Source organism: Diorhabda sublineata, chromosome 8 (assembly GCF_026230105.1).
Source record: "Diorhabda sublineata isolate icDioSubl1.1 chromosome 8, icDioSubl1.1, whole genome shotgun sequence".
Classification (NCBI taxonomy): Eukaryota; Metazoa; Arthropoda; class Insecta; order Coleoptera; family Chrysomelidae; genus Diorhabda; species Diorhabda sublineata.
In genome coordinates, this window is record NC_079481.1 from 30,563,027 (window position 1) to 30,781,444 (window position 218,418).

General features: G+C 30.4%; 11 protein-coding genes and 1 long non-coding RNA gene across 14 annotated transcripts; 7 read left to right on the forward strand and 5 right to left on the reverse strand.

Moving 5' to 3' along the window:
• Nucleotides 1-6,565: 6,565 nt before the first annotated feature.
• On the forward strand, nucleotides 6,566-75,453 carry LOC130448493 (gamma-aminobutyric acid receptor alpha-like). 2 transcript variants are annotated; one of them, XM_056785913.1, is made up of 9 exons: nucleotides 6,566-7,098; nucleotides 57,582-57,838; nucleotides 62,710-62,777; nucleotides 62,864-63,084; nucleotides 68,213-68,295; nucleotides 68,358-68,492; nucleotides 70,470-70,689; nucleotides 74,581-75,032; nucleotides 75,092-75,453. In XM_056785913.1, exons 1-9 carry the CDS (start codon nucleotides 7,088-7,090, stop codon nucleotides 75,265-75,267), a joined length of 1,623 nt encoding a protein of 540 aa, XP_056641891.1. In that variant the 5' UTR covers nucleotides 6,566-7,087; the 3' UTR covers nucleotides 75,268-75,453. The 2 variants fall into 2 exon arrangements, with proteins under 2 accessions (XP_056641891.1, XP_056641890.1); XM_056785912.1 differs by lacking the exon at nucleotides 6,566-7,098 and adding an exon at nucleotides 49,982-50,098.
• On the forward strand, nucleotides 7,820-8,351 carry LOC130448509 (uncharacterized). Its single transcript, XR_008910340.1, has 2 exons — nucleotides 7,820-8,002; nucleotides 8,055-8,351. It is a non-coding gene; the product is annotated as an uncharacterized LOC130448509 (long non-coding RNA).
• LOC130448502 (facilitated trehalose transporter Tret1-like) lies at nucleotides 9,000-13,440 on the reverse strand. The gene is made up of 2 exons (XM_056785923.1): nucleotides 13,324-13,440; nucleotides 9,000-13,063 (listed from the first exon to the last, which is right to left on the reverse strand). Exons 1-2 carry the CDS (start codon nucleotides 13,355-13,357, stop codon nucleotides 11,766-11,768), a joined length of 1,332 nt encoding a protein of 443 aa, XP_056641901.1. The 5' UTR covers nucleotides 13,358-13,440; the 3' UTR covers nucleotides 9,000-11,765.
• LOC130448500 (facilitated trehalose transporter Tret1-like) lies at nucleotides 17,358-24,575 on the reverse strand. Its single transcript, XM_056785921.1, has 2 exons — nucleotides 24,424-24,575; nucleotides 17,358-18,697 (listed from the first exon to the last, which is right to left on the reverse strand). The coding sequence occupies exons 1-2, from the start codon at nucleotides 24,470-24,472 to the stop codon at nucleotides 17,379-17,381; spliced, it is 1,368 nt and encodes a 455-aa protein (XP_056641899.1). The 5' UTR covers nucleotides 24,473-24,575; the 3' UTR covers nucleotides 17,358-17,378.
• Nucleotides 24,738-30,724, forward strand: LOC130448498 (facilitated trehalose transporter Tret1-like). Its single transcript, XM_056785918.1, has 2 exons — nucleotides 24,738-25,328; nucleotides 29,292-30,724. The coding sequence occupies exons 1-2, from the start codon at nucleotides 25,280-25,282 to the stop codon at nucleotides 30,629-30,631; spliced, it is 1,389 nt and encodes a 462-aa protein (XP_056641896.1). The 5' UTR covers nucleotides 24,738-25,279; the 3' UTR covers nucleotides 30,632-30,724.
• On the forward strand, nucleotides 34,575-38,526 carry LOC130448499 (facilitated trehalose transporter Tret1-like). The gene is made up of 2 exons (XM_056785920.1): nucleotides 34,575-34,707; nucleotides 35,657-38,526. The coding sequence occupies exons 1-2, from the start codon at nucleotides 34,662-34,664 to the stop codon at nucleotides 36,979-36,981; spliced, it is 1,371 nt and encodes a 456-aa protein (XP_056641898.1). The 5' UTR covers nucleotides 34,575-34,661; the 3' UTR covers nucleotides 36,982-38,526.
• On the reverse strand, nucleotides 38,666-44,914 carry LOC130448496 (gamma-aminobutyric acid receptor subunit beta-like). The gene is made up of 9 exons (XM_056785916.1): nucleotides 44,571-44,914; nucleotides 44,189-44,292; nucleotides 41,236-41,303; nucleotides 40,985-41,130; nucleotides 40,760-40,917; nucleotides 40,234-40,518; nucleotides 39,847-40,065; nucleotides 39,075-39,296; nucleotides 38,666-39,020 (listed from the first exon to the last, which is right to left on the reverse strand). The coding sequence occupies exons 1-9, from the start codon at nucleotides 44,621-44,623 to the stop codon at nucleotides 38,842-38,844; spliced, it is 1,434 nt and encodes a 477-aa protein (XP_056641894.1). The 5' UTR covers nucleotides 44,624-44,914; the 3' UTR covers nucleotides 38,666-38,841.
• A 1,107-nt stretch (nucleotides 75,454-76,560) lies between the features above and the next one.
• On the reverse strand, nucleotides 76,561-85,337 carry LOC130448492 (early endosome antigen 1-like). Its single transcript, XM_056785911.1, has 5 exons — nucleotides 85,008-85,337; nucleotides 83,846-83,982; nucleotides 82,200-83,786; nucleotides 81,174-81,644; nucleotides 76,561-80,281 (listed from the first exon to the last, which is right to left on the reverse strand). The coding sequence occupies exons 1-5, from the start codon at nucleotides 85,051-85,053 to the stop codon at nucleotides 80,102-80,104; spliced, it is 2,421 nt and encodes an 806-aa protein (XP_056641889.1). The 5' UTR covers nucleotides 85,054-85,337; the 3' UTR covers nucleotides 76,561-80,101.
• A 3,248-nt stretch (nucleotides 85,338-88,585) lies between these two features.
• On the reverse strand, nucleotides 88,586-94,542 carry LOC130448306 (cuticle protein 7-like). Its single transcript, XM_056785593.1, has 3 exons — nucleotides 94,504-94,542; nucleotides 93,219-93,272; nucleotides 88,586-88,924 (listed from the first exon to the last, which is right to left on the reverse strand). Exons 1-3 carry the CDS (start codon nucleotides 94,540-94,542, stop codon nucleotides 88,586-88,588), a joined length of 432 nt encoding a protein of 143 aa, XP_056641571.1.
• Nucleotides 94,543-107,642: 13,100 nt separating this feature from the next.
• LOC130448508 (adult-specific cuticular protein ACP-20-like) lies at nucleotides 107,643-114,379 on the forward strand. Its single transcript, XM_056785932.1, has 5 exons — nucleotides 107,643-107,715; nucleotides 107,808-107,873; nucleotides 107,930-108,246; nucleotides 113,903-113,990; nucleotides 114,047-114,379. The coding sequence occupies exons 1-5, from the start codon at nucleotides 107,707-107,709 to the stop codon at nucleotides 114,377-114,379; spliced, it is 813 nt and encodes a 270-aa protein (XP_056641910.1). The 5' UTR covers nucleotides 107,643-107,706.
• A 4,691-nt stretch (nucleotides 114,380-119,070) lies between these two features.
• LOC130448308 (histidine-rich glycoprotein-like) lies at nucleotides 119,071-125,006 on the forward strand. The gene is made up of 5 exons (XM_056785595.1): nucleotides 119,071-119,089; nucleotides 119,149-119,214; nucleotides 119,271-119,612; nucleotides 124,575-124,628; nucleotides 124,671-125,006. Exons 1-5 carry the CDS (start codon nucleotides 119,081-119,083, stop codon nucleotides 125,004-125,006), a joined length of 807 nt encoding a protein of 268 aa, XP_056641573.1. The 5' UTR covers nucleotides 119,071-119,080.
• A 3,373-nt stretch (nucleotides 125,007-128,379) lies between these two features.
• On the forward strand, nucleotides 128,380-214,264 carry LOC130448503 (octopamine receptor). Of its 2 annotated transcripts, none has more exons than XM_056785925.1 (4): nucleotides 128,380-128,648; nucleotides 184,748-184,826; nucleotides 212,274-212,594; nucleotides 212,662-214,264. In XM_056785925.1, exons 3-4 carry the CDS (start codon nucleotides 212,297-212,299, stop codon nucleotides 213,678-213,680), a joined length of 1,317 nt encoding a protein of 438 aa, XP_056641903.1. In that variant the 5' UTR covers nucleotides 128,380-128,648; nucleotides 184,748-184,826; nucleotides 212,274-212,296; the 3' UTR covers nucleotides 213,681-214,264. The 2 variants fall into 2 exon arrangements, with proteins under 2 accessions (XP_056641903.1, XP_056641902.1); XM_056785924.1 differs by lacking the exon at nucleotides 128,380-128,648 and adding an exon at nucleotides 175,837-175,885 and having other exon boundaries at nucleotides 212,662-213,808.
• Nucleotides 214,265-218,418: the final 4,154 nt, after the last annotated feature.

Consider the following 218,418-nt stretch of genomic DNA (forward strand, 5'->3'; position numbering starts at 1 on the left):
CTTACCTCAGTCTCCCCTATCTAATAATTGTTCTTCGTTAATAAATTACCAAAAAAATTAAAAAAACGTTCCCCATTCTCCCCTATCTAACTATTATTCCTTATTAATAAATTACCAAAAAGATTGAAAAAACTTACCTCAGTCTCCCCTATCTAATAATTGTTCTTCGTTAATAAATTACCAAAAAAATTAAAAAAAACGTTCCCCATTCTCCCCTATCTAACTATTATTCTTTATTAATGAATTACCAAAAAGATTGAAAAAACTTACCTCAGTCTCCCCTATCTAATAATTGTTCTTCGTTAATAAATTACCAAAAAAATTAAAAAAACGTTCCCCATTCTCCCCTATCTAACTATTATTCCTTATTAATAAATTACCAAAAAGATTGAAAAAACTTACCTCAGTCTCCCCTATCTAATAATTGTTCTTCGTTAATAAATTACCAAAAAAATTAAAAAAAACGTTCCCCATTCTCCCCTATCTAACTATTATTCTTTATTAATAAATTACCAAAAAGATTGAAAAAACTTACCTCAGTCTCCCCTATCTAATAATTGTTCTTCGTTAATAAATTACCAAAAAAATTAAAAAAAACGTTCCCCATTCTCCCCTATCTAACTATTATTCTTTATTAATAAATTACCAAAAAGATTGAAAAAACTTACCTCAGTCTCCCCTATCTAATAATTGTTCTTCGTTAATAAATTACCAAAAAAATTAAAAAAAACGTTCCCCATTCTCCCCTATCTAACTATTATTCTTTATTAATGAATTACCAAAAAGATGGAAAAAACTTACCTCAGTCTCCCCTATCTAATAATTGTTCTTCGTTAATAAATTACCAAAAAAATTAAAAAAAACGTTCCCCATTCTCCCCTATCTAACTATTATTCTTTATTAATAAATTACCAAAAAGATTGAAAAAACTTACCTCAGTCTCCCCTATCTAATAATTGTTCTTCGTTAATAAATTACCAAAAAAATTAAAAAAAACGTTCCCCATTCTCCCCTATCTAACTATTATTCTTTATTAATGAATTACCAAAAAGATGGAAAAAACTTACCTCAGTCTCCCCTATCTAACAATTGTTCTTCGTTAGTAAATTATCAAAAAGATTGAAAAAACTTACCTCAGTCTCCCCTATCTAACAATTGTTCTTCGTTAGTAAAGTACCAAAAAGATTGAAAAAACTTACCTCAGTCTCCCCTATCTAATAATTGTTCTTCCTTAATAAATTACCAAAAAGATTGAAAAAACTTACCTCAGTCTCCCCTATCTAACAATTGTTCTTCCTTAATAAATTACCAAAAAGATTGAAAAAATTTACTTCAGTCTCCCCCTTATAACTAATCGTCCTTCATAAATGAATTACTAATATGATTAAAAAAAACGTTCCCCATTCTCCCCTATCTAACTATTATTCTTCGTTAATATTATTACCAAAAAGATTGAAAAAACCTACCCCAGTCACCCCTATACAACAATTGTCTTTTAATGAATAAACCAAAATAATTGAAAAAAAATTCTCCAGTCTTCCCTATATAACTAATCGTCCTCCGTTATTGAATTACCAATATGATTGAAAAAACTTTCCTCGGTTCCCCCTACATAACAATTGTTCTTTAAATTAATTACCAATAAGATTAAAAAACTTTCCTCAGTCTCCCCTACACAAAATTGTTTATTATATTAATTACCAATATGATTAAAAAACTTTCCTCAGTCTCCCCTATATAACAAATTGTCCTTTATTGAATAAACCAAATAATTGAAAAAAATTTCCCCAATCTTTCCTATATAACTAATCGTCCTTCATAAATGAAAAAACTTACCCCAGTCTCCCCCATATTACAATTATTCTTCGTTAATAAATTACCAAGTTTGAAAAAACTTACCCCAGTCTCCCCCGTATAACTAATCGTCCGTCATAAATGATTTACTAATATGATTAAAAAAACGTTCGCCAGTCTCCCCTATCTAACAATTGTCATTTAATAAATTACCAACAAAATTGAAAAAACTTTCCTCATTCTCCCCTATATAACAATTGTCGTTCGCTAATGAATTACCAATATGATAAATAGCTTGAATAGATAAACATTAGCATAATCATTCGATTTCATCAAATTAATTACTACGTATGTTCGGTACAGTAGACGCCATGTTCGACTTCGAAAAACACGATACAAGCACGTATAAAGCGATTCATAAATTCGGTACATATTTAGGAATAGCGCCATTAAAATCGACACCTACAATTAGTTATTTATTTCTGCTGGGTACCTCAATTTTAACGATAAAATATTTAATTAATCTAGTGCCTTCTGTGCTTCCTCCGAAGAAGGACGAATTAAGAGTAAATATGGATCCTTCTTTCGGCGACTCTTTCTTATTGGCGTTAAGTCACGGTTCGATAATCGCTTTGAAGGTCACGAGTTTGTACGAAGTAACCCGAAAGAAAAAACATTGGCAATCGTTTTTCGATATAATGAAACAATTCGATACGAAATTTAAGAATAACATAAATATGATCAGTTACAGTTTTAAAGTGTTTTTATTATTCCTAGTTTGCACATTGCATTATATTTCTTACGTATGGGAAGAAAATCGAATTATTTTTTTACGTCAAAATATTTGGGACAGTATATTTTACGACGTTATTTTATTCGAATATTTCTTTTTATCTTTGCTAATATGGAACGCATCTAATTTATTATCTTCAAAATATGTTTGTTTACGTATACTGATTCAGTCGAATATGGAACGTGCAAAAAATTTTCGAAGTTTCAAGAATTATTTAAAAAATTTATATTTCGGCGCTAATGCCTTCAACGAAGCGACTGGTAACGTCGTTTTGATGTTAATAATCAGCACATTTTTTTACACGTTAAGTACCTTAAATACGGTTGTAATTAATTCTGCTAAAAATTCTAATTTCCATCTAGTTTCAGCCCAAGTATTGTACAGTATGGCAACATTGGTAAGTTCACATTAAATTGATATTTTATTATGAATCAATGACGTCACAAATCACAGCATCCATCTTGGCGACATTGACAAGAACAATGGTCCTAGTTAATTAACTAATCACGTACAGTTTTTCATTATCATTTTGTTTGTCAGAATTGGTTACGTAGACCGTCCTATTCATTCTTCGTTTTAGAATTGTTTTTCAACGGAAAATATATTAAATAACATATGTGAACAATGACAATTGACAGTCTCCGCTAAAAACTGTTCGGGATCGTTCGGCAATCGTTCCTGTTTCTGAATAACCTATGATCACGTGATTCAACTCGCTCTATGTTTTTGATTACCGAACGCAACGAATGCCACATACAGTGATGATTGAAACATAAGGTTAACATTTTGGAGGTCATGACAAGTGACAGATAGCAGATACGGCTTAAGTATTTTTTTCTAAATTTCTTATGAAATTTGGTTATAAATGATAAGAAAATAATTTTAAATGGCATATCAACACCTGCTGTTAAAAAAATTTCAATAATTTAGTGAATGTTTTCAAAATATATTTCATTGACTGACTATAATGAATGGACTATAATTATTATTTTCATTTTTAGATATTTTCTGTGTTGATAATCGTATCGTTTGATAAAATAGAAAAAATATCTAAGGAAGTAACAAAAGCTTGCGTGTTTTTAGAAAGTACGAACGCAAATGCGAATATTTATGGAATTGCGAATTTGGCAAAAGGATTAGAACCGACGTTTACGGCATCTGGATTTTTTTCTATCAACCAACGACTTATACCTGCTTTTATAACTAGTCTATCCACTTACGTCATCATAATTTTGCAATTTAAAACGTGCTAAACATACTAAGTACGTTCTTATATACGGTGTGTCACAAGTTATAGTTCGTTTGTGAAAAATAATTAAAAAAATTAGATTTACATTTTTAAATAGCAAATATTTTATTTGGAATACAATTTTTTTTATTTCTTCTCATCAATATAAAAAAAACGTTCAAATTATGTGACTTCTATCATTTTAATGACGTATGTTTAAATATTGTACAGCCGCACGCCATCTAACGACGCCGGTCATAACCTAATATATTAAAAACTATACAAGATGGTGGGTGGCTCCATCTATTATTGGGTAACTATTCTATTGTTCTACTTGTAGTATAAGTTAACTGTAACTAAACATAGAAAAGGCAACGATGAACGAATTACGTGATTTTAAAAAATATGCACGCCAAGTAAATCCACAAGAACTACAAACTTGAGCAAACAAAGGACCTGAACTTTTTAATCACACCTCGTATTGTTTCTATCGATCCCGATTAATGTTTACACATAATTATATTAATACAACATTCTTGTTTTCTAATAGAATAGAAGTTTTATTGGTGATAAAACTTTCATCATGTTTCGAAGTACCCAAAGAAAAGAAAACCTTTTGAAAAAATTCAAAATTCTCTTTGTTACTGCGACTGTTTTTTGTTTACTACCACCGACGGATTACAAAATTTGTTCGGTGCAGAAAAAGTTATCACACGTTATATATTCGACAATATTCTTCATAACAACTGTAGGTATACAGATATACAGTATCAACAGACTTATCGACAAAAAGGAATCGGATTTAAGACAAGCTTACTTATCACAAGTATCTGCGGATATTCTGAAAGGAATATTGAGTATTTTTACGGATGCAGTGATGTTTTTGATATCGATTTATTATAACTCTACTAGATGGGAGAATTTACTTAAAAAAATTCGAGATATCGAAATGATTTTAGCACCGATTCAACGAAAATGGACGATAAGATTCATGCCTTTAATATTTTTTAGCGATTTACTACTTTGCATCGCCGTAGTTACTTTAACAAATTGGTATTATTTCATGGAATTTGGTTGGTACATTCAAAGCAAATATTTCATTAAATATTTATCGATTTTTCGTCAACAAATAACATTTATTATAGTTTTTTATTTTATCTATTACGTTTATTTGAAATATAAACAATTAAATGTTATGGCTATGGATAAGTTTAAATTTAGAAAGAATATACAAATATCAACTATAATAAACATTCATAGAAAATTGTGGGAGATAATTCAAGATGTCAATAGTATATTTGGGATGCAGATATTTTTAGGATTGCTTGAAAGTGGCGTATTAACTTTGTATTATGTGAATGCCATTAATTTTAACATTCAACGGGGCATCTTTATCAAAATTATCATGTTTTCTATACTGACAGTAACAGAATTGGTAAGATTTAAGCATTACCCCATTTTTTGCACGAATTCGTAGTAATTAATACCATAATTTGAGATTTTTTGCTCGCAGATTACAAAATTGTATGTACTTACTAGAATTAAACAAACTTTCACTTAATGCTCACATTCGTTAAATTCACCTTCACTAACACTATGGTCACTAAAATAAAATATTAATGACTGAATTTTTTCTTTATTTTTCACTTATAACTGTTTAAATATTAACGTATATCCGCCATTTTATCACGTTTTTCCGCTTCTTGCGAACTAAACTGTCAATTACTAATAAAACAAGCTGTGTCTAGTTTTACGTATGGCGTTTTTTACAAATCGATTTAAAATGAATTTTCATCCTCGTTTTAAGAATTTATACTTTGCTCTTATTTCACTTTTCTTTAATATCTTCTTAAACAACTCCCTTTAAACACGGCATAATTTGTTTTTCAGTTATTAACCGACTGTTTGACATTTTTACATTTTTAACGTAGCGGGATCAACGATATATTCTATTCATAAAATAATGAATTTATGATACATTTGAAAAATAATTTAATGACAAGAATAATATAAATAATTATAAGAAGTTTTTAAAAATTATATGTGAAAAGTTAATTTTTTATAATGCTATAATACAACTTACCTTTTAATACGATAGAAGAAATATCAAACAGGATATCGTACAGCGTTGCCACATGCTTCAGAATTGATATGTTTTGGATAAACATAAAATTATTCATTAGTAATATTAGTCGACACATAAATAAAATTATTCATAATTTGCCAAAACCAAGTGTAAGGCTATTGATTAATAAATTTCAAGTTTAATCGGAAATCAATAACAAACATTTGTCTATGATTTAAGTGTCTGTTTGAAATATAATCTTTTGTTACTTAAAAGTAATTTTTTCATGTTAATATTATCGGTGAAGTTAATAGAATCGCAAAATGCACTTTTCAGTAAAAAATTCATCGTTACTAAGCATTTTTCAGGTAATTCAATATAATTTCTCCACGGTCGCTTTTCAGATGTTGCCAATTCTTGCAATCTCCGCTAGCGATTGGATGACAACGGAATCACAGAAATTGCTTATGGTATGCTATGGGTTTCAAGAAGATTTTTCATTTTTTTCGAGCGAAAATTTGGAATTATTCAATTTGAAAAATCATATTGACGTAACGAAACCGAAGATGACAGCTTGTGGATTCTATGAACTCAACAGTAAACTTATTTTCACTTTATTCGGAACTCTAACCACTTTCTTTTTCATCATCATACAGTTTAACAAAAAAGTGTAAATCATTACAAATATTTATCAAATATTCACTTATACTTGATATCACAATAAATGAAGAATGTGTAAAGGAATCACAATAGTTTTTAATATTTTGAAAATAATCTTGCCAGTTTTATTAACAGTAGCTTATTATATAAAATATTTGACAACGTCGCCATTATTCTAAAAACAACCGCGAGAAAGGTTTCTAAAAAATCAATACTAACGTGGGATTTTTAAATCCATATTAACGATTAGTTTTCGATCTTTTTCTAGCCCTCGAATATCGTTACGTGATCTCTGTCTAGCGACTTACACTAGTAGTAAACGAACATACCACAAGGATTGCACCGGTTATACTTCGAACACAGCAGTAAAATTTTCAACCATTTTTTGTTCAATATGTACGTTAGATATGAATTGTGCGTTAGATTTAGTTTGCAGATTGCATATAGTTGTAGTTTCGCGAGTAAAAAATAGAAAGTTTGTAAAACTTATGTGGTTGTCATTTCGGAATATGTGGGTGGGAAACATTCTGTATTTTTCAATTAACTAATGAGAAAAAGGTAATATATTTACGACTATAAAATCGATAAGTATTCATAATATAACTCCCATTTTATTGAATATTCTAATGAAAGAAAGACATTCAAAATAATGAATAAACAAAGTGACTTGTTCTGCTTCAAATTAATTTATAGAATTATTGGATATTTAGGAATGGTTCCTTTGAATCCAAATACCTTATTTGGTAAAATATCTTTCACAGTAAATTTTATTTTCCACACGATATTATTTGTTTTTGTTAGTAAACTGAATAGAATATTAGGTTATAAAGATAGTACTTCAAATAATACTTTTCTTATGAGAGCAGATTATTTCGTAATGTACTTTTTTCAAATTACTGTTTCATACGAAGCTATTAGACAGAAAAAAAACTGGAAAACTTTTCTTGATACAATAGAAGAGATCGATAAGAATTTGAAATACGAGGTGAAATTAGTAACGTATTGCTTGAAAGTACTTTCGTTTTTTGTTGTTTTTTTATTATTACAATTGATTTATTTATGGAGGGAGTTTTACGGAATTTCAGAAGATTCAATTTCTAAATACGACTTTATATTTGCTAGTTACGTATTATTTGAAATATCATATTTGTCTCTAATACTATGGAATGCTTGTAATTTATTATCTGTTAGATATTCTTGTTTAAATAAACTTATTCGAGATCGTTTACATACAAAAATGGACGATTCTAAAACAATGGTTGAATTTGTGACAAAAGTTGAAACAAATTTGAAATTTTTATACCTTAGTGGAAACGCTCTAAATGATGCTAGTGGAAAAATAGTCTTTTCATACATGGCTTTAGTTTTTTATAGTACATTAAGCATTTTGAACAACTTTTGGTTTTTATCTCCACTATCAGATATTGGTATAGAAAATTTAATCGTTGGTTTAACCCTATTGGTGAGTAATACTATTTTCAGATACCAAAATCATATATTAATACGATTTTCAGACATTTTCCTTCACAATTATCACTTCTTTCGACAAAGTTGTTAATAAATCGAAGCAAACATTTAAAATATTAGTGTTGATGGAAACTTTAAACGTTAAACTACACAATAAAGGCATGGCAAATCTATCCAAACAACTTGAACCGAAATTTACAACTGCCGGTTTTTTTCTTATAAACCGACGACTCGTTCCTGCATTTATCTACACACTTTCTACTTATATTATTGTAATCATGCAATTCAAAACTTGTTAGAAGTACATTATACTTTGTTATTTAAATAAATTCGCACTTAAACAATTTTTGAGTATATATATCACGTTAAAACCATTTCACGTCACGTTAAATGTCATACGTCATACGTCAAATCAAACATTACTTCAAAGGTCATAAATTATGTGTCAAATCAAACACCTCTTTAGGTTATTCCATTTTTTTAATAAATATCAATTTATTTCAGAATATTTTTCACAAAATTCGACTAATTTATCGTTTTTAACTGTACATCAAAAGTTTTTTATGTGTCAATTTCTTTCTGTCTTTATACCACGTCACGTTAAATGTCATACGTCATGTGTCGAATCGAAAATCACTTTAAATGTCATAACTTTGATTATTTCATTATTTTTCTTAAATTATTATATCATATCAGTTTGTTTCTGAATATTTTGTACAAAATTTCAATAAGTTATCATTGAAAATTGTCAGTAAACAACTTTTTTATGCGTTAAGTTCTTTCTGTACCTCTCCACGTCACTTTAAATGTCATTCGTCATGTGTCAAATCACACATCACGTTAAATGTCATAAATTATGTGTCAAATCACACACCACGTTAGGTTATTCAATTTTTTTAAATAAATATCAATTTATTTCAGAATATTTTTCACAAAATTCGACTAATTTATCGTTTTTAACTGTATATCAATAGTTTTTTATATGTCAACTTCTTTTTGTCTTTATACACGTCACGTAAATGTCATACGTCATGTCTCGAATCGAAAATCACTTTAAATGTCACACGTCATGACTCAAATTAAACACCACGTTAAATAATTTCCTTTTTTTTTCAATAAACGTCAATTTATTGTTGATATTTTTTACAAAATTTGACTATATCATCATTTAAAACTGTAAGTAAATAACTTTTTCTTTCTGAACCTCTTCCACCTCATTTGAAATGTCATAATTCATTTGTCAAATCGAACATCTCTTTAAACGTCATGCGTCGAATCGAACAACACGTCAAACGTCATACGTCGCGTGTCAAATCAAACAGATTATTTCATTTTGTTGAACAAAAATCAATTTATTTTCGAATATTTAACAAAATTTGACTGTATGATCGTCGAAAACAGTTAATTAAATAATTTTTCACGCTTTGAGTTCTTTCTGTACCTCTTTCACGTCATTTAAAATGTCATAATTCATGTGTCAAATCGAACATCACTTTTAACGTCATACGTCATGCGTCGAATCGAACAACACGTCAAACGTCATACGTCGCGTGTCAAATCAAACAGATTATTTAATTTTGTTGAACAAAAATCAATTTATTTCCCAATATTTAACAAAATTTGACTGTACGATCGTCGAAAACAGTTAATCAAATAATTTTTCACGCTTTGAGTTCTTTCTGTACCTCTTGCACGTCATTTAAAACGTCATAAATCATAAAATCACTTTAAACGTCATACTTCATGCGTCAAATCGAACAACACGTCAAACGTCATACGTCGCGTGTCAAATCAAAAAGATTATTTCATTTTGTTGAACAAAAATCAATTTATTTCCGAATATTTAACAAAATTTGACTGTACGATCGTCGAAAACAGTTAATCAAATAATTTTTCACGCTTTGAGTTCTCTCTGTACCTCTTGCACGTCATTTAAAACGTCATAAATCATAAAATCACTTTAAACGTCATACTTCATGCGTCAAATCGAACAACACGTCAAACGTCATACGTCGCGTGTCAAATCAAAAAGATTATTTCATTTTGTTGAACAAAAATCAATTTATTTCCGAATATTTAACAAAATTTGACTGTACGATCGTCGAAAACAGTTAATCAAATAATTTTTCACGCTTTGAGTTCTCTCTGTACCTCTTGCACGTCATTTAAAACGTCATAAATCATAAAATCACTTTAAACGTCATACTTCATGCGTCAAATCGAACAACACGTCAAACGTCATACGTCGCGTGTCAAATCAAAAAGATTATTTCATTTTGTTGAACAAAAATCAATTTATTTCCGAATATTTAACAAAATTTGACTGTACGATCGTCGAAAACAGTTAATCAAATAATTTTTCACGCTTTGAGTTCTCTCTGTACCTCTTGCACGTCATTTAAAACGTCATAAATCATAAAATCACTTTAAACGTCATACTTCATGCGTCAAATCGAACAACACGTCAAACGTCATACGTCGCGTGTCAAATCAAACAGATTATTTAATTTTGTTGAACAAAAATCAATTTATTTCCGAATATTTAACAAAATTTGACTGTACGATCGTCGAAAACAGTTAATCAAATAATTTTTCACGCTTTGAGTTCTCTCTGTACCTCTTGCACGTCATTTAAAACGTCATAAATCATAAAATCACTTTAAACGTCATACTTCATGCGTCAAATCGAACAACACGTCAAACGTCATACGTCGCGTGTCAAATCAAACAGATTATTTAATTTTGTTGAACAAAAATCAATTTATTTCCGAATATTTAACAAAATTTGACTGTACGATCGTCGAAAACAGTTAATCAAATAATTTTTCACGCTTTGAGTTCTTTCTGTACCTCTTGCACGTCATTTAAAACGTCATAAATCATAAAATCACTTTAAACGTCATACTTCATGCGTCAAATCGAACAACACGTCAAACGTCATACGTCGCGTGTCAAATCAAACAGATTATTTAATTTTGTTGAACAAAAATCAATTTATTTCCGAATATTTAACAAAATTTGACTGTACGATCGTCGAAAACAGTTAATCAAATAATTTTTCACGCTTTGAGTTCTTTCTGTACCTCTTGCACGTCATTTAAAACGTCATAAATCATAAAATCACTTTAAACGTCATACTTCATGCGTCAAATCGAACAACACGTCAAACGTCATACGTCGCGTGTCAAATCAAAAAGATTATTTCATTTTGTTGAACAAAAATCAATTTATTTCCGAATATTTAACAAAATTTGACTGTACGATCGTCGAAAACAGTTAATCAAATAATTTTTCACGCTTTGAGTTCTCTCTGTACCTCTTGCACGTCATTTAAAACGTCATAAATCATAAAATCACTTTAAACGTCATACTTCATGCGTCAAATCGAACAACACGTCAAACGTCATACGTCGCGTGTCAAATCAAACAGATTATTTAATTTTGTTGAACAAAAATCAATTTATTTCCGAATATTTAACAAAATTTGACTGTACGATCGTCGAAAACAGTTAATCAAATAATTTTTCACGCTTTGAGTTCTTTCTGTACCTCTTGCACGTCATTTAAAACGTCATAAATCATAAAATCACTTTAAACGTCATACTTCATGCGTCAAATCGAACAACACGTCAAACGTCATACGTCGCGTGTCAAATCAAACAGATTATTTAATTTTGTTGAACAAAAATCAATTTATTTCCGAATATTTAACAAAATTTGACTGTACGATCGTCGAAAACAGTTAATTAAATAATTTTTCAAGCGTTGAGCTCTTTCTGGATCTCCTCCAAGGTTTTCCCTTTAGTTTCGATGCAATAGAACTGAACGAATAAAACAGAACAAGCCGAACACGCGGAAAAAATGAAAAAACACGTTCCCAAACCGAAACGTTCGATCAAACTATTAAAAAAATAAACGATCAAAAAACCCAACATCCAACAAAACGAAGCGGTTACCGACGAACCGATAGATTTGATATTCGACGGGTACAATTCCCCCATAACGGTCCACGGCAAAGACCCCAAACCGACGTTGTAAGTTAGAATGAAAACTACGAGAGAAACAATCGGGAGGAAAGATATAGAACCGACATCGATATCTCGATCCCTCAGAACGCTGTACACTCCCAAAGGCACCTCGGATAGTACCACGCCTAAACCGGAACCGAGTAGTAACAATTTGCGACCTAACCTATCTATTAAGACCATAGACAAACCGCTGGATATCAATTGGACCGCTCCTACCAGCATCGAGCAAACGGAAGCGTCCACAGGAGTTTTGGCTTGTTTAAATATATTTTGAGCGTTCGATAAAACGGCGTTGATACCGGAAAATTGTTGAAAGAATATCAAACCGCTAGCTATTATCAAAGCCCTGACGTTACCGGACGATTTAAATAAATCGCCAATGCCTCCGTTACCTTCTTCGGATATCGCTTTTTCGATAGCGGCTATTTCGGTATTGACATCGTCATCGTTACCTTTCAACCACCGAAGGTTTTTCTTGGCTTCGTCGATTTCGTTTTTACCGATCAAATATCTCGGACTTTCGACGGAAAACAACGAAAATAAAGGCATGAAAATCGCGGGAATTACGCCCAGAATTAGATTAAAAGTCAATATATCGACGTAGGGTCCGACGCAATAGGAAAATAACATCCCCATGCATAAAAGAATGTTGAGTATTCCGGATAGGGTTCCCCTATTGGAGCTATCGGCTATTTCTCCAATGTACATCGGCATTACGGTGAAAAGTCCCCCGACCGCTAATCCAATTACGAATCTAGCCGCGTAAAAAACTTGCACAACTTTAACGAGTGCCATAACGACGAATCCCATCGCCATGGGACATCCCATCGATACCAGAGTCTTCTTCCTGCCGATTTTGTCCGCTAGATAACCGAAAAGGAAAGGGCCGAAACTGGCTCCTAGCAAAAACAGCGAGTTGACCCAAGATCCTTGCCCGTCCGATACAGCCATGGTCGAGCTTTTTAATTTTTCGATTTCCGGAGACGCCCATGTTATCGCCGTTCCCGCGGAAAAACTGATAATGTTGCCTGAAAAAAATTGTATATGAAAAAATAAACGAAAAAAGTGCAGAAGGAATTCCACTCGCCATTAAAACTGTCAAACTTCATTACACCAATGTCAGATTTGACGTACGTCATAACTTAACGTAACCTCAATATTGAATTGACAGGTTTGTACAATCAAGTTTGAAAAAAAAAAGAATAAGAAATGTCCTGATACAAGATTTATTTTATCATTGATACGAACTAATTAAAAATATTATTTTCATATTATTTCTATATCTTACCTGTTGTCGCTGCTATAATCGAATTCATTTTCATCGAATTAATTAAATTTTATACTACAGATTTATACCTACATCTGATTATACTTTACCGCAATTGAATTTCGTCGTTTTTTCCACAGAATCCATCTTATCACGTAAGTGAGTGTTGAGCACTTCAAAATAGTATCATAATATCGATAATTCACACCTACGGGGTGAGTCAAGAATGTAAAGAAAAATTAATGTGTTACGTGTGTTGGAAAGTTCGTAAAAAGTCGGTTAGATGGCGCTACTAGTAATGGTTATCAATGAGAACGCGTTTATACATTTGACGGCTGTCATATGATTAGTTGGTGACGTAACTGATTTAAAAAATAAAAACCGATAAGTGGTAAAACGTTAAAAAAAGTTAACAAAATAACTGTTTGACATATATTTGAGTATACGAAACCGATTTGATGATTATGAATAATAATATTTGATAATTAGTGAAACAGAAATCCAATTGACAGTCACCTGAACGGCCACCGCGTCCTGAGCCGACTCCAAAGCTCGGAAAGACATAAAAATATGCTGATAAGATTATGTTATAAAAAAGAAGAAATTACTGTTTCGTCAAGACCGCATTAGGTCACAAGCCATGACGAAATTGGGGTATTATTCGCTACGGGGTGATTCGAAAAAGATTTTTTTAGGTTATTTATGTCGTTATATATTACAGGGCTATTCAAAAAGGAATTAATATAGTTATGGTTGTTTTGTATTGTTTTCGCGTGATATTACATACTACAGGGTGGTTCAAAAAGATTATAATAACAATTTAGTGTTATTTTTTGTTGCTTTGAAGTTTGCGGCGATTTAAAAGTAAAACAATTGTTTTTTTTTCCAATATAATCATATCTGATATTTTGATTAATGATTATTGTTTATCTTACATAAGTATGCTTGTCATAGATAGTACTGATTGGCATCTTGAATAGCTTCTATGATGTTTTAAACGAATAGACCAGATATAATTACAAATAGAAATAAATAAAATATCGATTATGTGTAGTAATCATTTTTTACACAATCTGAGAAGTTCGAGACTGTCATTTCTGTTTTTTTTTATAAATGACGAGTTCAAGGTTATGTATGAAACTCGTTGTTTGATTGGCAGACGATGCTATTGAGAAAAATTGTTTTTAAAGCTTGTTGAAATGGTTGTATAATTATTTTGGATATACTGTAATCATAAGAAGGTAATTTGAGGTTAGTGGACTACAGATTCGCACTAATCCAATTTAAACAATGCTTATGTCACAAAACCGTTGTAAACGGCTTATAAAATGTGATAATATGAGTTTAGAGGACTTCAGACTGATTTCTGTTAATAGAAACACTCTCGGTATTAGTTAAATGGACAAAATACCTCATTTTAACTATTTCAAAACTAACTTATTCATTAGTTAGTTCAATATTTGTCTTATTAAGAGTTTAGAGGTCTTCAGACTGATTTCTGTTAATAGAAACACTCTCAGTATTAGTTAAATGGACAAAATACCTCATTTTAACTATTTCAAAACTAACTTATTCATTAGTTAGTTCAATATTTGTCTTATTAAGAGTTTAGAGGTCTTCAGACTGATTTCTGTTAATAGAAACACTCTCAGTATTAGTTAAATGGACAAAATACCTCATTTTAACTATTTCAAAACTAACTTATTCATTAGTTAGTTCAATATTTGTCTTATTAAGAGTTTAGAGGTCTTCAGACTGATTTCTGTTAATAGAAACACTCTCAGTATTAGTTAAATGGACAAAATACCTCATTTTAACTATTTCAAAACTAACTTATTCATTAGTTAGTTCAATATTTGTCTTATTAAGAGTTTAGAGGTCTTCAGACTGATTTCTGTTAATAGAAACACTCTCAGTATTAGTTAAATGGACAAAATACCTCATTTTAACTATTTCAAAACTAACTTATTCATTAGTTAGTTCAATATTTGTCTTATTAAGAGTTTAGAGGTCCTCAGATTGATTTCTGTTAATAGAAACACTCTCGGTATTAGTTAAATGGACAAAATACCTCATTTTAACTATTTCAAAACTAACTTATTCATTAGTTAGTTCAATATTTGTCTTATTAAGAGTTTAAAGGTCTTCAGACTGATTTCTGTTAATAGAAACACTCTCGGTATTAGTTAAATGGATAAAATACCTCATTTTAACTATTTCAAAACTAACTTATTCATTAGTTAGTTCAATATTTGTCTTATTAAGAGTTTAGAGGTCTTCAGACTGATTTCTGTTAATAGAAACACTCTCGGTATTAGTTAAATGGATAAAATACCTCATTTTAACTATTTCAAAACTAACTTATTCATTAGTTAGTTCAATATTTGTCTTATTAAGAGTTTAGAGGTCTTCAGACTGATTTCTGTTAATAGAAACACTCTCGGTATTAGTTAAATGGATAAAATACCTCATTTTAACTATTTCAAAACTAACTTATTCATTAGTTAGTTCAATATTTGTCTTATTAAGAGTTTAGAGGTCTTCAGACTGATTTCTGTTAATAGAAACACTCTCAGTATTAGTTAAATGGACAAAATACCTCATTTTAACTATTTCAAAACTAACTTATTCATTAGTTAGTTCAATATTTGTCTTATTAAGAGTTTAGAGGTCTTCAGACTGATTTCTGTTAATAGAAACACTCTCAGTATTAGTTAAATGGACAAAATACCTCATTTTAACTATTTCAAAACTAACTTATTCATTAGTTAGTTCAATATTTGTCTTATTAAGAGTTTAGAGGTCTTCAGACTGATTTCTGTTAATAGAAACACTCTCAGTATTAGTTAAATGGACAAAATACCTCATTTTAACTATTTCAAAACTAACTTATTCATTAGTTAGTTCAATATTTGTCTTATTAAGAGTTTAGAGGTCTTCAGACTGATTTCTGTTAATAGAAACACTCTCAGTATTAGTTAAATGGACAAAATACCTCATTTTAACTATTTCAAAACTAACTTATTCATTAGTTAGTTCAATATTTGTCTTATTAAGAGTTTAGAGGTCTTCAGACTGATTTCTGTTAATAGAAACACTCTCAGTATTAGTTAAATGGACAAAATACCTCATTTTAACTATTTCAAAACTAACTTATTCATTAGTTAGTTCAATATTTGTCTTATTAAGAGTTTAGAGGTCTTCAGACTGATTTCTGTTAATAGAAACACTCTCAGTATTAGTTAAATGGACAAAATACCTCATTTTAACTATTTCAAAACTAACTTATTCATTAGTTAGTTCAATATTTGTCTTATTAAGAGTTTAGAGGTCTTCAGACTGATTTCTGTTAATAGAAACACTCTCGGTATTAGTTAAATGGATAAAATACCTCATTTTAACTATTTCAAAACTAACTTATTCATTAGTTAGTTCAATATTTGTCTTATTAAGAGTTTAGAGGTCTTCAGACTGATTTCTGTTAATAGAAACACTCTCAGTATTAGTTAAATGGACAAAATACCTCATTTTAACTATTTCAAAACTAACTTATTCATTAGTTAGTTCAATATTTGTCTTATTAAGAGTTTAGAGGTCCTCAGATTGATTTCTGTTAATAGAAACACTCTCGGTATTAGTTAAATGGACAAAATACCTCATTTTAACTATTTCAAAACTAACTTATTCAATAGTTAGTTCAATATTTGTCTTATTAAGAGTTTAGAGGTGTTCAGAGTGATTCCTATCAATTGTAACACTCTCAATATTAGTGTTCAAACAGGTATAACCGAAAGTTTGTTGCGGAAAATTGGGCTGAAGATCCTAAATCGATCAGAAATATGTAAACAACGTTTCAATGGACAAAAAATCGAGAAGATCTCCACTGAAATACTATGGAAAGTAGCTACAAACGACTATTTTCGAAAACGACAAATCGAAAAGTGTTTTGGAGGGATTGGAGGTCTTGTTCAAAGCAAATTTCATGGGGGATCCCTCCAATTTTGGTTTCACTCTTCCGACCTCGCGGATAAATGGTAAAATGAATCAATAAACTCCATCAAAACTTTTTATTCGCATTATCTTTCTAACATGAGTTGAATTTCCGCGAAAGTTTTCCCCCTCGTTTCGGGCACGTAAAATATCGTAAATAAAGTAGAAACAAAACAAAATCCAGCGAACGCGAAAAACGTACCGTCGACACCAATACCGTCAGTCATTTTATTAAAAAACAACGTCACCAGAAACGAAATTAACCAACAACTAGTGGATGTAGCGGACGCCGACAATTTTTTAACGTTCTTCGGAAATATTTCGGACGAAATAGTCCAAGGAAGACAACTGAGACCGGTTTGGAAAGACGCAACCGCCAATACCAAACTAACCAAAGGTATCCACGATACCGATCCGACGCCAAAGTCCGTCCTGGTCAGGATACAAAAAAAAATACCGAACGTCGACAAGCACATTCCTAAAACCGTCGTCGATATTATCAACAACATTTTCCTATCGAATTTCTCGGTAAAATAAGGCGCCGGCAAACTGAAAACGAAAATACAACCACCGATAATCAAGGCAGATACATCGGAAGGTAAATCGGCGCCGGCCGCGTCGAATATCACCTGAAGATAAGAAGTTATCGCGTTCCAACCGGACAACTGTTGAAAAACTATCAAACTTATCGATACGACGAAGGATTTCCTCAAAGCCAACACGTTCCCGAATCTAATAGATTTGTCTTCGTCCTCGACGCTGATCTTGATACGTTCCAATTCGTTTTGAACCGATCCGCGATCGCTCGATCGCAATTTGATCAGAACCTCCTCGGCTTTCTCCGTATCGCCGATTCCGACTAAATAATAAGGAGTTTCGGTTCCCAGTAGAGAAAAACCCACCAAAAACGCCAAAGGAAACGAAGCGTTAACCAAATTGAATAATCTAATAGACACGAAAGGTCCTATTAGATAGGATAGAAAATTACCGAAGGACCAGAAGATTCCCAGAGTTACGGAATAAGCTCCCCGGAGCGTTTCTTCGGTTACCTCGGCTATGTACATGGGTAATAGGGTGTAACCGCCGCCGACGGCTACGCCGCCCAGTAATCTTCCGAAGTAAAACACCTCGACGCGTCCCGCGAACGCCATCGATAGATAAGCGATTAAATGGAGACATCCTATAGCTTGGAGGGATAATTTCCTTCCGAAACGATCGGAGATGTAAGCGAAAGGCAGACCTCCGATCATCGCTCCGACGTTTATGGAAGATGCGATCAGCGCGTCTTGTTGTTGAGTGATCGGTTTCGGTAAGGGATTGACGGTTGAGTCGTTGGAGTGGAGTTTGGGGAGGATCGGCGATGGCCACGTCATCGTAATATCGCCGGATGTCGCCAGAAGATCGACTGAAATTTAATTATTGATTTGATTAACTTAGTATCTGGCGTTGATGTGGAACTAATCGCGAGGCGTTTCTAATTCGATTGTTGGTTAGGTTATTAGGCGGTAGGTGTTCGAAAAAAGAAGAAGAAAATGTCATATAAACGAGAATATCTCGAAAAAAAAAGAAGAAGAAAGAATCGTTTTGAGAATATTTGGGAAAATAACAAAATTTCGAAATCAAAATATCGAAAAAAGAAGAAGAAAACATTTGTAAAAGAAGAATTTCTTGAATAAATAGAATTTCGTTGACAGATAGGTATTAAAGAAGAAGAAAATGTTGTTTTTGATAAAAGAAGAAGAAAACGGATGAGAGAATTTTTGAAAAACGAAAATTTCGTTAAAAGACTCATTTTGAAAAAGAAAAAAACGATAAATAATTGGGTAAAGAAGAAGAAAATTTCATATAAACGAGAATATGTCGAAAAAAAAGAAGAAGAAAGAATCGTTTTGTGAATATTTGGGAAAATAACAAAATTTCGAAATCAAAATATCGAAAAAAGAAGAAGAAAACATTTGTAAAAGAAGAATTTCTTGAATAAAAAGAATTTCGTTGACAGATAGGTATTAAAGAAGAAGAAAATGTTGTTTTTGATAAAAGAAGAAGAAAACGGATGAGAGAATTTTTGAAAAACGAAAATTTCGTTAAGACTCATTTTGAAAAAGAAAAAACGATAAATAATTGGGTAAAGAAGAAGAAAATTTCATATAAACGAGAATATGTCGAAAAAAAAGAAGAAGAAAGAATCGTTTTGTGAATATTTGGGAAAATAACAAAATTTCGAAATCAAAATATCGAAAAAAGAAGAAGAAAACATTTGTAAAAGAAGAATTTCTTGAATAAAGAGAATTTCGTTGACAGATAGGTATTAAAGAAGAAGAAAATGTTGTTTTTGATAAAAGAAGAAGAAAACGGATGAGAGAATTTTTGAAAAACGAAAATTTCGTTAAAAGACTCATTTTGAAAAAGAAAAAACGATAAATAATTGGGTAAAGAAGAAGAAAATTTCATATAAACGAGAATATGTCGAAAAAAAAGAAGAAGAAAGAATCGTTTTGTGAATATTTGGGAAAATAACAAAATTTCGAAATCAAAATATCGAAAAAAGAAGAAGAAAACATTTGTAAAAGAAGAATTTCTTGAATAAAGAGAATTTCGTTGACAGATAGGTATTAAAGAAGAAGAAAATGTTGTTTTTGATAAAAGAAGAAGAAAACGGATGAGAGAATTTTTGAAAAACGAAAATTTCGTTAAAAGACTCATTTTGAAAAAGAAAAAACGATAAATAATTGGGTAAAGAAGAAGAAAATTTCATATAAACGAGAATATGTCGAAAAAAAAGAAGAAGAAAGAATCGTTTTGTGAATATTTGGGAAAATAACAAAATTTCGAAATCAAAATATCGAAAAAAGAAGAAGAAAACATTTGTAAAAGAAGAATTTCTTGAATAAAAAGAATTTCGTTGACAGATAGGTATTAAAGAAGAAGAAAATGTTGTTTTTGATAAAAGAAGAAGAAAACGGATGAGAGAATTTTTGAAAAACGAAAATTTCGTTAAGACTCATTTTGAAAAAGAAAAAACGATAAATAATTGGGTAAAGAAGAAGAAAATTTCATATAAACGAGAATATGTCGAAAAAAAAGAAGAAGAAAGAATCGTTTTGTGAATATTTGGGAAAATAACAAAATTTCGAAATCAAAATATCGAAAAAAGAAGAAGAAAACATTTGTAAAAGAAGAATTTCTTGAATAAAAAGAATTTCGTTGACAGATAGGTATTAAAGAAGAAGAAAATGTTGTTTTTGATAAAAGAAGAAGAAAACGGATGAGAGAATTTTTGAAAAACGAAAATTTCGTTAAGACTCATTTTGAAAAAGAAAAAACGATAAATAATTGGGTAAAGAAGAAGAAAATTTCATATAAACGAGAATATGTCGAAAAAAAAGAAGAAGAAAGAATCGTTTTGTGAATATTTGGGAAAATAACAAAATTTCGAAATCAAAATATCGAAAAAAGAAGAAGAAAACATTTGTAAAAGAAGAATTTCTTGAATAAAAAGAATTTCGTTGACAGATAGGTATTAAAGAAGAAGAAAATGTTGTTTTTGATAAAAGAAGAAGAAAACGGATGAGAGAATTTTTGAAAAACGAAAATTTCGTTAAGACTCATTTTGAAAAAGAAAAAACGATAAATAATTGGGTAAAGAAGAAGAAAATTTCATATAAACGAGAATATGTCGAAAAAAAAGAAGAAGAAAGAATCGTTTTGTGAATATTTGGGAAAATAACAAAATTTCGAAATCAAAATATCGAAAAAAGAAGAAGAAAACATTTGTAAAAGAAGAATTTCTTGAATAAAAAGAATTTCGTTGACAGATAGGTATTAAAGAAGAAGAAAATGTTGTTTTTGATAAAAGAAGAAGAAAACGGATGAGAGAATTTTTGAAAAACGAAAATTTCGTTAAAAGACTCATTTTGGAAAAGGAAAAAACGATAAATAATTGGGTAAAGAAGAAGAAAATTTCATATAAACGAGAATATCTAGAAAAAAAAAGAAGAAAGAATCGTTTTGAGAATATTTGGGAAAATAACAAAATTTCGAAATCGAAATATCGAAAAAAGAAGAAGAAAACATTTGTAAAAGAAGAATTTCTTGAATAAATAGAATTTCGTTGACAGATAGGTATTAAAGAAGAAGAAAATGTTGTTTTTGATAAAAGAAGAAGAAAACGGATGAGAGAATTTTTGAAAAACGAAAATTTCGTTAAGACTCATTTTGAAAAAGAAAAAACGATAAATAATTGGGTAAAGAAGAAGAAAATTTCATATAAACGAGAATATCTAGAAAAAAACAAGAAGAAGAAAGATTCGTTTTGAGAATATTTGGGAAAATAACAAAATTTCGAAATCAAAATATCGAAAAAAGAAGAAGAAAACATTTGTAAAAGAAGAATTTCTTGAATAAAAAGAATTTCGTTGACAGATAGGTATTAAAGAAGAAGAAAATGTTGTTTTTGATAAAAGAAGAAGAAAACGGATGAGAGAATTTTTGAAAAACGAAAATTTCGTTAAAAGACTCATTTTGGAAAAGGAAAAACGATAAATAATTGGGTAAAGAAGAAGAAAATTTCATATAAACGAGAATATCTAGAAAAAAAAAGAAGAAAGAATCGTTTTGAGAATATTTGGGAAAATAACAAAATTTCGAAATCAAAATATCGAAAAAAGAAGAAGAAAACATTTGTAAAAGAAGAATTTCTTGAATAAATAGAATTTCGTTGACAGATAGGTATTAAAGAAGAAGAAAATGTTGTTTTTGATAAAAGAAGAAGAAAACGGATGAGAGAATTTTTGAAAAACGAAAATTTCGTTAAAAGACTCATTTTGGAAAAGGAAAAACGATAAATAATTGGGTAAAGAAGAAGAAAATTTCATATAAACGAGAATATCTAGAAAAAAAAAGAAGAAAGAATCGTTTTGAGAATATTTGGGAAAATAACAAAATTTCGAAATCAAAATATCGAAAAAAGAAGAAGAAAACATTTGTAAAAGAAGAATTTCTTGAATAAAAAGAATTTCGTTGACAGATAGGTATTAAAGAAGAAGAAAATGTTGTTTTTGATAAAAGAAGAAGAAAACGGATGAGAGAATTTTTGAAAAACGAAAATTTCGTTAAGACTCATTTTGAAAAAGAAAAAACGATAAATAATTGGGTAAAGAAGAAGAAAATTTCATATAAACGAGAATATGTCGAAAAAAAAGAAGAAGAAAGAATCGTTTTGTGAATATTTGGGAAAATAACAAAATTTCGAAATCAAAATATCGAAAAAAGAAGAAGAAAACATTTGTAAAAGAAGAATTTCTTGAATAAATAGAATTTCGTTGACAGATAGGTATTAAAGAAGAAGAAAATGTTGTTTTTGATAAAAGAAGAAGAAAACGGATGAGAGAATTTTTGAAAAACGAAAATTTCGTTAAAAGACTCATTTTGGAAAAGGAAAAACAATAAATAATTGGGTAAAGAAGAAGAAAATTTCATATAAACGAGAATATGTCGAAAAAAACAAGAAGAAGAAAGAATCGTTTTGAGAATATTTGGGAAAATAACAAAATTTCGAAATCGAAATATCGAAAAAAGAAGAAGAAAACATTTGTAAAAGAAGAATTTCTTGAATAAATAGAATTTCGTTGACAGATAGGTATTAAAGAAGAAGAAAATGTTGTTTTTGATAAAAGAAGAAGAAAACGGATGAGAGAATTTTTGAAAAACGAAAAATTCGTTAAGAGACGCGTTTTGGAAAAGGAAAAAACGATAAATAATTGGGTAAAGAAGAAGAAAATTTCATATAAACGAGAATATCTAGAAAAAAAAAGAAGAAAGAATCGTTTTGAGAATATTTGGGAAAATAACAAAATTTCGAAATCAAAATATCGAAAAAAGAAGAAGAAAACATTTGTAAAAGAAGAATTTCTTGAATAAATAGAATTTCGTTGACAGATAGGTATTAAAGAAGAAGAAAATGTTGTTTTTGATAAAAGAAGAAGAAAACGGATGAGAGAATTTTTGAAAAACGAAAAATTCGTTAAGAGACGCGTTTTGGAAAAGGAAAAACGATAAATAATTGGGTAAAGAAGAAGAAAATTTCATATAAACGAGAATATGTCGAAAAAAACAAGAAGAAGAAAGATTCGTTTTGAGAATATTTGGGAAAATAACAAAATTTCGAAATCGAAATATCGAAAAAAGAAGAAGAAAACATTTGTAAAAGAAGAATTTCTTGAATAAATAGAATTTCGTTGACAGATAGGTATTAAAGAAGAAGAAAATCTTGTTTTTGAGTAAAGAAGAAAATTTGATAGAAGAATGAAAATATAAAAAAAAGAAGAAGAAAACATGGACTAGAAAAAAAGAACTTTTGGAAAAAAGAAATTTTTATAAAAAAACGAAAATATAAAAAGAAAATTTCTGTTAAAAGAAAATTTCGTTGAAAGACAAACATTAAAAAAGAAGAAAACCGCATAAAACTACAAATATCCGAGAAAAATTGAAAAATAAAAAAAAAGAAGAAGACGTTGACCGAAGGAGGAGAGTCTCTGGAAAACGGAAATTTCATTGAAAGAAACGTACTGAAAACATAAATAAAAGAAGAATTTTTTATTAGAGAATCAAAAATTAGAGATAATTCCATAGAAAAACGAAAATACCAAAAAAATTGCGATGAAAACATAGATAAAAAGAGAATTTTTTTTAATAAAAGAAAATATCGTTGAAGGAAAAGTATTAAAAACGAAGAAAATGCTGTAATTGAGCAAAGAAGAAGAAAATTTGATGGAAAAATGAAGATATCAAAAAACGAAGAAGAAAACATAGATAATAGAAAAAGAACTTTTGGAAAAAGGAAATTTCTATGAACACAAGTCTTGGGAAAGAAGAAAATTCCATAGAAAAACGAAAATATCAAAAAAATTGCGATGAAAACATAGATAAAAGGAAAAGTTTTGTGAAAAGAAAATTTCGTTGAAAGAAAAGTACAAAAAGAAAGAAAGAAAAGAAAAAAATAATTTTCGGAAAACAGAATTTTTGTTGAAAGGAAGATATTGAGAAGAAAAAAAAATAAAAATTTGAGAAAATTTGATTAAAAAATGAAAATATCATAAAATATACTAAATAATAAAATTTGTTTTGCCTTACCTGCTATTACTACAAATGTTGAATATCTAAAAAACTTAAAATTCGTCATATTTATAATAAAAACTCATATTTTAATTGAAAAAATTAAAAAAAAAAAACGTTTCGTTAGTTAATTTTGACTACATCGTAGATAACATTTTATATCTTAACATATTTATACAAAACGATTTATCTGCTTATCAAATTATTCAAAATCATTTTTTCAATTAATAAAAATTCACTTTGATATTGTTTCACTTATAAATATAAAACAATTTCGTTTATAATTCAACAATTGAAAAAATTAAAACGAACAGGACCGTATTGAAAAAAAATATAATATACGAGGACGGTCCAATAAGTATCTGGAGAATAGAATGCTTGATGACGTCAATTTTGGCCATCGTAATAATGGATGCGTCACCAAATACTAAACAACATGGCGTCTTCAAACTTGAAACATATACTATACAGATCGCGGTATTTTCCAAACAACTACCGCCATCTCTAGGTCGAACCACGTACTTTTGGTACCGTCCTCGTATATACAGACATTTTCTGACTAACTACGTCGATATATTTAAAAACCGAGTTAATAGAACGAATATAATATATGATAATGAAAAATTTAAATATTATTCACAATATTGAATAACTTGTGTCGCGATTATCCGGTTTAATATAAAAATATTTCGCAGTCGGCAAAACAAGAATATTAAATGGATGTTATAGCGAAAGACACACCTTATAAAACTTATCATGCACATTTATTTACATGTTAGTAATAGTGGAAAAAAAACGATAATAATTTGACATTGTATTTACGTGGTTTTATCTATGTACATTCGGGAGAAAAATAATAGAATTTAACAGTAATATGGATGAGAAATCGGTTGCTTGGAATACGTACCTAAATATAATTATTGGTAAGTAAATTCAAATCTATAATCCAAAGGTAAACTATACTGGATGTCCCACGACGAGTTAAAACTATTTGTATTTGGCAAAATACTCATAGTGGAATTATGAAAATTTCTAAATTTCGGTTTTCGGATACGATCTTTTTAACTAAAATATTTTCAAAGATGGCCGACTTCCGGTTCTACCAGAAGTCGGCAGTAACTATGTTATTTTACATAAAACACCCTGTATATTAATACATTTTTATAATCTACGTCAAATGTTAGTATACTTTTGTCTAAAAAAATTTTTCGAAAAATGCATACTTTTTGAGTTATTAATTTTTTTGTAAAAAATTTCGTCCCTATAAATTATTTTTTTACTAGGATATTCTTAAAGATACGAAAATAGTTTCTATTCGGTTGCTTTTAGCAAGGTCGGACGTATTTGAATCTATTTTGAAAAATTTTTTATTTTATACGGGGTGTGTATAAAAAGTGTTCAAAGTTTAACTTCATAAATATCAAATTTCCTCATTTTTTCAAATAGAACCACCCGGTTTTTTCTATTTTAATGCATTCGAGGGTAAAAAATGAGGCAAATATTTCACCTCTGAATGAATTAAAATGGAAAAAGTCGGGTGGTTCTATTTAAAAATATGAAAGAAATTTGATATTTATGAAGTTAAAATTTGAACACTTTTTATACACACCCTGTATGAAATGAAAAATTATTCAACATAGATTCAAATACTTCCAGCCTTCCTAAAAGCAACCGAATAGAAACCATTTTCATATCTTCACGGGTAACAACATAAAAAAATAATTTATAAGAGTCAAATTTTTTACAAAAAAATTAATAACTCAAAAAGTATGCATTTTTCAAAAAAAGGTTTTAAACAAAAGTATACTAAAATTTTACGTAGATTTCAAAAATGTATTAATATACAGGGTGTTCTATTCAAAATAACAAAGTTACAGTGGACTTCCGGTTCTACCGGATGTCGGCCATCTTTCAAAATATTTTACTTAAGAAGATCGTATATTAATACATTTTTGAAGTCTACGTCAAATTTTAGTACACTTTTGTCTAAAAACTTTTTTCGAAAAATGCATACTTTTTGAGTTATTAATTTTTTCATAAAAAAATTCACCCTTATAAATTATTTTTTTACTAGGATACCTCTATTCGGTTGCTTTCAGCAAAGTCAGACGTATTTAAATTTATATTGAAAAATGTTTCATTTTATACGGGGTGTGTATGAAAAGTGTCCAAAGTTTAACTTCATAAATATCAAATTTCTTTATTTTTTTAAATAGAAGCACCCGGTTTTTTCTATTTTAATACATTCAGGAGTAAAAAATAAGGTAAATTCATATATACTTTCCTATACTTAAAACTTATCGTTATCCATATATTAAATTTAAACCACACCGGCATTTCTAAAAATTTAATTTAACTTTTAATACCTGGATAACGTTAAGGTTTAGGTATAGTAAAATACACATAAAGTTGCATTTTCATCTCTGAATGTATTAAAATAAAAAAAAAACGGGTGGTTCTATTTAAACAAATAAAGAAATTTGATATTTATGAAGTTGAACTTTGAACACTTTTTATACACACCTCGTATAAAATGAAACATTTTTCAATATAGATTCAAATACGTCTGACTTTGCTAAAAACAATCGAATAGAAAAAATTTTCGTATCTTTAAGGATATAATCGTAAAAAAATAATTTATAAGGGTCTGTAACGATCAAATTTTTTTCAAAAAAAAATTAATAACTCAAAAAGTATGTATTTTTCGAAAAAAGTTTTCAGACAAAATAATACTAAAATTTCACGTAGATTTCAAAAATGTATTAATATACAGAGTGTTCTATTTAAAATAACCAAGTTACAGTCAACTCCTGTTGGGACAACCTGTATAGACGTGGTTCTACGAGGTATACCCACTTGTAAAATCAGATCGTGATTCGTTTTCTAAATTTGAATAAAACTAAATGTATTAGCAAATTTACGACATTGTAAATCAACACTTTTTGGATAGACCTCGTATACCGTTACGTTTTATTCAACAAATTTTTCCATTGTTTCCCATTAAAATAGAAGTCGAACATATCAAAATTTATTTTTATTTAACTGTGTTCAGTAAATTAAAATCAACGTCAACAAACACAATATTTCTGTTCTTCAAGGTAAACAAAATGGCGGACGCGAATATTTATCTCTATTCTAGTACCTTAACTGCAATTCAGACGCTGGTATGTACCATCTCGTATCGTTTCATCGAGACGATGACCAAAATTGATTAAATAAAGTTTGATTTGCTATATCATCCACCCTATTCGCCAGATTTAGCCTCTTCGGATTATTTTTTCTTCCCAGAGTTAAAAAAATAGCTCGGTGGGTAAAAATGACGTGTTAAATATGTTTTTTTAACGAAATTTTTGTGTTTTATTTGTCGGGATAGATACTTCTAGAAACATCCTTGTATACTGCAATTATTTGGGATAATATGGGAAAATCGTAGATCGGATATCAATTATGAATAACAGGTTAATCAATTTTATAATAAATTTTAATGTGAGGTTTTAGTAAAATTTCAGCAACATCTCCCGGACTATATAACATTCCAATCTTAATATATAAAAATTGTATGTTGGGAACGAACTCAAAAACGAGTTAACTAATAATCATGAAAATTGGCATATACATGTAATTTGGTCTAATTTAAATGATGGAATAATTATTATTTGAATTATTTCAAGAAAAATAGGTTTTATACGTTAGTATTTTGAGTTTTTAGAAATGAATTTGAAATTGACCGTGAAAAAGGCCACGACTGTCATGGCGTCAAAAATGACGTCTCACCTCGAGAAACAGCTGTGTTTGTTTATAACACTGTTTTTTCAATAAATAAAGAATTCCTCGTATTATAAATACTGTATAGTGCCCTAATATGAAACTACAACGATAAAAACGTCATACAAATTATTCATATACGTTCCAAACAATAAAGAAATATGAAGAAAGTAGTTAAAAAAGTTGCTATTACTTTATCAATTAATTACACAAATTATTACTGCGAAGATCATATTTATATAAGTATCAAACAAAACTCGATGTATCTATTTATAAATGTATAGTAAAAGGAATGAATTTTACAAAATCTACCATAATATACCACACATAACATATAAAATGTTATGACTGTATTCGCTAACCTCAAAATCAGTTAAGTATTTTCATTCCACTGTAAATGCGACTCTCTAACTGTCTACTGCTAATTAAATAAGACTTTGTTCGTTTTTCACATAATACTTACATATAAATATTAACACTGCGGAACACTAACACCGATGAACAAAAATAGGTGGTTCATTGCAAAAAATTTTTCAAACATAACTGGGCAAATTACTGCAGTTGACTTTGTTAAATCCTCATTCCATGGCAAATTATACCTGTGTTTCAAGATTAAACTAAAAACGAACTTTATTAATTTAACAACAATCGCTCGAAATAACCTGGTCAATTTATACGAAAATGACAGCTACATCATAGCGTTTCGCGGGTGTGACGTCACGCTTTTCTGATGTTTCTGGTGTTTAATGTCACGTGGTTAAACGCCTTATTTTGTCGATTTTATTTTCCAAAAATATCATTTTTGTAGAAAACTTTTTTATTTATTAATTATCATTGTTAATCATCAGCAACTTAAAGCCATCCGATTTATTTTTAGCCTTTTAATAATAAACTGATCATCAATGTTGATTGTTGTTATTAATGGTAATTCGAAACAGATGGCGCCTCAAGCGAATTTATTAACATAAAACTGTAAAATTTTGTATTTTGCACCTAATATACGGCGCCACACTTTAATATGATATATTTTCTTAGACTACACACTATACACGTGTTTTTTAAATCACTCATCGACAAAAACTCGTTTCCGAGTCTGCTAATATTATATATTTACGTTGTAGCAAACATTCTTATATCATCTGGTGACGTTTCCGTGACGTGGACTTCTTCTGCGTATCCGAAATTATACTCGAATGACACTTCAGTAAATCCTCTACAACGACCGATTAGCCCCTCCCAAGATGACGTACTCGGATCCATATTGATTGTGGGCGCGATTTTAGGACCTTGGCCGTTTGGAATAATAGCAGATAGATTCGGAAAAAAGAAAATATTATTACTTCTAGCTTTACCACATATTATATCTTTTTTAATTTTAGGTTTAGCCAAGAATATTTATTTGTTTTATTTCGCTAGGTTCGTAGCCGGGTTCGGACTTGGTGCCGGGTATTATTTGGTACCTTCGTACGTCGCTGAGATCGCTAAGAGTTCCCATAGAGGTGGTATGGTGGGCGTGACTAACGTATTCTGGTGTTTGGGTGATTTTTTGTCTTTAGTTATAGGAACTTACACGAATTTTTCGAATTACAATTTTAGTTTGATGTGTTTTCCGATGGTGTTTGTCGTACTTTTCGTTTGGTTGGGTATCGAAAGTCCTTATTATTTGATGAGTAGGAGAAAAGAAGAAGCCGCCAGAAAATCTTTGATGCGTTTACGATCTAATAACCACGAGGAAGTTACTAAAGAATTAAAATCCGTCGAATATTTTCTGCGATTACATCAAGACGGGAAGTTTTTCGATATGATTAAAGATGAAATTTTGAGGAAAAACATTTTGATTTCGATGTTTTTGCTCGTATGTTTGACTTGTAGTGGTTTTTGGGGTTTAACTTTTCATCTAGAACTCATTTTCGAGAGTTGCAGTTTTAGTTTAACACCGGATACGTCTGCTGTTATTGTTGGTGGCGTTTTATTAATTTCTAGTTTATTCACGCCCGTTTTGTTGGATAAATTCGGTAGGAAACCTCTTCTTATAACGTCGTTTTGCGGTATGCACGTGTCCTTGATCATCTTGGGGATATATTTTTCTATTTCTCGAATGGAAGTTTTAGCGTCGACGCCGCTTTTTTGTCTGGCCCTGTATCTCGCCAGTTTCAACGTGGGGGCTTGTATAATACCTTGGATACTAATCTCTGAACTGTTTCCTAATAAATTCAAAAACGCGGTCGCTTCGTATTGCACGACGTTGTTTTGGTTAGTGAATTGTTTAGTTACATTTAATTTTAATAAACTTCACGGTACCATAGGTATGAATGGGATTTTCTATTTCCATGGCGTTTGGTGTTTGATCGGGGCGGTTTTCGGTTATTTTTTTGTTCCGGAAACTAAAGGTAAAGATTTCAGTGACATACAACAAATGTTTAACGAAGGGATTGAGGAAAATCGTACGTTTGAAATATAACCTCAAAACGACGATGTTTTTCATGGTTATAATGTTTTGTTTTTAAACTGAATGTTTATATAATTAATTAATAAAGTGTGATTATTTTGAAAATGTGTTTAATTTGTCTTAATCTACTGATTGTTTTCGTTTTAAACGCATTTTGTATATTTTGGATTCGAAAACAGCAAAATTGCTTTTGTTATGAATCCGAAATGTATCAGAAAATTGTTTGTATTCGAACTATTGCTAAATTTGAACAGAATTTTTATGAAATTTGTGTCAAAATTGCACCAGGCTATTAAGAATTCACTCAAACTTTTCAAAAAGTGTCGAAAATTTGTTTCTTTTCGATGCAATGTTGTTTTTCGGAATTTTCCATGTAACTTGTGTCAGAATTTCACCAGACTATTAAGAATTTGCTTAAATTTTTCTGGAATGTGTGTCAGACCTCCGAGAATTTACTCAAAATGTTCAAAAAGTGTCGAAAATTTGTTTGTTTTCGATACGATGTTGTTTTTCGGAATTTTCCATGTAAGTTGTGTCAGAATTTCACCAGACTATTAAGAATTTGCTTAAATTTTTGTGGAATGTGTGTCAGACCTCCGAGAATTTACTCAAAATGTTCAAAAAGTGTCGAAAATTTGTTTGTTTTCGATACGATGTTGTTTTTCGGAATTTTCCATGTAAGTTGTGACAGAATTTCACCAGACTATTAAGAATTTGCTTAAATTTTTGTGGAATGTGTGTCAGACCTCCGAGAATTTACTCAAAATGTTCAAAAAGTGTCGAAAATTTGTTTGTTTTCGATACGATGTTGTTTTTCGGAATTTTCCATGTAAGTTGTGTCAGAATTTCACCAGACTATTAAGAATTTGCTTAAATTTTTGTGGAATGTGTGTCAGACCTCCGAGAATTTACTCAAAATGTTCAAAAAGTGTCGAAAATTTGTTTGTTTTCGATACGATGTTGTTTTTCGGAATTTTCCATGTAAGTTGTGACAGAATTTCACCAGACTATTAAGAATTTGCTTAAATTTTTGTGGAATGTGTGTCAGACCTCCGAGAATTTACTCAAAATGTTCAAAAAGTGTCGAAAATTTGTTTGTTTTCGATACGATGTTGTTTTTCGGAATTTTCCATGTAAGTTGTGTCAGAATTTCACCAGACTATTAAGAATTTGCTTAAATTTTTGTGGAATGTGTGTCAGACCTCCGAGAATTTACTCAAAATGTTCAAAAAGTGTCGAAAATTTGTTTGTTTTCGATACGATGTTGTTTTTCGGAATTTTCCATGTAAGTTGTGACAGAATTTCACCAGACTATTAAGAATTTGCTTAAATTTTTGTGGAATGTGTGTCAGACCTCCGAGAATTTACTCAAAATGTTCAAAAAGTGTCGAAAATTTGTTTGTTTTCGATACGATGTTGTTTTTCGGAATTTTCCATGTAAGTTGTGTCAGAATTTCACCAGACTATTAAGAATTTGCTTAAATTTTTCTGGAATGTGTGTCAGACCTCCGAGAATTTACTCAAAATGTTCAAAAAGTGTCGAAAATTTGTTTGTTTTCGATACGATGTTGTTTTTCGGAATTTTCCATGTAAGTTGTGTCAGAATTTCACCAGACTATTAAGAATTTGCTTAAATTTTTCTGGAATGTGTGTCAGACCTCCGAGAATTTACTCAAAATGTTCAAAAAGTGTCGAAAATTTGTTTGTTTTCGATACGATGTTGTTTTTCGGAATTTTCCATGTAAGTTGTGTCAGAATTTCACCAGACTATTAAGAATTTGCTTAAATTTTTCTGGAATGTGTGTCAGACCTCCGAGAATTTACTCAAAATGTTCAAAAAGTGTCGAAAATTTGTTTGTTTTCGATACGATGTTGTTTTTCGGAATTTTCCATGTAAGTTGTGTCAGAATTTCACCAGACTATTAAGAATTTGCTTAAATTTTTGTGGAATGTGTGTCAGACCTCCGAGAATTTACTCAAAATGTTCAAAAAGTGTCGAAAATTTGTTTGTTTTCGATACGATGTTGTTTTTCGGAATTTTCCATGTAAGTTGTGTCAGAATTTCACCAGACTATTAAGAATTTGCTTAAATTTTTCTGGAATGTGTGTCAGACCTCCGAGAATTTACTCAAAATGTTCAAAAAGTGTCGAAAATTTGTTTGTTTTCGATACGATGTTGTTTTTCGGAATTTTCCATGTAAGTTGTGTCAGAATTTCACCAGACTATTAAGAATTTGCTTAAATTTTTCTGGAATGTGTGTCAGACCTCCGAGAATTTACTCAAAATGTTCAAAAAGTGTCGAAAATTTGTTTGTTTTCGATACGATGTTGTTTTTCGGAATTTTCCATGTAAGTTGTGTCAGAATTTCACCAGACTATTAAGAATTTGCTTAAATTTTTCTGGAATGTGTGTCAGACCTCCGAGAATTTACTCAAAATGTTCAAAAAGTGTCGAAAATTTGTTTGTTTTCGATACGATGTTGTTTTTCGGAATTTTCCATGTAAGATGTGTCAGAATTTCACCAGACTATTAAGAATTTGCTTAAATTTTTGTGGAATGTGTGTCAGACCTCCGAGAATTTACTCAAAATGTTCAAAAAGTGTCGAAAATTTGTTTGTTTTCGATACGATGTTGTTTTTCGGAATTTTCCATGTAAGTTGTGTCAGAATTTCACCAGACTATTAAGAATTTGCTTAAATTTTTCTGGAATGTGTGTCAGACCTCCGAGAAATAACTCAAAATGTTCAAAAAGTGTCGAAAATTTGTTTGTTTTCGATACGATGTTGTTTTTCGGAATTTTCCATGTAAGTTGTGTCAGAATTTCACCAGACTATTAAGAATTTGCTTAAATTTTTCTGGAATGTGTGTCAGACCTCCGAGAATTTACTCAAAATGTTCAAAAAGTGTCGAAAATTTGTTTGTTTTCGATACGATGTTGTTTTTCGGAATTTTCCATGTAAGATGTGTCAGAATTTCACCAGACTATTAAGAATTTGCTTAAATTTTTCTGGAATGTGTGTCAGACCTCCGAGAAATAACTCAAAATGTTCAAAAAGTGTCGAAAATTTGTTTGTTTTCGATACGATGTTGTTTTTCGGAATTTTCTATGTAAGTTGTGTCAGAATTTCACCAGACTATTAAGAATTTGCTTAAATTTTTCTGGAATATGTGTCAGACTTCTGAGAATTTACTCAAAATGTTCAAAAACTGTCAAAAATTTCACCACACTATCAAGAATCTGCAAATTTTCCACGAACTTTCAAAAGTTCTCTGCTTCTTGCTTTCAATGAGTTACTAAAATTTTCGAGTATTGAATTTAACTTTTAATTCGCTTCGTTTGGATCCTTTTTTCGGAAAAACTAATAATAAAATATTTCTACATACCACAAAATAAATATCCCCTGAAAATCATTATGTTCGTAACTGCAATTGTTTTAAAACAACATTCCCATCTCTAGCTACCTCATTTATATCTATCCACCTGAGTAACGCAAAAAACGTAAACGACATGCGCAATTAGTTGAAGATAAGATAATCCGTTTTAATTAGTTATTTTTGTAATTAGTTGGTAATAGTGAGTGAGTTACTTCCTGTTAATACCACGCCTACTAAGTCATCTGTCATTTCCGGTTTTAATAATATAAATTACAATTATTCCAACTATTAAATCGAACGTCAACATTTCTTTGCAATACGACGAAATAATTTTATTTTTATAATTTTGTCGCGTTTGTATGAAATTGGTTATCAATGTTGCAATAAAAGTTGTTTAGGTCGAAATCACTGACCTATTACAGAAAATTTTGCAATTACGTTATTTTTCAGGGCAGTACTTTGTTTTTTTTTCAATAACTATTCTTGGAATGATACTTTATTAAATAAGAAAAAATAATAGCAGTTGAAAGTCCCTCTCTGCTAGTAACCTCACTATCTCGAGAAGTATAGATTTCAAACATTCCTCATTCAATTTTACCGATTATACAGTATCGATCTTATCATTTTTTCATAATTTAGTGTAAAAAAATACGAATTTTAAAAAATATGATTGACATTCGTAAATACGTATGTTTATTTATAATTCTAACGAGTAAGTATAATTTCTCTATTAAAAATAATTGGAACACCCATTATTATTTACTTTTGGCAACAGTTACGTGTCAAATACTTGAAATAAGCTACGACACTCGCCCGTTTCTTATATTCTTTTGATGATAAGTATCAATCAATCATTTCTATACGTCAATTAAAAATTTTATTCTACTGTTTCAATTTGATCAAAAAAACTGATGTTTACACTTCCCACAAATTATATATAATTTATTAACGTTGGTTTTAAAAAATATAACTTCATAATGATTGTAATCACGTAATTGTGACCTTCGATCAGAACGTGATGACGTTACGATTTGTAAAACCATCAGTCAACTGAATAATATCTATTTGCTTAAAATAATTATTTCTGCATGACGCAGATTTGATTCGTATAAATAACTTGCTAATATCCAAACAGGAACTTGAAAAAATTTTTTATACTGTAATGCCATTTCTAATAATTGACATTTAACAATAACATGCACGTAATATCTGATAATATACACGTGCTTTTTGATAAAAAAGTTTCTTGGTTTAATCGAAAGGTCCATTTTTTTTATTTTACCATATAAACTTGATATTTAATCACTTGAAAAATAAATTCTTTTGGTGTTAACCACGTAATTTTAAATTAAAAGATTGATGCCCCTAAATGTCGGCAACACATTATACAATTTCTCGTATTTCATAGCATAGAAGTTATGTTATTTTTGTTGTTAATTTTTGATACTGGATGCGTTTAGTAAAATCTTTCGTTTACTTACAATTATTGTTAGATAATATACCGTTTTATCAGATTTAATACTATTTATTATATCGTGTCATGTACATATAATAGGCGTAAGAATGCACAACAGGTAGTACAATAAACGTTGCCAAATTTAGTAGAATTTCTTGATTCTATAAAATACAAAAATCTCGTACAATCTTTTTCCAATTTTCAGTTAATTTATTGGCAACCACTGGTGATATAACACTATCATGGTCATCACCAGTGTTTCCAAAACTATATTCCGAAGATACTTCAATAAATCCACTGGGGAAACCAATAACCATCGAAGAAGAATCAATAGTAGGGTCGATTCTCAATTTGGGAGCTCTAATAGGTCCAATTCCATTCAATTTCGTAACCCAAAAGTACGGTTACAAGAAAACTCTATTATGTTTAGCAATACCTCATATAATATCGTTCTTAATACTAAGTTTCGCTAAAAATATTTTTCTTTATTATTTAGCTCGGTTTTTAGCGGGTTTGTCCTTGGGAGCCGGCTATTCTCTTTTCGCTACGTACGTCGGTGATATATCAGACGATTCTAATAGAGGTGGAATGGTCGTTATTACTAATATATTTTGGTCCATGGGGAATTTTATACCGTTAGCTATAGGTCCGTTTACGTCTATATTAAGTTTTAATTTAATTCTAACTTGCATACCAGTTATATTTCTCATTTTATTTTCAATAATAGGAGTTGAAAGTCCCTATTATTTAGTACGTAATAAAAAAGAAGAAGAAGCTGTCAATGTCTTAGTATATTTACGCGGTAAAAACGACGTAGAAGAAGAAATGACTAAAGTTAAAAATTTCGTTGAAAATAGCACGAACGATAAAATTTCAGATTTATTAACGGATACGGTATTAAGGAAATGTTTGATAATTTGTTGTTTTCTACTAGCTACTCAAGATCTCGGTGGTTATTGCTCTATTTTGTATCATTTAGAACTCATATTCGAATCGGCCGGCTCTAATATATCAGAAGATAAAGCTGCTTTAATAGTCGGCGTTGGTTTATTTTTATCTAGTTTTATAGCGCCGTTTTTGGTCGATCATTTCGGTAGAAGACCTCTTCTAATTGCATCTTGTCTCGGTATGAGTATTTCATTGGCTTTGCTCGGTTTATTCTTCTATTTGCAATCCCGTAACTTCGATTTAAATTCTATTAGATACCTACCTCTATTTAGTTTGATATCTTACATCGTTTCTTATAATTTCGGTATCAATACCGTTCCTTGGAGCTTAATCTCCGAACTCTTCCCCAGTAAAAATAAACAAACTGCGTCTTCTATAGGTGCTTTTTGTTGTTGGTTCATCACTGCCTCTGTTACGTTTTGTTATAACTATTTAAACGATTTGTTCGGTATTTTCGGTACTTTTTGGGTGTTTTCCGGTTGGTGTTTGGTCAGTACCATCTTCTGTTTCGTGTTTGTACCAGAAACTAAAGGTAAAAGTTTCCTTGAAGTCCAACAAATGATATATAAACATCCCGAATAGATAGAAACGTTTAAATTTGCGACATCCTGTATAATTATTCAAATCAATGTCTTGTAGGTAGAAATTTTTGTAGGTACCCGGTAATATTCCATAAATAACCCACACCTCATCAATATTACTCTTTACAGTTTTTCCAATACCACACCCTGTATATCAAAAATTTTCAAAATAGTCTTTTAAGCTATCTAATATTGAAAATTTCAAGTACATATATTAATTAAAAACAGAAATTGATGAGATAAAATTAATTAAATCTTTGGAAAATAAATACACACTTTCAAAATCATCATTATTTATTATTCTATATAAATATTTACAACAATTTCTATACACACATACTATAATTTAATATATTTTTACTAATTTCGTATATTTTCTTCGAAATATTTGAAAAATATATCAATACGGCAACGCTGTGTATCGATAATATTGTTATTACTAGGTTCGTTCTTACAAAGAATCTGCCAACTTTAATGCGCATGTATAAAGATGTTAACGACTGATAAATACGATTTAATATATCAATTTGTTAAATCTAACCCAATTTCTTTTTCTGTTATGTTCACTTTTTCATCCAACCCCGTTTTAAATTGAATTTTATTCATTCAAAATATAAACATACGATTTATATTGTACGTATGCTGATTATACTAACCAACAATATATTCTCATACGAAGATAGTAGAAAAAAACTTAAAAAAAAGTGCGTTTACCATAGAGTAAATATTAAAAGTAGAGAAGCTTGTTTAAGTGAGTACGAACAGCTGATAAAAAAGAGAAACAACATCGATATACACGTATCTATCTCTCTCTAATCCATTCTGATTTCGGAGTTTGTGTTACACTTTATTTTCAATATTAACTCTATGGCTTTTACCCCAATAAGCTGACGTATGTCTTAGATTGATTCAGTTAAATAATTAAAAGTTTTCACTGGGAGCCTTAGAAAACATATATCAAAATAATTGATACTAAATCAAACAGAGATGTGTATTTTGTCACGTTACCCCATTTTACGAATATCTGGTAATGGTATAATCAAAATTGAAATTATGTAAAAGATTTTCTCAAAAAAGTAAAAATTTACAGGCTTCCACCGTTTGCTACTAATCATTTTAAAAACGTCAGCATCCGATTTATTGTAGGTACGTTAAAGAAGAATTTGCCGCGGGTGTACGAGTCCAAATTATAGTACAGTCAAATTCTCTTTTGGTTTCAAAATTATATAAATTTTATTATTAAAATAAGTCATTCATTTTGAATAGCCGGTTAGACTTCTAATCATGGCAGATGTTACAACTTATCAGTTATGATTCTATTCACTAGATATATAATTTAGCTTAATTAAACAAGTTTACTATAAGCAAGTTATGTATTATTTTCACTTGCTCAATACAAAAATGATTTAAAATTAATTTCCAAGTATAAAAAACCTATTGAAGAACAAAGCAGTAAATGTGACCGATAAACACCAATAATTTGAGCTGTCAACCGTTATAGTAATTTTATTGTAAATAACATATTAATAAAATTATTGCATGTTTATTAATTTATATCATTTACCTATTTTACCTACCAATATCTATTTAATTATTAATAAATTGTAATAAATCAATTTAAAATCGATATTTTGATAACTTTGACTGGACTATTACAATTCGAGCGTCAGTTGAGATGTTTTTTGTTTTCACTTCAATCGTTTTGAGCGCTGTTGCCAATAAGTGACGCGCATATATTTTCAAGTTCATAGACGGTAAGATAATAAAACGCTTGTGTACAGTTGGCAACATTGTTTTGTATGATTTCACGTCAGATCTGATATGTTTACAAATTTAAAATCTTTCAACGAATCCATCTTATTTATTCCAAAAAATAAAACATCCAATAACCGATATTGAAAAATAAAAATGTAACAGGGAAAATAATCCGCGAGTATTTGTCAATAACATTAACGTCTTTAATTTTTGGCATAGACGATTTTAGAACCGAAGCTCCTTTTCTAAGAGCGTGGAACATCTTCGGTTTATGAATAGAATTACCTAAAACAAAAAGTTTCGCTACTTATTCACTCGACATAATATATGATTCATTACTTCTATTGCTTCTATGTCTAAGTCCAGCAGGATTTCTGTAGATGTACGGACTTTGCGTTCTTAAAATTCGAAAACTGGGAGGGAATTTTGACGGATCCGAATCGTATGTATAATTAGAATTGTATCTGTTTCTTATCGAAGCAATGGGACTCATTTTAACGTCTTTTAGTTCAATAATATCTTGATTACTTACACTCGATTGTGCTGACGATACTTTGGATCCTAAAAATTAATAAATAAGTTATTAAATTCGGATTGTAATACACAGATGGCGTTGAAAATAATTTTTAAGTGACGTAATTAGCAAACTGAATTCGTTCAGGCGAGTCCATTGTTTATTTCGAGGGGTTACCGTTTGAATTTTCATTTAGTTTAACGTCAGTGACTGATTTTTGTGTGTTTCTCCTATTTTTTTAAGAAATTTGTTTCAAAAATAACTTGTAAAGTGATGAAAAATTAGTTTATCTCCCAAAAGTGTGTGTATAATTTGCTTATTTCCGTTTTATTTGTGATATGAGTTGCTGATTTACATTCTGAATAACGTACATTTTGTGTAAACGAATCTTGTGATATAGTGTGTAAATTTGAACACTTAGTTTAAACGTTATTAATAAAAAAACAGAGGTTTTGAAAAAAAGTGAACTAAAAAAATAATGGAACACCAATAAATCGTGAGTATATTAATTAATATTAAGATATTACACAAATATTCGCAATGTTGCCGGATTTAATAATTTTTCTGTAGACTACTGAAACTAATTGATACCTTTACCTATTTTAATATCTTCTCCGTCTTTCTGTTTCTTAGTTTTCTTTTTGGCTCTAGCTCCCCAGTAGGTATAATTAACAGCTGCGTATTCTAAAAGTGCAGCGAAAACGAAAACGAAACACATCACCAAGTAAATATCGATAGCTTTAACATAACTTATCCTAGGTAGGGAATTGCGTACACCAGTACTGATTGTAGTCATGGTTAAAACAGTTGTTATACCTTAAAAAAACAATTCGTTTTCGTATATTAATTTTCAAAGTTCAACAAATAGTTTTCAAATTCAATTTAATCAATTAAAGTAAGAATAAAATTGAGTTTTCGAGATACGAAACGAAATAATGAAGTTCGGAGTGGTATAAATTTATAATTTCAATTAAATTTTCTTACCTAACGCGACTCTAGCGCTAGTAGCTTCGTGATTGATCCAAAAAGAGACCCAAGATAACATAACTATCAATATACTGGGTAAATAAGTTTGAAATATGAAATAACCGATATTTCTTTGTAATTTAAAAGAAAGGGACAATCTTTGATATGTACCGGTTGCCAATCTTTCTTTTCGATCATTTGTTTCCCAACCCATTATCGTGAATTGAGGAAGTTCGGCGTCTTCTACACCACGAACCGGAGTCGATTTCCAATACATCACCACGTCCATTACAGTGTAACCATCTATGATAAATAATATTAATTTGTCTATGTTCATTACTGCTATACATAATTTTCGATAAAACATAACCACGATTTGAATATATACAGTGTTTTTGAGATATAGGATGATAAAATTTCAAAATAAGTATTTCAACATGACTTTGGACGTTAATCGACAATATCTGACAAAAGTAGATGCCAAATCACGTATAATAATTGATTAGATTCGATTTCAGGAAGTTTTTATTATAAAATCACTCACAACTTTCGATTTCAACGCTGCAATTTTGCGAATCTAAAGGATAGTAGTGCAAGTCCATCATACACGCCAAAGTTGTCGTGAACCTCAATCCGTATATTATAAATCCATCGCCATTTAACCTCACAAGTTTATTCCTTTCGGTCACGTCATGTAAAAAACTGAAAAGAAGGATGTAATAAGGACAATTTTAGGTTTACAGGACCGTATTTATTCGAATGCACGTACCTATTTTTGTCGTTTGCGAAAAACGTATCCGGCACCCAAATTTTTTCGGCAAAATCTCCGGAAAGGGTTAGAATTTCATCATCGCTACCAAAAGCTAGTCTTTCATCTTTCCAATACTGATTTAAGTACAAAGTAATGGTGTAATCCTGAAATACTTTCCATGTTAGAGATGCCGCAAAACTATTTTTACACAATTTTCCAAATTTGAATCGTGAAACGAAGAAATATCATTTTTCCAAAACTTAACTCACCATATTCACCTCGGAAATGGCATCAAAACTTGCGATTGTCAAATCCATACCCACCAGAAGGGGATCTCCTGAAAATAAAATCAAAAGAAACCGTGAAAAAGTTACTGGAAATATTCACACATCCGAAAAAAACTATAAACAACAATTATTTTTGACTTTTTCGATACTTCACGTAATTCCCCCCTTAAACCAATCCTGTTCTTTCAAATTAGACACTCCTAAATAAAAAATTCGATTTAATTCATAAATCTAGTCGATAAAACTTAACCAAAATCCAATTATTGAATTCTGCAATTATCGAATCCCCCTCGTATTTACCAAAATAAATTAATATCATTTTAAACTTTCCAAGGTCGTTCAATTCTTGATTTGGTCGCGGCTCGGTGTATTCTTAATGGAGTCGTCGTTGGAAAAAAAAAAAACGAATTAGATGTAGCTGTCACTTTCATGTCTTAATCGTCTGAAGTGTTCAACATCCAACATTCCCCAAGTCGTGAACTACGTTTATCTGACATCTCATTTTTACTAATCGGGAAAATTCGATTTCGAGGCGTTTACCAACTGGAAATTTGCGTATTTCCACAGATAAATTGTCGTGTAAGTGGGAATGTAGAGATTTCCAGAAAACGAGTATGTTTAGTTTATACGTCGACTCGTGAAGTCCCTTGGAATCGAGTCCCTTGGAAATATCGCTACAGGAAAGGTCTACGTGGCACCTGGTGTCCACGGTGGCTGACATCTACGTCGGCTGTTGAAGTCTTGTGGAAATTCGGTTTGAATGAAAATGGAAAACTGGAAGTTTTTGAGGTCGAACACGAATATGACGACGGCGATGATTTGGGAGATACCTGGTGCCCGAGTTGGATGGTTTATACGTTGACTCCTGGGGCATCGTGGAAATTCGTTTTGAATTTGGCTGTATATATACATCCTGGAAGTTTATGAGGTTGCTGAACACGAATATTATGCCAGATAACGTCTATGTGGTACCTGGTGCCCGAGATGGGCGACATCTACGTTGTCTATTGAGGTACCTTCGAGATTCTTTAAGAAATTGGCCGTATCTACACATCCTGAAGGTTTATAAGGTTACTAAACACGAATATTATTCCAGAAAACGTCTACGTGGTACCTGGTGCCCGAGATGGACAACATCTACGTTGTCTATTGAGGTACCTTCGAGATTCTTTATGAAATTGGCCGTATCTACCCATATTGGAAGTTTCTGCATTCGCTAAACATGTATATTATGCCAGATAACGTCTACGTGGTACCTGGTGCCCGGAATGGGCGACATCTACGTTGTCTATTGAGGTACCTTCGAGATTCTTTAAGAAATTGGCCGTATCTACACATCCTGGAGGTTTATAAGGTTACTAAACACGAATATTATTCCAGAAAACGTCTACGTGGTACCTGGTGCCCGAGATGGGCGACATCTACGTTGTCTATTGAGATACCGTCGAGATTCTTTAAGAAATTAGGTGTATATATACATCCTGGAAGTTTATGGGGTTGCTGAATACGAATATTATGCCAGAAAACGTCTACGTGGTACCTGGTGCCCGAGATGGACGACATCTACGTTGTCTATTGAGATACCGTCGAGATTCTTTAAGAAATTAGGTGTATATATACATCCTGGAAGTTTATGGGGTTGCTGAATACGAATATTATGCCAGAAAACGTCTACGTGGTACCTGGAGCCCGAGATGGACGACATCTACGTTGTCTATTGAGGTACCGTCGAGATTCTTTAAGAAATTAGGTGTATATATACATCCTGGAAGTTTATGGGGTTGCTGAATACGAATATTATGCCAGAAAACGTCTACGTGGTACCTGGAGCCCGAGATGGACGACATCTACGTTGTCTATTGAGGTACCGTCGAGATTCTTTAAGAAATTAGGTGTATATATACATCCTGGAAGTTTATGGGGTTGCCGAATACGAATATTATGCCAGAAAACGTCTACGTGGTACCTGGTGCCCGAGATGGACGACATCTACGTTGTCTATTGAGGTACCTTCGAGATTCTTTAAGAAATTGGCCGTATCTACACATCCTGGAGGTTTATAAGGTTACTAAACACGAATATTATTCCAGAAAACGTCTACGTGGTACCTGGTGCCCGAGATGGACGACATCTACGTTGTCTATTGAGATACCGTCGAGATTCTTTATGAAATTGGCCGTCTCTATACATCCTGGAAGTTTTTGCAGTCGCTGATCACGAATGTAATTATAGAAAAGGTTCACGTAGTACCTGCTGCCCAAAGTGGGCGACATCTACGTCGTCTAATGGAGTCCAGTGGAAACTTTTTATAAAATAGTTTGCTCGTATACATCCTGGAAGTTTTTGAAGTCGCTAAACACGAATATAACGACGGCGATGATTTGCCAGATACCTGGTGCCCGAGATGGATGATTTATACGTCGATTCCTGGAGCGTTGTAGAAATTCGTTATGGAATTTATCGAATATACGGATCTTGCAAGTTTTTGTGGTCATCGAACACGAATACGACGACCGAAAAAACCTACGAGGTACCTGGTGCCCAAGGTGGACGACATCTACGTCGTCTATTGGAATCCCGTGTAAATTCGTTATGAAATTGGTCGAATTTTTAAATCGTAAGGATTTTTGAAGTTGCTGGACACGAATTTCTCAATGGTGATGTCTTGTTAAGTACCTGGTACCAGGTATCAAGTTTATACGTGAACTCCTGGACGAAAATATTAATCTGGAGGGTTTTAGGGGTCGATGAACTCGAATATATCAACGGCGATGACTTTCAAGGTACCTGGTATCCGAGCTGGCAGGTTTATACGTCGACTCCTGCAGCTCCTTGCGAGGTACCTGGTGCCTGGGATGATCGCCTCCTAGAGGCCCATGGAAAGTTGTGGATATTTTTAACTTTTTCGCGAAAAATAAATCAATTATACACTCACCTCCAAAATTAGGCCTCAATCTGATGTCGTATCCTTCGAGAAGACGAGAAATCGTTTGAGTTACGTTAGCAAGTCGATCAGAAATGATATTATTACCGTTAATTCTAAAACAAAATTATATTTTTTCAATTTTTCTTTTATATTAAAGTCCGTTTTGTATAAAACTCAATTGTACGTAAAATATATTAGGGTTAGTACACTTTGGTGTTTTAATTTGCCACAATCCCACAACGTAAACGCTCTCGTATATATTATTAGTGATAGTATGTAATTTGTAGTTATGGTATAGTGGAAAAAAGTCTTGTATTCGAAGTTTTTCGAGTTTTTCGAATTGAAATCTATTTTTTCTATCAAATAAGTTATTAATTCAAAAAAAACTTACCCCTCAGTTAAAACAATTCTAAGGAACGTGAAAATTATCGAAATGGGAATCATTTTATGATTAATTTCAGTATTAAGTCCATTTAGTCACTAGTAACTTTGATATTAATGAAAAAAATTATTTTTTTTTTACATTTTTCGTAGTAAAAACACGATAAAACTGTCTGTTACGAATTATTGGTGATCCAGATGAAATTTAATCAAATTTCAAGGAGACGTGTACATAATTCCGGATCACTGATTTATTATTGAAGAAAATGAAAGTTTTGTTAGAAAAAACCGCGTCGTTAAACGGAAAATTTTCATTTTTGAGTACAATATAGGGCGCTATTCGAAGGACATTACGCTGTACCACATTCCTTCAAGTTTATCAAACGTTATTACCGCCTTGTGCGCAAACTCGCCAATTTCTTATTTACCGAAACGCTTCGCCATCAAAGTCGATACAAAATAAATTGAACTACTTTATGCACGTTTTGGTTGTGGAAAAAAAGTTACCTTTTAAATTAGTAGCGAACCGAGAGGGATACAATTTCCCGGAAAATTATACATTTCATACGGATATTTACAAGATTTTTGAATTTTTCCTACATAAATACTCGATTTTCCATAGTTTTCCGCCGATTTTCGGTGTATTTAGAACCGTTAAAAGAATAAATGCGGAAATTTGAAAAAAAAATTTACACGTCTGCATAAAAAATTCTATATTTTTGAAACTATTCGAGGTATCGATTTATTTTGACATGGATCGATTCAAAAAAAGTATGTTTTTTGACATTTTTCATTGGATTCACTCATTTTCTCCTTTGTTAGAAATATACAGGGTTGAATAAAGAAAATTTACACGTCTGCATAAAAAATTCTATATTTTTGAAACTATTCGAGGTATCGATTTATTTTGACATGGATCGATTCAAAAAAAAGTATGTTTTTTGACATTTTTCATTGGATTCACTCATTTTCTCCTTTGTTAGAAATATACAGGGTTGAATAAAGAAAATTTACACGTCTGCATAAAAAATTCTATATTTTTGAAACTATTCGAGGTATCGATTTATTTTGACATGAATCGATTCAAAAAAAGTATGTTTTTTGACATTTTTCATTGGATTCACTCATTTTCTCATTTGTTAGAAATATACAGGGTTGAATAAAGAAAATTTACACGTCTGCATAAAAAATTCTATATTTTTGAAACTATTCGAGGTATCGATTTATTTTGACATGAATCGATTCAAAAAAAGTATGTTTTTTGACATTTTTCATTGGATTCACTCATTTTCTCCTTTGTTAGAAATATACAGGGTTGAATAAAGAAAATTTACACGTCTGCATAAAAAATTCTATATTTTTGAAACTATTCGAGGTATCGATTTATTTTGACATGGATCGATTAAAAAAAAGTATGTTTTTTGACATTTTTCATTGGATTCACTCATTTTCTCCTTTGTTAGAAATATACAGGGTTGAATAAAGAAAATTTACACGTCTGCATAAAAAATTCTATATTTTTGAAACTATTCGAGGTATCGATTTATTTTGACATGAATCGATTCAAAAAAAGTATGTTTTTTGATATTTTTCATTGGATTCACTCATTTTCGCATTTGTTAGAAATATACAGTGTTGAATAAAGAAAATTTACACGTCTGCATAAAAAATTCTATATTTTTGAAACTATTCGAGGTATCGATTTATTTTGACATGAATCGATTCAAAAAAAGTATGTTTTTTGATATTTTTCATTGGATTCACTCATTTTCGCATTTGTTAGAAATATACAGGGTTGAATAAAGAAAATTTACACGTCTGCATAAAAAATTCTATATTTTTGAAACTATTCGAGGTATCGATTTATTTTGACATGGATCGATTAAAAAAAAGTATGTTTTTTGACATTTTTCATTGGATTCACTCATTTTCTCCTTTGTTAGAAATATACAGGGTTGAATAAAGAAAATTTACACGTCTGCATAAAAAATTCTATATTTTTGAAACTATTCGAGGTATCGATTTATTTTGACATGAATCGATTCAAAAAAAATATGTTTTTTGACATTTTTTATTAGATTCACTCATTTTCTCATTTGTTAGAAATATACAGGGTTGAATAAAGAAAATTTACACGTCTGCATAAAAAATTCTATATTTTTGAAACTATTCGAGGTATCGATTTATTTTGACATGGATCGATTAAAAAAAAGTATGTTTTTTGACATTTTTTATTAGATTCACTCATTTTCTCATTTGTTAGAAATATACAGGGTTGAATAAAGAAAATTTACACGTCTGCATAAAAAATTCTATATTTTTGAAACTATTCGAGGTATCGATTTATTTTGACATGGATCGATTAAAAAAAAGTATGTTTTTTGACATTTTTTATTAGATTCACTCATTTTCTCATTTGTTAGAAATATACAGGGTTGAATAAAGAAAATTTACACGTCTGCATAAAAAATTCTATATTTTTGAAACTATTCGAGGTATCGATTTATTTTGACATGAATCAATTAAAAAAAAATATGTTTTTTGACATTTTTTATTAGATTCACTCATTTTCTCATTTGTTAGAAATATACAGGGTTGAATAAAGAAAATTTACACGTCTGCATAAAAAATTCTATATTTTTGAAACTATTCGAGGTATCGATTTATTTTGACATGAATCAATTAAAAAAAAATATGTTTTTTGACATTTTTTATTAGATTCACTCATTTTCTCATTTGTTAGAAATATACAGGGTTGAATAAAGAAAATTTACACGTCTGCATAAAAAATTCTATATTTTTGAAACTATTCGAGGTATCGATTTATTTTGACATGGATCGATTCAAAAAAAGTATGTTTTTTGACATTTTTCATTGGATTCACTCATTTTCTCATTTGTTAGAAATATACAGGGTTGAATAAAGAAAATTTACACGTCTGCATAAAAAATTCTATATTTTTGAAACTATTCGAGGTATCGATTTATTTTGACATGAATCGATTCAAAAAAAGTATGTTTTTTGACATTTTTTATTAGATTCACTCATTTTCTCATTTGTTAGAAATATACAGTGTTGAATAAAGAAAATTTACACGTCTGCATAAAAAATTCTATATTTTTGAAACTATTCGAGGTATCGATTTATTTTGACATGAATCGATTAAAAAAAAGTATGTTTTTTGACATTTTTCATTGGATTCACTCATTTTCTCATTTGTTAGAAATATACAGGGTTGAATAAAGAAAATTTACACGTCTGCATAAAAAATTCTATATTTTTGAAACTATTCGAGGTATCGATTTATTTTGACATGAATCGATTCAAAAAAAGTATGTTTTTTGACATTTTTCATTGGATTCACTCATTTTCTCATTTGTTAGAAATATACAGGGTTGAATAAAGAAAATTTACACGTCTGCATAAAAAATTCTATATTTTTGAAACTATTCGAGGTATCGATTTATTTTGACATGGATCGATTCAAAAAAAGTATGTTTTTTGACATTTTTTATCAGATTCACCCATTTTCTAATTAGTGAGAAATATACAGGGTTAAACAAAATTGAAGTAGTTTTTTTTTTTGAAAAATTACACTATATAAGTTTATAGTATCTACAGCCGTGAAGTGGCAACGTTGCAATTCGGAAAAATCGAAAAAAGAACGTTGAAATTATCATAGAAAAAATACAATAGCTTTTTCTTGAACCTACAAAGCGAGTTGTTATATAACATTAAGTTGGAAGTTATGGTAAAAAATTTTATTTTTTAAAATGGGACACCTTCGATCTGAAAATTGAAAAAAAATATTTCGGATTTTGTTGAATTCTTATAGAAAATGATTTTTTGATACGAAAAGTTCGAAAAAGATATGATTTTCCCGGAAAAATCATTAATATAGCTGGAAAATTGGGAAAAATCAAAGAAAATCGAATTTCCTGGAAAACTCTACATTTGATACGGAAAATATTATAATTTTTGGATTTTTCGTATAAAAATACATAGTTAACCGCATATTTTCGATGTGAAATTGTATTTTCAACCACAATATAAAAAAATCCAGAAATTTTGAAAAAACATGTCTGCATAAAAAATCTCATATTTTTGAAACTATTTGAGGTATCGAATTATTTTTGACATGAATCGACTCAGAAAACATGTGACTTTTGATTTTTCATCAGATTCACACATTTTCTAATTCGTGAGAAATATACAGGGTTAAACAAAATTGAAGTAGTTTTTTTTTTGAAAAATTACACTATATAAGTTTATAGTATCTACAGCCGTGAAGTGGCAACGTTGCAATTTGAGAAAATCGAAAAAACAACGTTAAAACTATCATAGAAAAAATACAGCAACTCCTTCCTGAGTCTACAAAGCGAGTTATATAATATTGAGTTAGAAGTTATGGTAAAAAATTTCATATTTTCAAATGGGACACCTTTGATCTGAAAATGTTCCAGATTCAGCTGAATTTCCATAGAAAACTTCGAGAAAGGTATAATTTGCTCAGAATACAGATGGAAAATTGAGAAAAATTCCTGAAAATTTGAAAATTACACTTATATTTCTGGATTTTCACATTTCACTGTTTATCGAAACCCATACCGAAATTATATATCGAAAATGCAGTTTTTCTGCATCCGAGACAATCTTTATATATAAATTTCACATACCCACAATAATTTTTCCGAGTATATAGACGGAAAAAGGAAAAATCGTATATTGGAAATGAATCGGGATGTTGCTTATTGCTTTAGACAGGATATGAAGTTTGTCTTTGTTTGACTTCAAATTCAAACTGATTTTTTATTTATTTCGTACACAAATCATTCTAAAAATATAGCACGTGGGAAATTTAATAAAAAAATTGAACATTCCAAGCGTAGATTGAATTCAAAAACGAAAATTTGTAGTTGTATCCATACAAAATGCAGTTGGTGCAAAAATTGAAGTCTCAGGATACTTCCAGAAGTACCTCGTACATTTACAGCGATTTTAAATCGTTATGTTGGAAATTAGATGACTTTTTAGTACAAAATTTTAATATTTATAAGCAAAAAACACGGTTCCAGTTGGACGGAGTAATTTTCCTGGAAAAGAGACGTAAATTGGCCTCCAAGCAGTCCATATTTAACACCTACGGACATTTTCCTGTGAGGTTATGTCAAATCTAAAGCTTACACTAAAAAATTGACGAAAATATCCGATACGCGGTTCGTTTTTCATCAATATCAAATCGAAACGAAACAATTTCATTGAAACAAACCTCGTACAGTACGAATTTTGAAATTTTATATTCTCAACTGTATTTTGTCTACCCACGGAGACGACGTTACGCATGATCATCCTCCGGAGTTCGGGATGCGAGACGGAAAAGAAAATTTTTCGTTTCGACTGTGTTTTAAGCGCGCGCAATTTGTTATATCAAAAGCCCTCTTGACACAACCGAAACTTCGAATTTCCGCATAGTTTCGTAATTTGCAAAAGTCGAAATATGTACTGCGTCGTTTTTTTCGCCGTATTTTTCGAAAAGGGGTAAGTTTCTTTTTGAAATTTTTATCGTTGTGACCTACAGAATTTTTTTTATTCCTATTCCTGTCTTTCGAAACGAAACACCATATAAATCAGTTTATCAGTTACTTATATACAATTTCCCGGATCAGGTTTGTTCGTTTCCGGAATGTAGTGATTCAAAAATCTGATTCGTTTCGCTCAAAAAGGCTCAAGAAAATTGTTTTTCGGCTCAAAATACCTTTTGGTGCTTTGGCTTGAACCCTTTGATGCCATTAGGCAAGCTACGAGGCGTCCATTTCGAAAAAAGTTTGACTTTTTGACACATAGTTGGTACTTCGTTAAACGTCATACGAATTTGACGAATGACAGCGTCATCTGGATGTCAATAAACGTCATACGAATTTGACAAATGACAGCGTCATCTGGATGTCAATAAACGTCATACGAATTTGACGAATGACAGCGTCATCTGGATGTCAATAAACGTCATACGAATTTGACGAATGACAGCGTCATCTGGATGTCAATAAACGTCATACGAATTTGACGAATGACAGCGTCATCTGGATGTCAATAAACGTCATACGAATTTGACAAATGACAGCGTCATCTGGATGTCAATAAACGTCATACGAATTTGACAAATGACAGCGTCATCTGGATGTCAATAAACGTCATACGAATTTGACAAATGACAGCGTCATCTGGATGTCAATAAACGTCATACGAATTTGACGAATGACAGCGTCATCTGGATGTCAATAAACGTCATACGAATTTGACAAATGACAGCGTCATCTGGATGTCAATAAACGTCATACGAATTTGACGAATGACAGCGTCATCTGGATGTCAATAAACGTCATACGAATTTGACAAATGACAGCGTCATCTGGATGTCAATAAACGTCATACGAATTTGACGAATGACAGCGTCATCTGGATGTCAATAAACGTCATACGAATTTGACGAATGACAGCGTCATCTGGATGTCAATAAACGTCATACGAATTTGACAAATGACAGCGTCATCTGGATGTCAATAAACGTCATACGAATTTGACGAATGACAGCGTCATCTGGATGTCAATAAACGTCATACGAATTTGACGAATGACAGCGTCATCTGGATGTCAATAAACGTCATACGAATTTGACGAATGACAGCGTCATCTGGATGTCAATAAACGTCATACGAATTTGACAAATGACAGCGTCATCTGGATGTCAATAAACGTCATACGAATTTGACAAATGACAGCGTCATCTGGATGTCAATAAACGTCATACGAATTTGACAAATGACAGCGTCATCTGGATGTCAATAAACGTCATACGAATTTGACAAATGACAGCGTCATCTGGATGTCAATAAACGTCATACGAATTTGACAAATGACAGCGTCATCTGGATGTCAATAAACGTCATACGAATTTGACGAATGACAGCGTCATCTGGATGTCAATAAACGTCATACGAATTTGACAAATGACAGCGTCATCTGGATGTCAATAAACGTCATACGAATTTGACGAATGACAGCGTCATCTGGATGTCAATAAACGTCATACGAATTTGACAAATGACAGCGTCATCTGGATGTCAATAAACGTCATACGAATTTGACGAATGACAGCGTCATCTGGATGTCAATAAACGTCATACGAATTTGACGAATGACAGCGTCATCTGGATGTCAATAAACGTCATACGAATTTGACAAATGACAGCGTCATCTGGATGTCAATAAACGTCATACGAATTTGACGAATGACAGCGTCATCTGGATGTCAATAAACGTCATACGAATTTGACAAATGACAGCGTCATCTGGATGTCAATAAACGTCATACGAATTTGACGAATGACAGCGTCATCTGGATGTCAATAAACGTCATACGAATTTGACAAATGACAGCGTCATCTGGATGTCAATAAACGTCATACGAATTTGACGAATGACAGCGTCATCTGGATGTCAATAAACGTCATACGAATTTGACAAATGACAGCGTCATCTGGATGTCAATAAACGTCATACGAATTTGACAAATGACAGCGTCATCTGGATGTCAATAAACGTCATACGAATTTGACGAATGACAGCGTCATCTGGATGTCAATAAACGTCATACGAATTTGACAAATGACAGCGTCATCTGGATGTCAATAAACGTCATACGAATTTGACGAATGACAGCGTCATCTGGATGTCAATAAACGTCATACGAATTTGACAAATGACAGCGTCATCTGGATGTCAATGACAGTTAAATGTCAAATGTCATTACATTATTTTTTAATGGCGATTTATCATCAGTGTAAATCGAGGAATCTTATGTTTTTGAGATCGATAAATTGCCCAAAGGAATCACTTCAACCGAACGACACCCTCGTACTGACAAGAAAATAATTGAAGGGAAATAAATACCCTTCACACAAGGGTATAAAAGGAAGGGTTCGACTGGAGAATTCGAACCAGTTAATTAATCCCAACGTGGTTTCCAGTACAAGAATCGCTTCCCGTAATTCGATGAATTAAATTCGAAAGAGATTTGCGGAAATTAGCATGGTTATCATTGCCCACTTAATTGAGCATCTTTCAAATTTCTAATCGAATAATTACGTCATCTTATTTCGGAAGAGTGGTTAAATCATTCGACGAAAGACAAAAAATCAAATTTTTTGTAGATATTACGGAAAAAAGGCTATTGATAGTTGATAATCACAATCCCGTGGATACCATCAACGATTATCATCGGTGGTATCCAGTTTCTAATTATTAAAATTCCCTAAATGTCAAAATTTGAGATGTCAATGTCAGATTTGACATATTAACATTGTTGTTGCCATATTGACGGAAAAAACTTGAAATATGTTCAAGATAAAGAGAAAGCGAGCTTTTTAACAGCATTAAGCACTCGTGGCACCTACCTAGCTTCCTTTAAATGTGATTTTCCATCTAAAATATTGATTTTTTAGTAAAAAAACTATGTTTTACCTCGATTTTTTAACTAAAATGAATGTTTCTGTAAACAACTGAAATATTAATATCATTTTCTGTGTACGTTTACTAATGAAAATGTCAAAATTTAAGATATCATTGTCAGATATGACATATTATCATCGTTGTTGCCATATTGACGGAAAAAACTTGAAATATGTTCAATATATAAACAATAGCGAGCTTTTTAACAGCATTAAGCAATCGTGGCACCTACCTAGCTTCCTTTATATACGATTTTCCATCTAAAATATTAGTTATTTAGTAAAAAAACCATGTTTTACGTCGATTTATTAACTAAAATGAATGTTTCTGTAAACGACTGAAATATTAACCACACTTTCTGAGTACGTTTACTAATGAAAATGTCAAAATTTAAGATATCATTGTCAGTTATGACATATTAACATCGTTGTTGTCATAATGACGGAAAAAACTTGGAATATGTTCAAGATATAAACAATAGCGAGCTTTTTAACAGCATTAAGCAATCGTGGCACCTACCTAGCTTCCTTTATATACGATTTTCCATCTAAAATATTAGTTATTTAGTAAAAAAACCATGTTTTACGTCGATTTATTAACTAAAATGAATGTTTCTGTAAACGACTGAAATATTAACCACACTTTCTGAGTACGTTTACTAATGAAAATGTCAAAATTTAAGATGTCAATGTCAGTTATGACATATTAACATCGTTGTTGTCATAATGACGGAAAAAACTAGGAATTTGTTCAAGATATAAATAATAGCGAGCTTTTTAACAGCATTAAGCAATCGTGGCACCTACCTAGCTTCCTTTATATGTGATTTTCCATCTAAAATATTGGTTATTTAGTAAAAAAACTACTCATAAATCAATTTTTACATTATTTTAGTTTAAAACTATTTTAAGTTTATCGTGTTAACGTTCACAACGCCGATTAATTAGATTCTTACAATTTTTTCCGAACCAATAAATAGAGAAGTGGCAAAAACGCTGATTTTGCTTTTATATTGTTACTATCCCTTCTTTTAGTCTTTTAAAGGACATCGACGGCGTTCAAGTTTAACGATTCAAGTCCTTGAAATTATATTCAGCCTTGCCGCAATGTTTTAAAGCAACGACAGTCAAATTATGTACAGGAAAAGATAATATTGAGATGTATTATCTTAAATTTAATAATAAAAACGTGTCAAATATCGTAATGTCTCGTAATTTGTGTTAAAATTCTCAAAAATATGACTACACTACACTATTCACTAAATTTTAATACACTAATTTATTTAAATACATCGTTCGGTATTATTTTTAATTTCCCTGGTATATTTACTATAATATGAATATTTTTACTAACGTTTCCGATTCTAGAGACTCGTTTATATACACTATAATCATTTTCCAGAATCTGCGATTTCTTTGAAATTTCTAATTTGCAGAAAACAAACCAAAAGGCTTTTGTAGAAATTGTTTATGCAAAAACATGGTACAAAAAACGTTAAACGTCGCATTCACCAAATTTTTGATACTATTTTATATTAAAACAGGACCGGTTTCACGATTTTTATAGCAGTTATATTTGATTCGATAATTTCCTAATAATTCACTTTTTCGAGTACCCCTCGTATAATATAATGAAAATTTTTTAAATTAGAAAATTTTATAAAGATCGATTCTTTTTTTTCATAATTAATTTTTTAAGAAAAATTTTGATTTTCGAATTTTTTTATATACTAAATTTTTTTTATTTGAATTTACAAATTTCGATGTTTTATTTTTGAAATTTCGATCTGTTATATTCGTTTAAACATGATTTTTTTTATATCGAACGATAATCAAATATCAAGTGACTCGGTCGAATTTATTTACAGGATAGGCTTAAGGTTAGAAACATTTTTTTCTAAATTTTTCAATTTTAACTTTCGCTTTAAATTATGAACCAATAAACTTTCAAAAATCGTTTTTTTGTGAAAAATAAAAAACCGAAATAACATTTAAAAAACGATTCTTATATTTCATAATTAATTTTTTAAGAAAAATTTTGATTTTCGAATTTTTTTGTATACTAAATTTTTTTTATTTGAATTTACAAATTTCGATGTTTTATTTTTGAAATTTCGATCTGTTATATTCGTTTAAACATGATTTTTTTTATATCGAACGATAATCAAATATCAAGTGACTCGGTCGAATTTATTTACAGGATAGGCTTAAGGTTAGAAACATTTTTTTCTAAATTTTTCAATTTTAACTTTCGCTTTAAATTATGAACCAATAAACTTTCAAAAATCGTTTTTTTGTGAAAAATAAAAAACCGAAATAACATTTAAAAAACGATTCTTATATTTCATAATTAATTTTTTAAGAAAAATTTTGATTTTCGAATTTTTTTGTATACTAAATTTTTTTTATTTGAATTTACAAATTTCGATGTTTTATTTTTGAAATTTTGATCTGTTATATTCGTTTAAACATGATTTTTTTTATATCGAACGATAATCAAATATCAAGTGACTCGGTCGAATTTATTTACAGGATAGGCTTAAGGTTAGAAACATTTTTTTCTAAATTTTTCAATTTTAACTTTCGCTTTAAATTATGAACCAATAAACTTTCAAAAATCGTTTTTTTGTGAAAAATAAAAAACCGAAATAACATTTAAAAAACGATTCTTATATTTCATAATTAATTTTACAAGAAAAATTTTGATTTTCGAATTTTTTTGTATACTAAATTTTTTTTATTTGAATTTACAAATTTCGATGTTTTATTTTTGAAATTTCGATCTATTACATTCGTTTAAACATGATTTTTCTCATATCGAACGATAATCAAATATCAAATGACTCGGTCGAATTTATTTACAGGATAGGCTTAAGGTTAGAAATATTTTTTTCTAAATTTTTCAATTTTAACTTTCGCTTTAAATTATGAACCAATAAACTTTCAAAAATCGTTTTTTTGTGAAAAATAAAAAACCGAAATAACATTTAAAAAACGATTCTTATATTTCATAATTAATTTTACAAGAAAAATTTTGATTTTCGAATTTTTTTGTATACTAAATTTTTTTTATTTGAATTTACAAATGTCGATGTTTTATTTTTGAAATTTCGATCTGTTACATTCGTTAAAACATGATTTTTTTTATATCAAACGATAATCAAATATCAAGTGACTCGGTCGAATTTATTTACAGGATAGGCTTAAGGTTAGAAACATTTTTTTCTAAATTTTTCAATTTTAACTTTCGCTTTAAATTATGAACCAATAAACTTCCAAAAATCGTTTTTTAGTGAAAAATAAGAAACTAAAATAACATTTATAAAACGATTATTATATTTCATAATTAATTTTTTAAGAAAAATTTTGATTTTCGAATTTTTTTGTATACTAAATTTTTTTTATTTGAATTTACAAATATCGATGTTTTATTTTTGAAATTTCGATCTGTTACATTCGTTTAAACATGATTTTTTTATATATCGAACGATAATCAAATATCAAGTGACTCGGTCGAGTTTATTTACAGGATAGGCTTAAGGTTAGAAACATTTTTTTCTAAATTTTTCAATTTTAACTTTCGCTTTAAATTATGAACCAATAAACTTTCAAAAATCGTTTTTTAGTGAAAAATAAGAAACTAAAATAATATTTAGAAAACGATTCTTATATTTCATAATTAATTTTTTGAGAAAAATTTTGATTTTCGAATTTTTTTGTATACTAAATTTTTTTTATTTGAATTTACAAATGTCGATGTTTTATTTTTGAAATTTCGATCTGTTACATTCGTTTAAACATGATTTTTTTATATCGAACAATAATCAAATATCAAGTGATTCAATTGAATTTATATACAGGATAGGCTTAAGGTTTTATTTAAATAACAAATTAATAGAATTCCTAATTTTCGACGATATTATTAAGCAGATTTATTTTGTAAGTAATATTTTTATTTTGCTAATCACTTTTCCTTTAGATTTAACCCACAATGGTATAATTGTATCTTTCCTACGGGGTTTTCAACCCCATCGATAAACCATCTACAAAAACTATATATACGTTGAAAAAAAAACACGCTCGGTATGAAATAACTAGTAAATTCGATTCAAATTTCATTAATTCGGAAACCAAAGATCAAATTTGCATTTTCTTTTCCAAAGGATACTTGAATAAATCAGATTTTGAGTATTGGAACGTGACTTAGATTCATTCGACGAAACCCGATACGAAGAATTCAAATTATTAAAAATTAAGTTTTTATATACATAATTATGTTCAATACGAGTTATATTCGTCGAAATTCGTCCAATAGCCGAACGGTTCATTCCATTTTTCAACCAAGACGTAGCCGTACACAAATCGAACAGCCCTCGTATGGGTACGTTCCGAAAACGTCGGAATTTATAATGTCAATTGTCAAATTTGACAGAACCAAAGCTTTGTCTTGCGTAGACGTGAAAATTCGTTATTTTCGAATTACTATCAGTGAAATGGAACTTAATATTTTTCAGATCGTTGATTTCTGGTTTGGAATCGTTGTTCCTGCGTCACGGTTTACCTCTGGAACGGAACGTTCTCAATCAAAACGTATCTTTACGAAACGTCATTATTAATTTCAATCCTGGTAAGGATAACGACGTAATCAATACTTCTACGAGGGTAAATCGATCTAATAGATCCGTCGATGTCGTCAGCAAAAATATTTCTTTGGTATTGGAGAATTTGTTGGAAAATTACGAAAGCAGTCAATTACCAACTCACGGCAGAAGTAAGTAGACCGCATCGAGCTTTCCGTATCCTTTCCTCATCATCAAATCGTATCCTTAATATTTTTTATCAACCATTTCGTCCTTTCCCGTTGGACTCGAACCTCCCGGATCCCATTGAAGCTCCCGAATCTTCTCATCCTCCCCATACGATTCTCTAATTGGTATTTTATCAATTATCATCTCTTCCTGATCCTTTCCTATTCGTATCCTTTCGAATTTCGATTTTTTTTCGGTTCTTCTTTCAGTAGTTTCCTTCATCAATCGATTCTTTAACTTTTTCATCTATTTTGTTGTTTGTTTTCGATCGTCGTCGTCTTTTTCCGCGTTTTTATCGTCTTTGTTTCGATTCATTTCATTTTTTCATTCGTATTTTAGGTTTTTGCAGTAATTTCGAATCAAACATACAAACTCGCCGTTCGGCTCGGAGTCCTCTGATAAAAAACTCGAAAAACGAAATAAAAACCTTCTCGTATATTAGCAGAAGTTGAATTAATCTTCGTTTAATTTTAAAATGCATAGCGCTAAATTTTTTCCACGGGCAAATTAAATTAAGTCTTGAATTTTCGTTTAATTCGTTCCTTTGGAGTTTCTCCAACCGAAAAGATAATATTAAGATGTATTATCTTGAATTTAATAATAAAAACGTGTCAAATATCGTAATGTGTCGTAATTTTTGTTAAAATCGTCAAAAATATGACTACACTACACTATTCACTAAATTTTATTACACTAATTTATTTAAATATATCGTTCGGTGTAATTATCATTATCCCGGTGTATTTACTATAATATGAATATTTTTACTAACGTTTCAGATGATAGAGACTCGTTTATATACACTATAATCATTTTCTAGAATCTGCGATTTCCTTGAATTTTCTAATTTGCAGTAAACAAACTAAAACGCTTTTGTAGAAATTGTTTATGCAAAAACATGGTACAAAAAACGATTAAACGTCGCATTCGCCAAAATTTTTGATACTATTTTATATTAAAACAGGATCGGTTTCACGATTTTTATAGCAGTTTGAATATTTGATTCGATTATTTCCTAATAATACACTTTTTAGAGTGTCCCTCGTATAATATAATGAAAATTTTTCAAATTAGAGAATTATATATAGAACGATTCTTTTATTTTGCATAATTAATTTTTTGAGAAAAATTTTGATTTTCGAATTTTTTTGTATACTAATTTTTTTTTATTTGAATTTAGAAATTTCGATGTTTTATTTTTGAAATTTCGATCTATTACATTCGTTTAAACATAATTTTTTTTATATCAACCGATAATCAAATATCAGGTGACTCGGTCGAGTTTATTTACAGGATAGGCTTAAGGTTAGAAACATTTTTTTCTAAATTTTTCAATTTTAACTTTCGCTTTAAATTATGAACCAATAAACTTTCAAAAATCGTTTTTTTGTGAAAAATAAAAAACCGAAATAACATTTAAAAAACGATTCTTATATTTCATAATTAATTTTTTAAGAAAAATTTTGATTTTCGAATTTTTTTGTATACTAAATTTTTTTTATTTGAATTTACAAATTTCGATGTTTTATTTTTGAAATTTCGATCTATTACATTCGTTTAAACATGATTTTTTTTATATCGAACGATAATCAAATATCAAGTGACTCGGTCGAGTTTATTTACAGGATAGGCTTAAGGTTAGAAATATTTTTTTCTAAATTTTTCAATTTTAACTTTCGCTTTAAATTATGAACCAATAAACTTTCAAAAATCGTTTTTTTGTGAAAAATAAAAAACCGAAATAACATTTAAAAAACGATTCTTTATTTCATAATTAATTTTTTAAGAAAAATTTTGATTTTCGAATTTTTTTGTATACTAAATTTTTTTTATTTGAATTTACAAATTTCGATGTTTTATTTTTGAAATTTCGATCTGTTACATTCGTTTAAACATGATTTTTTTATATCGAACGATAATCAAATATCAAGTGACTCGGTCGAGTTTATTTACAGGATAGGCTTAAGGTTAGAAATATTTTTTTCTAAATTTTTCAATTTTAACTTTCGCTTTAAATTATGAACCAATAAACTTTCAAAAATCGTTTTTTTGTGAAAAATAAAAAACCGAAATAACATTTAAAAAACGATTCTTTATTTCATAATTAATTTTTTAAGAAAAATTTTGATTTTCGAATTTTTTTGTATACTAAATTTTTTTTATTTGAATTTACAAATTTCGATGTTTTATTTTTGAAATTTCGATCTGTTACATTCGTTTAAACATGATTTTTTTATATCGAACGATAATCAAATATCAAGTGACTCGGTCGAGTTTATTTACAGGATAGGCTTAAGGTTAGAAACATTTTTTTCTAAATTTTTCAATTTTAACTTTCGCTTTAAATTATGAACCAATAAACTTCCAAAAATCGTTTTTTAGTGAAAAATAAGAAACTAAAATAACATTTAAAAAACGATTATTATATTTCATAATGAATTTTTTGAAAAAAACTTTGATTTTCGAATTTTTTTGTATACTAATTTTTTTTTTATTTGAATTTAGAAATTTCGATGTTTTATTTTTGAAATTTCGATCTGTTACATTCGTTTAAACATGATTTTTCTCATATCAAACGATAATCAAATATCAAGTGACTCGGTCGAGTTTATTTACAGGATAGGCTTAAGGTTAGAAACATTTTTTTCTAAATTTTTCAATTTTAACTTTCGCTTCAAATTATGAAACAATAAACTTTCAAAAATCGTTTTTTTGTGAAAAATAAGAAACTAAAATAACATTTAAAAAACGATTATTATATTTCATAATGAATTTTTTGAAAAAAACTTTGATTTTCGAATTTTTTTGTATACTAATTTTTTTTTTATTTGAATTTAGAAATTTCGATGTTTTATTTTTGAAATTTCGATCTGTTACATTCGTTTAAACATGATTTTTCTCATATCAAACGATAATCAAATATCAAGTGACTCGGTCGAGTTTATTTACAGGATAGGCTTAAGGTTAGAAACATTTTTTTCTAAATTTTTCAATTTTAACTTTCGCTTCAAATTATGAAACAATAAACTTTCAAAAATCGTTTTTTTGTGAAAAATAAGAAACTAAAATAACATTTAAAAAACGATTATTATATTTCATAATGAATTTTTTGAAAAAAACTTTGATTTTCGAATTTTTTTGTATACTAATTTTTTTTTTATTTGAATTTACAAATTTCGATGTTTTATTTTTGAAATTTCGATCTGTTACATTCGTTTAAACATGATTTTTTTTATATCAAACGATAATCAAATATCAAGTGACTCGGTCGAGTTTATTTACAGGATAGGCTTAAGGTTAGAAACATTTTTTTCTAAATTTTTCAATTTTAACTTTCGCTTTAAATTATGAACCAATAAACTTTCAAAAATCGTTTTTTTTGTGAAAAATAAGACCATTAGAAACCGAAATAACAAAAAAGTCAGTTACATACTGTATATTAATTAAGTTTACGTGATTATTATACTGAATTTTCAAAATTTGATGACACTAACTTTTTTAATTACATTTCCTTTATATTTTCACTTAAAATCATCATTTTGTCAATGTTAATATACTTATAGTGTACAAAAAACAGTTTTCACACTGTTCCTTTGTTTTGTCGATGACAAAAAAGCATTTGAAACAGTTCAAATGGCTGACATCATTCGTATAACAATTATATGTCCCCCCATAATAAAGTACGCAAGATTTATTTACATTGAGTGAACTCAACAAAAACGGAAGGGCGGCAGAGATGAAAATTTCGAAAAATATTAAAGAAATGAGCCTAAAAAGTCAAAAAATAACAAAAATCACAAGAGAAAATCCGAAAATTCGTGATACAGTACGATTCACGAAGATATTGACATAATTACGGAAAATCGATGGACTAAATGGTTAAAGAATGAAAAACCAACTTCAAAAAAACCTCCCGGACGATTTTCCAAGAGATAACAAGAAAACTAAACGCCTAAACGTCAAAAATTTCATAGAAAATTCGAATAAATTATTTATTCGAAATAATGAGTCCGGTTCTGTTCGTTTGGAAGCAAAACGAAACGTTCGTGATATCATCAACTAAAACCGGATACGTGGGTCTCAAATTTCCTCAAAATTTTCCGATACACACGAAAATAATCGGAATCGAATATTAGGGATATTTCATTTTATATAAAACAGGACACCAAAGTCCGATGTCCTTTTCCAAGCCGATCGGGCGCTTCGACTCGAACCCTTCGACTTCGTCGGGAAGGTTGGGGGGTTTAAACCGCGCTGGTGATGTCTTGGAAGGTCCAAAACCCCAGCCACTAATCCAAATATCAAAAAAAAAAACGAAACGCGTTCACGAAATTCGGAATGCGTCAAATGCGCTAGATTATGAGAGTTTTAGTTGTGGGATTGTGGCAAAATTAACCATGGAACTGTACTAATTCGTATATATTTCCTAGCTTTCGATTATTTGGGTGTTTATCGTTTGGAATTGAAATTAATAATAAAAAATACTTGAATTAATTAGTTAATTTTTTATTTTCATCATTCACAACAATCTAAACTATAAAAATTTAACTTAATCTTTAAACTAACCGAAAAAAATTCCAAAAAAACAAACAAAAATCAATATTTAGTCGATGGATATTTAAGTAATGGAAATCTCGGAAATATATTATAGTTAGTACACTTCGGTGTTTAATTTAGCCACAATCCCACTACGAAAATATACGGGTGGGTAAAAATTTTACTTTTTTCGAATAATTTTACTAGAAATAAGTCAATTAGACAATTGACGTACAATAGGTAAAAATTAGACAATTGACGTACAATAATGTCTTATAATTTAATTAATTTTGTTTAGATGGCCCCACCGTTGTTCAAACAAATATATTGATAAGAAGCATGGGGCCGATATCGGAATTAGACATGGTAAGTATTGTTTTAGGCGATTTTTCGTCAAAAATTATAGTCCGTTCATCCAAATCGAACGTTTCCCATTTTTTTTGGTATTTCAGGAATACTCCATGGATTGTTATTTCCGTCAATATTGGAGAGATCAGAGATTATCGTTTTTGGGACCGATAAAATCTCTTTCTCTTTCGATAAAAATGTTGGAGAGAATTTGGCGACCGGACACTTATTTTTACAACGGCAAAAATTCCTATGTACATACAATAACCGTTCCCAATAAACTCCTGAGGATAAGTCGGGACGGGGACATCCTCTATTCCATGAGGTAAATGTCGTTTCTTGCGTTTTTTATACAGGGCGTTGCGGAAATAAATCGTTTATGATATTCGATTCGATTCGTTCTATAGACGGTTCGAATTAACAGTTCAAATTGTCTGAAAGATCTTAAAAATTAACTCTAACCAATTTTACGCCAAAAAAATAACTGGAAATGGAAGTTTTTGGTTGCGCTGTTCAATATGGCGGGTTTGGGGTCACCATTTTACTTCTCTTTCTGTTGGATAATCAAATTTCAAATTAATTAACGACTCACCCTCAAATAGTTATTCATTCTTGAAATGTTTTTTCACTTAGTCCGCCCCTGCACCTTATTCACATTATCCAAGGAATCTTATAAGTGACGTCACTAGATATTGTAAACAAAGTGCAGGATCGGACTAGGTAGTCGATTTATAACATTTATAGTCGTAAAACTAATTGAAAATTTTAAATGACATATTTTTCGCTCAAAAACCAAAAAATTTTCGTTTTTTTCTATTTAAAAATCTTTTTAGATACTCAAATTTCAAATTAATTAACGACTCACCCTCAAATAGTTATTCATTCTTGAAATGTTTTTTCACTTAGTCCGCCCCTGCACCTTATTCATATTATCCAAGGAATCTTATAAGTGACGTCACTAGATATTGTAAACAAAGTGCAGGATCGGACTAGGTAGTCGATTTATAACATTTATAGTCGTAAAACTAATTGAAAATTTTAAATGACATATTTTTCGCTCAAAAACCAAAAAATTTTCGTTTTTTTCTATTTAAAAATCTTTTTAGATACTCAAATTTCAAATTAATTAACGACTCACCCTCAAATAGTTATTCATTCTTGAAATGTTTTTTCACTTAGTCCGCCCCTGCACCTTATTCACATTATCCAAGGAATCTTATAAGTGACGTCACTAGATATTGTAAACAAAGTGCAGGATCGGACTGGGTAGTCGATTTATAACATTTATAGTCGTAAAACTATATGAAATCTTTAAATGACATATTTTTCGCTCAAAAACCAAAAAATTTTCGTTTTTTTCTATTTAAAAATCTTTTTAGATACTCAAATTTCAAATTAATTAACGACTCACCCTCAAATAGTTATTCATTCTTGAAATGTTTTTTCACTTAGTCCGCCCCTGCACTTTATTTACATTATCCAAGGAATCTTATAAGTGACGTCACTAGATATTGTAAACAAAGTGCAGGATCGGACTAGGTAGTCGATTTATAACATTTATAGTCGTAAAACTAATTGAAAATTTTAAATGACATATTTTTCGCTCAAAAACCAAAAAATTTTCGTTTTTTTCTATTTAAAAATCTTTTTAGATACTCAAATTTCAAATTAATTAACGACTCACCCTCAAATAGTTATTCATTCTTGAAATGTTTTTTCACTTAGTCCGCCCCTGCACCTTATTCACATAATCCAAGGAATCTTATAAGTGACGTCACTAGATATTGTAAACAAAGTGCAGGATCGGACTAGGTAGTCGATTTATAACATTTATAGTCGTAAAACTAATTGAAAATTTTAAATGACATATTTTTCGCTCAAAAACCAAAAAATTTTCGTTTTTTTCTATTTAAAAATCTTTTTAGATACTCAAATTTCAAATTAATTAACGACTCACCCTCAAATAGTTATTCATTCTTGAAATGTTTTTTCACTTAGTCCGCCCCTGCACCTTATTCATATTATCCAAGGAATCTTATAAGTGACGTCACTAGATATTGTAAACAAAGTGCAGGATCGGACTAGGTAGTCGATTTATAACATTTATAGTCGTAAAACTAATTGAAAATTTTAAATGACATATTTTTCGCTCAAAAACCAAAAAATTTTCGTTTTTTTCTATTTAAAAATCTTTTTAGATACTCAAATTTCAAATTAATTAACCACTCACCCTCAAATAGTTATTCATTCTTGAAATGTTTTTTCACTTAGTCCGCCCCTGCACCTTATTCACATTATCCAAGGAATCTTATAAGTGACGTCACTAGATATTGTAAACAAAGTGCAGGATCGGACTAGGTAGTCGATTTATAACATTTATAGTCGTAAAACTAATTGAAAATTTTAAATGACATATTTTTCGCTCAAAAACCAAAAAATTTTCGTTTTTTTCTATTTAAAAATCTTTTTAGATACTCAAATTTCAAATTAATTAACGACTCACCCTCAAATAGTTATTCATTCTTGAAATGTTTTTTCACTTAGTCCGCCCCTGCACCTTATTCACATTATCCAAGGAATCTTATAAGTGACGTCACTAGATATTGTAAACAAAGTGCAGGATCGGACTAGGTAGTCGATTTATAACATTTATAGTCGTAAAACTAATTGAAAATTTTAAATGACATATTTTTCGCTCAAAAACCAAAAAAATTTCGTTTTTTTCTATTTAAAAATCTTTTTAGATACTCAAATTTCAAATTAATTAACGACTCACCCTCAAATAGTTATTCATTCTTGAAATGTTTTTTCACTTAGTCCGCCCCTGCACCTTATTCACATTATCCAAGGAATCTTATAAGTGACGTCACTAGATATTGTAAACAAAGTGCAGGATCGGACTAGGTAGTCGATTTATAACATTTATAGTCGTAAAACTAATTGAAAATTTTAAATGACATATTTTTCACTCAAAAACCAAAAAATTTTCGTTTTTTTCTATTTAAAAATCTTTTTAGATACTCAAATTTCAAATTAATTAACGACTCACCCTCAAATAGTTATTCATTCTTGAAATGTTTTTTCACTTAGTCCGCCCCTGCACCTTATTCACATTATCCAAGGAATCTTATAAGTGACGTCACTAGATATTGTAAACAAAGTGCAGGATCGGACTAGGTAGTCGATTTATAACATTTATAGTCGTAAAACTAATTGAAAATTTTAAATGACATATTTTTCGCTCAAAAACCAAAAAAATTTCGTTTTTTTCTATTTAAAAATCTTTTTAGATACTCAAATTTCAAATTAATTAACGACTCACCCTCAAATAGTTATTCATTCTTGAAATGTTTTTTCACTTAGTCCGCCCCTGCACCTTATTCACATTATCCAAGGAATCTTATAAGTGACGTCACTAGATATTGTAAACAAAGTGCAGGATCGGACTAGGTAGTCGATTTATAACATTTATAGTCGTAAAACTAATTGAAAATTTTAAATGACATATTTTTCACTCAAAAACCAAAAAATTTTCGTTTTTTTCTATTTAAAAATCTTTTTAGATACTCAAATTTCAAATTAATTAACGACTCACCCTCAAATAGTTATTCATTCTTGAAATGTTTTTTCACTTAGTCCGCCCCTGCACCTTATTCACATTATCCAAGGAATCTTATAAGTGACGTCACTAGATATTGTAAACAAAGTGCAGGATCGGACTGGGTAGTTGATTTATAACATTTATAGTCGTAAAACTAATTGAAAATTTTAAATGACATATTTTTCGCTCAAAAACCAAAAAAATTTCGTTTTTTTCTATTTAAAAATCTTTTTAGATACTCAAATTTCAAATTAATTAACGACTCACCCTCAAATAGTTATTCATTCTTGAAATGTTTTTTCACTTAGTCCGCCCCTGCACCTTATTCACATTATCCAAGGAATCTTATAAGTGACGTCACTAGATATTGTAAACAAAGTGCAGGATCGGACTGGGTAGTTGATTTATAACATTTATAGTCGTAAAACTAATTGAAAATTTTAAATGACATATTTTTCGCTCAAAAACCAAAAAATTTTCGTTTTTTTCTATTTAAAAATCTTTTTAGATACTCAAATTTCAAATTAATTAACGACTCACCCTCAAATAGTTATTCATTCTTGAAATGTTTTTTCACTTAGTCCGCCCCTGCACCTTATTCACATTATCCAAGGAATCTTATAAGTGACGTCACTAGATATTGTAAACAAAGTGCAGGATCGGACTAGGTAGTCGATTTATAACATTTATAGTCGTAAAACTAATTGAAAATTTTAAATGACATATTTTTCGCTCAAAAACCAAAAAATTTTCGTTTTTTTCAATTTAAAAATCTTTTTACATACTCAAATTTCAAATTAATTAACGACTCACCCTCAAATAGTTATTCATTCTTGAAATGTTTTTTCACTTAGTCCGCCCCTGCACTTTATTTACATTATCCAAGGAATCTTATAAGTGACGTCACTAGATATTGTAAACAAAGTGCAGGATCGGACTAGGTAGTCGATTTATAACATTTATAGTCGTAAAACTAATTGAAAATTTTAAATGACATATTTTTCGCTCAAAAACCAAAAAATTTTCGTTTTTTTCAATTTAAAAATCTTTTTACATACTCAAATTTCAAATTAATTAACGACTCACCCTCAAATAGTTATTCATTCTTGAAATGTTTTTTCACTTAGTCCGCCCCTGCACTTTATTTACATTATCCAAGGAATCTTATAAGTGACGTCACTAGATATTGTAAACAAAGTGCAGGATCGGACGGGGTAGTCGATTTATAACATTTATAGTCGTAAAACTAATTGAAAATTTTAAATGACATATTTTTCGCTCAAAAACCAAAAAATTTTCGTTTTTTTCTATTTAAAAATCTTTTTAGATACTCAAATTTCAAATTAATTAACGACTCACCCTCAAATAGTTATTCATTCTTGAAATGTTTTTTCACTTAGTCCGCCCCTGCACCTTATTCACATTATCCAAGGAATCTTATAAGTGACGTCACTAGATATTGTAAACAAAGTGCAGGATCGGACTAGGTAGTCGATTTATAACATTTATAGTCGTAAAACTAATTGAAAATTTTAAATGACATATTTTTCGCTCAAAAACCAAAAAAATTTCGTTTTTTTCTATTCAAAAATCTTGTTGGATAATCAAATTTCAAATTAATTAACACCATTTTACTTCTCCCTCCAAATCTTTATCATCAACAACCCAGTAGGTCCTTTTTTTTATTTCCTTGAGTTAATCCTTTGCAAGGGAAAGGACCCCGCGGATGGCGGCCTTATTTAGACCAAAGATCAAGTCTAAATTTCCATTCGACGTGATTTAAAACAGTTAATATTTTGAATTAATTCAATTCGAGTCTATGTTCGTCCGAAAAGTTGATTTATTTTTTTAGACTAACAATCAAAGCGAAATGTCCTATGGAATTGAAAAGTTTCCCGATGGACAGACAATCGTGTCCGTTAATATTCGGAAGTTGTGAGTATTGTCTCCGGAAGTTTCCGTTTTCGTTTCGAAATTTTCGTTTCAAATCGTTTCAGATGCTTATACTTCGAAAGATTTGATTTATCTATGGCAAAACGGAGATAGCGTCAATTTCGTAAGCGGTATGACGTTATCTCAATTCGATCTCATCAGTTCGCCGTATCGAAATATCACGATAAACAGACGAGAAGGTGAATATTTCCATCGATTATAACATCGCTCGATAAGTCGTGTGATTGACACACAGATGTCAATGTCATTGTCAAATTAGTATGACGTTTACGAAGTACCGACTTTCAAAACACTATGTGTCAAATTTCATGACATTTCGATTAGTTATAAAAAAGTTGGCCTAAAAAAAACATTAATAAGATCTCGTTTATAAAAAAATTGATAAAATATACAATTTTTTTGGTAATTTATTAAAATCGAATGATTTTTCAACTCACCCAGTCCGCCCCTGCATTTTATTTACGTTATCCTGGGAATCTGATATGTGACGTCATTTGACAGCGTTGTTAAATATTGTAAACAAAGTGCAGGGTCGGATTGAATTGGAAGCCAATAACATTTAGTCATAAAAGTCATAAAAACATATGAAATCTTAAGTGAGATATTTCCTTTATTATTTTTTTCATAAATCCGTGACAAAAAAGAAGATTTTTGATTATTTTAAATCTTAAAAATCTTGTTATTAGCTCAAGTTAGGAACTAATTAATGAATTTATCCAACAATTATTTTCTATGAGATATTTCACCGAGTTCGACCCTGTAATTTTTATAAACATTATCCAGGAGATCTGATAAGTGACGTCACTTGACAGAGTTGTTAGAAATTGTAAATAAAGTGCAGGGTCGGACTGGATTGGAAGTCAATAACATTCAACGCCATAAACTCATATGAAATTTTAAGGAAGTTATTTTCTTTATTTTTTTTTTCACAACTAGTTACTAAAAACAAAAATTTTCGATTATTTTCCAATGATTTAGACTCGTTAGCATTCGAAATAAAAAAATGAATCAATGAATTATTTTCCAAAAATTATTTTCTACGATAAATCTCACCATGTCCGACCCTGTACTTTTTATTTACATTATTTAGGCGATCTAATAAGTGACGTCACTAGATATTGTAAACAAAGTGCAGGATCGGACTGGGTAGTCGATTTATAACATTTATAGACGTAAAACCAAATGAAATCTTTAATCGACATATTTTTCGCTTAAAAATCAAAAAATTTTCGATTTTTTCTATTCAAAAATCTCGTTGAATACTCAAATTTCAAATTAATTAAGGACTTACCCTAAAATAGTTATTCATTCTTGAAATGTTTTTTCACTTAATCCGCCCCTGCACTTTATTCGCATTATCCAAGGAATCTTATAAGTGACGTCACTAGATATTGTAAACAAAGTGCAGGATCGGACTGGGTAGTCGATTTATAACATTTATAGACGTAAAACCATATGAAATCTTTAATCAACATATTTTTCGCTTAAAAATCAAAAAATTTTCGATTTTTTCTATTCAAAAATCTCGTTGAATACTCAAATTTCAAATTAATTAAGGACTTACCCTAAAATAGTTATTCATTCTTGAAATGTTTTTTCACTTAATCCGCCCCTGCACTTTATTCGCATTATCCAAGGAATCTTATAAGTGACGTCACTAGATATTGTAAACAAAGTGCAGGATCGGACTGGGTAGTCGATTTATAACATTTATACTGGTAAAACTATATGAAATCTTTAATCGACATATTTTTCGCTTAAAAATCAAAAAATTTTCGATTTTTTCTATTCAAAAATGTCGTTGAATACTCAAATTTCAAATTAATTAACAACTTACCCTAAAATAGTTATTCATTCTTGAAATGTTTTTTCACTTAATCCGCCCCTGCACTTTATTTACATTATCCAAGGAATCTTATAAGTGACGTCACTAGATATTGTAAACAAAGTGCAGGGCTGGACTGGGTAGGAAACTTATTGAAATTGGTTTTACGATTTGGAAAAAAACGAGTGGACCGCGGTAACTCGATACTCCAAATAACCCAAAAATAGAGTTATCAAGTTAACTAACCATGCTTGTGTAGTTAGTCACACGACTTAATGGGTAATTTTTCAAAAATCAAACGCAATATCATTTTATATACCGAAATTTTCAGGTGAATTTTCGGTTTTAGAAGTTTCTTTCAATTTACAACGTCATACAGGGTATTTTTTAATTCAAGTATACGTACCGTGTATTTTAATCGTTGTATTATCGTGGGTGTCTTTTTGGATACATCGAGAAGCGACTAGCGACAGAGTGGGTCTAGGTATAACCACCGTACTTACCATGTCTACCATCAGTTTGGATTCGAGAACCGATCTACCAAAAGTCAGGTGCGTATAACATCGAATTTACACAGCGTTGCCAAACTTTACTAATAAATCCACTGATTCGTGAAAATATTTATTTATTTGACAGGTTTTAACTATTTTTTTTTATTTACGCTACGATAAATATCTTTCATATTTTTTATATCGAATGGGGCGTATTGGGGCGTGAATATTTTCGATGCAGGTCCGTTAAATCGGAGCTCATGGCTTGTGAATAATAAGTAATCTTTTTTGGACGTTAGCCCCTGAGCTAATTTCCAATAAAGGAAGCGACGACGAGCTTCAGTGCCAGGAGATGATAAGATTTTCTATGCATCATCGGTCGGTAACATCGTTTACTCCTTGGAGTTTAATACTTGGGAGATAAAAAAAATTTCGATACAAATATAGTGGGGAGAGTTTTTATAATAGGGGTTGGTAATTTGTAATCATAACCTCAATTTATATATTATCGTCGTCACGTCACGTCGCATTCGTTCTTTTAATCGAATTTCAATGATTTTTTTTAAAAAAAATTACGGGGATAGAAAGAAAAGTTGATTTTAAAAAAATCATTAATAAGATATTGATAAATACACACTTTTGTACAATTTTTTGCGTGATTAATTGAAATTGAATGATTTTTCGTGATTCTATTATCGAAAAAAGTTAATTATTGACTTATTTTTTTTCACCCAGTCCGCCCCTGCATTTTATTTACATTATACAGTGGATCTGGTAAGTGACGTCACTTGACTGAGATACTTAACATTATAAACAAAGTGCAGGGTGGGATTGAATTGGAAGCCAATAACATTTAGTCATAAAAAAATATAAAATGTCAAGGGAGATACTTCCTCTATTATTTTTTTCACAAATCCGTGACAAAAAAGAAGATTTTTGATTATTTTAAGTCTCAAAAATCTTGTTATGAGCTCAAGTTAAGAACTAATCAAAGAATTATTATCCAACAATTATTTTCTATGCGATACTGCACCCAGTCCGCCCCTGTATTTTCTATTAACATTATTCCGAGGATCTGGTAAGTGACGCCATTTGACAGCGTTGTTAAATATTGTAAACAAAGTGCAGAGTCGGATTGAGTTGGAAGTCAATAACATTTAGTCATAAAAACATGAAATCTCAAGTGAGATATTTTCTCTATTATTTTTTTTTATAAATCCGTGACAAAAAAAGAGATTTTTGATTATTTTAAGTCTCAAAAATCTTGTTATGAGCTCAAGTTAAGAACTAATTAAAGAATTATTATCCAATAATTATTTTCTATGAGATATTTCACCCAGTCCGCCTCTGTATTTTCTATTTACGTTATTCAGAGGTTCTGGTAAGTGACGTCATTTGACAGCGTTGTTGAATATTGTAAACAAAGTGCAGAGTCGGATTGAGTTGGAAGTCAATAACATTTAGTCATAAAAACATGAAATCTCAAGTGAGATATTTTCTCTATTATTTTTTTTTATAAATCCGTGACAAAAAAAGAGATTTTTGATTATTTTAAGTCTCAAAAATCTTGTTATGAGCTCAAGTTAAGAACTAATTAAAGAATTATTATCCAACAATTATTTTCTATGCGATACTGCACCTAGTCCGCCCCTGGATTTTCTATTAACATTATTCCGAGGATCTGGTAAGTGACGTCATTTGACAGCGTTGTTAAATATTGTAAACAAAGTGCAGAGTCGGATTGAGTTGGAAGTCAATAACATTTAGTCATAAAAACATGAAATCTCAAGTGAGATATTTTCTCTATTATTTTTTTTTATAAATCCGTGACAAAAAAAGAGATTTTTGATTATTTTAAGTCTCAAAAATCTTGTTATGAGCTCAAGTTAAGAACTAATTAAAGAATTATTATCCAACAATTATTTTCTATGCGATACTGCACCCAGTCCGCCCCTGTATTTTCTATTAACATTATTCCGAGGATCTGGTAAGTGACGTCATTTGACAGCGTTGTTAAATATTGTAAACAAAGTGCAGAGTCGGATTGAGTTGGAAGTCAATAACATTTAGTCATAAAAACATGAAATCTCAAGTGAGATATTTTCTCTATTATTTTTTTTTATAAATCCGTGACAAAAAAAGAGATTTTTGATTATTTTAAGTCTCAAAAATCTTGTTATGAGCTCAAGTTAAGAACTAATTAAAGAATTATTATCCAATAATTATTTTCTATGAGATATTTCACCCAGTCCGCCTCTGTATTTTCTATTTACGTTATTCAGAGGTTCTGGTAAGTGACGTCATTTGACAGCGTTGTTGAATATTGTAAACAAAGTGCAGAGTCGGATTGAGTTGGAAGTCAATAACATTTAGTCATAAAAACATGAAATCTCAAGTGAGATATTTTCTCTATTATTTTTTTTTATAAATCCGTGACAAAAAAAGAGATTTTTGATTATTTTAAGTCTCAAAAATCTTGTTATGAGCTCAAGTTAAGAACTAATTAAAGAATTATTATCCAACAATTATTTTCTATGCGATACTGCACCTAGTCCGCCCCTGGATTTTCTATTAACATTATTCCGAGGATCTGGTAAGTGACGTCATTTGACAGCGTTGTTAAATATTGTAAACAAAGTGCAGAGTCGGATTGAGTTGGAAGTCAATAACATTTAGTCATAAAAACATGAAATCTCAAGTGAGATATTTTCTCTATTATTTTTTTTTATAAATCCGTGACAAAAAAAGAGATTTTTGATTATTTTAAGTCTCAAAAATCTTGTTATGAGCTCAAGTTAAGAACTAATTAAAGAATTATTATCCAACAATTATTTTCTATGCGATACTGTACCCAGTCCGCCCCTGTATTTTCTATTAACATTATTCCGAGGATCTGGTAAGTGACGTCATTTGACAGCGTTGTTAAATATTGTAAACAAAGTGCAGAGTCGGATTGAGTTGGAAGTCAATAACATTTAGTCATAAAAACATGAAATCTCAAGTGAGATATTTTCTCTATTATTTTTTTGGATCATTTTTGGATTTTTCAGTCTCAAATATCTTGTTATGAGCTCAAGTTAGGAACTAATTAATGAAATATTATCCAACAATTATTTTCTATGAGATATTTCACCCAGTCCGCCCCTGTATTTTTCTAAAAATTATCCAGAAGATCTGATATGTGACGTCACTAGATATTATAAACAAAGTGCAGGGTCGAACTGGTTCGAAGTCAACAACATTCAAAGTCACAAACTCATATGAAAGTTTGAGTAAGTTATTTTTTTTATTTTTTTTTTCACATTTCTTTTGTAAAAATAAAGATTTTGGATTATTTTTTTCAATGTTTTAAACTCAAAAATCTGGTTAGCAATTCAAAATACAAATTAATCAATGAACTATCCAAAAATTATATATCTCACCCAATCCGACCCTGTACTTTTTATTTACATTTTCCAGGCGATCTGATAAGTGACGTCACTTGATAGCGTCACTAGATATTGTAAACAAAGTGCAGGGTAGGACTGGGTAGGCGATTTGTAACATTTACACTCGTGAAAAATCTTCAATTGACTTATTTTCCGTTTAATAACCAAAAATTTTGAATAATTTTCCAATTTTTTCTATTAAAACATCTTGTTAAATACTCAAATTCCAAATTAATTAAATATTCACCCGCCAATAATTATTCAATCTCAATGTTTTTCATTTAGACCGCCCCTGCACTCTATTCACATTGCCCAAGGAATCTGATAAGTGACGTCACTAGTTATTGTAAACAAAGTGCAGGGTCGGACTGGGTAGGAAACTCATTGAAATTGATTTTTCGAAATTTCTTCTCGCGTAAAAACGAGGGGACCGCGATAGTTTCCAATACTAAATTTGATTCGAAATTAAATTTAACTGTCATTTGTCCCTCGTCATAAACAATTGACGATAGTTCGTTTGCAGATACGCCACTGCTTTGGATTGGTTTCTCTTAATGAGTTTCTTTTACTGCATAGCAACACTCCTAGAATTCGCCGGCGTACATTATTTCACCAAAGTAGGTAGCGGCGAGATCCCAATAGACGAAGACGATTGGGAGGATTGTCCCGAATCCGAAGGTGTTTCGAATAAAACGGAAACTGAGTTCGAACCGGCGAATAAAGACGAAAGACCCCGACGAAGAAATTCGTTAATTTGCCCGATATACAACGTGAATTTGCACTGCGAAAAAAGGTCTTCGCTTGTTTTGGCGCAAGATTCGTCGCTTCCCCCCTCCGCTGTTCGCTTGACCGTGGAAAGAACTACGCAAACGGAAAACAAACTGCCCAAATGGAAGCAGCTTTTGTATTGTCTGAAAGGAGACGACAAATTCAGGAGACAGAGACAACGCGAAGCGGCTACCTCGAACGGCGCAGGTACCGAAAAAAAAATTTCGTTACGCCGTTTTTAGTTCGTTCAATTATTTAATTTACAGGTAGTCAACACGGCAGGGTCAGACACGTCAACAGCGTTTCTCTAATAGATAGAACCGCCAGAATTGTATTTCCGGCGTCTTTTTGTTTTTTCAATTTATTTTATTGGATGGCTTATTTTACCACGCAGGAAAAATTCGAATGGGGCGACAACAAATTGACTTCCGTCAATCATTAAATCGTTTCGATATTTGACAATTGACATTCGACAACGTGAACTACCCAATCGAACGATCGCAAAAAATGACATTTGACGCGGAACGTTTCTGTGTCAAAAGAATGACATTTGACATTTCAAATCGTGATCGTGAATCATCTAGTTCCATGTCAAAGTCTTCTTTTACCAATTTCTCAAGTGCTTTCAGTGTCTTAGTTGACGTAGATTGAAAAAAATCGTATAGTTGTATGTCTTAGGTTTTTTTTATTCATTTTCAAACTGTCACTTAACATAGACTCCTTAAAAAGTGACAATTGACATTCCTAATCATAAACTTGACAATAGAACGTTCCTAAAACGTATAGTTCTATGTCACAGTCTGCTTTCCGTATGTCATTTTGCTAGAAAATTCAAACTGTGTCAAGAGAATGACATTTGACATTTCAAATAACAATATTTACGATCGTGAATGATCTAGTTCCATGTCAAAGTCTTCTTTTACTATTATTTCAACTGATTTCTGTGTCTTACTTGACGTAGATAAAGAAAAACTTAGAACGCCTCAAATTGATGACATTTGACGTTTCAAATAATGAATTTTAATGTCAACTAGCCCCGAATCGTATAGTTCTATGTCTAAGGTTCTTTTTATTCATTTTGAAACTGTCACTTAACATAGACACCTTAAAAAATGACAATTGACATTCCTAATCATATACTTGACAATAGAACGTTCCTAAAACGTATAGTTTCTATGTCACAGTCTGCTTTCTGTATGTCATTTTGCTAGAAAATTCAAACTGTGTCAAGAGAATGACATTTGACATTTCAAATAACAATATTTACGATCGTGAATGATCTAGTTCCATGTCAAAGTCTTCTTTTACTATTATTTCAACTGATTTCTGTGTCTTACTTGACGTAGATAAAGAAAAACTTAGAACGCCTCAAATTAATGATATTTGACGTTTCAAATAATGAATTTTACTGTCAACTAGCCCCGAATCGTAAAATTCTATGTCTTGGGTTCTTTTTATTCATTTTCAAACTGTCACTTAACATAGACACCTTAAAAAGTGACAATTGACATTCCTAATCATATACTTGACAATAGAACGTTCCTAAAACGTATAGTTTCTATGTCACAGTCTGCTTTCAGTATGTCATTTTGCTAGAAAATTCAAACTGTGTCAAAAGAATGACATTTGACATTTCAAATCGTGATCGTGAATCATCTAGTTCCATGTCAAAGTCTTCTTTTACCATTATTTCAACTGATTTCTGTGTCTTACTTGACGTAGATAAAGAAAAACTTAGAACGCCTCAAATTAATGACATTTGACGTTTCAAATAATGAATTTTAATGTCAAATAGTCCCGAATCGTATAGTTCTATGTCTAAGGTTCTTTTTATTCATTTTGAAACTGTCACTTAACATAGACACCTTAAAAAGTGACAATTGACATTCCTAATCATATACTTGACAATAGAACGTTCCTAAAACGTATAGTTTCTATGTCACAGTCTGCTTTCAGTATGTCATTTTGCTAGAAAATTCAAACTGTGTCTAAAGAATGACATTTGACATTTCAAATCGTGATCGTGAATCATCTAGTTCCATGTCAAAGTCTTCTTTTACCATTATTTCAACTGATTTCTGTGTCTTACTTGACGTAGATAAAGAAAAACTTAGAACGCCTCAAATTAATGACATTTGACGTTTCAAATAATGAATTTTAATGTCAAATAGTCCCGAATCGTATAGTTCTATGTCTAAGGTTCTTTTTATTCATTTTGAAACTGTCACTTAACATAGACACCTTAAAAAGTGACAATTGACATTCCTAATCATATACTTGACAATAGAACGTTCCTAAAACGTATAGTTTCTATGTCACAGTCTGCTTTCAGTATGTCATTTTGCTAGAAAATTCAAACTGTGTCAAAAGAATGACATTTGACATTTCAAATCGTGATCGTGAATCATCTAGTTCCATGTCAAAGTCTTCTTTTACCATTATTTCAACTGATTTCTGTGTCTTACTTGACGTAGATAAATAAAAACTTAGAACGCCTCAAATTAATGACATTTGACATTTCAAATAATGAATTTTAATGTCAAATAGTCCCGAATCGTATAGTTCTATGTCTAAGGTTCTTTTTATTCATTTTGAAACTGTCACTTAACATAGACACCTTTAAAAATGACAATTGACATTCCTAATCATATACTTGACAATAGAACGTTCCTAAAACGTATAGTTTCTATGTCACAGTCTGCTTTCAGTATGTCATTTTGCTAGAAAATTCAAACTGTGTCTAAAGAATGACATTTGACATTTCAAATCGTGATCGTGAATCATCTAGTTCCATTATTTCAACTGATTTCTGTGTTTTACTTGATGTAGATAAAGAAAAACTTAGAACGCTTCAAATTTATGACATTTGACGTTTCAAATAATGAATTTTACTGTCGAATAGTCCCGAATCGTATAGTTCTATGTCTTAGCTTCCTTTTACTATTTTTGTAACTGCCTTATCTGTTACTTTGCATAGAGAAATAGAAAAATCAAAAATTTGCCAATAAATGACATTTTAAAACATGAAATTTACAAACGAATATTCGTGAATTTTCTAGTTCCATGTTACATTCTTCTTCTACTAAGTTTTCAACTGTTTTCGGTGTCTCAGTTGGCATAGACAAATAGAAAATAAAAGAACGCCTTTACAATAATGACATTTGACGTTTCTTATAATAAATTCTATTGTCAAATAGTCCCGAATCGTATAGTTCTATGTCTTTACTTCCTTTTACCAAGTTTCAAACTGCTTTTGATGTGTCACTTTGCATAGCTAAATAGAAAAATCGAAACTGTATCAAATGAATGACATTTGTCATTTAAAATCATGATATTTACAATCGACCGACCCTGAATCATCTAGTTCCATGTCAAAATCTTCTTCTACTGCTTTAAAATGTTTTCGGTGTCTTAGTTGGCATAGACAAATAGAAACTATAGAACGCATTTATAATAATGACATTTGACGTTTCTCATAATGAATTCTATTGTAAAATAATTTTGAATCCAATAGTTCTATATTTTCATTTCTTTTTACTACCTTTTAAATTCTTTTTGAATAGATAAATCGAAACTGTCAAAAGAATGACATTTTAAATCATGGAACTTTCAATTTAACGATGCTGAATCATCTAGTCCCATGTCAAAATCTTCTTTCAAGATTTCAACTGCTTATGGTAGTCTACTTAAACATAGACAAATAGAAACCTTAGAACTCCTTTATAATAATGACATTTGACGTTTCAAATCATAGTCGTCTTTTACTTTGTATGTTAGTTAAAGACAAATAAAAAAATAGATCATGTGGATGATCACAACCATTCGAATCAATTCCATACATTTTTGCTCATATAATTATTGACCAGTATAGTTTCGATTTCATTCGAATGATAATCGATTGCTCATTCAATCGATTCTTATAGGAGAACGTCTAAGATCAGATCGATCGGTTCGATTTCCCCGTCGGGTACCGAAAAGAGGAAAATAAAAGAATTTTATATCGAACATTACAATTTATTGTGAACAAATTAGTAAAATAAATAAACATTGACTTATAACCTAAAATTTTATGACATAATCGATCAGTCAAATAATACAATACTGACAAAGTGAATGGTGTATTTCCTTTATTGGAATAATGAAATAAATAACACCATAATAGGACGGTTGGTTATGGAAACACGATTTAGGACACTCGTAAACATAATCGGTACCAGGAGAAACACTAAAAACACCTTAAAATAGATATTTCCTACTTATAAGTGGGCGAATAATGCTGATGTCATTGAAAATCCGAAAGGACATATTTTTTTCACTGACACATCTGTCATATGTCAAATTTTGAAGTTAACAAAATGGCGGCGAAATCTTTTATAAAACATGTGTCAGATGTCAAAAAGTTGTGATGAAGAAATGGCGGTGTACACTAATTGGTGGAATGGAAATAAATTGAGATTTTTACCAAGAAACAGTTGAGATAAATATGTCAAAAAACAACTGTCACATGTCAATAAGTTACCATGCGGTAGACAAAATGGAGAAAAATATGGGAAAATAGTGGAAATTTCCTGTAGTTTGAAAGCAGTGAATGTGTGTTAATGAAAAAGTCACAAAATAGAAGAAATAGTGGAAAATAAAACTGCAAATACCAAAAAAAATTTCTAAATTCATGAAAATTTGTTTCGCAGCCACCAGAATGTTTAGTTTTGGTGGAATTAACGCTTTTTTTAAGAAAAAATATTCCTTTGGATTGTTTTACCAATACTGTATAAATCTATGTAAGAAAAAATTATAAAAAATCAAACAGCAAAAATATTTTTTTTCAACATACTTGGTACTTATTGGTAACTTTCTAATTTCAGCTTTATCTAAAATTATTTTTCAATTAACCGAGCTTACTTAGTAAGTTTCATCATCTTAAAGACGGTTCCGAATGATTAAAATAAGCTACATCCTAATAAATAAGAATTTGGTATTTTTTCATCCTTTATATTCACATATCCAAAATTAGACTTCAATTATTTTCAAAGGTGAGATTTTACGAAGGTTTTTAAACCAAACATTGAATATTTACAATCAAATTTGAACTTGAAAGTCATTTTTTAATCAATTTAAGACAGATGTACATCAATTTCTTAGACTTCGCTTTTGTGATTAAATAAACAATAAAAATAAATAAAATCGTTTTTTTTTCATACAAAAATAAATAATATACCTTGTGATTGAAATAATACGACGATGTACCTTACAAATAAATTAAAACACATATCGATGATTCAATTTCTGTCTCTCAAAGGAGAATCGATTCTACTGGAATTCAACGTCCTATTTGGACTGTTCATGTTTTCTTTATCTTCTTTCGGATTCCTATTTTTCTTTATATACTTCTTCGTATCCCTATCATCGTCTTTTATTTTTTTGCTCTTTGGTGTTCGTTGTTTAATATCCAAATCATACTGAAATAACAATCCGTTATACAACAACTAAAAGTTGGGTTAGGTTAGGTATATATCTGTACCTTGAAACAAAAAGGGCCAATGTCTATTTTCGTCAAATGACAGGAAACCCAATTTAAATTTGAGAAATTGGCCATTTTTGCATTTCCAGTAAATAACTTTGGCCGTGACAAAATATTTGAGTTTCAATGATCTAATAATAAGAGGACTTTGGTCCTTTTAACAATTACTATATGTCACATCCTGAATTCAATTGTGCATTTAACTCAAATTTTGAAATTTTGGACATTGGCCCTTTTTGTTCCAAGGTACAGATATATAATACGGAATTATTTCCGATAACTATTTTTTATAATTAAGTGAAAGGCTGTTAAATATCACTAAATAAGAACTCAAATACCTCCTGAATAACAAAAAATATTCTATTGATTATAAAAAGATTATTTACCTGTTTCAATTCGCTTTTTAGTTGCTAAATTGTCTTGAAATTGTGTCAACTTTTTTCATTATCAGCTAATTTTATTAAAAACGAGATTTTTCTAATAAAAAAAGGTACTAAAACCATAATCATATATTCTAATGTCGTATTTAAATCCGTGTTGTTAAAAAAACTATGGATATTTATCATATTATTTTATAAATTCAGTTGCATTACAAGTAAATACATTCGATGTTACTATAATTTCACTTAACCTAAGATTTTAAATCTGACAGATGAGTCTATATTTCGAAACATACTTCGATAACATCGGTCGTATGGTAATGACGTCATTTGTATTATAAATTATTTTTTTAAAGGAAAATTATATTATTTATAATAAAAATTAGTTGTAAACTACCAAAAATTAACAGGTAACGTATAAAAAAAATGTATTAATAATTTTATACTTACCAAACGATCTTCAATTTCCCGTTTTAATTTTTCATTCTCCAACTCGAGTTTCTTACATAAAACAACCTGCGATTCATATTTCATTTTCCAATTATCTTCGTTCCTTTCTTCTATCAATTTTCTCAAATTCATTTTATTATGGGAGTTTTCCACTTCTAATTCTTCGTATTTGCTCGACAAAAAATCGTATTTTCCGGACAATTCAATATATTTTTTATGAATTTTTCCATTATCTCTCTGTTCTGATTCCAGTTCTTCAACTTTTTGTTTGTAATACTCAGAATAATGTGAAATAGATTCAGATTCCTGTTTCAAAGAGGCAATTTGTTGTTTGAGTTCTGCTATTTCGCGCGTTTTCGATTCCAAATGATTCTCTAGGTCTTTTACCGTACATTCTAATTTGTCTTTTATTATATTCCAATCCATTTCTCTCATGTGATAGTCTTCTAACTCATTCTGCGATTGTTCCACCTTATAATTAAAAAAAAAAAGTTGTAGAAAAATTGCCCTCGGTATGTATAACGTCGCGAATATATGCCTAAATGTCAAAGTCAAATATAAATTTATACAATGTCATTTTAATGTTGGTTAATATTGGCATATAAAAACAATTAATTTCGGTGTTTTTCAAGAAATGAGTTATGAAAATTTTTGCTATTTGCTATTTGAATCAAAATAGTTCATTTATACACTAATAATTACCTGACAAAGTTTACCACGATCATAAGTATTATTTCTTTAATTGAGAAAAGTTGTAGAAAAATTGCCTTCGATATGTATAACGTCGCGAACATATGCCTAAATGTCAAAGTCAAATATATTTCAATACAACGTCAATAAAATCTTAGTTAATGTTGGAATATAAAAATGATTCTTTTCAGTATTTTTCATTAGATAAGTAATGAAAATTTTTGCTATTCGATTCAAAATAATTCATTTATATACTTATTAGTGGCTGAGAAAGTTTACCGGGAGCATTTGATAAGTATTACCTAGTTTAATTAATAATATAAATTATCAACTTACTTCAAATTTATGTTGACTGCATAATGTTTCGGCGTTTTCGTATCCTTCTTTCAACCTATTGATCATATCGTAAGCCTCGTGAAGTTGTAGCATAATATCTTTTTTCAATTCCTCTTCCCGTTCAAATTTCTTCTTATACAAACCAACTTCTTTTTTATAATCATCTACTTCTTTCAACAATTTATCACCGAGATTTTCCACGTCTTTGCAATTCAATTTTATAGTAGATTCAAATTGCATTTCAAGTTCTTCGTTGAATTCCTGCATGTGCTTTAAATCAGATTGCAACTGCGCGTTTTTTTCTTCATATTCCAACATTTTCTCCTCGTAATCTCGTAGTTCTTCTTTTAGTTGTTCCACGTCTCGATCTGAACGAAACAGTCGTTTAGTTAATACCTCGATGGTACGTTGGGAATTTTTAATTGTATATTCAAATGCCGATTTTTCTTTTGACACTTTCTTGTATTGTTCTATTTCTTCATTTAAATATGTCGTCACAGCTTGTAATTCTTCTTTTTTGGAAATCAATTCCGATTCTAGAACATCGTATTTGTTCTTCAAGTTATTAAAATCGTCTGTTAGTTCTTCATAGTTTGTTTTAATTTTATTTAATTGTTCTGTAGTTTGTTTTAGATCGTTGGCGACTGCGTTTTTTTCGATAGTGCATTGTATTATATTGTATTCACTTATAGCTTGACATTCTTTTAAAATAGCCTCAGCTTTAGTTTCTTGTTGTTTCAACTTTGTTTTCCATTCCAATTCCAATTTTTCCAAGTCGCTATCGCGATTTTCCTGCTGTTTATCATTCATTTTCAATTCTAACTGATACTTAATTTTTTCTTTTTCGAAAACTTCTCTTGTTTCTTCTATTTTCGCATCCATTATTTTCTGCATTTCCGCGATTTTTATCGCGCAAGTGTCTTTTTCTTTTTGCAGATTAGTCATAGTTTTCAACAATTCGAATTCTAAATTTTCCATTTCGATTTGTTGTTCTTTTTTCAAGTTTTCTATTTGAGCGGAGTTTTGCTTTTCAATTTCGATGGAATTCTGTTTTAGTATTTCCAAATTTTTTTTTTGGTGATCGATTTCTGCTTGTTTTTGTTTTAAAATTGTGTCGTATTGTATCAAATATTCGTTAAAACGAACCGGAAGTTCATCGAAATTATTTTTCAAATCATTTAAATCAGTGACATAAATATTTCGAAATTTTTCAAAATCTTCCTTTAAATGATGAAGTTTTTCACATACTTTAACTTTTAAACTCGAAGTTTTCAATAATTTTTGTTGGAATTCACTCTGTATAGTTTCTAAATTGATTTCTTGTTGTTTTTTTAAATCGTTAATTACTTGTTCACATTTTGTTTTTTCATTTTCAATATTTTCTTTATCTTTTCGAATTTGATTAATTTTTTCTTTCAATTCTTCAAGTTGTTGCGTTAAATCTTTAATAAATGCATCTTTATTTTCACATTCCACAATTTTTTCCCTTAAAATCTCCAAATTCTGGTTTGCAGCTTCTTTAATATTGGGGGTTGATGAGGCACATGTTTTTACAGTCTTTTTCAATTTCTGTTTCAACACAGTTGGCTGAAACAATAAATTATACAAATTTATGGTCACAAATCACGAATTTTGTAATTACTTACAGTACGGAAAACTGGAATGCTTTGGGAAGAACCTGTTTCAGATTTGGATTTATCTATTGATTTATCACATTGTAAAGTTACCTTTGGTCTTATCTTTGGCTTTTCAGAAAGTCCCTTACTAGTAGACGAAGTAGTTACTATAATAAACAAATCAAATAATTCATTTAGCCACCCTGTATACCCCATTTTATAGTATTAAGACCACAAATAATGAATAAATCTGCCACCAATTGACTCAGATTGCAAGGAAACATCGTTAAATTAGTTCCAACTCAATTTTTTATTGTGTTTTAAATTGATCACGTGATAACTCAAAGTCCTCTAAAGTTTTTTTGAACTATATTGAAGTTTTACTAACTTTTAGTTCATTTAGAACAAAAAACAATTGATTGGGATTAAAAAACCTGATGTATACGGTAATAATTAAAAAAAAACAAGCAGTTTAGTCCTTTGGTAGCACGAATATTAAACAATTTATTTAACCACCCTATATTTCGCATTTTCTATCAAACTTACATATAATGAGTAAATCTGCACTAGAAGAATGGTCAAACTAGTTCCATTTCAATTTTTTATGGTGTTTTTCAAATTAATCACATGGTAAATCAAATTCATTGAAAGTTTTTTTAAATATATTGAAGTTTTACTAACTTATAGTTACAACAGAAACATTGTTTGGAAAAAACTCGCAATGTTAATAACTATTAAAATCATAAATATTAATAATATCTATAAACCTACTTTAGGTTCTTTCTGTATATTTTTAACAACTTGAACACACATTGTATTCAGCAATTACTAAAGGTTCTACTTAATTTTGCTGTATTTTCACTTTTTTACTTAAAAAAGACTTAAATTCCTTTTTATAGTAACAATAACACGATTTGTCGTAGTGTGTAAACTCGGCTTTAGATGATATAAAATTTCCCCTACTGTACTTTCAGTTAAATATAAATCAAATAACTGATAAAAGTAAAAAAATGTAAATAAAGCTCGTTAGAAACATCTTTAAACGAAACCTAAACATTTTTTTACCATAAAAACATCATTTCAAACAAATTATCATCCATAAACAATAGAAAGTTTAAAAAAAATACTGTTTAACACCAAATCGTTAATTTACAACGCCTATCAAAAATACATTACAAATTTTTTCACTTACATTTAACCTCGTTAAATCTTTGGAGTCTTGCTTTACTGAACGACATATTTAACAATCACTACTTAGTGTTTTTTAACCAAAATAACAATAAACAAATCACAATTTCATCAACAAACGTTACATAAACTTGTGCAACAAGCAGCATGTGTAGTGGTTACAACTTCGGCGCCATAACAGCTGTTGAACGACCGTTAAAAAAAATAATCAAAAGACATCGTTATTGAAATGCGGGAAATAAGATTATAAATACTAACACAGATGGCGCTTAACACATAGTATCGAGGAACAAAAATGGAGATTCAGTAGTAGATAGATTTATAAATAATTCGATAGGTGACGCTGGTAATTTTAAGTTTGAGTTTTTGAAATAAATTATAAAAATTTAGTTAATAATTTATAATATTCGTTAAAAGTATTTTATTTCATTAATTTACAATATAATATTATACGTCTAATGAAATCATAAATAAACAAGTATGTTTTTACGACTTTTTCGAACATGTCTGGAATGAGCTCAATGGTAAAAAATAAATTACTACTTTTAAATTTCTAAAATTAATAATCAAACTACATTTACGTGAAAATAAATGATTGACTTTTTCGAACAGGTCTGGAATGAGCTCAACTTTTAAATTTCTAAAATTAATAATCAAACTACGTTTACGTGAAAATAAATGATTGACTTTTTCGAACAGGTCTGGAATAAGCTCAATGGTAAAAAATAAATTATTACTTTTAAATTTCTAAAATTAATAATCAAACTACGTTTACGTGAAAATAAATGATTGAATTTTTCGAACAGGCCTGGAATGAGCTCAATGGTAAAAAATAAATTATTACTTTTAAATTTCTAAAATTAATAATCAAACTACGTTTATGTGAAAATAAATGATTTACTTTTTCGAACAGGTCTGGAATAAGCTCAATGGTAAAAAATAAATTATTACTTTTAAATGTCTAAAATTAATAATCAAACTACATTTACGTGAAAATAAATGATTGACTTTTTCGAACAGGTCTGGAATAAGCTCAATGGTAAAAAATAAATTATTACTTTTAAATTTCTAAAATTAATAATCAAACTACGTTTATGTGAAAATAAATGATTTACTTTTTCGAACAGGTCTGGAATAAGCTCAATGGTAAAAAATAAATTATTACTTTTAAATTTCTAAAATTTATAATCAAACCAAATTTACGTGAAAATAAATGATTGACTTTTTCGAACAGGTCTGGAATGAGCTCAATGGTAAAAAATAAATTATTACTTTTAAATTTCTAAAATTAATAATCAAACTACGTTTACGTGAAAATAAATGATTGACTTTTTCGAACAGGTCTGGAATGAGCTCAATGGTAAAAAATAAATTATTACTTTTAAATTTCTAAAATTAATAATCAAACCAAATTTACGTGAAAATAAATGATTGACTTTTTCGAACAGGTCTGGAATGAGCTCAATGGTAAAAAATAAATTATTACTTTTAAATTTCTAAAATTAATAATCAAACCAAATTTACGTGAAAATAAATGATTGACTTTTTCGAACAGGTCTGGAATGAGCTCAATGGTAAAAAATAAATTATTACTTTTAAATTTCTAAAATTAATAATCAAACTACGTTTACGTGAAAATAAATGATTGACTTTTTCGAACAGGTCTGGATTAAGCTCAATGGTAAAAAATAAATTATTACTTTTAAATTTCTAAAATTAATAATCAAACTACGTTTACGGGAAAATAAATGATTGACTTTTTCGAACAGGTCTGGATTAAGCTCAATGGTAAAAAATAAATTATTACTTTTAAATTTCTAAAATTAATAATCAAACCAAATTTACGTGAAAATAAATGATTGACTTTTTCGAACAGGTCTGGAATGAGCTCAATGGTAAAAAATAAATTATTACTTTTAAATTTCTAAAATTTATAATCAAACCAAATTTACGTGAAAATAAATGATTGACTTTTTCGAACAGGTCTGGATTAAGCTCAATGGTAAAAAATAAATTATTACTTTTAAACTTCTAAAATTTATAATCAAACCAAATTTACGTGAATATAAATGATTGACTTTTTCGAACAGGTCTGGATTAAGCTCAATGGTAAAAAATAAATTATTACTTTTAAATTTCTAAAATTTATAATCAAACCAAATTTACGTGAAAATAAATGATTGACTTTTTCGAACAGGTCTGGATTAAGCTCAATGGTAAAAAATAAATTATTACTTTTAAATTTCTAAAATTAATAATCAAACTACGTTTATGTGAAAATAAATGATGAATCTGTTATCTAAATTACAAATTACGTTTGATACGTTGAAACGAAGGTTGAAAACTCCCCTAATTCGCAATTTTAGCTCGAATAACGAAATGCAAATGTATTTTTTACGCGCGCTAACGCCAGTTGCAGTTCAGCGATTATTTTCAATCTCCTGCACGTTTCTGGTACATCGGGACCGCATATAATGTTACAAGGGCCGTTGTAACACAATTCCTGCATAATCAGAACTTGTTTGAACTTGTTCAGATAATTGTTGAATGGTATATATCAATCGAAAACAAAGCTCGCTCTAATACAATCAATCAATTCACGTAAAACAACTATTCTAGTGTCATTTCAATTTCATTGTCGTTGAATATACGTAGTTAGTTCGTTTATATATTCAAATAAAGGTAGAATCGAATTCCGTCGTTATAAACCGGGTTTTTAGGAAGTTTTTGTCGAATTTCTTTCTAGAGTACATTCAAAAATAACCTACGTACTTTTTTTGTGAAAATTAGTTGCCCAAAAAGCACTTTTCATCTAATTAAATCGAAACTGCACGAACTTTGTTGTTTTAATAAAAATAAATAGTATCCTTTGAGGTTAGAAAGCTTCTATTACTATTTATTCCATTATCGCCGAGACTTTTCCTCGACCGGACAATTCTCGAAATACTGAGAATATATGTAAAAGTTATAAAGTTCCTCCAGAGTTATTCCCACAAGATTTTTCCTTTCCTTTAATTGGATTTATCGGTCTCGGGGACAAATCTAACATTTGATTTAACGAAATTAGAATCGATGTTCCGAATCAGATTCTACAAAACGTTTACTTTTGTTTTCGATAACAGAATGTTGATTAACATTTACCTTTCGACCAGAATACGAGAAAATTCTATTTTCGAATTCTTCCCTTGTATATACCCCCCTCCCCACGCCACACACCTTTCCGTACGTTTTTTTCCATCGATCGAAGCAGTGCTGGAAGTCTTCTTTGGTGAGGATCTTTTTATAGCCTTCCAAGGAAATCTAAGCAGACCAGTTAACGTAAAAGCTTTAGGTCAGGGTTAAATGTGTTATACCTCGTGGAAAATTTGCTAATTCGGCGATTTTCACGCGGAAAAACCGTTTTTTACGATTAGACACGCACCATGGTTCACTCGGGAGACTTCTACCACAAATTGTACCAAGAATCAAGACAAAAATGACATGGACAAACAAAATTTACAAGGAATCTCGTGAAAAAGACAGTTTTTTGTAAAACAGAATTTATTAATTTGGAAAATAACAATGAAAAATAAGATTTATAAATCAATATCCGTGTCCGTGACCACCATCGCTGCCTTGGTTAGCCCAATGGGTAACACCAACGTAGCTAGTAGCTCCCCCATGTCCTCCGTGTCCTCCATGTCCTCCGTGTCCATGTTTACCATAATGTGCAGGATGTTGAGCGTGTCCTACGCGTTCTACAACAGCCTCAAAACCACTATGAGGTCCTGATTTGTATTTGACGATTCTGTGGGTACCGTCAGCTTCTTTTAGAGTGTAACCTCCGGTGACGTGGTGTCCGTCTCTATGTTCGTGTTGGGATTTGTGGTCGTGGGTGTGAGGATCGTGGACGCCGTATTCGAATTTGTAATGGGCGTTGTCCTGGTGGAAAAATTGTTTCAATAACAAAAATATTTAAAAATATCATAAAATTTGACTTGGTTTTCCCGAAGAATTCATTTTTTTACACTGTTAGGACAAAGGACACTGTTTTACCATAGTTTTCGAACAGCTATTCACTCCAGTGTGTCCTGGAGGACTTTATCCTTCTTGTTCAGTTCTCCAGGCGTTTCCAGACCAGTCGGGATGTTATAAAATCAGAATTTTTGAGCTAATTGTTGCTTTAAACATTCTTGGTACGTTGCTTGATGTTTTGGTGTGTCCTGGAGGACTTTATCCTTCTTCTTCAGTTCTCCAGGCGTTTCCAGACCAGTCGGGATGTTAAAAAATCAGAATTTTTGAGCTAATTGTTGCTTTAAACATTCTTGGTACGTTGCTTGATGTTTTGGTGTGTCCTGGAGGACTTTATCCTTCTTCTTCAGTTCTCCAGGCGTTTCCAGACCAGTCGGGATGTTAAAAAATCAGAATTTTTGAGCTAATTGTTGCTTTAAACATTCTTGGTACGTTGTTTGATGTTTTGGTGTGTCCTGGAGGACTTTATCCTTCTTGTTCAGTTCTCCAGGCGTTTCCAGACCAGTCGGGATGTTAAAAAATCAGAATTTTTGAGCTAATTGTTGCTTTAAACATTCTTGGTACGTTGCTTGATGTTTTGGTGTGTCCTGGAGGACTTTATCCTTCTTGTTCAGTTCTCCAGGCGTTTCCAGACCAGTCGGGATGTTAAAAAATCAGAATTTTTGAGCTAATTGTTGCTTTAAACATTCTTGGTACGTTGCTTGATGTTTTGGTGTGTCCTGGAGGACTTTATCCTTCTTGTTCAGTTCTCCAGGCGTTTCCAGACCAGTCGGGATGTTAAAAAATCAGAATTTTTGAGCTAATTGTTGCTTTAAACATTCTTGGTACGTTGCTTGATGTTTTGGTGTGTCCTGGAGGACTTTATCCTTCTTCTTCAGTTCTCCAGGCGTTTCCAGACCAGTCGGGATGTTATAAAATCAGAATTTTTGAGCTAATTGTTGCTTTAAACATTCTTGGTACGTTGCTTGATGTTTTGGTGTGTCCTGGAGGACTTTATCCTTCTTCTTCAGTTCTCCAGGCGTTTCCAGACCAGTCGGGATGTTAAAAAATCAGAATTTTTGAGCTAATTGTTGCTTTAAACATTCTTGGTACGTTGCTTGATGTTTTGGTGTGTCCTGGAGGACTTTATCCTTCTTGTTCAGTTCTCCAGGCGTTTCCAGACCAGTCGGGATGTTAAAAAATCAGAATTTTTGAGCTAATTGTTGCTTTAAACATTCTTGGTACGTTGCTTGATGTTTTGGTGTGTCCTGGAGGACTTTATCCTTCTTGTTCAGTTCTCCAGGCGTTTCCAGACCAGTCGGGATGTTAAAAAATCAGAATTTTTGAGCTAATTGTTGCTTTAAACATTCTTGGTACGTTGCTTGATGTTTTGGTGTGTCCTGGAGGACTTTATCCTTCTTCTTCAGTTCTCCAGGCGTTTCCAGACCAGTCGGGATGTTAAAAAATCAGAATTTTTGAGCTAATTGTTGCTTTAAACATTCTTGGTACGTTGCTTGATGTTTTGGTGTGTCCTGGAGGACTTTATCCTTCTTGTTCAGTTCTCCAGGCGTTTCCAGACCAGTCGGGATGTTAAAAAATCAGAATTTTTGAGCTAATTGTTGCTTTAAACATTCTTGGTACGTTGCTTGATGTTTTGGTGTGTCCTGGAGGACTTTATCCTTCTTGTTCAGTTCTCCAGGCGTTTCCAGACCAGTCGGGATGTTAAAAAATCAGAATTTTTGAGCTAATTGTTGCTTTAAACATTCTTGGTACGTTGCTTGATGTTTTGGTGTGTCCTGGAGGACTTTATCCTTCTTCTTCAGTTCTCCAGGCGTTTCCAGACCAGTCGGGATGTTATAAAATCAGAATTTTTGAGCTAATTGTTGCTTTAAACATTCTTGGTACGTTGCTTGATGTTTTGGTGTGTCCTGGAGGACTTTATCCTTCTTCTTCAGTTCTCCAGGCGTTTCCAGACCAGTCGGGATGTTAAAAAATCAGAATTTTTGAGCTAATTGTTGCTTTAAACATTCTTGGTACGTTGCTTGATGTTTTGGTGTGTCCTGGAGGACTTTATCCTTCTTGTTCAGTTCTCCAGGCGTTTCCAGACCAGTCGGGATGTTAAAAAATCAGAATTTTTGAGCTAATTGTTGCTTTAAACATTCTTGGTACGTTGCTTGATGTTTTGGTGTGTCCTGGAGGACTTTATCCTTCTTCTTCAGTTCTCCAGGCGTTTCCAGACCAGTCGGGATGTTAAAAAATCAGAATTTTTGAGCTAATTGTTGCTTTAAACATTCTTGGTACGTTGCTTGATGTTTTGGTGTGTCCTGGAGGACTTTATCCTTCTTGTTCAGTTCTCCAGGCGTTTCCAGACCAGTCGGGATGTTAAAAAATCAGAATTTTTGAGCTAATTGTTGCTTTAAACATTCTTGGTACGTTGCTTGATGTTTTGGTGTGTCCTGGAGGACTTTATCCTTCTTGTTCAGTTCTCCAGGCGTTTCCAGACCAGTCGGGATGTTAAAAAATCAGAATTTTTGAGCTAATTGTTGCTTTAAACATTCTTGGTACGTTGCTTGATGTTTTGGTGTGTCCTGGAGGACTTTATCCTTCTTCTTCAGTTCTCCAGGCGTTTCCAGACCAGTCGGGATGTTATAAAATCAGAATTTTTGAGCTAATTGTTGCTTTAAACATTCTTGGTACGTTGCTTGATGTTTTGGTGTGTCCTGGAGGACTTTATCCTTCTTCTTCAGTTCTCCAGGCGTTTCCAGACCAGTCGGGATGTTAAAAAATCAGAATTTTTGAGCTAATTGTTGCTTTAAACATTCTTGGTACGTTGCTTGATGTTTTGGTGTGTCCTGGAGGACTTTATCCTTCTTGTTCAGTTCTCCAGGCGTTTCCAGACCAGTCGGGATGTTAAAAAATCAGAATTTTTGAGCTAATTGTTGCTTTAAACATTCTTGGTACGTTGCTTGATGTTTTGGTGTGTCCTGGAGGACTTTATCCTTCTTCTTCAGTTCTCCAGGCGTTTCCAGACCAGTCGGGATGTTATAAAATCAGAATTTTTGAGCTAATTGTTGCTTTAAACATTCTTGGTACGTTGCTTGATGTTTTGGTGTGTCCTGGAGGACTTTATCCTTCTTCTTCAGTTCTCCAGGCGTTTCCAGACCAGTCGGGATGTTATAAAATCAGAATTTTTGAGCTAATTGTTGCTTTAAACATTCTTGGTACGTTGCTTGATGTTTTGGTGTGTCCTGGAGGACTTTATCCTTCTTGTTCAGTTCTCCAGGCGTTTCCAGACCAGTCGGGATGTTAAAAAATCAGAATTTTTGAGCTAATTGTTGCTTTAAACATTCTTGGTACGTTGCTTGATGTTTTGGTGTGTCCTGGAGGACTTTATCCTTCTTGTTCAGTTCTCCAGGCGTTTCCAGACCAGTCGGGATGTTAAAAAATCAGAATTTTTGAGCTAATTGTTGCTTTAAACATTCTTGGTACGTTGCTTGATGTTTTGGTGTGTCCTGGAGGACTTTATCCTTCTTGTTCAGTTCTCCAGGCGTTTCCAGACCAGTCGGGATGTTAAAAAATCAGAATTTTTGAGCTAATTGTTGCTTTAAACATTCTTGGTACGTTGCTTGATGTTTTGGTGTGTCCTGGAGGACTTTATCCTTCTTGTTCAGTTCTCCAGGCGTTTCCAGACCAGTCGGGATGTTATAAAATCAGAATTTTTGAGCTAATTGTTGCTTTAAACATTCTTGGTACGTTGCTTGATGTTTTGGTGTGTCCTGGAGGACTTTATCCTTCTTGTTCAGTTCTCCAGGCGTTTCCAGACCAGTCGGGATGTTAAAAAATCAGAATTTTTGAGCTAATTGTTGCTTTAAACATTCTTGGTACGTTGCTTGATGTTTTGGTGTGTCCTGGAGGACTTTATCCTTCTTGTTCAGTTCTCCAGGCGTTTCCAGACCAGTCGGGATGTTAAAAAATCAGAATTTTTGAGCTAATTGTTGCTTTAAACATTCTTGGTACGTTGCTTGATGTTTTGGTGTGTCCTGGAGGACTTTATCCTTCTTGTTCAGTTCTCCAGGCGTTTCCAGACCAGTCGGGATGTTAAAAAATCAGAATTTTTGAGCTAATTGTTGCTTTAAACATTCTTGGTACGTTGCTTGATGTTTTGGTGCTTTCCTTATATAAAATATATAAAGTTTTTCGTAAATTGATAAAAAAAACTACTTACGTATCCATGTCCCGCGACCGCGCCAACAATTACGAAAAAAATACAGACGATAACCTGAAATAAAATTAATTTTTCAAAATTGTTTTTTTTCGAATAACCTCATTGGTTTCTGAATTTTTGGATTGGAATCAACAATCGGGTGATAAGCGATCTACCAGAATCCAGATTATAGTTTTCGAAAAGTTTTATTCAAAAGAAAAGGGTCGGAATGCAAAAAAAAACGCATTTGTAGAAAAATTTTTTACACTTTTTGTACAACCCTTATATAATGCAGCATAATCATTCTGAATTTTTATAATTATTCACATATTATCGTCAAGAATTGCTAATGCAAAGTCGTAACGACTCTAAGGGTGGTTTATTTATCGAATTACCACCCTTAGATAAATATTAAGGATTCGCCGTTCAGTGTGACCGCTACTTTAGCTAAATTGGATAATTTCGTACTTACTGAATTCATGTTGTTTATTATATAATAAACTGATACGATATGAATTAAAAATTCGATTTATTTATATATATAAATATCAAAATATATTGTCCCACCTATTACGAAAAATTTCGAAATTCAATCACGTAGTTTTTGGTCCACTGAACCCCCATATATAGCAACAATTCAATTTCTAAACATTTTGATTATTTATTGACATAGTTTCAAGGTCCTCCGAGCATATTTCGAATTTCTTTACCGATAATTTAAAGCTAAATCTTTTCGTGTTTTTATTTTCCAAAATAATCGACACATTTCCTATAAACAACTCGAATAACACTCGTATGACACATTCAAGGTACGTTCGTCATTTAAAATGTCAAATTTCGTGACGTTAATGTCAGATTTGACATATACATGTCAAAACTTAGTTAACAACCCTCGTATACAGTAAATTAGTAGATCTGATGTAATTTTTGACGTTTGACGTTTGACGTTTACTAATGATCGTAGCAGACGCGCGAAAAGTGCGTTCGGCAACGGAAACTACGTCGTACTGTCAATAAGTTAACCTTCAAAACATTCACGCCATTTGTCTATGTTTATATTGGAAGTAGTGGAGTTTTAACTAAACGTTTTTGTATGTTTATAAAGTCCTTGTTTGAACAGTTTATAACGTTGAATTATGTCGAAGTCGTTCTTTTATAAAATCAGCAAAACAGTTTTCCATTTTCGGGGAGGTCGTAATTTCTCACTATAAAGGAGAGCTTTGTGGCAATACCGAAAATATATACAGTTAGGGAGTGGAATAAGGGGACTAATGTCGTTATACTGATTGCCACAACAGTTGATTACCCTCACGGAGGTTTCTCGTTTCTCTTCGTTCAACACCATCTTGCGTAAAGGTTACCGGTCGCCTTTTACCTGCCAACGCATTTTCCGAATTTATGTTTTATTCATATATAGACGTGTCGTTTTGAAAATGAAAAGTAGAACAAATTTTCGCTATTCTATATATACAGAATGTCCCACGACAAGTTAAAACTATCTGTATATGCCAAAATACTTATTGTATTCGATTCTATCGAAATTCGACTGTAATTTTGTTATTTTCAATAGAACACCCCGTATATTAATACATTTTTAAAATCTACGTGAAATTTTAATTATTACTTCTATACAGGATGTCCCACGACGAGTTAAAACTATCTGTATATGCCAAAATACTTATTGTATTCGATTCTATCCAAATTCGACTGTAATTTTGTTATTTTCAATAGAACACCCCGTATATTGACAAATTTTTGAAATTTACGTAAAATTTTAGTTATTACTTCTATACAGGATGTCCCACGACGAGTTAAAACTATCTGTATATGCCAAAATACTTATTGTATTCGATTCTATCCAAATTCGACTGTAATTTTGTTATTTTCAATAGAACACCCCGTATATTGACAAATTTTTGAAATTTACGTAAAATTTTAGTTATTACTTCTATACAGGATGTCCCACGACGAGTTAAAACTATCTGTATATGCCAAAATACTTATTGTATTCGATTCTATCCAAATTCGACTGTAATTTTGTTATTTTCAATAGAACACCCCGTATATTGACAAATTTTTGAAATTTACGTAAAATTTTAGTTATTACTTCTATACAGGATGTCCCACGACGAGTTAAAACTATCTGTATATGCCAAAATACTTATTGTATTCGATTCTATCGAAATTCGACTGTAATTTTGTTATTTTCAATAGAACACCCCGTATATTAATACATTTTTAAAATCTACGTGAAATTTTAATTATTACTTCTATACAGGATGTCCCACGACGAGTTAAAACTATCTGTATATGCCAAAATACTTATTGTATTCGGTTCTATCGAAATTCGACTGTAATTTTGTTATTTTCAATAGAACACCCCGTATATTAATACATTTTTAAAATCTACGTGAAATTTTAATTATTACTTCTATACAGGATGTCCCACGACGAGTTAAAACTATCTGTATATGCCAAAATACTTATTGTATTCGGTTCTATCGAAATTCGACTGTAATTTTGTTATTTTCAATAGAACACCCCGTATATTAATACATTTTTAAAATCTACGTGAAATTTTAATTATTACTTCTATACAGGATGTCCCACGACGAGTTAAAACTATCTGTATATGCCAAAATACTTATTGTATTCGGTTCTATCGAAATTCGACTGTAATTTTGTTATTTTCAATAGAACACCCCGTATATTAATACATTTTTAAAATCTACGTGAAATTTTAATTATTACTTCTATACAGGATGTCCCACGACGAGTTAAAACTATCTGTATATGCCAAAATACTTATTGTATTCGGTTCTATCGAAATTCGACTGTAATTTTGTTATTTTCAATAGAACACCCCGTATATTAATACATTTTTAAAATCTACGTGAAATTTTAATTATTACTTCTATACAGGATGTCCCACGACGAGTTAAAACTATCTGTATATGCCAAAATACTTATTGTATTCGATTCTATCGAAATTCGACTGTAATTTTGTTATTTTCAATAGAACACCCCGTATATTAATACATTTTTAAAATCTACGTGAAATTTTAATTATTACTTCTATACAGGATGTCCCACGACGAGTTAAAACTATCTGTATATGCCAAAATACTTATTGTATTCGATTCTATCGAAATTCGACTGTAATTTTGTTATTTTCAATAGAACACCCTGTATATTGACAAATTTTTGAAATTTACGTAAAATTTTAGTGATTACTTCTATACAGGATGTCCCACGACGAGTTAAAACTATCTGTATATGTCAAAATACTTATTGTATTCGATTCTATCGAAATTCGACTGTAATTTTGTTATTTTCAATAGAACACCCTGTATATTGACAAATTTTTGAAATTTACGTAAAATTTTAGTGATTACTTCTATACAGGATGTCCCACGACGAGTTAAAACTATCTGTATATGCCAAAATACTTATTGTATTCGATTCTATCGAAATTCGACTGTAATTTTGTTATTTTCAATAGAACACCCTGTATATTGACAAATTTTTGAAATTTACGTAAAATTTTAGTGATTACTTCTATACAGGATGTCCCACGACGAGTTAAAACAATCTGTATATGTCAAAATACTTATTGTATTCGATTCTATCGAAATTCGACTGTAACTTTGTTATTTTCAATAGAACACCCCGTATATTAATACATTTTTAAAATCTACGTGAAATTTTAATTATTACTTCTATACAGGATGTCCCACGACGAGTTAAAACTATCTGTATATGCCAAAATACTTATTGTATTCGGTTCTATCGAAATTCGACTGTAACTTTGTTATTTTCAATAGAACACCCCGTATATTAATACATTTTTAAAATCTACGTGAAATTTTAATTATTACTTCTATACAGGATGTCCCACGACGAGTTAAAACTATCTGTATATGCCAAAATACTTATTGTATTCGGTTCTATCGAAATTCGACTGTAATTTTGTTATTTTCAATAGAACACCCCGTATATTAATACATTTTTAAAATCTACGTGAAATTTTAATTATTACTTCTATACAGGATGTCCCACGACGAGTTAAAACTATCTGTATATGCCAAAATACTTATTGTATTCGATTCTATCGAAATTCGACTGTAATTTTGTTATTTTCAATAGAACACCCTGTATATTGACAAATTTTTGAAATTTACGTAAAATTTTAGTGATTACTTCTATACAGGATGTCCCACGACGAGTTAAAACTATCTGTATATGCCAAAATACTTATTGTATTCGATTCTATCCAAATTCGACTGTAATTTTGTTATTTTCAATAGAACACCCCGTATATTGACAAATTTTTGAAATTTACGTAAAATTTTAGTTATTACTTCTATACAGGATGTCCCACGACGAGTTAAAACTATCTGTATATGTCAAAATACTTATTGTATTCGATTCTATCGAAATTCGACTGTAACTTTGTTATTTTAAATGCAACGCCCCGTATATTAACACATTTTTGAAATCTACATGAAATTTTAGTGATTACTTCTATACAGGATGTCCCACGACGGGTTAAAACTATCTGTATATGCCAAAATACTTATTGTATTCGATTCTATCCAAATTCGACTGTAATTTTGTTATTTTCAATAGAACACCCCGTATATTAATACATTTTTAAAATCTACGTGAAATTTTAATTATTACTTCTATACAGGATGTCCCACGACGAGTTAAAACTATCTGTATATGCCAAAATACTTATTGTATTCGATTCTATCCAAATTCGACTGTAATTTTGTTATTTTCAATAGAACACCCCGTATATTGACAAATTTTTGAAATTTACGTAAAATTTTAGTTATTACTTCTATACAGGATGTCCCACGACGAGTTAAAACTATCTGTATATGTCAAAATACTTATTGTATTCGATTCTATCGAAATTCGACTGTAACTTTGTTATTTTAAATGCAACGCCCCGTATATTAACACATTTTTGAAATCTACATGAAATTTTAGTGATTACTTCTATACAGGATGTCCCACGACGGGTTAAAACTATCTGTATATGCCAAAATACTTATTGTATTCGATTCTATCCAAATTCGACTGTAATTTTGTTATTTTCAATAGAACACCCCGTATATTAATACATTTTTAAAATCTACGTGAAATTTTAATTATTACTTCTATACAGGATGTCCCACGACGAGTTAAAACTATCTGTATATGCCAAAATACTTATTGTATTCGATTCTATCCAAATTCGACTGTAATTTTGTTATTTTCAATAGAACACCCCGTATATTGACAAATTTTTGAAATTTACGTAAAATTTTAGTTATTACTTCTATACAGGATGTCCCACGACGAGTTAAAACTATCTGTATATGTCAAAATACTTATTGTATTCGATTCTATCGAAATTCGACTGTAACTTTGTTATTTTAAATGCAACGCCCCGTATATTAACACATTTTTGAAATCTACATGAAATTTTAGTGATTACTTCTATACAGGATGTCCCACGACGGGTTAAAACTATCTGTATATGCCAAAATACTTATTGTATTCGGTTCTATCGAAATTCGACTGTAATTTTGTTATTTTCAATAGAACACCCCGTATATTAATACATTTTTAAAATCTACGTGAAATTTTAATTATTACTTCCATACAGGATGTCCCACGACGAGTTAAAACTATCTGTATATGCCAAAATACTTATTGTATTCGATTCTATCCAAATTCGACTGTAATTTTGTTATTTTCAATAGAACACCCCGTATATTAATACATTTTCAAAATCTACGTGAAATTTTAATTATTACTTCTATACAGGATGTCCCACGACGAGTTAAAACTATCTGTATATGCCAAAATACTTATTGTATTCGATTCTATCGAAATTCGACTGTAACTTTGTTATTTTGAATAAAACACCCTATATATTAATATATTTTTGAATCTACGTGAAATTTTAGTATACTTTTGTCTAAAAAAATTTTTCGAAAAATGCATACTTTTTTAGTTATTGATTTTTTTTGAAAAAAAATTAACCGTTGCAGACCCTTATAAATTATTTTTTTACGAGGATACCCTTAAAGATACGAAAATGGTTTCTATTCAGTTGTTTTTAGCAAGGTCAGACATATTTGAATCTATATTGAAAAATATTTCATTTTATACAGGGTGTGTATAAAAACCGTTCAAAGTTTAACTTCATAATTATCAAATTTCTTTATTTTTTTAAATAGAACACCCTGTATATTGATACTTTTTGAAATTTACATAAAATTTTAGTACACTTTTGTCTAAAAACGTTTTCGAAAAATGCATACTTTTTGAGTTATTAATTTTTTTTTGAAAAAAATTTGACCATTGCATTCCCTTATAAATTATTTTTTTACGAGGATACCCTTAAAGATATTAAAAAGGTTTCTTTTCGGTTGTTTTTAGCAAGGTCAGACATATTTGAATCTATATTGAAAAATATTTCATTCCATACAGGGTGTGTATAAAAACTGTTCAAAGTTTAACTTCATAAATATTAAATAACTTTATTTTTTAAATAGAACACCCCGTATATTTATACATATTTGAAATATACGTGAAAATTTAATATACTTTTGTCTAAGGATTTTTTTCGAAAAATGCATACTTTTTGAGTTATTGATTTTTTTTGAAAAAAATTTGACCGCTGCAGACCCTTATTAATTATTTTTTTACTAGGATACTCTTAGAGATATGAAAATGGTTTCTTTTCGGTTGTTTTTAGCAAAGTCAGACATATTTGAATCTATGTTAAAAAATGTTTCATTTTATACAGGGTCTGTATAAAAAGTGTTCATATCTCAACTTCATAAATATCAAATTTCTTTCATTTTTTTAAATAAAACCACCCGGTTTTTTCTACTTGAATGCATTCAAGGGTGAGAAATGAGGCAAATATTTCACCTCTGAATGCATTAAAATAGAAAAAACCGGGTGGTTCTATTTAAAAAAATGAAAGAAATTTGATATTTATGAAGTTTAAAATTGAACACTTTTTATACACATCCTGTATAAAATGAAAAATTATTCAACATAGATTCAAATACGTCTAACCTTGCTAAAAGCAACCGAACAGAAACCATTTTCATATCTTTAAGGGTATCTCCGTAAAAAAATAATTTATAAGGGTCAAATTTTTTACAAAAAAATCAATAACTCAAAAAGTATGTATTTTTCATTTCAAAAAAAGTTTTTAGATAAAATCATACTAAAATTTGACGTAAATTTCAAAAATGTATTAATATACAGGGTGTTCTATTTAAAATAACAAAGTTACTGTCGACTTCCGGTAAAACCGGAAGTCGGCCATCTTTGAAAATATTTTAGTTAAAAAGATCGTACCCGAAAACCCAAACATACCAATTTTCATGATTCTACTATAAGTATTTTGCCAAATACAAATAGTTTTAACTCGTTATGGGACATCCTGTATATTTATAATCCCAGACTTTCCGATAACTAAAAAATTGTGTATAACAAAGTCTTTTTCTTGATTTCAACCATCTAAATGAGGTAAATAGTTCCATTTACTACCAACAAAACGAAGCTCAACCGTAATTATTTAAACGAGGTTTTTCCTAAAACGTGGAACGATCGAATACCCAACTACTTTCCCCGATTTGACTCAAATCGATCACTTCCCACGCTGTTATTGAAAATTTAAAGTTTCCTTTTACAAATTCCATCGAAATTCGACCCAGAGGACTAAAATCCCTTTCACACGACACCCTCATTCAAAATTTTCAAGGGGGTGCTCATAACACAGATTTTTAACGACACCGACGAAGCTTGCGTACATAATACGTACGAAGTTCAAATTTATGATGGGAAATTATCGAAAACTTTGTTTTCGAATATATGGAATTGACTTAATTCATATAAATTATAAAATATACGATAGGGATTGTCCGTATTCGGGGTTAAAACATACAAATCACACATTTTTCTTTATTATTTATGATAAATGAACGTTCCGGACTTTTTTATTTACCGATTTATCCGTTATATAAAGTGTGATCAAAAAAAAAACGACTTATTTAGTTTAATTTGAATTTTTATTTATTTATATTAATAAAACACCCCCTCAACAGTTAATTATGCCCTTATTTAGCCAACCACGTTAATCACGATGATTATATACAGTAGCAACGTTGTCAAATTTAAAAAAAAAATATGGAAACCTAGGAAATACGAAACCGCCATGACATTTTATTGCCCGTACGATAATCGTTTAAAATATTGAAGAAAACGCGATGGAGATGGATAAAAAACAAACATTCTAGTAACAAATTATTAACGTGAGATATTTATATACGAGGTTTATCGCGAAAGTTCGCTTTTAACGTTTACCAACATCTTGGTTGTTGTTCTTGGTTGTTCGATGAAAATTTGATGATTCTGGTCGTTCCAGTACACGCCGATTCACAGTATCGATCGGTTCGAAGGTTGTTTCATCCGACCATGGAACTGCATCCGAGATATCACTCGCAAAATTCCAATCCGCGATCGAAATCGCCAGCGGATTCTTCCCAACTGGCTGTTGTGGCTTTGAACCCGGTTCGCCGACTGCAGTCCACTCGAATCGTGATCCTTTCGATTCCTGATCGAAGCGATGGATCCAAGTTTCATGTTTTGATGCAAAAAATCTGATTTATTTGGTGTAAACATGGTCAAAAATTGCTGTGAATCATCAACGCGTCGTTTTTGATCGACCTACTCCGAAAGAAGCTTCCTCGTGGTTAAATAATTGTGAAAACTGTCTTTATGGTGTCGTCCAACTCACGCAATTTCAATTTACGATTAGATTTGACGGAATTTTGAGGTTTTTTTTTTGATTGGACGTCCACCATCATCCGGTTTCTGTACGACCACGTTTGGATTCCGAAAATGATTTTTGACGAACGAAACTCGATTGAACTGGTTTGGGCTCGGATACGGGGGGAAGTCTAAAAGAAAATAATACTTTTGAAATGAAGAAAATTATGATTTATGGACGTTTCTGAAGCATTCCAATCACTTTTTCTTTGACGAAATATTCATTATATTTTTTAATAATTGCGTTAACGAATTCTTTCACTTATTTTAAACCGGGAATAATGAGTTTAAAAAGCGTGATCTTGTTTCATATAGTCGAAGGTTAACTATTCGACCGCCATTTTATTTCCTAAGATGTATTGAAATTATTTGGTAATTGCTTTTAGTGCGTAACTTTCCAACTATGAAAAATGAACTAAATTTATTGCTACGGAAAGAAATTATTGTAAAAATTGGGAAAATATGCGGATTTTTCGATTTTTTTTGGAAAAAAATTATATAATTTATCCCGATTTTCCATATTCTATCGTTAAAAATGTGTATTTTCGAATATTATGTGAAAAAATTCGGTAATTGAGGAAAAATTTGACATACCTGTATAAAATATTCTATATTATGGAATTTTTAGGTTATATCACCCCTAATTAACCCCCGAGAATGATTATATTGTCCTCTACTTACTATTACTTTATGTTCTCAACGGATTTATACAATATTTCGAATTTTATATTTTCAAATTGAAAGTTTGCAAAGGAATCAATTTTTTTTCGAAATTTTCAACTTTACTTTTCAAAAATGCGACTTGATTTAGAGGTAAATTATTCCCTAAAGTCATATTTTGTGCTCCCCTGTACATAATGTCGTTTTTCATACGAAACACCCTGTATTTATTAAATTTATTCAGCTCCAAGCGTAAATTATAAACTATATATACAATTATAAACAAAAATGTTGCATTTAACGTTTTTCCCATTCCGTTGAATCGCATTTTCATAGTTTTCGAACGTACTTCATTAAGTATAGTTCTGTGGTTGAAATTACATAACCTCATTTCATTTAATCACTTTTAAAATCGTTTCTAATGATGTAACAAAGTTTATTCGAAACGTCCTGTATTTATTGAATGTTTTAAATGTTTCTACAACTTACTAGACGGAAATTTTATACTTTCAACTTAATTATAAACAAAAACGTGTTTTTAAAATTATAATTCAACGTTTTTCCCATTCCGTAGAATCGCATTTTCATAGTTTACGAACGTACTTCATTAAGTATAGTTCTGTGGCTGAAATTACATAACCTCATTCCATATATACACAAATAATTTCTAATGATCTAACAGGGCTTATACGAAACAACACATGAAATACAAAAACGAATAATTCCGTCATTAGTTTTTTTTGTTGTTTTACGGTACCAAATTATGTAAAATTCGTTATTCGAGACCATAAAATCGTATTTAATAATATGTAACGAAATGCAACCGATAAACACATGACTGAGTTTTGTATTAAACATAGAAGAAGAGAAAAAAAGAAAAAAAAAACACGAAATCGAAACTGTGTTTCACGTCTCATTTGGTTTGTTTGCTTAAACAGAAATTTTAGTATAACGAGATCCATGTTTTACGTGAAATACAACGATCTGATCAAAAATAAGAAAGAAAAAAGTTTGATTTCTCATCCGCGAGTTTTTTTTTGAGATCAGTCACTGGGAGCCAGATCTGGACTATAAGGTGGATGAGGAAGGATCTTTTTGAAAAGAATCAGCGCCGCAATTTAATGATCAATTTGAAAAACTACAATTAGATAATTGAACAAATAATTGAACAAACTAAGAATAGAAAGATGAAACGTTAAACAATCGAAGATTCAAATGATCGAACATTGAATCAATCGAAGAAACATACAATCAAGCATAGAAACAATCAAAAAATTTAATTACAAAGACATGCTGCAGGATAGATACATTTTTTAGGACGGTACGAAAAAAACTACTTTTTCAAAGATCTGTTGAGAAAACTTGGAAAGTCATTTTTTTCGTGATGCATCCGATAAAATCGTCTACTCTGCAGCATTTTCGTGATAAATCCTGAAAAGTTATCTATTCTGCAGCATTTTCGTAACAAATCCAAAAAAAATCATCTATTCTGCAGCATTTTCGTAAAACATCCAAAAAAATCATCTATTATGCAGCATTTTCGTAAAACATCCAAGAAAATCATCTATTATGCAGCATTTTCGTGACAAATCCAAAAAAAATCATCTATTCTGCAGCATTTTCGTAAAACATCCAAAAAAATCATCTATTATGCAGCATTTTCGTGACAAATCCAAAAAAAATCATCTATTCTGCAGCATTTTCGTGACAAATCCAAAAAAAATCATCTATTCTGCAGCATTTTTGTGACAAATCCAAAAAAAATCATCTATTCTGCAGCATTTTCGTGACAAATCCAAAAAAAATCATCTATTCTGCAGAATTTTCGTAAAACATCCAAAAAAATCATCTATTATGCAGCATTTTCGTGACAAATCCAAAAAAAATCATCTATTCTGCAGCATTTTCGTAAAACATCCAAAAAAATCATCTATTATGCAGCATTTTCGTGACAAATCCAAAAAAAATCATCTATTCTGCAGCATTTTCGTAAAACATCCAAGAAAATCATCTATTATGCAGCATTTTCGTGACAAATCCAAAAAAAATCATCTATTCTGCAGCATTTTCGTAAAACATCCAAAAAAATCATCTATTATGCAGCATTTTCGTGACAAATCCAAAAAAAATCATCTATTCTGCAGCATTTTCGTAAAACATCCAAAAAAATCATCTATTATGCAGCATTTTCGTGACAAATCCAAAAAAAATCATCTATTCTGCAGCATTTTCGTGACAAATCCTAAAAAATCATCTATTCTGCAGCATTTTCGTGACAAATCCTAAAAAATCATTTATTCTGCAGAATATTTCGTAACAAATCCAAGGAAATCATCTATTCTGCAGCATTTTCGTGACAAATATTAAAAAATCATTTATTCTGCAGAATATTTCGTAACAAATCCAAAAAAATCATTTATTCTGCAGAATATTTCGTAACAAATCCAAGGAAATCATCTATTCTGCAGAATATTTCGTAACAAATCCAAGGAAATCATCTATTCTGCAGCATTTTCGTGATAAATCCTAAAAAAAAATCATCTATTCTGCAGCATTTTCGTGATAAATCCTAAAAAAAAATCATCTATTCTGCAGCATTTTCGTGACAAATCCAAAAAAAATCATCTATTCTGCAGCATTTTCGTGACAAATCCTAAAAAATCATTTATTCTGCAGAATATTTCGTAACAAATCCAAGGAAATCATCTATTCTGCAGAATATTTCGTAACAAATCCAAGGAAATCATCTATTCTGCAGCATTTTCGTGATAAATCCTAATAAAAAATCATCTATTCTGCAGCATTTTCGTGATAAATCCTAAAAAAAAATCATCTATTCTGCAGCATTTTCGTGATAGAATCCTAAAAAAAAATCATCTATTCTGCAGCATTTTCGTGATAAATCCTAAAAAAAAATCATCTATTCTGCAGCATTTTCGTGACAAATATTAAAAAATCATTTATTCTGCAGAATATTTCGTAACAAATCCAAAAAAATCATTTATTCTGCAGAATATTTCGTAACAAATCCAAGGAAATCATCTATTCTGCAGAATATTTCGTAACAAATCCAAGGAAATCATCTATTTCTGCAGCATTTTCGTGATAAATCCTAAAAAAAAAATCATCTATTCTGCAGCATTTTCGTGATAAATCCTAAAAAAAAAATCATCTATTCTGCAGCATTTTCGTGACAAATCCAAAAAAAAATCATCTATTCTGCAGCATTTTCGTGACAAATCCTAAAAAATCATTTATTCTGCAGAATATTTCGTAACAAATCCAAGGAAATCATCTATTCTGCAGAATATTTCGTAACAAATCCAAGGAAATCATCTATTCTGCAGCAATTTTCGTGATAAATTCCTAAAGAAAAAAAATCATCTATTCTGCAGCATTTTCGTGATAAATCCTAAAAAAAAATCATCTATTCTGCAGCATTTTCGTGACAAATCCAAAAAAAATCATCTATTCTGCAGCATTTTCGTGACAAATCCTAAAAAATCATTTATTCTGCAGAATATTTCGTAATAAATCCAAGGAAATCATCTATTCTGCAGCATTTTCGTGACAAATCCTAAAAAATCATTTATTCTGCAGAATATTTCGTAACAAATCCAAGGAAATCATCTATTCTGCAGCATTTTCGTGACAAATCTTAAAAAATCATTTATTCTGCAGAATATTTCGTAACAAATCCAAAAAAATCATTTATTCTGCAGAATATTTCGTAACAAATCCAAGGAAATCATCTATTCTGCAGCATTTTCGTGACAAATCCTAAAAAATCATCTATTCTGCAGCATTTTCGTGATAAATCCTAAAAAATCATTTATTCTGCAGAATATTTCGTAACAAATCCAAGGAAATCATCTATTCTGCAGCATTTTCGTGACAAATCCAAAAAAATCATTTATTCTGCAGAATATTTCGTAACAAATCCAAGGAAATCATCTATTCTGCAGCATTTTCGTAACAAATCCAAAAAAATCATTTATTCTGCAGAATATTTCGTAACAAATCCAAGGAAATCATCTATTCTGCAGCATTTTCGTGACAAATCCTAAAAAATCATCTATTCTGCAGCATTTTCGTGATAAATCCTAAAAAATCATTTATTCTGCAGAATATTTCGTAACAAATCCAAGGAAATCATCTATTCTGCAGCATTTTCGTGACAAATCCTAAAAAATCATCTATTATGCAGCATTTTCGTGACAAATCCAAAAAAAATCATCTATTCTGCAGCATTTTCGTGACAAATCCAAAAAAAATCATCTATTCTGCAGCATTTTCGTGACAAATCCAAAAAAAATCATCTATTCTGCAGCATTTTCGTGACAAATCCAAAAAAAATCATCTATTCTGCAGCATTTTCGTGACAAATCCAAAAAAAATCATCTATTCTGCAGCATTTTCGTGATAAATCCTAAAAAATCATCTATTATGCAGAATATTTCGTAACAAATCCTAAAAAATCATTTATTCTGCAGAATATTTCGTAACAAATCCAAGGAAATCATCTATTCTGCAGCATTTTCGTGATAAATCCTAAAAAATCATCTATTCCGCAGAATATTTCGTAAAAAATCATTCGAATAGGAAAAAATTGTTTTAAAACATCCAATAACCGAGCACCTATTGATTTTACACATGATTCAGATGCTTCATCTTCTTTCTATTCACCACATATCTTTTTATCTTCTGTACAAAGTAATCAAAAATAGTTTTCAAGTATCTAATCTAAAAGATTTTTCTCTTATTTCATTTTATCCCATATCCATTAGCACTTCTTGTTCATTAAAACAATCATGTTTAGTAATCTATTATTTTTTGATTTTTTGATCGATCGAGACTACTGATAATCCAATTTCGTAACGTATTAAATTGCATTTATCAAATGTAGCGTAAATAATAAATCGGTGGAACCAATATCTTTAATAGTATATAAACCGCAGATCATTCAAAACCAGTATCAGTTTCGAATACGAATCACTCCAACATGCATTCAGTAAGCATCAATATTTAATTTAACATTAACCGTATTTTCAATTAAAAATAGATAAATACAAATATTCTACAGGTTTAATTTTCTTTTTTTAGCTCGTCGTTTTAGCTTTATGTGTATTCGGAGTAGCTCTAGCTAGCGGCGGTGGAGGTCATGGTCATGTAAGTACGAATCTCCAGGTATCTAGGGGATGTTTTAAGTTGTTTTTTTCCACCAGGACAACGCCCATTACAAATTCGAATACGGCGTCCACGATCCTCACACCCACGACCACAAATCCCAACACGAACATAGAGACGGACACCACGTCACCGGAGGTTACACTCTAAAAGAAGCTGACGGTACCCACAGAATCGTCAAATACAAATCAGGACCTCACAGTGGTTTTGAGGCTGTTGTAGAACGCGTAGGACACGCTCAACATCCTGCACATTACGGTAAACACGGACACGGAGGACATGGAGGACACGGAGGACATGGGGGAGCTACTAGCTACGTCGGTGTTACCCATTGGGCTAACCAAGGAAGCGATGGTGGACATGGAGATGGCCACGGGCATAAATGAATAAAATAAATTATTAAATTTTTTTTATTTAAATAAATATAAATTTTACGAATTTTTTTTATTTTGAGAACCTATTTTTATTCATAATACGCCGAACTCAAATTGGAGTTTACGCCTCGAAGTTTATGATACGAAGAATCAATTATTTCGAAAAAAATATAATAATTTCGAAATTATATATCTTTAAACCGTATTTGAAAATTAAAAAAACTTCGATGTCAATAAAAGTTTTGAGGTTAATAAAAAGCTACAAGTGATTCGTTATGTACATTTTTTTTCTATGGGAAAGCGAATTCCATCGACAAATATCGTATTTATATTATGATTATATCGATTCGCAGCGTTGTCAAGTTGTATTTTTATTTTTCATTTGAATATAAAAAGTTCTGTGTTTGACAGCTGTTGTTTTTATAATATAACCTAACTTTTCGATTATCTTTCATTTGAACTGCAATGACAAGTATTTTAATGATGTGCAGTGTTACCAACTATCTTATTTGGAATCTTGGTGATTTGAAAAAACACTAAAAGTATCGCAATTTAATAATAATGTTTTAAGTACGAATCTGTTATTACTAGATTTTTTTTCAATTCAAAGTTGATAATAAATAAGAAAAAATCGACGAATTTCGGTAGTCAACATTAACAAATAAGATAAGAAATTAATAAGCAAGAAAAATCGACGAATTTCGGTGGTTAACATTAACAAATAAGATAAGAAATTAATAAGCAAGAAAAATCGACGAATTTCGTCAGTCAACATTAACAAATAAGATAAGAAATTAATAAGCAAGAAAAAATCGACGAATTTCGTCAGTCAACATTAACAAATAAGATGAGAAATTAATAAGCAAGAAAAAATCGACGAATTTCGGTAGTTAACAATAACAAATAAGATAAGAAATTAATAAGCAAAAAAAAATCGACGAATTTCGGTGGTTAACATTAACAAATAAGATAAGAAATTAATAAGCAAGAAAAATCGACGAATTTCGTCAGTCAACATTAACAAATAAGATAATAAATTAATAAGCAAGAAAAAATCGACGAATTTCGGTGGTTAACATTAACAAATAAGATAAGAAATTAATAAGCAAGAAAAAATCGACGAATTTCGGTGGTTAACATTAACAAATAAGATAAGAAATTAATAAGCAAGAAAAATCGACGAATTTCGTCAGTCAACATTAACAAATAAGATAAGAAATTAATAAGCAAAAAAAAATCGACGAATTTCGGTAGTTAACAATAACAAATAAGATAAGAAATTAATAAGCAAGAAAAAATCGACGAATTTCGTCAGTCAACATTAACAAATAAGATAAGAAATTAATAAGCAAGAAAAATCGACGAATTTCGTCAGTCAACATTAACAAATAAGATAAGAAATTAATAAGCAAGAAAAAATCGACGAATTTCGGTGGTTAACATTAACAAATAAGATAAGAAATTAATAAGCAAGAAAAAATCGACGAATTTCGGTGGTTAACATTAACAAATAAGATAAGAAATTAATAAGCAAGAAAAATCGACGAATTTCGTCAGTCAACATTAACAAATAAGATAAGAAATTAATAAGCAAGAAAAAATCGACGAATTTCGGTGGTTAACATTAACAAATAAGATAAGAAATTAATAAGCAAGAAAAATCGACGAATTTCGTCAGTCAACATTAACAAATAAGATAAGAAATTAATAAGCAAAAAAAATCGACGAATTTCGTCAGTCAACATTAACAAATAAGATAAGAAATTAATAAGCAAGAAAAAATCGACGAATTTCGTCAGTCAACATTAACAAATAAGATAAGAAATTAATAAGCAAGAAAAAATCGACGAATTTCGTCAGTCAACATTAACAAATAAGATAAGAAATTAATAAGCAAGAAAAAATCGACGAATTTCGTCAGTCAACATTAACAAATAAGATAAGAAATTAATAAGCAAGAAAAAATCGACGAATTTCGTCAGTCAACATTAACAAATAAGATAAGAAATTAATAAGCATGAAAAAATCGACGAATTTCGGTAGTTAACAATAACAAATAAGATAAGAAATTAATAAGCAAGAAAAAATCGACGAATTTCGGTAGTTAACAATAACAAATAAGATAAGAAATTAATAGGCAAGAAAAAATCGACGAATTTCGGTAGTTAACAATAACAAATAAGATAAGAAATTAATAAGCAAGAAAAAATCGACGAATTTCGGTAGTTAACAATAACAAATAAGATAAGAAATTAATAAGCAAGAAAAAATCGACGAATTTCGGTAGTTAACAATAACAAATAAGATAAGAAATTAATAAGCAAGAAAAAATCGACGAATTTCGTCAGTCAACATTAACAAATAAGATAAGAAATTAATAAGCAAGAAAAAATCGACGAATTTCGTCAGTCAACATTAACAAATAAGATAAGAAATTAATAAGCAAGAAAAAATCGACGAATTTCGGTAGTTAACAATAACAAATAAGATAAGAAATTAATAAGCAAGAAAAAATCGACGAATTTCGTCAGTCAACATTAACAAATAAGATAAGAAATTAATAAGCAAGAAAAAATCGACGAATTTCGTCAGTCAACATTAACAAATAAGATAAGAAATTAATAAGCAAGAAAAAATCGACGAATTTCATCAGTCAACATTAACAAATAAGATAAGAAATTAATAAGCAAGAAAAATCGACGAATTTCGGTAGTTAACATTAACAAATAAGATAAGAAATTAATAAGCAAGAAAAAATCGACGAATTTCGTCAGTCAACATTAACAAATAAGATAAGAAATTAATAAGCAAGAAAAATCGACGAATTTCATCAGTCAACATTAACAAATAAGATAAGAAATTAATAAGCAAGAAAAAATCGACGAATTTCGTCAGTCAACATTAACAAATAAGATAAGAAATTAATAAGCAAGAAAAAATCGACGAATTTCGTCAGTCAACATTAACAAATAAGATAAGAAATTAATAAGCAAGAAAAAATCGACGAATTTCGGTAGTTAACAATAACAAATAAGATAAGAAATTAATAAGCAAGAAAAAATCGACGAATTTCGTCAGTCAACATTAACAAATAAGATAAGAAATTAATAAGCAAGAAAAAATCGACGAATTTCGTCAGTCAACATTAACAAATAAGATAAGAAATTAATAAGCAAGAAAAAATCGACGAATTTCATCAGTCAACATTAACAAATAAGATAAGAAATTAATAAGCAAGAAAAATCGACGAATTTCGGTAGTTAACATTAACAAATAAGATAAGAAATTAATAAGCAAGAAAAAATCGACGAATTTCGTCAGTCAACATTAACAAATAAGATAAGAAATTAATAAGCAAGAAAAAATCGACGAATTTCATCAGTCAACATTAACAAATAAGATAAGAAATTAATAAGCAAGAAAAATCGACGAATTTCGGTAGTTAACATTAACAAATAAGATAAGAAATTAATAAGCAAGAAAAAATCGACGAATTTCGTCAGTCAACATTAACAAATAAGATAAGAAATTAATAAGCAAGAAAAAATCGACGAATTTCATCAGTCAACATTAACAAATAAGATAAGAAATTAATAAGCAAGAAAAATCGACGAATTTCGGTAGTCAACATTAACAAATAAGATAAGAAATTAATAAGCAAGAAAAAATCGACGAATTTCGTCAGTCAACATTAACAAATAAGATAAGAAATTAATAAGCAAGAAAAAATCGACGAATTTCATCAGTCAACATTAACAAATAAGATAAGAAATTAATAAGCAAGAAAAAATCGACGAATTTCATCAGTCAACATTAACAAATAAGATAAGAAATTAATAAGCAAGAAAAAATCGACGAATTTCATCAGTCAACATTAACAAATAAGATAAGAAATTAATAAGCAAGAAAAATCGACGAATTTCGGTGGTTAACATTAACAAATAAGATAAGAAATTAATAAGCAAGAAAAATCGACGAATTTCGTCAGTCAACATTAACAAATAAGATAAGAAATTAATAAGCAAGAAAAAATCGACGAATTTCGTCAGTCAACATTAACAAATAAGATAAGAAATTAATAAGCAAGAAAAATCGACGAATTTCGGTAGTTAACAATAACAAATAAGATAAGAAATTAATAAGCAAGAAAAAATCGACGAATTTCGGTGGTTAACATTAACAAATAAGATAAGAAATTAATAAGCAAGAAAAATCGACGAATTTCGGTGGTTAACATTAACAAATAAGATAAGAAATTAATAAAAAACGATGTACAAAATGTCATCGTTGATCAACGTTCACGTGAACCTCAACAAAATCGGAAATATGATTTAAACCTGAGGTTTTCGAAATTATTTTTTTAAAAAAAGGTGCACCCCTAATATATTTCCATTATTTTCACGAAACTTACGAAAAAAATCAAACCTATGTTTACTTAGAACACTATGGGAACTGATTTAAAGTATAATACACATTTTTCATCCTCATAACATTATCTAGGAGTTAATTCAGCGCTGTTTAAATACGAGGATGATCCTAAAAGTACTTGACACAAAAATTTTTCAACGTAATCCCCTTTCAGTTCCACGCCATGTTTATTAACCAATTTTTCATATCTGGGAACGGAAAATAATCCAAGAGAGATAAATCTGGCGAATAAGGGTGCATAAAGCAACAAATCGAACTTGTGAGCAGGCGCATTATCTTGATGAATCACCACGTTTTTCTTAACCAAACGCGATTACTTTCGTTTAATTTCTTCTTTAAAACGTTACCGTCGATAGTTTTTCCATTTTCAATGATACTCAAAGGAAAATACCAAAAAAAAAACCGACGATCGCAGCTGAAACGATCTTTACCTTATTTGGAACCGATTCTCCCTTTTCACAAGTAAAGCCGAAACGTCGTAAAACTATGGTGGAGTTTTTATTACATAAAATTACGATTTATTCAAATCCACGATAAAATTCTCGTATAAAAACTGTCTTATATTAACAGGATCTCTGTGTATTTACTCCTAGACCGAGAACCAGAAGGTTCAGTTATTTTTAAAAGATGATTGGACGTTCTTATCGACGCCCTTCTAAATTGTTCACCAATCAGATAACCTCTCGCAAAAGCGAGAAAATTATAACCGGATAAATGTTCCCAGCATCACATGTTTTTTATGAAACACATTCTACGTAAGCTATTAATGGTGAATAAGTAAAATTTATGGTTGTGCGTTACGAATTTCGATGTAATAACAAATAATAACGAAATAATTTCCTAGTTTTGATAGAACCTTTCAATATTTTACGTATATTCGCGTCGAATTACGTTTCGATGGTTATAAGAGCCCTGGGAACCTTCATACACATTACCGAGAATATTTTTCTGGTTCTAAATAGTTACGTAATTGAATTTAATCTAAATATTATCCACCGAGACGTATTATTTCGATTTTTTGATCCTAACATAAAAATTTTGTAAGAAAATATCAGGAATTTATCAACCGAAACGAATTTCGACAATATGGTAGATGGTAATGGTAAAATTTATGGTATATAAACCTACGATTGTCGATAAAATTTTATAACAATTTACATAATGAATTCGGTGAGTATAGAATTCGAAATTTCGTAAAATTTTCCATTAAAACGAAGAGTGTTATTTACAGATTATTATTATCAGTTTATTCGTATTCGGAGCAGCTCTAGCTAGCGGCGGTGGAGGTCATGGTCATGTAAGTACGAATCTTCAGGTATCTAGGGGATGTTTTAAGTTGTTTTTTTCCACCAGGACAACGCCCATTACAAATTCGAATACGGCGTCCACGATCCTCACACCCACGACCACAAATCCCAACACGAACATAGAGACGGACACCACGTCCACGGAGGTTACACTCTAAAAGAAGCTGACGGTACCCACAGAATCGTCAAATACAAATCGGGACCTCACAGTGGTTTTGAGGCTGTTGTAGAACGCGTAGGACACGCTCAACATCCTGCACATTACGGTAAACACGGACACGGAGGACATGGAGGACACGGAGGACATGGGGGAGCCACTAGCTACGTCGGTGTTACCCATTGGGCTAACCAAGGAAGCGATGGTGGACACGGACATTAATAAAAAACAATTTTATAATTTTTTCGTACAATATATAAAAATTTTATTATAAAACTTGTTTTTCTTTTTCAATTTTTTCCCCTTAAATACTAAACAAACACGGATTTTCAATGGTATATCGTGAAATTAAACGATTACTTTCTAATAATTAGCGAAAAAATCTGCTTTTAATTAAAGTTAAAATCATTTTAATACATTAAAAACGACACCCGTTCAAGGACTTACCAAATTGATAAATTGTACGTAAAAAAAAACAGATTCCATCCTATCAATAATTGAAATTGAGTTCGGACCGTGATTAATAGATGGCGCCACGCAACAATGACCTCCTCGATGCGCGAAACGTAGATATTAAGTACTGAGCGAAATATGGCGGCGAATTGTTGCTGTTACCATGTAGGGTTAGGAGTACCATCTCATATGGGAGCTAAGTTGAAAAACTATCCGCTTGTAGACGGTAAATTATTATTCAAAATTTGACCAAATCATGTCGGACGACGTATCATATAATCGTTAAGTTCAGTCTTCCGTCCGTCTTACTTGAATATGCAATTTTAAAAAAGTATTTTCATCGAAAAACCCAAGCAAATTTCGTCTCACGCCGAGAAAAAGACGGGAGAAGAAATCAAATAGCGAAAAATTAGATTGCAATAAATAAAAAATAATTCTTGTGCGACAGCGGAACAGGAAGATTGAAAAATGACAAACATGTCTTTGCGGACAAGAAAATCAAGCAGAAAGGCAACTTCAAATAATAATAACAAGTATTTTCATACATAAAATTCAATCTATTTGTTAAAATAAATAGTAGGGTTGAGTGGGAATCTTGTTATATAAAAAAACCAGTTCTGCTTAGACGATTCTGTTAAAACAAAAACAGATTCCATCCTATGAATAAGATTATTTTCCACCGGCTGAAGTGGTTGGGTTCGAACCGTGGTTAATAGATGGCGCCACGCAACAATGACCTTGTCAATGCGCGAAACGTACATATTAAGTACCGAACGAAATTTAGCGGAGAATTTTTGCTGTAACTATGTAGGGTTAGGAGTACCATCACATATGGGAGCTTAGTTTAAAAACTGTCCGCTTGTAGATTGTAAATTATTTATTCAAATATTATTCAGAATGGCGTTCATGTTGGATGACATATCATATAATCGTTCAGTTCAGTCTTCCGTCCGACTAATTTGAATAAGCAGTATTTTCATACTTAAAATTCAGTCTATTTCTTAAAATAAATAGTAAGGGAGAGTGGGAACCTTGTTATATAAAAAAACTGGTTCTGCTTAGACGATTCTGTCGAAAAAAAAACAGATTCCATCCTATCCATAAGATTATTTTGCAGCCGTTGAAGTGGTTTTTGTTCTGACTGTGGCAACAATGACCTCCTCACAGTGTTGCCAGGGCTAGTACAATTGTACAATTTTAGTACATTTCCTTTTTTCTAATACATTTTCCCTGCGTTCGCAAATACAAAGTTATTTTATATTTTCGTTTAATAAAATAAACTAGAAATTGTACTAGATTGTAACAATAATTAGAAAACAGAGCCAAGTTGATTTATATTTAGATCGTGAGATTTTTGTACTGCATTGCTAATTTTATCGGTAAACTTTATATAAATTTTTCATCCTTAAAATAATAATTGACACAGTCTATAACATTTTTGAAAAAAAAATTTAATTTAAACTTATGTTTATACACCTTTCTATAATTTTATTAAATTATTAAATTTGTTTGAAGTTGGTACAATCTAGTACATTTTCTAGTTCAATTTTTACATTCAGCTTTTAAATTGTGGCAACACTGTTTTTCATACATAACTCCTGTCGGTCGATATATCATATGATCGCTAAGTTCAGTCTACCGTCCGTCTTATATGAACGATCTTCCTCAAATAGAATTAAATATACAGTGTTAAAAAATTTTAAATGAATAGAGTCGTTAATTAAATATTGGTATACAAAATCTAAACTATTCACGTACTACAAAATAATTTTGTAAATATAACGTAAAAAAGCTACTTTGGGATAACGATAAATGTTAATTGGTTATTGTAAATCTAAAAACTGTAAAAAAAAATCTTCGCGATGGAAATAACCGGAAAATTAATATGAAAGTGCAGTACTAGAAAATGGCGGCTTCGGATGATCAACTGTTAAGAGATTGTTGTTGGTACTAAAAAATCGACTGGAAAAGAGAGAAAAATACTGATATTGGCTTGGATATAAACTAAATTGAAAAATTTATGTTGTTTGAAAGAGATTTCGTCAACAATACTAAATATATAAATTCTAAACATTTTAAATATCAACGTGTACACTAGAGGGCGTTGTTTTATATATTTTAGATATTATCACAAACCAAAATACCTTCTCGACGGAAAGTTTTCACCTTAGCCTACCAATAATCAAACTATCCTCATAATAATATTATTATTTCCACTAGATGGCGTTATCTAAATATAAAACGATGAGATTAAATATAAATCTAAAGTCGTTGTATCATTTTCTAAGCGAATTAGTTTCGATTTCAATCGCCTATCGTATTATTTCAAATTAATTTTTCTCGTAGGTTAACGAGATTTTTTATACGGTCGCGCAAATAAAAATCTAAGCAAGTCATGTCTGGAAGTTTAGGTGGTCAAATAAATTCACGTTCTATTCACGGATTAGTTTGAAATTTTGACAGAAACTCAGAAAATGATGCGAAGAACAAACCCGAGGGGTGAATGCCACCCTTACTCGGGGGGTGGAAATTTAAAATTTCAAAATAAAACCGGGAATCTATAGAGAATTTAATTTTGTGAAGAAAATGTGGAATGAAGTTTTTCGTTTAATTCAATAATTTCTGAGTTATTCGCGATTGAAAATTTGAAAAAAAAAAACGTTTTTCACGAAAAACTCGAAAACTACGCATTTTTTGGAAAAAATTATTCTTATCAAAATTGAAGCTTATAAAAAAACAAAGGGTTTAGTCAATTTAAATTAAATTTTTTAATTAATATTCAGCAAATTATGAGTCGCTGAAAGCAAATTTTTTCTTTTTCGTAAAGTTTGAGCTCAAATAACGGAAAAACGATCAGTTTTTCATGAAAAATTGCAATAAACATTTTTAAAGTACTTTTTGAGACCTTTAAAATGAGTTTTTATAAAACCGTCTAGCATGAAAATTAAGCGAGTTATGATAAAAATAAGTTAAGTAACTCGAATTCGAAAAAAAAAATGTTTAAATTTGACGATAAAATTAAAATTAATCGTAGCCCATTTAAAATTTTCTTTGTTTAAGCCCTAACTACATTTTCCAAAAGTTTCAATCATTTAGAACACGTATATTGTGAAAAAAAGTTGTTTAAAGTGAATTTTTTTTCGATTTAAAAAAAAACGTTATTTTTTCAAAATATCTCAAAAACTATTGGACCGACGAAAAAATGTTTCAAAACCAAAATTTACCTTTTATTTTACTAAACATTTTGCTTTTTTTAAAACTTACGTAGCTTTAAAATTAAACGAGATATAAGCGTTTAAAGTATTGATTTCAATGCTAAGTCTTTTTTGCCCTTTAACATCAAAATACTCCGAAGAAAAGGGCCTAAAAGGTTTGCAACTTTCACGGTTTTGTAGCTTATGAAATTCCCTACAAAATGATGTATATATGAATGCAAAAATTTTAAATGGAAGCCGAGTTATTATTAAAAAACGGAATACATTTTCCTAGAGATAAATCTGAAAAATTACGAAACAAAAAGTTAAATTATTGATTCATACTTTTGAAAATCACGATTTTATATTTAATTTAATATTGTTAAATAAATATTTTTTATTATCGTCAAAATATGAAGTTTTTAAAAGGTTTAATATTTACATGGGGTGAAAAATTGTAAAACTCTAATTTTTGTGATAAGGGGTAGTTTTTAGGGGTTGAATTAAATTAAAAACTATGTATCAGGTTCGTTATATTTAAATTATATATGTACATATATTTTTTTACACAAAATAGAAAATAAAACGATTTTATTTTTAAAATAACCGCTTCCATTCAGTAATTACTAAATTTTTTCCATTTTAAGGGTGGTTTTTAGTGGTTGCGTTATTTAAAATATCGAAGCTCGGATTTTTTATACTCGAAGAAAAAAAATTCCCCTATTACGATCAAAAATAAAAAAAATATCGAGTTTTTTAAATAATATTTGTATTAGGGGTTGTTTTTAAGGGTACGCGAGCCGTAAAATATCAAAATACCAAAGTCATGATACAAAACAATCAACTTTTATCATATTTGAACATAATTATCACCCATTACCCCTTTAATTAATCAGTTTTTAATTAATTCGAGTAAGGGGTGATTTTTACCCCTTAAAAATAAAAATCGTATTTGCGACCACGGCGGGTTTGAAGGAGAGGTTAAGATGAACTAAATTCCAAATTTTCAAGAAAATCGATGGATGAAATTGCGAGGTTTTAGTCGATTTTAAACTCGAATTACCGTACTAATTAACTAAGGGTGTGTTTTGTAAAAGAAGTAGCCATTATAACTTTTTCTATTAAATATATTTACGCAAGGAATTTGTCGAAAGAAAGAATAACACACATAACGATTTTTTTTTTTTAACTAATCGACCGTAAAGAAATAATCGGTATATAAACACCAACTCGACTACACTGAACATCAGTTCGGTACGAATCGAAGTATTTAACCATGAATTCAGTAAGCGTTTATAACAATAATAGTTTTCCAATAAATCTACTACGATATTTATTTTACAGGTTGTCTTTTTTGGTTTATTCGTATTAGAAGTAGCTCTAGCTAGCGGCGGTGGAGGTCATGGTCATGTAAGTACGAATCTCCAGGTATCTAGGGGATGTTTTAAGTTGTTTTTTTCCACCAGGACAACGCCCATTACAAATTCGAATACGGCGTCCACGATCCTCACACCCACGACCACAAATCCCAACACGAACATAGAGACGGACACCACGTCCACGGAGGTTACACTCTAAAAGAAGCTGACGGTACCCACAGAATCGTCAAATACAAATCGGGACCTCACAGTGGTTTTGAGGCTGTTGTAGAACGCGTAGGACACGCTCAACATCCTGCACATTACGGTAAACACGGACACGGAGGACATGGAGGACACGGAGGACATGGGGGAGCTACTAGCTACGTCGGTGTTACCCATTGGGCTAACCAAGGAAGCGATGGTGGACATGGAGATGGCCACGGGCATAAATGAATAAAATAAATTATTAATTTTTTTTTTTTTTAAATAAATATAAATTTTACGAATTTTTTTTATTTTGAGAACCTATTTTTATTCATAATACGCCGAACTCAAATTGGAGTTTACGCCTCGAAGTTTATGATACGAAGAATCAATTATTTCGAAAAAAATATATTAATTTCGAAATTATATATCTTTAAACCGTATTTGAAAATTAAAAAAACTTCGATGTCAATAAAAGTTTTGAGGTTAATAAAAGCTGCAAGTGATTCGTTATTGTACATTTTTTTTTCTATGGGAAAGCGAATTCCATCGACAAATATCGTATTTGTATTATGATTATATCGATTCGCAGCGTTGTCAAGTTGTATTTTTATTTTTCATTTGAATATAAAAAGTTCTGTGTTTGACAGCTGTTGTTTTTATAATATAACCTAACTTTTCGGTTATCTTTCATTTGAACTGCAATGACAAGTATTTTAATGATGTGCAGTGTTACCAACTATCTTATTTGGAATCTTGGTGATTTGAAAAAACACTAAAAGTATCGCAATTTAATAATAATGTTTTAAGTACGAATCTGTTATTACTAGATTTTTTTTCAATTCAAAGTTGATAATAAATAAGAAAAAATCGACGAATTTCGGTAGTTAACAATAACAAATAAGATAAGAAATTAATAAGCAAGAAAAAATCGACGAATTTCGGTAGTTAACAATAACAAATAAGATAAGAAATTAATAAGCAAGAAAAAATCGACGAATTTCGTCAGTCAACATTAACAAATAAGATAAGAAATTAATAAGCAAGAAAAAATCGACGAATTTCGTCAGTCAACATTAACAAATAAGATAAGAAATTAATAAGCAAGAAAAAATCGACAAATTTCGGTAGTTAACAATAACAAATAAGATAAGAAATTAATAAGCAAGAAAAAATCGACGAATTTCGGTAGTTAACAATAACAAATAAGATAAGAAATTAATAAGCAAGAAAAAATCGACGAATTTCGTCAGTCAACATTAACAAATAAGATAAGAAATTAATAAGCAAGAAAAAATCGACGAATTTCGTCAGTCAACATTAACAAATAAGATAAGAAATTAATAAGCAAGAAAAAATCGACGAATTTCGGTAGTTAACAATAACAAATAAGATAAGAAATTAATAGGCAAGAAAAAATCGACGAATTTCGTCAGTCAACATTAACAAATAAGATAAGAAATTAATAAGCAAGAAAAAATCGACGAATTTCGTCAGTCAACATTAACAAATAAGATAAGAAATTAATAAGCAAGAAAAAATCGACGAATTTCGTCAGTCAACATTAACAAATAAGATAAGAAATTAATAAGCAAGAAAAAATCGACGAATTTCGTCAGTCAACATTAACAAATAAGATAAGAAATTAATAAGCAAGAAAAAATCGACGAATTTCGGTAGTTAACAATAACAAATAAGATAAGAAATTAATAAGCAAGAAAAAATCGACGAATTTCGTCAGTCAACATTAACAAATAAGATAAGAAATTAATAAGCAAGAAAAAATCGACGAATTTCGTCAGTCAACATTAACAAATAAGATAAGAAATTAATAAGCAAGAAAAAATCGACAAATTTCGGTAGTTAACAATAACAAATAAGATAAGAAATTAATAAGCAAGAAAAAATCGACGAATTTCGGTAGTTAACAATAACAAATAAGATAAGAAATTAATAAGCAAGAAAAAATCGACGAATTTCGTCAGTCAACATTAACAAATAAGATAAGAAATTAATAAGCAAGAAAAAATCGACGAATTTCGTCAGTCAACATTAACAAATAAGATAAGAAATTAATAAGCAAGAAAAAATCGACGAATTTCGTCAGTCAACATTAACAAATAAGATAAGAAATTAATAGGCAAGAAAAAATCGACGAATTTCGTCAGTCAACATTAACAAATAAGATAAGAAATTAATAAGCAAGAAAAAATCGACGAATTTCGTCAGTCAACATTAACAAATAAGATAAGAAATTAATAAGCAAGAAAAAATCGACGAATTTCGTCAGTCAACATTAACAAATAAGATAAGAAATTAATAAGCAAGAAAAAATCGACGAATTTCGTCAGTCAACATTAACAAATAAGATAAGAAATTAATAAGCAAGAAAAAATCGACGAATTTCGGTAGTTAACAATAACAAATAAGATAAGAAATTAATAAGCAAGAAAAAATCGACGAATTTCGGTAGTTAACAATAACAAATAAGATAAGAAATTAATAAGCAAGAAAAAATCGACGAATTTCGTCAGTCAACATTAACAAATAAGATAAGAAATTAATAAGCAAAAAAAAATCGACGAATTTCGGTAGTTAACAATAACAAATAAGATAAGAAATTAATAAGCAAAAAAAAATCGACGAATTTCGGTAGTTAATAATAACAAATAAGATAAGAAATTAATAAGCAAGAGAAAATCGACGAATTTCGTCAGTCAACATCAACAAATAAGATAAGAAATTAATAAGTAAGAGAAAATCGACGAATTTCGGTAGTTAACAATAACAAATAAGATAAGAAATTAATAAAATACGATAACAAACGGTCATTAATAATTGGTGATATTTTTTTCTTTTTTATTCAAATTTTTTGATTAAGAAAGCGAGTTTTCTATCCACAACAGATTATCATCGTGTATATTTCGTCCTTTTCGTTTCGGTAATCCTTTGAACTAACCATGACGGAGATTTCTTCAATATTTATAATATCTATAAGAAAAAAGGTATTTCTGGATACGTATTTTTGGTTTTTGAAGACTCCCGGAATAAAAATTCTTATGAAGACCTCGGAGAAAACACTAAGAATACAAGATAACAAATAACAGATGATAGATTAGTAAAAACGGCAAGAAATAAATTTCCAATTGGAACACCATGTAGAGGTTCACCCCACGTGGGACCTGGAGTGTCAACATAAAACCAGTTTTTTGATCTGGAACTTCTGTAGATTATAGTAAATTGACTTTTCTACATAGTTCGTACGAAAAATTCGTACTTTACAAACCTCCAAGCAGTTCACCTCTAATGCGAATCATAATTTGGCATTTTCGAGTTGACAGAATCCAATTATCAAGGCTCCAAGTGTCGGAAATTAGTACTTCCACCAATAATTGGATTTGTTGATTTTTTTGAAGAAACAAATGGTTCCATTTCAATTTTATTTGTAATTTGTGGTACCGGCTCGAAGATATAAGATTTATAAGAAGATAAACTGGTTCATCGGGTCTCAGAAAGACTGGGTTTGGAAGCTCCAAGGCAAATTCTGAGATCTGTGATGTTTTTAATCAGATTCGCTTCCTGAAATCGACACACCCAGTATATTACCACGTGAAAACTAGTATTTTGCCATACCGAAACTATTCCCAGAAACCCCAGATAATTGCATAATCGCAAATTTTAAAATCAGATCAAAATTTACAAAAATCGATTTTTTTTTCAACGTTTTTTACAAATAACTCGTTTTCTATTAATTTTACGCTATTTATATTTATTATCAATATTGTAGAGAATTAAATTCTCTACAACTTTTGTACGAAACATTTTTTTATACCTCGAACTGTTTCCGAGATACAGGGCGTAGAAGGCGCGGTCGGAGAATTATTTGATCAAAAACTTATTCGAGAGTGTGTATATAATACCGATCATCTCCGTTATGTATTATACGTCGATTCAACGAGTCTAATAAACCTTTAAAGTTATTAAATATTCCGTTAAAAAGTAAAGCAGCTCAGCAATAATTTAAATCGCGTTAGGGCGTGATTTAGACCCTCAGGAATGGGGTTGGACGAATATGTCTCAATGCTGTACCATATCAGACCGATATTAATGATAATAACACCAGAAATCACGAATTACTTGGAGACAAATGTCGTTCTGCCAGTTGATATCAAATAATTATTTGACCGCGCCTTCTACGTCCTGTATCTCGAAAACGGTTCAAGGTATAAAAAAGTGTTTCGTACAAAAGTTGTAGAGAATTTAATTCTCTACAATATTGATGATAATTATAAATAGCGTAAAATTCATAGAAAACGAGTTATTTGTAAAAAATGCGAAAAAAAAAAACATCTACCCAATTTGGCCTAATTTGACTGGACTAAACTGTTTGATTTGAATCCGGACTGTACTGGATTTATCATTTTATGTTTTTCGAATACAAAAATATTTATTTTTTCATCATCTACGAAATAATTAAGATGCCAATGCTTATTTTTACGTTTTTGTTTATAAATCGGTATTTTAACTTGAAAATAGTTCGTTATTCATGACTAACCCTGTATAAATTAATTTTAAACAATTTATGACTTGGATTTTGGTTATAAATCGATTAGAATACTAAAAAAATCATCAAAATTTCGTAAATATTAACATACGATTTTTGTATCACCCTATATAATAAATTCACATAATTATTAGAATGTGTAAGACATTTTTAAACTTGTTTACGGTATTATAAAAAATAATTGAATATTTTTACACTCAACTAACCAGGTAATTTCGAAATGTTTAATATAAGTTTGAGAAATTATCAGTTTCATAAATTTTTTTTTTTTTTTGTAAAACTTTTAGATCGAATTTCGTATATATAAACCGATGGAATTATTCAAAATATATCATAATTTGATATACGCTACTACAATTAACAAATATGAAAACCGTAAGTTTTATTTTTTATTTTTTATATTTCTAAAATTAAAAAAAAAAAAAAATCGAAAATTTTGTACCCGAATGACCGTACTATGAACATCATACATGAATCCTCAACTAAAAATTTCAAAACATCGGTTAAACGAATAATAGTATATACGAGGTTCGTTCAAAAATTATAATAAATTATTGTACGAAAAAATACAGTTAAAAATATTTACTTATATAAAAAGTTCGTCCACCCTGTAAATTGATCTCAAAAAATCTTATTTTCAGACTTTCTTTTTGATTTTCGCCGTTTTCGGTTACGTTATAGCCACTCACGGATACGTAAGTATAGAAAATCTTCTTGCATAAATTTTTTCATTAAAAAAATTTCTTCAGGACAACGCCCATTACAAATTCGAATACGGCGTCCACGATCCTCACACCCACGACCACAAATCCCAACACGAACATAGAGACGGACACCACGTCCACGGAGGTTACACTCTAAAAGAAGCTGACGGTACCCACAGAATCGTCAAATACAAATCAGGACCTCATAGTGGTTTTGAGGCTGTTGTAGAACGCGTAGGACACGCTCAACATCCTGCACATTACGGTAAACACGGACACGGAGGACACGGAGGACATGGGGGAGCTACTAGCTACGTCGGTGTTACCCATTGGGCCAACCAAGGAAGCGACGGTGGACATAGTTACTGAAAGTTTTACGAAAATTTTTGATTTCTAATAAAAATATTTCTTTCGAAACGATTTTTTTTTGTTTCCGCATCTTCATTGCCGTCTTTCATCGATAAATATGTTGGAAAACTTCTTCTGTACCTAGAAAAACCTTCTGGAACTAAATTAACCAACAAATTTTGACGTTTCGTTCAAATAACCTCAAAATTGTTCGACCTTATTCCAGTCGCATCCCCCGTAGCTTTTCTAACTTCTTCCTACATCGTTTCTTCTTCTTTTTGTTTCAAGTTTCGACTCGTACGTCTCGTTTGTGAAGTTTAGTGGTCGAGTTGTTGTGGAGGACGGAGGATGGAGGAAACGCGAAACGGACTCGACTAACATGGTAGAATAAACTGGAAAACCCGCTAGTTTGAGAAATTAAACTGAAGCGCTGCTCAAACGGGTTCGGTAATTGTTTTTAGTGTACGCGAAGTGGATTAATTTGTATGTATTCGTTTCAAAAAGCGGTAAAAACGTGTTTGTGGTTGTTTTATAATCCTCCCGTTGAAGATACGGATCCGGAATGAAACAAATTAGAACCAGATTTTTTATAGTGAGCGTAAGAGTGTTAGAGTTGGGTAAAACTCGATTTAAACTTGTGAAAAACTACCACCAAGGAATAAATTTCATCGAAATATCTGATTGTATTTCCAAAGGATCATAAATTTATCGATCTGGATCACTTCATCGAACAAAAACCTTCTTCAAATGTCGGACATCGTCCCCCCGACACCAGGTGACTCTTTAGTTAGAAAGGAAGCAAGATCAAGTGGCCATAATCACCACGAGAGGTTTCTACACGTTTTGGCTCGAAGAAGAGGGTCATTTTCTATTGAGGAGGCCCTTCCGAAGACGACGACGACGACACGAGCCCCAACTACTAGAATATCAACAATTTCCTTAAGGAGAAGGCTTAAACTACACCCAAACCACTGATTTTGTCGCTGGGTTCCGAATCTACGAAATAAGAATCCACCAGACTCCAATCGGAGAAGATTCCTCCAACCTAGGGGTGATTCTTCAGTTAAAATGGAGTAAAAAGCGAATTACTCAACCCCAAGAGGTTTGTACACGTTTTGGCTCGAAGAAGAGGGTCATTTTCTATTAAGGAGGCCCTTCCGAAGACGACGACGAAGACACGAGCCCCAACTACTAGGATATCAACAATTTCCTTAAGGAGAAGGCTTAAACTACACCCAAACCACTAATTTTGTCGCTGGGTTCCGAATCTACGAAAGAAGAATCCACCAGACTCCAATCGGAGAAGATTCCTCCAACTTAGGGGTGAATCTTCAGTTAAAATGGAGTAAAAAGCGAATTACTCAACCCCAAGAGGTTTGTACACGTTTTGGCACGAAGAAGATTGTAATTTTCTATTAAGGAGGCCCACTCGAAGACAACGACGACGACACGAGCCCCAACTACTAGGATATCAACAATTTCCTTAAGGAGAAGGCTTAAACTACACCCAAACCACTGATTTTGTCGCTGGGTTCCGAATCTACGAAATAAGAATCCACCAGACTCAAATCGGAGGAGATTCCTCCAACTTAGGGGTGATTCTTCAGTTAAAATGGAGTAAAAAGCGAATTACTCAACTCCAAGAGGTTTGTACACGTTTTGGCACGAAGAAGATTGTAATTTTCTATTGAGGAGGCCCTTCCGAAGACGACGACGAAGACACGAGCCCCAACTACTAGGATATCAACAATTTCCTTAAGGAGAAGGCTTAAACTACACCCGAACCACTAATTTTGTCGCTGGGTTCCGAATCTACGAAATAAGAATCCACCAGACTCAAATCGGAGGAGATTCCTCCAACTTAGGGGTGATTCTTCAGTTAAAATGGAGTAAAAAGCGAATTACTCAACTCCAAGAGGTTTGTACACGTTTTGGCACGAAGAAGATTGTAATTTTCTATTGAGGAGGCCCTTCCGAAGACGACGACGACGACACGGCACCCAACTACTAGGATATCAACAATTTCCTTAAGGAGAAGGCTAAAACTACACCCAAACCACTGATTTTGTCGCTGGGTTCCGAATCTACGCAAGAAGAATCCACCAGACTCAAATCGGAGGAGATTCCTCCAACTTAGGGGTGATTCTTCAGTTAAAATGGAGTAAAAAGCGAATTACTCAACCCCAAGAGGTTTGTACACGTTTTGGCACGAAGAAGATTGTAATTTTCTATTGAGGAGGCCCTTCCGAAGACGACGACGAAGACACGAGCCCCAACTACTAGGATATCAACAATTTCCTTAAGGAGAAGGCTAAAACTACACCCAAACCACTGATTTTGTCGCTGGGTTCCGAATCTACGCAAGAAGAATCCACCAGACTCAAATCGGAGGAGATTCCTCCAACTTAGGGGTGATTCTTCAGTTAAAATGGAGTAAAAAGCGAATTACTCAACCCCAAGAGGTTTGTACACGTTTTGGCACGAAGAAGATTGTAATTTTCTATTGAGGAGGCCCTTCCGAAGACGACGACGAAGACACGAGCCCCAACTACTAGGATATCAACAATTTCCTTAAGGAGAAGGCTAAAACTACACCCAAACCACTGATTTTGTCGCTGGGTTCCGAATCTACGCAAGAAGAATCCACCAGACTCAAATCGGAGGAGATTCCTCCAACTTAGGGGTGATTCTTCAGTTAAAATGGAGTAAAAAGCGAATTACTCAACCCCAAGAGGTTTCCACACGTTTTGGCACGAAGAAGAGGGTAATTTTCTATTGAGGAGGCCCTTCCGAAGACGACGACGAAGACACGAGCCCCAACTACTAGGATATCAACAATTTCCTTAAGGAGAAGGCTTAAACTACACCCAAACCACTAATTTTGTCGCTGGGTTCCGAATCTACGCAAGAAGAATCCACCAGACTCCAATCTGAGGAGATTCCTCCAACTTAGGGGTGATTCTTCAGTTAAAATGGAGTAAAAAGCGAATTACTCAACCCCAAGAGTCCCACTCGAAGACGATGACGATAATTAAGAGCCAAGGATACGTCGGACGCGTCTCAGCAAGCAAAACTCCCTCGTAGAATCCACAAGAACGAAATCCTGGTGGTGAATGATTCCATCGATTGTTTCGGATCGCAGGTTTCATCTTCAGCGAATCATTCAAGTTTCGTACGACTCCATAGCGGAGTTTTTTTATAATTACTATCGTAACGAGACTTTTCACTAAACTTTTTAGACGTACCTCGTATATAATAAAAGTTATATTGACAGTTTATATTTTTCAAAATACGTGGAACGATTTTGGAGTTGTCGGTTTACGGGTAGCTAGCGCATATTATGGCGTGGAAGTTCGGACTGGATTTTCTCGCGGACTCGACGGAGAGCGAAGCCAGTCACCGAAAGTCCGCGGCCAAACAGACAACGAAAACCCATCGCGATATTTTCACTATTTTCCTCGTGGTTTTTCATGATTCCGTAACCGAAAAATTCGATTTGATCCGAAAAAAATGAAGGAAGTTATCGAATTCGATTTTTTTTGAAACATTCCTCACCGAGAAAATACTTTTTCCACAGTTGCTTACATCGTGGAAGTTTGTAGTGTGAAAAATGTGAAAAAATATGATTTTTCCTATTATTAGGAAAACCGAAAAACGTTTCAAGTAAGTAATTTTTATTTTTATTTTATATCATGGAAAAATTTCCACCGGGAAAATGTTACGACTCCATATTTCTTTCCTCGGCCAATTAATTTCCGGGAAAAGACCCGGAAATCTATTAATATTTATTACGAAATTTCGACTGAAGATATGACAAAAAAAAAATTGTTTCCACTCGCGGATATCTACGGGAAAAATAAAAAAATCCACGTAGAATTTCGCGAGTAAAAATAAATAATTATTTTCTAATGATTTTGCGAAATATCTCGAAATAAACATTGGCCTAATTTCGAGTTTACAAAATATTTATTTCTGTAGAAAACGGAGGATTATTTAATTACTGATTAAATATACAGTTTGTCTCATAAATTTTTAATTTGTATGTTATTTAACAAATAATCTTACGAAAAGAAAACTTCAAGCTACGAAATTATTTGGTAGTAAACATTTTTCGAAAAACAGCGGAAAAACCTCAAAATTTTGCTTTTTTCGTAAGGAAAACTCCTTCGAGATATTGTAGATACGTCCGATGATGCTTGGTCGAAGCGTTTACTGAAAACGAAGAATTTAACGACGAAAACGAAAAAAACGAAGCTCCCAATAATAATTTAGAAGTTGGGTTCGACTAGACTCGAAAATTTTAAATCGAAACCTACGAAAACGATTCCAAAAGTACCTGGCAAGACCAAGGTGTTTATTAAATGTTTGACAGCTATTAATTGAGGTGACGATTCCAGAAATGCCGAAGAAGATCGTCGACTGAATGTTTGCGAACTACCAGACGTAGTGGGAATTCAAAAAAATCCAGTACATCGCTTATTAACTCAAAATTTTGACACGCGACATGGGTACGACGTTTGCTGGAAAAACGGCGTCGTGGGGATGTTTCCATCGAGTGTTTCGTAACCGTGGAAGCAACGCGGGTTCATTATTTACCACCAGAAACGAAAAAATAATCAAAACGATGGACTGAGGATGGAGAACCGGTTCCAAAGAAGACAAAGACATTTCCATAGTTTTTCTCGATTTATAGCTAAACTAAAAGTCCTACGAAAAAAAAATAAATAAGAAAGTTGTAGGTAATAAAGAGATCTACAACTTTTGTATTCACACTTTTTTCACATAACCTCAAAATTATTCGAAAAATTTATATAATCAAGTTTTTTTTGTATAATTTTTATTCATTTGTCGAAATTTTACATTCTAATTACGCACAAAACATGTTATTTCACGTTATATTGATAAATATAACAAACTAATATATAAAATTGTACATAATGTGACATAAAATAAAAAAAAACTTGATTATTTCAATTTTCCGAATAATTTTGAGGTTATGTGAAAAAATTGTAAATACAAAAGTTGTAGATCTCTTTATTACCTACAACTTTCTCATTTAACTTTTTTCCATACGACTTATAGTTTTGACAGAAATCGAGAAAAACCGTTTTTTACCCTTAAAAACTCACCCTCTTCCCCCACGCTGACGTCAGATCATATTCTCCTCCTTTTCCTGTATTAATTCTTTTTCACTTTTTATTCTAAGCGATATAAATTTAACAATACACAAAAATTACTTTTTATATTGTGTCAAAATGGTTCTAAATTCTCGCCGAAAAAAAAACAACCGACGAATGATTAATTATTGCGGCCCATTTGTCAAAAACTTCAAAATCGGTGACAGTGCAAAAAAGTAAACCGATCCATCGAAAAATATATTTATTTTTCTCTCGCCAAAGTACATAGATTTCGTCGAATTTTAAACAACTAAAACAAACACTGTTTTCGATGTAAATATCAGGATCGGAATCAGTTTTATGCGAAATTGAATCCCGCAATTTTAGTTTCGAATCTAATCGACACCAAAAGTTTATTTTTTCGATCGAATTCCGTTAATTTTATCATTAGCTATCACGCTAAACTAAATGACAACAATGACATCCGTCATATGTCAATATTTATAGCCCAGTCAAAGTTACTTATTTTATTTACTGCCAACCGTTTGGACCAACTTGAAACAGCTCCCTCTATCTTTAATATTTTCTCTATGATTCAATTCAATCCATACCGTTCTTTTATTATTATACAGAATGTCCTATTATATTTTGACAATCCAATTTGTTAAAACTTTCTGTAAAAACTAATTTGAAAAAAGTTTTGTTATGTAAAGAAGATTGTGTTGAAATGTCTGGCTTTTTTATATACGAGGAGAGTCCCAAAAGTACCTGGAGCAACAGAGAAAACAAAAATTTTAGGAAAAAAATTTTCAAATCCGGTCCTGTTCTCGTATATATCAATAAAATATAGTCTATTTATGTTATAAAAACGATTTGTTTGTACTCCAGTCTCTTATATAAATGAATATTCTACAATAGTTTTATTTTTAGCTCATTGTGATCGTATTTTTCATATTTCTGTTTTTTTTTTTTCACTTATCAGCAGCATCCACGCTCGATATTTCGATATTTTTCATAACATAAATAAAAATATTGACGTTTTTATATTAATTTGAAAATTTATGAATAAATCCATTCCATTGTTGACACTTCGGTTCATATATACTTCGGTTAAGGCCACGATACGACAAGTTGTTATTAGAAAATACCGATCCCCTGCCAAATGTTACCCTCGTCAAATATAATAAGTAGTTAGTGAACATTTACCCCTCCATCGATATTTTGAAATAAGTTTAAAGAAAACGAACATCTAAACTAATTTTATTTCAAGAATCCTAAACCAATTCTTTTAATAATCACACGGCTTGGCAACGCTGTAACTTGTAAGTCAAGTTCAATAGTTAATTTCTGGAATTGATAAATTATTTGTATATAGGCAACACGTATTACATTGTACAATTAGATTTTGACGTAGAAATATCAGTTGATGAAGTTTTGTTTTTCAAAAAAATATATAATCAAGTTTCATTTTGATGAAAGAATAAAAGTATAATAGAACTCGCATTATATTTATATAAATAAATTATGAAATGTTACTCCGCTTCTATCCGCGTCCAATTGCCAGACGAAACTAACTTAAATATGATTGAGAGCTGTCACGTCGATCGTAGCTGAGATAGTTCAGTGAAATTACACTTTTTTCGAATAAAAATTTTTTGCTCTTGTAGAAAATCCAACGAAATATATTAATTTGATTAAAGACAACCAAACATTACAACGTTATACTAAAAAATTGAGTTCAATAGTTAATTTCTGTAAATAGTATTTAGGCAACACGTATTACATTGTATAATTAGATTTTGACGTAGAAATGTCAGTTGATGAAGTTTTGTTTTTAAAAAAATATGTAATGAAGTTTCTTTTTGATGAAAAAATAAAAGTATAATCCAATGAAATATATTAATTTGATTAAAGACAAGCAAATATTACAACGTTATACTAAAAAATTGAGTTCAATAGTTAATTTCTGTGAATAGTATTTAGGCAACACGTATTACATTGTATAATTAGATTTTGACGTAGAAATGTCAGTTGGTGAAGTTTTGTTTTTAAAAAAATATATAACGAGGTTTCTCTTTGATGAAAAAATAAAAGTATAATCCAATGAAATATATTAATTTGATTAAAGACAACCAAACATTACAACGTTATACTAAAAAATTGAGTTCAATAGTTAATTTCTGTAAATAGTATTTAGGCAACACGTATTACATTGTATAATTAGATTTTGACGTAGAAATGTCAGTTGATGAAGTTTTGTTTTTAAAAAAATATGTAATGAAGTTTCTTTTTGATGAAAAAATAAAAGTATAATCCAATGAAATATATTAATTTGATTAAAGACAAGCAAATATTACAACGTTATACTAAAAAATTGAGTTCAATAGTTAATTTCTGTAAATAGTATTTAGGCAACACGTATTACATTGTATAATTAGATTTTGACGTAGAAATGTCAGTTGGTGAAGTTTTGTTTTTAAAAAAATATATAACGAGGTTTCTTTTTGATGAAAGAATAAAAGTATAATAGAACTACACGTTTTGTTTATATAAATAAATTTCGAAATTACTCCTCTTCTATCCGCGTCCTATTACCGGACGAAACCAACTTAAATATGGTAGACAGCTGTCACGTCGATCGTAACTGAGATAGTCCATTGGAATTAGACGTTAAGTTCAGAAGAATTAACGAAAACGATAAATTTATGGAACGAAAACACCCCTGAAGGGCTACAAACTTTTTTGTATCGAATCAAACAACGATAGTTCTGTAACAAATCGAGTTAAATATAATTTCGACGTGGATCGAACCAACTGATTTACCGAATCCATAATTTTCTTCTAAAATGATCTGATTCTAAGCAATTCGACTGGACCAAAATCATTTAAATTCCTGGCATTTACCGGGTGTACCAAATTAATTATTTTAGTCTTTCGACGAATTTGTGTTAAGAATAACTTTTTATTTCGTAAGTGAGAAAGCCAGTAGGATAATTTTACGAACAAAACAAGATTGAATTAAAACAAAAATATTATACAAGGTTTTTTTTTTCTAAAACAACTGTCTGATTTTGTATAAGTGTTTAGAGATTTATAGTTAAGCAATATATACGGTAGGAAAAAAAAGTATCTAACAAAGGAATCCGCCGCGTCCAGTGGCGTGCATTATATTGGGCTTACTAAACAAAAATGGCGATTTTTCTGATAGAATTCATCATCATAATGTGTATTAATGACAATGCTTGATATATATAACAATATATTGCTCTATATTTTGAGCGAAGGAAATACGAAAGAAAATTTAGAAGAAGTTAGAAATAGAATGAGAAAAATGCATTAAGTGATTTCCCAATGCGAGCTCTATAATATGTGAACACGCTTCGGACATTAAAATCTGTTTATAAAGTAAAGAAGGTAATAAATCAACCAGTTTGACATTGAAACATTGACTTTGTTGGGTAAAAAAAAGTTAATACAAAATATTTACCCATCAAATTTTGTAATAAATACATTTAACGAAACTTTTCTTATTCTTGGACGTCGTGAACATCTAATTGAACCCCATTTTCGGTTTGCAACCCTCCATTACACACCCTAAGAGACAAAAATGTCCTAAAAACTTCAATTGGACGAAACTGAGGTACACTAAATGTCTTGTTTGTATTTTTATCTTCATAAGCTTTTCCCAACATTGTCCAATATGTCCACGTCTCCATTGTTGGAAAAACTTCCACCGCCAAGCCATTTTTACAAGTCTGGGAGCAGAAAATAATCCGAGGGAGCTAAATCTGTCGAAACGCGGTTGTTTTTGCTCAATTTCTTTGCTCTAATGTTACAATAAGTTCCCGAAAAACCGACACCATCTCCTTGGTTACAAATGGAACCTTTTTTAGACCCGTTTTTCTCATTATTTCGATCGTTTTTGGTTTTGGGTGTGAAGTGAAGGCACCACGTTAAATCCGCGTTATGCAACGTACACAAATTCGGCTGTATTTCCGATTTTCATTGTCCAAACGTATCCACCGGACACCGTTTTGGTATCCGGGCTATTTGGTTCGGTTTGTATCCAAGATTTACAAACTTTTTTCGTATCTTGTAATCCAAAATCCGTTCCGATCGGTAGATCTCGACTATGAAGATAAGGAAGTAGTCGTTGCTCTCGATATAACCTCAAAACGTCGTCCGAATACGAAAATCCAGTGCCGGACGCTTGCCAGTGTGATTTGTGACACAAAATATCAATTTTCTTTGTGGAATTTTTATTTCGATATAAATACACTTTTCAATAAAAGAAGATTATCGAAAACACAATGGAGGGTAAGCGTAGCGATACACAAAAGCTGTTTCAGCCGTACAAATAGAAAAAAAAAACAGTTTTCAATGTACGAGAGGAAAATCCGTTTCAAATTTCTTTGATTTTCATATTTTTTCAATAATATCATTGTTTCTTGTTAGTTTTTTTTCTTAATAACGCGTATAATCGATCCAATGGGGAGTTTTAGTTCAGGTCCAAGTCTAACTGAGGTTCTAACAACTAGTTTCAAGACTTGGTTTTGTTTTTTCATGGCCTAATTGTTCCCGGACTAACATTTTATCGTTTGGAAATCCCAATTTTACAAAAACTCGTCGGGAATAACCAAAAATAAACGTACATTATATTATGTGGTAAAAAGCACTTTCAAATTGTGTATACGACAACTACACGTTTATTATGGATGCCTTTGTAGATCAGATACACTATTTAACTAGAATTTTCCACAATATTTTCACCAAAAACTGTTTGAAAATGAAGTTTTTTGAGTTTGAGCACAACAGTTTCGATTCTGGTCGATTATAAAAACAAAAAAACTAGATCAGATGATCCGGAGTTTTAGATCGAGTCCAATAATCGAATCGGTAACTCTTTTAAGACTAATTTGTGGTAATTACTTATTTAAAACCACGACTTGTTGGTTAGTTTTAGGTTTTTACGTTTTTCATTCTAAAAAAAACGCACCAGGAACTTGTTTGAAAGCGGAACGGTCTTTGGAACCGGTTGGCAAGTCTTTTTGGATAATTTTTGAATCAATTGGTGAAATATCTTCAAACCTTGTTGATTAGGAATTTTCAACTTGTTTATAAACAATTTTTCTCAGTGTAGCGATATTTCTCGAAGTTGTCGTTTCTGTTTATGATAATTCGATGTTTTAGCAACGTTTTTATACGTGATTTGCCGAAAATTGTCGATTTTATTACACACAACGATGCATTTAAACAAAAAACGTTCGTTCTTGTTGATTAGAAATTTTCAGTGTCTTTTAAACAATTTTTCTCAGTGTAGCGATGTTTCTCGAAGTTGTCGTTTCTGTTTATGATAATTCGAGGTTTTGGCAACGTTTTTATACGTGATTTACTGAAAAATGTCGATTTTATTACACACAACGATGTATTTAAACAAAAAACGTTCGTTCTAGTTGATTAGGAATTTTCAACTTGTTTATAAACAATTTTTCTCAGTGTAGCGATGTTTCTCGAAGTTGTCGTTTCTGTTTGTGATAATTCAATGTTTTCGCAACGTTTTTATACGTGATTTGCCTAGAATTGTCGATTTTATTACACACAACGATGTATTTAAACAAAAAACGTACTTTCTTGTTGATTAGGAATTTTCAACTTGTTTATAAACAATTTTTCTCAGTGTAGCGATGTTTCTCGAAGTTGTCGTTTCTGTTTATGATAATTCGATGTTTTGGCTACGTTTTTATACGTGATTTACCGAAAATTGTCGATTGTATTACACACAACGATGCATTTAAACAAAAAACGTTCGTTCTTGTTGATTAGAAATTTTCAGTGTCTTTTAAACAATTTTTCTCAGTGTAGCGATGTTTCTCGAAGTTGTCGTTTCTGTTTATGATAATTCGAAGTTTTAGCAACGTTTTTATACGTGATTTGCCGAAAATTGTCGATTTTATTACACACAACGATGCATTTAAACAAAAAACGTTCGTTCTTGTTGATTAGAAATTTTCAGTGTCTTTTAAACAATTTTTCTCAGTGTAGCGATGTTTCTCGAAGTTGTCGTTTCTGTTTATGATAATTCGAAGTTTTAGCAACGTTTTTATACGTGATTTACCGAAAATTGTCGATTTTATTACACACAACGATGTATTTAAACAAAAAACGTACTTTCTTGTTGATTAGGAATTTTCAACTTGTTTATAAACAATTTTTCTCAGTGTAGCGATGTTTCTCGAAGTTGTCGTTTCTGTTTATGATAATTCGATGTTTTGGCTACGTTTTTATACGTGATTTACCGAAAATTGTCGATTGTATTACACACAACGATGTATTTAAACAAAAAACGTTCTTTCTTGTTGATTAGGAATTTTCAACTTGTTTATAAACAATTTTTCTCAGTGTAGCGATGTTTCTCGTAGTTGTCGTTTCTGTTTATGATAATTCGATGTTTTGGCAACGTTTTTATACGTGATTTGCCTAGAATTGTCGATTTTATTACAGACAACGATGTATTTAAACAAAAAACGTACTTTCTTGTTGATTAGGAATTTTCAACTTGTTTATAAACAATTTTTCTCAGTGTAGCGATGTTTCTCGAAGTTGTCGTTTCTGTTTATGATAATTCGATGTTTTGGCTACGTTTTTATACGTGATTTACCGAAAATTGTCGATTGTATTACACACAACGATGCATTTAAACAAAAAACGTTCGTTCTTGTTGATTAGAAATTTTCAGTGTCTTTTAAACAATTTTTCTCAGTGTAGCGATGTTTCTCGAAGTTGTCGTTTCTGTTTATGATAATTCGATGTTTTAGCAACGTTTTTATACGTGATTTGCCGAAAATTGTCGATTTTATTACACACAACGATGCATTTAAACAAAAAACGTTCGTTCTTGTTGATTAGAAATTTTCAGTGTTTTTTAAACAATTTTTCTCAGTGTAGCGATGTTTCTCGTAGTTGTCGTTTCTGTTTATGATAATTCAATGTTTTAGCAACGTTATTATACGTGATTTACCGAAAATTGTCGATTGTATTACACACAACGATGTATTTAAACAAAAAACGTACTTTCTTGTTGATTAGGAATTTTCAACTTGTTTATAAACAATTTTTCTCAGTGTAGCGATGTTTCTCGTAGTTGTCGTTTCTGTTTATGATAATTCGATGTTTTAGCAACGTTTTTATACGTGATTTGCCGAAAATTGTCGATTTTATTACACACAACGATGCATTTAAACAAAAAACGTTCGTTCTTGTTGATTAGAAATTTTCAGTGTTTTTTAAACAATTTTTCTCAGTGTAGCGATGTTTCTCGTAGTTGTCGTTTCTGTTTATGATAATTCAATGTTTTAGCAACGTTATTATACGTGATTTACCGAAAATTGTCGATTGTATTACACACAACGATGTATTTAAACAAAAAACGTACTTTCTTGTTGATTAGGAATTTTCAACTTGTTTATAAACAATTTTTCTCAGTGTAGCGATGTTTCTCGTAGTTGTCGTTTCTGTTTATGATAATTCGATGTTTTGGCAACGTTTTTATACGTGATTTGCCTAGAATTGTCGATTTTATTACACACAACGATGTATTTAAACAAAAAACGTTCTTTCTTGTTGATTAGGAATTTTCAACTTGTTTATAAACAATTTTTCTCAGTGTAGCGATGTTTCTCGTAGTTGTCGTTTCTGTTTATGATAATTCAATGTTTTAGCAACGTTTTTATACGTGATTTACCGAAAATTGTCGATTGTATTACACACAACGATGTATTTAAACAAAAAACGTACTTTCTTGTTGATTAGGAATTTTCAACTTGTTTATAAACAATTTTTCTCAGTGTAGCGATGTTTCTCGTAGTTGTCGTTTCTGTTTATGATAATTCGATGTTTTGGCAACGTTTTTATACGTGATTTGCCTAGAATTGTCGATTTTATTACACACAACGATGTATTTAAACAAAAAACGTTCTTTCTTGTTGATTAGGAATTTTCAACTTGTTTATAAACAATTTTTCTCAGTGTAGCGATGTTTCTCGTAGTTGTCGTTTCTGTTTATGATAATTCGATGTTTTGGCAACGTTTTTATACGTGATTTGCCTAGAATTGTCGATTTTATTACACACAACGATGTATTTAAACAAAAAACGTTCTTTCTTGTTGATTAGGAATTTTCAACTTGTTTATAAACAATTTTTCTCAGTGTAGCGATGTTTCTCGTAGTTGTCGTTTCTGTTTATGATAATTCGATGTTTTGGCAACGTTTTTATACGTGATTTGCCGAAAATTGTCGATTTTATTACACACAACGATGCATTTAAACAAAAAACGTACTTTCTTGTTGATTAGGAATTTTCAACTTGTTTATAAACAATTTTTCTCAGTGTAGCGATGTTTCTCGGAGCTGTCGTTTCTGTTTATGATAATTCGATGTTTTGGCAACGTTTTTATACGTGATTTGCCGAAAAATGTCTTTTTTATTACACACAATTCTGGTCGATTATAAAAACAAATAACTAGATCAGATGATCCGGAGTTTTAGATCGAGTCCAATAATCGAATCGGCAACTCTTTTAAGACTAATTTGTGGTAATTACTTATTTAAAACCACGACTTGTTGGTTAGTTTTAGGTTTTTACGTTTTTCATTCTAAAAAAAACGCACCAGGAACTTGTTTGAAGGCGAAACCGTCTTTGGAACCGGTTGGCAAGTCTTTTTGGATAACTTTTGAATCAATTGGTGAAATATCTTCAAACCTGGAGGTCTCAAAGTACTCTGACTATCTAATAGTGTGAAAATATCAACTTTTGACTTATTTTTTCAACAGTTATCTCTAATTAAAGACCTAAAACGATAAATATCTTTCGTATTGGTGTAGGAAAGCATTTTATTACTGTTTTAGAAAAATCGAATCGAGGGGCTTCAAGTTTCGCTCCTTGTACACTTTTTTTTTAATTTTTTCATAAAGCACTACGTCTAAATGATTCGTAATATCCCGTGGGACGAAAATAAAACGTTGCAACTAACCAATTTTTGTTCAAAACTAAATTCAATCGTCAAACTATAAAAATTACCAAGTCTGGTACTTTTGGGATCACCCTCGTATATAAAAATTGATATTTTATCTTGTTAACGATTTGGAATATCGAGATAAACACCATTAGACACAAGACGTTTTACATTTAATGGTTTTTATGTTAATAAATTCGTAACAAATGTAGTAAAATTCAAATTTGATTTCTAGTACGAAAATTTTCATTATAAATATACGAAAATGAATTTTATTCGATGTACGATTGAAGCTTGTAGTTATTTTTAATTGTAGAACCAATCGGAAAATAATAATTCACCTTATAAAGACCATTCGGATGTGTTTTGATTTCGGGAAGACACGGCCAAGTGGTTCTGTCAAACGCCATGTACAAGTCCTTATATTTCCCATTTAATATAAGAGATCACAGACGTAACCGATTTAAATCGATTACTAAACTATTATTTTACATTTTATCATTAAAAATACGTTTAGTTTCGATTCTAATAACCGTATGATTTCGAAATAAGTTAGAAACCGTTTTTGGTTAATTTTAATTCGAATTTCGCGCCCCACGAAGGGAATTTTGAAAGTTGAGGTTGGTACAACTGATCGAGACGGATGTAAACGCGAAATAAATAAATATCGTTTTGACGTTTACGAATATGAATGTTCGAAAGTATTTATTGATATAAAAATTTGGAAAACCTCTCAAACTACGCCCGATATTTATAATTTCCCTGTCCGTTTTCCCTTCTCCGTTTGCAAGGGTTTATATAGTGGATGTAGGGCCAGAAATCAATTTGAACTTCTGCACAGATCTTTTGTCCTTCGAAAGATTCGATGTTTAGCACAGCTGGGCAACCAGAAAATCCAAATTTTCTTACAGATATCTGTAATGTAGAATCGTGTAGGGGAAATTGGGGGTTTTTTAACGGTAAAAAACGATTTCTAACAAGCCTATAGGTCGAAGTTGAAAGATAGTTTATATAACCTCAAAATTTACGTAGAAATTTCAAAAACGAAATTTTTTCTGTGTATGTGTGTCTTTGTTTGGAATAATTGCGACGAAACGACGAGAAAATTCAACGGAGTGTTTAAATTTAAAAAAAAATCAACGTTTGAAATGATTTCCTACACGCTTTGATATGGAATCGAGAAAGTTTATGTTTGACTTCAAACATGATCATCAGAACGTTCAATCAATCCAAAACTTTGATAATTATATCTAATTGAGTTAATTGCGGGGATGTTAATTACCGGAGCAGTCGCTATATTGTTAGAAAACAAGTTTTCTTGGAAAGCTACCATCGTATCATACAAGGTGGTGTTAATTCTATAAATGAAACAAATATAATTATATACGAAGCAAGAATGAACGTTTTGTGTGATAAAATCGACAATTTTCGGTAAATCACGTATAAAAACGTTGCTAAAACATCGAATTATCATAAACAGAAACTATCTAAAAGAAGAAACGTTCATTCTTGTTGATTGGGAATTTTCAACATGTTTATAAACAATTTTTCTTAGTGTAGCGATGATTCTCGAAGTTGTCGTTTCTGTTTGTGATAATTCGAGGTTTTAGCAACGTTTTTATACGTGATTTACCGAAAATTGTCGATTTTATTACACACAACGATGCATTTAAACAAAAAACGTTCGTTCTTGTTGATTAGAAATTTTCAACTTGTTTATAAACAATTTTTCTCAGTGTAGCGATGTTTCTCGTAGTTGTCGTTTCTGTTTATGATAATTCGAAGTTTTGGCAACGTTTTTATACGTGATTTACCGAAAAATGTCGATTTTATTACACACAACGATGTATTTAAACAAAAAACGTTCGTTCTTGTTAATTAGAAATTTTCGGTGTCTTTTAAACAATTTTTCTCAGTGTAGCGATGATTCTCGAAGTTGTCGTTTCTGTTTGTGATAATTCGAGGTTTTAGAAACGTTTTTATACGTGATTTGCCTAGAATTGTCGATTTTATTACACACAACGATGCATTTAAACAAAAAACGTTCGTTCTTGTTGATTAGAAATTTTCGGTTTCTTTTAAACAATTTTTCTCAGTGCAGCGATGATTCTCGAAGTTGTCGTTTCTGTTTGTGATAATTCGAGGTTTTAGCAACGTTTTTATACGTGATTTACCGAAAAATGTCGATTTTATTACACACAACGATGTATTTAAACAAAAAACGTTCGTTCTTGTTGATTAGAAATTTTCGGTGTCTTTTAAACAATTTTTCTCAGTGTAGCGATGATTCTCCAAGTTGTCGTTTCTGTTTATGATAATTCGAAGTTTTGGCAACGTTTTTATACGTGATTTACCGAAAATTGTCGATTTTATTACACACAACGATGCATTTAAACAAAAAACGTTCGTTCTTGTTGATTAGAAATTTTCAGTGTCTTTTAAACAATTTTTCTCAGTGTAGCGATGTTTCTCGAAGTTGTCGTTTCTGTTTATGATAATTCGAGGTTTTAGCAACGTTTTTATACGTGATTTGCCGAAAATTGTCGATTTTATTACACACAACGATGTATTTAAACAAAAAACGTTCGTTCTTGTTGATTAGAAATTTTCAACTTGTTTATAAACAATTTTTCTCAGTGTAGCGATGTTTCTCGTAGTTGTCGTTTCTGTTTATGATAATTCGAAGTTTTGGCAACGTTTTTATACGTGATTTACCGAAAATTGTCGATTTTATTACACACAACGATGTATTTAAACAAAAAACGTTCGTTCTTGTTGATTAGAAATTTTCAGTGTCTTTTAAACAATTTTTCTCAGTGTAGCGATGTTTCTCGAAGTTGTCGTTTCTGCTTATGATAATTCGAAGTTTTGGCAACGTTTTTATACGTGATTTACCGAAAATTGTCGATTTTATTACACACAACGATGTATTTAAACAAAAAATGTTCGTTCTAGTTGATTAGAAATTTTCGGTGTCTTTTAAACAATTTTTCTCAGTGTAGCGATGTTTCTCGTAGTTGTCGTTTCTGTTTATGATAATTCAAGGTTTTAGCAACGTTTTTATACGTGATTTACCGAAAAATGTCGATTTTATTACACACAACGATGTATTTAAACAAAAAATGTTCGTTCTAGTTGATTAGAAATTTTCGGTGTCTTTTAAACAATTTTTCTCAGTGTAGCGATGTTTCTCGTAGTTGTCGTTTCTGTTTATGATAATTCAAGGTTTTAGCAACGTTTTTATACGTGATTTACCGAAAAATGTCGATTTTATTACACACAACGATGTATTTAAACAAAAAATGTTCGTTCTAGTTGATTAGAAATTTTCGGCTTCTTTTAAACAATTTTTCTCAGTGTAGCGATGATTCTCGAAGTTGTCGTTTCTGCTTATGATAATTCGAAGTTTTGGCAACGTTTTTATACGTGATTTACCGAAAAATGTCGATTTTATTACACACAACGATGTATTTAAACAAAAAATGTTCGTTCTAGTTGATTAGAAATTTTCGGTGTCTTTTAAACAATTTTTCTCAGTGTAGCGATGTTTCTCGTAGTTGTCGTTTCTGTTTGTGATAATTCGAGGTTTTCGCAACGTTTTTATACGTGATTTACCGAAAAATGTCGATTTTATTACACACAACGATGCACTTAAACAAAAAACGTTCGTTCTTGTTGATTAGAAATTTTCGGTGTCTTTTAAACAATTTTTCTCAGTGTAGCGATGATTCTCGAAGTTGTCGTTTCTGCTTATGATAATTCGAGGTTTTAGCAACGTTTTTATACGTGATTTAACAAGAATTGTCGATTTTATTACACACAACGATGTATTTAAACAAAAAACGTTCGTTCTTGTTGATTAGAAATTTTCAGTGTCTTTTAAACAATTTTTCTCAGTGTAGCGATGTTTCTCGAAGTTGTCGTTTCTGCTTATGATAATTCGAAGTTTTGGCAACGTTTTTATACGTGATTTACCGAAAATTGTCGATTTTATTACACACAACGATGTATTTAAACAAAAAATGTTCGTTCTAGTTGATTAGAAATTTTCGGTGTCTTTTAAACAATTTTTCTCAGTGTAGCGATGTTTCTCGTAGTTGTCGTTTCTGTTTATGATAATTCAAGGTTTTAGCAACGTTTTTATACGTGATTTACCGAAAAATGTCGATTTTATTACACACAACGATGTATTTAAACAAAAAATGTTCGTTCTAGTTGATTAGAAATTTTCGGTGTCTTTTAAACAATTTTTCTCAGTGTAGCGATGTTTCTCGTAGTTGTCGTTTCTGTTTATGATAATTCAAGGTTTTAGCAACGTTTTTATACGTGATTTACCGAAAAATGTCGATTTTATTACACACAACGATGTATTTAAACAAAAAATGTTCGTTCTAGTTGATTAGAAATTTTCGGCTTCTTTTAAACAATTTTTCTCAGTGTAGCGATGATTCTCGAAGTTGTCGTTTCTGCTTATGATAATTCGAAGTTTTGGCAACGTTTTTATACGTGATTTACCGAAAAATGTCGATTTTATTACACACAACGATGTATTTAAACAAAAAATGTTCGTTCTAGTTGATTAGAAATTTTCGGTGTCTTTTAAACAATTTTTCTCAGTGTAGCGATGTTTCTCGTAGTTGTCGTTTCTGTTTGTGATAATTCGAGGTTTTCGCAACGTTTTTATACGTGATTTACCGAAAAATGTCGATTTTATTACACACAACGATGCACTTAAACAAAAAACGTTCGTTCTTGTTGATTAGAAATTTTCGGTGTCTTTTAAACAATTTTTCTCAGTGTAGCGATGATTCTCGAAGTTGTCGTTTCTGTTTATGATAATTCGAAGTTTTGGCAACGTTTTTATACGTGATTTGCCTAGAATTGTCGATTTTATTACACACAACGATGTATTTAAACAAAAAACGTTCTTTCTTGTTGATTAGGAATTTTCAACTTGTTTATAAACAATTTTTCTCGGTGTAGCGATGTTTTTCTATACATACAAGGATTATTATATTATATTCTAATAGTACGTGTGTTTTGTATGAGTCTTTTATAATTAGATTCGTTCGAAATACCAAGAGTAGTAACTTCCTGCTTTTTATTATATAATTGCAATCCGAAAAATAATTATTTGCTTGTACAATGTTTTCATACAAGGTGAAATTGTTGGTGTAAAAGTATAAATAAAGCACAGCACGTACAGACGTGCTTTACACGTTTAAATCGAAATAACCCAATTATCTTGGAATCGTCATCAACACTCAAATTTCCACGTATTCGAAATTACAACAATATCCGATACGGTCTAGTTTCTAACAGAGAATATCATCGTGGAATACAAGATGTTGGGAAACAATTTCCGGTTTGTTTAGAAACTTGGGTAAAATACGAAATTGGTTCAGTGGATTTATAGGTATATATATATATATATATATATATATATATATATATATATATATATATATATATATATATATATATATATATATATATATAGATACTATAATAAATCACTTTTTTTTTCAAATTTTTGTACTTTTTTACGTCATCGAATTGACATTAACAATAATCATAAAATTTCCTTATAATTTATACAATTTGGCAACGTTGTTTTGATTATTTCTGTTCACAAATGTGAAATGAAAAGCACAAAATTGTTTTTTTTTTAAATAGGGATCGCCAAATCAAACGAGAAATCACTACACTGTTTACACTATAACTACACCACAATTACACTGCCTGACGCGCGTTTCGAAAACCAAGTTATGTTGGTGTAGTGTAGTGTAGTGGTGGTGTAAACATTCTACAAATCCTAACCTAACCTAACCTAACATTCTACAAATTATTCTCCATTTGAATCTTGTAATTCAACTTATTATCAGTGAAAAGTTTAGTGGATTGAATTTATAACAAGTATTTGATTTCGAATTGTATTATTTCGAAATATTTTAGTCTGGCACATGTATGTGATATTTGATTTCGATTTATGTGGTAGAAATATCAATTGGAAATCCGCCGAATGATCTAGCTTCGGAGATAATATAGTGTCATTGTCATTGACTAAACTCGACAATTTTCACGTCCGCAATATGTCATGTTACATACGTGTTCGTGGGGATTTGCTGACAAGCTGAAAATTTCTAATCAGAACGAACGAAAGTTTTTTTTTTTAAATACATCGTTGTGTGTAATCCAACCGACAATTCTCGGCAAATCACGTATAAAAACGTTGCTAAAACCTCGAATTATCACAAACAGAAACGACAACTTCGAGAATCATCGCTACACTGAGAAAAATTGTTTAAAAGAAGCCGAAAATATCTAATCAACTAGAACGAACATTTTTTGTTTAAATACATCGTTGTGTGTAATAAAATCGACATTTTTCGGTAAATCACGTATAAAAACGTTGCTAAAACATTGAATTATCACAAACAGAAACGACAACTTGGAGAATCATCGCTACACTGAGAAAAATTGTTTAAAAGAAGCCGAAAATATCTAATCAACTAGAACGAACATTTTTTGTTTAAATACATCGTTGTGTGTAATAAAATCGACATTTTTCGGTAAATCACGTATAAAAACGTTGCTAAAACCTCGAATTATCACAAACAGAAACGACAACTTCGAGAATCATCGCTACACTGAGAAAAATTGTTTAAAAGACACCGAAAATATCTAATCAACTAAAACGAACGTTTTTTGTTTAAATGCATCGTTGTGTGTAATAAAATCGACATTTTTCGGTAAATCACGTATAAAAACGTTGCTAAAACCTCGAATTATCACAAACAGAAACGACAACTTCGAGAATCATCGCTACACTGAGAAAAATTGTTTAAAAGAAACCGAAAATTTCTAATCAACAAGAACGAACGTTTTTTGTTTAAATGCATCGTTGTGTGTAATAAAATCGACATTTTTCGGTAAATCACGTATAAAAACGTTGCTAAAACATCGAATTATCACAAACACAAACGACAACTTCGAGAAACATCGCTACACTGAGAAAAATTGTTTATAAACAAGTTGAAAATTCCTAATCAACTAGAACGAACGTTTTTTGTTTAAATGCATCGTTGTGTGTAATAAAATCGACAATTCTCGGTAAATCACGTATAAAAACGTTGCTAAAACATCGAATTATCACAAACACAAACGACAACTTCGAGAAACATCGCTACACTGAGAAAAATTGTTTATAAACAAGTTGAAAATTCCTAATCAACTAGAACGAACGTTTTTTATTTAAATACATCGTTGTGTGTAATACAATCGACATTTTTCGGTAAATCACGTATAAAAACGTTGCTAAAACATCGAATTATCACAAACACAAACGACAACTTCGAGAAACATCGCTACACTGAGAAAAATTGTTTATAAACAAGTTGAAAATTCCTAATCAACTAGAACGAACGTTTTTTATTTAAATACATCGTTGTGTGTAATACAATCGACATTTTTCGGTAAATCACGTATAAAAACGTTGCTAAAACATCGAATTATCACAAACACAAACGACAACTTCGAGAAACATCGCTACACTGAGAAAAATTGTTTATAAACAAGTTGAAAATTCCTAATCAACTAGAACGAACGTTTTTTGTTTAAATGCATCGTTGTGTGTAATAAAATCGACAATTCTCGGTAAATCGCGTATAAAAACGTTGCTAAAACATCGAATTATCACAAACACAAACGACAACTTCGAGAAACATCGCTACACTGAGAAAAATTGTTTATAAACAAGTTGAAAATATCTAATCAACAAGAAAGAACGTTTTTTATTTAAATACATCGTTGTGTGTAATACAATCGACATTTTTCGGTAAATCACGTATAAAAACGTTGCTAAAACATCGAATTATCACAAACACAAACGACAACTTCGAGAATCATCGCTACACTGAGAAAAATTGTTTATAAACAAGTTGAAAATATCTAATCAACAAGAAAGAACGTTTTTTATTTAAATACATCGTTGTGTGTAATACAATCGACATTTTTCGGTAAATCACGTATAAAAACGTTGCTAAAACATCGAATTATCACAAACACAAACGACAACTTCGAGAATCATCGCTACACTGAGAAAAATTGTTTATAAACAAGTTGAAAATTCCTAATCAACTAGAACGAACATTTTTTGTTTAAATACATCGTTGTGTGTAATACAATCGACATTTTTCGGTAAATCACGTATAAAAACGTTGCTAAAACATCGAATTATCACAAACACAAACGACAACTTCGAGAATCATCGCTACACTGAGAAAAATTGTTTATAAACAAGTTGAAAATTCCTAATCAACTAGAACGAACATTTTTTGTTTAAATACATCGTTGTGTGTAATACAATCGACATTTTTCGGTAAATCACGTATAAAAACGTTGCTAAAACATCGAATTATCACAAACACAAACGACAACTTCGAGAATCATCGCTACACTGAGAAAAATTGTTTATAAACAAGTTGAAAATATCTAATCAACAAGAACGAACATTTTTTGTTTAAATGCATCGTTGTGTGTAATACAATCGACATTTTTCGGTAAATCACGTATAAAAACGTTGCTAAAACATCGAATTATCACAAACACAAACGACAACTTCGAGAATCATCGCTACACTGAGAAAAATTGTTTATAAACAAGTTGAAAATATCTAATCAACAAGAAAGAACGTTTTTTATTTAAATACATCGTTGTGTGTAATACAATCGACATTTTTCGGTAAATCACGTATAAAAACGTTGCTAAAACATCGAATTATCACAAACACAAACGACAACTTCGAGAATCATCGCTACACTGAGAAAAATTGTTTATAAACAAGTTGAAAATTCCTAATCAACTAGAACGAACATTTTTTGTTTAAATACATCGTTGTGTGTAATACAATCGACATTTTTCGGTAAATCACGTATAAAAACGTTGCTAAAACATCGAATTATCACAAACACAAACGACAACTTCGAGAATCATCGCTACACTGAGAAAAATTGTTTATAAACAAGTTGAAAATATCTAATCAACAAGAAAGAACGTTTTTTATTTAAATACATCGTTGTGTGTAATACAATCGACATTTTTCGGTAAATCACGTATAAAAACGTTGCTAAAACATCGAATTATCACAAACACAAACGACAACTTCGAGAATCATCGCTACACTGAGAAAAATTGTTTATAAACAAGTTGAAAATTCCTAATCAACTAGAACGAACATTTTTTGTTTAAATACATCGTTGTGTGTAATACAATCGACATTTTTCGGTAAATCACGTATAAAAACGTTGCTAAAACATCGAATTATCACAAACACAAACGACAACTTCGAGAATCATCGCTACACTGAGAAAAATTGTTTATAAACAAGTTGAAAATTCCTAATCAACTAGAACGAACATTTTTTGTTTAAATACATCGTTGTGTGTAATACAATCGACATTTTTCGGTAAATCACGTATAAAAACGTTGCTAAAACATCGAATTATCACAAACACAAACGACAACTTCGAGAATCATCGCTACACTGAGAAAAATTGTTTATAAACAAGTTGAAAATTCCTAATCAACTAGAACGAACATTTTTTGTTTAAATACATCGTTGTGTGTAATACAATCGACATTTTTCGGTAAATCACGTATAAAAACGTTGCTAAAACATCGAATTATCACAAACAGAAACGACAACTTCGAGAAACATCGCTACACTGAGAAAAATTGTTTAAAAGAAGTAGTAGTTAATTTTGTGGTAAAATAAACGACTAAATGTGCAGCAAATCATGACAAAAACTCATAATCTAGTAGAAATAAATCCAAAATTCGATTACGAGATGATTATACATAAAAAACCTTCCAAATATCAGCCGAATGTCACAAAAATATTAATTATCCCTGTTAAATCTCAAACCCACCATCAACTCACAAACGAATTTTCATAATTTACAGAAAAATTTATAGAAATTTGAAATCGCCTCATCTGGATGGAGTTAATTGATTCAAACTAACAACCAGAACTAATTTAAATTTGATTCTTACATCCGACTTGATTTACGGTAACGTAATTTATGGCATCATATTGATTTTCCACGTTTTCGATGAAATACGAGCCCCGTCTCAGTGAAATTGGCACAGAATATCATATATTTCAAAATATATTAAAATTTCAGTACATCAACAAATCCCGAAACCGAGGAAGCAATTTTTAGAAAGATTTTGTGTTAAAACGAATAATAAAACCGTTTTAATTATTTATTGGAGCAACATTTTGACAGTTTTGACAATTGACAAACTATTTGATGTATGACAGCTCGCACCGTCGTGCTGGAGAACGATTCTTCCGAACACTCCCGGTGTACCTGATCGTTCTACGTCAGTGGAACGGTGATAAGGTAGATCTATGGTTCATCGCCTGTCACGATCTTATAAACGTCAACGAACTTCCCATTCCATTTCGTATAGATTCACCTGATTTTCCTCGGAACTGCAAAATTTTCGTTACACGAATTATATTTCAGCTTAATTCGAACAATTTAATTGGCGTGTATGTTGGATTGAGAACAAACAAAGCGGAAACCACCGCGAATTTTCCGATACGAATTTTCTAATTAAACATAAAATCCACTTTCCCCGACTGATTGCAGTGGTCAGCATCAAGTTATCTGGAAATCATTTCATGCCAACTCGATCGGATCGTATCAATTAATATCTGATTTGTATAAGCGAATATTATATTAATCTACCTCAACTGTGGGATTTAAAAAGACTTGCTGCATACCCGAGGATTCACCATTCGAATTAAAACGTTCCGGTACGTCTAGACTTTGCAATAACCAGAAATAAATCGCAAGGCTAGTTGTAGGAAGTTTGAAACTTGTCTCAGAAGACAAAATAAAGAAAAATAGTTCATCAAAAAGCTTTAAATTCATTAAAAGACTGTTTTATAACTGCGTATGTATGTCAATATCATATTAAAGCCTTATAAATAACCAAAATGTCAAGAAAACTCCGTTTAGTGAGTAATTAATTATAAATCATCGTGTATAATAAATCGAAAATGATAAAACTTCATTTTTAACTAGTATTTTTGAGTAAATGATCAACATTTTTAATACAGGTTATTATACAATTTGATTTAGCTAAATCTCGTTGTTTTCTGTATACGACAGATCTGTCTGATTTATTTTTCTACTCAACTGTTGAATCGAAAAAGACTTGCTGCATACCCGCGGATTCACCATTCGAATTAAAACGTTCCGGTACGTCTAGACTTTGCGATAACCAGAAATAAATTGCATGGCTAGTTGTAGGAAGTTTGAAACTTGTCTCAGAAGACAAAATAAAGAAAAATAGTTCATCAAAAAGCTTTAAATTCATTAAAAGACTGTTTTATAACTGCGTATGTATGTCAATATCATATTAAAGCCTCATAAATAACCAAAATGTCAAGAAAACTCCGTTTAGTGAGTAATTAATTATAAATCATCGTGTATAATAAATCGAAAATGATAAAACTTCATTTTTAACTAGTATTTTTGAGTAAATGATCAACATTTTTAATACAGGTTATTATACAATTTGATTTAGCTAAATCTCGTTGTTTTCTGTATACGACAGATCTGTCTGATTTATTTTTCTACTCAACTGTTGAATCGAAAAAGACTTGCTGCATACCCGCGGATTCACCATTCGAATTAAAACGTTCCGGTACGTCTAGACTTTGCGATAACCAGAAATAAATTGCATGGCTAGTTGTAGGAAGTTTGAAACTTGTCTCAGAAGACAAAATAAAGAAAAATAGTTCATCAAAAAGCTTTAAATTCATTAAAAGACTGTTTTATAACTGCGTATGTATGTCAATATCATATTAAAGCCTTATAAATAACCAAAATGTCAAGAAAACTCCGTTTAGTGAGTAATTAATTATAAATCATCGTGTATAATAAATCGAAAATGATAAAACTTCATTTTTAACTAGTATTTTTGAGTAAATGATCAACATTTTTAATACAGGTTATTATGCAATTTGATTTAGCTAAATCTCGTTGTTTTCTGTACACGACAGATCAGTCTTATATATTTTTGCACTCAACTGTGCGATTTAAAAAGACTTGCTGCATACCCGCGGATTCACCATTCGAATTAAAACGTTCCGGTACGTCTAGACTTTGCGATAACCAGAAATAAATTGCATGGCTAGTTGTAGGAAGTTTGAAACTTGTCTCAGAAGACAAAATAAAGAAAAATAGTTCATCAAAAAGCTTTAAATTCATTAAAAGACTGTTTTATAACTGCGTATGTATGTCAATATCATATTAAAGCCTCATAAATAACCAAAATGTCAAGAAAACTCCGTTTAGTGAGTAATTAATTATAAATCATCGTGTATAATAAATCGAAAATGATAAAACTTCATTTTTAACTAGTATTTTTGAGTAAATGATCAACATTTTTAATACAGGTTATTATATAATTTGATTTAGCTAAATCTCGTTGTTTTCTGTATACGACAGATCTGTCTGATTTATTTTTCTACTCAACTGTGGGATTTAAAAAGACTTGCTGCATACCCGCGGATTCACCATTCGAATTAAAACGTTCCGGTACGTCTGGACTTTGCGATAACCAGAAATAAATCGCATGGCTAGTTGTAGGAAGTTTGAAACTTGTCTCAGAAGACAAAATAAAGAAAAATAGTTCATCAAAAAGCTTTAAATTCATTAAAAGACTGTTTTATAACTGCGTATGTATGTCAATATCATATTAAAGCCTCATAAATAACCAAAATGTCAAGAAAACTCCGTTTAGTGAGTAATTAATTATAAATCATCGTGTATAATAAATCGAAAATGATAAAACTTCATTTTTAACTAGTATTTTTGAGTAAATGATCAACATTTTTAATACAGGTTATTATGCAATTTGATTTAGCTAAATCTCGTTGTTTTCTGTATACGACAGATCAGTCTTATATATTTTTGCACTCAACTGTGCGATTTAAAAAGACTTGCTGCATACCCGCGGATTCACCATTCGAATTAAAACGTTCCGGTACGTCTAGACTTTGCGATAACCAGAAATAAATCGCAAGGCTAGTTGTAGGAAGTTTGAAACTTGTCTCAGAAGACAAAATAAAGAAAAATAATTCATCAAAAAGCTTTAAATTCATTAAAAGACTGTTTTATAACTGCGTATGTATGTCAATATCATATTAAAGCCTTATAAATAACCAAAATGTCAAGAAAACTCCGTTTAGTGAGTAATTAATTATAAATCATCGTGTATAATAAATCGAAAATGATAAAACTTCATTTTTAACTAGTATTTTTGAGTAAATGATCAACATTTTTAATACAGGTTATTATATAATTTGATTTAGCTAAATCTCGTTGTTTTCTGTATACGACAGATCTGTCTGATTTATTTTTCTACTCAACTGTGGGATTTAAAAAGACTTGCTGCATACCCGCGGATTCACCATTCGAATTAAAACGTTCCGGTACGTCTGGACTTTGCGATAACTAGAAATAAATCGCAAGGACAGTTGTAGGAAGTTTGCAACTTGTTTCCGAAGACAAAACTAGCAAATATTCAATTAGTTCGTTGAGTTTCAAGAAAAATCCCTCTTAGATGATATGGTGAAGGATCTATTAGATTCGATGGTTTTTTATGGGGTTTTTGAATCATGACCGAGTCCAAATACAATATTCAGTACACCCAAACTTGTTTTAGACCAACAGATCAGTTCTTAGTCAACTCGATGAGATAGTGAATGACCAGTATCAACTTCCAAATGAACAGATTTGGTACAAAGTGATTTAGTACGACTTTTTTTCGATTTAGTCAAAAACTAGGTTGGAATCGTCGTTGTTTTACAAAGGAAATAAATGTCCTTCGATAGTTATGACGTGGAAGGATTTCCAAGGACACGAAGCCTCTTCTTGAGGCCATTTTATTTTTATTTTCAACATTAATTTAAATGGAAATCGAACGAGATAGGAATCAGCTCCGCAGAAATGACAAAGCTTTCTATGAAAAAATTTAGTAAGTTGAAAAAAAAAACGCACAAGGACGAAAAAGGTCACTTTTTATTCGGAATCGATTTCGCTATTAGTGTAAAGGTGATTGATGGATTTATTCATTTATGGAGATGGGTACTCTGGAGCCTCTTCTTTATACTTGAATCGATTTTAGAGTAATACGTCTGTTCTTTTTGTATTTCGATATGAATTTGATTTGAAATTCGTGAATTTTTCAAAAATTTCAACAGTTTATACCATTTGTAAAACAAATAATGAATATTAACAAGTAATACCGTGTTGGAACCTTCCAAAAAGTGGAATTTTTAAATATTTCACGAATAATCTTCAAATAGATCAGTGAAATGTATAAAACGTTGCAGTCAATGACCATTTTTCCGGGTATTTATCCCGAACACCGCCAATTTTCATAATAATTTAGTTTCGGGTTCTACTTACCCTCTATTTCAAAATATACCATGTCTCGATGGTTGATTTTACCCTGGGGGTGAATACAACCCCTTATAGAGGGTGAAATTTTTTTATTATAAATCAAAACCTGATTTATTTTAAGCAATTTTTGTTCTATGATTTTTTTTTCAAAAGTCAATACTTTTCGAGTTAAACGCGATTGAATTTTTATATAAAAAACACGTTTTAGGGCGGTTTTCCGCGGATAACTTAGAAATTATGCATTCAAGCGAAAAATATGTAGAGGGCAAAATTATAGCTCATGAAAAAATAAAAAAAATCGTATATTTACGATATTTGTAGAATTAATACAAACGGAATTATCGCTTATTAAAGTTTGGTTTATTCGAACGTGGAAAGTTTCTATGTACTATAACTAAAAACCAATGCGTTTTTCGTGAAAAACTCATAGAACCTTTTTGAAAGTACTCAAAAAAACCTTCATTTTTATCTATTACAGAAACTCCTAGTATCAAAACTTAACGAGTTATGAACTGAATAATGTCGATTCATATTTTTTCCTTGGGAAAAAATCGTGAAAATCCATTTTTTCCACCCTATTTCGAAAAAAAAAAAAATATTCACTTTAGAATTCATTTTATACATATCCCTGTGATATATTCTGGAAGTTTGACTGATTTAAAGTGATTATTTTTGAAAAAAATTGAGCTTGAAATAATAAAATCGTAATTTACCTAAAAATCAAAATAACTCAAAAACTATTGAAAATACGTAAAATTTTGTAGAGTACAAAATTGTAGGTTTTTCTTTTCTGAAAATTTTGGTTTTTCATTTTTCCTTGTAGGGTGAAAATTGCGTGAGTTATCAAAACTAAACGAGTTATGAACTGAATAATGTCGATTCATATTTTTTCGTTGGGAAAAAGTCGTGAAAATCCATTTTTTCCACCCTATTTGAGAAAAAAAAATAAATTTTCACTTCACAATTCATGTTATACATATCCCTGTGATATATTCTGGAAGTTTGACTGGTTTAAAGTGATTATTTTCGAAAAAAATTGAGCTTGAAATAATAAAATCGTAATTTACCTAAAAATCAAAATAACTCAAAAACTATTGAAAATACGTAAAATTTTGTAGAGTACAAAATTGTAGGTTTTTCTTTTCTGAAAATTTTGGTTTTTCATTTTTCTTTGTAGGGTGAAAATTGCGTGAGTTATTAAAACTAAACGAGTTATGAACTGAATAATGTCGATTCATATTTTTTCGTTGGGAAAAAATCGTGAAAATCCATTTTTTCCACCCTATTTGAAGAAAAAAAAAATAAATTTTCACTTTACAATTCATTTTATACATATCCCTGTGATATATTCTGGAAGTTTGACTGGTTTAAAGTGATTATTTTCGAAAAAAATTGAGCTTGAAATAATAAAATCGTAATTTACCTAAAAATCAAAATAACTCAAAAACTATTGGAAATACGTAAAATTTTGTAGAGTACAAAATTGTAGGTTTTTCTTTTCTGAAAATTTTGGTTTTTCATTTTTCTTTGTAGGGTGAAAATTGCGTGAGTTATCAAAACTAAACCAGTTATGAACTGAATAATGTCGATTCATATTTTTTCGTTGGGAAAAAGTCGTGAAAATCCATTTTTTCCACCCTATTTGAAAAAAAAAAATAAATTTTCACTTCACAATTCATTTTATACATATCCCTGTGATATATTCTGGAAGTTTGACTGGTTTAAAGTGATTATTTTCGAAAAAAATTGAGCTTGAAATAATAAAATCGTAATTTACCTAAAAATCAAAATAACTCAAAAACTATTGGAAATACGTAAAATTTTGTAGAGTACAAAATTGTAGGTTTTTCTTTTCTGAAAATTTTGGTTTTTCATTTTCCTTTGCAGGGTGAAAATTGCGTGAGTTATCAAAACTAAACGAGTTATGAACTGAATAATGTCGATTCATATTTTTTCGTTGGGAAAAAGTCGTGAAAATCCATTTTTTCCACCCTATTTGAGAAAAAAAAATAAATTTTCACTTCACAATTCATTTTATACATATCCTTGTGATATATTCTGGAAGTTTGACTGGTTTAAAGTGATTATTTTCGAAAAAAATTGAGCTTGAAATAATAAAATCGTAATTTACCTAAAAATCAAAATAACTCAAAAACTATTGGAAATACGTAAAATTTTGTAGAGTACAAAATTGTAGGTTTTTCTTTTCTGAAAATTTTGGTTTTTCATTTTTCTTTGTAGGGTGAAAATTGCGTGAGTTATCAAAACTAAACCAGTTATGAACTGAATAATGTCGATTCATATTTTTTCGTTGGGAAAAAGTCGTGAAAATCCATTTTTTCCACCCTATTTGAAAAAAAAAAATAAATTTTCACTTCACAATTCATTTTATACATATCCCTGTGATATATTCTGGAAGTTTGACTGGTTTAAAGTGATTATTTTCGAAAAAAATTGAGCTTGAAATAATAAAATCGTAATTTACCTAAAAATCAAAATAACTCAAAAACTATTGAAAATACGTAAAATTTTGTAGAGTACAAAATTGTAGGTTTTTCTTTTCCGAAAATTTTGGTTTTTCATTTTTCTTTGTAGGGTGAAAATTGCGTGAGTTATCATCTTTTTTCACCCCTTTTTAAAATTAAGATTTGTAAAAGAAAAACCCCGCTAAATTCTTGTTCTAAGGGCTTGTTTAATCAAAAATTTATGGGAATTAAATACGATTCAAGTTCCCCAACCTTAATTTTTCTCGATCGGAGGTGGTTTTTACCCCTAATAAAGAAAAAGCAGCCCTCGGCTTAGGTACATAAAACCTTTTTCTACATCAGAAATTTATAGGTTATAATTAATAATAACGGTTGATAAAGATTAAATTGATTCCTAGTAAACAATAGGACCTTATCTGCGTGTAATTGCAAACCATTTTGAGCGGAAGACAATGAATATGGCGCATAAACCAAACCGCAGATTCCAATGACCAAAAACCACAATTAAAATGTCAATCATGAGATAGAGTATTTGATAATACCAAAAAAGACGCTCAAAAACAAAATATTATACCTTGAATTTACTTATAAACAAATAACAAACTTCGAAATTAAGATACGAGGAGCGATCATTAAATTTTGGGATATGTCAAGTTTGACGAAAAAATCAAGATCAGATTTACTGAATTATTGTTATACGGAGTGAAAACTTGGACTTTTAAAGCTCAAAATATCAAAAAACTTTGAAATGAAGATACCCTCGTACGAAGAAATCACCAACGACACTAAGCTGTTGACAATTATTATTTGTCTATCTCAAAACTTATGTAGCAGCCCTCGTATACGAATAATTGGGATACATATTGAAAAAAATACATTCAAATGTTTGATTTGCCATAATTTCATAAACAAAACGATATAAATATTACATAGATAAATAAAAACGATTCAATTTTGAAAATTTCTATATTTTAACATAGATTATTAATAAATAAATTTAAAATTCATATTAAGCCTACTTCAATATTTGTTTGATAATATATTTCTATTTAATAATACTTCTGTAATACCCGAAAAGTTATTTTTCATTATTTAATACAATCATTTCAAATGTCAACTCCATTTTATATTTATACATGACAGTTCTCGTCAATCACATGATCAAATGACATGCAATTATTACTTTATCTGTCAATCTTACGATAATTGATTATATCTATGGTTTTTCATATCTGTGATCGTGAATTTTTGTGTAACGGCACGTAGATGTTAATATCGATGGTTTTGTGTGACTGGATGCGTTCGAGAATGAAAGTGTAGAAAACGTCGTATGTCAATTAAGAATATTTTAGATTCAAGGTGAAATTTAGCACGTTTGACGTTTTCCGTTCGACAATTCCCGTCCTGATTTTAAGGTAATCAGACCTATTGATAATTGTCGTTGTTTCGTAGTATCGATTTTAATTAGGACGTTTGATTAACGGAATCAATTCAAATATCGCTTCAATTTTAATTAGATCGCGTATATCTGTAGACTCGATTCCAATTTTGTATTTCTTCTATTCTATAATTAAATTCAACTTCACGGACCAATCGGTTCTAGCGAACGCTATTATGGTGGTGGGATAAACTAACAGTAACGACGTTGCAACCTAACCCAAACGATATTCCGAACAAAACAAACGGAAATTTTGCATTTGACAATCGATAACTTGAGAGTAATATCCTTTATCACTGCAAGGAATATAGAAAATAAATTATATTAATAGATCAGATCCTTTGTTGTACTGGACGAAGTAATTAAGAATGTCGAAGCGGGCGTAATCAAGAAGAAAATTGATATTCGACTGTCTGTTGTTGACAATGTTTTATGGCAAGTTATTAAACGAACGAACTAACATTGTACGGGGTGTCGCGGATGGAAAAAATCGAAGGAAATGTGAAAAATTGATGTACAGGGTCGCCGAATAAAGTGTATCTCAAGAAATATAGGAAAATCTAGATTCAAATGGACGTTAATTGAAAATTTTGGGTTAAATTTATATAGAGAGGATCTATTACGTTTCGGGAACGTCTAATTGCCAGTTCCTCTTCTTTATTTGTCGTTTTTAATTCAACTTTCTCAGTTTTAGAAGTTGTAGTTCGTCAACTGAAAGTCGGATCCACAATTCTTGAAATCCCCTTCTGGGGGCTTAAATTTTTATTCTTTTGGTACAATCCTCGATAAATCTAATCTTCTATATTCACTTTTTACTCAGAATGAACTACCAGAAGATGTTTTCTACGAGTAGTGTGTTGAGGATCTAAATATCTTGTCTATGGACGTCCCAAAACACGTTTCAGTCTCAAATTTATCGTTAAATTGACAAAAACTGCCACTGAGGTGCTATGGGGGCAATTCAAACCGAATTCCGCGCGAAAATCGTCGAATTAACAAATTTTCCACGACGTATAATACATTTGACCCTGACCTAAAGGTTTTGCGTCAACTGGTCTGCTCAGATTTCCTTGGAAATTTAGAAAAAAGATCTGCTCCAAAAGGGACCCGATTTGAGTCGATGTGAAATTCGAATTTGAAGAAAATGGTGCATATCTAATCCTAAAAAAAGGTTTTTTTCAAAGTCTAGCTTCGACTGAGTGCTATAAATTGTTTCCAGAAGGCTTTGGGGACAATTCAAACCGAATTCCGCGCGAAAATCGTCGAATTAACAAATTTTCCACGAGGTATAACACATTTGACCCTGACCTAAAGGTTTTGCGTCAACTGGTCTGCTCAGATTTCCTTGGAAATTTAGAAAAAAGATCTGCTCCAAAAGGGACCCGATTTGAGTCGATGTGAAATTCGAATTTGAAGAAAATGGTGCATATCTAATCCTAAAAAAAGGTTTTTTTCAAAGTCTAGCTTCGACTGAGTGCTATAAATTGTTTCCAGAAGGCTTTGGGGACAATTCAAACCGAATTCCGCGCGAAAATCGTCGAATTAACAAATTTTCCACGAGGTATAACACATTTGACCCTGACCTAAAGGTTTTGCGTCAACTGGTCTGCTCAGATTTCCTTGGAAATTTAGAAAAAAGATCTGCTTCGAAAGGGACCCGATTTGAGTCGATGTGAAATTCGAATTTGAAGAAAATGGTGCATATCTAATCCTAAAAAAAGGTTTTTTTCAAAGTCTAGCTTCGACTGAGTGCTATAAATTGTTTCCAGAAGGCTTTGGGGACAATTCAAACCGAATTCCGCGCGAAAATCGTCGAATTAACAAATTTTCCACGAGGTATAACACATTTGACCCTGACCTAAAGGTTTTGCGTCAACTGGTCTGCTCAGATTTCCTTGGAAATTTAGAAAAAAGATCTGCTTCGAAAGGGACCCGATTTGAGTCGATGTGAAATTCGAATTTGAAGAAAATGGTGCATATCTAATCCTAAAAAAAGGTTTTTTCCAAAGTCTAGCTTCGACTGAGTGCTATAAATTGTTTCCAGAAGGCTTTGGGGACAATTCAAACCGAATTCCGCGCGAAAATCGTCGAATTAACAAATTTTCCACGACGTATAACACATTTGACCCTGACCTAAAGGTTTTGCGTCAACTGGTCTGCTCAGATTTCCTTGGAAATTTAGAAAAAAGATCTGCTCCAAAAGGGACCCGATTTGAGTCGATGTGAAATTCGAATTTGAAGAAAATGGTGCATATCTAATCCTAAAAAAAGGTTTTTTCCAAAGTCTAGCTTCGACTGAGTGCTATAAATTGTTTCCAGAAGGCTTTGGGGACAATTCAAACCGTATTCCGCGCGAAAATCGTCGAATTAACAAATTTTCCACGAGGTATAACACATTTGACCCTGACCTAAAGGTTTTGCGTCAACTGGTCTGCTCAGATTTCCTTGGAAATTTAGAAAAAAGATCTGCTTCGAAAGGGACCCGATTTGAGTCGATGTGAAATTCGAATTTGAAGAAAATGGTGCATATCTAATCCTAAAAAAAGGTTTTTTCCAAAGTCTAGCTTCGACTGAGTGCTATAAATTGTTTCCAGAAGGCTTTGGGGACAATTCAAACCGTATTCCGCGCGAAAATCGCCGAATTAACAAATTTTCCACGAGGTATAACACATTTGACCCTGACCTAAAGGTTTTGCGTCAACTGGTCTGCTCAGATTTCCTTGGAAATTTAGAAAAAAGATCTGCTTCGAAAGGGACCCGATTTGAGTCGATGTGAAATTCGAATTTGAAGAAAATGGTGCATATCTAATCCTAAAAAAAGGTTTTTTCCAAAGTCTAGCTTCGACTGAGTGCTATAAATTGTTTCCAGAAGGCTTTGGGGACAATTCAAACCGAATTCCGCGCGAAAATCGTCGAATTAACAAATTTTCCACGACGTATAACACATTTGACCCTGACCTAAAGGTTTTGCGTCAACTGGTCTGCTCAGATTTCCTTGGAAATTTAGAAAAAAGATCTGCTCCAAAAGGGACCCGATTTGAGTCGATGTGAAATTCGAATTTGAAGAAAATGGTGCATATCTAATCCTAAAAAAAGGTTTTTTTCAAAGTCTAGCTTCGACTGAGTGCTATAAATTGTTTCTAGAAGGCTTTGGGGACAATTCAAACCGAATTCCGCGCGAAAATCGTCGAATTAACAAATTTTCCACGAGGTATAACACATTTGACCCTGACCTAAAGGTTTTGCGTCAACTGGTCTGCTCAGATTTCCTTGGAAATTTAGAAAAAAGATCTGCTTCGAAAGGGACCCGATTTGAGTCGATGTGAAATTCGAATTTGAAGAAAATGGTGCATATCTAATCCTAAAAAAAGGTTTTTTCCAAAGTCTAGCTTCGACTGAGTGCTATAAATTGTTTCCAGAAGGCTTTGGGGACAATTCAAACCGAATTCCGCGCGAAAATCGTCGAATTAACAAATTTTCCACGAGGTATAACACATTTGACCCTGACCTAAAGGTTTTGCGTCAACTGGTCTGCTCAGATTTCCTTGGAAATTTAGAAAAAAGATCTGCTTCGAAAGGGACCCGATTTGAGTCGATGTGAAATTCGAATTTGAAGAAAATGGTGCATATCTAATCCTAAAAAAAGGTTTTTTCCAAAGTCTAGCTTCGACTGAGTGCTATAAATTGTTTCCAGAAGGCTTTGGGGACAATTCAAACCGAATTCCGCGCGAAAATCGTCGAATTAACAAATTTTCCACGAGGTATAACACATTTGACCACTGACCTAAAGGTTTTACGTCAACTGGTCTGCTCAGATTTATTTAGAAAAATATCTGCTTCGATTAATGGATTTTTCGTAACCAGTCTCGATATTTAATAACCAGACCTCGTACAACATTATGGGGTTGAGAGATATTTGATTGTTTTAGTGCGTAATGTCTTTTTGGTATTTTGTTTTCATGTAAATTTCGAAAAATAATGTACGTCGCGTGAATATAAACATAAATAAATTATATAAAAAAAATTTTCTTCATTATAATACGAAAGAAACCGCTAAAACAAAAAACGAAGTGATTATTTCTTTTAGTGAACAGCTGCTTTTGAGAAAATTTTTTCGTATAACTCGAGGCCACAACTCGGAAACAACTTTTCCATTTCACGAAATGATTCTTTGAATTTTTTATAACTGGAAATAGTCAGAACGGAATTTTGATAAAATAGTGGATGTTTTTTTCGAATTTGCCACATTTGAACGACGTTTTAGTCCACTAATTTCGTTCAATCGAGTTCGGTAATCAATCGGTTCATATTTGGGAGAAATTTGATTAATCCACGTCAGTTATTTTTTCACGAAATAAATTTACCATTCCCTCCCATCTCTACGGGTTATTTTTTACCAATAAACGTCAAACTTCATGATGACAGTGACATATTTGACATAACCACTTCAGTGTTGCCATATATCGAATATTAACTAGCAATCCTCGTACATAATTCATTTTTTACTTTTCGTAATGAATTTTTTTTATAATCTCTTCTTCTTAATTTGATATCAAATTAAATTAGAGAAAATGTTTGTTTTCTAACAATAATGTTTAAAAAAATTCAGTACCGAGGCGATATAATAAATTTGAACGTGACTTTTTTTCTAATGTTCCTCTAAAGAAGTTACATCAAAGGATTGAGCCTCCGCTTTAAGAAAATTAAAATTGAGTCTCAAGGATCCACATTATTCGCTTTCGAAAAGAGGACGACTAATTGGTTATATCGGGTAAGGAATTTTTGTCATTTTCTTTCTGTATTTGACATTTCGTCACGAAATTCTCACAGGAATTTTACTTAATAACAATAATAAACAAAATTTTTGTCGAAATTTATTTAAAAATAAACTTTTTGTTGCATTTCAACACAAACCGAGACTTTTAGGACGCTTAAGGAATCCAAAAGAATGAGGTTATGTATATCGAAAGTTAAACAGAATATAAACCCAAAATTCGAGGTAGTTTCAAAATTTTGAGACGTCAATTTGAATCCTGAGGTAGTCAGGAAACTTTTCTTGTTTTTAGAAGACAAAAAACTGTGAATACAAGCTTGAAATTTGACTGGAATAGTTTTATAGAAATCAGTAGTTGTTCCTAGCGCCATCTACTGAAGAAATCACGAACATTGAATTGATTCATGTCAGAGGTTGGTAGGCATGTAGAATTTCAGTTTAACCAACTTCCGGTTAACAATAACGGGAAATAGATTGAATTTTGAGTGTTTTTATTGATTAAATGATTTATTTAATGGAGTTTTGAAAGAATGGGAAACTTTCGTGGAGGAATTCGAGGTATTGGACTATCATATACCCATTTAATACACTACATGCTTTTTCTCGACTTGTTGAAAGTATAATATCAAACGGAATTTTATGGATTCCACTTTTATGAGATTCCTATCCTTTTTCTCTGGCCCCAAAATACATACCAGGGAGTTTCCTTGTGGAAATTTCGTGTTGGTGTTAGAGGTGAAGGAGGTTATTGGAATTTCGGTTTGGAACGCGAGGGTTTTAATTGAAAATTAATTGAATGTGTAGTTTAGAAAAAAAATTAGACAAATCTTGTAATTGATGTCATTCGTTTCTAGCTACTTTTGTATTGGAATTTTCCAACTAAAACGTCATTAAACTCTAGATCTAGATTTCAGCGGTTACGAAACTATGTAGTGATCCTTCAAAGTCAAATAATCCAGTTTTCCTTTCTTAAAATTGGGCTAAAGGATGTTTTCTATGACTGAGTGAAGAATTTATGATTATTTCACGGTTTTTATCGATTTTTTCCAATAATTTTAATGGAAAAATTAATTTTAGCGGTTACGAAACTATATAGTGATCCTTCAAAGTCAAATAAACCAGTTTTCCTTTTTTAAAATTGGGCTAAAGGATGTTTTCTATGCACGAGTGAAGAATTTATGATTATTTCACGGTTTTTATCGATTTTTTCCAATAATTTCAATGGAAAAATGAATTTCAGCGGTTACGAAACTATATGGTGATCCTTCAAAGTCAAATAAACAGTTTTCCTTTTTTAAAATTGGGCTAAAGGATGTTTTCTATGCACGAGTGAAGAATTTATGATTATTTCACGGTTTTTATCGATTTTTTCCAATAATTTTAATGGAAAAATGAATTTCAGCGGTTACGAAACTATATGGTGATCCTTCAAAGTCAAATAAACCAGTTTTCCTTTTTTAAAATTGGGCTAAAGGATGTTTTCTATGCACGAGTGAAGAATTTATGATTATTTCACGGTTTTTTATCGATTTTTTCCAATAATTTCAATGGAAAAATGAATTTCAGCGGTTACGAAACTATATGGTGATCCTTCAAAGTCAAATAAACCAGTTTTCCTTTTTTAAAATTGGGCTAAAGGATGTTTTCTATGCACGAGTGAAGAATTTATGATTATTTCACGGTTTTTATCGATTTTTTCCAATAATTTTAATGGAAAAATGAATTTCAGCGGTTACGAAACTATATGGTGATCCTTCAAAGTCAAATAAACCAGTTTTCCTTTTTTAAAATTGGGCTAAAGGATGTTTTCTATGCACGAGTGAAGAATTTATGATTATTTCACGGTTTTTATCGATTTTTTCCAATAATTTTAATGGAAAAATTAATTTTAGCGGTTACGAAACTATATGGTGATCCTTCAAAGTCAAATAAACCAGTTTTCCTTTTTTAAAATTGGGCTAAAGGATGTTTTCTATGCACGAGTGAAGAATTTATGATTATTTCACGGTTTTTATCGATTTTTTCCAATAATTTTAATGGAAAAATGAATTTCAGCGGTTACGAAACTATATGGTGATCCTTCAAAGTCAAATAAACCAGTTTTCCTTTTTTAAAATTGGGCTAAAGGATGTTTTCTATGCACGAGTGAAGAATTTATGATTATTTCACGGTTTCTATCGATTTTTTCCAATAATTTTAATGGAAAAATGAATTTCAGCGGTTACGAAACTATATGGTGATCCTTCAAAGTCAAATAAACCAGTTTTCCTTTTTTAAAATTGGGCTAAAGGATGTTTTCTATGCACGAGTGAAGAATTTATGATTATTTCACGGTTTTTATCGATTTTTTCCAATAATTTTAATGGAAAAATGAATTTCAGCGGTTACGAAACTATATGGTGATCCTTCAAAGTCAAATAAACCAGTTTTCCTTTTTTAAAATTGGGCTAAAGGATGTTTTCTATGCACGAGTGAAGAATTTATGATTATTTCACGGTTTTTATCGATTTTTTCCAATAATTTTAATGGAAAAATGAATTTCAGCGGTTACGAAACTATATGGTGATCCTTCAAAGTCAAATAATCCAGTTTTCCTTTTTTAAAATTGGGCTAAAGGATGTTTTCTATGCACGAGTGAAGAATTTATGATTATTTCACGGTTTTTATCGATTTTTTCCAATAATTTTAATGGAAAAATGAATTTCAGCGGTTACGAAACTATATGGTGATCCTTCAAAGTCAAATAAACCAGTTTTCCTTTTTTAAAATTGGGCTAAAGGATGTTTTCTATGCACGAGTGAAGAATTTATGATTATTTCACGGTTTTTATCGATTTTTTCCAATAATTTTAATGGAAAAATGAATTTCAGCGGTTACGAAACTATATGGTGATCCTTCAAAGTCAAATAAACCAGTTTTCCTTTTTTAAAATTGGGCTAAAGGATGTTTTCTATGCACGAGTGAAGAATTTATGATTATTTCACGGTTTTTATCGATTTTTTCCAATAATTTTAATGGAAAAATGAATTTCAGCGGTTACGAAACTATATGGTGATCCTTCAAAGTCAAATAATCCAGTTTTCCTTTTTTAAAATTGGGCTAAAGGATGTTTTCTATGCACGAGTGAAGAATTTATGATTATTTCACGGTTTTTATCGATTTTTTCCAATAATTTTAATGGAAAAATGAATTTCAGCGGTTACGAAACTATATGGTGATCCTTCAAAGTCAAATAAACCAGTTTTCCTTTTTTAAAATTGGGCTAAAGGATGTTTTCTATGCACGAGTGAAGAATTTATGATTATTTCACGGTTTTTATCGATTTTTTCCAATAATTTTAATGGAAAAATTAATTTTAGCGGTTACGAAACTATATGGTGATCCTTCAAAGTCAAATAAACCAGTTTTCCTTCTTTAAAATTGGGCTAAAGGATGTTTTCTATGACTGAGTGAAGAATTTATGATTATTTCTTAGTTTTTATCGCTTTTTTCCAATAATTTTAATGGAAAAATGAATTTCAGCGGTTACGAAACTATATGGTGATCCTTCAAAGTCAAATAAACCAGTTTTCCTTTTTTAAAATTGGGCTAAAGGATGTTTTCTATGCACGAGTGAAGAATTTATGATTATTTCACGGTTTTTATCGATTTTTTCCAATAATTTTAATGGAAAAATGAATTTCAGCGGTTACGAAACTATATGGTGATCCTTCAAAGTCAAATAAACCAGTTTTCCTTTTTTAAAATTGGGCTAAAGGATGTTTTCTATGCACGAGTGAAGAATTTATGATTATTTCACGGTTTTTATCGATTTTTTCCAATAATTTCAATGGAAAAATGAATTTCAGCGGTTACGAAACTATATGGTGATCCTTCAAAGTCAAATAAACCAGTTTTCCTTTTTTAAAATTGGGCTAAAGGATGTTTTCTATGCACGAGTGAAGAATTTATGATTATTTCACGGTTTTTATCGATTTTTTCCAATAATTTTAATGGAAAAATGAATTTCAGCGGTTACGAAACTATATGGTGATCCTTCAAAGTCAAATAATCCAGTTTTCCTTTTTTAAAATTGGGCTAAAGGATGTTTTCTATGCACGAGTGAAGAATTTATGATTATTTCACGGTTTTTATCGATTTTTTCCAATAATTTTAATGGAAAAATGAATTTCAGCGGTTACGAAACTATATGGTGATCCTTCAAAGTCAAATAAACCAGTTTTCCTTTTTTAAAATTGGGCTAAAGGATGTTTTCTATGCACGAGTGAAGAATTTATGATTATTTCACGGTTTTTATCGATTTTTTCCAATAATTTTAATGGAAAAATTAATTTTAGCGGTTACGAAACTATATGGTGATCCTTCAAAGTCAAATAAACCAGTTTTCCTTCTTTAAAATTGGGCTAAAGGATGTTTTCTATGACTGAGTGAAGAATTTATGATTATTTCTTAGTTTTTATCGCTTTTTTCCAATAATTTTAATGGAAAAATGAATTTCAGCGGTTACGAAACTATATGGTGATCCTTCAAAGTCAAATAAACCAGTTTTCCTTTTTTAAAATTGGGCTAAAGGATGTTTTCTATGCACGAGTGAAGAATTTATGATTATTTCACGGTTTTTATCGATTTTTTCCAATAATTTTAATGGAAAAATGAATTTCAGCGGTTACGAAACTATATGGTGATCCTTCAAAGTCAAATAAACCAGTTTTCCTTTTTTAAAATTGGGCTAAAGGATGTTTTCTATGCACGAGTGAAGAATTTATGATTATTTCACGGTTTTTATCGATTTTTTCCAATAATTTCAATGGAAAAATGAATTTCAGCGGTTACGAAACTATATGGTGATCCTTCAAAGTCAAATAAACCAGTTTTCCTTTTTTAAAATTGGGCTAAAGGATGTTTTCTATGCACGAGTGAAGAATTTATGATTATTTCACGGTTTTTATCGATTTTTTCCAATAATTTCAATGGAAAAATGAATTTCAGCGGTTACGAAACTATATGGTGATCCTTCAAAGTCAAATAAACCAGTTTTCCTTTTTTAAAATTGGGCTAAAGGATGTTTTCTATGCACGAGTGAAGAATTTATGATTATTTCACGGTTTTTATCGATTTTTTCCAATAATTTTAATGGAAAAATGAATTTCAGCGGTTACGAAACTATATGGTGATCCTTCAAAGTCAAATAAACCAGTTTTCCTTCTTTAAAATTGGGCTAAAGGATGTTTTCTATGACTGAGTGAAGAATTTATGATTATTTCTTAGTTTTTATCGCTTTTTTCCAATAATTTTAATGGAAAAATGAATTTCAGCGGTTACGAAACTATATGGTGATCCTTCAAAGTCAAATAAACCAGTTTTCCTTTTTTAAAATTGGGCTAAAGGATGTTTTCTATGACTGAGTGAAGAATTTATGATTATTTCTTAGTTTTTATCGCTTTTTTCCAATAATTTTAATGGAAAAATAGATTTCAGCGGTTACGAAACTATGTAGTGATCCTTCAAAGTCAAATAATCCAGTTTTCCTTTCTTAAAATTGGGCTAAAAGATGTTTTCTATGCCTGACTGAAGAATTTATGATTATTTCACGACTTTTATCTCTTTTTTTCAATAATTTCAATGGAAAAATGAATTTCAGCGGTTACGAAACTATTTAGTGATCCTTCAAAGTCAAATAATCCAGTTTTCCTTCTTTAAAATTGGGCTAAAGGATGTTTTCTATGCCCGAGTGAAGAATTTATGATTATTTCTTAGTTTTTATCGCTTTTTTCCAATAATTTTAATGGAAAAATAGATTTCAGCGGTTACGAAACTATTTAGTGATCCTTCAAAGTCAAATAATCCAGTTTTCCTTCTTTAAAATTGGGCTAAAGGATGTTTTCTATGCCCGAGTGAAGAATTTATGATTATTTCACGATTTTTATCTCTTTTTTTCAATAATTTCAATGGAAAAATGAATTTCAGCGGTTACGAAACTATTTAGTGATCCTTCAAAGTCAAATAATCCAGTTTTCCTTCTTTAAAATTGGGCTAAAGGATGTTTTCTATGACTGAGTGAAGAATTTATGATTATTTCATAGTTTTTATCGCTTTTTTCCAATAATTTTAATGGAAAAATGAATTTCAGCGGTTACGAAACTATGTAGTGTTACTTCAAAGTCAAATAATCCAGTTTTCCTTCTTTAAAATTGGGCTAAAGGATGTTTTCTATGCACGAGTGAAGAATTTATGATTATTTCAAGGTTTTTATCTCTTTTTTTCAATAATTTCAATGGAAAAATGAATTTCAGCGGTTACGAAACTATTTAGTGATCCTTCAAAGTCAAATAATCCAGTTTTCCTTTCTTAAAATTGGGCTAAAGGATGTTTTCTATGCCCGAGTGAAGAATTTATGATTATTTCACGATTTTTATCTCTTTTTTTCAATAATTTCAATGGAAAAATGAATTTCAGCGGTTACGAAACTATTTAGTGATCCTTCAAAGTCAAATAATCCAGTTTTCCTTCTTTAAAATTGGGCTAAAGGATGTTTTCTATGCCCGAGTGAAGAATTTATGATTATTTCTTAGTTTTTATCACTTTTTTCCAATAATTTTAATGGAAAAATAGATTTCAGCGGTTACGAAACTATGTAGTGATCCTTCAAAGTCAAATAATCCAGTTTTCCTTTCTTAAAATTGGGCTAAAAGATGTTTTCTATGCCTGACTGAAGAATTTATGATTATTTCACGATTTTTATCTCTTTTTTTCAATAATTTCAATGGAAAAATGAATTTCAGCGGTTACAAAACTATTTAGTGATCCTTCAAAGTCAAATAATCCAGTTTTCCTTTCTTAAAATTGGGCTAAAAGATGTTTTCTATGCCTGACTGAAGAATTTATGATTATTTCACGATTTTTATCTCTTTTTTTCAATAATTTCAATGGAAAAATGAATTTCAGCGGTTACGAAACTATTTAGTGATCCTTCAAAGTCAAATAATCCAGTTTTCCTTTCTTAAAATTGGGCTAAAAGATGTTTTCTATGCCTGACTGAAGAATTTATGATTATTTCACGATTTTTATCTCTTTTTTTCAATAATTTCAATGGAAAAATGAATTTCAGCGGTTACAAAACTATTTAGTGATCCTTCAAAGTCAAATAATCCAGTTTTCCTTTCTTAAAATTGGGCTAAAAGATGTTTTCTATGCCTGACTGAAGAATTTATGATTATTTCACGATTTTTATCTCTTTTTTTCAATAATTTCAATGGAAAAATGAATTTCAGCGGTTACGAAACTATTTAGTGATCCTTCAAAGTCAAATAATCCAGTTTTCCTTTCTTAAAATTGGGCTAAAAGATGTTTTCTATGCCTGACTGAAGAATTTATGATTATTTCACGATTTTTATCTCTTTTTTTCAATAATTTCAATGGAAAAATGAATTTCAGCGGTTACGAAACTATTTAGTGATCCTTCAAAGTCAAATAATCCAGTTTTCCTTTCTTAAAATTGGGCTAAAAGATGTTTTCTATGCCCGAGTGAAGAATTTATGATTATTTCATAGTTTTTATCGCTTTTTTCCAATAATTTTAATGGAAAAATAGACTTCAGCGGTTACGAAACTATTTAGTGTTACTTCAAAGTCAAATAATCCAGTTTTCCTTCTTTAAAATTGGGCTAAAGGATGTTTTCTATGCACGAGTGAAGAATTTATGATTATTTCACGGTTTTTATCTCTTTTTTTCAATAATTTCAATGGAAAAATGAATTTCAGCGGTTACGAAACTATGTAGTGATCCTTCAAAGTCAAATAATCCAGTTTTCCTTTCTTAAAATTGGGCTAAAGTATGTTTTCTATGCCCGAGTGAAGAATTTATGATTATTTCAAGGTTTTTATCGATTTTGTCCAATAATTTTAATGGAAAAATCGACGAAATTACATGGTGATCCTTCAAAGTTCTTTTTGTTTCTTCACGACAAATTGGCGATTTCCAGGAAATCGATGTTTCTCGAATGTGATATACAAAACAACCCGAGATACTCAGTAAACAAAATTTCGCTCTTTTTTAATGTATTTTCAAGATTTTTTAAATAATTTAAGTTTGCAGTACTTCGAGGTCGTTTATTTGTGGAGATCCACCGAGTTTTCCGTTAAAAATTATCATTCGAAAATGTCATTAGCTCCTGGACTATAAGCGAATTGTTGATTTCTAAAATTTGGCAGGAGATTTGACAACGAACGAATAATGTATAGAAAATTTTTAATCACGCGGCTCTGGTTATAAAATTAGTTGCACTTGGTATAAATAGATGTAAAACAAATAAAGATAAGTAGAAAAAAACGACTAGACTAACATTCCAGAGCTGTAAAAACATAAAATATGTGTGATACGTTCTGTTTGATTAATACTGCGTGGAATAATTTTTTTCTTTTTTTAATTTAACACCAAGTGAATTTCTGAGGCGGTAATTTCAACACAATTGTTCAAATAATAACGGTATAGTTAAGTATACATGAATTTGTCATATTTTTTACCCCTGAATGCATTAAAATAAAAAAAACCGGGTGGTTCTATTTGAAAAAATTTGATATTTACGAAGTTAAACTTTGAACACTTTTTATACACACCCCGTATAAAATAAAAAAAATTTCAAGGTAGATTCAAATACGTCTGACTTTGCTTAAAGCAACCGAATAGAAAACTTTTCCATATCTTTAAGGGTAACATCATAAAAAAATAATTTATAGGAGTCAAATTTTTCTACAAAAAAATTAATAACTCAAAAAGTATGCGTTTTTCGAAAAAAGTTTTCAGACAAAAGTATACTAAAATTTGACGTAGATTTTAAAAATGTATTAATATACAGGGTGTTATATTTAAAATAACAAAGTTACAATCAACTTCCAGTAGAACCGGAAGTCGGCCATCTTTGAAAATATTTTAGTTAAAAAGATCGTATCCGAAAACCCAAACGTAGAAATTTTCCTGATTTTTCTATAATTATTTTGCCGTATACAGTTAGTTTTAACTCGTCGTGGGACATCCTGTATACTACACATTATCAAACAGAGAAAAAAAATAAACATAGTAGACATCGATAGAACTAAAAACGTATTTTTTATAGTAACTAATTAACGACAGGGATGCCAGATCTCACGATTCTACGTAACCCCGACTAATTTTATCTACAGGATGTTTAAAAAAAAATACCCTCAATTCGAGGTCATACATTGTCCTTTCTAGATTATTTCTAAATAATATAAATATTTACTATGAATTTAAATCATTCCATTCGTGTCACGAGAGCTGAATTCACAATAACAGCAGTTATGTACAATCAAATACGAGGGTTGTACCAAAATTACGGCGTTAAAACCTTTCGCATTTCGCCCGCTTGTCCACCTGAGATTCTTCGGAGGTTTACGGGGAGGATTCTATTCAAAACGTGCGCAAATCAATAGTGAACCGCTTAAATAATATCCTTGAACTCGCCAAAGAGATTTATAGGTTATAATCAGAAAGGGTTACTTCTAATCGAATTTACACCCCTCGTATAATGAATTGTTAAGTGGAAACTAGCTTTTGATATATTCTAGTCTCTTTTTTATCGCGATTAATTTTAATTTTAGGAAATTTGAATATGAGAATTTCAATTTTGTATTTACTTTGAGTTAAAGTCGTATTTTCATATTTCTCGCTTAGTTGATTTTATTCAAACGCCGCTTCCAATGAAATTTTTGCATCGAATTCTACGTTCGAAACGAAGACAAAGTATATAAAGAAATTTCTTGTTTGAATCATCAACGGTTCCTATATATAACGTATCGTTATAGTCCAGTGAATAACGATTTTTATCTGACAACTTATTCGTGATGGAAATTTCCGTTTTTTGGTACAAAAAAAACGTCGATTTTCACAAATAAATAGATTTTATCGTGGGGAGGTCAAATGTAGTTTGAAAAAAATATGTTTTTTTTTTGTTATATACGTAAAACAAACCGAAGGTGGAATTATTTAGCGAATCGAAGATTTTGAAAAATTGAAAATCGAATAAGGGGAAAACGGTCAATTTAACGAAAAAATGTATCAAATAGTTTTCAAAGATCTTCAAAAAACCATGCGAATGAGACTTTATAAGACTTTCTAATACGTAAAATAAGGAAGTTATGACGATAATAAGATTGAAACTATTGCATTTCGTTAAAAAATTTTAGTTTCTACCCTTGATATTGCCGCCCTAATCGAAATAAAATGTTAAAAATTTGTAAATCACTTTAATTGAATATTTAAAATAGGATCAAGAAGTTTAAATGATTTAAAAAACTTGATTATAGAAAAAATTAATGGTTATAATTGAAAAAGCATTTTTTAAGTTTTTAAAAAAATCATCTTCCATTGAAAATAACTCAAAAAATATAAGAGATACGTTAAAACTTCTAAAGAACAAAAAGTTGGGTTTATTTTTTATGAAAACATTGTTGTTTTCATTTTTTTCTTATCTTCAGTATTAACCGAGATATAACATTTCATAGTACAGTTTACCTGGTATGATTTTAGAAAACATTTCTTTTTTAAAAATAAAGGATTCAGTGCATTCCAAACCTTTTTAGTTTATAAATTATAAATTTTTTTGAAAAATTTAGAATGTACGTGTGTATACACGTGGTGAAAAAACCCAGTATGGTACTGGCAACATCTGCTTTGGTATAAAGAGACTTTCTACATAAACAAGGATATAATTAGGGTTGAAATACAATGATTAAGGGTTGAAAAACATAAATAGTATCCTAAAACATCACGCGATATTTATTTTAATCCTACAACTGTTTTTTAACTTTCTACATGCTTTAACATTTATTTTATCGAATTTCGAAAATTTTCATCCCTTATAATAATTTGCACGTATTGAAATAGGGTAGATTTTGAAATGAAGGGTAAATAAGTTCAAAATTTCACACTAATCATGGTTTTTGAGGTAATATCAAATTTTTACCGTTATTCACTGGACTATAAAGGGTATCCCACGACGACTTAAAACTATCTGTATATGGCAAAATATTTATAGAAAAATTTTGAAAATTCATACGTTAAGGTTTTCGGATACGATCTTTTTAACTAAAATATTTTCAAAGATGGCCGACTTCCGGTTATACCGGAAGTGGACTGTAACTTTGTTAGTTTAAATAGAACACCCTGTATATTAATACATTTTTGAAATCTACGTAAAATTTTAGTATACTTTTGTCTAAAAACTTTTTTCGAAAAATGCATACTTTTTTAGTTATTAATTTTTTTGTAGAAAAATTTCACCCCTATAAATTATTTTTTTATGATGTTACCCTTAAAGATATGAAAATGTTTTCTATTCGGTTGCTTTAAGCAAAGTCAGACGTATTTGAATCTACCTTGAAATTTTTTTTATTTTATACGGGGTGTGTATAAGAAATGTTCAAAGTTTAACTTCATAAATATTAAATTTTTTCAAACGAGTTAAAACTAACTGTATACGGCAAAATACTTGTAGAAAAATCATGAATATTTCTACGTTTGGGTTTTCGGATACGATCTTTTTAACTAAAAATTTTCAAAGATGGCCGACTTCCGGTTCTACCGGAAATCGACTGTCACTTTGTTATTTTGAATAGAACACCCTGTATATTAATACATTTTTGAAATCTACGTCAAATTTTAGTATACTTCTGTCTAGAAACTTTTTTCGAAAAATGCATACTTTTTGAGTTATTAATTTTTTTGTAGAAAAATTTCACCCCTATAAATTATTTTTTTATGATGTTACCCTTAAAGATATAAAAATGGTTTCTATTATGTTGCTTTTAACAAGGTCAGACATATTTGAATCTATATTGAAAAATGTTTCATTTTATACAGGGTTTGTATAAAAAGTGTTCAAAGTTCAACTTCCAAAATATCAAATTTCGTTCATATTTTTAAACAGAACCACCCGACTTTTTCCATTTTAATTCATTCAGAGGTGGAATATTTGCCTCATATCTTACCCTTGAATGCATTAAAATAGAAAAAACCGGGTGGTTCTATTTGAAAAAATCAAAAGAAATTTGATATTTGTGAAGTTAAATTTTGAACACTTTTTATACACACCCCGTATAAAATAAAAAATTTTTCAAAATAGATTCAAATACGTCTAACCTTGCTAAAAGCAACCGAATAGAAAACATTTTCATATATTTAAGGGTAACATCATAAAAAAATAATTTATAGGGGTCAAATTTTTCTACAAAAAAATTAATAACTCAAAAAGTATGCATTTTTCGAAAAAAGTTTTTAGACAAAAGTAAACTAAAATTTTACGTAGATTTCAAAAATGTATTAATATACAAGGTGTTCTATTTAAAATAACACAGTTACGGTCCACTTCCGGTAGAACCGGAAGTCGGCCATCTTTGAAAATATTTTAGTTAAAAAGATCGTATCCGAAAACCCAAACGTAGAAATTTTCATGATTTTTCTATAAGTATTTTGCCGTATACAGTTCGATTTAACTAGTCGTGGGACATCCTGTATAGATATTTTCATGCATTTGCTTATTCCTCTTTGGACTAGGATTAAAAACCTAACTTTTGAGAACAATTGTCTAACAAGGAAGTGTTTAAAATACGTCAACTGTTTCCCGAATAAAATATTTCATCTTTTGGTATCTATTAAAATAATTAAGAAAATTTTCGTTCCTAATGGATATTAGACATCAAATTATCATAGAACTGTAAATTTATCATCCTAGACAAACACCGAATTATATCTTTTGTGGACCTTCCGAATTATAAGCTATTTCTCTTTTGAGAATAATTAATTTAGGGAAATCTTTCGAAAAGAGGAAATATTTTGTTTCGCTAAAGTTAACTCCATTAAAGTTTGAGAAAATTATTAATTGCATATTAAAGCGAAGAAACAAACCCGAACACGGTTACACGGTATATCCCCCGAAATTGAATGATGTTCTTTGGAACGTGGCCAAATCCACACACAATTCATTAAATATGATAATTTTCACTAAATTATCATACAAATCGTTATTGTTAGCACAGAACAGTAAATTCATCCCGAATGGGATTCCATCTTGTTTCATTATTGACAGATACAAACCTGTCATCGAATTATTCGTTACGTTATTTTGATATGACGTCATAAGCAGCCACCATATAGTATTAATAATATAAAAATCACAAGAAACCGTTTAATTATTATGTATATTCAATTTAAATTCAACATCGAGTTTCTTTTAAACATTTAGAATTCAATAAATCATCTTTAACAAAACCGGTTTGTCTACCGCAGTCTGTTCGCTAAAAAACTTGTCCCCGACTCTGATCTCGCAAAAAATAAGTACCTTGTCTGATCTAGAGATGGCGGTAGTTACTTGAAAAATATTAATAACTACACAACACGGAAATGTTTCAAATTTGAAGACGAAATTTCGAACTAAGCGTATATTATATAGAAAATTATCGATAATAAAAATTGATATAAAGTTAGTAGCGATGAAATAGTTGGAGATATTTAGTCTTGATAAGAATCAATATCGTGATGCTTCGTCATATACACGTGGTTCAAATACATTCAGTAAGTTAAAAAAATATTTATACGTTCAGAAGTGTTGTAATTTAAATTCGATTATAATTTTCATTTGAGTTAAGTTTCTATTAAAAACCGTTTCATACTTAATCCCACGCGAACGTTACCCTCACATATACAGGGTGTTTAAACTTAATTTCATTGAAAAAAGTGTCTACGTGAATAAATCTCGATGGGATTAAATAATTTCTTCACCAGATCGAATTCTAGTTATTAGATCTTGTGATCGTTTCATACAGTAAGGAAATCGTATAAAAAAATCGATAGGATTTAAGTCTGGTGATCTTGAAGGCGAACAATTGGGTCCAACCCGACAATTTTGTAAATTCCGTACGGACCCGAAAATCTCTGGGTTCGATTTCGTCGATTGCGAAATTTTTGTTGGTATAAATTAACTAAAAATTTTTTAGAGCTACCCCGTAAATCTTTCGACATATCGATTAATTGTTCAAATAAAAAAATTCATTTTATAACAGCAAAATTAACGTAAAAACTCATTTAAAATTCCACGATTTAATCTACCAGGATAGTGTCAAATACACAAAACGTCACAAACGTCAAAAATATGACACACGCCTACTAGATTATAATTTAGAAATATCGAGTTGTATTTAATTAACTTTAGTATTTCGTTTGGAGACAAATTTCTACAACACAGTTTATTTTAGCTTCATAAAAAGTTATTATAAATAATAAGGCAATTTAAAATAAAATTAGAAAAATAATTTACTCCAGTGGCGTCGAAAATAGGGGGATAAAAAAGACAAACATGATAGAGCGCCGCTGGTTAAATTTTTTCAAAGTTTATTTATTTCAAAATATTATTTTATTAAGGAGCTAATTGGTCACGAAATTTGGGAAAAAAATTTAAAGGCGTTTTTGATTTATGGCAAATTTTTGATTTTTCTGCGACACATTGCGATCGCGGGCCTTATAATACGGGCCAGAAGCGGCCCGCGGGCCGTATCTTCGACATAACTGTTTTTTCGATGACTCAGTTGGTTTATTCGGGGATATTTTCTAATTTTCCAACCTGTATAACTTTTATTTTAACCTTCTAATTAAATTTCCACAATAAAATTGATTATTTCTTTTATTTCCCAACATCCAAAATCTCACCCAAGTCTCGAATGAATGTTTTCTGATAAACTCTTTGTTAGAAACCGAGTTTCTAATGAAAGGACGTCGCTGGCGAAAGGGCCGAAGGGTAAAGCAGATCTTTTTGTTCTTGTTAAGTTCTCTAAGTCTCTAAAGATTTAATTTGAAATTAGAAACGACAGTTAGTTCGCTCTACGTCCATTGTTACTTAGAATACTGCATCTAGAAAGGATTAACTATTTAAAAAAAACAAAATCTAATTAATCCTTCGGGTATTTTATCAAATTTAAACCGAAAAGAAATATTTTCCGTAGAAACGTTCGACGAATTGGGTTAAAAACAGCCTCCTTATATAACTGATTTGTTACCACGCGACTATTATTTGTTCGACCTACTGAAATAGGCATTTGTAGGACATAGATTCGAAAGAAATTTAAAATTTGATTGCAAATGGTTATTTGATAATATGATAAATAAAATTCGGGTTTATTTTTGAACCACCCTCGTAATATGTTTATTTCAACTAGTTGTCGGGTACATCATCACCAAAACTGTGTAAAAAACTGTGAAAATAATTTTCGTTAATATTGAATTAAATACTTTCATCAAGATTTTGGAAAAAGATTTGTACAAAATTTTTTATTATAAATTGTGAATGTTTATGACTTAATCGAATTATTTCTACGAGTGTATGTAAAAGCCGTTTTCCTTTTTGAATAGAAAACACCGATTCCGAATGAATCGTTTCATTCGATAGGATTTGTATGTGCATACATATGGATTTGTTAAACATATCGAAGTTTTTATAGTCCAGTCATTTTAGATAGATTTAGTCGAGCATTTAGGAAAATCGATATACCCAGCTATAAAGTCGTTAAAACTTGTTCATTTGACATGCTAAAACTCCTCTCAAAACTCACATATAATTCGATATGAGCAACTATAAAAATCGAGGGTCAAAAGTCAAAAAATCGATTTTTAATATTTTATTTAACAAATAACTCGTTTCCTATGGGTTTTACGCTATTTATGCTTATTATCAAAATTGTAGATCATTAAATTCTCTACAACTTTTGTTTAAAAAATTTTTTCGTACTGTGAATCGTTTCTGAGATAGAGGGCGGTTAAAATTCCGTTTCAAATCAAAATAGTAGTCCCGATCAAAATAACGTCTTATAAAGTTTATAAATTATTGCAGATACCCCGCTATAAAGTCGTTTAAACTTGTTCATTTGATATACCAAAATTCCTCTCAAAACTCACATATAATTCGACGTAAACAACTATAAAAATCGAGGGTCAAAAGTCAAAATCGATTTTTTCAACTTTTTTTACAAATAACTCGTTTCCTATGGGTTTTACGCTATTTGTACTTATTATAAAAATTGTAGATCATTAAAATCACTACAACTTTTGTTTGAAAATTTTTTTCATACGGTGAATCGTTTCTGAGATAGAGGGCGTTAAAAACTCGTTTAAAATCAACTGGTAGTCCCGATCAAATTAATCTCTTATACAGTTTATAAATTATCACTAAATATATAATTATAAATAATTTTCATTTTTTATTAATAATTACACTATAATTAAATATTTTTTTCAGTAATGAATTTATTTCTGGCATTCGGGCACTTATATCCTACGTACCTTTCTATTTATAGCCCTCTATCTCAGAAACGAGTCGTCGTATGAAAAAATTTTTCAAACAAAAATTGTAGATAATTTAATGCTCTACAATATTGATAATAATTATAAATAACGTAAAACCCATAGGAAACGAGTTATTTGCAATAAAAGTGCGAAAAATCGATTTTGACCCTCGATTTTTAAAGTTGCTCACATCGAATTATTCGTGAGTTTTGAGAGGAGTTTTAACATGTCAAATGAACAAGTTTAAACGACTTTATAGCTGGGTATCTGCAATAATTTATTAACTTTATAAGACGTTATTTTGATCGGGACTATCAGTTGATTTGAAACGGAATTTTAACCGCCCTCTATCTCAGAAACGATTCACCGCATGAAAAAATTTTTCAAATAAAAGTTGTAGTAATTTTGATGATCTACAATTTTGATAATAAACATAAATAGCGTAAAACCCATAGGAAACGAGTTATTTGTAAAAAAAGTTAAATAAATTGATTTTTTTGACTTTTGACCCTCGATTTTTAAAGTTGCTACATCGAATTATTCGTGAGTTTTGAGAGGAGTTTTAACATGTCAAATGAACAAGTTTAAACGACTTTATAGCTGGGTATCTGCAATAATTTATTAACTTTATAAGACGTTATTTTGATCGGGACTATCAGTTGATTTGAAACGGAATTTTAACCGCCCTCTATCTCAGAAACGATTCACCGCATGAAAAAATTTTTCAAATAAAAGTTGTAGTGATTTTGATGATCTACAATTTTGATAATAAACATAAATAGCGTAAAACCCATAGGAAACGAGTTATTTGTAAAAAAAGTTAAATAAATCGATTTTTTTGACTTTTGACCCTCGATTTTTAAAGTTGCTCACATCTAATTATTCGTGAGTTTTGAGAGGAGTTTTAATATGTCAAATGAACAAGTTTAAACGACTTTATAGCTGGGTATCTGCAATAATTTATTAACTTTATAAGACGTTATTTTGATCGGGACTACCAGTTGATTATAAACGGAATTTTAACCGCCCTCTATCTCAGAAACGATTCACCGCATGAAAAAATTTTTCAAATAAAAGTTGTAGTGATTTTGATGATCTACAATTTTGATAATAAACATAAATAGCGTAAAACCCATAGGAAACGAGTTATTTGTAAAAAAAGTTAAATAAATTGATTTTTTTGACTTTTGACCCTCGATTTTTAAAGTTGCTACATCGAATTATTCGTGAGTTTTGAGAGGAGTTTTAACATGTCAAATGAACAAGTTTAAACGACTTTATAGCTGGGTATCTGCAATAATTTATTAACTTTATAAGACGTTATTTTGATCGGGACTATCAGTTGATTTGAAACGGAATTTTAACCGCCCTCTATCTCAGAAACGATTCACCGCATGAAAAAATTTTTCAAATAAAAGTTGTAGTAATTTTGATGATCTACAATTTTGATAATAAACATAAATAGCGTAAAACCCATAGGAAACGAGTTATTTGTAAAAAAAGTTAAATAAATTGATTTTTTTGACTTTTGACCCTCGATTTTTAAAGTTGCTACATCGAATTATTCGTGAGTTTTGAGAGGAGTTTTAACATGTCAAATGAACAAGTTTAAACGACTTTATAGCTGGGTATCTGCAATAATTTATTAACTTTATAAGACGTTATTTTGATCGGGACTATCAGTTGATTTGAAACGGAATTTTAACCGCCCTCTATCTCAGAAACGATTCACCGCATGAAAAAATTTTTCAAATAAAAGTTGTAGTGATTTTGATGATCTACAATTTTGATAATAAACATAAATAGCGTAAAACCCATAGGAAACGAGTTATTTGTAAAAAAAGTTAAATAAATTGATTTTTTTGACTTTTGACCCTCGATTTTTAAAGTTGCTACATCGAATTATTCGTGAGTTTTGAGAGGAGTTTTAACATGTCAAATGAACAAGTTTAAACGACTTTATAGCTGGGTATCTGCAATAATTTATTAACTTTATAAGACGTTATTTTGATCGGGACTATCAGTTGATTTGAAACGGAATTTTAACCGCCCTCTATCTCAGAAACGATTCACCGCATGAAAAAATTTTTCAAATAAAAGTTGTAGTAATTTTGATGATCTACAATTTTGATAATAAACATAAATAGCGTAAAACCCATAGGAAACGAGTTATTTGTAAAAAAAGTTAAATAAATTGATTTTTTTGACTTTTGACCCTCGATTTTTAAAGTTGCTACATCGAATTATTCGTGAGTTTTGAGAGGAGTTTTAACATGTCAAATGAACAAGTTTAAACGACTTTATAGCTGGGTATCTGCAATAATTTATTAACTTTATAAGACGTTATTTTGATCGGGACTATCAGTTGATTTGAAACGGAATTTTAACCGCCCTCTATCTCAGAAACGATTCACCGCATGAAAAAATTTTTCAAATAAAAGTTGTAGTGATTTTGATGATCTACAATTTTGATAATAAACATAAATAGCGTAAAACCCATAGGAAACGAGTTATTTGTAAAAAAAGTTAAATAAATTGATTTTTTTGACTTTTGACCCTCGATTTTCAAAGTTGCTCATATCGAATTATTCGTGAGTTTTGAGAGGAGTTTTAACATGTCAAATGAACAAGTTTAAACGACTTTATAGCTGGGTATCTGCAATAATTTATTAACTTTATAAGACGTTATTTTGATCGGGACTACCAGTTGATTATAAACGGAATTTTAACCGCCCTCTATCTCAGGAACGATTCACCGTATGAAAAAATTTTTCAAATAAAAGTTGTAGTGATTTTGATGATCTACAATTTTGATAATAAACATAAATAGCGTAAAACCCATAGGAAACGAGTTATTTGTAAAAAAAGTTAAATAAATTGATTTTTTTGACTTTTGACCCTCGATTTTCAAAGTTGCTCACATCGAATTATTCGTGAGTTTTGAGAGGAGTTTTAACATGTCAAATGAACAAGTTTAAACGACTTTATAGCGGGGTATCTGCAATAATTTATAAACTTTATAAGACGTTATTTTGATCGGGACTACCAGTTGATTATAAACGGAATTTTAACCGCCCTCTATCTCAGAAACGATTCACCGTATGAAAAAATTTTTCAAACAAAAGTTGTAGAGAATTTAATGCTCTACAATATTGATACAAAGCATAAATAGCGTAAAACCCATAGGAAACGAGTTATTTGTAAAAAAAGTTAAATAAATCGATTTTTTCGACTTTTGACCCTCGATTTTCAAAGTTGCTCACATCGAATTATTCGTGAGTTTTGAGAGGAGTTTTAACATGTCAAATGAACAAGTTTAAACGACTTTATAGCTGGGTATCTGCAATAATTTATTAACTTTATAAGACGTTATTTTGATCGGGACCATCAGTTGATTTGAAACGGAATTTTAACCGCCCTCTATCTCAGAAACGATTCACCGTATGAAAAAAATTTTCAAATAAAAGTTGTAGTGATTTTGATGATCTACAATTTTGATAATAAACATAAATAGCGTAAAACCCATAGGAAACGAGTTATTTGTAAAAAAAGTTAAATAAATCGATTTTTTTGACTTTTGACCCTCGATTTTCAAAGTTGCTCACATCGAATTATTCGTGAGTTTTGAGAGGAGTTTTAACATGTCAAATGAACAAGTTTAAACGACTTTATAGCTGGATATCTGCAATAATTTATTAACTTTTTAAGACGTTATTTTGATCGGGACTACCAGTTGATTATAAACGGAATTTTAACCGCCCTCTATCTCAGAAACGATTCACCGTATGAAAAAATTTTTCAAACAAAAGTTGTAGAGAATTTAATGCTCTACAATTTTGATAATAAACATAAATAGCGTAAAACCCATAGGAAACGAGTTATTTGTAAAAAAAGTTTTAAAAAATCGATTTTTTTGACTTTACAGTTGGGTATCTCAATTTTCGAAAATCCTTGACTAAATCTACATAAAACGACTGGACTATTATCCCATATGGAATTGAAGGAAAATACATTTTCAATAAAATCAGAATAGAGATCATATCTACAATATATCCTGATATAAAAAATACTTGATTCCAATTTTTATTTTTTCATTTTTAGTCCTGTCTAGGAGATCTCGAACTATCCAATCAATAATTTTTTTTTGAAAAATCAGCCATCCTCGTTTTAATAATACCATTCAAGTGGATTTTATTTTGTTATAGGGATTAAATTCGTTAAAATATAGACAGTTTTGGGAAAAATACTTTCTCTAGAGACAATACATTCTTATATAAAAAAATATTTCATTAAGCATGAAGATTTTGTCATAAACTAGCTACTTCGCGAATAAAATATTTTTTCATATCGTTTCTTAGCCCATTATTCGCGATGATTAAACACCTCGGGCCCTTTTATTATATTTTTAATATAAAAACTTATCTGTAATGAAAAAAAAAGCAGGATATTCCTCGACATATACACAGAGATGTTATAAACAAGTTTCCATGTACTATTTGAAGATTATTATCATTATAATGTACCCAAATTACGTCTACAATGTTATAACGATCAAAAACATTGATATAGAACTTTTGATCAGCATTAAGGAACCTTCCTTTCTATCTCTATAGAACAATCTAACAACGTTATTTCTGGATATGCAAAATTCAATCATATATTTTCATTATTTTCACAATTACCACACACCAGAACGTCCGAATTCATAATATTTACTGTTGTGGAGTCGGTAATTTCTTTATTTCGAGTTTTTGTATCGAAATTTCTTCACGATTAATTTGAGGATTGACGGCTTGTCAGTTGTCATTCTGTTTACTAAATCTACGGTCTTTAAGTACAAAATTCGTGCGATATTTTTCTTCTTCTCGACCTTTTTTAACCGTTTGTACACTACTGATGTAAACTTATGTCGATTATATTAAAGAAAATAGTCAGTTACTTATACAACAGTCCCTTAGCCTTACAATCTTAATTCCTAAAACGTAGTTTTCCTTTTCATAGCCACGTAAATAATTATTCGAGATTTTACTGTATAATATGACAGAATACAACCCCATTTCCACGATAATTTAAATAACAAAAAAATTCTAGTCGCCTCCAATTTTCTTTTGAATATTTCATGCGGAAGTTGAAACTACGTTTCGGTTCACAAATTATTTATACTTGTAATAGCATGTCTTATCGACAATCTCGTAATTGAAATTCATTCTCGTTTATCAAAGAAATAAAAAAAGCGAGAATTTCATTGAATTCCAACGAGTCCTTTTGAATGAAAACGAAAAAAAAATCGCTTTTAACGTATCGATAATTCATTCACAATGACTATTTATGAAGTATTTTATACTGTATTGAACATAAAAACTTGTACTTTGAATTTTATTAACGAATTTCTTCGCGACACGCCACGCCACGCCGATTCGGCTCATATTGAACGTTCCTGATGATCCAACAATAAAAAATTGGTTCTGTATGGTACTAACTTACAACCAATTGAGTATAGAATCAAATTTTATCTGGAATGGAAAAAATCTTCCTTCTTACTGATTGGAAAAGCCGTTTAAAAAAAACTTTATCGGCTACTGTTAACCGTCGAAAAAATTTTCAACGACGCCCTTGTTCAGATATCATAATTCAAATTGAGATTTGATAAAGGTCCGATCATTAATAGAACTAGAAAGATTTCACTGAAATCCTTCAGATTAATGAAGGGTAGTTGAATAAACGCGATCCAGGATTAGTCAAGTTCAAAATCCTCTTTTAGTCGTTTGTTGAACCTACTTTATTAATAATGGAATTTTTTTTTATATTAATTAAAGTCGATTTTCCACTGTTTCACTTTTCACTTTTCGTCATTAAGTTTCTCTGAAAATTGAGACGGATTTCGAGGAAATTAATGAATGGGGAGTTGAATTTCTTAGGCCCAAAAAAAATATAATTTCAAAATTTAACTTAGTACTAAGAGCATCATTTTTTTTCCTCAAATTTTCACTTTCCCTCCATTTCCTGCCTAATAATTTCCTCAATAATAAATTTTCTGTATAAATTTTACTACGTTTATTACCAAAACATTACTCATAACTAATAAAATTCATCTTGTTACAGGTGTAAAACAAAAAAATCGCGATGAATATTTTATTTACACCACCTTGTATACAACAAACTAGAGATCAGTGGCTGAATGGTGAGTTATCAAAAAATTATCTTTTATTCCTTATTTACATAATCTAACTGTTTGATGATACGCCACTGAGCAAGTACATAATGGACACGTTGCCTAGCAACGAACAAAGCGGTTCGCTGCCTTTTTTTTGTAGGAAAGTCTAAACTGTATTTAAAAACCTAACCTATAAATATTACGACATCGTGTTAATTTACCCATATAAAAATTATGACACATTTTTACGACATTTATATATACATTATATCAGAAAAGTAAAACGATATAAACAAACAAAAATTCAATTATAATTTTAATAGATATCGTAGAAAAATATAATGATGTAACGTAATAATTATTCGGGCGCAAAATTAAATGTTTGTCGTAACTTATATTATAACTGAAAATAAACGTTTCTTCATTATTTATATATTGAATGATTTAACAGAGGCGTACTAACAAAATGATATTGGATATTATAACAAGGAATATATTTTAAACAATATTTACTCATTTCACTGACTTCCATAAACACAGCAATGGAAATTGATCGTATAAAATATTGGAGCATAATTAATATTTCTTTTAGAAGTTTTGAGAGATAGTACGTAATAAAAGCTTTCCTGATCTCTAAAGTTAACGCATTAAAAAGAAATTGTAGCTCACTTGAATATCGGTCAAAGTACAACCTTATCAGCGAAAGAATCGAATCGTGCTTAAAATCGTTTTTCTCGCGCTTCCACTCGCCAAATGGATGTAGGGAGTTTACCACTCGAAAATATTTCGTTTCATCTAATTTTGCTAACGATATCAATAAAATAATAATAGGAAAGTAATGAATTATCATTTACACAGTTGAACATTAAACTAATAGGATAATTTCACATCTGTCATCCGTCACTGTCAACGGGAGCCGATGGTCTCGATTGTGGAAGAGTCCAGCCAACTCTGGCCAGTGGCGTACTGTTTTTAAGAGCAGACGATACAATTAATTATATACATATAACAGCAAAAAATATTAGAATAGTTATTCCCAAAACGGGAAATTATTATCATTAAAACGTGTTTAATTTTTTAAGAGAGGGTACTTCTGAAATCACGTGGTTGTCACGTGCCAAGCAGTTTCGCAATCGGAGTTTTGTAAATTTGAAGATTTTATAAACTAACCGGTAAATTTGATAAAAAATATGAAATTATTTATCACATTTACCAAATTCAGTATAATCACCGGTAATTTGAATCTACTATTTGTCTACAAATTAGTCACCAGTTTCCAGAATCGTTTTTCTCATTCCGAAATATTTTGCGTTGTCGATTTTAGAGCTGTGTATAATCTTTGTTAAGCTCCACATCGTTTCTCGGCTTACGACAACACCGAAAAGGATCTTACTCGGAAAGGGTGAAAAATTTCAATGGGTTTCTATTAATTCTACTAACGTATTCATCGCATTACTCAGTCAATTATATTAATCATAATAATGCAGATCTCAGCCCTTTATTTGCTTTGGTTAAATATGTAATTTCCTCAAGATAAAATGCAGTGGAAGAGAATACATAAAATTGACTATTTTACACTGTTAAATAAAAAAGCACGACGCCCATGCGTTGTGCTACGTAATCGAATTTTTTTAGAATAAATATAGATGGAGCCACGACCGGTAGTCGCTAGAGAGATACTTTTGGGACCATCCTCGTATTTTAAATGAAGTACGACATTTTTTTAATTGATTCACTATTTTAAAAATATTTATTTGTCGAAAAGTTCATTTAAATACTTATTTCATATTAAATACCATAACCTATATTTACAACTGTCATTTTTCGTAGCACAACGCATGCGCGTCATGATTTTTCACCGTTCGTTTACACTGCCTGGCTGTTATCGACCTTCACACTGATTTACATCGTCTACAGCTTAGTGCTGGTTTAATGGTTCATTAAAGTTAATCTGGATCTGATATTTTTGCTGTTTATTCCAATTTGGTAGGTAATACAGTGTTTCATAAAGAAACTTTCGGTCCCTAAGGGTGTCGACGTCCCTTGCAGCTGTATAATCGTTTTTCGCGTCCATAATAAACAGAAACTTCAACAACCACCAACTTCTCTAAACTATATTTGTGCTTGGACAAAGCTACGGGCGTTTCCGAGTGAATTTCATATGAGTAAAACGAAATTATGATTTAGATAATGAGTGGTCGTTATATTATACGCGCTCCCTCGTATAATAGAGTTAAGCATATTCAAAAACTTCATTATTTGACTAATTCTTTAAGATATCATCTAATACTTCCAATAAAACTTTCTAAGCCGTTTATCCTACGCGGTTTTATCTAGTAGATTTGTTTTACAATGAACTTGTTTGAACTCACATTAACTACCAGATCAAAGTTTCTTGCAGGGTAACTTGGAAACTGAGTCTTAACTTATAATCTGATTTATTCATCGAAAAGTCAAGCAATACTGCGAAGCTTAATGTGAAACGATAAAGAAACAGGTGGTTTTTTCTTTTCGTACAGTTATCACCAAGTTTCCTAGTCGTACATAAATTATTGATTTATAAACACATGTGGATATCAAAGATAAAAACGAAAATCTTTTTAACTGAACGTTTAGAAGTTAAAAAAAAAACATATTTATGCTTTTAGCTTGACATTAACAAAATAACGCGTTGGAATTTGGGGGAATAAAAGTAGAATAATTACAAAAGAATGTGAGGTAACCTAAAAATCAGCGGCAGTAAAACTACGTGAAGAATTTGCTCCTTAATTTTATAAACTGACATTTGAAGCTTTTAATTTAATGGTTCTGGAAATATTCATTAAACTAAATTTGTTTTGGGGGTTAAAAGTTTCATTGAAAGCTGAATAATCGATAATTACGAAGAAATTTATCGAATAGTTGGTATAATCGACCCAAAATAAGTCGGAAATGAAGAATAAAATTTTTCGATATCTCGCTTCGTTTTCGATATATCGATACTTGAAGTCGAAAAAACTTAACATAACCTCAACGAGGCATACTTCTTGCATAATAGGCTCGATACAGTATATTTCTACATTTAATTATTGAACTATTCCTGTGAATTAAATAAAAAACTTTTCGTTTGTTGAATTACAATATTCGGTTGGAATATAAAGCAATAAAATCTTCATATCAAGTATCTCGAAAAAGAAATTATATTCCTCATTTCTTTCTCTCTCAACATATTAATAAAACCTTTTTCTCTACTTCCCTGAGCAGAATAAATATCTAGTGATTCTGAATGCTATTCGTGTAGTAGCAATATTATACAGCGTATTTAAAAAAACTAACAATCACTTTAAAAAGCACGCTAGCTACATACGTGCAATAACTTAAGCTGAAAAATCTCCTAAAATCCTCTTTCCGGAAAGTTTCCATTAGTATTTTCCAGTGTAAACGTTTATCGAAGCTCTCAAAAAGAAAAAAAAAACGAGATTGAACAAAACAAACTTAGAAAAATACCGCTGTTATTTACCAATAAATCAGTGCTGTATCGTAAACAGAATTTATAAAACCTAAGCTTTCTACAAATACATATGGTTTGAAAGGAATAAATTCATTATATTATGAACAATAAATACCTGCAATCCCTTTTGAACGACAAATTATTTGAATGTGAAGTGTTCGGCTGCGGTACAATTTGATTTAGTAAAATTCGCCAACAGACACTGGTTTTAGAACTGATATTTCGATGCTGGTCGCCATATTAATTAAAATAAGCAGAGTTTTTCAACAGAATTTGTTTACACTCGAAATTAGAGGCAAATAAACCGTAGAACTAAACACTATTATTTGATACATTCCGATATAGATGGTACGAAAAATCCTATGGATTTAATAATGACAAATGCTTCTTGATTTTACACTGCACTATTATTTCTTAAAAAAATATATTCTGTTACGAAATCTTTGTATATTTTCATTTACGCGTTCTTCTTCTGACTGGTCATTTTTTGTTGTTTAATGGCTGAAGTTGTAGTTTTCGCGCGATTTTTTAGTAAAGTTTCCATGACAACCAGATTTTTTATCTAATTGGTCAATAAGGACAAAGCTTGACAGATGGGATATAGAAGTACAGGATCGGATCAAGGAGTACTATAAAGTGAACTAATTGCTGTAACTATATTTTATTGAAATATTGAGTTTAATCTATTGAGTTTTTACATGGAATTATATTCTTTGTATTGTTTTTATTTCCTTATCATATATAATACGAAATAATCAATAAAATATTGATTACATCAAGGTTTAAGAATTAAAATTGTTAATATATGTGTCAGATAATATCATATGGAATTACCGAATGCAATGAACACAATGTAGAGAAAATATTATTTGGATTGATAATGGGAATTTGGTTCATCTATTGATAGTATTAATCAGTTGATATCACAAAGATTATATGTACGTCAACTGAATTCTAATTAGGTTCTCAATGTTACAAATTTTAATTATGAAACCACCTTGAGAGCTTAGTCCAAGAAAAACATGATGATTTGGATATAAAATCGATTGAAAAATAGAATTTATGTTTTCTAAAAAACAAAATATGAATTCGTGTGCAGAATTTGTGCCAATTCATTGTTAATGACGAGTGTTTTTAAAAAAAATATCTATAAACGACGACAAAAAAATAGTACTTCTCATTAAAGATTGGCTTAATACAGGGTGGCTCAAAACATAAGAGTTTTTAATAGCCTCATAATGTCCTTCCAGAGGGGCTCTACATATGGTAAAAGTATGTAAAGCTGCTCATTACTCATCGTGAATAAATCAGACGATTTATTGTTGAGACAAACCTGTCAACATTTAATAAAAACTAGAAAATAACTTTGATCATTTTCCAAACATTTTACATTTGGATACGGTACTGTTTCAATGAGACCCAATTCGTTCTCCGGTTTATTTAACTTCGTTATAATAAGTTATACGTTTAAAGTTTGATTATGTTACCCCCCAAGGCTAATTGTGAGACCCGGTGCCGCCTGGTTGTGTATATTTGAAAATCTGTTGTTGCTCACGAAGAAACGCCATCTTGTTTAAAATACATTTACATTCTAAGCTACTATCTAATACAAAATCCAGTCTAATTTGATAACAAAGCGTTTATATTAGTTTGAGATATATATATATATATATATATGTATATATGTATATATATAGGATGAGGTTGCATTAAAAACAGCGTAGATGCAAATTAATATTTTACGTTTACATATTTAGTATGTATGAAAAAACTAGTAAGAGCAATTGAGAACGACGGTATAAAAAAGCACACATAGTATTATCCTTTTTTTGTTATGTAGAATAAAATTTGTAGATAAATTCGTGGAACTGAGTCGAATTATTTATTAATGGAGGTCACACAGGCAGTTGTTAAACGTTACCAACTGTGGGTTTCCATTTCACCACGAGAGAGAAAGAAAATGTGGAATATTGTTTCTCGAACTGTGATAGGAAGCGCGTTTCTAATTGCCCCATTTTAAACTACATTTAGCAGCTTTTAGACATACGGGCGCTTTTAGACTGTAGGGAATATCCACAATTTCATTATTTCACGTGAAAAAAAAAAAAAAAAAATAAGAGTTATATGAATATGAAGGTAGAGTGAAATATAATTTATTTCTTCAGGATTTTAAACGTTTCGTTGTGATATTGAACATTTACAACAACAAATTTTCAAATAAGAATCTAGTAGTAGTATACGAGGGGCGTTCAAATAAAAGGAAGAAAGCGGAGGGAAAAACTCTGAAGAAGGAGATATCGCAAATAAATAAATACAAGGAGACATAAAACAATAAGAATCACGTTACCAAAAAAGGATTTTAACAAAATGAACATGCTTCTGAGCGAGTATAAAGAGATTAAATGGTATACGTCCTACTGACCGAGTTGAGTCGATTTTTTTTTGCTCGGTATTGACATATGACATATGATACACAAGATGGCTGGTGACGTATGACGAAGAGTGTTCGTGATTGTAGTAACGGATATTTATTTATACTTTTTATTCGTTTGATGTTGTGTCTATGTGACGTTTAACATTCTATTTCTTCTTCTATTAATTGTAAACCTTTTTTCACTATCTCCTGACAAGCTTTCAAATTGATTAAACCTTCCCGATTTGCTAAAAAAAGTACAAAGTATTTTCTTTAATATTAAATTAAAATTTTTCCATCTTCAAAGATTTATTTTCATATTCGTACTTTCGTAAATTGTTTTCTTGAAAAAGCTTTAAATATTTTACATAAAAAGACAGTTAAAAAGCGGAGTTTAGTGAAGTGTCAAGATGTTGGGAACGGTTGATTAATACCAACCGTCTAGAAGACTTTAATTTGTTCTCTTATATATGCGGTAGACGTGTAATTTCATTTTCACACAAATAACTGATGTGTAACGAATTTTCAACTTCTTGTGACGAATATTCGAAGGTAGCGATACATTCCTGAGCTTTTCCTATCATCGTTTTCAGTTAAATAACATGCCGATGTGCTTTTCGTCAAACATTTCATTAATTATTAATCATTGTGACGCAGTAGTCACTTCTGTTTTATAGCCACTTCCAAGTTCTGGAAGAAATTAATTGGTTGTCGACGTCTCACTCAGTTCCGCTTTTCTCGAATACGTTCCATTTCTCATAGTCCGGTCAAAATAAAACATATTTATGTTTAAAAACTGTGAGTTATATCAAATTATCAAAATGGCGGCTGACATTGTGCAATGTTGCCAAAAAATTGGTTTCCGTATTAAATTGAAGATTATTAGAACGTTTATTACTCAAGAAAAATATCAGTTACCCCGTATTTCACGTCTTTACCTAACTATTAATTTTTAACGGCAACTTAACCACGTAGATAGATTTTTCAATAAACTCATGACATAAGACAGTTGACATAAATGTAGTGTCCTTTCGTAATCATTAAGTTTATCTATTTAGAATATAATCTTTCACTGGATAACACGAAAAAACAATATTAATTAATAAAAATGTCCAAGAAACGTTATAATTTAACATCGTTCAGTCTCTGGTGTTGTCATTGTATAATCCAATGTTATGGATTTTCACTTTTGATGCCTTGTATAAGAGTAAAACTTTCTGAATGTACAATTCATCCCAAAATAATTGTCGAAATCAAGTTTTAATTAATAAGATACCAAAATAACTTGTAGTGAATCTAAATTTACTCATTACAGATTTTATTATTAAACACAACTTTACGTTTACAATTGCTAAAAGCATATAGGCAACCAAAACTACAAAAACTCGATATTTGGGTTGTCTACCTCGCACAATTCGTGATGGATTTTTATTTGTTTGCAATTCAATTTTTCTTAGTATAAAACAGGATTTAGTGTTTAGTATGATATACATAAATCTAGAGTTGAATTTGATTGACTGTATTCATCTTTACACTTAACATATATTGATGTTTAACTTCTACTACTCGTAGTTCAGAGACTAGCTTAAGATTAGGAGGATTTTCAAAGGAAATACTTGAATCATAAATGAGATAGGAATCGTTAGATCTAAAGATATTTAGATAATCTAACCATTAGGAATTAGTTTCAATAAACTTAAACTCATCTAGTTGAAAGTTTATAGCTCGTTAACATAATTATTTAATTAATTAGATGCGTCGATGTAATGAAAATGCCTCTATTTTGAAGTTTTATTGTCACACAGTCAATATTTTACAGTCTGATTCATAAAAATGGTCGTTAAAGTAAAGTAATTGCCTTTAAAATGAGATTTAAAAAAATGTATAAAAGCAATAACACATGATCTAGTAGTAATATAAAGACTGGACGGAAATATGATAACAAAGCAGGAAAATACGACGAGAATAGAAGTACGATAAAAGGCTTCAGTGCAAAGACGTATATTTTTAATGCCCTATTAGCGCTGAAAAGGAATGTTTGTGAGATATATAATAAGGAGCAATTATAATATAGAGCTGTACTTCATTTAATACGAGGGTTATTCAGAAAGCAATCTCTCTAACAGTATCTTCATCAATAGACTATAAAAAAAAGTGAGGTTATGTTTGATTTATTTAATTATGAAACTATAGATTGAGGAATTTAAGGGGATATATAACTATGGATTCTGTACGAGGTTATTACGAAAAGAAATTGTTGTTGTTTTATTAGAAAATACCAGGGCTGGTTTAAATGATTTTACGAGGTAAATATTTCGAGATTGGTCGAGGCACTGTGTCTAATTTTGATAAAGATGAACTCCAGGATCTTTTTGTTATAATTCTACTTCAGTTACAGACATCCCTTAAAAACCACCCCTTTACCGAGCGCCAAAAATTGAATCTCAATTTCTTATTTTTTATGTAATTCCGTTAATTTTGAAGTTATCACATCCTACAAAAAACCATTTTGAAGGTAATTTTCAGGGCTACAAGCCTATGTATGTTAGAAGGGCTTGAGACCCTTCACATTTTATTAATAAAGGGTCAAAGGGCTGTGGATGTAGTGACATTATAGTGACGGATTAAGTTGGTTATAACTCCGTCAATTTTTATGCTACAAAAAAAATAAAAAAAGCAAAATAATCGTCATGAAAAATGCTTTAATTTGATTGTTCATTTGTTTCTGTATCTCTTATAGTTAAGGAGAAAAAAAATGAGCAAAAAAATTTTTTTTTAATTAATTATTTAATGCTAATTTTTTTCAAAATTATGCATTTCTAAACAGCCAAACTTTCAGATATCATAAATAACATCCAAATAAAGTATTTTTTACAAGGAATAAGTTTAATTTTGATTTTCACTGAAATGGCATTAGTTTTAGTGCAATTTTTTTATTTAGCTTTAACTATTTTACGTCATATCTCACTGAAATTTCAGTCGAAACGACTTTTATCAGTAGTCATTTGAAAGGTTTTTTTAAGCTCTTTAAAAAGTATTCTATGATTTTTTTTCGAAAAATGTACCGTTTTCCCGTTATTTGAGGTTAAATACTCAATTACGTAAAACCAAAACTTTTTAAAGTATCTATAACTTGCTTTAGGTAGAACATCAAGATTCAAAATATATCTTAATTTCTTTGTTTTTTCGTAAGCTTCATTTTTGTTTATCATACTTTTTTCGATAAAACGCGTCGTTACAGAGTTATACGTAAAAAACTATTAAAAAATGCGTTTTTTGACGAAAAATCGTACTTTTCAATAGCGAATAACTCAAAAACTATCGATCTAGAGAAAAAACTTTATATAACATTTTTCATTTTAAATTTACTGATATTTCGATTTTTGGGGTTATTTTGGGTAAAAAATTTTCCACCCTTAAAAAGGGGTGGTATCCCCCCCGGATAGGGCTGCACACTTCGGCATCATGAAGATGTCGTAAATAACATCAAAATAAAGTATTTGGTACAAACTATAAATTTAATTTTGATTTTTAATGAAATAGCATTAATTTTAGTGCATTTTTTTTATTAAGCTTTAACTATTTTACGTCATATCTCACTGAAATTTCAGTCGAAACGATTTTTATCAATAGTCATTTCAAGGTTTTTTTTAAGCTCTTTAAAAAGTAATCAATGACTTTTTTTCGAAAAATGTACCGTTTTCCCGTTATTTGAGGTTAAATACTAAATTACGTAAAACCAAAAGTTATTCAAGTATCTATAACTTGCTGTAGGTAAAACATTAAGATTCAAAATATATCTTAATTTCTTTGCTTTTTCGTAAGCTTCATTTTTGTTTATTATACTTTTTTCGATAAAATGCATCAATACAGAGTTATACGTAAAAAACTATATTTTTGACGAAAAATCGTACTTTTCAATTGCGAATAACTCATAAACTATTGATCTAGAGAAAAAACTTTATATGACATTTTTTACTTTAAATTTGCTAATCTACCGATTTCTGTAGTTATTTTTGATAAAAACTTTTTCACCCCCTACAAGGGGTAGTATCCCCCAGGCACCATGTAGATCTCGCTTTTTATATACACACCTGTCAAAATTTCAAATAAATCGGTGCATGTAAATGTTTTTTTCTTTAGTCGATAAGATTAAAATAAATATTTTCGTTCAACATTAAAGTAAAATTTTCCATTGGAATATAATTAAATCAAAAGCGTTTCCCTAAACCGATAAAACATCTAAAAGCATTTTCTATAAATTGGTATACGATTATAACTTATCGTGAAAAGTGAAATGGATCGCTATTATGAACGCCCTCGGGCTTGTTTGAATATTTAAAAGGTCGTTTCGAACCCTTTCCCTTCGTAATATGGAAGAGTGCCATTAACAGATTCCTTTCTATAGAGTATATCCTATTTACAAATATTTTCATCGAGTTCAAATTCGTTCGAGAGAAATTGATTATTACACAGTTCATGTTTTCCTGTTACAGTGTACAGTGTATACAGTGTTGCCGCGAGTGATTCGATGTTTTCATATAATTCTTCATTATTATTACACAGTTTTTAGTCTAATTTCGAATTAAACCGTTGATTCGATTATTTCAAACTGTGAATCATATAGATAACTAAGAGTTGTAGAAATTAGAAAAGTTTGAGGAAAATACGTTTAAAACTAATACAGTTATTTATTCGAACGTCTTTCACATCAAAAAACAGAAACATAATTAACTTGTAGAAAAGACACTTTTGAAATTTAAAAACGTTCGAAACCCATCCCAACTTTCAACTCAGTTGGAAATTCGAGTAATTTCCCAGTTTCAAAACTTTATATTCTCGAATGAGTACCATTAACAAATACGAGGGAAATTCGAGAAGTAACCTAAAAATAGCTATGACTTTTTCCTTAATCGCATTTAAAAAATCATAATTAAAAGAATACAAATCGTAAATGAAGATTGTTGAAACAAATCTCATAATATTTTGAGATCGAACGTTATCTCTAAAGCTTAATATACCGTTTGACAGTTACCATCGACAAAGAAGAAGACAAGGCCTAGATAAAGAAGACTTTTCCATATTTATGTCCATTCACAGACGAATCTACTTTCCACAATAACGATCTAGTTTTATAGATTTCATTATATTACTTTTTAAAAGTTCGGAAACCGTGCCTGATATTGGGATTTGCTTAGTTTTTCGTGTACTATTTTTAAAGAAATTGTATAATGTGCTGCCTACATTTAGGGGCGTCACTCTTTCAATCTTAAATATATCTCGCTAATGCTAAAAATTTTTATGTTTTTTAATAGACTAAATTTGTGTAAATAGACCAAATAAAGTTTTACGTTAATAAAAATTTGATTGTAATTTGATTAAACCAAGAAGTTTTATTCTCAAAATGCACGTATATGTTGTGAAATTTCATTACGTGCATGTTATTGTTAAATACAATGTTACAAGGAATGTTGACAGTGCGATTTTTGACGTTTACAGACATGGGCGTAGAAAAATTTATTTTGATATTTTGATAAAAATCGAAATCAGATCGAAACATCGAAATTATTCTCCATTAAAGATCTATTACTAATTAAAAAATACCTAAAATCAAAACAATTCATAAGCAAAAAGTAGTTCAATTTACACATACCGATATATCTTTAAAATATTCGAATTTCTTATCAATTTTTAAATGTTTGGAAACCGTGCCTGATATTGGGATTTGCTTAGTTTTCCACGCCCATTCATGCATGCTACTTGAGAAATTGTATAATGTGCTGCCTACATTTAGGGGCATCACACTTTCAATTCTAAATATATTTCGCTAATGCTAAAATTTTTTTAATTGATCAAATTTGTGTAAATAAACCAAATAAAGTTTTACGTAAATAAAAATTTTATTGTAATTTGATTAAACCAAAAAGGTTTATTCTCAAAATGCACGTATATGTTATGAAATCTCATAACGTGGATGTTATTGTTAAATGTCATTTACAAGGTATTTTGACAGTACGATTTTTGACGTTTACAGTCATGGGCGTAGAAAAATTTATTCAATTTAATTTTAAGAAATAGTTAGAGATATCTAGGTACGATAATGAATTTCATTAAAGTTATACAAGTTATTGATGTCAGACTGTATTAATATTTTGATAAAAATCGATATCAGATCGAAACATCGAAATTATTCTCCATTAAAGATCTATTACTAATTAAAAAATACCTAAAATCAAAACAATTTATAAGCAAAAAGTAGTTCAATTTACACATACCGATATATCTTTGAAATATTCAAATTTTTTATCAATTTTTAAATGTTTGGAAACCGTGCCTGATATTGGGATTTGCTTAGTTTTCCACGCCCATTCATGCATGCTACTTGAGAAATTGTATAATGTGCTGCCTACATTTAGGGGCATTTATGCTAAAAGTTTTTTAATTGATTAAATTTGTGTATATAGACCAAATAAAATTATACGTAAATAAAAATTTGATTAAACCAAGAAGTTTTATTCTCAAAACGCACGTATATATTAAGAAATCTCATTACGTACAGGTTATTGTTAAATGTCATTTACAAGGTATTTTGACAGTACGATTTTTGACGTTTACAGACATGGGCGTAGAAAAATTTATTTAATTTAATTTTAAGGGATGAAAGACAAATATAATTAAACTAAATCGTTGGTAATTTGAGTCAATAAACTACGAATTTTATCTATATTGAAAATTCTGCATTGAACGATTTATGAAAGTTTTTACCCTGCGGTTTGGTTGATAAAAAATCCTTGTTTGCGAACGAGATTCCAATCAATTATAATTTACGATCGTTTCACTGGAAATATTCAGATTCCATTTAAGTTTTATCGACCAATAACTTCTTTCATTTCTTATTTTATCAACTTCCCGCAATTTTTCACATTATCCGAGGATCTTATTTTAAATTTAACGAATTGAATTTTGTATTTACAGAAAATCTATTTCCATTTCCGAATCGATTTTCTTTTCTCTATCTTTTACAAATATTATATTTGAAACGAATTGTTCCTGAAATAGAAGGGATGTTTAACTAAGTTTTCTTGGTATTCGAATCCCACTAACCAAACAGCTTCACCTTAGGAGGAATGCAGTTCCTCGTGACCCTTCGCCACGTTTCAACCGCGCTCTTTGGGTTTAATGTTTGGTATTTTACCAATTTCTCATGTCTCGGTGATAATCTCTTGAGAAATGACTCCATTTCCACAAAGTAGCACAGATTTTGTGAGGGTTAATTGATTTTCAGGTGTACCAACCACCTTTCAACACGATTAAATTTCAATTTTACTTTGAGGAAGTGATTGACCAGGGAAAAGAAGATGAGGAGCTTCTATTTCGGAAAAGGTCCGTGAAAATTTATAATTTAGTTCATCTTACCCTGCGTATCAAGATCTACGTGGTCGCGAGGTGTGCTAATTGTTTTTAAGTGGTGAAAACCACCCCTTATCGAAAAATACCAATATTTTAGTTTTTCCTACTTTTTTTCAATTCAAATGTTTTTCGTTTACGCAGAATAAATATCTTAACGTATTGTATGATAAAAAAATTTATATATTTTGAAGTATCGACCCTTAAAAATCGTTAAAAACTACCCTTTTGATGAAAATAAAAATATTTCAACGATTTAAAACGTTTTAATTTCATTTTTAGCGTGAAAAATTCATAGCATTTCAATAAAATTCGATTGCTTATTCATTCTTATTATTCAACCCTTAAAAACTACCCCAAATTTGCAGAGAATAAAATAAAAATAAATGTAATGACTGGCAACTTTTAGATTTTGCATTTTTTTTGTTATTTCTTGTCTCTACTTGAAGTAATTTTTAATTGTCTATACCCTGTCAACCCTTAAGAACCACCCCTTTGATAAAAAATAGAAAAAAAAAACATTTTAATGACTTTTAATGTTTTTATTTCGAATTCTTTCTGTATTTGAGTGTATTGTCCAAACACGAAGTAATTTTTCATTCTTTACACCCTGACACCCTTTAAAAACCACCCTTTTACCAAGATTATAAGTATATCATCTCTTGGTATTCTCAAATGTACCTACAGGCAACTTAGTATTAACAGAAAAAAATTTGAAACTTTTTCATAACCTATAATTCACAAAAAATAATCTCAAATTCTTATTTTTTATATAACTCCGTTAATTTTGAAGTTATCACATCCTACAATAAACCATTTTAAAGGTAATTTTCAGAGCTACAAGTCTATGTATGTTAGAAGGGCTTGAGACCCTTCACATTTCATTAATAAAGGGTCAAAGGGCTGTGGATGTAGTGACATTATAATGACGGATTAATTTGGTTATAACTCCGTCAATTTTCATGCTACAAATAAAATAAAAAAAGCAAAATAATCGTCATGAAAAATGCTTTAATTTGATTGTTTATTTGTTTTTGTATCTCTTATAGTTAAGGAGAAAAAAAATGAGCAAAAAAATTTTTTTTTAATTAATTATTTAATGCTAATTTTTTTCAAAATTATGCATTTCTAAACAGCCAAACTTTCAGATATCATGAATAACATCCAAATAAAGTATTTTTTACAAGGAATAAGTTTAATTTTGATTTTCACTGAAATGGCATTAATTTTAGTGCATTTTTTTTTATTTAGCTTTAACTATTTTACACCATATCTCATTGAAATTTCAGCCGAAACGATTTTTATCAGTAGTCATTTGAAAGGTCTTTTAAAGCTCTTTAAAAAGTATTCTATGACTTTTTTTCGAAAAATGTACCGTTTTCCCGTTATTTGAGGTTAAATACTAAATTACGTAAAACCAAAAGCTTTTCAAGTATCTATAACTTGCTTTAGGTAAAACATCAAGATTCCAAATATATCTTAGTTTCTTTGTTTTTTTATAAGCTTCATTTTTGTTTATTATACTTTTTTCGATAAAACGCATCGTTACGGAATTATACGTAAAAAACTATTTTTTTGACGAAAAATCGTACTTTTCAATTGCGAATAACTCGAAAACTATCGATCTGGCGAAAAAACTTTATACGGCATTTTTTACTTTAAATTTGCTAATCTATCGATTTCTGTGGTTATTTTTGATAAAAAAATTTTCACCCCCGACAAAGGGGTGGTACCCCCACCCCGGGCACGGTCCCACACTTCGGCATCATGAAGATTTCGAATATAACATCAAAATAAAGTATTTGGTACAAGCTATAAGTTTAATTTTAATTATTAATGAAATGACATTAGTTTTAGTGCAATTTTTTTAGTTTTAACTATTTTACATCATATCTCACTGAAATTTCATTCGAAACGATTTTTATCACTAGTCATTTGAAAGGTCTTTTTAACCTCTTTAAAAAGTATCTTATGACTTTTTGTTAAAAAATGTACCATTGTCCCGTTATTCGAAGTTAAATTCTCAATTACGTAAAACAAAAACTTCAAATTTTTTGTATTATATCTAAGGTAAAAAATATCAATTCGAGATAACAAAACAACATTTCTTAGTTATCAAACTCCCCTCGTATTAATAAACATCGATTGCGAGTATACAGACAACGTTTTATCATTCAATTATAACGAAATTTTCCGATTGAGAGTTTGGTTTCCCTCGTTAATTCGGAGTATTTCACGCGCTTCATTAAGGGTCTACCCCAAGTTCTACATCCCTAATATCATGTTCAATATATTCAATAATCTTCGTCGTGAGTTTGAATTAGTATCGAAATACGACATTTTCAATTTTGATCACGTTAAATAGATTATTACATCCAGTATTAAATTCTACCGAAACAGATCCGACAAAATTCAGTTTATTTTCGATCACACCTCGTATGTTATAAGTACGTTTATCATTTTGGAACGATTGAGATTAAGAGACGATACAAAAGAGTCGAAAATTTATGAATATTAAATCGTTTTGTTGAGGTTTTTACTAGTTTTGTTTTGATTTTTGTATATTTTTCACCTGGACGATTTACCGCAGGTGTATCGGTTCTAATTGCGTTCTAATCACTCGAAAACCAACTTTGAGTTAATCAAACAAGTTCATTAATACTTTTCGAATTCCACGCGGAACATAAACTTTTGCCGGCTCGGTAAAATGGGTGATATGATAAAAAAAAAAATTTCTGCCGACTTTGTGTTTTTTGTTTGATTATTCTCATTGGAAAGTTGATTCCGAGTACTCGAAATGGCTTTTAAACGAACAAATTTTGTATCAAATTTCCACGTAACGTCCAAGTTCGAATGAAATTACTTGGGAGACACGCTATAAAATCCGTTTTAGATTTGTTGTATCGAGATTTTCGATGACCGAGTGTGATATAATCATTTTTCGAAAATTCGATGGAAAAGTAGTAATTCCAAATTCACGGTGGTTAAATTGATATTTTACGGCGTTTGCAAACAAATAAATTTTCCGGGAATTGAATTTGAGAAGGATCATGTTGAATATTCATTCCAAATAACTTCTTTGTTTATATGGATCGAGAAAATCTGATAGAATCGAATTGTTGTACATAGAAGTCAATTTTTCACTCAATTCCTCATCAGAAAGTGAATTGTCAACATAATTAATATCAGAATGTCAAATATTTGACAAATTTCACACGTAAAAGTCAATTTTTCACTCAATTCCTCATCAAAAAATGAATTGTCAACATAATTAACATCAGAATGTCAAATATTTGACAAATTTCACTCGTAAAAGTCAATTTTTCACTCAATTTCTCATCAAAAAGTGAATTGTCAACATAATTAATATCAGAATGTCAAATATTTGACAAATTTCACTCGTAAAAGTCAATTTTTCACTCAATTTCTCATCAAAAAGTGAATTGTCAACATAATTAATATCAGAATGTCAAATATTTGACAAATTTCACTCGTAAAAGTCAATTTTTCACTCAATTTCTCATCAAAAAGTGAATTGTCAACATAATTAATATCAGAATGTCAAATATTTGACAAATTTCACTCGTAAAAGTCAATTTTTCACTCAATTTCTCATCAAAAAGTGAATTGTCAACATAATTAATATCAGAATGTCAAATATTTGACAAATTTCACTCGTAAAAGTCAATTTTTCACTCAATTCCTCATCAAAAAGTGAATTGTCAACATAATTAAGATCAGAATGTCAAATATTTGACAAATTTCACTCGTAAAAGTCAATTTTTCACTCAATTCCTCATCAAAAAGTGAATTGTCAACATAATTAAGATCAGAATGTCAAATATTTGACAAATTTCACTCGTAAAAGTCAATTTTTCACTCAATTCCTCATCAAAAAATGAATTGTCAACATAATTAACATCAGAATGTCAAATATTTGACCAATTTCACTCGTAAAAGTCAATTTTTCACTCAATTCCTCATCAAAAAGTGAATTGTCAACATAATTAAGATCAGAATGTCAAATATTTGACAAATTTCACTCGTAAAAGTCAATTTTTCACTCAATTCCTCATCAAAAAATGAATTGTCAACATAATTAACATCAGAATGTCAAATATTTGACAAATTTCACTCGTAAAAGTCAATTTTTCACTCAATTCCTCATCAGAAAGTGAATTGTCAACATAATTAACATCAGAATGTCAAATATTTGACAAATTTCACTCGTAAAAGTCAATTTTTCACTCAATTCCTCATCAAAAAGTGAATTGTCAACATAATTAAGATCAGAATGTCAAATATTTGACAAATTTCACTCGTAAAAGTCAATTTTTCACTCAATTCCTCATCAGAAAGTGAATTGTCAACATAATTAACATCAGAATGTCAAATATTTGACAAATTTCACTCGTAAAAGTCAATTTTTCACTCAATTCCTCATCAAAAAATGAATTGTCAACATAATTAACATCAGAATGTCAAATATTTGACAAATTTCACTCGTAAAAGTCAATTTTTCACTCAATTCCTCATCAAAAAATGAATTGTAAACATAATTAACATCAGAATGTCAAATATTTGACAAATTTCACTCGTAAAAGTCAATTTTTCATTCAATTTCTCATCAAAAAGTGAATTGTCAACATAATTAACATCAGAATGTCAAATATTTGACAAATTTCTTTCGTAAAAGTCAATTTTTCACTCAATTCCTCATCAAAAAATGAATTGTCAACATAATTAACATCAGAATGTCAAATATTTGACAAATTTCACTCGTAAAAGTCAATTTTTCATTCAATTTCTCATCAAAAAATGAATTGTCAACATAATTAACATCAGAATGTCAAATATTTGACAAATTTCACTCGTAAAAGTCAATTTTTCACTCAATTCCTCATCAGAAAGTGAATTGTCAACATAATTAACATCAGAATGTCAAATATTTGACAAATTTCACTCGTAAAAGTCAATTTTTCACTCAATTCCTCATCAGAAAGTGAATTGTCAACATAATTAACATCAGAATGTCAAATATTTGACAAATTTCACTCGTAAAAGTCAATTTTTCACTCAATTCCTCATCAGAAAGTGAATTGTCAACATAATTAACATCAGAATGTCAAATATTTGACAAATTTCACTCGTAAAAGTCAATTTTTCACTCAATTTCTCATCAAAAAGTGAATTGTCAACATAATTAATATCAGAATGTCAAATATTTGACAAATTTCACTCGTAAAAGTCAATTTTTCACTCAATTCCTCATCAAAAAGTGAATTGTCAACATAATTAAGATCAGAATGTCAAATATTTGACAAATTTCACTCGTAAAAGTCAATTTTTCACTCAATTCCTCATCAAAAAATGAATTGTCAACATAATTAACATCAGAATGTCAAATATTTGACCAATTTCACTCGTAAAAGTCAATTTTTCACTCAATTCCTCATCAAAAAATGAATTGTCAACATAATTAACATCAGAATGTCAAATATTTGACAAATTTCACTCGTAAAAGTCAATTTTTCACTCAATTCCTCATCAGAAAGTGAATTGTCAACATAATTAACATCAGAATGTCAAATATTTGACAAATTTCACTCGTAAAAGTCAATTTTTCACTCAATTCCTCATCAGAAAGTGAATTGTCAACATAATTAACATCAGAATGTCAAATATTTGACAAATTTCACTCGTAAAAGTCAATTTTTCACTCAATTTCTCATGAAAAAGTGAATTGTCAACATAATTAATATCAGAATGTCAAATATTTGACAAATTTCACTCGTAAAAGTCAATTTTTCACTCAATTCCTCATCAAAAAGTGAATTGTCAACATAATTAAGATCAGAATGTCAAATATTTGACAAATTTCACTCGTAAAAGTCAATTTTTCACTCAATTCCTCATCAAAAAATGAATTGTCAACATAATTAACATCAGAATGTCAAATATTTGACAAATTTCACTCGTAAAAGTCAATTTTTCATTCAATTTCTCATCAAAAAGTGAATTGTCAACATAATTAACATCAGAATGTCAAATATTTGACAAATTTCTTTCGTAAAAGTCAATTTTTCACTCAATTCCTCATCAAAAAATGAATTGTCAACATAATTAACATCAGAATGTCAAATATTTGACCAATTTCACTCGTAAAAGTCAATTTTTCATTCAATTTCTCATCAAAAAGTGAATTGTCAACATAATTAAGATCAGAATGTCAAATATTTGACAAATTTCACTCGTAAAAGTCAATTTTTCACTCAATTCCTCATCAAAAAATGAATTGTCAACATAATTAACATCAGAATGTCAAATATTTGACAAATTTCACTCGTAAAAGTCAATTTTTCATTCAATTTCTCATCAAAAAGTGAATTGTCAACATAATTAACATCAGAATGTCAAATATTTGACAAATTTCTTTCGTAAAAGTCAATTTTTCACTCAATTCCTCATCAAAAAATGAATTGTCAACATAATTAACATCAGAATGTCAAATATTTGACAAATTTCACTCGTAAAAGTCAATTTTTCATTCAGTTTCTCATCAAAAAGTGAATTGTCAACATAATTAAGATCAGAATGTCAAATATTTGACAAATTTCACTCGTAAAAGTCAATTTTTCACTCAATTCCTCATCAGAAAGTGAATTGTCAACATAATTAACATCAGAATGTCAAATATTTGACAAATTTCACTCGTAAAAGTCAATTTTTCATTCAATTTCTCATCAAAAAGTGAATTGTCAACATAATTAACATCAGAATGTCAAATATTTGACAAATTTCACTCGTAAAAGTCAATTTTTCACTCAATTCCTCATCAAAAAATGAATTGTCAACATAATTAACATCAGAATGTCAAATATTTGACAAATTTCACTCGTAAAAGTCAATTTTTCATTCAATTTCTCATCAAAAAGTGAATTGTCAACATAATTAACATCAGAATGTCAAATATTTGACAAATTTCACTCGTAAAAGTCAATTTTTCATTCAATTTCTCATCAAAAAGTGAATTGTCAACATAATTAACATCAGAATGTCAAATATTTGACAAATTTCACTCGTAAAAGTCAATTTTTCATTCAATTTCTCATCAAAAAGTGAATTGTCAACATAATTAACATCAGAATGTCAAATATTTGACAAATTTCACTCGTAAAAGTCAATTTTTCATTCAATTTCTCATCAAAAAGTGAATTGTCAACATAATTAACATCAGAATGTCAAATATTTGACAAATTTCACTCGTAAAAGTCAATTTTTCACTCCATTCCTCATCAAAAAATGAATTGTCAACATAATTAACATCAGAATGTCAAATATTTGACAAATTTCACTCGTAAAAGTCAATTTTTCATTCAATTTCTCATCAAAAAGTGAATTGTCAACATAATTAAGATCAGAATGTCAAATATTTGACAAATTTCACTCGTAAAAGTCAATTTTTCACTCAATTCCTCATCAAAAAGTGAATTGTCAACATAATTAAGATCAGAATGTCAAATATTTGACAAATTTCACTCGTAAAAGTCAATTTTTCACTCAATTCCTCATCAAAAAATGAATTGTCAACATAATTAACATCAGAATGTCAAATATTTGACAAATTTCACTCGTAAAAGTCAATTTTTCACTCAATTCCTCATCAGAAAGTGAATTGTCAACATAATTAACATCAGAATGTCAAATATTTGACAAATTTCACTCGTAAAAGTCAATTTTTCACTCAATTCCTCATCAAAAAGTGAATTGTCAACATAATTAAGATCAGAATGTCAAATATTTGACAAATTTCACTCGTAAAAGTCAATTTTTCACTCAATTCCTCATCAGAAAGTGAATTGTCAACATAATTAACATCAGAATGTCAAATATTTGACAAATTTCACTCGTAAAAGTCAATTTTTCACTCAATTCCTCATCAAAAAATGAATTGTCAACATAATTAACATCAGAATGTCAAATATTTGACAAATTTCACTCGTAAAAGTCAATTTTTCACTCAATTCCTCATCAAAAAATGAATTGTCAACATAATTAACATCAGAATGTCAAATATTTGACAAATTTCACTCGTAAAAGTCAATTTTTCATTCAATTTCTCATCAAAAAGTGAATTGTCAACATAATTAACATCAGAATGTCAAATATTTGACAAATTTCTTTCGTAAAAGTCAATTTTTCACTCAATTCCTCATCAAAAAATGAATTGTCAACATAATTAACATCAGAATGTCAAATATTTGACAAATTTCACTCGTAAAAGTCAATTTTTCATTCAATTTCTCATCAAAAAGTGAATTGTCAACATAATTAAGATCAGAATGTCAAATATTTGACAAATTTCACTCGTAAAAGTCAATTTTTCACTCAATTCCTCATCAAAAAATGAATTGTCAACATAATTAACATCAGAATGTCAAATATTTGACAAATTTCACTCGTAAAAGTCAATTTTTCACTCAATTCCTCATCAGAAAGTGAATTGTCAACATAATTAACATCAGAATGTCAAATATTTGACAAATTTCACTCGTAAAAGTCAATTTTTCACTCAATTCCTCATCAGAAAGTGAATTGTCAACATAATTAACATCAGAATGTCAAATATTTGACAAATTTCACTCGTAAAAGTCAATTTTTCACTCAATTTCTCATCAAAAAGTGAATTGTCAACATAATTAATATCAGAATGTCAAATATTTGACAAATTTCACTCGTAAAAGTCAATTTTTCACTCAATTCCTCATCAAAAAGTGAATTGTCAACATAATTAAGATCAGAATGTCAAATATTTGACCAATTTCACTCGTAAAAGTCAATTTTTCACTCAATTCCTCATCAAAAAATGAATTGTCAACATAATTAACATCAGAATGTCAAATATTTGACCAATTTCACTCGTAAAAGTCAATTTTTCACTCAATTCCTCATCAGAAAGTGAATTGTCAACCTAATTAACATCAGAATGTCAAATATTTGACAAATTTCACTCGTAAAAGTCAATTTTTCACTCAATTCCTCATCAGAAAGTGAATTGTCAACATAATTAACATCAGAATGTCAAATATTTGACAAATTTCACTCGTAAAAGTCAATTTTTCACTCAATTCCTCATCAAAAAATGAATTGTCAACATAATTAACATCAGAATGTCAAATATTTGACAAATTTCACTCGTAAAAGTCAATTTTTCATTCAATTTCTCATCAAAAAGTGAATTGTCAACATAATTAACATCAGAATGTCAAATATTTGACAAATTTCTTTCGTAAAAGTCAATTTTTCACTCAATTCCTCATCAAAAAATGAATTGTCAACATAATTAACATCAGAATGTCAAATATTTGACAAATTTCACTCGTAAAAGTCAATTTTTCATTCAATTTCTCATCAAAAAGTGAATTGTCAACATAATTAAGATCAGAATGTCAAATATTTGACAAATTTCACTCGTAAAAGTCAATTTTTCACTCAATTCCTCATCAGAAAGTGAATTGTCAACATAATTATCATCAGAATGTCAAATATTTGATAAATTTCACTCGTAAAAGTCAATTTTTCATTCAATTTCTCATCAAAAAGTGAATTGTCAACATAATTAACATCAGAATGTCAAATATTTGACAAATTTCACTCGTAAAAGTCAATTTTTCATTCAATTTCTCATCAAAAAGTGAATTGTCAACATAATTAACATCAGAATGTCAAATATTTGACAAATTTCACTCGTAAAAGTCAATTTTTCACTTAATTCCTCATCAAAAAATGAATTGTCGACATAATTAACATCAGAATGTCAAATATTTGACAAATTTCACTCGTAAAAGTCAATTTTTCATTCAATTTCTCATCAAAAAGTGAATTGTCAACATAATTAACATCAGAATGTCAAATATTTGACAAATTTCACTCGTAAAAGTCAATTTTTCAATCAATTTCTCATCAAAAAGTGAATTGTCAACATAATTAACATCAGAATGTCAAATATTTGATAAATTTCACTCGTAAAAGTCAATTTTTCATTCAATTTCTCATCAAAAAGTGAATTGTCAACATAATTAACATCAGAATGTCAAATATTTGACAAATTTCACTCGTAAAAGTCAATTTTTCATTCAATTTCTCATCAAAAAGTGAATTGTCAACATAATTAACATCAGAATGTCAAATATTTGATAAATTTCACTCGTAAAAGTCAATTTTTCATTCAATTTCTCATCAAAAAGTGAATTGTCAACATAATTAACATCAGAATGTCAAATATTTGACAAATTTCACTCGTAAAAGTCAATTTTTCATTCAATTTCTCATCAAAAAGTGAATTGTCAACATAATTAACATCAGAATGTCAAATATTTGACAAATTTCACTCGTAAAAGTCAATTTTTCACTCAATTCCTCATCAAAAAATGAATTGTCAACATAATTAACATCAGAATGTCAAATATTTGACCAATTTCACTCGTAAAAGTCAATTTTTCATTCAATTTCTCATCAAAAAGTGAATTGTCAACATAATTAAGATCAGAATGTCAAATATTTGACAAATTTCACTCGTAAAAGTCAATTTTTCACTCAATTCCTCATCAAAAAATGAATTGTCAACATAATTAACATCAGAATGTCAAATATTTGACAAATTTCACTCGTAAAAGTCAATTTTTCATTCAATTTCTCATCAAAAAGTGAATTGTCAACATAATTAACATCAGAATGTCAAATATTTGACAAATTTCACTCGTAAAAGTCAATTTTTCACTCAATTCCTCATCCAAAAATGAATTGTCAACATAATTAACATCAGAATGTCAAATATTTGACAAATTTCACTCGTAAAAGTCAATTTTTCATTCAATTTCTCATCAAAAAGTGAATTGTCAACATAATTAAGATCAGAATGTCAAATATTTGACAAATTTCACTCGTAAAAGTCAATTTTTCACTCAATTCCTCATCAAAAAATGAATTGTCAACATAATTAACATCAGAATGTCAAATATTTGACAAATTTCACTCGTAAAAGTCAATTTTTCATTCAATTTCTCATCAAAAAGTGAATTGTCAACATAATTAACATCAGAATGTCAAATATTTGACAAATTTCACTCGTAAAAGTCAATTTTTCACTCAATTCCTCATCAAAAAATGAATTGTCAACATAATTAACATCAGAATGTCAAATATTTGACAAATTTCACTCGTAAAAGTCAATTTTTCATTCAATTTCTCATCAAAAAGTGAATTGTCAACATAATTAAGATCAGAATGTCAAATATTTGACAAATTTCACTCGTAAAAGTCAATTTTTCATTCAATTTCTCATCAAAAAGTGAATTGTCAACATAATTAACATCAGAATGTCAAATATTTGACAAATTTCACTCGTAAAAGTCAATTTTTCATTCAATTTCTCATCAAAAAGTGAATTGTCAACATAATTAACATCAGAATGTCAAATATTTGACAAATTTCACTCGTAAAAGTCAATTTTTCATTCAATTTCTCATCAAAAAGTGAATTGTCAACATAATTAACATCAGAATGTCAAATATTTGACAAATTTCACTCGTAAAAGTCAATTTTTCATTCAATTTCTCATCAAAAAGTGAATTGTCAACATAATTAACATCAGAATGTCAAATATTTGACAAATTTCACTCGTAAAAGTCAATTTTTCATTCAATTCCTCATCAAAAAGTGAATTGTCAACATAATTAAGATCAGAATGTCAAATATTTGACCAATTTCACTCGTAAAAGTCAATTTCTGACTAAACTAACATCATAAAACCAAATTTTGAACTAAATTTCAATTAAAAAGTCAATATTTCACTCATTTCCTCTTCATTGAAACAGTGGTTGACCAATTGAAGTAACGATTCCAAAAATGTTGATGAAAATCCACTAAACGGTACTGGAAGATCGTCGATTGAAAGTTTGCAACCTACCAGACGTAGTGGGTACCGCGTTTGTTCATAATATAACAAAAACAACGTCGAGGAAGATCTTTCCATCGATTTTTTAGTAATGTTTCACAAACTCAAAGCCGTTTTATAATCATGGAAAAAACTGATGCAAAAGAATGGATTAAAAAGGAAAAACCGTGTCCAAAGAAGACAAAGACTGTTCCATTCGTAAACAAAGTCACGTCGTTTGTTTCTGGGGATGTTCGTAATTAAATATCTTGGTAAAGGAAAAACAATCGACGGAGAGTATTATTCAGAGTTTGAGCAAAGAAATTGAGCGAAAACAACCGTATTTGGTTAAGAAAAAAAATGCAATAGATCCAAACAGCATTTGGTTCTAATTAGCCACGTCTACTTGTCGATTTAGATCTTGCATTTGGACCTCCAATCAATGTTCTAACCTAACCAAGTTACTGGTCAATTCTGGATCGCTTATAAATCGAATTGACCCCTTTACCTTGAGTTGAGTATCCTCAAGAGTCAAGCTCCAAATGCACCAACAATTCATCAAAAATGAACGAATCTACAGCTTGCAGAGGATCAGATTCCTTCTAAAAGAGTTACCACTGAGCTAGGGCTATAAACTGCTGTTCCGTCCACCTAATTTAGCTCCAAACTCGTTGAGCAAAACTCATCTATCGTCGTACCATTTCCTTTACATATTTTTTTATGTGGATCTGGGATTTTAGAGTTAGAATAAGTCGTTCCTTGTAAACAAGGTTTCCTCCAATATTTGGTACTCATTAGCCACGATTAGGTCTCGCATTTGGACCTCCAATCGATGCTCTAAGTTCTCCAAGGTACTGCATCGCTTATAAGTCGAGTATCCTCAAGGTCAAGCTCCAAATGCATCAAACTACAGCTTGTAGAGGATCAGATTCCTTCTAAAAGAGTTACCACTGAGCTAAGGCTATAAACTGCTGTTCCATCCACCTAATTTAGCTCCAAACTCGTTGAGCAAAACTCATCTATCGTCGTACCATTTCCTTTACATATTTTTTGATGTGGATCTGGGATTTTAGAGTTAGAATAAGTCGTTCCTTGTAAACAAGGTTTCCTCCAATATTTGGTACTCATTAGCCACGATTAGGTCTCGCATTTGGACCTCCAATCGATGCTCTAAGTTCTCCAAGGTACTGCATCGCTTATAAATCGCGTATCCTTAAAAGCAAACTCCAAATGAACGAATCTACAGCTTGCAGAGGATCGGATTCCTTCTAAAAGAGTTACCACTGAGCTAGGGCTATAAACTGCTGTTCCATCCACCTAATTTAGCTCCAAACTCGTTGAGCAAAACTTATCTATCGTCGTACCATTTCCTTTACATATTTTTTTATGTGGATCTGGGATTTTAGAGTTAGAATAAGTCGTTCCTTGTAAACAAGGTTTCCTCCAATATTTGGTACTCATTAGCCACGATTAGGTCTCGCATTTGGACCTCCAATCGATGCTCTAAGTTCTCCAAGGTACTGCATCGCTTATAAGTCGAGTATCCTCAAGGGCAAGCTCCAAATGAACGAATCTACAGCTTGCAGAGGATCAGATTCCTTCTAAAAGAGTTACCACTGAGCTAGGGCTATAAACTGCTGTTCCCTCCACCTAATTTAGCTCCAAACTCGTTGAGCAAAACTTATCTATCGTCGTACCATTTCCTTTACATATTTTTTGATGTGGATCTGGGATTTTAGAGTTAGAATAAGTCGTTCCTTGTAAACAAGGTTTCCTCCAATATTTGGTACTCATTAGCCACGATTAGGTCTCGCATTTGGACCTCCAATCGATGCTCTAAGTTCTCCAAGGTACTGCATCGCTTATAAATCGCGTATCCTTAAAAGCAAACTCCAAATGAACGAATCTACAGCTTGCAGAGGATCGGATTCCTTCTAAAAGAGTTACCACTGAGCTAGGGCTATAAACTGCTGTTCCATCCACCTAATTTAGCTCCAAACTCGTTGAGCAAAACTTATCTATCGTCGTACCATTTCCTTTACATATTTTTTGATGTGGATCTGGGATTTTAGCTCCAAATGCTCCAATCTGCAGCTTGTAGAGGATCAGAAACCGTTAGAGCTATGAGCTCCAAACTCTTCGGGTAGAATTTATCTAATAATGATTAGATTTACGAAATAACCGATAGTTTTCGTTGCGATATAAAAATATATATTTAATTTGTTACAGATTCGTACGTAGCGCCGTAGACGATGGGCGATGAAAATCCGTCGAATTGTTCGGAGGAACCGTACGGCAATTACAGCTCGATATTCGGTACGACGGACGTACCCGAATGGGAAGCCATACTAACCATAGCCACGTTGACGTTCCTGATACTTTTGACGATAATAGGAAACGTATTAGTGATACTGAGCGTTTTTACGTACAAACCTTTGAGGATCGTCCAAAATTTTTTCATCATATCGTTGGCCGTAGCCGATCTTACGGTAGCCGTATTAGTTTTGCCTTTTAACGTAGCTTACGCCGTGTCCGGACGATGGATTTTCGGTGAGATCTTTCAATTTTTTTTTTTTTATTTTTCGATCGCCATCGGTGATAATCCGTTTCGTTTCAGGGATTTACGTTTGCAAGATGTGGTTGACGTCCGATATCCTGTGTTGTACGGCGTCTATTTTGAACCTGTGCGCTATAGCTTTAGATCGATTTTGGGCTATAACCGATCCGATAAATTACGCCCAAAAACGCACCGTCAAAAGGGTATTAATGATGATAGGGATCGTTTGGGTATTGTCTCTAATAATAAGCGTTCCGCCTCTGATAGGCTGGAACGATTGGCCGTCTCCCGAAAAGTTCGCCGAAGAGCAGGTTTGCGTTCTAACCAAACGACGTGGTTACGTCATTTATTCGTCGTCCGGATCCTTTTTCATCCCCCTATTGATCATGACGATTGTTTATGTCGAAATATTCATAGCGACGAAGAGGAGACTGCGAGAACGCGCCGCGGCGGCCAAAATAAACGTATCGAGAAACGAAAACGCCGCCGGCGGTAGGAATTGGGAAAATAGAGATAGAGAAAGCGTCAGCAGCGAGACGAATCATAACGAACATTCCGAAGAACGAAACAAATCCGACGATAAATTGGTCAAAAAGAAAAAAGACGGTAAAACCAATTTGAGGGCGGTGCTGGTGCACGAAGATTCCCTGACGGATTTCGGGGAAAATTCCGATAAAAAAAACGTCGATAAGCCGGGCAATCGCTCTTCTACGACTGTTAGTATAACAACTTCGAAGCCCAGTCCTAAAGTTGCTCTGATAGAAGGAGCCAAAAAACCGGGATTCGTTTATCAGTTTATCGAGGAAAAACAGAAAATTTCTTTGTCTAAGGAACGGAGAGCGGCTAGAACTTTGGGTATAATAATGGGGGTGTTTGTCGTATGTTGGGTACCGTTTTTTTTTATGTACGTTATCATACCGTTTTGTTCGGTGTGTTGTCCTTCGAGGAGATTCGTTAATTTCATCACTTGGTTAGGTTATATCAATTCTTTTTTGAATCCTATCATTTATACTATTTTCAATATTGATTTCCGGAGGGCGTTCAGAAAATTGTTGGGACTAGGAGGATGGAAAACTTAATTATAATATTTGGAAAGTCTTAAAGGATATACAACTTTCATTAGAATCATTTTTCAGTTTCTAAATTGACGTTGACATTGACGCAAGCTCTACCTTTAGACATTTTGATTAGTTTGAAGTTTTAGGTATTTTCTGGACAATTTTTGGGGTTGTAACAAAAAAAAAAACGATTTTGGTTTTTGTTTAAATCAATTGAAAACGAAAATTCTTCACTATTTTTTTCTTTAATGAATCTTTTTATCATTTCAACTCCAAGTTTTATGAAATTCGCTTCTAAATTCATGTTGACATTGACGTTGACATTGACGCAAGCTCTACCTTTAGACATTTTGATTAGTTTGATGTTTTGGGTATTTTCTGGACAATTTTTGGGGTTGTAACAAAAAAAAAACGATTTTGGTTTGTGTTTAAATGAATTAAAAAAGAATATTCTTCTGTATTTTTTTCTTTAACGAATGTTTTTATCATTTCAACTCCAAGTTTTTATAATTCGCTTCTAAATTCACGTTGACATTGACGTTGACATTGACGCAAGCTCTACCTTTAGACATTTTGATTAGTTTGAAGTTTTAGGTATTTTCTGGACAATTTTTGGGGTTGTAACAAAAAAAAAAACGATTTTGGTTTTTGTTTAAATCAATTGAAAACGAAAATTCTTCACTATTTTTTTCTTTAATGAATCTTTTTATCATTTCAACTCCAAGTTTTATGAAATTCGCTTCTAAATTCATGTTGACATTGACGTTGACATTGACGCAAGCTCTACCTTTAGACATTTTGATTAGTTTGATGTTTTGGGTATTTTCTGGACAATTTTTGGGGTTGTAACAAAAAAAAACGATTTTGGTTTGTGTTTAAATGAATTAAAAAAGAATATTCTTCTGTATTTTTTTCTTTAATGAATGTTTTTATCATTTCAACTCCAAGTTTTTATAATTCGCTTCTAAATTCACGTTGACATTGACGTTGACATTGACGCAAGCTCTACCTTTAGACATTTTGATTAGTTTGATGTTTTGGGTATTTTCTGGACAATTTTTGGGGTTGTAACAAAAAAAAAACGATTTTGGTTTGTGTTTAAATGAATTAAAAAAGAATATTCTTCTGTATTTTTTTCTTTAACGAATGTTTTTATCATTTCAACTCCAAGTTTTTATAATTCGCTTCTAAATTCACGTTGACATTGACGTTGACATTGACGCAAGCTCTACCTTTAGACATTTTGATTAGTTTGAAGTTTTAGGTATTTTCTGGACAATTTTTGGGGTTGTAACAAAAAAAAAACGATTTTGGTTTTTGTTTAAATCAATTGAAAACGAAAATTCTTCACTATTTTTTTCTTTAATGAATCTTTTTATCATTTCAACTCCAAGTTTTATGAAATTCGCTTCTAAATTCATGTTGACATTGACGTTGACATTGACGCAAGCTCTACCTTTAGACATTTTGATTAGTTTGATGTTTTGGGTATTTTCTGGACAATTTTTGGGGTTGTAACAAAAAAAAAACGATTTTGGTTTGTGTTTAAATGAATTAAAAAAGAATATTCTTCTGTATTTTTTTCTTTAATGAATGTTTTTATCATTTCAACTCCAAGTTTTTATAATTCGCTTCTAAATTCACGTTGACATTGACGTTGACATTGACGCAAGCTCTACCTTTAGACATTTTGATTAGTTTGATGTTTTGGGTATTTTCTGGACAATTTTTGGGGTTGTAACAAAAAAAAAACGATTTTGGTTTGTGTTTAAATGAATTAAAAAAGAATATTCTTCTGTATTTTTTTCTTTAATGAATGTTTTTATCATTTCAACTCCAAGTTTTTATAATTCGCTTCTAAATTCACGTTGACATTGACGTTGACATTGACGCAAGCTCTACCTTTAGACATTTTGATTAGTTTGATGTTTTGGGTATTTTCTGGACAATTTTTGGGGTTGTAACAAAAAAAAAACGATTTTGGTTTGTGTTTAAATGAATTAAAAAAGAATATTCTTCTGTATTTTTTTCTTTAACGAATGTTTTTATCATTTCAACTCCAAGTTTTTATAATTCGCTTCTAAATTCACGTTGACATTGACGTTGACATTGACGCAAGCTCTACCTTTAGACATTTTGATTAGTTTGATGTTTTGGGTATTTTCTGGACAATTTTTGGGGTTGTAACAAAAAAAAACGATTTTGGTTTGTGTTTAAATGAATTAAAAAAGAATATTCTTCTGTATTTTTTTCTTTAATGAATGTTTTTATCATTTCAACTCCAAGTTTTTATAATTCGCTTCTAAATTCACGTTGACATTGACGTTGACATTGACGCAAGCTCTACCTTTAGACATTTTGATTAGTTTGATGTTTTGGGTATTTTCTGGACAATTTTTGGGGTTGTAACAAAAAAAAACGATTTTGGTTTGTGTTTAAATGAATTAAAAAAGAATATTCTTCTGTATTTTTTTCTTTAATGAATCTTTTTATCATTTCAACTCCAAGTTTTATAAAATTCGCTTCTAAATTCATGTTGACATTGACGTTGACATTGACGCAAGCTCTACCTTTAGACATTTTGATTAGTTTGATGTTTTGGGTATTTTCTGGACAATTTTTGGGGTTGTAACAAAAAAAAAACGATTTTGGTTTGTGTTTAAATGAATTAAAAAAGAATATTCTTCTGTATTTTTTTCTTTAACGAATGTTTTTATCATTTCAACTCCAAGTTTTTATAATTCGCTTCTAAATTCACGTTGACATTGACGTTGACATTGACGCAAGCTCTACCTTTAGACATTTTGATTAGTTTGAAGTTTTAGGTATTTTCTGGACAATTTTTGGGGTTGTAACAAAAAAAAAACGATTTTGGTTTTTGTTTAAATCAATTGAAAACGAAAATTCTTCTCTATTTTTTTCTTTAATGAATCTTTTTATCATTTCAACTCCAAGTTTTATAAAATTCGCTTCTAAATTCATGTTGACATTGACGTTGACATTGACGCAAGCTCTACCTTTAGACATTTTGATTAGTTTGATGTTTTGGGTATTTTCTGGACAATTTTTGGGGTTGTAACAAAAAAAAAACGATTTTGGTTTGTGTTTAAATGAATTAAAAAAGAATATTCTTCTGTATTTTTTTCTTTAACGAATGTTTTTATCATTTCAACTCCAAGTTTTTATAATTCGCTTCTAAATTCACGTTGACATTGACGTTGACATTGACGCAAGCTCTACCTTTAGACATTTTGATTAGTTTGAAGTTTTAGGTATTTTCTGGACAATTTTTGGGGTTGTAACAAAAAAAAAACGATTTTGGTTTTTGTTTAAATCAATTGAAAACGAAAATTCTTCTCTATTTTTTTCTTTAATGAATCTTTTTATCATTTCAACTCCAAGTTTTATGAAATTCGCTTCTAAATTCATGTTGACATTGACGTTGACATTGACGCAAGCTCTACCTTTAGACATTTTGATTAGTTTGATGTTTTGGGTATTTTCTGGACAATTTTTGGGGTTGTAACAAAAAAAAAACGATTTTGGTTTGTGTTTAAATGAATTAAAAAAGAATATTCTTCTGTATTTTTTTCTTTAACGAATGTTTTTATCATTTCAACTCCAAGTTTTTATAATTCGCTTCTAAATTCACGTTGACATTGACGTTGACATTGACGCAAGCTCTACCTTTAGACATTTTGATTAGTTTGATGTTTTGGGTATTTCCTGGACAATTTTTGGGGTTGTAACAAAAAAAAAACGATTTTGGTTTGTGTTTAAATGAATTAAAAAAGAATATTCTTCTGTATTTTTTTCTTTAATGAATGTTTTTATCATTTCAACTCCAAGTTTTTATAATTCGCTTCTAAATTCACGTTGACATTGACGTTGACATTGACGCAAGCTCTACCTTTAGACATTTTGATTAGTTTGATGTTTTGGGTATTTTCTGGACAATTTTTGGGGTTGTAACAAAAAAAAACGATTTTGGTTTGTGTTTAAATGAATTAAAAAAGAATATTCTTCTGTATTTTTTTCTTTAACGAATGTTTTTATCATTTCAACTCCAAGTTTTTATAATTCGCTTCTAAATTCACGTTGACATTGACGTTGACATTGACGCAAGCTCTACCTTTAGACATTTTGATTAGTTTGAAGTTTTAGGTATTTTCTGGACAATTTTTGGGGTTGTAACAAAAAAAAAACGATTTTGGTTTGTGTTTAAATGAATTAAAAAAGAAAATTCTTCTGTATTTCTTTCCTTAATGAATCTTTTCATCATTCCAACTCCAAGTTTTTATAATTCGTTTCTTAATTCACGTTGATATTGACGTTGACATTGACGTTGACACAAGCTTTACATTTATTCTTTTGATTAAGAAGGCATTTTTAAGTAATTATTCATTGTATATATAATTTTCAAATATTTAACGACATTTTCGAAAACACACGATTTTTTTACATTTCTATATACAATGTAAGTCAAGATAAACAAGTTTTTTTAGATATATCGATTTTTATTAGAAAATTCTAAATACCTTGTATAATATGAGTTTATTTCATATCAAAATTTGATAGAAAAAATGAAAAGATTGAAATTTGAAATAAAATACGAGGTTCCATTAAAAAAAAAAGATGATTATGGCAAATTCTATAATCTCGGAATTTTTTTCAAATAATGGTGAATGCGCCCACGACATCCACCAAATTATTTATTAATTATTATTATTAGACAGCACTGTATAATTTATAATTGGAA

What these genes read in the sequence shown, in the direction of transcription:
- LOC130448500 (XM_056785921.1), bottom strand. Translation starts at nt 24,472, where the DNA reads ATGACGAATTTTAAGTTTTTTAGATATTCAACATTTGTAGTAATAGCA. An exon ending in AACATTTGTAGTAATAGCAG is followed by an intron (nt 18,698 to 24,423) that starts GTAAGGCAAAAC and finishes ATTAAATTTCAG; the next exon opens with TCGATCTTCTGGCGACATCC.
- LOC130448508 (XM_056785932.1), top strand. An exon ending in GCTAACCAAGGAAGCGATGG is followed by an intron (nt 108,247 to 113,902) that starts TGGACATGGAGA and finishes AATTTTCCATTA; the next exon opens with AAACGAAGAGTGTTATTTAC. An exon ending in GCGGTGGAGGTCATGGTCAT is followed by an intron (nt 113,991 to 114,046) that starts GTAAGTACGAAT and finishes TTTTTCCACCAG; the next exon opens with GACAACGCCCATTACAAATT.
- LOC130448306 (XM_056785593.1), bottom strand. Translation starts at nt 94,542, where the DNA reads ATGGTGTTGAACGAAGAGAAACGAGAAACCTCCGTGAGG. An exon ending in AACGAGAAACCTCCGTGAGG is followed by an intron (nt 93,273 to 94,503) that starts GTAATCAACTGT and finishes ATTTTATTTCAG; the next exon opens with GTTATCGTCTGTATTTTTTT. An exon ending in CGGTCGCGGGACATGGATAC is followed by an intron (nt 88,925 to 93,218) that starts GTAAGTAGTTTT and finishes TTTTTCCACCAG; the next exon opens with GACAACGCCCATTACAAATT.
- LOC130448496 (XM_056785916.1), bottom strand. Translation starts at nt 44,623, where the DNA reads ATGATTCCCATTTCGATAATTTTCACGTTCCTTAGAATTGTTTTAACT. An exon ending in TAGCGCTAGAGTCGCGTTAG is followed by an intron (nt 40,066 to 40,233) that starts GTAAGAAAATTT and finishes TGTTTTTTTAAG; the next exon opens with GTATAACAACTGTTTTAACC. An exon ending in CGGAGAAGATATTAAAATAG is followed by an intron (nt 39,297 to 39,846) that starts GTAAAGGTATCA and finishes ATTAATTTTTAG; the next exon opens with GATCCAAAGTATCGTCAGCA.
- LOC130448493 (XM_056785912.1), top strand. Translation starts at nt 50,058, where the DNA reads ATGTACTGCGTCGTTTTTTTCGCCGTATTTTTCGAAAAGGG. An exon ending in GCCGTATTTTTCGAAAAGGG is followed by an intron (nt 50,099 to 57,581) that starts GTAAGTTTCTTT and finishes AATATTTTTCAG; the next exon opens with ATCGTTGATTTCTGGTTTGG. An exon ending in CACGATAAACAGACGAGAAG is followed by an intron (nt 68,493 to 70,469) that starts GTGAATATTTCC and finishes CGAAATTTTCAG; the next exon opens with GTGAATTTTCGGTTTTAGAA.
- LOC130448499 (XM_056785920.1), top strand. Translation starts at nt 34,662, where the DNA reads ATGATTGACATTCGTAAATACGTATGTTTATTTATAATTCTAACGA. An exon ending in TTTATTTATAATTCTAACGA is followed by an intron (nt 34,708 to 35,656) that starts GTAAGTATAATT and finishes TCCAATTTTCAG; the next exon opens with TTAATTTATTGGCAACCACT.
- LOC130448502 (XM_056785923.1), bottom strand. Translation starts at nt 13,357, where the DNA reads ATGAAAATGAATTCGATTATAGCAGCGACAACAG. An exon ending in GATTATAGCAGCGACAACAG is followed by an intron (nt 13,064 to 13,323) that starts GTAAGATATAGA and finishes AATTTTTTTCAG; the next exon opens with GCAACATTATCAGTTTTTCC.
- LOC130448492 (XM_056785911.1), bottom strand. Translation starts at nt 85,053, where the DNA reads ATGTCGTTCAGTAAAGCAAGACTCCAAAGATTTAACGAGGTTAAAT. An exon ending in AAGATTTAACGAGGTTAAAT is followed by an intron (nt 83,983 to 85,007) that starts GTAAGTGAAAAA and finishes TGTTTATTATAG; the next exon opens with TAACTACTTCGTCTACTAGT. An exon ending in GGGAAATTGAAGATCGTTTG is followed by an intron (nt 80,282 to 81,173) that starts GTAAGTATAAAA and finishes TTGTTATTTCAG; the next exon opens with TATGATTTGGATATTAAACA.
- LOC130448308 (XM_056785595.1), top strand. An exon ending in ATGGAGATGGCCACGGGCAT is followed by an intron (nt 119,613 to 124,574) that starts AAATGAATAAAA and finishes TCTTATTTTCAG; the next exon opens with ACTTTCTTTTTGATTTTCGC. An exon ending in TTATAGCCACTCACGGATAC is followed by an intron (nt 124,629 to 124,670) that starts GTAAGTATAGAA and finishes TTTTCATTAAAA; the next exon opens with AAATTTCTTCAGGACAACGC.
- LOC130448503 (XM_056785925.1), top strand. Translation starts at nt 212,297, where the DNA reads ATGGGCGATGAAAATCCGTCGAATTGTTCGGAGGAACCGTACGGCAAT. An exon ending in GTCCGGACGATGGATTTTCG is followed by an intron (nt 212,595 to 212,661) that starts GTGAGATCTTTC and finishes GTTTCGTTTCAG; the next exon opens with GGATTTACGTTTGCAAGATG.
- LOC130448498 (XM_056785918.1), top strand. Translation starts at nt 25,280, where the DNA reads ATGGATGAGAAATCGGTTGCTTGGAATACGTACCTAAATATAATTATT. An exon ending in GTACCTAAATATAATTATTG is followed by an intron (nt 25,329 to 29,291) that starts GTAAGTAAATTC and finishes TTTACGTTGTAG; the next exon opens with CAAACATTCTTATATCATCT.